The sequence below is a fragment of the Papio anubis genome, chromosome 1, assembly GCF_008728515.1.
Source record: "Papio anubis isolate 15944 chromosome 1, Panubis1.0, whole genome shotgun sequence".
Taxonomy (NCBI): domain Eukaryota; kingdom Metazoa; phylum Chordata; class Mammalia; order Primates; family Cercopithecidae; genus Papio; species Papio anubis.
In genome coordinates, this window is record NC_044976.1 from 42,666,848 (window position 1) to 42,955,205 (window position 288,358).

Here is a 288,358-nt window from a genome sequence, read left to right on the forward strand (position 1 = left end):
CAGGCAGTTTAAGACCTGAGACAAACTTGTCTGTTTACATTCTTGGGGTTCCATAAGAAAAAACAGAGGTAACTCCCCAAAAGAAAGTCTGGTCCTTCTCCATTTTCTTTAAGGAATCCCAGGCTATTATAAACTATTTTAGTTTCCTCATGCAGCAGAAGGTGGCAAGAGGAAGTAGAGACAGCAGAAGTAGATGAAGGAAACAGAAGTCAGTCAACTGAGAAGAAAAAAACTTTTTTTTTTTTTTGAGATGGAAAGCGATCTCAGCTCACTGCAATCTCTGCCTCCTGGGTTCAAACAATTCCCTTGCCTCAGCCTCCCGAGTAGCTGGGATTGCAGGCACACACCACCATGCCCGGCTAATTTTTTTTGTATTTTTAGTAGAGACGGAGTTTCACCATGTTCGCCAGGCTGGTCTCGAACTCCTGACTTCAGGTGATCTGCCTGCCTGGGACTCCCAAAGTGCTGGGATTACAGGCGTGAGCACCCAACCTGAAAAAAACACTTTTGCTCAAGAAAAAGACAAGGTCGTAGGAGATAAAGAAAATAAAAAGCCTTTTAATACAAACACACATATTGAATGTTAGCTTTTAATTAAGCTGACTTTTGAGCTCCTTTAAAAAGTCTTTTTAAATCTCGTTACCATATTTTATCTAGGACAAATTGCTGATATTTCAGAAGTAACAAGTATCAAACCAGAAAGCACATAATTAGGAACCAAACCTAGGCTGTTGTGGTGAAAAGGAAAACAAAAGAAGGCTGGACCACAGTGAGGGCACTGCACCCTGGGGCAACCGCCATGCTCTTTGTTTGGTGTGGCTGGTAAAAAGGTGGCTTTGTTATGTAAATAAAGCCCCTTAAAGCAGTCAAAATAAAAAATCTTTCCTTTTTTTTCCCCTTTTGCTGGCTGTTTTTCTCTACCCCCCACCTTCTTTTTTTTGGCAAGAATTTAGCCACTTCAGGGGACTTGTTCCCCGTAATCTGGAACTTTTCTTCAGATTTGATCAATTTGAATAAAGTTGGTCAAACCCAATGGGAAAAAGACGGAAACAATAACAAAAACAGAAATAAACAACAGCAACAACAAAGCAGTTAAGCAAAACAAACAGAGGATTACTGCAAAGGATTACCGAGTACTCTAATGATAATGGGAAATGAAGACCAGCTGGTTGTTAATCTTCATTTCAGCCTAGACAAAACCCTAATTCAGGAAAAAAACTCAAACCCACTGTCACGCGCGTCCGTGTGAAGAGACCACCAAACAGGCCTTGTGTGAGCAATAAAGCTTTTTAATCACCTCAGCCCACCTGCAAACAGGTGATTAAAAAGCTTTAATGCTCACACAAAGCCTGTTTGGTGGCCTCTTCACACGGGCGCCTGTGACACCCACCTTCCCTGTTGGAAGCGAGCTCAAACTCCAGAAAGGAGTTACCTGCCTTCCCTGTTGGAAGCAAGTAAAAATCCAGAAAAGGGAGTGTACAGCGAAATAAACTTCAGCTGTTTGGGATTCTCTGGAGGGCAGGGAGCTTCCAGGCCTCAGCAAATTGTCCTACAGGTTGGAGCCATAAAGATACAGCTCAGGCTGTTACCAAGCACCGGCAGGAGAATTCTCAAAGGTCAGGGCCACCTCCACTCGGGGCCCCTTGTGGTTGCCAAATGTGAACACAAAATATCTGAGACAGGTCCTAGTCAATTTAAGAAGGTTATTTTGCCAAAGTTAAGAAGGCACACCCATGACACAGTCTCAGGAGGTCCTGATGACATGTGCCTAAGGTGGTCAGGACGCAGCTTGGTTTTATACTTTAGGGAGACATGAGACATCAATCAATATATGTAAGTTGCATATTGGTTCAGTCTGGAAAGGTGGGACAACTCAAAGAGGGGAGGAGGGGAGGGGGTTTCCAGGCCATAAGTAGGTGAGAGACACAGTTACATTCTTTTGAGTTTCTGATTAACCTCTCCACAGTAGGCAATCAGATATGCATTTATCTCAGTGAGCAGAGGGATGACTGAATAGAATGGGAGGCAGGTTTGTCCTAAGCAGTCCCCAGCATGACTTTTCCCTTTAGCATAGTGATTTTGGGATCCAAGATTTACTTTCCTTTCACATCCCTAGTATAATGACCGGTCCGTGTTCAATTTCCCTAATTGTCCCTAAATGTCTTTTGAAAGTGGTTTATTTAAATCAGGACTTAAACAAGACTACATATTTCATTCGATTGATAAGTCTCTTATCTCTCTCTCTCTCTCTCTGTCTTTCTCTGTCTCTCTCTCTCTCAAGTTAAATACAGGCTTTTCTATTGAAATAATTAATATTTTTCCTAGTTTCTAAAACAGAAATCAGATTTCTTTTCTTTTCTTTTTTTTTTTGAGAGGCAGTCTTGGTCTATCGCCCAGGCTGGAGTGCAGTGATGTGATCTCAGCTCACTGCAACCTCCACCTCCCAGGTTCAAGAGATTCTCCTGTCTCAGCCTCCCAAGTAGCTGGGAATACAGGCATGCGCCACTGCGTCCAGCTAATTTTTGTATTTTCAGTAGAGACCGGGTTTCACCATGTTGGCCATACTGGTCTCGAACTACTGACCTCAAGTGATCTGCCTGCCTCGGCCTCCCAAAGTGCTGGGATTACAGGCATGAGCCACCGCACCCATCCCAGAAATCAGATTTCTAAACAGAAGAAAAGGCCTTAGCCAAAGAGGTGCAGATTAAACATTCAGATTGGGCTAAAAAAACTGACAAATTCAGTAAATTAACTTGAATAAATTGAACACACATTCAGAACAGAATTGTGTCTTTTGGTCAGCAACATGTAAACCAAAGGCAAAAGTCTGCCAAGATTAAAGCAGGCTTTCTTCTTTTAAAAAACATATACAGCACAATATGTTTTCTTTTTTCCAAGTTCATTTAGAGTTCACTTTGACATTATTTAATCTAAGTTGGAATGCAAACTTTCTAGTTAAAAAAAATATATATATATAGTATAGAAAGTTCCTTTTTAGTCTTCTTCATACTTTTTAAAAACATTTCCTTTTTGACCTCACATACTTAGTGTAAGAAATTACTGCAATAATCATGTGACTTGAGGTAAAGGTTTGGGTACAAAGCATGCTGATGGTGACAACTCTTGTCGCAGTTTAAATAACAAACAGAGAGGCTTTTTAAAAGAAAAAGATATTTATATGGGACTAGAGTTGTAATAGTAATACATTATAGTATAACTATAAGACACTGTATTGTGTGAAGCCATGTGTATATTTATGGAGGTAAAGGAAGACAAAAATTTTTAAAGAAAAAAATGAGGATTTGTACAATTGTTTTGAAATAATTATCTTTGGCTATAAAGATAAATAACAAGAGTGACACCATTTGCAGTTGTTGGGCAAGTGTCCATGGAGAAGTATTGTTTTTGTGTGTATAAAATTGTGAGTCTGTGTAAGGTTGTAGTTTTTGTAGTGTTTTGTGATAGTTTCTGTTATTAGGCATGCAAGTATGAGAACTCTCACTTTATCACTTAAGTCTTATGGGTTGTTTTCTTTTTTTTGAGTGTCTTGCTCTGTCACCCAGGTTGGAGTGTGGTGGTATGAACCTAGTTCACTGCAGCCTCAACTTTCTGGGCTCAAGTGATCCTCCCACCTCAGCCTCCCAACTGGTTGGGACTACAGGTGCACACCACCACACCTGGCTACTTTTTTTTTTAAATTTTTTGTAGAGACAAGGTCTTGCCATTTTGCCCAAGCTGGTCTTGAACTCCTCAGCTCAAGCAACCTGCCCACCTCAGCCTCCCAAAGTGCTGGAATTAAGGCTGGAGCCACCGCACCCAGTCAATTGGTTATCATTTTAAAAATATTCCTGATTTTATTATGATTTTGACAACTTTTATGTATTTTGATTAAAAAATTTTTTAAATAATTAATTTTTTAAAAAAGGACAAAAAGACAGAGGTCTTGACATGTCGCCCAGACTGGTCTCGAACTCCTGGGCTCAAGCGAGCCACCTGCCTTGGTCTCCCAAAGTACTGGGATTACAGGCATGAGCCACTGCGCCTGGCCCACATCTTTTTTTGAAAGTATTACTAATCAATTACTTTGTAGTTAGGCTCTGATGTCCTTCAGTGTCAGGATTAACCTGTCTTGGTTGTTGGTCTCATCTCTTGTTGCGGGGAATAATTGGCCATTGAGAGTCAGCGTCAAAACGATTTTAGTCACATTTGAGTAACAATGGAGTTTGAAGAAAATGGCCCTTAGGCTGTTTATCTAGTGTGTATTATTTAGTTTGATTTTGTTTGTTTTTCAGTCTTTTGTTCTTATTTTAAAGTTTTGGGGCAGCATTATTTTGTTAAGAGCTGTATTTTTGTGAAAATTTAACAAGCAGTAGTTACAAAGTTTTAAAAGCGAAAATTAGAATAAATTATTAGCAATATGACAATTTTAGTTTGTATAATGGTTTTGGGCCATGAACTGAGACTTAAAGACTACCAACTGAATAAATTAAATGACCATAGGGAATTCAGTTACACTTGTTGTAATTATATGACCTGTTTTGTTAATTTTCTATGAGTGGATCTTAACTTTTTTAGAATAATTTATTTAGGTATAGCATGTAATATTAGTAATAGTATAGACTTTTAAAATTTATTTATTTTAAATTAAAATTAAATTAAATTAAATTTTGAAACAGGATCTTTCTCTGTCACTCAGGCTGGGTCATGCTAACTACGGCCTTGATCTCCCAGGTTCAAGCCATCTTCCCACCTCAACCTTGCGAGTAGCTGGGACTACAGGTGCGTGCCACCACACCTACCTTTTTTGTTCGTTCGTTTGTTTGTTTGTTTGTAGAAATGGAGTCTTCCTATGTTGCCCTGGCTGGTCTTGAGCTGTTGGGCTCAAGCAACCCTCCCAGCTCATCCTTCCAAAGTGCTGGGATTACAGGTGTCAGTCACTGCACCTACCACTCTAGCCTTTTACAATTTTAACTAATGGATATTAAAGGATTCTTTAAAGTTCTTCTTCTTTTTCTTTTCCTTTTTTTTGGTCAAGAGACAGGGTCTTGCTCTGTCATCCAGGCTGGGGTCTAGTGGTGCCATCATAGCTCACTGTAGCCTTGAACTCCTGAGCTCCAGGGATCTTCCCGCCTCAGCCTCCTGAGTAGCTGGAACTACAGGCCTGCACCACGAAGCCTGGCTCATTTTTTTTCTTTTTTGTAGAGACAAGGTTTCATTATGTTGACCAGGCTGGTCTCAAACTCCTGGCCTCAAGTGATCCTCTTACTTTGACCTCCCAAAGCACTAGGATTACTGGCATGAGCCACCACGCCTGGCCTATGTTAGCTTTTATGTTGCTAGTAGAAGTTATTGATTGTGAAATTTTAATTATAACTTTTTGTTCAATGAAAAAGGTAGGCATTAAGAGGGATAAAAGTTTTATTATGATATAGACTCTTGCTTTGATATCTTGGAAAAAGTTGTCTATAACATGAAAACATTAACTTTTTTTTTTTTTTTTTTTTTTTTACCAAGACTTTCTTCCACAAGTAAAAACCATTAACTTTTTCTGGGGGTTGCAGTTTTAATGTCATGACATTGGGTGGTTTGGTGAATGTTTTGTGTGGCATGAGACTTGGTTTTTAAAAGTTATTTCGTTTTCGTTTAGAAACAGAGTATTTTTTGTTTTTCATTGGGGAGTTGTAGCCAAATTTTGGAGGAAATTGGAAAAATTTAAGATTTAGTATAGTGTACAGGTAGAGAAAAGGAATTTGAAAATAATGTAAGGGGTTATAGTCTAACAATAGGTGTTTTACAGATTTTTTAGAAACATAATTTTTTAAAAAGTTGATTACATAGAAATCTCAGATTTGTAAACTTTTTTGAGGCTGGGAAACCAAATCAAAGCAGATTTTAGATTTTTTTAATAGTCTTATGGTTTTTGAGCCTGTAAGAAAGTAACCATTTTTATTTATTTATTGTAAGATTGAGAACTCTTGAAGTTAAACATTTTATGTGCATTTAAAAATATGACAGTTTAGTCAAAATCTTAGCAATATAACTAATATTTTTAATTGTATTTTTTATAGAGTAGATTTTAATTGAATTTGTGTAAATAATTATGTTGTTATAAAAATAATACAAATAGTTTTTGAATTTTTTTTTTTTTTTTTTTGAGACGGAGTCTTGCTCTGTCGCCCAAGCTGGAGTGCAGTGGCGCGATCCTGGCTCACTGCAAGCTCTGCCTCCTGGGTTCACGCCATTCTCCTTCCCCAGCCTCCCGAGTAGCTGGGACTACAGGCGCCCACCACCGCGCCCGGCTCATTTTTTGTATTTTTAGTAGAGACGGGGTTTCACGGTGGTCTCGATCTCCTGACCTTGTGATCCGCCCGCCTCGGCCTCCCAAAGTGCTGGGATTACAGGCGTGAGCCACCGCGCCCGGCCAGTTTTTGAATTTTTTAAGAAATTAAGTAGGAAGAAAAAGCAAATGTTTTTTATCTTTGTTTATAAAAGTATATTTTATTAAATTATTAACATTATTATTTTCGAGACAGGGTCTCACTCTGTCACCAAGGCTGGAGTACAGTGGCACTATCAAGCTCACTGCAGCCTCAATCTCCCAGGCTCAAGCGATCCATCCACCTTAGCCTCCTGAGTAGCTGGGACCACAGGGCACGTGCCACCATGCCTGGCTAGTTTTTTTTTAATTTTTAGTGGAGACGAGGTCTCGCTATTTTGCTCAGGCTATTACTGTAAACTATAGATAGCATATGAGAGAAAATTTTCTTTATTTTTATTTTTTATTTTATAGAAATGGGGTCTTACTTTGCTGCCCAGGCTGGAGTGCAGTGATGCATTCATAGCTCCATTGCAGCCTCTGAACTCCTAAACTCAAGCAATCCTCCTGCCTCAGCCTCCCAAGTGGGGACTACAGGCATACGCCACCACACTTGACACATTTAAAAAAATTTGTTGTAGACATGGGGGTCTCACTTTGTCACCTAGGCTGGTGGTCTTGAACACCTGGCTTCAAGTGACACTCCTGCCTTGACCTCCCAAAATGTTGGGATTACAGGTGTGAGCCACCATGTCCAGTTGAAAATTGTTTAATGGAAAAAGAAACAGTACTTAAAGCACTACTTAAAGAAGTAACAGTATTTTATTTTATAATTGTTTAAAAAGTGATAGAGACAAGGTCTCATTATGTTGCCCAGGCAGGTCTCCAACTCCCAGGCTCAAGCAGTTCTCCCACCTTGGCTTTCCAAAGTGCTAGAATTATAGGGATGGGCCACCATGCTCAGTAAGAACTAACAGTATCTTAAATAACAGTTATAAAACATTGCTTTTATTTTTTTAATTAGTTAACCTTTTGTTTTGTTTGATCTTGTTTAGTAGTTTTTATGAACCTATTAGTTTTTTTGTTTTTTTTTTGTTTTTTTGGTTTTTTTTTTTTTTGAGATGGAGTCTCGCTCTGTCGCCCAGGCTGGAGTGCAGTGGCCGGATCTCAGCTCACTGCAAGCTCCGCCTCCCGGGTTTACGCCATTCTCCTGCCTCAGCCTCCCAAGTAGCTGGGACTACAGGCGCCCGCCACCTCGCCCGGCTAGTTTTTTGTATGTTTTAGTAGAGACGGGGTTTCACCATGTTAGCCAGGATGGTCTCGATCTCCTGACCTCGTGATCCGCCCGTCTCGGCCTCCCAAAGTGCTGGGATTACAGGCTTGAGCCACCGCGCCCGGCCATGAACCTATTAGTTTTTTATTAGAGTTTTAATAATTTTCATTTAGTTGATTGATTTTAAAGTTATCAGAAATGCGTGTCTAAGAGTATTTGCTAGAGGCCTTTTTAGTGAAAAGTAATCTTATAGCTGATGGCAAATGTTTTTAGGAAAGAATTTAAAATAATATCTGTGGATTAAAAAAAGTCTTATAATAGCCATGGTTAAAATTTGATGAGAGTTTTTTCTTGCCCGAAACCATACAATTGCAGGAAAATTAAACAACCTGCTCCTGAATGGTTTTTGGGTAAACAATGACATTATCACAGAAATCAAGAAATTCTTTGAAACTAATGAGAACAAGGATACAACAAAGCAGAATTTCTGGGACACAGCTAAAGCAATGTTAAAAGGAAAGCTTATAGTTCTAAATGCCCAGATCAAAAAGTTATAAAGATCTCAAATTACCAACCTAACATTACACACAGAGGAACTAGAAAAATAGGAGCAAACCAACCCCAAAGTCAGCAGAAGACAAGAAATAAGCAAAATCAGAGCTGGACTGAATGAAATTGAGATGCAAAAAATAAAATAAAATAAAAATAAATGAATCCAGAAGTTTGTTATTGGAAAGAATAGTAAGATTAATAGATCATGAGCTAGACTAATAAAGAGAAAAAGAGAGAAGACCCAAATAAACATAATTAGAAATGACAAAGGGGACATTGCTACTGACCTCACAAAAATACAAAAAACTATCAGACACTATTATGGACACCTCTATTCACACAAACTAGAAAACCTACAAGAAATAAAAAAATTCCTGGAAACATACAACCTCCCAGGATTGAACTAGGAAGAAACAGAAACCCTGAACATGCCAGTAATGAGTTCTGAAATTAAGTAATAAAAAGCCTACCAAGTGGAAAAAGTCCAGGACCAGATATATTCATGACTGAATTCTACTGGATGTATAAAGAAGAACTGGTACCATTCCTATCAAAAGTTTCCCAAAAAATTGAGGAGACGGGACTTCTCCCTAACTCATTCTATGAGACCAACATCATTCTTTTTTTTTTTTTTCTTTCTTTTTTGAGAAAGAGTTGCTCTTGTAGCCCAGGCTGGAGTATGGTGGCACAATTTTGGCTCATTGCAACCTCCGCCTCCTGGGTTCAAGCAATTCTCCTGCATTAGCCTCCTGAGTAACTGGGATTACAGGTGTGCACCACCACACCTGGTTAATTTTTGTATTTTTACAGAGTTGGGGGGTTTCACAACGTTGGTCAGGCTGGTCTCGAACTCCTGACCTCAGGCGATCCACCTACCTCGCTCTCCCAAAGTACTGGGATTACAGGCATGAGTCACCTCACCTGGCCACTGGTAGTAATTTTATTAAGTGTAAATTAATATTTTAAGAAAATCTTATTGTTTTAACATAGGGGACCAATTTTTTTTTGTTTTGTATTAATGTAGTTTTAGCATTGAAGTTTAATTTTTAGAGAGATAAATAATTTTTTTAATTAGTCAATTTGATTATGCACAAACTTTTAAAATAAAATTTTAAAATGAACCTTATTGTGACTTTCTTAGATCATTGATGACATGTTTGGACTTTTTGTCTTGCTTTATTTATGGTTGATCGTTGAACAACAGAGGTTTGAACTGTGCAAATCTACTTACATATTAATTTTTTTCAACCAAACATGGATCAAAACTGCAGTATTAATGGGATATGAACCCCTTGTATATGGAGAGCCAACTTATTGTATATGCAGGTTCTGCAGGGCAGACTGAGGGACTTGAATATGCATCGATTTTGGTATACATGGGGGTCCTAGAACCAATCTCCCTGTGTACACCAAGGGATGACTCTGTCTGTGTGTGTGTGTATTTTTATTATTATTATTATTTTTATTTTTTTGAGATGGAGTCTCGCTCTGTCGCCCAGCCCGGAGTGCAATGGCACTATCTCCGCTCACTGCAACCTCTGCCTCCCGGGTTCAAGCAATTCTCCTGCCTCAGCTTCCCGAGTAGCTGGGATTACAGGCGCCTGCCACCATGCCTGGCTAATTTTTGTATTTTTAGTAGAGACGGGGTTTCACCATGCTGACCAGGCTGGTCTAGAGCTCCCAACCTCAGGTGATCTGCCCACCTAGGTCTCCCAAAGTGCTGGGATTACAGGCGTGAGCCACCATGCCCGGTCTTTTTTTTTTTTTTTGAGACAGGCTGGAGTGCAGTGGTGTGATGATCTTGGCTCACCACAATCTCTGCCTCCTGGATTCAAGCGACTCTCCTGCCTTAGCCATATAATTTTTTGTATTTTTAGTAGAGATGGGGTTTCACCATGTTGGCCAGGCTGGTCTGGAACACCTGGCCTCAAGTGATTTGCCTACCTTGGCCTCCCAAAGTGCTGGGATTACACGTGTGAGCCACGGTGCCCGGCCACCTGTATATATATATATATTTTAATAACTAGTTATTTTAGGACAAAAATATAGTGTATACAATTTTTTTTTCTTTTTATTCAGAGACAGGGTTTCGCTCTATTGCTCAGGCTGGAGTGCAGTGGCATAATCATAGCTCATTGCAGTGTCAATGGCTCAAATAATCCTCCTGCCTCAGCCTCCTGTGTGTCTAGGACTGCAGGTGTGCCCCACCATGCCCGGCTAATTTATTTTTTACTTTTTATTTTTTATGAAGGCAGGGTCTTGCTATGTTGCCTGGGTTGGTCTTGATCTTTTGGCCTCAGGTGATCCTCCTGTCTCAGCCTCCCAAGGTGCTGGGATTACAAGCATGAGCCACCATGTCAGGCTGAGTTTTTTTAATATAAAATACTTTTTTCACTTTTTTTTTTTTTTTTTTTGAGATGGAGTCTTGCTCTGTCGCCCAGGCTGGAGTGCAGTGGTGCGATCTCCGCTCACTGCAAGCTCCGCCTCCTGGGTTCATGCCATTCTCATGCCTCAGCCTCCCAAGTAGCTGGGACTACAGGCACCTGCCACCACACCAGGCTAATTTTTGTATTTTTAGTAGAGACGGGGTTTCACTGTGTCAGCCAAAATGGTCTCGATCTCCTGACCTCGTGATCCACCCGCCTTGGCCTCCCAAAGTGCTGGGATTACAGGTGTGAGCCACCACACCCGGCCAATATAAAATACTTTTAATCTTTTTTAATTAAAAATATATTTTCAAAAATATGTATTTTTTCATATTTACAACTTTTAATATATATTTTCCATTTATTGTTTTTTTAATTTTGCTTCCCATTTTGAAATAACCATTAAGTTAGATTAAAAACATTTTTTAAAATAAAGAGCATATTTTAAAAGTCTTTTTATAATTTTTAAATTAAAAACATTTTATTTGGAAATAAGCTATATATTTAATGAGTACTTATTATTTAATTTAACATAAGGAATTACTTTCTTCCTCTGCTGATGTCAATTTGAATGTTGGCAGTTTCCAAGGAGGAAGTTGAGGGTTTTGGTGAAGACTGTCATCCATCTCCAACGCTAAGCCTAAAATAACTATTTAGGATAGCATCGCAAAAGGAATGCAGGTTGGAGAGAGATTCCAGATGTTCTTGTAACTGAGCTTTAGGAAAGTGCACTTTATGCAGAGGTGCAAGGAAACCAAACACATAGGTAACCACAGTAGAACGCGTATCTCCAAGGAAAAGCTGAGATGTTCACCATCTAACTGCCAGAAGATTTAGGCACGTCTTAGCATCTCTATATCCATGATTCCACTTCTCACAGGCGGTAAAGGAGAGGCTCTCCTCTGGTCAGGAGAATCCGATCAGTGCTCTTGCAGACATTTTTCCAGACAGGATCAAACCCAAGGGAAAAGGAATCAATGAAGCAAACCAACACCATGGCTTTGTCACAGCAAAGTAATTGTTGCTCTCCACCCAGAATGCGTGAAGCGCTAGAGGAGGCAGCTTCTATTCAAAGAGAGCAGTGAAAGCCAGTGTGTCTGCCTTTTGTTTGGCTGGAAATTCACAATAAACATTATATTTCTGTTTTCCTTAAAAGTTGAATATTTTTGCCAGCTAAGAAACAATGTTGTCTTCAGTTGTCAAAATTGATATATCTTCCCTTCAACCTCTCCAGTGGCTATCTATGACATTAACTTTCTTTTCTTTTCTTTTCTTTTTCTTTCTTTCTTTTTTTTTTTTTTTTTGAGGTAGAGTCTCCCTCTTTCACACAGGCTGAAGTGCAGTGTCACGATCGCTGCTCACTGCAACCTCCGCCTCCTGGGCTCAAGGGATCCTCCCACTTCAGCCTCCAGAATAGCTGGGACCATTGGCACACGCCACCACACCTGGCAATTTTTTTGTATTTTTAGTAGAGATGGGGTTTTGCCATGTTGCCCAAGCTAGTTTCAAACTCCTGAGCTCAAGTGATCCACCGTCTGGGCTTCCCAAAGTGCTGGGAGCCACCACGCCTGGCCCAACATTAACTTTCAAGCGTGCACCAGATAATTTGGCATAAGCCATCACCACCACATGCTAGCTGTGTACTGATAGGAGCACCTAGCCGCCTCCCAGCCACTGAGCTCCAAGGAGCCACCATCTTGGCAGGGCTGATGGTTGCTGCTCTTAAGTCTCTTTTAATCAACAGAATGGCTTTTTTTTTCATTCCTTGTGTCATTTAGTTTGTTTTATGCCGTTCATTCATTGAAGAAACTGGGTAATTTGTCACTTGTGATTTCCCACATCCTGGACTTGAATTTGTAACCTTGGGATGTCATTTAATATATTTCTCTATCCTCCGTGTAAACTGATACTATATTTCTCAGAGTTCTCCAAAGAAACAGAAACAATAGAATACATGGAAATATAAGAGGGAATTTATTATGGGAATTGGCTCATGTGATTATGGAGGACAAAAAGTCCCACAATATGCCATCTGCAAGCTGGAGAACCAGGAACGCTGGTGGGTGGTAATTCAGTCTCAGTCTGAATGTCAGAGAACCGGGAGTGGGGAGGTAAGGGGAATGGGGGAGGATGAGTGTCACAGATCACACACATTTCTTTTTCTTATAAATTACCCAGTCTGTGGTATTCTGTTATAGCAACACAAATGGACTAAAATATACTGAAGATCTTGGTTCTTGGTGGCATTTGCTTTATCCCATTACATAAATATAATACTTTTGAGATACCAATCCCAGTATTATTACCAGCAATAGGTCTACTGAATACTGCTTAAGATTTCTTTTTTTTTTCTTTTGAGACGGAGTCTCGCTCTGTCACCCAGGCTGGAGTGCAGTGGCGCGATCTCGACTCACTGCAAGCTCCGCCTCCCAGGTTCATGTCATTCTCCCGCCTCAGCCTCCCGAGTAACTGGGACTACAGGCGCCCGGCACCGCGCCCGGCTAATTTTTTTGTGTTTTTAGTAGAGACAGGGTTTCACCGTGTTAGCCAGGATAGTCTCGATCTCCTGACCTCGTGATCCGCCCGCCTCGGCCTCCCAAAGTGCTGGGATTACAGGCGTGAGCCACCGTGCCTGGCAAGATTTCTTTATATTTGTTTTGTTCAGATATATCTCACTATATATTGTACAGCCTATATACACTGTCCCACTGTACGCTGTACACAATTATACTGTTTCAAAATTAGGTGAAAGAATTCTCTGTGTGGTTATGACACAGCTTGATAGACCAATGGGTTTTCATTCAGTTTTTTGTAAAATTTATTTTTAATTTCGTATATATTTTTATCAAAACTATAAAACAAGGCATGTTAGAAAGTTATAGCTTACATCCCTATCCTTTTTCCAATAGGTAATTATTTCTATTAGTTTTTATTTTAATACCTTTAAATTTTGAAACTGGAAGACAATATATATGCATATGCTTTTATTTTTATTCCATTCATACACAAAAAAATGCAATACTGTTAATACTCTTCTGTATGTTACTTTTTCTCATTTTCATTCTCTAACAATTTATACAGATATTCTTTTTTTTTTTTTTTGAGATGGAGTCTCGCTCTGTTGCCCAGGCTGGAGTGCAAAGGCACTATCTCTACTCACTGCAACCTCCGCCTCCCAGGCTCAAGCAATTCTCCTGCCTCGGCCTCCCAAATAGCTGGAATTACAGGTGCCCATTGTGATGCCTGGCTAATGTTTGTATTTTTAGTAGAGACAGGGTTTCACCATGTTGGCCAGGCTGGTCTCGAACTCCTGACCTCAAATGATCCGCCCACCTCAGCCTCCCAAAGTGCTGGGATTACAGGCGTGAGCCACCGTGCCTGGCCTTATAAAGATATTCTTAATTTTTTTTTTTTTTTAGCAGCTGAATAGTAGTTCAGTGCATGTATGTACCATTCATTGTCTATTCACCCGTTCTCTGCAGACAGAGATGTGGACTGCTTATAGTCTTTCATGATTACAAAATGTGCTGTAATAAATAGCCTTGAGCAGTCATCCTTTTGTGGTTTTGGCATTGTATTCTCAGATGCAGATACTTGGAAGAAGGGTTGCTTGGGCAGAGTAAATACATATGTAATGTTGCTAGATGTTGTAAAATCCCCCGCATAGTTGCACCATTTACATCTCCATCAGCAATACAGGAAAGTACCTATTTCTCCACTGTCCCACCAACTCAGAGTGTCAAGTTTGGGATTTTTGCAAAACTGATAGATGAGCAGTGGTATCTCCGTTTAGTTTTAATGTGCATCTCTTTTGCTATTTCTCTTAATATGAGCAAAGTGAACATCTTTTCATATATTTAAGAGCCATTTTCATTTGTTTTTCTGTAATTTCCCCATTTTTCTAACAGGTTGTCAGAATAGGATTTTACATATTAGGGATGTTGGTATTTTGTGATATAAGTTACAAGTATTTGGTCTCAATTGTTTATTTAACTTTTGACTTTCCATACAGTATTTTGCACATACAATTTTAAGAATATTTAAGTAGACAAAGTTACCCATTTTTCCTTTATTAAATCTGAATATGGAATCACAGTTAGGTAGGAAAGTCCTCGTCATTTCCAGATTGTGAAAAAATTAACCTATAGTTTTCTCTAATTTTTAAATTATATATATTTTTTGACAATGAATACCTAAGAAGTTTTTCTCTAATATTTTATGACTTTACTATTTTTATGTTTAGATATTGACCGATTTAGAATTTATCCTAATATAAGGAATGAAGAATTAATCCAGTTTTACCTTTATCCACATGATTATCGGTCATTTGTGTTAGGTCATTCTTGGATTGCTATAAAGCAATATCTGAGACTGCGTAATTTATTCTTATTTTTATTATTTTTGAGATGGGGTCTTGCTCTATCACCCAGGCTGGAGTGCAGTGGCACGATCTTGGCTCACTGCAACCTCTGCCTCCTGTGCTCAAGCAAATCCTCCCACCTCAGCCTCCCAAGTAGCTGGGATTACAGGCGCCCGCCACCACACCTAGATAATTTTTGTATTTTTTGTAGATAGAGATGGGGTTTCACCATGTTACCCAGGCTGGTCCCGAACTCCTGAGCTTAAGTGATCCACCTGCCTCAGCCTCCCAAAGTGCTGGAATTGCAGGCATGAGCCACAGCGCCTGGCCTCTCATCTGCTAGTTTCTGATGGTTTTTTCACTTCATCCCACGGAGACCAGGAAATAGTCCTGCCGGTCTCCTCCATCGTAGTGCTAGTCAAACTGTGGTTACAGACTGGTGCCAGTCCATGAACTGTGGCTACCAGATGCAACAAGGTGGATGCTTGCTCCAAAATATAAATCAATGCATTATTTCTTTCACAGAGAAAATCATGCTTTAAAAAAAAAAAAAAAAAAAAAGGCAGTGGAGTCTAAATATGCGCTCAGTGACACAGGAGAATGGCTACTTTGAGTAGCACTGACCTAAGCATCACAGTCAATATGGAAACTTACAAATATATATAAAACTTGGAATTTCAATACTGGAAAATACACTTTTTGAAGTGCACATGGAATGTGCATAAAAGTAGATATTTTAGGCCAAAAGAAAAAACCTCAATCAAATACAAATAACACAAATAGCATTTTCTGACTACAATGCAATAAAGCTACAAACTGATAATAATAATAAAGTTTCTACCACTGGGAAGTTTTTTAAAATGCACATATTTTAAAATAATTCCCACAATAAATGGAAAATAAAAAGTTTAGAATTACTGAAAATGGTAAGCCGGGCGAGGTGCCTCACGCCTGTAATCCCAGCACTTTGGGAGGCTGAGGCAGGCGGATCACCTGAGGTCAGGATTTTGAGACAGGCCTGGCCAACATGGGAAAACCCCGTCTCTACTGAAAATACAAAAATTAGGGCGGGCGCGGTGGCTCACATCTGTAATCCCAGCACTTTGGAAGGCCAAGGCGGGCGGATCATGAGGTCAGGAAATCAAGACCATCCTGGCTAACACTGTGAAACCCCGTCTCTATTAAAAAATACAAAAAAAGTTAGCCGAGCGTGATGGTGGGCGCCTGTAGTCCCAGCTACGTGGGAGGCTGAGGCCGGAGAATGGCGTGAACCCGGGAGACGGAGCTTGCAGTGAGCCGAGATTGCGCCACTGCACTCCAGCCTGGGTGACAAAGCGAGACTCAGTCTCAAAAAAAAAAAAAAAAAAAAAAAAAAACCATAAATAAAAAGATGATTTAATATCAGAAAGATACCAATCTACCAATCCAATTCTAAGTTAAAATTTACAAACTAAATGTGATTTCTATTTACAGTTCCAGGTTTTAAAATTTTCTGGAACCAGAGAAATTGATTATAAAATTCTTTTGGAAAATAAATAGGGCCCAGGTGCAGGGTGGGTCATGCCTGTAATCCCTGCTTTTTGGGAGGCCAAGGAGGGTGGATTGCTTGAGCCCCAGAGTTCAAAATCAGCCTAGGCAAAAGGGCACAACCCCAATGTCACCAAAAATACAAAAAATTAGCTGGGAGTGGTGGCGGACGCCTGGTTTCCCCGGCTACCAGGAGGCTGGGGGCCAGAATTTCTTTTCTTTTTTTTTTTTTTTTTGGGACGGAGTCTCGGCTCTGTTGCCCCGGGCTGAATTGCAGTAGCCGGATCTCAAGCTCCTGCAAAGCTCTGCCTCCCCGCATGATCTCACCACCTCAGCCTCCCGTGGCTGGGACTGAGGCTCTGCCACCGCCCAGCTAGATTTTGTATTTTAGTAGAGATGGGGTTTCGTGTGCTTAGGATGGTCTCGATCCTCCTGACCTCGTGATCCCACGCCCGTCTCGGCTCCCAAGGTGCTGGGATTACAGGCTTGAGCCACCGTGCCCAGCCGAGAATTTCTGCCGAACCTGGGGGAGGTGGGAGAGGCTACAATGGGATTCAGATATAGCGCCACTGCCTCAGCCATGGAGTGATAGGTGGGGACCCTATCTCAAGAAAAAGAAAAAGAAAGAAAAAGAAAAAGAAAAAGAAAAGAAAAGAAAAGAGAAAAGGAAGAAAAAGGAGAAGAAAAAGAGGAAGAAAAAGAGGAAGAAAAAGGAAAACAAAACAAACAGATAAAGGGACCAGCGATCGCTACCCTCATTTCGATACTTATAAGACATACAAATGCCATGAAAATGACCTGGAAGTTACCTCCCCTTTCCTAGAAAGTTCTAAATAACCTGCCCCATCAATTGGCATTAGTCCACCCCTTAATTTGCATGTAATCAAAAGTGGGTATAAGTGAGTATAAATACAACTGCCAACAACCCATAAGTTGCTGACTTTGGGCACACTGCCTATGAATTAGCTTTGCTCCAAGAGGAGCAGTACCATTCAATAAAAAATTGCTGTCTAAGACTACCTTCTTGTCCTTGATTTTTTTCCTGAGGAAAGCCAAGAACCCTCCTGGGCTAAGCACCAATTTTGGGGCTCGCCTATACGGCATCAAAGAGATGTGATTTTCTAAATTCTTATTCACTTTTTTGTCCACTTGATTTGTCTTGGAATGAGTGTGTATTAAAACTTTCCCTTGCTAGTGTGCTTCTACTTTGTCTATAGCTCTTGTAGTTTTTATGAAAGTTGATTGTTGTTATTATGTATATACATTATATATATGTACTATATATATATGTAGTATCTCCATTGTTCATTTATCCATTAACATTATGAAAAGGACCTCCTGGCCGGGCGGGGTGGCTCACGCCTATAATCCCAGCACTTTGGGATGCTAAGTGGGGGCAGATTACCTGAGGTCAGGAGTTCAAGACCATGTTTACTAAAAATACCAAAAATTAGCTGGGAGTAGTGGCGGGCGCCTGTTATCCCAGGAGGCTGAGACAGGGGAATCACTTAAACCTTGCACTCCAGCCTGGGCAACAAGAGCGAAACTCTGTCTCAAAAAAAAAAAAAAGGTCCTCCTTTTTCTTTTTAATGCCCTTTGGTCACAATTCTATATTGACAGGTATCAGCATCATAACTTCTGCCTGTATTTTACATTTTGCCTAGTATGTGTTTGTCCTTCCTTTTATTTTTAAATGTTCTTAATTTCTTTGTTTAATTTCTTTGTTTTAGGTGTATCTTATACATAGCATAGAGCTAGACTTTGCTTTGTCTGACAACTTGAAAATACTTTTATATAATATGTGAGTTAGCCTCATTTACAGTATAGATACAAATCAATCCACGTGCTTGTTTTTTCAGTCATGGAGTATTTTACTACATGGTCATCTATCTTCTCTCTCTCATTCTCTAGCCCTTTAAAAAATATTGCTCTTGGGATTTAGGGAGTTTAATATTTTGTTCTGTTACATTTAAAATAATACATTTGCAGGCTGGGCACAGTGGCTCATGCCTGTAATCCCAGTACTTTGGGAGGCTGAGGTAGGTGGATCACCAGAGGTCAGGAGTTCAAGATCAGCCTGGCCAACATGGTGAAACTCTGTCTCTACAAAAATACAAAAATTAGCTGGGCATGATGGTGGGTTCCTGTAATCTCAGCTACTCCAGAGGCTGAGGCAGGAGAATCACTTGAACTTGGGAGGCAGAGTTTGCAGTGAGCCAAGATTGAGCCATTGCACTCCAGTCTGGGTGACAGAGCAATTCTCCATCTCAATAAATAAATAAATAAATAAATAAATAAATAAATAAATAAAATAATACATTTGCAAAATACTATTTTCCATCTTCTTAAAGATAATGGTCTGTTAGTTCCCTGATTTGAGAAATATTAAAATTCTTAACTAGTGACAACTTCCTCATCTTCCCTTCCCTCTCCCTGACATCTATGTCAAGTAATATATTATTACTTCCTCTTTATAACCACAAAGCAATTGACGAGTTTATCCTATTTTTCATATATTCTCCCTTCTTCCCTCCCTCCCTTTTTTTTTTTTTTTTTTTTTTTTTTTTTCCCAGAAACAGAGTCTCACTCTGTTGCCCAAGCTAGAGTATAGTGGCAGAATCAGCTCACTGCAGCCTTGAACCCCTGGGCTCAAACGATCCTCCTGCCTCAGTCTCCCAAGTAGCTGGGACTACAGGTGTGTGCCATCACATTTGGCTATTTGTTTTTATACACATTTATTTTTGTAGAGATGGAGTCTTGCTCTGTTGCCCAGGCTGTTTTTGAACTCCTAGCCTCCAGTGATCCTCCCACCTCGGCTTCCCAAAGTGCTGGGATTACAGGCGTGAGCCGCTGCGCCCAGCCCTCCCCCATTTGTCACAGATGCACTTTATCTACATTGTCAGCGCATATAACAATTATACACCATTCTGTCACCTTTCTCCTCAATATTTACTTTTAGTGTTACAATTAAATATATTCAGTGTTTACCACTAATCCTCATTTTGAAGCGTATCCAGGTTTTCCTGATGTCTGAAGCTTGTTCTCTGGTAGATTCCTCAGAAATAATCTCATGGGAATAATATTTCCTGAGTTCTTACATGTTCGTCACAGTTTATCCATGGCCTTTGTACTGTATGGTCAGCTCAGCTGGATAAAAATGCTTGGCTTACATTTTATTGAATATTTTAAGCATGTCACCTTATTGTCTCCTGACATAAAGTGTTTCCATTGAAAACTCTGATGAAAATCTGATTTTTTTTTTTTTTTTTGAGATGGTGCCTCACTCTGTCGACCAGGCTGGAGTGCAGTGGTGCGATCTCGGCTCAGTGAAACCTCGGCCTCCCAGGTTCAAGTGATTCTACTGCCTCAGCCTCCTGAGTAGCTGGGATTACAGGTGCCCACCATGATACCTAGCTAATTTTTTGTATTTTTAGTAGAGACGGGTTTTCACCATGTTGGCCAGGCTGGTCTCAAACTCCTGACCTCAAGTGATCCGCCCACTTGGCCTCCCAAAGTGCTGGGATTACAGGTGTGAGCCACCATGCCCGGCCTCTTTTCTTTTTTCTTTTTTTTTTAAGTTCCTGCCCAAAGATCAAAAAGTTCAGTAATTTTTTTCTTCCTGTGATTAAGAGCAATGGAGAAAAGTTCAATGCTTTTATTAGTATATGTCTCAGTGTTGATCATTCCAGGCTAATTTTATCAGTTATGTGGTATGCCCTTTCATTATATCTTCTTACATGGCAGGAATGTTTTCTTGAATTACAGTTCTTAGCAGTTGCTTTGTTTTATTGCTTTGACTTTCTTTTTCAAGTTCTCCTGTTATAGACATTCTGAATCATGTTTGCCTGCCCTCTATATCACTTTCTTTCAAACCTTTTCTTATTTCTTCCTTAATTTTCATTTGATTCTTTTTTCTTTTCTTTACTTTTTTTCTTTTTTTGAGACAGAGTCTTGCTGAGTCACCCAGGCTGGAGTGCAGTGGTGTGATCTTGGCTCACTGCAACCTCTGCCTCCTGGGTTCAAGTGATTCTTCTGCCTCAGACTCCCGAGTAGCTGAGATTACAGGTGTGCGCCACCATGCCCAGCTAATTTTTTTTTTTTTTTTTTTTTTTGAATTTTTAGTAGAGATAGGGTTTCACTATGTTGGTTAGGCTGGTCTCGAATTCCTGGCCTCAAGTGATCTGCCAGCCTTGGCCTCCCAAAGTGCTGGGATTACAGGCACAAGCCACTGGGACAGGCCTTGATTCCTTTCTTTTTTCTCGTTTCCATCCTCTGTTTACTGTGTGTAATTTTTAGTGCTATTTATTATTCTCTCTTTTGTTCCTTCCAGTTTAGTCTTTATTTCTGAAACATTTTTCTGTTATTTCTAATTCTTTTCTTTCTTTTCTAAGCTCTGTTTTCTCTTTATGTCTTCTTACTGCTGACCCACTCTGAGTGAGCTTTAAAATGTTAACTTTGTATCACTCTTTCATAGCTTCTATTATTTTCTTAATTTCCTTTGTTCATTTAAAAATATTACATTACAGGCCAGTGTAGAGGTTCATGTCTGTAATCTCAGCACTTTGGGAGGCTGAGGCGGGCAGATCACCTGAGATCAGGAGTTTGAAACCAGTCTGGCCAACATGGTGAAACCCTGTCTCTACTAAAAATACAAAAATTAGCTAGTGTGGTGGCACGCACCTGTAATCCCAGCTACTCAGGAGGCTGAGGCAGGAGAATTGTTTGAACCCAGGAGATGGAGGTTGCAGTGAGCCAAGATCATGCCACTGCACTCCAGTCTGGGGCATGGAGCAAGACTCTGTCTCCAAAAAAAAAAAAAAAAAAAAGAAATATATTTGCCCAATGTAGCCACCTTGCCAACAGTCTTGGATATGTATCCCTCCTGTTCGGTTGCCAACAGGTATCTACACTTTCTTTCTCCTTCATCTCCAGGCTATCTGTTCAGGTCTATTTGTACACTATTCACTTAGATTTTCCTCAGTGAGTGAGGGCTTCAGGTTTCTCTCTGGAGATTTTCTGGAGCATTGAGGACCCGGGCTGCCCTGCTTCCCTCAAGCCTTCCAGTACTCCCACTGTACTCACCTGAAAACCAGAACATGCATAGCCGCCTCCAGCTGTGACTGTTCCGTTTCACCAGCCAAGGTCTCCAGTCTGAGTGGGCTCCTTCCTTTCACAGGTGAGTACTTGCTGGTGATTTCTAAATTCAGCCTTTGGCTTCTCTGTGCCTCCTCCTTCACTGTTAATGATACTGCACAGGTCCTTCTGCAGTTTGGTTGCACCAGCTCATATTCTAAGGTTTGTGGGGGATATTTTGTCCCCTGGTTTGTTGAAAAAATCACATGCATCTTTTTTTTTTTTTTTCCTTTTCTGTCCTTGTTACTTTGCTTGGTGGGTTCTATGCCACATGGATCTGTCTCCCCAGCAGCTGAAAGCTAAAATTGTTTCACCGAATAGAGTTACCTTACTCAAGAATAGCCACCTTCTCAGGACTGCTCACAACTGATGGCTGGTTGACATGGGAAGATAAGGGCCTGGGCTCCTCACCCCATCTGGGGACAGACAATTCTGAAGGGTCATTCTACCCATGGGATCAAGGAAGGCCTCATTGGGACTTCAGTCACTGTCACACTTCCCCCTTTGCCCAGTCATGCTTTTCTTTTTCCCTCCACAGGTGCTGATACTGAGAGTACGCCCTAATAAACTTCCACTGCGCTGCTCTGTTTCAGAGTCTGCTTCCAAGGAACTCAACTGGCGGCACTCTCCTTTTTTCCTTTTTTTTATTTAGAACCTCATCCCCACAACAATTTTCTTTAAAGATCTCAATTGGTTTTATTTGTCATTCTAGAATCAGGTAACACTTCATTTATAAAATAGAAAAAGTGTTTCTGGTACTCGGTTTTCATGAGGGGATATGGAGGGATACAAACAATTCCCCTGTTCTCTCCAGCGTACTCGGGTCTTTCGCTCTGGAGTAAGGTGTGTGTGCTCTTGCCTAGAGACGGGAGGCAAACATGTAACTTCAGGTCACCCCCTGCTAGAAAGACCCCCAGATAACTTTGTTTAGAACCCATCTCAGTGTTTTTTGTTTTGTTTTGTTTTTTTTTAAAGAATAAGCTGGCCGGGTGTGGTGGCTCATGTCTAAATCCCAGCACTTTGGGAGGCTGAGGTGGGAGGATCACTTGAGGCCGGGAGTTTAAGACCGGCCTGGGCAGCATAGTGAGACTCTGTTTCTATAAAAAATAATTAAATTAGCTGAGTGTGGTGGTGCACACTTGTAGTCCTAGCTACTCAGGAGGCTGAGGCAGGAGGATTTGGGCTTGAGCCCAAATATTCAAAATTGCAATGAGCTATGATTACCCCACTCCATGCACCCTGGGCAACAGAACTAGACCCTTTCTCAAAAAGAAAAAGAAAAAAGAACAAGCCTAGCTCATAGTATACAGAACAAGGTAAGAGGGACAGGATTTCAAAACATGCCTACACTTTCTGAGCGTGAGAAATTAATCACAACCTCATCTCCATTTTTTTGGCAGCTGTTTGTGTCCACAGATTTTTTTTTTTTTTTTTTTTTTTTTTTTTTTTTTTGAGAAGGAGTTTTGCTCTTGTTGCCCAGGCTGGAGTGCAATGGCGTGATCTCGGCTCACCACAACCTATACCTCCCAGGTTCAAGCAATTCTCGTGCCTCAGCCTCCCAAGTAGCTGGGATTACAGGTGCGTGCTACCACGCCCAGCTAATTTTGTATTTTTAGTAGAGACGGGGTTTCTCCATGTTGGTCAAGCTGGTCTTGAACTCCCGACCTCAGGTGATCCACGCACCTCGGCCTCCCAAAGTGCTGGGATTACAGGCGTGAGCCACCGCACCTGGCCTATGCCCACAGGTTCTTAGCAGCATTTCAGGCACCCATCTCCGGTCTGACCCCACTGCTACAGAAGCAAAAGCAGCTCTGGGTCTTAGGACTTCTTGGACAATTAAACATTCTTTCCTTCAATCAGAGGACAAGAGCAGTGTGAGTGCTCGGCAATGAAACATTCTTTCCTTCAATCAGAGGACAAGAGCAGTGTGAGTGCTCGGCAATGGCTTTGATAGGGAAAAGGAGGAAAGACCTTTTGATCAGCCTCTGTCTCTGGGTGAAATTTCAATTTCCATCCTATGTGGAATATAAAATCAAAGTAGTCTTGTTTATAGAAGACACATGGCAAACCCTGAAAAGGGTCTATTATATGAAGCTTTTATTCCCCCTGTCAAATCCTCTGTTTCATTTTAACACAAAACAGTTTTGAGGGATGGTGATGGTCCCTGCATTGTTTTTGTCTTTAATGGCAATGCCTTTAATATTTAGCCAATTAATACGTTTGCTCTTAGTGTCTGAAAACAAAACCACACACACACACCTCTTTATCATGATTAGGAAATGTCCTTTTTCTCCTGTTTTACTTAGTGTTTTTACTAGAAATGGTTCTTGAATTTTCACCACTGCCGTAAAATATAATTGTGTGGTTTTCAATTTTTTTTTTTTTTTTTTTTTGGAGACAGGGGCTGGTTCTGTCACCCAGGCTGGAGTATAATGGCAAAATCTCAGCTCACTGCAGCCTCTGCCTCCTGGGCTCAAGTCATCCTCCCATCTCCACCTCCCAATTAGCTGGGACTACAGGTGTATACCACCATGCCTGACTAATCTTTGTGTTTTTTGTAGAGATGGATTTTCATCACGTTGCCCAGGCTGGTCTTGAACTCCTGGGCTCAGGAACTCCTCCCACCTCGGCTTCCCAAAGTGCTGGGATTAGAGGCGTGAGCCACCACACCCGGCCTGTGGTTTTCTATTTTATTTTATTGATGTGATTAATTAGATTGTTGGGTTTTCCTAATGTTGAACTATTCCCAAGGGCTTCAAATAAATTCTATTTTCAGGTTTATTCTTAGGTGCTTAATAGTTTTTGTTGCTATGGTGAATGGGATCTTACTTTCGATTACATTTTCTAATTGGTTATTGCTGTTATATAGGAAAGCTATTGATTTTGTACATTGATCTTGTATGTGGTCACCTTGCTGAATCCTCTTACTAGTTCTAATGGTTTGTCAATTGATTTTTTTAGGTTTCTGTATATAAGCGATAGTGTCATCTGCAAATAATCACAATTTGTCTCTTTTTTTCTAATGTTTATGCTTCTTAGTGCCTTCTTTCTCTTCTTGAATTAGAGAGAACATCTGGTGCCATTCTGAACAGTAGTGGTAAAGGACATTCTCATCTTACTTTCTAACTCCAGTTGGAAAGCTTCTATTGTTTCACCATGACCTAACATTTGCTGTAGGTTTTTATCATTGTTTTATTAAAAACAAAACATGTATCAATTAAGCATTTTTCCCTAGTTTGCTAGGAGAGTTTTTCTTCTTTTATATTATTAATGTGCATTTAATTTATTCAGATAATTGTGTTTTTTATGTTTACATCATTAATAAATACATATATTCTAATGCTGAACCATTTTAGAAAGCTGGGATAAATCCTCCTTACACTTGATGCATTGTTCTTTTTTTTTTTAGACAGAGTCTCGCTTTGTCACCCAGGTTGGAGTGCAGTGGTGCGATCTCAGCTCACTGCAACCTCTGCCTCCCAGGTTTGAGTGATTCTTCTGCCTTAGCCTCCTGAGTAGCTACGATTACAGGCACACACCACCATACCCGGCCAATTTTTGTATTTTTAGTAGAGATGAGTTTTCACCATGTTGGCCAGGCTGGTCTCCAACTCCTGACCTCAACTGATCCACCTGCCTCAGCCTCCCAAAGTGCTGGGATTACAGACATGAGCCATCATGCCTGGCTGAATTGTTCTTTTAATACACTGTTATATTTAATTTGTTGTTGTTGCTTTTTGGGACAGGGTCTTGCTCTGTCACCCAGGCTGAGTGCAGTGGCACAATCACAGTGCACTGCAGCCTCCAATTCCTAGGCTGAAGAGATCCTCCTGCTTCAGTCTCCCAAGCAGCTGGGACTACAGATGCGTGCCACCATACCAGGCTAAGTTTAAAAAAAAAGTTTTGTAGAGATGGGGTCCTGCTTATGCTGCCCAGGCTGGTTTCAAATGCCTGGCCTCAAGCAATCCTCCCTCCTCCCAAAGTGCTGGCCATACAGGTGTGAGCCACTGTGCCCGGCCATGCTACATGTAATTTATTAACATTTTATTCAGGACTTTTGTTTTATTGTTCATAAATGAGATTTTTTTTTTTTTTTTCCTGTTGTCTGGCTTTGGTTTCATGATATACTAGTCAGGAAATTGTGCTGGGTGGCATTCCATCTTTTCTTACATTCTTTTTTTCTTTCTCTTTTTTTTTTTTTTTTTTTTTTTGACAGGGTCTTACTTTGTTGCCCTGGAGTGCAGTGTCCATGTCCTGGGCTCAGGCAATCCTCCTGCCTCAGCCTTTTGAGTAGCTAGGACTACAGGTGCATATCACCATGCCTGGCTAATTTTTACTTTTTTTACTCTTTTTTTTGTAGAGACAGGGTCTTGCCATGTTGCCCAGGTTGGTCTTGAACCCCTGGCCTCAAATGATTCTCCTGCCTTGGCCTCCCAAAGTGCTGGCAATCCATGTGTGAGCCACTGTGCCCGGCCCTTACTTTCTTAAATAGTTTACATAAGATGAGAATTACATATTCTTCAAAGGCCCTCTTGATAGGCTCTGGTATTTATATTATGCTATTTTCATAAGCTGAGAAAAACTTTAACTAATATGCTCTAAAGCTGGGGTCCCTAACCCTCAGGCCATGGACTGGTACCGGCAGACGGGCGAGCATTATCGCCTGAGCTCCACCTCCTGTCAGATCAGCAGTGGCATCACATTCTCAAAGAAGCACGAACCCTGTTGTGAACTGCGCATGCGAGGGATCTAGGTTGCGTGTTCCTTAAGATAATCTAATGCCTGATGATGATCTGAGGTGGAACAGTTTCATTCTGAAACCATCCCCACCCCGTCCTTCCAACCATCTGTAGAAAAATTGTCTTCCACGAAACCGGTCCCTGGTGCCAAAAAGGTTGGGGACTGCTGCTCTAAAGTTAACTTTAATAGGCTGGGCACGGTGGCTCACGGCTATAATCCCAGAACTTTGGGAGGCTGAGGTGGGCAGATCACTTGAGGTCAGGAGTTCAAGACCAACCTGGCCAACATGATGAAGCTCCGTCTCTACTAAAAATACAAAAATTAGCTGAGCGTGGTGGCAGGCATCTATAATCCCAGCTACTCGGGAAGCTGAGGCAGGAGAACCTCTTGAACCCGGGAGGCAGAGGTTGCAGTGAACCAAGATCGTACCACTGGGCTCCAGCCTGGGCAATAGAGCGAGACTCCATCGAAAAGAAAAGAAAAGAGAAGAAAAGAAAAGAAAGTTGACTTGAATTAACAATAATCTGTTACTTGAAGGTCAACTAGAACTCACCCATTTATAATTTTCAGTCGGTTACCTTTCAAAATTGTAACTCATTCTTGTTTTTCTGTGGTTGTTGCTCTATCTGGTTCTCCAACTCTTTTTGGAACAATTTTGGCTGCTTGTACTTCCTGGAAAATATAACTAAGAACTATGACTTGTAGCTGACACAGGAATTGGTATCAGAAAGGCATGAATTTGGTATTTAGGTTTGGGCAGTAAAAATCTAGCTAAACTTAAAGATAGCATTTGGCTTGCAGAGAATAGATTACCACCTTCAATTGATTATTACCCTGAATGATAGATTCCTTGAAGGCAAAACTTTGGGGAACCAAGTAATTTTTCTCACAGAATTTGATGGGAGGCGGGGGCAGAGGGAATTTGTGAACTGTGCAGTGAAGAGGGGTTTCTGTTAACTATTCTGGTCAGACTGAAAAAAAAAGACTGATAGGCTCGATACCCTAAAATTTGGCTCAAGATAAGTCTCAAATCATTGATTTGCTATGTGTATGATAAAAATAATTTATCTCTTGCAGTCGTGGAGCTGATTATAGCTGGAACTGAAATTCGAAATGTGATACTGATAATTGCTGGAGCACAATATGAGTGAAATTCACACACTGCCAGGTCTCTCATGTGAATGCTGGGATTCTGATCAGAAAAGAAGGCATTTAGATAACTCAGACCATCCCACATTCTACCCTCTTGAGCCTCTCTCCTGCCAGCAGAAATGGCTCCTCTTCCCCTGATGTGGCTAATGCATGACTTCTTAAAATCACTGTCAGCAGGAGGAAATACAAGTGATAGTTCCGACACCTTCTGGCAAATCAAGAATGCACTAGGGTCAAAGCAACTTAGATTCACTGAAATAAAGTACGGTGGACCCTTGAATACACGGGTTTGAACTGCAGGTGTCTACTTACGCATGGGTTCTTTTGTTTTTTGTTTGTTTGTTTTTTTGAGATGGAGTCTCACTCTACTGCCACGCTAGAGTGCAGTGGCGTGATCTCAGCTCACTGCTACCTCTGCTTCCCAGGTTCAAGCAATTCTCCTGCCTCAGCCTCCCAAGTAGCTGGGACTACAGGTACATGTAACCAAAAAAATTAAAAAATTTTTGAATTTTTAGTAGAGATGGGGTTTCACCATGTTGGCCAGGATGGTCTCGATCGCTTGACCTCGTGATCCGCCCGCCTTGGCCCCCAAAGTGCTGGGATTACAGGCATGAGCCACCGTGCCCGGCCTGCATGGGTTCTGCAGGCCCAACTGCAGGACTTGAGTATGCATGGATTTGTGTATACACAGGGGTCCTGGAGACAATCCCCCAGGTACACTGAAGAACAAACTACAAATCCCATGAAAACACATCTCAGTGATATTTCTGGAGGTCCAGTGTTCTAGGATATGTCACAATGTTCCCTTAGAACAAGTTGCTTCACCTTATACCCTGCAAACATACAAAGAGGAATAATACTATATGTTATAGTTTCTAAGATGCATATTTTTTCACATTAAAAAATAATTTATTGACATGAAATCTACCTAACGTAAAATTAAGATGAACAATTCAGTGGCATTTAGTCCAGTTGCAAGGTTGTTGTCATACCCTGTCCCCCATTTTAACATCTCTGAAATGGTAATGCATGCTTATAATTAATGGTAATCATGGCTTAATTGATGGTGGGTTTTTTTTCTCTTTCTTTTCTTTTTTGTTTTTCTTTTTTTTTTTTTTTTGAGACAGGGTCTCACTCAGTCACCCAGGCTGGAGTGCAGTGACATGAACATGGCTCACTGCAGCCTTGACATCCTGGGCTCAAGAGATCTCCCTGCCTCAGCCTCCCATGTAGCTGGGGCCACAGGTGCACACCACTGAGCCTGGCTAATTTTTTTATTTTTATTTTTTTGTAGAGATGGGGTCTCACCGTGTTGTTGCCCAGCTGGTCTCAAACTCTTGGCCTTAAGTGATCCTCCTGCCTCAGCCTTCTAGGGTGTTGGGATTATAGGCATGAGCCACCATGCCTGACCTGATGGTGTTTTTAAAAACGTTCTTTCATAGTGGAACATAAATGAAGATGCGCCTTACAGTTCATGGCATCTTTTTTTTTTTTTTTTTTTTTAAGACAGAGTCTCGCTCTACCGCCCAGTCTAGAGTGCAGTGGCGCGATCTCCGCTCACTGCAAGCTCCACCTCCCGGGTTCACGCCATTCTCCTGCCTCAGCCTCCCAAGTAGCTGGGACTACAGGCGCCCGCCACTACGCCCGACTAATTTTTTTGTATTTTTAGTAGAGACGGGGTTTCACTGTGTTAGCCAGGATGGTCTCAATCTCCTGACCTCGTGAACCGCCTGCCTCAGCCTCCCAAAGTGCTGGGATTACAGGCGTGAGCCACCGCGCCCAGCCGATGGCATCTTAGATGAGTTGAAATATGGTACTTGGTGCCTTTCTCGGAATTTAGGGGCAACATACATCATCTTTAAGTGTCGTGCACTCATCCATTTACTCAGTAACCTGAAAGGCTGTCAGCATTCAGAGGAAATCTGAGTAAGGGAAATTCTTGAATTGGTCTAGGCTGCAAGGTAAGTCAATATGCCCCCTGGCCTGCATGACCCACCAGATCCAATCATGCTTAGATCACCATGCTGATAGAGTCTATTGCAAGCCCAGGAGGAACACTGCAGAAGCCTCTGAGATTTGTGAAGAAAGCCATGCCCTCTGGAAAATAACTGATCTTCCTTTGAGAAAGAGCTTTGACTCGCTCCTGGGCCCTGACAGACACTGAATGCTTGTCCATGGGACAACTAGGCTGCCTTGCAAACTGAACTGACCTCACAGCCTGCAAACAATTTTTTTTTTTGAGACAGAGTCTCACTCTGTTGCCCAGGCTGGAGTGCAATGGCACAATCTCGGCTCACTGCAACCTCCGCCTCCCGATTTCAAGCGATTCTCCTGCCTCAGCCTCCTGAGTAGCTGGGATTACAGGTGCTCACCACCACACCCAGATGTTTTTTGTTGTTGTTGTGTTTTTTTGTATTTTTAGTAGAGACAGGGTTTCACCATGTTGGTCAGGCTGGTCTCGAACTTCTGACCTTGTGATCTGCCCGCCTCAGCCTCCCAAAGTGCTGGGATTACAGGCGTGAGCTACCGTGCCCAGATTGCCTGAAAACTATTTTGATCCACTAGGAAATCTGTAAACAGCACTCCATCATCAAGTAGAAAGGATACAAATGAGACCCAGCCCAAGCATTTCCTCCTTTGCCATCCATTCCTCAACCAACACTGTGGGCTCAAGAGGCAGAGATTGTGCAAATTGTTTTTTTGTTTGTTTGTTTGTTTCTTTTTAAAGCAAAACTCAAATATCTGTACTTTAAATGTAACATATAAGTTGAAAGAAGATGGAAGACGACGACATACCATGCAAACAATAAGCTTACAAAGGCTAGAGTAGTTATTGATAAAGTACACTTCAAGACAAAGCCAGAGATAAAGATGAATATTTCATAAAGAGGTCAGTTCACCAGGAAGATAATAACAATTATAAATGTGCATGTGCCCAATAACAGAGTTTCAAAATATACGGAGCAACAATAGAATTAAAGAAATAGACAAGCCGGGCATGGTGGCTCCTGCCTGTAATCCCAGCACTTTGGGAGGCTGAAGTGGGCGGATCGTTTGAGCCCAGGAGTTCGAGACCAGCCTGGGCAACACAGTGAACCCAATATCTAAAGCTGTGTGTGGTGGTGCATGCCTGCAGTCCCAGCTACTTGAGAGGCTGAGGTGGGAGGATCACCTGAGCCCAGGGAGTTGGAGAATGCAATGAGCCAAGATCACGCCACTGCACTCCAACCTGGGCGACAGAGACCCTGTCTCAGAAAAAAGAGAGAGAAGGAAGGAAGAAAGGAAGGAGGGAGGGAGGGAGGGAGGGAGGAAGGAAGGAAGGAAGGAAGGAAGGAAGGAAGGAAGGAAGGAAGGAAGGAAGGAAGGAAGGAGGGAGGGACAATTCCATGATCATAGTTGGAGACTTTAACTCCCCTCAGCAAATGACAGAAAAATAGCCAAAAAAACAAAACAAAACAAAAAAAACTGCCCTCTAGTCTCCTAAACTCTGGCCTGGTCCACCTTCCACAGCGCACAGTCTGCCTGTCTTTCCTTCTTCCTTTCCTCCTTCCCTTCGTTCCTTCCTTTTATTATAGAAGAGGTACACATTCATTATAGAAAGTATAGAAAATATAAATTGCCAGATAAAAATAACTGACGGAATCATTTTGGTTTAGTCCTTTCCAGAATTTTTTCTATGCATATGCATATTTATAAAAAGAGAGAGACCACTAACTTTCCCTGACCAGACTATGGAAAGCAGTTCTCCATCCCATCGCTCTATTTCATTTCCTTCCTAGCTCTTGTTGCCATCAAAACTTATATTATCAATTTTATTGTCTATTTGCTTAGGGTTTCTCCGTCTCCACTAAATATAAGCTCCACCAGTAGCTATTTGTATCTCGTTCACCCACTGCATGCCCAAAGTCTAGAACAGTGCCTGGCACATACATTCATTTATGTACTGTGATCCCTGTCTTCACAGAAATGAGTCTATTAGAGATATATATTAAACAAATAATTACACAATTAATTAACTACAACTAGGGTCAAGTGTTTCAGGCAGCCAATTGCTCTGTCCCCTTCTGGCTCTAAGGACCATTTCCTTACCCTGTGGACAATTTCTGCTGTAAGACTGTGGCCTTCTCTGGAAACTGGAGCTCAGTGGATCCATCCAGGAATGAAGCCCAGGTACAGGTATGTACCTCCAGGCCTGGTTCTCCAAAGTTTTGGGGCCTAGTCAGGCTTGTGGCTACAGTTGTTGCATCCCCTTGTCTTCTCCAGGCCAGAACAGGCTACAACACTTAGAGCTAACTTGTGCAAACTGTCTGCTCCTCTAGTCCCTGCTGGGATCTTTGGCAGGTCTTGACTTGGGGTCTGGCCTTCTTAATGCCTTAACAAGCCCCACCCTATCCCCCAGGCTATGTGTCCTTCAAATTGAGAGGCTGGTTTGCAGACTGCTGAAGCTGGGAGCTGCTTTCCTTGTCCCTTCTGCCCTTCCTCAGGACCTCCTGTCTGTCTCTCTCTTTCCAGGAAGATCCCCAGGTTTATTCCCTTGAAGGATACTTCTAAGCTGCTTCCTGCTTGAGGCTGTGTTTTGGGCTTCTTTGTAACCCAAAGAGTGCAGCTAGCTCCTGTACTAGTGAAGTTCCAAGAAGCTGGCCTCCAGGAAAGCCCCACGAGACCACAACCCACAGATATTTCCATCAGAGGAGGTTCAAATGAGGGCCCACACCTTACTCCATTTTGGCAGCCGCCTTAGGAAGCTCTGCCTTTATTTCTTCACCCTTAAGCTTATCACAGTTTGAAGTTCACCTCCTTCATCTCTTCACCTCCAAGCTTAGCACAGTGCGGAGTACATAGTAGCACTAAATGAAGGGGGTCAATTCAAATCATTAACTCATTTAATAAAAAAATAGTAAATGTCCCAGGCACTGTGCTAATGTTTTACACGAATTCTTGGTTTTTCATTCACACAGGTGCCAATACAATTTCCATTCTGCAAATGAAGAAAAAGGCCCAGAGAAATTAAGTTACTTCCCAAAGTCACAAAGTTCTGGTATCTCTTTTCATTGCCTGAGATGCAACGGAGCATCGTAGACGGAAAATGCCAGAAAGCAGGCAGTGCACCAATGAGAACGGGCTCGCGGGAGAACCAAACGGTGGCAAGCTCAGCACGGCCAGTAGCTTTCGCCCTCGGTTGCCAGTCGGCTCCGTTTCCTACAACACCGACCGGAAGCGTTTCTGTCGACCGCGTTTCGAATGAGCACCGCCGGAAGTTTCTGCCGCGGCTTTGCGGGGACGGGGGAGTGGTAGTGGGGGCTGCAGCCGCTGGACACGGGTGCGGAGGTTCGAGGGCCCAGGTGGCTGAAGGGGCCGTTAGGAACATCCAAGCGGTGGGACACAGGCAGAACCCTGACCTGACCTGGACCACCCTCGTCCTCTTGGCCCCCCTCTTCACCTCGCCTCCGCTTGGCTCTGGATTGGCCCCGCCCCCTGACCTGAGCCTGGTCCTCCCTCAGGCAGTGACCCTTGACCTCCGGTGGCTCCCCCCTCTCTCAGGCGCGATGGCTACGGGCGCGGATGTACGGGACATTCTAGAACTCGGGGGTCCAGAAGGGGATGCAGCCTCTGGGACCATCAGCAAGAAGGACATCATCAACCCAGACAAGGTAACAGGGGCACCTGAAAGCATTGGCTAGGGGAGAGTAGGGGAGTGAAGATGGGGAGGAGTGACAACAGAAGAGAGATGGGGCAAGGGATGGGTGCTACACTTATAGTGAGTTGGGCGATAAAAGGGGTGACATAACAGGACACAGAATGTATGTCATCCTTGATGGGAGGGAGTAGGTGGGACATCGTGGGAGATGGTGGGACCAAGAGGGTATGACACCTCTGAGAGAGGAGAGGACCAGGCAAGTGTGATTTTTGCTGCAAGATATTGTTGGGGAGAAATCAAGACATTGTAACAGTCTGAGAGTTGGTGGAATGGGCAGGGGACTGCTCTGATTTCGGGGTAGGGTGGTGTCCCTGGGAGGGGGGTTTCTGTGCCTTTACAATGTGTCAGTTTGCCTGTCATTGACCCTGTAGGTGCTGGTTTTTTCAGGGATTGAGCTGGACTAAAGAATTGTCAGGAAAGGGAGTCTAGGCTGTGGTTCCTTTCTGTGGTTTCCTTCCTCAGAAAAAATCCAAGAAGTCCTCAGAGACATTGACTTTCAAGAGGCCGGAGGGCATGCACCGGGAAGTCTATGCCTTGCTCTACTCTGACAAGAAGCAAGTATTGGAATCCCAAGTCCCCCAGGTTTTGGCCCCTGATTCACCTGCCATGCCCCTAACTCCTAGTTTTCTCTTCCAATTCTCTCCTTCCCAGCCAGGGCTCCTGCTTGCTTAGCAGGATGCAGGAGGACCAGAAATCTCTTGCTCCAGGTCATGACTTTCTTGCTATAGGGCAGGGTAGATCAGCTCCCTGGGACAAAAATCTCTTTAACACACCTTCTGATTCTAACCTGCCATCTCCCTAAACCTCACTGCCAGGGATGCACCCCCACTGCTACCCAGTGACACTGGTCAGGGATACCGTACAGTGAAGGCCAAGTTGGGCTCCAAGAAGGTGCGGCCTTGGAAGTGGATGCCATTCACCAATCCAGCCCGCAAGGACGGAGCAATGTTCTTCCACTGGCGACGTGCAGCGGAGGAGGGCAAGGACTATCCCTTTGCTAGGTTCAATAAGGTGAGCTACCTTCATTCGGACACAGGCCAAGATTGCCCTCCCACTTTGAGCCATTTGTGCAAGCTCTCCAGGCTCCTAGGGTTGGCTTCGGGGGCCTGCTCATGCCCAACTGTGATTACCCACCCAGTCCTCATGGCAAATGCATGCAGAGTAGGACTCCATGGGTCTTTTCTGCCCAAGGGATCCTGTTCTTTCCCAGACCTGCTCTGGTTTTTCATGGCTTTTCTTGGTCTTTCAAATGTTGCTGTTCCTCAGAGCTATATCCTAGGTACTCTACTCTCCTTGCTCTGTACTTTCTTAGTATGAACCCTGTGGCTTCAGTTTCCCTCTCTACACGTCACCAATCCAGAGCAGTGGTTCCTTCGCATCCAGTCATTTACTATCTCTTTCTGAATGCCCCACAGGTACCTTACATCAGGTAGGTACCCTGAACAGAACTCATCATGTTCCCTCTGTCAGTCCCAAATCTGTTCCCCATCTTAGTGAATGGCACCATCTTCCACCCAGTTGCCCAAACCAGAAACTTGGGGGATCGTCCTTGACTTAGTCTTCTCCCTTAGTGCTCACAATATTTAAATCAACAGCAGGACAAAGAAGATCGGGAAAACCAACATGTAAGGAAATGGATTGAAGTCTTTCAAATAAGAGCCATCAATAACATGAACCAGGATTTGAATGGGTATGAAGTGAGATAAAGAGTGAAGTTGTAGGTGTGTGGCGGGGGTCCTACCTTAGGATGGTCAGGGAGGGCCTCTCAGAATGCGCACAGTATTTGAGCTAGATGCCAGTGACACATCTATTTATTGAGTCCTGTTGATTCTTTTTCCATAATAAATCACATCTCTGACTATATTCTTCATCCCCTATGCCAGCCCCCTAGTCCAAGCTGAGTTATCTCTGGTCTAGATTACTGTAGCTCAGCAGAGCAGGACCTTCCCAGACTCACCCAGCCAGTGAGAGGCAGAGCTAGATTGGGCTAGGTTTCCTAGTCCATTACTTAAGTCATTGTACAGTGTGGCCTCACAGCTGCTGCAGCCTGGAATAGCCTAGACTTAGAGCCTGAAAGCCTCATTTACGTCTTCTCTAACCAATCTTTGTCCCCAGGCTGGAGTGTCACTTGTTATATCCTATGTATCAAACTTCCCACATGGTACCAAAATTATTTTTTCAGCAGCAGTATGAGCTCTGAGAGGCTAAGACCCCTGCCTGTCATATGCAGCACTGTGTCTCCAGCATAGGTATTGCAGGCCCATGGTAAATATTTGTTGAATGAATGAAAAAATGTCTTCCTCACTTGACTAAGAGCTACTTGAGAGGACTGGCTGCACGGTTCCTGAGGGTTTTTTTTTTCCCCTTCTTCTTCTTTGAGACAAGGTCTCTTTTTGTCGGCCAGGCTGGAGTACAGTGGTGTGATCTCGGCTCATTGCATCCTCCACCTCCAGGGCTCAAGCGATCCTCCCACCTCAGCCTCCCGAGTAGCTGGGACCACTGGCATGTACCAAAATGCCTGGCTAATTTTTGTGGTTTTTTTAGAGACCGGGTTTCACCGTGTTTCCCAGGCTGGTCTCAAACTCTTGGGCTTAAGCGATCTGCCCACCTCAGCCTCCCAAAGTGTGGAGATTACAGGCATGAGCCACCGTAGCTGGTCCTGAGTTGTTGGTTTGTTTTTTAGTTAAATTGAATTAAAATGCATAGGAGAAATACGTAACCAAACCTGGCAAACCAGAGAGACTTCCCAGAGGAGATGATGCCTGAGAGCTCGAAAGGTTGAGAAAGTTATCTAGGTAGAAGGAATGTAGAAGTGGAAGGCATTTCAGGCAAGAGCAAAGATCAAGGGGGAAGTCTGCTATGTTCTAGAAACTGCTAGTCATTTGGCTGCAATTTAGGGTTCATGAGGGACAGTGGCTGCAGGAGGAGGCCAGGTCATTTATTTGCGTGTTCATTAATTGATTTGGTGGACACTGACACGTACAGTGTGCTGAGTCCTAAAGGTGGGAGATGAACTGGACACCCTTGCGCTTGAGGAGTTTGTGAATTATCTAGAAGATGCTTTATCTTAGATGGAGAGCCTCTGAGGATTTTAATAAGGGATAGTTGGTAATGATAAGATATATATTCTGAAACACTAGGACAGTGTGTCTCAAATCATCTGTGGTGAAGGACATTTTTCTATTTTTACTTCCAATCCATCAGAGACTGATAAAGATAATAAAATTATAAAGGCAAAATACAAGGCCATGTTTCCTCATATTAGATTCAACAGCATACAATTACTGTAAAATTGTTATGTAAGTTTTTTAGTGTCTACTTTCGGTTTCCATTCTCATCATAGACCGGGGTAAGTGTAAACAGCACTTGGTTTGCAGACTATCCTTTAAGTAGCACTGTTCAAAGAGATCACCTTAGCTGCAGATGGAGAATTGATTGGAGGAGGACTGAATGAGGGCAGAGATCAGCAGGGAGGCTATTTCTCTGATCCAGCCAAGTGACAGCGGGTAGGCTGGACTGGGAAGTGGCAACAGAGACAGAAATTTTGGAGGTAAAAGCCACAGATTTGGTCAAGGGGAGTTGGGAGTCAAGGGGAAAGATAGGAATTAAGATGCCTCCCAGGTTTCTGGCTTGAGCAGCTGGGTTGGGTGATGGTGATATTGACTGAAATCTGGACTGGAGAAGATAATGTTTGAGGGAGGGCCAAGAGTTCAGTACTGAGGTAAGTTTGAGGTACATGGGGGACCTCCAGTAGGAGATGTCCAAAAGGCGACCAGTTTTGGAGCTGGTTGTGGTCTTTAACTGAGAAGAGAGACTTTCCTGATCTAGTCTAGCATTGACTCCTTCCTTGGGTCTCTGACAGACCCAGCTGGTGGTAGTGCTGTTTGTCTCTGGGGGAGGTCTGTAGGATTGGGGGTATGGGAGAAGGGAGGAAGGGGCATTGGCAGGGCTGCCTATGTTGGGAGTAGGATTCAGGCCCAGCTTCTGTAGAGATGCCTGACCTTGGCAAACTCTGGGGGAGCAGCAAGTCCCATTGTCCCCACTGGGTGGCAGTAGTGCTTCAGACAAGAGTTATATGGACTAGGGGCTGCTGGGCCTTTCTCCAGGTAATTAGCCATCTGTCCTACTTCAGAGTTGACCTTTGGACTCCACAGAAGCACTTACATGTGGGCCCCTCACCTTAACCATGGGGGCAGGAGTGTGTGTCCCATGACTGAGGCTCTGGAGCTGGAGACAGTGCAGTTGCTCCTGGAATGAATCAGGGGGAGGCTACAGTCCCAAACCCTGCTAGGACCTCTAGTCAAGCAGACAGGTTCTTTCCTCACTCCATGCTGCAGGGGCACAGGCCCAGGGGCTGGCAACAAACAGGAGGAGCTGTGGTCACTGGGGGCTGGAACCTGCTAGACATGACATGATGTGGGCATGCCCCTACTGTGTCCCTCTGTGCCAGCAGACTGTGCAGGTGCCTGTGTACTCAGAGCAGGAGTACCAGCTTTATCTCCACGATGATGCTTGGACTAAGGCAGAAACTGACCACCTCTTTGACCTCAGCCGCCGCTTTGACCTGCGTTTTGTTGTTATCCATGACCGGTATGACCACCAGCAGTTCAAGGTGAGCCACTGTGCATTTGCATGTGTGCCCAGCTTCTCTAGCAGGCCCTTTTATGCCATCTCTTCCACATGCCCCTGAATGTTCATTCCTCTACCCTGTCTTGCTTCTCAGAAGCGTTCTGTGGAAGACCTGAAGGAGCGGTACTACCACATCTGTGCTAAGCTTGCTAACGTGCGGGCTGTGCCAGGCACAGACCTTAAGATACCAGTATTTGATGCTGGGCACGAACGACGGCGGAAGGAACAGCTTGAGCGTCTCTACAACCGGACCCCAGAGCAGGTTAGCCCAAGGCCACATACCTGTCCTCCATGCCCCAAACCCCTTGCCCATTGCCTCCATCCTCTGTACCCCTCAACTCCCACTCCAGGTCCCCCTGCCTCTCACTGATACCCTATTAACTGCCCCAGGCCCATTCCTACCTCTCATGGGCCATCCCCCCTGCTTTTCATAGCCCTTCACCTCCCTCATGATCCCTTACTTCTCAGATTCCCTCACAGACACCCCAGCACCCCATCACCTCCGTGTCTACCCTCACTCCTAGAAGTGCCCTCACACACTTTGCATCCCTCACTTTTCCAGGTGGCAGAGGAGGAGTACCTGCTACAGGAGCTGCGCAAGATCGAGGCCCGGAAGAAGGAGCGGGAGAAACGCAGCCAGGACCTGCAGAAGCTGATCACAGCGGCAGACACCACTGCAGAGCAGCGGCGCACGGAACGCAAGGCCCCCAAGAAGAAGCTACCCCAGAAAAAGGAGGCTGAGAAGCCGGTGCGGAGGCTCAGCCAGCCCAGCTCAGGGTGGAAGGGTCACCTGGCACAAGGCCCCACCCCAAGTGGAGGGTTCTGAGAGCACCCAGTGCTGATGGGGTGCTGGGACTAACCCTGGGCTCTCTCCCTGTGACACCTTGATCTCCATAATGCCTTCTCCCCTAGGCTGTTCCTGAGACTGCAGGCATCAAGTTTCCAGACTTCAAGTCTGCAGGTGTCACGCTGCGGAGCCAACGGGTACGTGAGTCACCTCCTTTAGCATGTTTGGGCCCTGGGTTCTGCTCTGGGCTCCATGTGGCCCAAACGCTGAAAGCAGGTGGGGATGGAGCGGTAGGAGAGATTGCTGCAGACAGAGGTGGCCTTGCCAGGATCTCAGTGATGTGGCCAGGCTAAGGTCACAGCTTTCACTATATTCAGCTTCCTGGCTATTTCCTTTTCTGGCCCATAGTTAACCTCCATGTGTCACCGTCTCTTCCACACCTCTTTCCCACTGCCTTTTGTCCCCTTCATCCCAAGTCTCTTGTGCCTGGGAGAGGCTCAGCTTGCCAGCTTTCATTGCAGATGAAGCTGCCCAGCTCTGTGGGACAGAAGAAGATCAAGGCCCTGGAACAGATGCTGCTGGAGCTTGGTGTGGGTGAGTGTGGGGACTGGGCCCCACAGGGTGTACCCACCCGAGGCTGTGGATAAAGGCTGGGCACGGGGAGGGGAGTTCACGTGGCTGGCCCTCTACCACACCTGAGCTCTGGCCCTGTGCTGCCCGCCACCTGCCTGCAGAGCTGAGCCCGACACCTACGGAGGAGCTGGTGCACATGTTCAATGAGCTGCGAAGCGACCTGGTGCTGCTGTACGAGCTCAAGCAGGCCTGTGCCAACTGCGAGTATGAGCTGCAGATGCTGCGGCACCGTCACGAGGCACTGGCCCGGGCAGGTGTGCTGGGGGGCCCTGCCACACCAGCATCAGGCCCAGGCCCGGCCTCTGCTGAGCCAGCAGTGACTGAACCAGGACTTGGCCCTGACCCCAAGGACACCATCATTGATGTGGTGGGCGCACCCCTCACACCCAATTCGGTAAGTCTGGACAGGCTGGGAGGCATGCCTTGGCCCTGCGAGTGAGCGCATGCACTTGGGTGTAGGGGCTCCTCTCCCTCTAGTACCTGCAGCAGGGATGATCATCACTTCTGTGTGGGTCTGAGACTGAGGGGTAGGAGTGGGTTGACCAGTGGGTGTCCTTGTCCCTGAGCACGTGAAACACATGCACTAAGCCTGACTCAGGCCTTGGGGGTTACTGACCTTAATGCCTTCTGTGTGTCCTCAGAGAAAGCGACGGGAGTCGGCCTCCAGCTCATCTTCTGTGAAGAAAGCCAAGAAGCCATGAGAGACCCCACGGGGTGCGGGCGACGCTGTTATGTAAATAGAGCTGCTGAATTGGACCAGGCTGCTTCCTTTCCCTTTCCTTCACTTCTGATGCCCCTAGTGGGAAGGGTGGGCCAGGAGGGGATTGTCACAGCCACTCCACAGGGTGGCAGGTAGGTTTGCCTGTGTTCAGGCCCTTTGCAGCTCTCTGACCACTAACCACTATGAGTTTCACCCAAACTCCTGCACCTCAGAGCACCTGTGGTTTACACTCAAGATGGCTTTGCACACAGCCTGTACTGATAGTCCCCGCACTGCCACAGTTGTGTGCATATTGAGTGAGGGTGTCACAGGTGCTGCAGTGACGGCCAGTCACACACGGATGGCCTTGTGCACAGAGGCAGTCTGGAGCATGCTCTACCTACCTTCACATCCTGACAGCTTTGGCGCAGCAGCAGCCTCACATACACAGACGGCTTTGCACACACACCCACTGCCTCGTTTCCCCGACTTTATTCAGTGGCACGTTTACAGCGGGGATGGGGGTAGACACAAGGTGGGGCCTGATCTGTCCTGGAGCCCTGGGGGCACCACACACCATGCACTATGGATGGGAGGGGGCACAGGGGGGGCTTGGTGGCCCCACAGAAGCCTGTGTACCAGGGAGGAGGCGGTGAGTGCCTGGGTTCCCCTAGCCCAGGCCCGCAATGGGAGGGGCTAATACTGGGCTGAGATTGAGGGGTGGGGATGGGGGGCACAAAGTGTCTGCTCCAGAAGGGCCAAGTGGCCAAGCCCTTGCAAGGGCACAAGCCCACGCCAAGGGCACAAGCCCACAGGGCAGCTGGGGGACACTCTGGATGCAGAGCTATGCCACTCTCCCTCTTCCCCTCTGGTGAGGGAGAGGAGGATTCTGGGCTGGGCCAAACAGCTACCCTGTCCTGCCCCATCCTGTCCTCGGCCAATCAGAACGGCTTCGATGTCTGCTTGAAGATGAAGCCTCGATAGGCGAGTGTCTTCATGATGTTGGCAATGTTCTTGCAGTCGTCTAAAAAGGAGAGAAGACATTTAGATCGGCCCCAGATCCTTCCCCTCCATGCCCACAGGTTCTCTTACAAGGGCGGGGGTGGGAAGCAGGGTCAGATTCAGGAGCCACAGGCTTTAGAGAGGGTGGTCCCATCCCCTGGTGGCAGCATCCCTGGCTTCAGGTTGGGCTGGGTGATGCTGGGCCAGCAGGAAGCCTGGTCTCGATGCTTCTCAGTTCCATAATTCATGCTGGAAATTGGCCGGCATGTCCCGCCCCAGCCCCAGCGGTGATGTATGGGCGCCGTCGCAGTAAGAAAAAGGCAGAGTAAATGTGTAATTTCTCCCTTGACGGCCCCCGGCCGCTGGGCGATCCTTCTTGTTGCCGCCGCGTGGGGACGGCCCGTCCGCCACACTCCGTCTTCCCGCCACCCGCCTTGATGTCTCCATTTCATTACTGGGCAGCCATTCATCACACCCACGGCCAGGGTGACTTTGCCGGCACTTTCGTGTGTGTGGAAGATGTGACCCAGGCCATAATCACTAGTGACAAGGCACAAGGCTCGGCACTGCTGGGCCAGGGCCCTGGGAAACACACCTGCCCTGTGTCCTGGGCTTGTGTGCTCAAACAGCAACTTGCCTGGGCACCTGTTCCTGTGCAGCTCCGATAGGATGGGGAGGGTCCAGATTTGTGGTCCTCCTCATAGCCTTGGCCATCAGCCCTCTACCAGACACTCCTGTATACGTCAGCGGAAGCCCTGCCTCTGTCCTAGTAGGCTCAAAGTGGGTGCTAGTCCCTTTTTGGGCCGTTTCTGCCCATACCTTGTGGAATGTCTGCCTGTATTAGACTATCACAAACAGTTTCTCCAGTATTGGATGCTTTCAACTGTCCTAGAACCCTGGAGGCTGCAGGATCAGGCCTCTGGGGCCTCAGTATCATGGACATGGGCCAGGATTTGTTTCACCACTGCCACCACCAGCAGGAGGTGCACCTGCCCAGAGCTTATTCAACTAGAGGAAGCCTAGGAGAGAAGCAGCCTGAGTGCCTTGAGTTTTTCTGTTCAGCTGCCCACGCAGCCACCAACTCATTATCCCCTCACCTGCCTCTTCTCCCATCTCCCTTAGATGCTCCTGGGCCATAACCAGGGCCTCAGCCACCACCAGCCTTCATAGGATCGATGCTGTGATTGTAGAAATATTGTACATCAATGTCATAATCAAGTGTGGGGGGTAGTAAGCTCAAGGTGGGGTCAGGCGTTCTCTGCCTGTCAAGGCCCACCTTTGCCAGGACCTTAGCCTAGGAAGGGGACCCTCCAGCACTAGACAAGGGCAGTAGGAGGCACAGTCTCTGGTCGGCCCACACCCTGCATCACTAGCCAGATCCTAGCTCTGCGGAGCCTGCTTTGGGCAGGCAAGTCAGACAGGGTCCTGTCTCGCAGAGCTCAGTGTGGATGTACCTGCAGTGGATGTGGGCATGGAGAGGTGACACCTTCCCCCAGGGACTCAGGAAGCCGTACGGGCTGGTCTGAGGCAGAACAGTGGGAAGACAGATGGGTGGGTAGTGGCGGCCATGGCAACTCCAGACGTGACCCATCCCCGTGGTTTATGGGCCGGACACGCACCCCGCTCAGCTGAGGCCCCATCATTTGTCTCTCTTAGTGTGTGCGCCTGTGCTGTGGGGGTAGAGGGTGGAGGAGGGAGGGGCTGTGCTAGGCAGTTGACAGGAAGGGGAATGGGACAGGAAGGGGCCTAAGAGGGGGAGGGGTTAGGATGGGGCCCATGGGCTGTGGTGGTGCCAATAGAGGGACTATGATAGGGTGATTTTCTTGCCAAACAAGTCTGGCCCTATCAGGGCACCTCCAATCCTTCCTGTCTCCTGTACCCTAGGGACCATGGCCGCTGTGCATATTAAGAATAAGTCCCCTCGTTATCTGCAATTACCCAGCGGCCACACACCTCATTTCTTCCAGCAGAAAAGAAAATTAGTTTTCTATTGACTTCATCTGGCTCCTCCCTCATTGCTGGACAAATCATTCAATTTGCTTCCCCTGGCCCAAGTGAATGTCCCAGCCCCAACCGCCGGGCCACCAGCCATCCAGTGAGCAAGCACTGATCTCCCACCTGTGCCTGGCCCTGTGCTGGGAGAGGGTCCCCATGTCCCAGTCTCTGTCCTTGACCTCTCCCCACTCTACACACTGGATGACTTCATCTAAATCGTGAGTTTTGGCTACCCCCTGAAGATCACTGTCTCCAGCCTGGACAGCTCCTGGGCTCCACACCACATATTCCTGAACATCTCTTTCTAGATAAACCCTAAACGTCCAGTCATGAGCTAATTTTCTCTCCAAGCTGCTTCTTACCCCTCAACCTGCTATGTTCTCTGTCCCAGTGAACGGCACCATAATCCACCCAAAATGCTCAAAGAAGAAATCTGAGAGTCATGTTGCCACTTTGCCCTCTCCCTCACTCTCCAAATCTAATCAAGTATGAACTTCTGCAGATTTTCTCTTCTTAGTCTCTGCCTAATCATCTTGGATTACAACAGCTGTCCTCTTTCTCCCCCGAATTCATTCTCTTACAGCCAAAGTGATTTTTCTGACATAAATCTGATCATGTTCTTTTTCCTGAAAGCCATTCAATGGCTCTCCTTGCCCTCAGTTTAAAGTCTACACTCCGTAATGTGTCTTAAAGACTCCACAAAAATTGATCCCTGCTATTTCTGGTCTCTGCCATACTCAACCCTCAATCCCTGGACTCCAATCTAAAGGACCCCCACTCACTGTTTTCTGAAAATGACAAAGTGGGTTTTGGAGCCAGAAAGACATGTTTCCAATCTAAACTTCACCCACTGGCTGCATAACACGCAGCAAGGGCTTAGCGTCTCTAATACTTAGGTTCCTCTACTAGGGTGATAATGGCCTTGCTGTTATTGTGAGGACTGAACAAGGTGTTGCACCCGTATCTTTGTACATGCTGTTCTTTATGCTTGGAATACCTCCTCTTTCTGAAGAAAAGGCAAGGAAGCTAGTTTTCTGGAGGAACTAGTGGTGAGAAAGTGTATACAACTGATAGCACAGATGACTGATAGGGGCTGGCAGACTTGGTGAAACCAAATTGGCATTCACTCCAAATTCTGACTTCGGATCCTGTTTACTGGGTATTTCTGGAGTCTAACTTGTTGCAGTTGGCCCACTACAATAAAGAGAGACCAGGGAGAGGAAGAAATTTGCTCCAGTTCACCTAGCAAGTCAGTGGAATGGCAGCCATGGACTTCCAGCTCCAGGCTCTTCTTCCAGCCCTTGAAGCCTTGATTTTTTTTTTTTTTTTTTTTTTAAGTCTATGGCCCTACTAAGTGAGGAAGCTTGGCAGAAGCACTAGAGACAGATCTGGGGCTTTTAATAGGCCAAAAATTCAGAGAGAGCGAGCAGCAGGGTGAGTCTGGTGGCAACATAGTCTCTTGGAAAGTTTTCTGCTTGAAGCTCTGGGGGCCACCTGGGTTAGCAGGCTTGCCTTCCAGGACCTCTCATTGAGCTACGGAGGCCAGCATGAAGCTGCTGCAGGGTGAGAGTGGGGTGGCAGGGAGCACAGCCTTGCACCCACAATAGAGGCCTCCAAGAGTAGGTCTACCTCACCTTCAAATTCTAGAAGGCTAACCTTTGGTTTTGTTTCCTTTTGTTTTGTTTTGAGACAGTCTCGCTCTGTCACCCAGGCTGGAGTGCAGTGGCGTGACCTCAGCTCACTGCAACCTCTGCCTCCAATTCTTGTACCTCGGCCTCCCAAAGGGCTGGGATTACAGGCGTGAGCACCTTGCCTGGCCAGGCTAACCTGTTTTTATGTTTCTGCAGGATCATCAATTTGTGACAAGATGACCCTCTCCTCTTTTTTGGGGCATTAATATTCTCAGTGTTGGAAATATTTTTATATTGCCAGGACCATAATGTGAGGAGTGCAGCTGCATAAATCCCTGAGAGAAGATTAGTGGGGCTAGCACCTAACAAGGAAGGATAAGCTTGTTGGCTGGGCCCAAGGACAGTCAAATGTCTGCCTGACAAAGAATCTGCACACAAAAGAGTTGCTCAGATCACTTAGGACACCCAGAAAGAGCTCACAAAGGGCAAACAACCTGAGGCTGATATTCTCCATTAGTGGTACTTACCTGGGAACTGAGTGGTAGTGGACAGGAAGCAGGGCCTGGACTAGGGAGACCCTCAGGAGGAAGGGGACCCAAGAAGTGAGAAGTCCATTCATTCATGTACTCATTCATTCAGCAAACATGCACTGACACCTTCTGTATGTTCAGTGATCTTGTACCATAATGCTTCTGAGGGATGTGCAAGACTCTGTAGCTCCCTGCCCTCAAGGAACTCAAAGACAGCCCTGTCAGGTGTGCAGTGCTATGAGAAAAGGATGCATGGAAAAGTAATCTAGTTCTGTTTGAGGATTAGGAAAAGACTCCAGAGTTAAGCAGAGGTCTCAGGGGATGGGAGAGGGAGCTAGCCCACCCAGTTAGGGTTGGGGTGAGGAAGGTGTTCTCAGCATAGGCACATTTACGGAGGTGAAATGTGGAGTGTCCAAAAAAAATTTATCAGATGGGTGGGGGTGATGAAGAATCAGAAGGGAGTGTCAAGAGATGAAGCTGGTGGTCAGTGACTGACTAAAGGGAATCCTAAAGAACCCAAATGCTAAACTAAGGAGCTTAAGATGTTAATATTCTGAGAATGATGGACATTAACATGTTTAAGGAGGGGAATGACAGTACCAGATCTGTGTTTCAGAATTACCATCCTAGATGTGAGGACTGGATTAGAAGGATTAACCCTGAAGGCAGGCAGATCAATTAGCAGATTGTACTGTGGTCCAGACCAGAAATAATGGCCCAGAACTAGGCCAGTGGCAGTGGAAATGGAGAAGATCTATTGATGATGTGGGGGAAGTGGATGGAGGTAAGAGAATTTTTAGGAAATAGAACGAGCAAGCCTTAATGGGGGGATTAGGATGGCAGAGGGAAAGCATCTAGGATCTCAGTGCCACTCACTGAGATAAGGCATACCAGGGATGATGCAAATTTGGGGCAGTGATGAACTTAGCTTTGGATAAGTTAAGTCATACTCCTATGGGACATCTAAATTTGTCAGGCATTTCTTTATGGTTTCTAGGCTAATGTCTTCTCTATCTCAGCATTAAACACACACACTTTCAGTTTTTTTATATTAACTTTTTAATCTGTCTGGAATTTATTTTTGTGTGTGGTAAGAAATAAAAACTCTAACTTTTTTCCCCCGATAGCCAATTGTCCTACCACCATTGATTGAACTGTCTACACTTTCCCCATCCTTTTGAAATGACACCTCTATCATATATATAATTCCCATACATGTGTCTGTTGGAGGCAGGAGAGAATGTATGTGAAATGATCAAAGAAGCCGATCAAACTGGGGGAACAGGAGGGACAGTAGGCAAGCTGCTGATCTTATGGGACTAAGAGGCAGTGTGGCCTAAAGGAACATGCAGACACATCCTGAGGTCTGCTGGAGTCTCCACAGGCCTCCTGCCTGCGGAATGCTTAGCTTGGTAACGCACTTTATTAGTGATCTTCAGGACATGGTGAGGAATGAGGCGAGAGTCCATGGAACAGGGACTAGCAGAGATAGGGTAGGGTAGTTGGGAGGTGGTATGGAAAACAGTGCAAGGAGCAGGAACCACGCATGGTAAGGGTGACACAGCAGGATCCCTGGGTGTGTCCACATTCTAGAACCTCAACTATTGCCACATCTGTCTGTCTAGACATCCTGGCAGCAGTAATGCCCTGAGAGCAAAGTGCCAGTGCCTAGGTCTGCTTGACACAGGACTGCCAGATTAAATGCAGCCCCAGCTCCATACAGGACATACTTTTTTTTTTTTAGTACTAAAAATTATTTATCTGAAATTCAAATTTAGTGTCCTGTATTATTTGTAACCCTGTATTATCTGGCAACTCTGTGATGGGGACCCAACAGCTGGGTGCAGTTTAAGGTTTAGCATCAAATGTTAGCTTAGAAGGATGATGGAGGCCAAGACAGTGAGTTTAGGACTGACACAGCAGACAGCCCCAGTATATCCTGCTTCTGGGTTTGAATCCAAACTCCACCATTCAGTAACCATGTGAACTTGAGCAAGTTCCTGAATTCTATTTAATTTCTCTTTGTTTTGGTTTCTTCTTCTCTAAAATGGGAATAATAATAATTATAGCAATAACTTCCCTCAAAATGTTGTTAAAAAGATGAAATGAGTTATTTGTGAAGTGCCTAAAACAGTAGCTCGGTTAGTTATTATTTTTGTAATTCCAATAACATCTAAAAATAATATTATTCCAACAATAATATCCTGATATCCCCACCCCCCTTGTCTCAGACATGGCCTACACAGTCCCGAGCCCTCATTCACGGCCACCTTGGCCCACCTGACACACTTCCTAGACACACACTCCCTTCTCTCCACAGCCATGGCTCCCATAGCTTCCTCCCCCTCCCCCAGACGGGGTCCTTACAGCCTCCACTCCAAAGTGACCCCTTTCAGCCCCTCCCCTCAGCCCCCTCCACCCCACCGAGGTGCCTGGAGGTGCCACAGGCTGATGGTGAAGGATGACGATGGTTCCACAATAAGGGGAAAAGGCAATTTCATCTTGATTAGCAGGCGATTTCTCTCACCGTAATAAGCGCGCTCCAAATAATTAGCGTGTTTTACGTAATAATGAAATTACAGAAATGCAGTCCACTTATTCAAACAACTCACCATTACCATATTTTTAAATATTAGACTTAATTAGAGTTTATCACTTCAGAGAAGTATGCGGACCGAAGATGTTTTTAAAAAAATCCTCATAAAGTGTTTATTAAGCGCTGGTAAAGCTGGGATAATGATGTGTTTGGAAATTAAGGCAATCAAACACTTACCGCCGCTCCTGGAGGCCAGGCATGGAAATGAGGCCATTACACGCCCATTACCCGCCAGCTCACAGCCACTTGGGGGCAGTGGGGTTGGGGGGGGATGTGCCTGGCCGGGAGGGCATGGTGCCCGGAAACCCCTTTGCTAGCATCCCAGAACTGCCTGACCAGTAAGCACAGCATCAAACCCCTTATGTCACTTACAGTACATTTGGCCACCAGGAACTCAACTCAGATTTGGCCAATGGACAGGATTGGTCCCAAATGCCAAAGATGATACCCAAGACCAACCCTTATCCAGACTCCCAGGCTTGGCAGGACATGTCAACTTCATTCAAACCCCAATACAGAATGAGGACAGAAACCACACTGGGTAGCCAGGGAGGTCCACAAGAAGAGGTGGAGGGAGGATCCCACCTGCTGGCTCCAGCCCTGCAGAGGAAGCTACAGGCCCAGACCAGGTGACCACTCCCAAGTCTCGGCCACACAGGAGGAGGTAGCTGGAGTGGTGGGAAGAAACTGAGGAATTGTGCTGTGAGCCAAAGAGACAGAAGAGTCAGGCGCCAGGCTCAAGACAGACATGGGGCCAGAACCTGGATCAGGGAAAGCAGGCAAGAACAGTGGCAGGGACAGTGGCTGGTGGCTCCGGGCCCCATTTATCCCGGTGAATAACTAATTCTAGAATTTATAGTGCTGGGTTTTTGTTCTGTGGCCATTTATATCTGCGAGGGAAGGAAATGAAGAGGCAGCACGGACGCCACATCTTTCTGTGTTATTGCTTGTCTGCCATTTGCAAATCATTATTAATTGTGGGCCCTGGTGGCAGGCTGGGTGGGGGCCGGGCTGGGTACATCCACATAGCTCTTCATCAAGGACCCCAGCCGCTGCCCCAGAGAGCCAATTACCCCGCCCTGATTGGGATCAGATAAAGAGGGAATTTTTACAAATTAGGGAATAAATAGAATTTCCACACAGGGCGCGGGCAGGACCTGAGAGGCTATAATGAAAAACCATCCGTCACCATCAGTGCGGCCTGGGCACGCAGCCCCGGCACTCCCTCCCTTGTGGGCTCGCCCTAATGCTCAGGGGCCTGGGCGTACAGGTCTAAGGACACCCCCAACCCTTAGGCCTGGAAGCGGGAGCGAAGTTCTCAGGGGGTGCATACACCCTTTGGGCTGAAGATGCTTGGGCCCTAACTCTGGCCTGGCCCTAATGCTGCCTCTTCCTTTCCCTACCTCTTCCTTCCTCAGGCTCTTGGGAAGGAGACTGAGGCAGTCCTGAGAAAGACCAGAGTTGGGGACCATAGGGCAAAGACCACATCCATGTCCCCACAGCCATGGCAACCCTAGGGCAGAGCCCCAGCCCCATGGACCACTCACTCGACTCCCATTAGCGCTCCTCCCCTTGGATCATTAAATATGTATATCTTATTACACGCCTTGTTAGAGTATCGAGCTCTATTGACTGATGATAAATCCTGAGCCTCGTCCTGGCCATAAATTTATCTGGAGATGATGAAGACTCAATAATCTAGTCAGGCAGATAATATCATCGGGCCTTAAAAAAGATCATTACATTATATGTCAGAATTAAAAGTGAAATACGCCGTAGTAACAGGGCGGCTGCTCTGGCCATTACAGAGGATGCCCGCCTCCCCCAACTCAATCCCAGCCAAGGCCCCATCCAGGTAGAGGGGCCAGGAAGCCTCACCTTCCTCCTGGTCTGGGATGCCACAACTAGAAGTGCCAGGTTATAGCCAGATCACCTATGGCCAAGTAAAGGGAACCCAGCCAGGGAGGGGTTGGCTACTGAGAACAGCTGAGCTGATCGGCCATACCTGGCAGCCTCATCAGTCTTCTGGGCCCTGTAGTGGTTCCAATAGGAACATGTCAGGGCCTTACCCTCTTCCAGAATGGCCTGAACTACCAGGACAGATTCCTTGTAAAATGAGGATACTGAGATACAGAGAGGTTATGCCACTTGCCTGTGCTGCCCCAGGTAGCTGGAAAGTACCAGGACCTGTGACCCGGCCCCAGACCCATGTACCAGCAGACTATCTGGAGACTTTCTTGTGAGCACGTGCTATCAATCCAGACCATGGCCACCTCCCTCCTGAGAGACCTGCCTGCCATAACCTCTATATCCTGACCTTTTGAGAAATCTTGTTGCCAGCCTCTTCATTCTTTGACTTTAGCACTAATAGCCTTCTCCATTGTATCTAATTTCCACCCATATATTCACAGTAACACACTCAACCTTTTAAACATCCTACTACTCTTCCTTTGAAATATTAAATCCAAATATCCCTGGTTTCTGACAATAACAAGGTGCTTGACAATCCAAGTGCTTGGAGACCAGGAGTGTTTTGAATTTTGGATTTTTTTCAGATTGTGCAATATTTGCATATACATGAGATATCTTGGGGATGGGGACCCAAGTCTAAACACAGAATTCATTTATGTTTCTTCTATACTTTATGCACATACTCCGAAGGTAATTTTATATAATTGTTTATATAATTTTGTGCATAAAACAAAGTTTTGATGGCGACCCATCACATGAGGTCAGGTGTGGAATTTTCCACTTGTGGTGTTATGCTGGCAGTCAAAAAGTTTCGAATTTTGGAGCATTCTGGATTTGGGATTTTCAGATTAGGGATGCCTAACCCATCTGTATACTTTTTTTTTTTTCACTCACTGAAACCTTAAAATTTATACCCTTACTCTCTCCATATGTATCGTCTCTCCTATATTCACATTTTTCCTTACCCACTTCTTTTTCTTTGAATTAGAATGTTACTCTGTCACCCAGGCAGAAGTGCAGTGGCTTGGTCATAGCTCACCGCAGTCTCGGCCTCCTGGGGTCAAGCAATCCTCCTGCATCAGCCTCCCGAGCAGCTGGAACTACAAGTATGCCACCATGCCTGGCTAATTTTTTTTTTTTTTTTTTTTGGGTAGATATGGAGTCTTGCTATGTTACCAAGGCTGGTTCCACCTTCCCCAGCCTCCCAAAGTGCTGGGATTATAGACATGAGCCATTGGGCCCGGCCCTTGTTCACTTTTGATGATGTTCCCAAGCGCCACCACCTTCTGCCCTGTTGGCAGAGCCCACTACTCCTTCAAGTAATCAGAATTAATCCTCTGTTGTCTGAGCCATTTTTGGTGACCCGTTCTCCCTTGCCAGTCATTGACATAGGGATAGGCATGTGTTCTGGCTACTGAGACGTGAGGGTAAGTTTGCTGAAAGGCCTTCAAGGAAAATTTCTTCTCTCTTATGAAGACAAGCATGAGAGAAAAATAGTCCTTTTTATTCTGCTGGATGTTTTCGTACCTGCACATAATGTCTGGGACTGCAGAAGCCATCTTCCAACCTTGAGGGGAGTTAGCCTATGAAGACCATGCTGAAGATGAAAGAAAACTGGAAACAAATCTGGGTCCCTGATAACATTGCTGAGATGCTGAATTAACCAACCTTAGGATCACCTTACTGCCGAATTTCTTTTGTGAGATAATAAATCCCTTTATTGTTTAAGATATTTAAAATTGGGGTTTCTTTTTCTTGCAGCTGAAAGTATACTAACTGATACAGAACGTAAAGGCAGGAAGGAGAATGACATAAGGAATGGACCTTACAACATAGAACTCACTGAATAAAGGAGGCAGGCCGAAGGACAAAGAGGACGCTGCTATTTCAGGCTGGGAAGTTGGTAACCCTTTTTTTCTTTTGCTCTCTTGAAACATTTGATCAAATTGTTTCTAGCTGTATCTCAGGACACAGGCTATGTTAGGAAAAATGCTAAAACAATCAAGTTTAGACTAAAACCCCAGTGAAAACAGAGAGGGAAGAAATATAGCTTTACTAAGAAAGGCATTCTACGAGTATGGCTTGCAATATAAGTTGACTAAACGCCCCTCAGTTCCACAAAGTCATCAGACTCTTCAGACTTCTTCTTTCTTTCTGCCCTGCCATTCTCGGCATGTGGTTTCCAATCCTCAGACTATTTCATAGTCCAAAACAGCTGCTGGAGCTCCAACCATCAAATCCACATTCCAGGAAAAAGAAAGAGGGAAGGTGGGAAAAGGCAAGAATAGCGTATTTCCCAGCTGAGTTGTTTCCCTTTAAACATCATCCCTGGAAGTCCCAGACAATACACTTCCTTTTGTTTCACCAGCCAGAGCTCAGAGACATGGCTGTACCTAGCTGTGTGGAAAACTAAAAAAGTAGTCTTTTAACTAGGTACACACTGATTATTATACAGGGGTTCTATAATTATACAGGGTTTCTATTTAGTGAAAAAGAAGGGAAAAGTCATAGTTTCTGTCCTAGCAACATAACTGACATGTCTGCCTTTGGAGCCTGGATTGCACAGTCCATTACTTTTCAGTCTTTTTCTTGCCAATCCTCAACTCTCTTATTCCCTTTTCCTTATCACCCTTGCCTGGAAAAACCCAAAATCTGCCTTCTCTGTGCCTGCCACCTGGAGCGTGTGACTAGAGAAAATCCCAACCATATAGACTAGTGCCACTAGTGCCACTTACAAAATCAGAGTCATCAGCCTCAGTTGGGTATATAAAACTGCCCAGCCAATCTCCAGTGTTCCTGATCAGTGTGCACTCTCTCTCCCTTCAGCCCCAGTGACAATTTCAAGTTTCTCTCCTTTCCACAAATCTCAAATCCCCCGCCCTCAATATCACCACAAACCCCTCACCCATGCAAACAATCTTATCTTCTACTTCACAGGAGCCACATAGAAGCCACTCTTCTGAGTCTGCCCCAGTCCTCTTATCCTGTCACAAGAGAGGGCCAAGCCTGATGTCAATTTTTTTTTTTTTTGAGATGGAGTCTCGCTCTATCACACAGGCTGGAGGGCAATGGTGTGGTCTCGGCCCACTGCAACCTCTGCCTCCCGGGTTCAAGTGATTCTCCTGCCTCAGCCTCCAGAGTAGCTGGGATTATAGGCTCTTAACACCACGCACCGCTAATTGCCTGATGTCACTTTCTAAGCCCATCCCTCCGCTCCACCTGGGTAGGGTCCAACCCAGAATCCAGGCCTTTTCAGGGTCCTTACATTATTGAGTACTCCTATTTCCACTGATACAGCTTCACTTTTTTCTTCTGCATTGGCTCCTTCACATAAGCATGTAAATATATTAATTCTCTCCCATCTTGGGAGTAAACAAGTCTCCCTTTAACTCCCTTTTCCATTTGGCTAGTACCCAATATCTCCTCCCTTTTAGAGGCAAACTTCAGAGTTGTTTATACTCAGTATCTTATTTCTTCATCTCCCGCCTTGCAATCTGATCACTGCTTTACCAACACTGCTTTCTCTAATGATCCCTATGACTCATGAGGATGAAGCTTTTCAGGTTTTGATTGATAGACAATTGGTGAACAGTTCACTCCTTAAAGCTCTCTTCCCTGGGCTTCAGTGGCCCACCCTCACTCTCCATGCAATTCTCCTTGGTTCCTTTGAACACTCCCTTTCTTTTGATCACCTCTTAGATATGGGTGTTGCTCAGAACTGTCACTGGTCCTCTTCCCTTCTCACTCTCCTTCCCTGGGCAAACTTTCCCCTCCTGGAGCTTTAATTACCATATATTTTCCAATAATTTCTAGGAGCTTTAATTACCATATATTTTCCAATAATTTCTAAGTCCATATTCCCATTACCACCATCCTGGTCCAGCCCACCATCATCTCTCAACTAGGTAATGGCAGTGCCCCTGCCAATCTTTCTTCCATGGTGTCCTATTAAACCACCAATCTGGTCATTTCATTCCCTGTCTTAAAACCCAGGCTGGGCGCGGTGGCTCAACGCCTGTAATCCCAGCACTTTGGGAGGCCAAGGTGGGCGAATCACGAGGTCAGGAGTTCGAGACCAGCCTGGCCAACATGGCAAAACCCCGTCCCTACTAAAAATACAAAAAATTAGCTGGGCATAGTGGCACCTGTAATCCCAGCTACTCAGGAGGCTGAGGCAGGAGAATCGCTTGAACCCAGGAGGTGGAGATTGCAGTGAGCCGAGATGGCACTACTGCATTCCATCCCGGGCAACAGAGTGAGACGCTGCCTCAAAAAACAGCAACAACAATAACAACAAACCCTTCAATGAACCTGGAGCAGAAAAAGGACATTAATGGAAACACTGGTGAAATTAAAATAAGGCTTTTTTTTTTTTTTTTTGAGACGGAGTCTTGCTCTGTCGCCCAGGCTGGAGTGCAGTGGCGCAATCTCGGCTCACTGCAAGCTCTGCCTCCCGGGTTCACGCCATTCTCCTGCCTCAGCCTCTCGAGTAGCTGGGACTACAGGCGCCCGCCGCTGCGCCCGGCTAATTTTTTCTATTTTTAGTAGAGACGGAGTTTCACCATGGTCTCGATCTCCTGACCTTGTGATCCGCCCGCCTCGGCCTCCCAAAGTGCTGGGATTACAGGCGTGAGCCACCGCGCCCGGCCAGGCTTTTTTTTTTGAGACAGGGTTTCTCTCTGTTGCCCAGGCTGGAGTGTAGTGGCATGATCTCGGCTCACTGCATCTCCGCCTCCCAGGTTCAGGCAAGTCCTGTGCCTCAGCCTCCCAAGTAGCTGGGATTACAGGCGTGTGCCACCACACCCGGCCTAATAAGCCCTTTAATGTAGCATAGCACCAATATTAATTTTCTGGTACTGATAACTGTATTGTGATTATGTAAGATGTTAACATGAGGGAAAGCTGGGTAAGGGATACATAGAAACTTTCCTACAAATATAAAATTAATTCAAAGTAAAAAGTTTAAGAGTCAAAAATTAAAACCACCACCACCAGCACCACCTCCAGTGGCTCCTCACCCCTCTCAGGACTGCTCAGCTAATCCCTATTAAGTTCAATATTGCCACCTTGCCTGACTCAGCTCCCAATGCATCCAAACCCCTTTATAAAAGTCTGAGTTCTGGACCTGTTTACATCTCTAGTCTCATCATTCCCACTCCCCTGTTGTACAGCCAAGTTCAGGCTCATTTGCCCCTTGAGTTTTCAAATCCTCTGCCTTCTGCCTAGAAAACTCCCCACTTCTCACCTGGCTCATTGCCCTCACCTCTCAGGACCCAGGATTGCTAGTGCTTCCTCTAGGTGCCTTCCCTCCATCCTGCCTTCACGTTAGGAACCTCTTCTGTGTGCTCCCACAGCAGCCAATTTGCGTATCGTAACTGCCTCTCCTTCACCTCCTGCTAGACTATGAACTCTCTGAGGGCACAGATGTTATCCACAGAGACACGCAAGAAATACATACTGAAAAGAAGAAAGGAAGGACCAGAGGAAAAGAAAGAGGGGCAAGATTACAGGCAAACCAACTCCAGCCCTGACATTTGCCACCCGAAGCCTTGACATGCCCAGGACCTGAAACCCTGTCATGGTCTTTGTCTCCAGCTTCCAAAGCCCTGAAGGTTTCAGACCCTTCCCCACCTCCATTCCCTTCTAGCATCTTGGTTTCCCCAGGACTTTGCTGTGCAAGGAGACTGGCTGGGACCTGAGCTCTCATCTGTCTGGCCAGCCTGTCCTGCAAACCTAGGCAGCCAGGGGTGGCAGTGGTGGTGCTGGGGTGCCCCAGTCCTAGCCAATGATGCCCTGGAGAAAGGCCTAGCTATGCCTATGGTCTCCGGGAAGGGGGGATGCCCTCCCTAAGCCCTGTCCCACCTGGTAAATATTTCATCCTCAAGCTGCTCAGCTAATCCCTATTAATTTCAATACCGCCGCCTTGCCTGGCTCAGCTCCCAATGCATTATTTATCCCCTTTGTTTGTTTGTCGCTAACAGGTGGGCCCCAGCGGAGGCGCTGACTGGGGACAAGCCCACTCTATCACAGTGTGGCTGTGAATTAATCATGAGGACTAATGGGAACCACCTCAGCTCCAGGCACTTCCCTAGCTGCCTCCCCTGCCCTGGCACCCAGGGGTGGGCGAGGGCCATCTCAACTCAATTTAACTCAATTCAATACAGCACATTTTATTTACTATCTGCCTACACGTGTCAGACACTGTGCTATGCTTTGGGGATATAAGCCGAATGAAACAGACATTTCTTGCCCTCAGGGAACTTACAGTCTAGTGAGGGAGACAGGCATTAAACAACTTTCAAACAGATAATTTCTTAATTACAACTGTGATTAAATGCTATAAATGGGGAGAGCAGGGTGCTGAGAAAAAGTACATGGGGAGACGGGGACTTGATCAAGTCTAGGAGTCAGGGAAAGCATCCCCGAGGAAGCAAACTTTAAGCTGAGCTCTGAGGGATGAGGAGGAGTTAATTAGGTTGCGGGGTGGGAATATGGGGCTCTGGGGGAAAATAAAGCCACATGGGAAGGCAATGAGGTAAAAGAAGGTATGACAGGTTCCAAGAGATGAGGGAGGGGTGTGGAGTGTGGGGAGCAGGAGGAGACTGGCTTAAGGGGGACAGGAGAGGCCAGCAGAGGACAGAGGCTGAGTCTGTGCCCAAGTAGACAGGGGACTTCCCCTAAGCCAACAAGGCTCAGAGTGGGGACTCTCTTCTGCCAAAATGATCAAGCTGTCCTGATGGATCACCATGGAGCCCTCCTGAACACAGGATTTTCACTCACCACCTCCCAAACACACACTCCCACTACTTCTGCCGACTTGAGCAACTGCTGATTTCTTGACTTTGTGCTTGTGGCCTTCTGAGGCTGTCCCTCGTGCTAGGCCCACCTCCTCCAGGGACTCCTGGAGTCCTACTTGCTCTTCTTGCCCACCCTTGAGGTGGTCAAGAGCATTAACCCTCAACTGTGCTGGTCAGGGGACTCAGGGGAGTGCCTGGCCCGAGGACTTGTGAGGAGACCTGCATGAGCCTCTCAGCACCCTGAAGGCTTAGGTGCTTCCATGGAAACACAGGGCTGGATCTGGCACCTCAACCCTGTGGTGGAACCAGGAACACAGCTGGGAACATTGACCTGCCTCAGCCAAAAGTGCTCACTTCACCTCCCACGAAGGAGCATCTCTCACCTCTGAAGCCCTGGTACTGGCCTGGGCACCCAGAAGACCTCAGCAAACATTTTCTGAATGAATGACTGAACACAGGGAAGGCTCCATCATCTCCCACAATGATCCCTTTCCCAGACACTTCCCTCAGAAACTTTTCTAGAAATTTAAATAGATGAAGGAGCAAATATGGGCCAAGGATTTTACAGTTCTTGCTTCCAGTGAGCCTGACGGTTAGGGGACAGCATCAACCCCATTTTAAAGAGGAAGAAATAGAGACCCCGGATGGGGAACGACTTACCTAGTAACACTCAACCTTGAAGGCATGAGCCTTTTTTTTTTTTTTTTTTTTTGAGGTGGAGTCTCGCTCTGTCACCCAGGCTGGAGTGCAGTGGCTCACTGCAAGCTCCGCCTCCCGGATTTACGCCATTCTCCTGCCTCAGCCTCCCGAGTAGCTGGGACTACAGGCGCCCGCCACCTCGCCCGGCTAGTTTTTTTTTTATTTTTTCTTTAGTAGAGATGGGGTTTCACTGTGTTAGCCAGGATGGTCTCGATCTCCTGACCTCGTGATCCGCCCGTCTCGGCCTCCCAAAGTGCTGGGATTACAGGCTTGAGCCACCGCGCCCAGCCTAGGCATGAGCCTTAAACAGAATGAGGTCAGCCCGGCTCCAGGCTCAGCATATCCAGAGATATGCTCCCTCTGTGGGCATTTCCCCAGGCACCCTAGCTCTCTAGAACAATCCTAAAAGGCACCTGGTTTATGAACTAGGTGTAGCTCTGCCAGGGCAGAGGCCTCACCGTGCACATGCTCAGGGTTTGTAATTCTATTCAAAGTGGCCACTTTGAAAATCCATATGTCTCCAGGCTCCCTGTACATCATGGTGTCAAGTCTTGGAGCAGAGGCATCCATCAGGGACTCCCGAAGGCCACGGTCTGCATGCCCACATGCCTGATCCCACCCACGTGCCTGGCCTTGGCTCCCGGCGGCCGGCAGCACTACCTTGTCATGTGCACAGGCTCACTGTAGCCCTAGCCCGTCTGCTTGGCCCCGTCTTACACTGGCCTTAGACTCCTCTGGTTGCCCTGCCCCACCCCCGCCCCAGAATACCTCCTTGGCCCTACCCGGCCTCTGCTCTTCTCTCTTGGAGCCAGGCAGCCAGCACGGAGGCAGCCTCGATAACTCGCTAACGTGCTGCCCATGCTGTTCTTAAAAATTTATGACTGTGCAACATGAAAAATCCGGCTGAGGAGCCATCATTAGCGGTGCTGCCTCCCTCCCCCACCAGAGCCACCCTCGTAAATTGAGATTTATGGCTGCGGCAGGCGGGGCGGGGGCGTGTGCAGGCAATGAGGATGTTGGAGGGGAGACAGGGAAAGACCAATGAGGCAGCCGCGGGGCCAGGGGCTCCCCCCTGCGGCAGCTCCGGTTTATCGCAGGCCACAGTGATAATCCCTGCAGAGAATAAGGGCCGGCCTGGGTGTCAGCGCAGCGCAGCGCTAGATCCCACCTAGCAGTGGGACTGGACAGGTCCGGAGGGGCCTAAACCAATCACCGGCTCCTTTCGGTGTATAGGGCCAGATTTTGAGGTGCCAGGTTCCAAGCAAAGGCCTCTGGGGAGGAAGCATCATCGTTGGGGAGATCACAAGGCCTGGCCACCAGAGTCAGCTTCTCCCACTGGAGTCAGCTTCTCCCACCAGAAGCATCTGGGTTGGGCTGACTGTTCTATCCCAACCCAAGAGTGATGGGGAGGCAGGAAGGATGCCTGAGAGCCTCCTCTCCCCTTCCTCTGGTAAGATGGGTCCATGGAAGGGATATTCAGAGCAAGAGTATAGGCCTGAACCCCATCACACAGCCTCCCCTGACAGAGGCCAGGCTGGGGCTGAAAGGAAAAGGAGGTGATCCCACAGCCTGCATCCACCCTGCAGGAGGAGGGGAGGAAGAGTCCCCTCCTCCTCCTCCCCTGCTCACTTAGCCCTGTCAGCCAGGCCATTATGAAATTGGGGTTTCATTTACAGACTAATTAAACATTACAGCTTGTTCACAATTACAACGCGGGGATGAGGGAGTAACTAATTACGGAAGAAATGAGCTAACATTTATCTCTGCTCCCACCCTCCCTCTCCCCACTGCTGCCCCCTCCCCCCGCAATCTAGCTTCTTCCCACTCCCTGGTCACTACCAACTCTCTAAGCTTATTTCCTAGGGTGGGAGACTGGAAGAGGCCTAGTAACCCCCAGCCCTAGACATAAGATCTAACTGCTATTCTTAGCTATTCTGGGAGAGGGGCTGAGAACTCAGGGCCCTGTGGCAGGGGACAGTAGGTGCTTTTGTGCAAGACCCTGTGGGTATGGCCTGTGATGGTATGTGTGGCTATGATATCTGGTATGGGGGTCTGCTCTGGGGTGTGTGACAGTGCTGTGGGGCTGCGAGGCTCTACATTATCTCCATCTTGTGGCAAAAGGTCATGATGCGACTGCTGCAGATCACTGTGTGATGGGATATGAGCGTGAATGAATCATGCCCTCAACCCTCAGCTCCAGGCCAGGACAGAAAAGAACTAAGCGGCTGCAGGAGGTGATGGTTAATGCAGGCCTGGGATATGGCCCTGAGAGCCCAGAGCCCAAATTCCCGCTGGGCAGCCCCATTCACTCTCCTGCCCCAGAAGCAAGAGGGGCAGGGTAACCCTGCCCAGGGGCTCAGCTGGCCTGGCCTTGGCCTCTGGCCAGATGCCCACTCTGGGGCCCAAGGAACCTCCTGGGGGCCTGGGGTGCCCCCTGTGGGCAGGAGTCCTGGGGTCTGGCTGGCCTGCCGCAGGGTTTAATAATAGTAACAGTGAGTGTAAGCGTTTCCATCCTTCCTGCCTTTGGGCAGAAGAAGAAAGGAAAGAGGAGGGAGAGGAGGGAGTGGAGGGAGCCGGCTGAAGGGAGGCTTTGAGGCCTCAGAACTCACATCAAACGGCAGGATCTGGGCCTAATTGTCTGACCCCTGCCCCTGCCTTCAATCAGCTCTGCGGCTCCCCGCCCGCCCCTTGCCTAACTAGCAGCCATGTTCTCCTCATTAGGACAAGCTCCCCTTGCACACGTGTCCCCGGACATGTCCCCAGCACTCCCAGCTCCCAGCCCTGCCTGGTGGGAGGGTACAGCAGGGACCCAGTTTTGGAGGGGCCTCTGGGACAGCTATACCCTCAGCCACCACAGCAGGCTGGCTTGGGCAACCCCAGCCCCTCTCCTCGAGATATACGGGCCTGGAGGCCGTATGCTGGGACACACTCCTGGGCTGGCTCAGCTGCTGGGTACATTCTGTCCTCTGTGTGTCCTTCTTGCTACAGCCCAACTGTCTCAGACACACAGCTTCTGAAAGCGGGGCCTGTTTGATTCCAGTCCCCTTTGGCCTGGTTCAGCCTGGCTTGGGCTGGTTTAGCCTAGTAGGAGGTCTGAGTCAGGGTCTGTGTTCACAGGCTAGTAGCTGAATGAACTTCTCTGCCTACGGTACAAGGATGGCTCTTTTAAATGGATCCAGGCGTGGTGATATGTTGCGTGTCTACAGCTGGTGGAATGGCAGGAAAGCAGTACTCATGGTGGTGAAGAACTCCAACCCTAGACTAGGAGAGATCTGTGTTCCAATTCCTGCTCTCTCACTTCCTTGCTGAGCAGCTCTCAGTCATGACAACCTTCTGGAGCCTCAGTTTCCTCATATCCAGTAGAGATGACAGCCCTTATCACGGGGTTTGAGAATTCAGTGACAGAACAGATATAAAGCCCTCTGTACTAATACCTGGCACTCAGCAAACACAGAATGACACTGGTGTGATTCAGACCAGGCCAAATTCCCCTCTCCGCAGGCCACAGGCCCCACTTTGCCCAGTGGGGCCTATGCCTGGTCAGTAATGTCCAGGATGGGAGAAACTAAGAGCAAGGGTCCAGAACCCTGCAGAAGGAGAGGGGCAGCCCCAGGGGGCACAGCTAATGCCGAGGACAGAGCACCTATGCTGGAGCCAAAGCATAGGGAGGGATGTCCCACAGTAGTTGCAGGTGGAGGGGCAGGGCCAAGCTTAAGGAATGTCAGCCGGCATGAGGTCAGATGGGGTGGGCCAGCAGGGCTGGTCCATGAGGTGTGGACTGCTCCATGAGTACTGTGGGCCTCAAAGGAGGGGCTGCTGTGAATGCCACTGGAGTGAAGGCTGGCTGTGCTGCTCTAGGGACTGATTCTCAGGGTACCAGGGACTGGGGGAGGGGCTGGCCTGGTCTGGGCCCTGACATTGTCTCTCACCTTAAACCAGTGGTAATGACTTGCAAATATTGATGAAAACACAAACTACAGAGATTGTGTTTTTCGGGGAGTGAAGGTGGGGAGAGGGGATAAGGAGGAAAATAAACTGAAATGAAGTCCGGTTATCTCCCATCTGTGGCTGCTCCTAATCCCCCAGCCCAAAGGAATCCAATGCAGTCCCTTATCTGCCCTGTCAATCACTCAATCACCGCCCAGTGCTTGGTGGGCACCGCACGCCCTCACACACACTCAAACACATGCTCACACATGCACACACATGCACACACTCCAGTGACTCTTGCTCTAACACTGCTGCCCACCCCCAGCCCATTACTCCTCTGAGTAGGAGCAGCCAGCACGCGGGTCCTGCCAGATGGATGCAATTTGCATAATATCAGCAGCGGAGGCTGCAAGATCACCAGGGGTCAGGGCGCTGACATCCCCACACAGTCTATCTGCAAGTGCTAATTTGGCCGGCATTGATCTGTCTTTCTGATTTCTTTGTCATTTAAGTCTGCGATGGTTTGACAGGAGATACAGAGAGAGACAAGGGGAGATGAGGCCGGGGCCTGGGGCTAGGAAGGTGGGGAAACAAAGATTGTACTTCCTGAAGAATCAAACACACAGAACACATACATACATACATACATACATACAGGAGAACCTTCCTCCATCCATCTGTCCATCAACTCACCCATCCATCTAGTCATTCTTCCATCTATGGTTGCTACTGAAGAGTAGTCTGGTGTCTGTTAAGAACCAATTCCTCAGATGTCTCTGGGGCTCCAAGGGGGTCAGCTCAGGGAGGAAGGAGCCAGCACCCTCTCCCAAGGCACTATCCAGGCAGGCCAGTGCAGACCCTGTCAATGACGGGGGAGTTAACCCTTCTCATGACCATCCACCTCCCTGGCTTCTCACATTCTTAGGTCCACACCAGAAAGAACTGGATGGGAGGGGGCAGTAGTGTTGGGGAAGCAAACACTCCACTGTGCTCTGCCCTTCCCCATAAGGCAGCTGGGCTGACTCCTCCCCTCCCAGCCCTGAAGGTGGCCAAAGCTAGGGGAAGCGGGCAAGGTACCTCTCTGGGACAAATGGGGAGAAGGACATCAAGGTCTGTAGAGGTCTCACATCGACGCATCACCACTCAGATCATCTGAAGCCCAGAAGACTCCACGAATCTCGCTGATTCTGAGGCTCTCTAGCTGAGCCAGAAAGTCCCACATCCTATCATATCTAAATGCTACCTCCTGAACCCTCAGCCAAGGTCCTCACATTCTTCCTTGCCTTGGGTGGGGGGTCCCCCACAGGAATGGGGACACTGCCAGGCTAGATGTCATGGAGAAAGGGGATGGGAGGAGAAGACTGCAGCTCTGGGAAGCAAGAACCCTTTGCAGAGAGGTGGACATGGTCATTCTGTCAAGGGATGCAGAGGGGCTTGAGGCTTCCCAGAGGTGCAAGGCCCCCTCCCCCAGGCCACAGTGGCTCTATCTTGGTACCACCCCCTTTCCTTGCCTATGGCAGCAGGAATAGGGTGATCAGAAGGAACTCCCTGCTGGGCAAGAGGGGGGCTGGCGTTTGGTGTGTGCTAATCCCGGGCCCGAGGTCTTCAGAGGGACCCGGGAAACTTCAAGGAGGCAAGGCAAAGCTGTACTGCAGACGAGCTCATTAGCCAGCACCCCCCCACCCCCCCAACGAGGAGGAGGGCGGGCAGCCCAGTGAGCGTGGCGGCAGAGGCGGCAGAGAAAAGGCTGTCACTGTCCTTTCTTCCTTTTGGTACAAGCGTCTCCCTGAGCCGACGATTCTCCCGCAGTGACACCTCTCACGGGCACTAATGAGATCCATGTCACGGAGCTAATGCGTTCTGACTGGACTCTTGATAGACACCCCACTCCTTCAGGGGAGACCACAGGCCAGCCCACTGCCCCCCTGGGGGCCAGGCCCCCACCCTGCCACCTTCCAGCCCAGCTCTCTTGCCAAACAGTTCTGGGTAGCAAGCTCTTGAGAGTCCACTTGGTTTCTGGCCATGCCACCTGTACCACAAGCCTCACTGGGATCCTTCTCCATCCCAGAGCAGAGGGGCCAAGCTCCTAGGCAGGACCACCCAGCCAGGCATCAGGGAAGGTTCCAGTTACTCTCCTAGCCAGCTGAAACCAGCAGTAGTCTGTGGGGCCTCCAAGTTACAACAGCAGGTGAGATTTTACTGACATTTCCTGTGCAGATTTCCAAAAAAGAAGGGAAGGAGGCCCAGGCCCTGCCCTTAGAAAACCCAAGTACGTAGGGCCAGATCATTACCTCTGACAAATTATAATAGGGCCCAAGTGTGTGTTTTGAACACTCATACTGGGAGGGCCAGGGAAGATTCCCAGAGGAGGTGGCCCCTGGAAGATTAGCAGAATTTTCCTGGGCCGTGAGGTAGAGAGAGAACTGAAATCACAAAGAACCGTCAGGGCCAGAAGGAGGTCAGATACCAACAGTTGCAGGTCCCTGGCTCAGGGTGACTGTAGCAGCAGAGAGGGAGTGGTGATGCTGCCTTTGCTTTCTTCCTCAGCTGCTGCTACTAAAGCTCTGCTCAGGCCTGCATGTTTCACTTGACACTGAGGGAAATGAGGGAAGCAAGCTTGTTTTCTTCCACATCGTCTCCATTGGCAGCGCATAGCCCAATACCAAAAGGGTGCTTCATAGTTCCGCAGTGATAACACAGGCTCTGCACTCAGATGGGCTTGGGTTTGAATCCTGGCTCCTCAATCAACTGGCTGTGTGACCTTAGGCAGTTCACTTCACTGAGCCTCAGTTTCTTCATCTATAAAATGGGAATGATGATGCCTGCCTTCATAAGACTGTTGTGAAAACTGAATTAGTTAATAGAAAGTGCTTCCAACAAATGTGAGTGCTTACTGCCCCTTTGCTGAAATGAATGAAGGACCACTCAGCAGTCCCCTGTAGAGGCTGCCCTCCCTCAGAGCCTGTGGTCCAAACCAAGGATGCTGACAGAGACCATCGGCAGCCCTGGAGTCGGCAGTTCTAGATGCATGCAGGCCCTACTCACCACAACCTGCTCTGGCACCAGGCTGTTCACCAGGCTCCCAAGGCAAAATCTGCTACTGCAGAAGGAAGTGCCCTCCCCTGACTATGACGTCACGCTGACAAGCCTCCAGCAGCCTTTCTGCCCAGTGCTGCACCACCTCCGGACCCTCCTTGGCCATCCCTAAACCCAACTTCACCTTCAGTCCCCAGGGCCAAGCCCACAACTCCACTTGTGAGCTCTGTGGGGGCAGAGCACTGTGTCTGCCATTGTTACCAATACATTTCTAGCACCTACCATGGTTCCTGATGTATGGTAGGTCCAAGATAGTGTGTACGGAATGAAAGAAAGTTTTACCTGGTAGTCCTACCTCTATTTCCAGGGCCGATGCACTCTTGCTTACCTTGCTGCCCCTCCCCTTCAGCCTCCCTATCTGCAGTCTCTCCTCACTAGTCCTTCCCCTACAAACTATGAGCATCCTCTGACTGAAGCCAACACTGACCATGTAACTCCCCTGGCCAAAACACTCCTACAGCATGCACAACCATCCTAGTAGCCCTCTCCCCTATGGCCTGAGCCCCTTCCCCACACCCATCACCCCAAGCCTGCCTCTGTGCTCTCTCAGCACCTTCACACCACCCATGCCACACTCCTGTGGCACTGCAGGAGGACTGAGCAGACCCTGGACATGGCTCAGCTGTGGGATCCACAGCACCCTTGCCTGGCAGCCACCCAATGCTGCCTCACCCCCCACCAGCCAATACACATACCACTCCCCATTCCAAGCTGGCAGCTCCTCACACAGTTAATTAGCACCATGTCACTAAGGACCAGCCTGAGTGGCCAGTGACAGGAGCTGACCTCTGACCCCCAGGGCTGGGAAGCAGTCCACATCAAACTCTTACAGCGCGACCCTTTTAGCACGCACAGTAACTCGGGGCATCGCCAGCTGAAGCTCATTAAAGCTGTCTCTTTGGTGCGAGGGCCATTAACCTCACTGCTCAAAACCCACGCCTCCCCTTCCCCGCCTCTCCCAGCCCAATTAATGCCCTATATCCTCCCTCCCTTCCAAGCACCCTCACCCACACCTCAGAGCCAGCCTGGAGGTGGCAGGGCAGCCCTCTTCATTCAAAGACTACAAAGACCAAGTGTCAAGAAGCCCAGTATCCTAGGGAGCCCCTGGTGCTGGCAACAGAGGGAGCCCCTTTAGCCCCACAGTGTGCCCAGCACTGCATGAACACTTTCCCAGGGGACTCACTGAGCCTTCCCAACAACCCAGAGAGGCAGGTGGCACTGTCCTTCATCTACGGTCACAGGGTTCTGGGTGGAAGAACCAGAACTACTTCTGGCTCCAAAGCCCTTACCTCCATTGTCACTCAGAGCCTTGGGCTGCCCCATGGGGCCCACCCAGATAAAGAAACCACCTTCTCTGAAAAAGCAGGGGATACCTCAGAGGTCCTAACCTAGGGTCAACAGGTGAACAGACAACAGGGGCATTGCTGAGTCTCAAGAAGCACAGAGCGGGAACAAGGAACCCCTTCTTCTCAAACACACACCCTGGGACAGATGATAGAAGGGGCACCCAGATAAAGTGTATGTGGGGTGCATTAACCCTGGCTGTCCCTAGCCCCCAGCCAGTTCTTCCTTCCGTGGACCAATGCAAGTCTTCTCACTGGTCCTCTTTGGTTCCTCCCTTTCCCATCACTCTTTCATTGATTCATTTACTCACCTACTCATTCATTCAACCACCCACAAGCATTTATTGAGCACCTACTAAGAACTAGTTTTGTGCAACACAAACTGCCTCATTGATTCTGAACCAGAGCTTTGATCACATCATTCTCTCACTCACAAACTTCCTATGTCTCCTCAAAACTGCAGGAAAAGTCCACACCCTTTAACCAGGCATTCAAGGCCCTGCTTATGTCTCTGATTATTTTCTAGCTGTTTCCTAACCCAAATTTGCCACTTCAGTCATGGGAAGCTTCTTGTAGGTGTCCGAACTTGTCCTCAGCACACTGGGTTTCTCATGCCCACAGGCCTTTCTACTGAGTCCTCCTATCTAAAATACCCTCCCCCCATTTTTCTGACTACCAAACTCCTATTCATCCTTCAAAGATTCCAATTCAAGTGTCCTCTTCTATAGGAAACTTCCTGCTGACCTCCCAGGCATATTACCCTGCTGGGTGTGGCATCTTCTCTAGATTGTTTGGAAAATATCTATGAGAGGGAACATCAGTTATGGTGGAGTACCCCCAGTTCCCCAGGCCTGTTGGTCACTTCCTCTTAGCCTGGACCCTGGGAAACCCTTGAGATGTCCCAACAAGAACATGGGGGCATCCCTCCTGGGGTGAGATGCCCCCAATATCACTACCTCTTAGTGAGAGGTAACTGAAGAAGTAGAAGCTACTTGGCAACTAAGGAGAGGGAAAACCACCTTTGGGGCAACCCATGTATTTTCCATCACGGCCCTTAGTACCCTGGGTGGCAAGCACCTACTTCAGGCAAGTCCCTGTCTCTTCCCAGGATGTGAGCTCACTGAGAACAGAAACTTGTACTCAGTGTGCCCAGCATCCACAAGGCACCAGTGAATGTCTGGAATGGATAAATGGTCTACTTTGAAGGAGGTGACTGGGTCCTTCGGACCTGGTATTCTCTCTCCAGTTCCCCCAACAATGATGCGACCCCAAAGGCTCACAGGTTGTGGTAATGTCAGAGCACTGCCCAGAGACACTCTGGCTCTTCCCCACTTGGAATAAGGCCTATGCCTGGTCAGGTGCCCCACCTGAGAGCACGTGCATGCACACATGTGCATATGCAAACAAAATAAGATACACAGAACTGAACAGACACACTTGACAGATACACACAGAGACTGGTAGCTGCTTCCACATAGACTCATGCCCTCAGAAAAATACAGATATACTGTTAACACGCCCCCCAACAGACATGTATAATCATGGACACATTATACTCTCAGTCTGACACAGAGACATACAGCTAAAGGTGTCACACATATGCAGACACACAGATACAGACAGATATGTATTCATACTGATAGATCAGAAACTAAGAGCCTCCAACTGCCTGGAATCGTAGCCACTCCAGTTCCCTTCCAAACAAGAATCCCCCTGAGGGTATACCCCCATTTGGTACCCCAAGTGGCCCGCCTCAACCCAGGCACCGCTCAATGGAGGCTGCTGCTCCTGCGGGGGAGTCAATACCCTGTGGACGGAGTCATCGGTCAGAAGGACCCCGACTAATTAAAAGCTGGTGAGGTTTAAATAATTCATCTCCTTAACTCCCATTGATCGTCCAGTTTAGTGGCCACAGACTTGAAACAATATTAAACAGCCTCCTCCAGCTCCACGGGGGGTGGGTAAGCTGACATGTCCCCACCCGCTGAGGACATTGCCCACTAGAGATGCAGCCAGTGAGGGGGGACCTTGGCGTGAGTCCAAGGCCACCTGTGACTCACCAAAAGCCCAGACCCAGCCTCCTCCAAAATACCACTTTGAGTGGTGCCTTCCAGTGGTCCCATTCAGTAATTTTCTCATTCCACCCGCCTTCCGCCGTTCCCCCAGCTATGTAGAGAGCCCTGTTGGGGCACTGAATGAGCCATGGAAACTCTCTGTGTGCCTGGGGACTGGGGCATGCGGGCAAGGGACGATGGATGGAGCTGCCAGGGGAATATGCGAAGGGACTGACCAATGCCGCTGTGGGGCCGGCCTATGTGTTGCAGGCTGAGGCCCTTGTTCATGTCTAGAAGTCCATTCTTGGGCCAGCAGCCCATGGCGAAGCTGTAAGCCTGGAAGACAGGAGGCAAGTGGTTAACGGAGGCCCTGACCCTCTGAACCAACCCCACTCACAAGGTCTTCCCCCCGACCCCCCAAATCTTTCCAACAAGGAATCCCTCTCACAATGCCATCTCGTGAGAATCCCTTCTCCACCCAGGTCCTCCCGCAACCCAGCAGAAAGTCCCTTCCTTCTCCAGAGTGCCCTTTCTCCTGGGCTTCTCCCCATCTGAGTCCCTGGCCCTCACCGGGTACCCCTCACCAGAACTCCTCTCTAAGGAGTTCCCATTCACTAGGCTCCTCCTTCTCAGGAGCCCTCCTCTCACAAGGGTACACCTGTACCATGCACACCTCCTTAGGATCTCCCCTTTCCAGATCCCCCAGCACTTTGCTGGGCCCCCTCCTCACAGTACTACTGTTCACAAAGACTGGCCTCAGGCAGGACCTTGGAAACCAGCACATCCAAACTGCACTCCACAGACAGAAATGTTGAAGTGACAGCTGGCTAGCAAGGTGCCATGGTCAAGGTGCTTTTGCCCACAAGCAGGTCAGGCTATGGAAGGCTCTGGGAGTTTTGTGGGGGCTCAACTGAGGAGAGGAGTAAGGTCACTTGGTCAATTCAAGCAGCTGGGAGGGGAGTACATGGGGCGTGTGTGTGTGTGTGTGTCTGTGTGTGTGTGTGAGTGTGTATGTGTGTGTGTGTGGTGGGGGGAGCAGATGCTCTGCTGAAGGTCAAGTGCTCACTTATGCATATTCAAAGCGGCCACCCATCGATCTGTACTTAATTGTTTTCCTGGGGTTGGGGAAGGAAGTGCTGGGGGCATCGATCTGCTCAGGCCCCAGCACTCCACTGCCTCCCCCTCCATCCCCTTCCCTCACCACCTGGCTGCCAGCAACCTCCACCTGGGGGGGCGGCACATGGCAGGGCAGGGGCAGCGCCTTCCCTTACAGTCCCTTTTAGCCATGACTGACCTGACGCCACAGATGAGGAAACTGAGGCCCAGAAAGAAGAGACTTAACATAGGTTAGATCACTATGAAGTAGCCGAATAGGATTTAATTCCTGCTCAGCCTGTTAACCAAATCCTGGGCTTCTCCTGGTGGGCCTGGTAGCTAGTCAGGCTTTCAAACATTACCCACACCTCACTTTAGAAGTCCGCAAACACCAGGCCGCCCTTCTACCAGTGGCAGGACAGCATACAGGGCGGTGGTCAGAATAAAGCTTGGGTGAGTTTCCAGAAGTTGGATGGGGGTCCAGTGACGGAACCAAAGTGACTGCCAGCTGTGAGCAGATGAGCACTGCAGTGGTCCAGCCCTTTGCTAGTCCCAGGAGGTCTCCATCCCACTAACACACAGGGGAGAGCACCCAGCACAGGGTCAGAAACACAAAATGGGAGGCTGCAAACAGTGCCTGTGCCAGGGCCCAGGGCCCAGATTCTGTGTCCACCCTTCCTTTCCAGCTGCAGGAACCAACACTCCAGCCCCATGGGTACTAGGAGGCTAGGAGAGAGTGTACTTAAACCTTAGCACCCTCTAAAGCCATTCTCCTTGACCACAGAGGTACCAGCCACAGCCCAACTTCCCAGCCAGCCTTCCCCCACCCTTTCCCAGGCCACAGCTGAACCCACAAATCAGGGGCTGAGTGTGAGGCTCAAGGACAGGGAAGAAGATGCTGGCCCAGAGCCAGGGCAGAGCTGGGATGGAGGCAGTGAGGGAAGCAGCCAGTGGGCGGTGCACAGTCAGAGAAGCCACTGAGCCTGGTCAGGGCTGAGGCTGGAGCGCAGTGGGCCAGAGAGCAGTGGCGGCCGCTTTTCAAGTACTTTAAAATCACTTACAAAGGCCGGATTAAACGATCAGAAATTCCATTTAATAGGACAAATAAAGAAATAACAATCTACTCTATCAGCCTGGAGAAGGCGAGCTGGATGGGTTTTTTTTCCCCCTCTAAAAAGGAAAACGGGAAGGAAGGGGGAAAAAAGAAGGATAATGTGTGTTTACTCAAGCAAAGAAAAAAATATTTAAGTGATGTCGGGGAGAAGATTGCAGTAACTAGTGAAGAATAACATCGTCTACTTTGCTGTCAAATCACACCCGAATTTCAGTAATAGATTCTCGGCTGACACTCAATTCAATTCGAAGGTGATCCTGCTTTATCCCAGCCCATCAAATATTAAACACTTGCATTAGCAGGTGCTGCCGCTTCCCGGCTTAAAGCGACGGGCGGGCGGCAGGGCTGCCGGGGCCCCTCCGCTCTGCTTACGGCTCGGGGACAGGGCAGCTCAACGTTATCTGCACGTCATCCTGAGTCTTATCGCAGTTAAGTGGGAAGACCACTTCAGATAACATTAGATGCTTGCCCCGCCGCGTCACCGTGATTAGATTATTATTGTAATTATGACTCCCCAAGATCTTCCACAGACTGGGATATGTGGAAGGGGGACGGAGAACAGCAGAGCCCAGGAGGGCCAGGCTGGACCAGGGAAAGCTGGGCCCCTGGCAGGAAAGCAGAGGTGCCAGGCAAGGCGGCAACCCGGTCTCGCCTGACGGATGCCTTTCAGGAAGGGCAGTCTGGCTTGTCAGAGCGAGGGCGAGATGAATTGGCGTCTCCACTGTGGCCACGGGTGTCATGCCGCACAGTTTCATATTCCCAGATAAGGCGTGATAACCAATTGCTGCTGTGACATGGCCTCATCCAGCACTTCCTCAGGGGGGCATGGGGCGGGGGAGGGGGCGGCGTATGCACATGGGTCTGCCAAGCTCCTAATAAGAGGGATTTAATTTTTACAAATGCTGCTTCCAGCGGGGCCTTCACATACCAGCCAAAGTCCAAAAACGATATTAAAAACGGTTAATTAAAACTGCTCTCCCTCAGCCTGGGCTCTCCCGCTGTTGGCCCTGCTGAGAACCCTGGCACGTCTTCCCCAGGTACTGACACGTGCACCTGCAGAGCCTAACCTTCTGATGTGACCGCCAGCCTCATGGGGCCGCCCTAGGCATAATACCAGGGCCCAGCACCTCATGCTCCCCCCAGCTCCTGCCATCTTGGGTACTGCTCAGGCACAGCCAACAGATGCAGATAGCTGCCCACAAAACATCGGTGGTCCCACAGCAACCTGTGCTCCTGCCAACATATGGTCTGGATCCTCACATCTGCTGCTCCTCTGCACCTAGACTCATCCGTGCCCACCACTCACTTTTAAAGCCCACGCCTCTCCCCACCAGATATGCAGGCCATGGAGTGGCCCAAGCGCATATATGCTGGCATGCCACACATGCATCGGACTTGCCCTCGGGTGACTCTGCCACCCTTCCATGACTTGCTCCCTCCATTCGCCCTCCTTAAGAGATTGTATCTGTCTACAAATCTCAGCAGAGACCTTTCTGGGAGTCCTGATCAGGGTGAGGTGTCATGGGCTATGTGTCAGAGATTCCGGCTGAGGAGCCAAGGCCAGCCAAGGCTGGCCCCACCACAGCAGGAGGATCAGCAAGACTGAGCCCTGTGGATTGCCCACAGGGGACAATGAAGACAAGCACACCCCGGTGAGATTGGAGGAGGCTAGGAAAGCTTCCTGGAGGGAGTGGTGCTGGCAGGCTGGGAGGGTTTGACAGGTGGCAGGGGACTATAACATTCCAGACAGAAGGCACAGCAAGGACAAAGGAAAATGGCATGAGCAAGCACAATAAAGGCTTGGGTGTGGCTGGGACAGCCACGTTAGAGAGGGGAGTGACATCTTAAGGCACTGCCTCTCAACTCTGTGTACCTGGCAGCAACATGGCATCAAGGGGCCTTGTGTCCATCCCTTTACTCCTGCCTGCTCCCTCTCACTGCTCCCTTCCCTCTCCTGCCAGCTTGGGGGAGTGGGGGTATGGGGCCCAGAAGCTTTCTGACCTTCATCAGTGTGGGGCAGGAATCTGATTTAAGAGCTCTCTCCAAGAACTTGTGCCCAAGCCTGTTTCCCAAAGCTGCTTCCAAATCCTCTGGGTGCCACTTCTTTGGCTGCAACTCTCTCAGCCATCAGGGTCCACCTGCCCAGCTATGCACAGTCAGCACCTAGCCCCTGGGGTTCCCAGCCAGAGGGTGGGGCAGGTAGGAGGATGACTGAGGAGCTCCTGAGTCCTGTCCAGGCCAGGTACTGATACGAGCCACAGGGACAGGTGGAACTGGCTGGGGTGAAAGATGCTAGGCCTACCAAGTCAACCCACCCCAGCCCTGTGCCAGGCAGGCACGCACGCTTCCCTTCCCCTGGGCTGCTGCAATTTCCATGCGCAGGGAAGCAGGTGCCGAGCTGTTCCCGGCTGGCTCTCCTCTCTCGTGGCTCTGCCCGCCTTGGCTGCTGCCCCATTAGCTTAGTGGCCAGCCATCTGCGACGGGCCTGCTGCATAGCCCTGCTGTAGGCGCGGCGGGTGGCCCCCTGTGTAACAGGGAGCTTTGCCATTAGCGCCTTTAATATTCTGACACCTCAGCACAGCCTGCTATTACATGCAAACGCTGATCGCCCTGTGAAATTACATTGCTAGGCCCGCGCGAAATGGAATCGTGTATAATCAGCCTCCTCCATGCACTGTCAGTCCCATCACAAACACGGCGCCCGGCGGCTTACGGGGGCTTAGCAGCTGCGACAAGTGTATTGGGTTTAATAGATGAAGTAGCCCTCATCGGCTGCAGCATCAGCTCCTTCAAAGAGGAAAGAAGAGGCCTCAGCAGCTGCTATGGTGTCTCTGCCCACCCATATACTACCTACCAGGACCCTGAGAGCAGGGTGGACACACAGTGGGAAGGGCTGTGGCTGGGCTAAAGGGCTAGAACCCAGTTCAGGCTGCAGATAGAATAGGCTGCTCTGCAACTTCCAGAAAACCCAGAGTTTCGAAGCCTGTGCTAGCACATTTAGCCTATCCAGCCCACCTAGAGATGAGGAGGAGCAGGCTTTTACCCATACCTCTGGATGACTTGTCACCCTGCAGGCGATTGCTCAAATCAAACCAACTGCCATTCCCCTAACCCCCAAGAGAGATGAAGCTGTGATGGTGATACTCCAGAGGATAGGGGAGAGAAAGTCTGGCAGACACAAATACTACCTAACTTTCTATCCTGACCAACATTTCCACAGCTGGCGAGCCAAATACCTAAGGCCACAGGTAAACAGTAGGGTGGAGTACACCACATATACTTATGGCACACCCAGCAGCCCATGCCTCATAGAAAGGCTCAGTTCTGCCAGCTATTAGCACCATAACTTTGGATGAATTATTAAACCTCTCTGAGTCTGTTTCTTGTACTGCAAAATGAGATGACAGTACTTTCCTCCAGTTATATCTGAGATCACCCAGGACTACTCACTCCCACTGCTACCTCCAGATATTTTTGGTGCCATTGCTCAAAATGCACCTTGCCTTTGAGAATACAGTTCCCTCTCCCTTTCCCAGGGAACCCTTTTCCACGTTCAGCCTAACACCAGTTGTGGCAGAGTGTATTTTCCTGTGATGGGCTGCAACACTATCTACCATATCTCACTTTCACTGTGACTTTGACATACCTACCGTCAAGACTAAGTCTATGTCACCATCCCTGCCCTTCAAGACTACTGCAAAAATGCTTAGGCAGCTTCCACCTCAATCACTGGAAAGTTTCCCTGCAGTCTGGGGCTGCTGTGTTAAGTAATGAGACTGCCCCAAGGTAGCCATGCTGTGAGGAAGCCCAAACTAACCCATGCAGAGAGAACAGAGATAGAGGCCATGAGACTCAGTGAAGAAAGAGAGAGGTCCAGCCAGCCACCAACTGCTCTGACCACATTGTGCCAGCTCCAGCCACTGCCTGACTATATAACCACACAAGAGATCCTGAGCCAGAACCACATTACCTATCCCCTCTTGAATTCTTCAGTCACAGAAGCCATGAGGGATAATACAGTATTTGTTGTTATTTTAAGTCACTAAGTGTCAGGGTGATCAGTTATGCAGCAACACTAACCGGCAAGCCAATACCTACTCAATCCTGGATATACTCTGCAGATGTCTTCAAATTCTTTCCTGCTGCTTCTAGACTATTCTTCCTCTCCCTCTGGGACTTCATTCCAAATCATCATCACTCTGGGTAACTTCAGTATCTACAGAATAACCCAGCCATGGACCTTGCCTCTCAATTTCTTGACTCCCTGTGCTCTAATGACCTTCTCCTCTACCTATTTCAGTCATCTTTCCCCACAGCCACCCCCTGAGCCTTGTTATCACCCAGAACTGCCCTCCTTCTGAAACCTCACAAGGACAGATTCCACTGTGGCCCCAGCCTCCTATCCTTCTAGCTTTTGTATGCTTTCTCCTTCTGTTCTTGCTTCCTCCCAGCCCCCGCCTGCCCCTAGTCTGTCTATACCCTTTTCGGGCTTCAGTACTTTTCTACTAAGCCTGAACCCTTGAATCTATAACTTCAACCACCCATCCCCCAGTTTTCAACGCCCTGCCCACTTGTCCTAGAGCATGCACACTGTTTCTGGAAAACCCCAACCATGACTCCATTTCTCCACACTTGCTCCTGAGCTCAGCAATGCCAGAAAAAGTCATTCTTATATACAGAAAGTGGTTACTACAGATCCAAGACCATAACCTTAGCAACCCTCAATGGTACTCACCAACCCTACTCCCTTCCTGCTTTCACAAAGATAATAAAGCCACTAGGCAGAGCTCTTTCTGCATTCCCCTTATCTACAAATGCATCTGCATCCTTCCCCACCTGTTCCTTTACCTCCCCTGTTCTAACAGGGGAGACACTAGGCTTCTTGTCTGAGGCCAACCTCATACTTGTGCTTTACATGCCATCCTTTTCCCACCTCCTCAGGCCCTTGCTCCATCTAGTATCTTTTGTCTTTCTAAATCCTTAACCTCCTCTTCTCTGCTGGCTTCTTCATCAACATTAAAGCATATACTTAGATCTCTATCACTTTCACATAACTTCTCTGTGTCTTGGTTTCCTCTTTGTAAAATAGGGGTTATAACCGTTCCTACCCCATACAGTTGATGTGAGGATTAAATGAGTTACTGTCTGTAAAGTGCTTAAAACACTGCCTGGCTCTTTGAAAGCTATGTTAAGTTTTAGATTACTTTTAAAGTTCTATATGCATTCCACATCCTATCCAGTTACTGCTGTTCTGTTAATGACTAACTTCTCAAGACTGCCACCACTCCCTTCCTCCCTCACTCCTTCACTCCCTGCAGTCAGGTCACAGCTGCCGCCATGCTGCCCCACATCTGTGGACAGTTTCAGATTCTTACCTGCCTTCACCATTTTGCAGCCTGCTCCATCTCTGAAACCCTTCTCCCTTCTTGACACTTTACTCAGTTTTCCTAGCTCTCTGCCATTTTCCTCACAGTCTCCTGTATAGTCTCCTCTGCATTGGGTCATTGTATCTGTGTATTCACCCACTCTGCACTCTCTTCCTATTTTTTTCTACATGCTACCACTCTTCTTGGGTGATTTCCTCAAGTCCATTGTCTTCAACCTTTCTAATTTCCAAATCTGTATTTCTTACCCCTACTTGCATGTCAAACATATATACTCTATTGCCTACCTCGAATCTCCCCCTGGATTTCACACAGACGCTTGATTCTCAATATGTTTAAAGCTCATTTCAACATCTCCTCTTCAAACTGCTTCTTCTCCTGGGCTCCCAAATTCCAGTGAAAGCTATTACCATCTACCTGGTCTACCAGGCCAGAAATGTGGGAATCAATCTTGATTCCTTCCTCTTCCTTACTACCCACCAAGTCCTGGATTGCTGTTTCATGCCTTCAAGCCTTTGATGAAGCAGTTCCTTCAGCCTGCCTAGAACACCCTCTGCCTTCTCCCACATTTTGTCCTAATTTGAACACACACTCCTCTTTCAACATTCAATTCAAAAAGTGCCTTCCTTTATAGTCTTTCCTGGCTCGTCCCTCCTTTAAATCCCCCATACTGTTAATGGCACCTGTAACATAGATTTTGTCTTCCATTATGCTGAGAGATTCTTGAGGGGGGTGGGGGGTTGTATTTGCTGTCTCTGAGTGGTCTCCACTGAGAAAAGGGGAAGCGAGAGAAAAAGGGGAGAGGAAGAAAAGACATCTCTTCGGGTATAAGCCTACCACGCATGGAGCTGCTACTCCTGCCAATCCTACCCAGTCTCCTTCAGGAACCACAGCTGTTCCTGCCCAGCAGAACATCAACGGCCCACCCCATAGCCATTCTTGGAACTAGGGGCTCAGTTGCCTGTTTTAAGGAAGAGGGAACTGTTGCTGTCTCCTCCTTTTCTGAACTCTCAGCCTACGGATATCCCCCAGCCCATTCCTCGGGCCCAGCAGAGGCTTGACCAGCACAGCTGAAGCAGTAAAGGGGTGGTCACTTGCATCGGGTGACACAAGCCCATCCTCCCTAACCCCAGATGGCAGTTCTGTTGTGTGTACAGTGTTCTCTGGCTACCAACATACTTCAGGGGCCCCAGAGCTGCTGCTGCCTCTCTTCATCAACGGAACTTGAGTGGGATAATTATCGTCTCTGTGTACTTAACCTTACCGCTCACTGCCTCCAACACGATGGCTGCCTCTAGTGTGCTGGGCCACCACTACAGCAAAGGCAGGGGCTATGCCACAGGTCCAGGTCCCACAGCATTTGGCACTGGGGGTCCCAGGAGTGGAAGACAGCTACCAGCTCAGTTTGATCCCAAGTATTAGGGTCCCGAGTATTTTCAGGTGGAGTTATCTCCTTCTTGCTCCCAGATTTCTTGACTTCACTGCTGAGTCAGAGGGGCCTTGGGGACAGTGAAGTTTCTGGGTTGAGAATAAGATAAGTAGCTCCTGAGCCATGCTGCCTCAGTCCCTGCAGAAGAGGGTCACCTGTCTGGGGCTCCACGTGCACTGTCACAGAGTCTAAGGCAGCAGGTCAGTCTGAGCCAGCTGCCCAGGGTGAGAGCTACATTGTGAGTTTTCTTTGTTTTCATTACAATTTCCTCTACTACCGCTTCTTTTTAGCCAGCCCTTTCCTCCCCGGGGTGCTGGGGATTGAATGAAACACCACCCCCGGCTCCAATAAGTGTATTTCAATTACATCTGTCACTGCATAACGATATAATGATATATCATGTGATATTAAATCCATGGTAATCATATCAGGGATTTTTTTTAATCGTGCACTAATCGCATTATTACATCTCTATAATTAACAACAGGAGGTATGGAAATTCAGTTAAGGCAGTTGGCTTGATGTACTCCCCCCAATCCACCCCCATCCTAGCTCCCCCAGATCAGGACCCGATTAGGAAACAGGGACTGCAGGGCACTTGCCAGCTGGGGCAAAGCCCCACTCCCAGTGCCTCAATCATGGGCAGAGCTTTCCACATCCAGGGCTGGCAGGGACAGTCCAGGGTTCTTGTCCATCTTGTGGCTCCTCAGGAAAGAAGCCTGGGGCAGAAGCCAAACAGAGAGGCCCAACTACAGGGCTTAGCTGGGGCCTTCCAGACCTCCCACCACTGCTGCACCAAATCATCTCCATGGGGAGGGATGTCACCTTTTCTTTCAGCAAGGCCCTCGAAGGCGCTTGTAAGGCACAGGGGTGAGTTTCTCCCTCATGTCCTCCTGCGCCAGAATTCCCTCTGCTCCTGCTACATACATACTCCCTTCCTCTAACCCAGCCCTCTGGCGGCTCCTAACAGCACCAGGCCCAGCAGCTGTGATGTCTCTGCCTCTTGGTCCTATCATCCCTGGTGACAGCTGACCAAACCCAACTCCCTGGGGCCATTCCTCCTCAATCCTCTCTCAGAAGTTGGCCCTTCACATCATGTAACAGGTGAGTTCTGATAACCACTGGGATGTTCCTCCATTTCCCCAAAACAGTCTAAGTTCTATGTTCTCCCACCCAGGTCTAGATGGAGAGAGGAGGGGCTAGGGACTGCAGCTTGAACTATGTCAAATGACCCTGTCTCTCCCACCCCCCTTCCTGCTACTGAGCTGTTAGGGCTAATCCCCTCAGGGGTGTCAGAACCAGTCTGCAAAGCAGAATTCTGTGTTTCAAGTCCAAAGCTTTGAACCTGGCATGTAACTAGTCCTCAGTAAGGGGCAGGCATTTTGCTAAGTTTGACTCTCAGAAGTTGGACAGGCCTGAAGATAAAAGAGAAAAATCATGTCCTTTTTCCTAATAAAAAGGAGACACTAATAGCAGTCAGCACTTAGGTAAAGCACTTTAAGTTTCTAAAGTGCTTTCCAAATTAAAACATAATCCTTTATTGAGCATGTGGCACTATCGCCACCACCACCCACCCAGCCACCCCTCACATACAAAGGTATATGCATGCTTGCACACAGCATACACACCTTCACTTTCTTTCCCCCTGGGAAAAAGGAGAAGGGTGTTCAAAACATTCATCCCAGATCCCCCTCCCTCTTCTTTCGATTGTTCATGTAACACCCATTTATTGAGGAACTACCATGTGCCAGGCCCTGTGCTGGGTGCTGGAGATACACAGATCAAGCACACCAAGCTACTGCCCTCAAGGAGCTCCCAGGTGAGAAGGAGAGATACGTAAACATACTTGCAAAACGACACTGAAGGAAATCAGCAAGAAGGACCCACATGGCCTTCAGTGGGCCATACATAGGTGGGGCACCTGGGGAAGGTAGACATGTAGGCTAGGAATCTTAAGAAGCAGATGAGTGGTACAAGAAACTAAGAATAGGTAAGATCACCCAGGAAGAAAGTAAAAACCTTTAGAATCAGATGAAGCCCTTCTCTTCTCTGATGTTTGGAGGGAAAAAAAGGATGAGAAGGTTGAAATTCCAGCCTCCAGAGCTAAGGCCCAAAGAACCTTCTCTTTGGGGTGCACCCAACATCCTGGCTCCTGTACCTTCCTTTGTCAAATCAGTCTTCACTCTACTGTAATATGATGGAAGAGTACAGGCTTTGGAATCACACTGACTCGTTCACAACATTTACTGAGAGCCTATTACATGCCAGGCTATATGCATATATATAGCAACAGAGCACAATACTGTCCTCAGAGAGCTTCCATGGCTTTCTCCAAGAGACTTAAGCTCAAAGAAGGAACTGTAATAAAGGTTCCAACAAGACACATAAGCTTTTATAATAGGACAGAAAAGGGGAGTTTGACTTAGGTGCGGAATACTTCCCTGAGGACAGGTAAGTAGAAGCTGGCTGACTGGCTGACTGACTGGCTGGCTGACTGGCTGGCTGACTGGCTGACTGGCTGACTGGAGGTGGGGTGGGGGAAGGGCAGAGGTGGGGTGACTGGGGGCATGCTAAGGCCTGGAAGGAATCAAATCAAGGCCACAGTCCCTGAGCACAGAAAATCAAGCATGAAATGTGGCTGGTGAGGAAGGCAGGAGATGCAGTCCATGCAGGACCTCAAAGGACACGGTAAGTGATTTGTACTGTTTCCTAAGGCCATTCAGGGGCCCTCCACTATCACGCTATGTGATCTTGGGGTGCTCTACCCATATGATAAGGTAGTTCCAGCCAGGCACAGTGGCTCATGCCTGTAATCCCAGCACTGTGGGAGGCTGAATGGGGAGGATTAATTGAGCCCAGGAGTTCAAGACCAGCCTAGGCAACGTAGCAAAATCCTATCTCCACAAAACACACACACACACACACACACAAATTAGCCAGGTATGGTGGCGTGCATGTGCACCTGTGATCCTAGTTACTAGGGAGGCTAAGGTGAGTGGGAGAATCCCTTAAGCCCAGGGGGTTGAGGCTGCAGTGAGTTGTGTTTGTGCCACTGTACTCCAGCCTGAGTGACAGAGCAAAACCCTCTAAATAAATAAATAAATAGATAGATAGATAGATAGTAGTTCCTTTGCACATCTACCCCTCCTTATTCCTAAGGGCAGCAAGGCCTGGGAAAAACTAATAGGGAACCAAGATAACAGATCCTTCTAGATTTTCCATCTAGAAGGAGAGGAAGAAACAACACAAGCATTCATTCACTGAATATTCACACATTCACTGAAGGCCTGCTAGAACCCAGCAACTCAAACAGAATCACATGTAGACCCTGCCCTCACAGAACTCATAGTCCTTTGACGGGAAACAGACACAGAAACCAGTAACTCCCTCTAACTGCGATACAGCGAGTGGAGAGAGCCACAGTAGGGACTGAGAGGAGGAAAGTTCTCAGGCCCAGTGGCCTCTGGAGTCCAGAATGGTGTGTGTTGCTTCTGATCCTGCCCCACTGCACAGGCAGCAATTGGTTGGCTGTGACAACATGACCCACACAGACTGCGGATTGAGCAGGGGCAGGAGTGTGAGGAGGACCCTAAGCCAAGGCTCCTGGGAAGGGGCTGGAGACCAAGCAGCGGTGAACCTAAGCCTGGATCTTCTGGTTACAAAGATGAAGGTTGAAAGGATGTGGTCAGAGCCACAGAGGAAAGGAGACAGGCCCACTGTATAGTCTCTGGATGGCTAGAAGGGGGTACCTTTAGAACTAACAACAGGGCTTGGATAAAAAATAATTTCAGAAGTGGAAATTCTAGCCCCTGGGTTTCAGCTTCTTCACTGAAAAATGAGGGACTTCACTACTGGATTTCTTAGGTCTCTTCTTGATCTGAAATTCATCAGATCTGAGGTACTTCATTCAACTCCCCCGCCTCCACCCCAAGAGTCGGGCTTATTTCTGTCCCATATGTTTGCTTATACTGTATTTCCCCACCTGGAACACTCAACTTCCTTTCTCCAAATCCTGTCTGCTAGGACACTACCTTCAGGAAGCCCTTCATGATTTCTCTTTCCCACTCCTCCATGCCCCACCCTGACCTCCACACCCAGTTCTCCCAACAGCACTTTGCTTAATCAGATATTACATAGGTCCGGTACTCTTACCTCATTGGTCTAGGGATTTTTTTTTTTTTTTTTTTTTTAATCACTCCCTGACCCCTGACATCCATTTCTTACAGGTCCTAGAAGCAGGGAGGTGCTGTTCCAGCCTGAAGTCTAGGTCCCCATTCCCTCTGCCCACAGTCCTTTGAGAACTCGACAGGCCTCAACTTGAAAAGGGTGCTAAAAGCAATGATGTCTCCAAGTGCAATGGGAGATATTTGTGTCTGCTTTACCCTTGGCTTTTTGCTCCGGTTCAGGTAGGAGCGGGGTGGGCCGGCTGGCAGATCTGAGAGCGCGGCACGCCCCAGCGGGCAGGGCGCACAGCGCGGAGGAAGGCGCGAGTCAGTCTGGAGTGCTCCCCATTTATCAAGCTCACGCAGGCCGCCAGCCGAGCGAGTCTTTCTATCATTACACCTCTCAAAATCCGATTCATACCACTAATCCTGCCTTCATTCTCCCAGATTAATAACATCTCTTTCAACCTTCACAGTGTGATAAATAGACAAAGAGAGAACAAAAGGAGAGACAGAAGAGAGAGAAAGAGCTGGAGCAAGTCCCCATAATAGAGAGAGCCGAGAAAGAGGAGAGGGAAAAAAGGAGAGCGAACGAGAGCAGGCAGCGGCCAGAGACTGCAGCTACCTTAGAGAGCCGCTCTGAGGAGAGCTGGCGGCTGCGCCCCGCTATGCGCTCTGCTCCGTCCCCAAAGAGAAAGAAAGGCTCGTTAACAGCTCCTTCCTGCCTGCACTTTTGTTCAAATTCTTTTCTTCCCTTCCAATCCTGCTTTAGGTCAAATTCCAGTGAAAATGAGTCTCCTGGCTTTCCCATCTACTCCTAGCTTCCCAAACAGGCCCAGGAACCCACCTGGCCCTTGGCAGCAGGGCTGGGTCTGGGTACAAGACAGGGCTGGGAACGGGTGTGGCAAAAGCATGCCTAAAACTTCCCCAGAGCTGTTCCCCTAACCTGAAACCTCACCCTTTCCCTGCTGTTTCAGCAGAACAGGAAAGGAACAGAGTATACGGATGATCTGTTGGGGTCGTTCCCGAAGGCTCCATCCTCACATCTTTCCAACCTGAGGCTCCAGACGGTAAAATCCAAGGCCCTCCACGCTCGGCAGCCCAGTCAGATGGTGAAAGTAGGTGCCCCTCAGGCTCCCTAAAGCAGAAGGTGATCCATGTCTCCATATTATGATGGAGAAGTGAGACAAGGACAATAAACCCCACTGGGCCCAGCCCCACCCTAACCAACTGATCTCTGACACTTGTCCTCCCTGCCCCACAGCTAGCCTATACTTGTCCCCACAGCACACTCCCATCCTCCACAGAGGCCCAGTTCAAGGCCCCCTTCTGGATGCCCATCTGAGCTCTCCCAAGAGAATTCAGTTACTCCCTCTCTGGAAATCCAGCAGTTCCATTAACCTTCCCTCTCCGGCTCTGCAACACCATTTATATTACCCTGTAGAGACGGTGTGCTTCTCTCACTCCCCTGGGAGTCTGTCTTCTGAGTTCTCTATCTCCAAGTCCAAGCTGCCCATGGCACAGCACTTCCATCTGGGCACCCACACCTTCACAATCCAGCAGAGTGGGGGAGGCGGGGCTACACCAGGCTCCCAAGACTACCCTATCCCCTAGCACATTTGTGATGGGTGCGGGGTCAGTGGAAGTGGCACAGGCAGAGGGAAGGTCTGCCCTGCCCAATCCAGCTTAGTGGGAGGAGCCTTCTAGGAGTGTCAAGGCTTCTCTGAGGACAATGCCTTGTGATGTACAGGAAAGACCTAAGCGGACCCTTAGCAGAAAGCTGGTGGCCTGGTGGTCTATTTAGAGCAGGTCCCATCTAGGGAACATCTTACAGACACTCTTCAGATTCTTTCCTCCCAAAAGCTTCCCCACTTCCCTCCCTCTATCCCCTGCCTCAAAACTCAGCCTTTTTCTGGGCCAGAATGGCTGCTATCTACTCCAACTGCTCAGTCCCAGGAACCCCATCACTTCCAGCCACAGCTCTCAAGTTTGCCCAGTCGCAATTCCACTTGGGGAAATAACTTGAAAGCAGAAAAAAAGAGGCTTCACAGGCCCAAGTAAAAGAGCAAACCACAAGGGGAAAGAGATGTTGAAATGGGCAGTCCTTGGGATCTCTTTCATAAAAAAATCCAGAAGTTCCATTAACCTTCCCTCAGCTCCTACATCAGAAAGATTCTCACACTTTTTTCTATCCCACTAGGCCTCCAGGATCAGACACTTGCAATAGGGAGGGTGAAAATGACAGTAACTGATGTTCATCCACGGGCCCAAGCAACCCAAGGAGGTGGGAGGGGGGGGGAGCTGAAAAGGAAAAGCAAGGAGAGAGACTGTACAGCCTCAGTGAAGGGGAACTGTCCTCCCTACAGTAAGCCCAGCCTGCTGGTGCCCTGGCTTTCAGGGCAGGCTGGGTCCAACTGGCCACACCAGGCCCATACTGTCTCTCGGCCCAAGGTCACAGTAGGGTTCCAGAAACATGGAATGGAGCCCCAGTCCTTCTTCCACTAAGCCTGTGTTGTTGGCAGATCAGATGGCCTCAGCCAGAGTCAACTTTGTAGTACCTTAGATACACACAGGCAGCAGGCCCAGACACCCTCAGCTTTGTTCTAAACAGGTTCCACACTCTCTAAGCAGCCAGGTGGCTTCCTGGACAACTTCCCCAGGGGCTCAGAAAGATGCTCTGGTCCTTGTAGCCCCACTCCTGAAAGGAGTATAGGCTTGGGCTCTGAGAAGAGAAGTCATGGTGTCCTCTCTATTCTCTGCTGCTATTGCCAGTCCTGACCCAACACACACTCTTGCCCCTCGCCTGGCCTTGCTTCCTCCAACTCTTCTAGCCCTCTCTTGGGAGCCCTTCCTCCCAAGATAAACCACCACCCGGGCATCCAAGGCTGACGAATAAATCTCATCTCCTCAGGAGAGGGACAACCCTAGACCCCAGTAGGGGACAGGTCTGGGGATCAGGTAGGAGGAAGTCAGTCAGATACCAAAAGTCAGCAGATCAAGAAGCCAGATCCAAGTGATGCTTTTCCCTTGCTCCCTGAGTATTCAGTTCTAGAGCTCACTCCCTCCTCCAGGCAGCCAGTAGCACAGAGCAGGAAAGGAGAAGTTGAGTCCTAATGTGTAAAAAGCTCCGGCAAAGCAAAATCATTTACTCTTCGGTGCGACTGCTCAGCAGAGCTAATAAATCTTGCATGAGCAGGGCCAATTCTAATTTCCTAATATGAAAAGGCATTTGGATTGAGAGAGAGGGGGAGATAAAAGTGATTGAATCTCCAATAGTCCAGGTTACTGACAAGAAACATCCTGCTCAGCCCTGAGAGAAGGATGGCAGCATCCGCCCGCCTGCACACACCCATCCGTTCTGCCCCCCTCTTGGCGCGATACATCTCAGTCTCTTCTATTGACAGGACGTGGCTTTAAACACAGTTACACAAGTTATCATTTCTGCCTTCTGATCAATCTGAATTTTCAGGACAATTACCCTCTTAATCAATGATTGCTATCAGCAGCCCTGCGCCTGGACGGATTTCTCAGCAAGGTAATCATGCCGCCAGGCTGGACGGCGCGTGCATAGGCAATGAAGCTCCGGGTGGGGTCTCCTCCCTCCTTCCTGAGCCCCCATATCCCAGCGCTGCTGCCAGCATCGAGGACAAGGACGGCAAAGTGTGAAGGCCACTTCAAGGAGTGGTGGGAGTACAAGAAAGGGGGGGCAGCCACCCAGTCAGCCTTCCAAACCATCTGATTACAGAACAAACCTATTAAAAGCCTAGATTTACTGCCCACCACACTGATGCATCTCCACATGCCCTCCTGCCATCATTCCTTCCTCCTAATTAGCCTAATAAAGCCCAATTCTAATTATGGGCTCAAACTATTAGGGTGAGTAAGTACAAAGAAAAGAGAACTATTGGTTTTACTAATCTCTCAGAAGCTATTGGTTCTAGAAATTCCTTTTCTTCTATGGACCTGGTTCATATGGGCTACTGACTGGAATGGCAGGGGCAGCCTCTTCTCCTCAGATGCCAGGTATCCAGAGCTATCATAAAGCCGGCCTGGCTTTGAGCCAGGAGGCCACCCAGCCCAACACTCCCTCCCGCAAGCATCCTCCCACAGATCCAGCCCTCCATGCATAAAACAATTCAGAGGCCCCCAGAAGAGGGAAGGAGAGAGAACAGTGGAGTCAGTGTTGAGTCTGCTCAAGGCCATATCTGCTACCCCGGGGACAACTCAAGAAAGTTTCTCAGATCACCTGTTGTTGGTGAAGGATTTAACTAGAGAGGCTTGGTCCAGGGCACTGATGAATGAACTTAACGCTCCTGCACAGGTGGCAGATACGCCTATACAGCTATACTCACAGCAGAGTGGGCTAGGGGGTAAAACAGGTCCCACCAATTTGCTATTACATCACAAGGGGGGAACGAGAATGAGAAAGCTTGCATGCTTTTATTCACTGACATTTACTGAGTATCAGCCACAGGCTAAGTGGTGGGGGTACAGCAGTCAACAATATAGCAGTGACCCCTATTCTCACGGAGCTCACAATGTACTAGGAAAGACAGACACGCGTTTTTTTAAAAAGGCAAAAACGACAAAGTGAACTCGCACATGAAAGTTCTTAACAGCCAAAAAGTAGAAACAACCCAAATATTGATCACCTGATGGGAGAATTAAAAAAAAGTGGTACTATCTATACAATGTAATATTATTTGGCAGTGAAAAGAAACAAAGTACTAAATTATAATACAACATGGATGAACCTTGAAAATATACTAAGTGAAAGAGGCTTGTCACCAAAAAACCACACATAAGAAGTTCCCAGAATTGCCAGAATAGGCAAATGAATAGAGATGGAAAGTAGATGTGTAGTTGCTTCAGGCTGGGGCATTTGCGGGGAAATGAGAAGTAGCTGTTAATGGAGTTTCTTTTAGTGGGGACAAAAATGTAAATTTAGATGGTGATGATGGTTGCACAATCCTGTAAATACACTAAAAAACAACAAATTATACACCTTAAATGGGTGAATTGTATGGTATATGAATTATATCTCAATAAAACTCTTCTTTAAAATAAGTTAATTCTGATCAAAGAAGTGCAAGGAACCCACAGCAGGCTCACCAACTGTGAACAAAGTCAGAGGAGGCTCTAGCACCATGCCTAGCCCTCTGAAGGCACTCGATATAGGTGTGTGAAGAGGGAGGAAGTTCCACTGGGAAACTGGACAAGTCTTCACAGAGGACATAAGAGGAGTTAGGTCTTGAAGGATAAGCAAGGCAAGATGTTGCCTAGATGTTCACTAGGCAAGAATGCAGCAAAGGACTTCCTAGCCAAATGGAATAACTGTGAATAAGGCTTGGAAGTTGACCATACAGGCTATCTTGACATAGCTCAAAGGGACTTCGAGTGTCTCAAAGGTCAGGCTAGAGAGCTTTATACTTCATTCAGTAGACACTAAGATTTTTCAAGTAAAGAAGATCAGTACATTGATAGTCTAGGGTTTGATGGTTAAGGCACAGGAAATAACTTATCACAGTTGAAAGGGCAGGGTTTTTTGGAATCACAATATCCAGAGTTTAAATCCTTAAGTCCTTTTCCCAATAAACTCTAATGACCAGTGACGGCTAGGATTTTGTCTATTTTGCTCACTATTTTATCCTCAGTGCTTGGCAGAGTGCCTGACCCAGTAGGTGCTCAAAAGCCATTTACTGAATGAAAAAGAATGAATGAATGGCTATGTTGAATTCAATCCCATTTGACACACATTTATTGAATACCTACCATAAACCCTGGCACTCTGGTTACATAGTGTGAGCTCTTCAAGGGGAGGGTCCCTGGGAGTCTGATCTCTGATCTCTGTCCTCAGTGCCTTACACAGGTTCTGTTTGGCACAGGGTAGGTCTTCAATATGTATTAATTCCCTTCCCTCTCATAGTCTACGTAGTTTCCTTAAGACCCACTGAATTCTTGGATAGGCTCGTCCTGAACATACCACTGTAGTTAGTAAGAGAAGGGAAGCTGAAGGGGTGGAAGGCTTCAATAGAGCAATAGGAGCAGGTGGCAGTGCTGACGATATTTGCCCCAAAGCAAGCAATGGTGCTCTAGGAGGTCAGTACACAATCTGAGTTATCCAAGCTGGTAAAGAACTGGGTGGGAATGAGAGACCATTCTCACAACCCTGTCCTGCATCCAAGGCAGGGGGCCTAAAGCAGGGAGAAGCTAGCATACTTAGGTAAGGTGGAAACATATGCTGCAAGACTTGTAGGTGGATGAGGAGGGGAAGATCTGGGGCTTATTTCCTAAGCAGTTTGTCCTGACCCTGGAGATCTGCCATTTCCATATCATCCTTCTAGTTAGGAGAGCCCTTCTGACCACAGTAGAAAGGGGCTTGTTCTCCCAACCCCCAATTCCTATGGGCCTCTCCTGCCCTCTCTCTTCTTCCCTCCCTTTCTTTCCTGCAGAGCTTCCCTCAAGCCATAAAAATAAAATAAAACACAAACACCCACAGTCCAGGAGGAGGGCGTCAGACAGATAATGGGCATTTTATATCTTTTTATGACACTCCCCATAGGCAGCTCAGCAATCACAGCGCAATAAAGGCAGGCATGCAGCTTGCATAGTTAAACAACTGCCGGGTAATTAGGCACAGCAAACACACCACTGGGGAGGCCTCAGGCTTGCCCTGGGATCTGCCTGCAGCCCGCCCGCCTGCTTGCAGCCAAGTAGGTGCCAAGCCCAGGCCTAGCAACATAAGACCTGGTTGTGGTGCTGGGGACAGGCCACTGACAGCTGCCATAAGCACACCTGGGTTCATGCCTGTGCACACTCAAGCCCACCTGCCCACATCCACACAAAAACACTTCCTAAGCAGCCAGCCTGGACCTTATCTCCCCAGGGGGGCCACCCTCTTTTCCAACGAGGGCAATCTAGGGTCTCCTGAGGGCCCTGCTTTAGGGCCTTTAAAGAAGTCACAGCAGGCACTAGCAGGGACCAGCTCATCAGGGTAGCTCAGAGCTTACCGAGTGGCACAGGCAGGAGGCACATGAACACACAGACGTGTTTACATGGTTCCTCTGTCTCTTGTAAATTTTGACTCAGTACAGAGCTGAATTCAAAATAATTTTTTAACACAGATGATTCATACACACCCCATACACATATTTCTATCACTGTACTTACCACTTCTACTGTGTTTTCCCCCCATCTGCCTATTGACTCATCCATCTTCCCCACCCGACCAGGAGCTCTGTACAGGTGGAGACCAGGTCTGAGTCACCTCTGAGTCCAGAGGTCCCAACCCATAGGACTTCACAGGGTGACTGGTGGCTGGAGATGAATACAGACGTCCCAGCCCAGGCAGAGCACAGGACTCTTGCTACCTGAGACCTAGGTCCAGGGGATCTAAGCCCAACCAAGAGAGAAATGTCTTCATTAGTGCGGAGGGCACTGTACTGTACATTGTCCACCTCTTCTCTAGCGCCCCAGCCGGTCAAATTCAGAAATTAGAGGGAACTGAAAACCAATTCATGGGAAAAATAAATAAAAACCTACTACAATCCCACTTGAGACAGCCAAAGGTCCCATCTATAGCTGCCACCCAGATCAGCCCTGAGGAGTCAGCCAGGGAAAGGTAAGGCACCCAAGCTCAAACCACTCTTCCCCAAGGGAGGTGGCAGCAGGCCAAGTCAACTCACAGAAAGACCATGGGTTGAGCCAGCATGGTCACATATGAATGTGAATACACATCCAGCTACTTTATCCTAGTCTCTACCTGGCCATCACTTGGTGTCTGCCAAGAGAACAAATAGAGGATAAGAGATCAGAGGAGGGGCCTAGGTTGTTCCCTGGCTTTAGGGTACTGAGAGGCTCCTCTCCTTTCCACCCACAAAGAAGCAGGGAGACAATGAGCTTCTTCTCATCCTGTATTCTCATGGTGAAGCCCAAAGCCTAAAGGCATTTGGCTTCAGTCCAAGCCAGCCCAAAATGTGACAAGTGACAGCTATCCAAACTCCTCCACAACGCCTGAGTCCCTAGCTCTCCTATCCTGATGCTGAGCAATGCCCTGCCTTCCCTGGACCCTCAACTTCTTCCAGGGGGACAATGGAGCCATCCCAAGGCCAGAGATTGAAGGTGGTAAGGGTAAAAGAGGAACTTCTGCTGTCTTCCTTGCATCTGTCTCATTTTTAGATGGGAGCAAAAAGGGAAAACCTAAGTTTCCATGAATGATCTCATAATGGCAGAGATAGAAGAGGCCAAGAGACCACAAGAAGAAACTCCCTCATCCAACTCCCTTATTTGTTAAATGAGGAAACTGAGGACTCAGAAAGGGCAAGTAACCCAACACCAGAGCCCATGTCTTTCACTTCTAGAGTCAAGTTCAGTCCAGATCTCTCTGTGTTGCACCATATTGCCCTCCAAGGACAAGGGCCTCATCTGCCCACCTCCAGTACCTAGAGTCAGACCACAAATCCCATACCGACACATTCACCCACATTCCCATTTGTGGGCCCATGCACACATAAGAATATACACAGACACACTCAAGCCTGCACAGACCTCCCCAACTGGGTGAATGCACTTCTTTAAACACACACAGACACACATACACAAACGGATGCACCCTCTTACAGACACAGTGGTGTCACTCTCAAGAGACCTGGAGTACAAGGCCAATTCCTATCCTTGCCCATTCACTGACTGTCATTGACCACACAACTGATAATGGCGGCTGTGTGTTTGCCTGGGTTCAAACCAGGCCAGACTGCCTTCAGGTGGTATCTGCTATGGGCCAAGTGACAAGAGGGAAGCTATGGAAGAAGAGAAACTGAATTTGCATCCTCCTGGTCATGTGGCAGGCAGGCTTCTGAGTTTCTATTTCAGCACCCACAAAATAGAGACAATAGCTCTCGCAGCCCCTTAGCAGCTATGAGGATTAAATACAATAATGTGTGTAAAGTATCCAACACAGATGGCATCAACTGGGGCTCAATGCATTGGTACTCTATTATTACTGATACTGATAAACATGGTGAAACCTGCCTTTGTAGACTGACCTACAGGCAGTGTGGGAGATGGAAGGCAGGATTGTGCCTCCTGCCTTGAGGGAAGTTACCCTATCTTTCTTTTCCTCTTCTTTTCTGCAACTACGCCCAGTTTCAGGGTCTAGAATAGCAACAGCAAAATCAAAAGAAGGGGAAACACACACACACACACACACACACAAACCCTGGGGACAAGGCAGACTAACTTTAACCCTCTCAGACTCAATAGATACGTTCATCTTTCCCCTGCCACCACACCCCATCTTTCTCCCAAACTTTTCTATAGTATTTATGCCTCTTAGTTTGCTGAAGTCCCCTCTGCTTGCCTAGCTCTGTGGACTAAGAGAAGCAGTATATCTAGTCCCTTTCCTCAAGTAGCTTGCGGTTCCTCACCCAGACAGACCAGCCCATACACAATAACAAAGAGGCATGGGCTCGGAGCTGCACTGGGCCCTAGTAACTGGCCCAAATGGTTGGAGTACACACTCAACAGAATACCTAGGTGTAAATCCAGGTCCCAAACACACCCAACAGAGCTCCCAACTTTCCCGTGCTCCAGAGTGAGCCCAGAATTCACTTCCTCAAGGATGCAAGAGAAAGGCAGGTGGGGCTCATTATGGGACTAGGACTAAGAGGCTGCCTCATTTGACAGAATACAGAGCAGCAGCCAGCAAGAGAAGGCAGGCCCTAGGGTGGGCCTGCCATAGAGGGCACTATAAGAACTCCAGTGGGGAGGCTGCTTTGCAGCAGCTGCAGGGAACCTCAAGAGAAAGAAAGAATCCCGGCCGGGCGCGGTGGCTCAAGCCTGTAATCCTAGCACTTTGGGAGGCCGAGACGGGCGGATCACGAGGTCAGGAGATCGAGACCATCCTGGCTGACACGGTGAAACCCCGTCTCTACTAAAAAATACAAAAAATTAGCCGGGCGAGGTGGTGGGCGCCTGTAGTCCCAGCTACTCGGGAGGCTGAGGCAGGAGAATGGCGTAAACCCAGGAGGCGGAGCTTGCAGTGAGCGGAGACTCGCGCCACTGCACTCCAGCCTGGTCGGCACAGCCAGACTCCGTCTCAAAAAAAAAAAAAAAAAAAAAGAAAGAAAGAATCCCAGCTGCCTTGAGCTGATTCCCTCACCTGCTTCTTTCCTGCTCCCCCTCCCTCCCGCCGTACCCCGTGTGGCCACACCCACCAGAGATGCAGAGCAAGGCAGGCTAGCTCTCCAGCTGAGGGTGTGCCAAGCTGCTCACCTAACACTGAGTGCCAGCATTCCTCTAAGAGCTTTACAAGCATGATCTAATTGATTCCTCACACTGTGATTTCCCACATTTACCATAATGATATAGAGGTCTTCTGCCTACGGTCTCAGACTGTCCATAGCTAATATGCTAAAAGGTAGGGTGGCCGCTTCCCTCCCTGCTATCGCTGGCCCACGGGCTCTCTCTTCCCTTCATGCACGTAAACGTGGCAGTTTTCTGGAGCTACTATACCACTCTTAGAAGGCAGTTTAGGCTGGCAGCACTCTAGACATCGGCCAATGATTCCTTACGGTACACTCTCACTCCTCTTTTCCTCCAGTAAAAGCATACACATGGCTGGTCCACACAAGTAGCTTAAAACACCTGAACACTGCTGTGTGTAGTTCCCCAATCCTGCAAAGTGCTTCACCACTTCAGGCCTTTCTTCACACGCTTCCCTTTGCCTGGATGCACTTGCACCGTCACCTGAGAACGTACTCATCTTCAAGACTCAAGTATCTCCACCAAAACCTTTCTTGATTTTCTCTCACACACCCCAAATAAAAATGACTCCTCCCTCTTTTGCACTGGCAGCAACAAAGTAAAGCAGTTAAGAGCATGGACTCTGGAGTCTACTGCCTAGATTCAAATACTTACTCTATCACTCACCAGCTGATGAACCCCTCTGCCCTTCAGTTTCCTCAGCTGTACAATGGCTAATAATGGAACTTCTCCCTTAGAATTGTTTGAGGATTAAGCGAGTTAATTTGTAAAAAGCATTTAGAACAGCACCTGGTTTTATTATTAATTATTTCTACCTTACAAATGAAAAAACCAAGGTTCAGGGAAGGTAAGTAACTTGTCCAAGATCGTAACACAGGTAGATGATAAGGCCAGGAATTGACCTAAGGTGAAAGTGCCTCTGTACTCCACTGGACAGCCAAGCATGCTGATGGCAGCCAGAATCAAGGGCGTGAGATGATCGACTCTGTTCCTCAGTGTGAGTTGAGAGTAAGCTGGTCCAATGACAGCATTAAGCTCATCCTTGCCAATGCTCACATGAACTCTGCTGTGAGAGTCTCTTTTTCCTAGCTCCTGCCCACAATGTCCTGTATGTCTACCTTGATCTCCTGTCCCCCCGACTCCTCTTCTCCCTGTAGCCTAGTCGTCTCATCTCCAGTGGCCAGTACCAGGGCAAGGGAAGGGCAGGGGCACAGGGCTATCATTTCATCCTCAGGTCAATTCTAGAAAGTAGATATGATTTTTCTTGTTTTATAGAGGGAGCTACCAAGGCTCAAAGAAGTTAAGTGACTTTTCTAAAACCCCACAGTTAGTAAATGTAGAGCCAAGATTCCATATCAGGTCTACTTGACTAAAGAGCCTAAATTCTGTGTGACAGACATTAGTCATCATTTACAGGTTGAGAAAGGGACTTGCTCCAGATCACTCAGCTAGTGAGTAGCAATATTAGAAATCCAAGCCAGACTCCTCTGGCTCCAAAGCTCTTCCTTTGCACAGCGGTTTCCAGCTGTGAGCCACATCCCACCTCCCCAGGGCTCAGTATCACCTGAAGACTAAATGAGGGGTAAATCTCACATACAGCCGTACTATTTTTCCAGGTTTCTGCAGATAATATTGTAATTAATAAAACACAGGGCAAGCACAGTGGCTCATGCCTGTAATCCCAACACTTTGGGAGGTTGAAGTGGGTGGATCATTCAAGGCCAGGAGCTCGAGACCAGCCTGGCCAACATGACGAGACCCCATCTCTACCAAAAATACAAAAATTAGCTGGGCATAGTGGCACACCCCTATAATCCCAGCTACTCTGGCAGCTGAGGCATGAGAATCGCTTGAACCTGGGAGGCGGAGATCGCAGTAAGCTGAGATCATGCCACTGCATTCTAGCCTGGGTGACAGAGCAAGAGACTGTCTCAAAAAATAAAATACAAATCCACATTAAAAAAAAAAAAACGAATTTACTACAGTTTTTTTCCCCATTATGTACTTTATCACTATATACCCAAAATACAAGTTCCACAAGTCCTGAAGGAGGAAAGGAATGTCTGTGGCATTTTCCGACATTGCTAAGAGCTCCTTGTACTCTGCCTGCTTACTTCTCTAAGAGCTCTCCAAAACCACACTTAAGTACCTTTCCGAAGGTACTGTCCTGATTCTCGGTTACAAACTCACAATCAAGAAACGTCTTCTGTATGGAATAACTGTCCAAAGGTCAACAGCAGCAACAGGAGGCACAATCCCTTCTGGGACCTGAGTCCCATAAATGCTAAGAACTAATGCAGTTTCCAGCAAAGTGGACCCAAGTCCTGGGCTATGGAAGGAAGGAGTCAGGGCAATGAATTTCTGTCTTTCGTCCCTTAACCTCTAATTCCTTCCCTGCCCACTTCCCTAAGATACCTGGTCTGGAGAAAAGAGCACACTGACCTGGGTTCAAATCCTAGCTTCACCTCTTCCTGGCTATGTGCCTTTAGGCAAGTTTCTTAATTTCTCTAAGTTTATTTGTCTGGGAATTCCAGCAGAGGAATAGGCATCTGGAAGCTGGAGCTCTTTAGTCTAGCCCAAGATTCAGTGTGGATTCAATTAATGCTTGTTGATGCCTACTGTGTGCCAGGTCCAGTGCCATGCACTGGAAATTCAGAGATGGGTGGTATATAGACTTCAGTGAGCTCACAGTATAGTGGGAAACAAAAACATGTAAGCAGATAATTACAAAAGCATGTAATACACTCAATACAAAGTTCTGAAGCCATACAAAGGAGGAAGTGACTTACTATTTCTACCAGAGGTGGGGGAACATCAGAGAAAGCATCACCCACAAGGGTTTTGAAGGATGAACAGGAGTTTCCCAACACACTAAAAGGGGAAGGCAACGTAAGAAAAGGGAACAGTATATGTAAGGGGAGGTGAAACAGTCATGTATATTTGAAAAACAGTAAGAAGTTTGATATGGCTGGAATGTTATGGAGAGACAGGAGTTGTAGAGCTAGAAATGGTGCAATCAACTAGATCATCCAGGGCCTTGGTATCTTGCTCAAGAGAAAAGATGGGGCAGAGCCTTTAATACCTACCCTTGGCTCTGGTGCTCTTCCTGTCAAAACAAGCACCCTGCAATCACACCCTTTCCTGTGCCTTTGATTTAAGAGTTCCCCTCCTGGCCCTGACAGTAAGGCATTTCTGTCCCACAGATTATAACTCACTCTGGGCTATTATTCAGCTCCCCAGCCCTGGCCCTGCTGCAGTTAGTCCAAACATAATATCCTTCATGCATATATTATCTGTCTCCCTATTATCTGGAATCATTTCGGAATTAAATTTCAGTCCTGCAATATTGGCTTCAGGAGCGGCGCGCTTTATGGGCTAGTCAAAGGTTAGAATACCAATCAAAATAACAGTGCCGATGCAGCGAGACATTTTAATATTCCAAAACCCGGTAATTGTAAAAGGACATAATATTTTTTCCCTGATTACCCCAAAGGCAACACATGTTAACAAGGCGAGGGAAGGAGTGAAAGAAATTTCAGAGTTCAGACAGCTGTAAGACATATTTAAAGGAAAAGCCCAGGCTGGGTACTACACCATGGGGGCAGGGAGATGGGAAGAAAGGAGACATTCCCTCCAGCTCTGGCAGCCCCTGACTCCAAAGACAGCACTTTCCCTCCTCTATCTCTGGACTACACTCCAAGAGCTTATTCCCAACAGCAGATGTTGCAGACAGTGGGATGAAAGGGGAAAGAGCTCAGGATCTGGAGTCTCAAGGCTCAGGTTCTTGTTTCAGCTTACAATTCAGTAGACTCCAGCCTCCAAGACTCATCCCTCCCAGGGTTCCGGCATCAAACCCAGCAGCAAGCACTCTGGGCTGCTCTCCCACTCACTCTCTTCTTATCTTATGCCTGTGCTCACAACTCCGCCTCATCTATACCTAGTGCTCTGTGCACGTGTTTTTTCCCAAAGAGAGATGAAGGCCCTGATCTACTTGGCCTGCAGAGCAGATTCCCATCAGGACACTAGCCCACAACTGCCCACTGCCCCACAGACAATGCTCTGCACTTTGGATGATGCCCAAGACCGAGACCACAGCCCCAGTCTGGTTCTGACCTCAGAGTGACCCAGAAGTAACTGCCTTCAGCGCAAACTCTCCCCCTCTCCAAAATAAAACCAAACACCTTGCGGAGCCCCCTAGCTATTCACACCTCTCTTGGTTTTCATTTTTGTTTGTTCTTTTTTCCAAGTTAGCTTCTGAAAAGCCCCAGCAGAGGAGCTCTGTGGCCAGCACCTTGCAGCCACCCTTCTACAGCATCCTAGCTTCTGTAGCAGCTTAATCCTCACAGCTCCCCAAAAGTGAACTGACTAGCAGGGTTTTCGATGCCCTCACTCCTGATGACTTCCCAGCCAGCTCAGCCCACTTGCTGAAGCCTCCAATCTGCATCATCCCGACCTGCTGACCTGCCTATGGCCCCCAGCAAAGAACTTCATTAAGGCCGAGAATTTATTCCTCCATAAGCCCTTAATTTATTACTGCACTGATTGGGACTCTGAATGCTCCAAGGTCAGGAAAAGTCGCTCTCAATCGTAGACACCAACCCTCCCTTCGGCAGTTTCTCCCGCTGCACCCTCCCAGGGGAGGGGGAGAGACAGAATGCTTCTTGGAGGGACCCAAGATTTTCTTTTAAGAGCTGGTCCCAATCCTATCCTCTTTAGAGCACCCAGAAATTGCAGCAAGGCATAGTGTACAGATGGCAGAGGAAAAGTGGAGCAGCAATCTTCATACCCTGATATATCAGGGTCTGTTAAATTCTGGGTGGCCCTTGTCCCTACAGCTGCTGGATTTGACTGGCTGAGCCCTGCCTGCCAGGACTGACTCAGAATCCTCCTAAGGCTGCCTGCCTGCTTCTCCAGAAGCCCACCTCCCTCAGTCCATTTTGTGTTGCTATAAAGGAATACCTGAGGCTGGGTAATTTATTTTTAAAAAATGGTTTATTTGGCTCATGATTCTGATGCCCGGAAAAGTTAAAGATTGGGCATCGGGTGAGGGCCTCAGACTGCTTCCACTCAAGGCAGAAAGTAAAGGGAAGCCAGCTTGTTCAGAGATCACATGGCAAAAGGAAGCAAGTTGAGACAGGGGGAAGTGCCAGGCTGTTAACAACCAGCTCTCTTGGGAGTGAATACGGTGAGAACTCACTGACATCCACCACTCCTGCCCCAGGGAGGACATTAATACATTCATTCACAATGCAGACACCTCCCATTTGGTCCCATCTCTAACATTAGGGATCAAATTTCAACATGAGATCTGGAGAGGACAAACATCCAAACCATAGCACCACCCTATCAGGCCCAGGCGTCAGAGGGAATTCCACACAATTTGCAAATATGTGTGATGTGCATATGCTTGTGTGGCTATGTGTGTAGGTATGCATTTGTATTACATTTATACATATGTGTCCATGCACATGCAAGAGGGAAACATTTTATGCGTGCATGCATACATACACATACTCACATCCTTATGGAGGTCTCATCCATTCTTTCTGTTTCTTGATTCCTTATTCATAATAACATTCTTTTCCATTCGACATCAGCTACCTATTTCCATGGCCATACCTTGAGACTCAGAACCTGCCAACACCTAGAACTGCCCCATCTCTGAAATCACTAATTCAGACACCTATTCTCTAACCATAATCTCTAATCCTTCCATCTGGCATGTTAAACTATACCCAGCATACCAGTTCCTCATTTTATTGGTACCTATTTACTTTTTCCACATCCATCAGACTCCCTGCTATCTTCTTTTCCTCCAACATCCAGCTTAGATCCCATAATCCATCTTGTCAACTGCTGTCTTACCAATATTTTCAATTCCCTATCCCTTTCATCAAACCTCCTTGAGGAAAATCTCCACCCTGGATGAATCTAAATGTCTACTTTCTCCATGCCCACAACCAGGCAGCTGAGGTTCAATAAAGAAAAGTCATACAACTGAACAGAGTGGTTCCACAATGAATTAATACAATCAACCTCAACTGGATCCTCAACACTGCCTAGAAATCCTACTATACTTCTCAAGTCAGTTCATACATCTATTCTTTACTAGAACTACAGCAATCCTGTAAACCCTCCCAGCCCTTCCCTATTAGTGATCAGCAAATGACTCATCTTGTTTCACACAGAAAAATAAAAGCCATCAGATGGTAACTACCTCAACTTGCTGCCACCAAATCTATAAGCCCACCTACCTCCATTTGTGCGCATCTTCCTCTCCTTCCCTCTTGTCCCAGTAGAAGCAGGGACCTTCCTCCTAAAGAGAGCCCATTTCAAGAGTCTAGGTTCTCCAATCCTTCTCCTCTCACCTCCTCAGATGCCTCCCTTACTGGCTGCTTCTCCCTCCTGCACCTTCAACAGGATTTCCTTTTCTAATAGATCCTACAGAAAAATGCATCTTCTACCTTAAAAACAAAACCCGCTTTAACCCCCACTTGCCCCGCCACAGCTCTTGTCCTTTCTCTCTCTTCAAAGCAACGTTTCTGAAAAGGCTGAAATTTTTCTATCTCCTCATTTCTCATTTACTCTTTAGTTCACTCCAATCTGGCTCCTGTCCCTATCATGCCACTCAGGACCAAGATCACTGAGGCCCCTGTTATTAAGTTCAGGGCTCATATTTTAGTCTTCCCCTTGTGCAGCCCTCTCTGAACTGACCACTCTTCTTCTGAAACACTTTTTCTTGGTTTCTGCAGTACCACACTCTTATGACCTTTCTTCCTCTATCACTTTTTTACTCTCTCTGTCTCTTCAGCATTTAGCAAAATTAAATTTAAGTTCAAGCTCTGCCACGTACTAATATGAAACCATTCAGCAAGTTTCATTATTGCTCCACACCCTGGTTTTCTCAACCTTAAAATGTGAAAAATAATAGCAACCACTGAACTGGGTCCTGTGAGGACTAGACAATGTAGGTACATAACCATAGTGTCTAGCACAGCACTGTCCAATAGAAATATAATGTGAGCCACATATGAAACTCAGAATTTTCTAGTAGCCACACTAAAAAGTAAAATGAAACAGATAAAATTATTTTAATAATTTATTTTATTTTAGTATAGCCAAATATTATTTCACATGTAATCAATACAAAAAATTATGAGACATTTTTCATTTTTTTAAACCAAGTCTTCGAAATCTGATGTATAACTTACACTTACTGTACATCTCAATTGGGATGCTAAAACTTCACCAGAAATACTTAATCTTCCAAGCGCAGTGGCTCATGCCTGTAATCCCAGCCCTTTGGGAGACCAAGGCAGGTTGATTGCTAAGGCAAGGAGTTGGACACCAGCCTGGCCAACATGGCAAAACTCTGTTTCTACTAAAAATACAAAAATTAGCTTGGCATGGTAGCACACACCTGTAGTCCCAGCTACTTGGTAGGCTGAGGCACAAGAATTACTTAAACCCAGGAGGCAGAGGCTGCAGTGAGCCAAGATCATGCCACTGCACTTTTGCCTGGGCAACAGAGCAAGACTCTGTCTCAGGAAAAAAAAAAAAAAAAAGGAAATACTTAATCTGTATTTAGATTTTATACAATTAACAGTTTAAAATGTAGATTCACCAACTCATGTTGTACTAAACATAAAATTTTTCAAGAAAGTTTTTAATTAATTAATTTTTTTGAGATGGAGTCTCACTCTGTTGCCCAGCCTGGAGTGCTGTGGCACGATCTTGGCTCACTGCAACCTACACTGCCTCCTGGGTTCAAATGATTCTCATGCTTCAGCTTCCCGAGTAGCTGGGATTACAGGTGCCTGCCACCACATCCGGCTAATTTTTTTGTATTTTTTTTAATAGAGAGGAAGTTTTGCCATGTTGGCCAGGCTGGTCTCAAACTCCTGACCTCAGATGATCTGCCCACCTCAGCCTCCCAAAGTGCTGAGATTACAGGCATAAGCCACTGCACCTGGCCAAGAAAGTTTTTCATTTAAATTGATTAAAATTAAATAAAATTTAAAATGTGTTCTTCAGTCATACTAGCTATGTTTCAAGTGATATACTGCCACATGTGGCTAGTGGAAACTATGTTGGAAAACACAGGTCTAGCACACAAAATGCAATCTGTAATTCAGGACTATTTATTATATTTTCTTTCTATTTCTGACTATTCCTTCTCTATCTCGCAAATGTTGATATTTCTCAGTCCTAGGCTTTCTTCTCACCCTATACCCTCTTCTTTGGCAATCTCATCCACTTTCATGCTTTAATTATCAATCACAGACCAATAACACTGCCAATTTTTTTTATTTCTTTGAGACAAGGTCTTGCACTCCAGGCTAGAGTACAGTGGCACAATCATAGCTCACTGCAGCCTCAACCTCCTGGGCTCGAGGGATCCTTCTGCCTCAGCCTCCCAAGTAGCTAGGACTGCGAGCACGCATCACCAAGTCTGGCTAATTTTTAAATTTTTTTGTTGAGATGAGGTCTCACTATGTTGCTCAGGCTGGTCTTGAGCTCCTGGCCTCAAGTTATCCTCCCACCTCAGCCTCCCCAAGCACTGGGATTATATGTATAAGCCACCATGCCTGGTCTTCAAATCTGCATCTCTTATCTAGGCTTCACCCCTGAGCCCCAGACCTATGTACTTAACTGCCTCCTCAATGTCTCAAAATCATCTTAACTCATATGCCCCACATTGACTTCACCTTCTTTTCCAATCCTGAAACTTCTCCTTCTCCCATTATCTCAGTCAACTCATTCCAGTTCAGTTGCTCAAATCATAAATCCCGGGGTCATCATGGTCTCCTCCTTCATCCTCAACCCTCACAACCAATCACCATTTCCTGTTTATTATACAATCAGTGCTACTATAATACTCGTTGAAAGAGCAAAGTTGTCCAATGCAACTGATGTATTGGGAACAATTTATAGTAACACAAATTTTACATTTGCTTATGTGCAATTTTGTTCACAAGAAACACTAGATAAACACAGGAAACTATACCTCACTGAACAGGGCTGGGTAGGAATATATAAAACACATACATGCACACGTCTTAAACATCTACCAGTCACCTAGATCACTGCATGTTATGGACCACATTCATCTGGTTACAATTTTCCATCTGATTTCAGATGATCTTCTTCCACTACTTCACAATAACTCACAAGCTGCAACCCTTCTCATGCCCATTTCTATAAGCAAACTTTGGGGTTTTACAGAGTAAAGTACCGTATTTATTGTGGTATTTATGTATTTCTTAAGCATTAATGTATAAAACTATGCTACCATTTTTATTAGATTCCTATCTTTTCTTTTATGTGTCACTAACTGAATTTTTATTGCATGACTTTCTCTAGCACAGTGATTTTCAGAAATCTATATATGTTGCATTATAGCAGAACCGACTATACCATTTAATACTCAGGAATTGGCCCATTTCTCTACATTTCCACTGCTATCAGTTCAATCCAAGTAATTACCATCTTTCACCTGGACCACAGAAACAGCCTAATTCTGTGGTTCTCAACCAAGGACAGTATTCCTCCACTCCCACCCTGGCCAGGCCACTAGAAATGTATACGGGGTGATATTTTTTATTATCACAATGACTCAGAGAGGGGCACTATTGGTATTCAATCAACAGGGGCTGGGGATGCTACAAGTTCAGCAATGTCACCCACACAATGATTTGTCCCACCTAAAAATGCCATAGCCCTATAAAGAAAAACCAGCAACTGGTCTCCTGTATCTGCTCTTAACTCCTTCTACACTACGGCCAGAGAGAACTTTCTTAGAATGCAAATCAGATGATACCCCTCTTATATTTAATACCCTTTAATAGCTTCCTCTTACCCTAAACATCAAGGTCAAAATCAAAGTGTGGTCTATAGGCTCCTGACTTCCTTCTAGCCTCATCTCATGCCACTCTCCTTTTGCCACCTTCACTACGTTTTAGGCATTCATTCACTCAACAAATAAGGATTAAACATCTGTGTGCCAGGAACTATTCAGAGTGATGGCGGTAGAGCAGTGAACAAGAGACACAAATTCTTTCTCCTCCTAGAACTTACATTCTAGTTTCATAAAGTTGCCAGGCTTCTCCTCACCTCAGTCTCTCGTCACACGCTACTTTGTGCTTAGTCAATTCCAACTCACTCTTCAGGTCTCAGCTTAGACATCCTTCCTCAGGGAACAATTCTCTGACCCCACCCTACTAAGTTAGCTCCTTCTTATATGATCCATGACTCTGAACTGTTTAGTGTTACTCAATGCAACTAAAATTATTTATTCAGCATCTACCTTCTTATATCCCCAGGCCCTCACACAGTACCTGGCACACAGAAGGCATTCAAAATATTTATTGGCCAGGCACAGTGACTAATGCCTGCAATCCTAACACTTGGGGAGGCTGAAGAGGGCGGACTGCTTGAGCCCAGGAGTTTGAGACCAGCCTGGGCAACATGGCAAAACCCCATGTCTACAAAAAATACAAAAACTAGCCAGGCATAGTGATGGGCACCTGTAGTCCCAGTTACTTGGGAGGCTGAAGTGACAGGATCATCTGAGCCCGGGAGGTCAAGGCTGCAGTGACAGGATCATCTGAGCCCGGGAGGTCAAGGCTGCAGTGAGCCGTGTTTGTACTACTGCACTCTAGCCTGCATGACAGAGTGAGACCCATCCCCCGTCTCACAAAAAAAATAAAAGAATATTCATTTACTGATGAAGATATATATATTTTATACATATGTCTGTTTACTTGTGTGCACATATCTTTATACCTTATGAATACATATGTATAAACACCTTCATGTCTGGGTATGTCTCCAAATACTTCTGCAGGTCACTGCTTGTATGAATATGTGCATATACATGAACGCATGTATGGATACAGACATGCAATCTGGAGTATACTCACTTGGGGTGTATGTATTCACATGCATATACATGTGTATATTTATGCATGTGCGTGTGTGTGTGTGTGTGTGTGTGTTTATTCTTGTGGCCCCTCAGTGACAGCTCTGATCTCCTGGAGGGAGCTGGGAGCAGGGCCCCAAGTCCTCTCTATGCTGACAGCTCAATAAGAATATAAGATCATTCAATGACGTTCCAAATGTCAGCAAACACAGGCCTGCTCCACTCTGCTACAGGGGAAGTAGGTGGCAGCAGGAGATGGGGAAACTTGGCCATTGAAAAGTGCCTATTTCCTGATGCAACCCACACCATTTCTGGAGAAGTAAGGGCAGCTGAAAGACATTTTGCCTCTTCTCAGATTAGAGGTCTTAGGAAATAGGCATGGTGAATTCATCCCCAGTTGCTCACTCACTAGGCAAGTCTCAGGTGACCAAGCAGACCAGGACCTTCCCCACCTTTCTCAAGGAGTAATGCTCTGCTAGGGGAGTGGAGGACGAGGAGAGAAGAAAGGGAAGGGAGAAACACAAAGTAAGATCAAGGACAGGAGAGGACCCTGTAGAGAACCAGAGCCTGGGTCACACAGGGGACACAAGGCATGGAGTAAGGCTTTTACATAATATTCATACAACCTTGACAATGACCTCTCTGGCTTTGCTTTTATCATTACTCTTTTTAAGCAGGAATCTTAGTGCAGCCTGCACCAAGTCACACAGCATAAAGGTCAGAAAGAGTACCATGCCCCTGGGGGGCCTCCAGGACTCAGCAGCCTCTATGTCCTGAATGGCTGTTGGTAAGGACTGAGCTAAAGTCCAGAGTTAAGCCATCTCTCCTGTCAGGCCTTTAAGCACCCTTGCAATACAAAGTGGCTAGAGTACAGAGAGGAAGGGGTTAGACCCCTTGTTCTCCCAGACTTGCTCAGCTTACCTCACACAAGGAAATCACGAGGCCAACTAGGAACAGAGTCCTCAGTTTCCCCTTGTATCTATTCCCTTCCTCTTCAGGTCAGCACAGTCTGCAGGGAAACCAAGCTGAACAGACTCTGGGCAGCCTGCCTCTACCCCCACCCTTTGGGCCAGCAGCACCAAGGTGACCCTGCGTGGCAATGTTACAACATGGGTTGGCTGCTTTCCTGCCTTTCTGCCAAGGAACCTGGAGGCAGGGAGCTATCCATACACCAAAAAGTCTAGTGAACTTCACAGGGTAATTGTTCATGGTCAGCGCCTGCCTCGCCTGGCCGGGCCTTCACATTGCATTTGCTGAGGCCAGCAAGCAGCTCAGATGTGCTCTGACAGCCGGTATGCTATATTCCGGGGTCCATGCCTCGCCACACCCACACGCCTAGCCCCACCCACATGCCTAGCTCTGCCTTGGGGGACCTCTATGGAACTAGTCCTCAAAGATGAATCCGTCAGCCAGCAATTACTCACTGAGCACATACTCTATACCCAGCCCTGGCCCAGTCACTGGAGACACAGAGAGGAACCAGACTTCATCTCTGTGATCCAGATGGCCATGTGTGGAAGGAAGTACACATGGATTCAATTTCAACTGAGATAAGTGATTTCCCAAGTGCCAAGGAACCTCAAGGCAAGAGACTGACTGCTGGGCTTCTCAGAAGTGATAACTGAGTTGAATCTTCCAGGGCAGGGAATATGTCGATGAAGATGACTGAGGGACATTTCAGACAGAAGGCAGGCCATAGGGCAAGGCCCAAAGCTAGGGCAGTGCCTAGCTTCTTCAGCATAAGAGGAGTAGTAAGCAGCAGTTGCCCAGTTTCGTGGGAGATCACCAGGAAAGGGGGGTAGGAGTCAAACTGCAAACAAGCCAAGTGCAAAGCACCTGTCCACCAGTGGAAAGCAAAGGACTTCACAAATGATGCCACAAAGTATGGAACTAAGTCCAAGGTCATTGTCAGTGTGGGACAAATACTTATAAAGCTTTCTCTTCCACTGCTACTCCACATGTTTGCTTAGCTCCAGCCCCCACACACACCAAAAGCATGCTGCCCTCCCTGCCGAGAAAGCATTCTCTTCTCCTCCTATCCATATCCCACCTTCCTTGAATGCCCAGGTCAAGACTCAAATCCTTGCCATACCTAGCCTCACCCTCCTTGACCTCTCTCTTCTCTAAGCGCCCTGGGAGCCACTACCTTGACCCCTGGTGTGTTCTCTTTTCTCTGAGCTTCCTCTGACTGGTAGCATGAAGCTCCTGAGGCTGCTCCAGGACTGCTGCCCTTAGATCAGAATGATTTATGGAGGTGAGTCTCCCTAGTGCACTGGGCCTCCCAGAGCAAGGATCCCTCTAGAGCAGGGATACTCTGCTAGGAAAGTACAGTTTTCTAAGTGATTCGTTCTCTTCCTAGCCACACAGGGTCCTTGTCAGTCCATAGCCTCAGCATCAGCTCCCCAGATGTTTGATGCTACATGAGTTCCAGTCTCTGCCCTCATGTCCAAAGGGAACTGGACTCTAGATTCCATGGCTCTTCCTCACATGAACCAGGCTCTCCTGGAGCAAGGCAGGAACAAAGCCAACTTAAATGAACTCTGCCTCCCAACCAGAGTGATATATCAGGACCAGTCAGGAGGGTCAGAGGCCACATCCATGATAACAACAAAGGAGAATACTTTCCCGGAGGCTCAGCTAGTGCCACGTCTCTCCTATAGACAAGGCACTCTGCCCACAGACTCAGCTCTGAGCAAGAGCCCCCAAAAATCTCCTCAATTGGGACTTCTCTGCATGTCTGGGGGACACCAACTAGGGCAGTGTCATAATCTGCCCAGCTGCCTGGTCCCCAAGCAGCTCTCCACTGTCAGAAATAACCACATTTCAGTGCATATTAGCTAAGGAAAAGGAAGAGGTTAAGAAAAGAGAAGAACAAAAAGAAAAGGAAGGAGAACAGATATAAGAAAAGAAAGCAAAGGACAGGAGCTCTGAGGCACAAGAGCACCAGGGGAAGCACCCAATTGGGGCTCAGACACAGTACCTTTTTCAGATTAATCCACTGCTTGAAGTAATCCGCCACCGGCAAGCCCAAGTACTGGCACTGGCCTGGGAGCCTACAAAAAAAGGGAAGAGAGAACAAGTTGGGCGCATCCATGTCCCAGGTATGAAGTCTTAAGATAGGAAGTCCAACAGAGCCTATGAGACAAACAGATCTCAAAAGATCAATCCATTAGCCATGAGTCCCACCCCACCAAAGAAAGGGACCCCACCTCCAGCACCATGGACACCGGACTCCAGCTCTAGCCCTCAGATCCAAGTGTGAGAGCCCAAAAACTCTTTTCGAAATAACAGCAGCAGGCCACTATTTCCTAATGGCTTACAGTATGCCAAGCACCTTATATTTTCACATTTCATCTTCAATGCAATGCTGAGACATAGGTACTGTTGTCTACATTTTACAGACTAGAAAATGAGATTTAGAGAGGTTACCCAAGGTCCCACAGCTAAAACATGATAGTGCCAAGAACTGAACCCAGTTCTGTCTGACTCCAAAGCCTATGTTCTTTCTATGCACTGGTTTGTTGTTTTGCTACAGCAGAGAGGCAGACAGACAAGGCAGGAGGAGAGAAAGGCAGAGCATATGATTTAGAGATAGATGAGCAGGGGTTTCAGCTCACATTTAAGCCTCTGGCTAGAGGTTTGTTTCAGATAGAGAAGAGGCCAGGCAGAAGGATAAGAAGAGGTCAGAATTTAAGGGTCTGTTCTTGTTTTTTTTCTTTAAATTAGAATTTATCAACGATCTCCCCCTCTAGTTGGTGATGCTGTTTTACTCAGACAAATCCACTCAATCAAACATGCATTGATGCTTAACGAGGGTCAGGAACTTACGAGTCAAAAAGTAAGATGTAACTCTTGCCCATAAAGGGCTCAGTTTGTTCAGAGGTACAGGCAATGAAAGAAAGACAAAAACAGCCTTAAGTTGGAGCGTGGGGGCATATGCAAGGATGGAGGAAGACAATACTGGAAATAGCAGCCAGGAAAGATCATAGTCTTATTCCTAAGAGAAGAGCTTTGTCACAGGCAATGGAGAGCCTCTGATGAGTTGTGATTTACCAAGACTGTTCTAGAGGCAGCAAAAATAATAGACTAAAAGAGCAGGGTAGGAGCCAGGACAGAGAAACAGTAGTGGTAAAGGTGGTGATCAAGGAACAGACATTAAGATGTAAAGGAGGCCCCGGTGACTAAATAAAATGTGGGACCCAGTGAGAAAACAGTAGAGCTCTGCTTGCTAGCTTCATGCTGCTCACTAAGATGGATCCAAAGAAGGACGCAGTGGCACGGAGAGCCTATGTGACATCTGGAGCAAGCCAGTATTTGATCAGTTTTATTACGGTTTTTAAATGCTCTACCTGTAGCATATCCACTTTCTGCCCAAACTCGGGGGGAACTGCTCCCCTGCCCCATCTTTAGTATGCCACTAGAAGGAAGCATGAGGTTGGGAATGCAGTTGTAGATATACGCCTGACACACAATAAGCACTCGATGTCTGCTGAGTTTGAGGTGCCTAGGAGATACTTGGCAGTGAAATGGTGTCTCAGAGGCAACTGGATATCCAGTTTTGAAGAGAGGTCTGGAATAAGAATACAGATTGCCAAATCATTAATATCATTATTAATGTAATCATTCACATAACCTAAGTAAAATTAAAGCCAGGAGAGTAAATCAGATCACCTGGGAACAGTATAGAGTGAGGTGAGCAGAGGGCCCAGGCTAATGCCTTGCAAGTTTTATTGAGCTAAAATGAAACCAGGTTACCTCCATCAGACCATCATCACACACAAGGACCTCACTTCATGAAGCGGCCAGATCTAATTTTGGACTCGATTCTTAGAACATCCTTCCTTAAATACTAAAGTCTGTCTCCCTGTAACATCTACCCGTGGGTCCAAAGTATGTCTTTAGAAAATACAGAGAAAAAGACTTCCATCTTTTCCTCACAGAACCCTTCCAAGATCTGAGAGTCTAGAAAGCTTCCATGAGAGTACCCTTCTCCAACCCACATACCCTTATCAACTTTAAGAGTTCCTCAGGAGACAATATGCCATGAGTCAGGACTTACCCAACCTATCCCCATTCCCAAAGGGCAAGGCCCCAGACCTTTCTCAGAGTATTAGACACCTAAAGTCAGACATGCTCTTCTGACCTCACTTCATATTACCTGTGGTCAATCTAAACTGTGATAAAAGCGTGCTTCCCCTTTCTGGAATATATAGAACTGATTTTTGAGTTTGAAATGTAAGTCATTAGTGTCAACTGCCATAGAGTGGTCAAGCAAGATGACAGTTGGGAAAAACCCAATGGATTTAGTAACGAGAAGGTCACAAATAATCTTCGTGAAAGGGGGATCAGTGGGCTGAGTGTGGGAGGCGGAAGGCAATCTGCAAAGTGTGGAAAGAGTGAGAGATAAGACAGTGGAGATTACAAGTGCAAAATCCTTTTCTAGAAAGTTTGGCTACAAGAATCCACTTAAGATGACTGATTCCACTCCAGAAAGTTCAAGGCCATCCAGCCTTCCCTCCATTACCCTTCAAATATTTGACAGATACTAATAGAAAATTGATCCCCTTGATTCAGGCACTGTATAGTAAGGATTTACTTTTATAAGACCCAAGATATCTCACCTGAAGCACAGGTTACTCTCAAACATCCAAGTGGCACAGTGACATTAACTACAACTGGTCAGTTTCCCGGAAGGGAAATTCTGGCTGAGGCCAAGATGATGAAGGGGTATCCAGACAGATGTGCCCATGTGGGATGAAGGACCAAGAACATGAGGAAATAAGGCAGGGTTTTTAAGGATGAAAGGTAGCCTTAGGAGCTAGAATGTGGTTGCCTAAAAAGCAGAACTGTAATCTGACAATAATTCTATTTCCTTCAATCTTTCTTTCATGTTCTTTATCCTTGGTATTTGTGAAAATCCTTGCTGAACTCAGCTATTTTAGAAAAATCACATTAAGGTCTATGAGTGAAGGGGGCCACCAGAAGCAGCAGAATCTACAAAGGGAATAGGTCAGGGGGACTGGCCAGCAAAAGGCAGGGAGCCTCAATCTTATTCTCCCCTAGCCAACTGCAGCACTCTCTTTTAGTTGACACAGGCCAGCAGTCCTTTTGGCTCTGGCTAGCCCTGGGAGAAGAAGGGGCTCTCTCCTTAGCAGAATTTTAAGGGAAGACACAGCTGTAGACATTTCCACTGTCTAGGAAGGGTCTAGGTCAGTGGGATCATACCTATCCTTCTCAGAGGAAGACCTATCCCAGAGGGGCCACACTGAGGACAGACCAGACTGTCAGGTTGGATACTCAGCCTGAGATATGGCTCAGCAGCAGTCCTGAGTGTCATTCTGAATTCCATGTCTGACTGATGCACATGGGGGTTAGGCACTATAACTCTTACTCAGGGGCTCTAGCGACTTGCAGGTACACACGCAGTTTGCAGATTCACTCACAGGGATTCAGGTTGCTGAGTAGTCCTCTGGGTGGTCCTAGCCCTATGACTCCAAGACACAAGCCATACAAATGTGGCAGGGCCCAGTCCCATCTTCATGAGAGACATAGGACCAAATGCCAGAATTTGAGCTCGCAGGTGCCTCATGGGAAGACAGCTACATATCTCTGTCACACACCCTACCCCAGCTTAGAGAGGATCAAGACAGAAAATCTGTGAGGAAGGTGGGTTACAGTGGTCATCATCCCTTACACAAAAGAGGAAACTGAGGCTCAGAGAAGAAAAGGATTTGCTCAAACAACAAGCCAAGGGTCGTACTAGAAATGGAACCCAAAGCTTCTGACTGCACAGGCATAAGCTGTATAGATACACTCAGGGTTCTCTACAGTCCCTGGGAAGGCAAAGCCTGGGGCCTTAGAGAAGCAAGTAGCATAGTGGTCACTGCTCAAGGCCACGCCTGGGTTCAAGGTTCTTAAGCGCCTAAGGTCAGTGGGTATCAGTGGGTACATGGTTCCATCAAACTGTCAAAAAAAAAAAAAAAAAGTGCCCCAGGGACAAAGGGTCTGAATGCTGTACATTCCTACCAGATCTTGATTCCAAGAAAAGAGCCACTGGCAGTGGGCCCTGGACTAGCCTGCGGGCATGAATGTGCAGGCAGGTTTATGGTGCCCAGGTCTCCATGCAGCTGGATTCACTGGGCACAAAGCAACCCAACTGCCCAAACATCATCTGGTCATGCTTATTACTGCTGCCCAATGAAATTTTATGCACCGAGTCCACAGGTGTGATTTCCCCTTCTTTATGAGGGCCGGAATGACATCACTGATGGCCAATAGAAAAGAGCCAATTATGTCCAGGCCATAAAAAGGAATGAGATTTTTTTCAACCAAACCAAAAGTTCCTTCAGTTTCATGAATGCAAGAGGCCCCTTTAAGGAAGGGTCCCCCAATCCTGCCTGTGGGCTCAAGGGACATGATTGCTTTCCAAAGACTAGGGGTCTAAGGCCAGAAAGGTGGTCCACCCTTGGCATTTATCATATGACCTGCTATCACCACATTAGCCCCTCAGGGTCACCAGAACAGATGAACAAACCCTACCCTCAGACCCTAGCCAGATCCTCTCTACTCCATCCAGGGGAAAATTAGAAGAGACAAGATACTCAAGTTCCTTTATTACTCCTTTTGAATAACAGAAAAGAAAGCAAAGAGCATTCCCCCCGCTTAGAAAGAAGAGAACAATATAGAGGAAACAGGGGTGTAAGAAACTGCCCCTCACCCCCATAAGCACACAGCACAAAGCAAAAGGAGCCAGCCTTCCCCACCCCACCCCTCATTCAGCTCTACCACCTGCAACTGAGCCACACTGGCTCGGCCCGAGACAGCCCTGATGGCAAACAGGTGTGGCTAGCCCGGCGCCAGCCAAGGCAGGGGAGTAGCTCATTAGGGGAACACCCCCGTCGCTAATGGGTATGGCCACGGTGAAGCTATTGTGAGCAGGAACTCAGCTTTGAAGATTAGATGAGGCAGACGTGGGGGGAGAGCTGCTAGGCTGAGGCAAGGAAAGCTGCACATCCATGGAGGTCTGCCAGACAGACTGGCAGACAGGCCAACAGCTAGGACCAGCAAAAGAGCAGGCACCATGCTGGAAAAGGTGATGGACACTCTGCCTTCCATGCTTTCATCTCTTCAAGACTTAGGGGCAAACCCAACTCAGGGAGATGCATGTCATTCTCACTTTTAGCAGACTCAAAAATTTGAAGAGGAAGGGGACCAGCAGACTCTGGAGGCCTCCTTGGCTCCTTTCTCCCTCTCAAGAAAGGCTGTGGTACCTGGATCTTGGAGTGATGTGGGCTGGCAGTCCTGGTGCCTGCCAGCTCCAGGACAGGCACATACTATTTGCCTGCAGGAGCAAACTACTGTATTCCATGTGATATGCAGAAATGACGGAGTGTGGAGAGGCTCTGTCTTCTTCAAAGTCATCATTGGACCATGGAAGCACAGAAGGCCCAGGTTTGGGGAGCAGTGGGCCAGTAGAAGCCAACCAACCAGCCAGCTGGAAGATCCTACCACAGGGATACCTGTGAGGGGTGGGTGGGCTTGCTTCTATGCAGAGTTGCCACACTTGCTCATTCCAATACACTCTCAAAGAATGCTGTCGTGGGCAACCCTGCAGCTCCTAACTGCCACGATTTCCTATGCTTCTCTCCAAGTCTTGCGCCTTAGGAAAGGGCCCATTCCCACTGGATCCCAGTCAGGGAGTCCTATCTAGTCAGAGCCTCCACAGGCAGCACGATGTGAGTCTGTGTCCAGCATGTTCAGGCTACTCCAGCCGAGGCAGCACTTAGCTGGGGACACAGCTCTTTGTCTCTCCTGTTTCCGTTCCCCCACCCAGAGGAGATAAACAGACCCTGGGTGATAAACGGCCCGCCTTTCACGATCACTTTTCCTCAAGTTGAGGAGAGTAGCTAGTGATGGATGGGCTGGAATTTGGTTATCAGGAAGGGCTGTCAGCCAGAGGTGCCTATCTCCTCCCCCACTACGCAGGGCATCATTACACTGTGGCATCGAGGTAAAATATGACCAAGGGGAGGGAAGGAAGAAAGAGGGGAAGGCTGAGCTTACACACGGAGCAAATTGAGCAACAATGAGAGCAGGCACGAGGCTGGGACGTTAGTTATCTGCCCGTGACACCTTTTATCTCTGCACAAATTGGTCCTTCCTCCCCCACCGCATCCTCTTATACAAACAGAGGCAGACACAATGTGTCACCACTGCAACAGCATAGCAATTTAACCCGAATTAGTGAGGGGGTCAAGCTAGGAAATAGGGGTTTCTCATTTCAACAGGTTCCTTAGTCTCAGCTCTGAACTACCACATTGAGCGAAGGAGGGTAGAGAGAAGGCAGACTCATAATTGAATTCACTCACTTGGCCACTGCTGATGTATAAAAAATTAATGCATGAGCCTCCTACTTATCAAAGCTGGTTAGTATCTATCTCACCTGCGAGATGCACCATGTCAGAAGACACAGCATGGGCCCGCCCCAGGCAGGCCTAGCACTCAGTGCCTTTAGCCAGGATAGGAATCAGCAAGAACAGGAAGAGAAAAGCACTGCCCAAGGACATCAGCCCCAAGACATAAACCCCTGCTAGCAGCCTACAGGACAAAGTGCTGGGGAGGGCTGGGGATACTATAGGAGCAGATCCCATCAAAGGTGGTCCTTGACAGTTCAAGAATACACTTCAGCCTACACAGAAAAAAGGCATCCTGGCTCCAACTCCAACAGAAGAGGTCCAGGTTGTTCTGTGAATAACCCCTCAGACAGACAGTCCCACACTGCTGCGCCTGAAACTGAGGATGCCAATGGCAGCCCTGATGGCACTGACAAGGCAAAAGAACAGGGAGGAGAGGAGCCTAGCCTTTTCCCCAGTGACCTCGCCTACTGCAGGACCTGGAGTGACAGATGGAGAAGGCACCTTGGGACTCATTCTCCCCATCAAAGTCCCCTGATGGTGCGGCATGCGGCTCAACCCCTGCCCACTACCACGGCCCCACTACACTAAGATAACTTGGTCAAATGACCACGTGTCCTGGGGTAAGTGACTTCACCTCCATGCCCTGCTCTGTGAGGGTTAAAGGAGCCAACCAAGGGAAACATGCTTTACAAATAAAGCCTCATAGAAGGGATTCCAGCTATAAGGAGATCGATTAAGATCAAACCTGCAGCCGGGCGCGGTGGCTCAAGCCTCTAATCCCAGCACTTTGGGAGGCCAAGACGGGCGGATCACAAGGTCAGGAGATCGAGACCATCCTGGCTAACACGGTGAAACCCCGTCTCTACTAAAAATACAAAAAATTAGCCGGGCGTGTTGGCGGGCGCCTGTTGTCCCAACTACTCAGGAGGCTGAGGCAGGAGAATGGCAGGAACCCGGGAGGCGAAGCTTGCAGTGAGCTGAGATCGCGCCACTGCACTCCAGCCTGGGTGACAGAGCGAGACTCCGTCTCAAAAAAAAAAAAAAGATCAAACCTGCAATGGCCTTTGGAGATGCTTCCAGGCCACCTGCATTGACAAGACAGTGCCTTGGTCAGGAAAAGGATACTGGAGAAGGCTTGCTGGGGGTGACAGGAAAAGGGAAATTTCCAGAACCACTCTACAGCTGCAAAACGAATTCCAAGAAGCTTGGGCTGAGGGGAGGAGTTATGAGTAGAGGAAGCACCTTGGGACTCATTCTCCAAATCCAAAGATTCAGCACACAAATACCAAGGAACAAAAGCCAAGACCCCAGGCCAGACACAAAACGAGAGAGCTTTCTACCTCAACCAATCACTTCATATTCAGGAGTATCACTGAGACCCAAGACCCTCAGACAGAGGCTAATGGAACTTGATTTCTCTCTTGAGAGAGCTTCCAGGCCCACCTAGAAGATAACCATAGCAGACACAGAACGGTCACTGTAGGAGTGACTACTGAGAAGTGGCCATCTCACTTCTGCTGGTGGGAGGGGAATGTCGAGGGTACTCACAGACTCAGCTGCAATTCCCCAGGCTCAAGCAAGTGCGCGTGCGTGCACACATGCGATCCCTCCATTCTCCGCTGCCGGCCCACAGCCCTGGGGGGAATGCACTGCTGACTTATCAGCCCACTTTGCCCCCACACTTGCCCCCATCCTCTGGGACGGCTGCAGGTTACAATTCCAACCACAGGCTTCAGAAAGATGATACACTTGCTGGAGCCTGCGAAGGGTCAGGAGAGAGTACTGTTTGAAATACCAGCATGACAGCTGGCTCCTTGTCTGTCTCTTCCTCCCCAACCCCCTCCCCAAACTTGTCATGGTACAAGAAGTCTATAAGCAGCCCATCAGCTTTAAATATCAGTGTGCGTGAAGCAGGAGCACGAGAGCGAGGGAGCGGGAAGCCGACAGCGAGCGCCTCTGTCGCCACTGCCTGTCAGGGAACACTAATGAATTTCACCACCAGCAGCCAGGCTTCAGATGGGGGTGAGCTAGGGGCTGGGGGGTTTTCTAGGGAGAACTCTGGCAATATTAAAACATATTTTCCCAAAGCGCTGTTAATAAATGTCATTGCGGAGCTGAGAACTACGGCCTACCACCAGGACTTCAAGGGCAGAAAGGCATGGTACAAGCCCCACTGTCCTCTCAAACACGGACGAGAGTGCAAGTATGAGGCTGGAGGCAGCCGGTTGAGCCCCACAGTGAGGCTGGGTGACCTTGGCAAGCTTCTCACTTCGTCTTGCCACTGTTACCCTCACTCATCTCATCAAGGCCTTGGGATGCCTTGTTGAGAGGACTAGGATAAGAAGGAAAGGCCTGAGGCAGGGAGAGATGACCAGCTGTGCCTTCCTGGCCAGACTTACCACCCACCCCACCTCAACCAACTTCAGCTCACTCACTTCACAGTGAGGCCCCACAGCAAGGGGTTACAGGCCATGCTTCCAGACTCAGGTGAGGTGGGGTGAGAAACTCTGGCACCAGTCCTAACAGGAAGCTACATTTCCCCCACAGATGTCAGGAGCCAGAGCTCCTTATTATTTTACAGATAAAGAAATGGAGTGAGAGTGGGAATGTGACTTTCCCAAGACCCTACAACTAGAAAGCAGTAAAGCCAGGAATGGAAACCAGGTCTCGTCATTCTAAAAGCCCTGTTCTTTCCACAATGCCACACAGCTTCTTTGAGGCAGGGCTGATCACCTCACTGTCTCCTGTGTGTCCTCTACCCCCAGGCTCAGCCCTTCCCCTCCATTACCCTCTACTGGTACACATTCACCTCTGGCCTGGCATGGGCCACAGCTGCCATGTAGCACTGGGCTGGGCTCCAGGCCAGGGTGAACCCAGCTGGGCAGAGAAAGCCCTGGGAATGAGCCAGGCCATCACCTGGGAGTCTCTACAGCTCACAGGACATGGCTGCAGGCATAAGCCCTCCCTCGGGTGCCCTCTGCACAGCTCTGAGCAGGAGTGTCTAATCTGGCAGCGACCTGCTGTGCAGGGGGCAAATGACATTTAATTTCCTCTTGGTTTCCCTATAGTACAGACGAAAGGCCGTCACCTGCGTCTGGGTCTGGCGGCACAGCTGGAAGTGTTCCCAGACATGCTGCTCTGAAGAGTTCCCAACAGAAACCAGAACACAGGCGGTGCAGAGGGATGCCCCATGGTCCAGGTTGCTGGTGTTTCCAAGGAAAGCCAGCTTCAAATCCCTAGTGCCAAAGTTGCTCAAAGTCTCCAAAAGGCACTGTATATGCACATAGCGCCTCCCTGCTCCATGGCTCTTTAGCCTATCTGCCAACTATCTCTCATTTCTTCCCTATGGAGACCACATGAAGCATACAAGTGCCACAAACACCCTGTGGAACCATATGACAAGCACCTCCCCAGTGCCACAAATAGTCCTTAAAATTCTATAACTTGTATCTCCCCAGCCCCTCTCTAGGGAAACAGTAAGACAAGTGCCTCTCCAGTGTCCTTTCCATGGCAACTCATCAGGGAAAGGCACAGTGCCCCACCTGTCATGACTGTAGAAGTGCTGGAACTGCCACCAGGGCCTGGCCTGAGCTCTCTTTCCCAGATGGAATGGCAGAAGCCCCAGTAGGGAGTGGGTATGGAGAGGAGGCTGAGCAAGTGGTGGGAGGTTTCCAGGACACTTTGGTCAGTGCCTCAGCTAATGACCTATTCTCTTTTTGGTCAGGGAAACCAGGAGCTCCTTAGCAGACTGAGCTGTCTCTAAGACACCTCGCTCATCCCACTACAGTCTTCCCCTGGCCTGTGGCCATCTTGACCCTATGCCTGAGCTGCCATTGTGTGGCCTACGATGCCCTCTGGAGGCTCCGCAGAGAGGCATCCTCCTAGTGTTCAGGATCTGGGATGCAGTCTAACCTCCACTCTCAAATAGGTACTCAAGACACAGCTGTGCCCTTAACCCTCTAGCTGGTCTCCTCTGCCCTGATTCCAGCTCCCCTGACTCCTTCAAGAGGTATAGGCACTTGTCCTATACAGAGTAAGACTTCTAGATGGGCATTAGAATAAGCTAGTGATTTTTAAAGTGTGTTCCATGGAGTCCTAGGGTTCCAAGGAGGAACATCAGGCTACTTCACGGACCTGGGGAAGAGGAGGAAGAATGGGAGAGGAAGAATGGGCTGGGCTTTTCCCCACCTTCAACCGGATCACGCTGGGCTTTAAAATTCTGTTCAAAAGAAAACAAAGTTTAGTGCTAAAAAAAATACTACCATTCCATCTCTACAGTGCTCCTCTGGGTTCTCACAGCATTTCTTTTGTGCCTTTATTGTAGTGTCTTCATACTCTACCTTACTTACCCTATTATTAGGTATATGTGTACTGGTCTTTCTGTCCTGATCACTTGGCAGTCCCCATAGTCCCCAGCACAGTACTTACAGGGTCCAGAGCAGCTCTCAACAGGTGCTGACTTTAGGCTACTACAGGAATGCCAGCACTTCCGGGATATGCTGGGGTCAGCACCTTAAATGGCAATTTCCAACAGGATTCCTTGGGAGGGAAGAGCTGCAGTGGAGGGTAACTGGTATTTACTGAAAGGTCCTTGTGAAGATATATAGCACATGCCACTCTTAAATCAATGAATGGGACACATCTGCTACCATGAGCAATCATCTAAATCAACTTCCAGGGGACCAAACAGACTTTTGCATTTGGCCAATCTTTGGGAAAAATGCAACAAATTTCAACAGGAAATACCACTCATTAGAAGCTTCCAAACCCTGTGTGTGGGACCATGGGAACACAGGATGACGTTCATCAGATGAGCATTCACGGGTGTGTCCCCTGGCTTCCTATAGCCTGTAGAGGAGTCACTAGTCCCGTGTTTCTGGTTATAGGACTGAGAATGGGCAAAGCCCCTTGGCCCCATCAACCAAGCCTACTGCCTGGGCCTCCTTCTCCAGCTAGGTTTAGGGAGGGGGCCAGGAAAGCAGGGGACTGTGCTCCTCCTAGCTAAAGCCACTTGTTAATAGGCCTTAGATTCCTTTATCCCTGGGGAAAGGAAGGTAGCAATGAGCTCTCTTCTCCACCCCCCTCCACCGTGCCTCCCAGCAGGGCCAGGGAGGACAGCCATTAGTGTGTGCCTCAGCAGACAATGGGGAGGAGAAGTCTCCAGAGCAAAGGACAACTGCAGCAATTAGAATGCAGGGAGGTTCAGAAGCTATTTAACTGGGTGACCCCTGAGGTCGCTGCATCTGACTCCCATCCCTGGATAAATATTGTATGAGAGGGGAGGGGGTGAGCGAGGGAGCCGGAATGCTGCTCCTCCTTCCACTCCTTTCCCCACCCCATGCGCTGCCTCCAGCCACATACACCAGGAACATTATTTACAGTCCTGACAGTCAGAACAATCACTCTGCTAACCAAGAGGGAATGGACAAAGTCGACTTACCAAAAATTGACTATGGCAATTGAAGAAGAAACCAGAGCTGAGCCAACACAGATGCAAGGCTCCCTCCACAATCTGGGTCCAGCCGAAGCAAATATTCTGTCACCCCAAAACCCCAAACTACTGGCAGGTGAGGCTGGTCTCAATGGCAGAGAGTAAATCAGAAAAATAGAGCATCCTTCCACCTTTCGGGGGCCCCACAGTGAAAAATTCCTGGCTCTCATCACTACCTAGGTGCTCCTTGGCAAAAATGGGAGTCCTAGCTACCTGCCCAGAGGAAGCCAAACCAGCTACATGCCACTTGTCCAGCTTGCCCCTTAGCTGACCTAGTCGAGTAAGGCCAAGAGCAAGAAAGTCAGATATCGCAGGAAGGGGTCAGGGTGGGGGAAGAAGAGAGTGTTTGAGAGCAGGCTGTGCCTCAGCCCCCACATGCACCGCTCCTCCAGTCCTGCTCTAATGCACCCTGACATGCCTCTGAAGACAGAGAGCTGTTTGCAGTCAGCACCGTGATTTGTTAGTAATTATTTCCATGGTGTCACATTGCTGTCACTCTGTTAACAAAGAGACAGGCTGCCTCAGGCTGCCTGCGAGAAAGAATCGCAGAGAAAAAGGCCTGTCAGGTTCCCGGGATTCTCTGGGCTGGCTGGCTTTCTTCCCCAAACCAACGTCCTCGCAAGCTTTGGAAGAAACAGTTTTACAGAACTATCAAGTCTGAGTTGTGTCACCCTTTAGCCAGGGACACTGAGAATTTATCCCACCCACTCACAGTTGCCCTTCCCAAAGCCCCACAAAGCTAAGCCCCCAGAGTCCACAAATCATTCAGGCATGGGCCACTATGCCAGTTGAAGCCTTGAGTTCCCTGGCCTTCAAATCCTAAGACCTCTGCTCCCTGACTCATCTTCTTCACTGGGGTGTTCACAGCCTCTCATGTGCTCTTAGAAACCTGACCAAAGAAACCTAATTCAGACCAAACAGAAGCAGCCACCCTAATGGCATGGCTGGGGAATAAGAAGAATATGATGACAGGGTATCTTTGCCTCTTGCATCTGCCAGCCCCAGTTCAGGAGCATAGTGGCTCAGGTGCCAACACCCCTGTAGCCTTCATGTGCCTCTGCATCTGTGAAGAGACACTTGCGGAGCTGTCTCCGCATGTGACCTGTCTTTCCCAGTGCCTGGATCTGCACAGCATCTGCACTAGGAGAACTGGTGGTTTGCTTTAGCACAAAGTAATGTCTCCATTACCCTGGCTGGGAATTAGAGGACAGATTGGCAAGCGCTGACAAAACAGAGGTCACTCACCTTACAGGCATGGAAAGTTGGAGATTAATTCTCTCCTCTCACAGAGGGAATCAGACTCCAGGATAGTGGAAGGGAAGCACCAATACTGAGAAACCCTTTCACTGCCAAGCAGCAGCAGCTAATGTCACCTGTACCAATATCAGCAGAAAAGGCAGATAAAAGGCCACAAGCCCTAGAGAAGTCCTGCCAAGGTGGCAAGGCCCTCGCCATCTAGCTCCTGCAGAATCCCAAAGGACAGAAGAGCCTGGACAAGACTAAGATTCTTCAAGCATTAGATCCAAAAGGCAGACAGCTGCAAGCACTGGAATGCAAACTCCATGAAGGCAGGATGTTTGGGAAGTTTTCTTTCTTTATTCACTGCTGTATCCTTAATACCTAGAGCAGTGCAGGGCACATAGCAGGTAGTCAACACATCTGCTGAAAGAATAAATAAATGAGTCAATACAGCTCAAAGGCCACTTCCACAGGGGCCCGTCTCTCCCTATCACAAGGCCTCAGAGAAGAGGGAGGCCAGTGTGGGTTCCAGAATAGACAGGGAAGACCACATGGCCAAAGGACTGGAATTAGGTTTGAAAGGGTGAGGGGGATTGGGACAAGCTAATGGACATAGGGAGATTCTCATATTAAATTGAAGATTCACATATTCATTCAGCAAACACACACTAAATAACTCAATAAAGTATAAGAGATGTTCCAACAAAAAAATAAAATGTAGTATAATACGAAGGAATACTACATAGAAATATAATAAAAAGCCTAAATTCTTGATACATACAATGCACATGAATCTCCTATACATTATGTTATGCAAAAGAAGTCAGACACAGGTCGGGTGCGGTGTGTCTCATGCCTGTAATCTCAGCACTTTGGGAGGCCAAAGCAGGCAGATTGCTTGAGCTCAGGAGTTCGAGACCAGCCTGGGCAATGTGGCAAAACCCTGTCTCCACAAAAAAAATACAAAACCTAGCTGGGTGCAGTGCACGTGCCTATAGTCCCAGCTACTCGGAAGGTTGAGGTGAGAGGATGACTTGAGCCCAGGAGGTAGAGGTTGCAGTGAGCCAAAATCACACCACTGAACTCTAGCCTGGGTGAAAGAAGTCAGACACAAAAGAGGATGCCTTGTGTGACTCCGTTTATACGAAAGCCAAGATTAGGTAAAAACTAACCAAAACTAAAAGAAGTCAAAACAGTGGTTAGTTGGCAAGGGGAAGGCATCACTGACTGGGAAGAGCCACAAGGGAACTTTCTGGGATGATGAAAAAGGTTCTTGATCTTGAGCTAGGTGGTAGTTACCCAGGTGTATACTTGTATAAAAATATATTGAGCTATACACTTCACATTTGTGTATTTATGCATCTGCACTTATTTTATACCTCAATTTTTTTTTTTAAGAGACAGGGGCTTACTCTGCTGTCCAGGCTGGAGTACAGTGGCACAATCATAGCTCAATGCAGCCTCAAACTCCTGGGATCAAGCAATCCTCCAGCCTCAGCCTCCTGAGTAGCTAGGATTATAGGCATGTGCCACCACACCAGGTTATTTATTTATATATATATATATATTCTAATAGAGACGGGGCCATGCTACCCCAGGCTGGCCTCAAACTCCTGGCCTCAAACAATCCCGCTTCAGCCTCCCAAAGCACTGGGATTCCAGGTGTAGGCCACTGTGCCAGGCCTTGATTTTCTTTAAAGACCCCAAAACAAGCTGATGCTCAAAAAGTGCTTTTAAAAAAACATAGATCTAAACAATATCTCATACAAAGGAAAATATTTTCCATGAGCACCAGTGGTTCCTTCTTGGAGCTTGAGAAAAAAGGTCCTCCAGCCTTCACTCTCTATCTGACAGAGATCAGAAAGGCCCAAGCAAATGGCCAAGGCCTACGAAGGTGAAAAACGTTCAAAATACAAAAGAGTAGAGCCCAGGTCCCCCACCTAGGAGGTTGTGACCTGGTGGGAGGCTGCATGGAACCTCTATTCCATGCCAGGTAAGCTATAGGAAAGCAGAGACAGGTCATACAGTGCAGCCAGGTGTCCAGCTGGTTCTGAGGCCCTCTGAAGCAGCCTGGATTCTGCCACAGAGCACAGAACCAGAATTCCAAAGACTGCCCTGAAGAGCCACCAACATAGGATCCAATTTGTCTTCCTGACAAACCAGGCAGAGACTGGCTGAGTTAGCCCAACTCTGGGCTAAGGTGAAAGTCTCAGAACATACAGCCCCTCCAGCCAGCAAGGAGGAGGTGACAAGACTCTCATCTATGGTCAAGGGGAGAGCCTCATATCAAATCCAGGGCCAGAACCAAGGCAGCAACACTCACTTCTGGACCAGTTAAGCAGTAAAGAACCACTCAGTTATCAACTCAGGCCAAAGCATGAGGCTCCTACTGCCTTGAACATCTTGAAGCCTGATCAGTCATTAAGCAAGTATCTTTATCTTTTATCAGCGTTTTCACTGAGCAGAATTTCCATTCCAGGGGTTCCTATAATCACTACAATGATTTAGATCCTCTGACACCTTCCTAGGGGGTGAGGAAATGAGGCTGCCACTGGGGTTCCACCCTACAGCCTAGAAGTACCCAGAAAGTAAAACGCCAGAGGCCCTGTCTGCCACAGAGGGGCTGTGCTTGTTGACCAGACAGCAGAGCTTCTCTTCCAGCCCCCACTGAGGCACAAAGTCCTTCCAGAGCAGAGCAACTATCCCAAACTCAGGCTCCGAAGGAAGGACACGGGGTGAGATGCCTGTTGACTTGCAGCTCCAGGATCACATGGGTAAGTGTGAAGGGAGCTAAGGTTGGGAACCAGAAGAGATGCTTTGGCTCCAAAGAAACCTGCTCCTACCCTCAGGCCTGCATCTAGGAAATGGTTAATCCCCAGCCAAGCCCACCATCAGGAGCCCCTTTAGTGCCAGTTCTGGGCCCGGGAACATGCGCAGGAGGGGGCTTTCACGTTTGTGAGTAGGCTAGCCCCAGGGGCTTCAGGCAGAGGCGGAGCACCTCTCGTTCCTCCAAGCCCAAGAACTCTCAGCCCAAGGAGCTGTCAGGCTAACGAGGCTACCCCACCACCACTCCATCTGAGCGTGGCAGGCTGCACCGCACGACTGGCTTCAGGTGGCTCTTCTTTAATTAATGGCATCCCGGGCTCTGCAGGGAGCTTCACCCCACAATGAATGGCCCTCTCTCATTAGAGGCAAGCCTGCCATGATGTATTCAGGGTGAGGGCCAGGATTCATTTCCCTGTCTGTGGGTTGGGGATGTGAGGGAGGGGAGAGGCAGCAGGGAGAGATTTATATCGAGTGACTTGGATTAGCTGCAGCTGAAACATGACCCCATCAACTCACGCTGCCTTCTTGGGGCTAACCTGGTGCACCTCTGCTGACGAGAGGGCTCCAGGGAAACTGAAGGGAGGGCAGAAGGTCTGGTTCCCATTCTCTCTGAGCTCAGACTATAACTCTAAGTCCCAGAATTCCTATACAATCTTCAGAACCTCCACCCCTGCCCCCACTGTGCACTGGGAGCCTGGGCTGATTCTGAGCCGACCTTACCCATCAAGAGACTTTTTATGGCCAGGAAGCTGACCCACTGCCCTCGTGCCCACAGGACTGAGACCCTGACTACGGCCTCAGTTGACTCTTCTGCTTTGGCAGAAGGCAATACCCTCATTCCTTACCTCACAGAAGGAGGCCATGACATAGTTTGCCCCCATAACTGCCACCTGGATAGGACCCAAATATGTTCCGCCACAGGGCATCTCAGACCTCAGGCCACCCTGCACTAGGGACAAGGCTCCAGTCTGACACAAAAACATGCCATCAGTCATTACCTCACTGTGATGATCCATCACGATGAACCCAACCTCCAGGGTGGGGAGGCTCTGGGCACACTAGTCTCCTTCCCTCCACTGCCCTGACCCACCCACTCCAATGGCTGAGCAGGGGAATTGGTGCCCTTCTAGGCAAAAAAAAAAAAAAAAAAACTGGGGCCTTTGGCTATCCAGGTTTCAAATGCACTTCTCACAGACTTGGAAAGAAAGTCACCCTGCACTGTGCTAGCCACATAGGTGGTTGTAGGCCTAGGAGCTAGGTTGATTAAGACTGGTAGCAAACAGCACACAGTCCTACAAATTCCTCATGCAAATATCACTAAACTTGACTTTCAACTTTGCTTGTGCTTGGAAGAAAAATACTTCAGAACCTGCCCTCTTTCCATTCTCAGCCCCCTTAGAATGTCCAATTCACTAAGAGAGCTGGAGGGTGGGCTTTCACCTGTCCCTGTCAGCCAATCAGAAGGCTGCCTGGCAGGCCTGCTGTGTCCCTAGGAAGGCCAGGCAATGCCTATCATCTGCACGCATTCACTTCATGTAATCCATGCTTCTTCCTGGCCCTTGTGGAGGAGCATTTATATCTCTTTCCTTCCCTACTCAGAAAGAGATGTAGCTCAGTTCCGCTTTGCTAAGCCCTATTTGGCAATATGTCTAAACACATGCAAACTTAATTAGCTCAGGAGGGGAGCCCAAGCGCTTGCAAGGACAGATAAAAGTAATGGGAAATGAGACAAGTCAAGGCTGGCAGGGAGTTCTTACTCAAGCCCCTTCCCCCAGCAGGCTGCTAATCAAGGGTGATGCAGTTCAGTGCTGATACCAACTGGCACACCTGTGGGCAAGGGGCAAGGCTCTTGTGAGCCTGGTGACACGGTGCGATGCCCCATGTGCTTCCAAACATAAATACAGAATAGAGGTGTCCAAAGTGATGCTGGCTGAGGTTTCCTTAAAACAGATTTGAAGATTCATTAACTTGTAACCCTTCGAGGAGACTCTCAGGCAGCCCCAAATCATACCCACCACATCTCTTGGCCAACTAGGCTCCCATATCAAATGAACTTAACAGTCCAACCCCTACCAATACCAAATGAGGAACCAACAGCCTAGGGTGTCAGAAAACATCCCGAGGCTCTGCCACTCGGTGCGAACAAAGGAGAGGAGGAGGGTATTCCCACCGTGTATCACCAAACCACAGCCATGGAGGAGGATGGTCAGACAGGACGTTCATTAAACACATGGTTCTAGAGTCAGAATGCCCAGGTTCAAAGCCCTGCCCTGCCACAAACAGGTTATGTGCCCTTGACAAATTACTTACCTCTCTAGGTGTCAGTTTCCTCATCTGTTAAAAAAGGGTTATAAAATGAACTTATTCCACAGAACTGTGGTAAGGACTAAATGACATCATATGAGTAAACAGCACAACAGGACTCCTGGTAAGTAATAAGTGCTCAATAAACAGTGTCTCTCTTTATTCTCTGATGTTCACTTTTCCAGGAGTCCCAACCCTCTGTTTCGGAGGCACAAATCTCTCAGAGAAAGCATTTTGCACTGCTCCTGGGACCAAGTTCCTCCTCCCTGGCCTAAGCCTGTGGGCTATCTCACCCAGTACCCACCATGGAGGGCCCAACACACAGTGGCAGTGAGGAAATCCAGGGCTTCCTGACATTAGCAGCATAATTCTCTAACCCTTAACATTCAGGCTGCTGTAGCAAGGCCTAAGAATTGCTCCTCTAGTCCACTTGTCCTGTACACTGGCAATGAACGCTTCCTGAATCTACCTACTAACAGTCCTCTGTCGTTCTTCCTGAGCAGAGATTCCACAGGAACATTCCATTACTTAGTTGTCACTTATTCAACAATTATTTATTGAACAACTACTACATGTCAAGTCTTGTCCTTGTCCTAGGGTTACAACAGTGCTCACAATGTAGTGCAAGAGACAGACAAGTAGAGGCAGCCACAGCACCATTTTAGGTATTAATGTGTACATGTGCTCCAGGAAAACAAAGGAAGGCACCTAGAGAAAGAAGAGGGATCACCAGGAACCGGCCAGCTTGTGCATGTGGCTGGTGGGGAGGGGTGCAGGGGTGGCACACAGAATATTGAGAAGTGAGGCTAAAGATGTAAGCAAGAACCTTGAAAGTCCCAATAAATTGTGTGGACTTTACCCTTGAGGGCAAGGGCAAACCTTGAAGGATATTAAGCCAAGGGGTGACATAATCTGCTGCAATTAGGAGAACGGAATAGAAGCAGCAAAACTGGAGTCAAAAGGGACTAGTTAGAAGACTTTTGTAGCAATCCAAGAAGAATATGATCATCTTGACTGGGCAGGGCAGTAGGGATGGGAAGAAAGGAATAAATCTGAGAGCCTCTGGGAGGCAGAATCAACAGGATTTGGCAATTAACTGGTGTGGATAGAGAAGGGATAATTTTCAGATTTCCAACAGAACAACTCAGTAGATGGTGCCAGTCATTATTTGAGGGAATGATGGAGGACAGGGTGTGAGGAGAAAGATAAACATCTGAGCTTGAAGGGCCTGTGGACAACTAGGTGGACATGTAGAGTAGGTAGCTGGATATGCAGGTGTGGCGTTTAGGTGGCAGATTAAGCCGATTTCTTTTCTCCAGTTGGTGAAAAAGATTAGAAGACATCAGCATACAGAGGATAGCTGAAGCTATGGCAAAAGATGAGATCACTGATAAGTGTGAATGTGTAGAATAAACAGAAAAGACAACCAGGATAGAAATCAAAGAAACACCACTATTTAAGAAACACCAACATGAAAAAAAGGAAGAAAAGAAGTATTAATATCTACCCAAGTGACTGAGGAGGAGAAGCCAGAGAAACAGAAAACATAACAAAAGTACAGATAAAGATGATTTCAAGAAGATTGCAGTAGTCAGCTGTTGAGCAATGCCAAGAGGACCCAGCCCAACCCGCAGCAACCATGTCACTAGGCCCCCTTCTAGCCATCTTCTACATCCCCACAGGACAGTCACGACCCCACAGTGCTCACCCAGGTGTGTGGTTCCATCATGGCACCTTTCACTCCAGGTAACAGCAGTCTCTTCAGTGGTCTTGACCGCTTGACAGCAGCCTCGAGGAAACCTCAGTAGCCCCTGCTGAGTGCATGCTCCCCATCTCCAACAGTGACAGTGTAATCTGGGCAAGTATCTTTCCATCTCCAGACCTCCTAAAACCTGAAGTGAACTCCAGGTCCACACCAGTAGAGCACAGCCAGAATGTAGTATGCACACCCCAGCAAGAAGGCAGGGGGAAAAAAGGAAGTCAAATGCCTGCATTTATGTGTTCAACCTCCCTTCTCCCTCCAGGGGGAGGAAAACTTCCTGCTCCAAAACTGAGGCTGAGCCTAAGTGAGGGTCTTCTCACCAGACTCTGAGCAGGCCCCTGGCCCCTATTCCACCAGAGAACAGCATCTGATTCTCCTACCCTCTCTAAAGGGGACTCTTCCTAGACTGCACTAAGGGCCAGGGCCTCCCTCAGGTCAGCTCTTTCCCTCCAGTCTTTCTCTCTTCTCAATCTTCCTTCTTCTCAGACTCAGGGCCCACTGGGAAAGCCTCTAGTCTAGCTTCTCAGCCATGCTGTGCTGTTTGGCTGATGAACCTGGATCTTCAAGCTACAGGCTAAAATCTAAGTTCCTCAAGTGGGTGCCTGTGCATGTGTCCCTCCTCAGTCTACACCAGCGCTAACCCCACCACAATACCAAAGATGGAGCCCTCTGAAAGAGGCACTTTCTACCTGGGTAAGCAGAGAAACACCACCAAACCCAATGGGAAGCTTCAAGAAACACCAAGCAAGGTGAAGAAAAAGTAGGGCAGGCAGGGAAGGCAAGCTGACCAAGAGCCAGACCTGCAACAAGTGGTGTTTCTTCAAAAACATTGAGAGGAAAATTAAACCCACACCACTAAATAACAACTCACCTTAGCAGGGTCTGTGACTACACACCAAAGCCCACGTACACCTGGAGAATCAACTCATCTGGCTTTGACAAAAGATGGACATAAAATGATTTGTCAGGATGCGAGCAGATATCTTTTCTCCAGTGGGATTTATGCTGCCACTTCAGTTCCCATTTCTCAGTGCCCCACTTATCAGCCCCTTTCCAACAAAAGTGATGTGAAGCTGCTGGGGAGAGAAGGGGAGGAGGAGGTAAGGACAGCAATGAGAAGGAACTATGGCTTCCGGAAACTAGAGTGTGAAATGAAAATGTTTGCTGAATTCCTAAGACTTAGTTAAATCTGAAAACGGATGTCAAAATAAGAAGTAAGCCACAGACTAACAAGTTGTGAATGTCAATTTACCACCACCCTTGTCAGGCTCATCTGCAGCCTTTACCGGGCGCATAAAAAGGTGATGGCTCTGACGAGAGCCATATGACGAGCCTCTGCCAAGAGGTTCCAGGAACACCGATTAGCTGTGCGCTGTCACGCAGCACTACTTAGGTTTCCTCTCCGGCTGTTTTTATTTTGTTACACATTTAATTAAGAGCCTTCCCAGCAGTTATGCAGAGACCTGTTTATAAGAGGCAGCCACAGAGCTCCCTCCCCCAAGCCCTGCCACCTGCTTCCTTTCTGAAAACCCTTTTCTGAAGCTTCACCAGCCTTCCCAGTCCAAACCCAAACCAGACAACCAAGTCTGCCCTACCCATCTCTTTTGGAAACTACACGGTCTTAGAATTCAATTCTGTCTAGCTACATGTCTTTAGCTCTCCGAGCCACAGGGGTTTTTGGTTTGTTTCATCTATAAAAGAAAGACAATACCACCACCCACCAGAGATGGTAGTCAGGAGGTGTGGATGCGGCAAGGTATGCGCTCATTAAAACTTGGCTTCCTTTCATATACGGTTGGGTTCCACAACCCAGTCTCTCTTCTTGATGATATCATTTTTCAGGAAGAGGCAGGGCAATCTCCTGAGTCACTAACACCTGTCCAGGGTCCACTGTGCTACAGAACAGGCCAGACCAAAAGAAGACAGCACCCTCTGAAATTCCCTCTCCATCTCATGGGGAGATCAACTCCAAGTTTATAGTCTCCAACCTCATGCACGGGAAAGTTTTCATATACACACATATGTACACATCATGCACAGTTAAAGTAGAAGATTCTGAAATGCATGTGTTTGGAAGGTGAAGATGCCAAAGAGAGAACAACACTGGATGAAGGCAGTCCTGGGGAGGCTACCTGGAGGAAGTAGAACTCTGGACTGGACCAAAGGGCCTTCCTCCTGGGCCATATGAATCCCAGAATTCTGGGTATGAGCCTGAAACTGGTCCCACCTTGAGTAGCTTCTCTTGGGCTACAGAGATCCACGTCAAGTCCCTTCCTCGCTTTTTTTTTTTTTTGAGACGGAGTCTGCCTCTGTTGCCCAGGCTGGAGTGCAGTGGCCGGATCTCAGCTCACTGCAAGCCCCGCCTCCCGGGTTCACGCCATTCTCCTGCCTCAGCCTCCCGAGTAGCTGGGAGTACAGGCGCCCGCCACCTCGCCCAGCTAATTTTTTTTGTATTTTAGTAGAGACGGGGTTTCACCGTGTTAGTCAGGATGGTCTCAATCTCCTGACCTCGTGATCCGCCCGTCTCGGCCTCCCAAAGTGCTGGGATTACAGGCTTGAGCCACCGCGCCCGGCCCCTTCCTCGCTTTAAGGACTCAAAGCTGCCCAGGACGCCATTAACAAGAACAAGAGCCTTCTTCCTCCACTCCTTCTCCATGGACTCCTTCCGAGTCATATTTGCTTCTAATTCCAGCCTGTATAATTTCCCTGACAAAGAGGTGTCACATGGGAATATGAAGACCTTCTGGAGTAAACCAAGAGGGGTGCAGTCAGTGTGTGTACACACCTAAAGGGTATGAGAGATGAGGTCTGTGTGTGTGCTCATGTGATTTGGGGCCTTTTCTTCCTCCTGTCTCACCTAGAAAGTTGGGGTCCAATAGCATGCTTGACACCCACCTGGGTACATAACTTCACCTCAATGTCCAGCAACCAAAAGGCTTACAAAGGGCCTTGGTGAGGAGATGACACCTGATGTGGTAGAAAATGTTACTGCAGAGCTACTACACCACACACCTCACAAACATCCCACTTTATGCTCAAAAGTTCAAACACACACACACACACACACACACACGGAATACCTGTTGCTACCTTCAGTCACAATGAACACAGAGGTAATAGATTCTATGACTCCTCAGCAAACAATGCCCCCACCACCTCCATCCCACTTCAGTTCCCTGGGGGCCATCTGAAGCCATGTATTCATGAGGGCAGACAAGATGCACAAGTGTCAGCCCAGCAAAGAAACTGATTCTGTCTTCCATAACCGGGACAGGATCAGGAGACAAAGGTAAAATAAGCAGTGGGGACAAAGGAGGAAAGAGGAGGCTGGTGACATGGGCAGCTCCCAGAGCAGCCCTCTCTCATCCCACCACTGGGCTCCTAGTTGGATCACCAGGGTCCTGCAGGCCAGATAAAGGGGCAGCATAGTATAATAGTTAAGAGCAAGGACCTGAGTTTGAATCCTGGCTCTGTGTGTCCTTCAGTAAATTACTTAACCTTTCTGTACCTTTACTTCCTCAGCTATAAAATAGGAAGAATAATAATGCCTACTTTATATAGTTGATAAATAAGTTACTATATTTCATTACATAATAAACATGGTATTTGGCTTAATTTTTTTTTTTTCCAAGACACTCTTTTAACTCCTCCCTTCCAGGGCAGTAACACACAGCCCCAGCAATTGGAAGGGCTGTCATGAGCAGTGAGACCTGGCAAAGGCGGGAAGGCCCCAACTGTCCAGGCAGGCCCTTGACTTCCCCACACCTTGCTCCAGAGAGGCAGAAGGCAGGGCTCCCAACCCTCTTCTATCCCTGGCAGCCTCAGAGACCTGAAGAATCGCTGACCCAGCTGCCTTGTAGACATTTAAGCCTCCAAAAGGCAAGACCTGGTCCCACAGATTCCAAGCTCTGCCAGCAAAGTAGCCCTTCTCATACTCACATGACTTTTAAGTCCCAGTCTCCACAGGTGACAAAAATTGACTTGACGTTTGGATCTAAGAGGCCTTCCTTCGCCATCCACTCATCGACCCTCTGAAAAGTACACAAGAACAAATGAGATTTTCCTTTTTTTTTCCCTGAGCCTGTGAAGAGCCACAACAGCGAAACACAGATAAGCTGCTTGTAATCAGAGCAGGAGAAAATTGTAATCTTATCCAACTATGGCCCCCGCTGTGGGCTCTCAGGCTTGGCTGAGAACCACGGAGGTATTTGGAAGACAACCCCTTAGGAAGATTCCGCAGCCCGAGTGTGTAGCCGGAGGGAGACCCTACACTCGCCTATTGCCTAGCAGCCTGCTCCAGATCCCAGCAGGTCAGTTCAAATACCTTGCTCTGACTTGGCTGTTCCTCTCATTGGTCCCCTGGCCCAGCATAGACAGGTTGTTGTCCTGGGGCATGAGAACACAGTAGAAGGAGGCCCCAAACAGGGGCTCCAACCCACAGCTTCACTCATTCATTTATTTGTTTTACTCTTCTACCAAATGTTTATCAACCAAACTTACAAATTTGGTTATTCACCAAATGAAGGTGACGAAAATTTTCACCTTAAGAGTCCCCTTTACTGGACTGGAGCCCCATCCTGACACCTGGGATAGTGCTGCCTGCTCCAGCTGCTAAAAGTTCAAAACTGGCCCCCAACTTCGTATTTCTCTTCTTCATGGTTGAGGATTCAAATTCAGCAGAATATTTTGAAGGCTGAGCTCAATTTCTACACAGGGAGAAAAACTGCTCCTAAACACTCTAAATCCTTCTTTCCCTTCAACCCTTTGATCCATTTATTTGTGCTCACACTGGAAATTCAAATACTAAAATCAGTATACAACAAGAGAAATATCATAAACAATTCAAGACTGGGTGTGGTGGCTCAGGCCTGTAATCCCAGCACTTTGGGAAGCTGAGGCAGGCAGATCACTTGAGGCCAGGAATTTGAGATCTGCCTGGCTAACATGGCAAAACCCCATCTGTACTAAAAATAAAAAAATTAGTTGGGTGTGGTGGTGCACTCCTATAATCCCAGCTACTTGGGAGGCTGAGGCAGAAGAATTGCTTGAGCCTGGGAGGTGGAGGTTGCAGTGAGCTGAGATCACACCACTGCACTCCAGCCTAGGTGACAGAGCGAGACTCTGTAAAAAATAAATAAATAATAAATAAAAAGAATTCATGAAGCATTGCCTATTTTTCAGAAGACCCCAGGCATGGAGAGGGAGTCACACCACTGCTTCTACCCATGCAAGAGATTATTTTTTAAGGCTATCTCACATAGTCGTTAAAAATGCAGGATTGGAAGTCAGACACATCTGGATTCCAACCCTTGGCTATTCTATATCCTGGCTGTGTCACTGATGGAGAGTCATTTAAAAGTCATGTAATCTCTCTGAACCTCAGTTTCCTTCATCTATAAAACCTTACACAGAGTTGTTCTGAGAATTAAATGTGATAATGTTTTAAGTACCTACCACAAAACAGGCAGTAGGCTGAGAAGGGGAGAAAGGCAGATCATCATAATACAACAGATCCAGCACTGGAGACGTGACCACAGTGCTACAGGACCAAGAAGAGGAAGTGGCTAGCCCTACCTTTCACAGGGAAAGGAGTCAGAAAAGGCTTCTCAAAGAAGATAACTGAAGTAGGAACCTGACATGGTGGAACACAGTAGAGGATACTACAGGTAGAGGCAAAGGTACATATGCAATAATTTTGTATTTGAAGCAATTATCTGTTAAATGTCTGCCTTCCCTGCGAATATAAGCACCACGAAGGCAGGAACTCTGCCTTACTCACTACCTTAATCTCTCACCCAGCACAGGATCTACTCAAGAGATATTTGCTGGTTGACTGAAAACATGAGTAGGTAGAAGTTTAGGGTGACTGAAGTCCACAGTATATAGAAAGAAAGGACAGAGGCTGGAGGACTAAGTTAGGCCTGACTGTAAAGGGCCTCGTGTGCTCAGCAGGAAATTGAGAGTCCATGGATATCTTTAAGTATCTTAAGTAGGATTACTTCTAGCAGGTATAGGCTGGCTCCCTGGATACCTCTGTGATGCCAGAGGCCCGGCCCACGCTAAAGTCATCCTTGACTAAGGCCAAGGATCCTACCTAGTTCTGCGGCTATAGCAGCCCTATCAACCAGAATGTCAGAGTTGCTCCCCGGTGCCAGACTATGCAGACCATGTGGTCTCTATAAACGCTCTTTACAGTCTGTACACCACAGAATCCTCCTCAGCCAAAGAATCTTCCCAAAAGATAAATTCTGGATCCTCTACTGCTGAATGATCTGTCTCCTCAGTTACTCTGGCCCAACTCCTTGCATGTACAGGCATGTGCGTGTGCACACACACACGCGCACACACACACGCGTGCACGAACACACGCGCGCACACACACACGTGCATGAATCCTTTCACCAGGGTCACCTAAGAAAAGAGGTAAGGTGAAACTAGGGCTCCCTAAATCAGCATAACCTCCCCCAAGCTCACTGTTTTATATCCCCAAGTTAAGTGCCCCACATATTAGAGGGGCTCCCCGACGCCCCAACTCCTGCACAGTGAAAGAGAGAGCAAGACACAACAGGAGGCCACACTCAGCAAAACTGGGCCCTTATCACAGGAAGCACTCAACACTCACTGGGGTCCCTGGAAGCTTAGGACCCAGGCCATTCGCTTGCACAGCAGCTATTTAGTGAGCACCTTTTACCACGAGTCAGGTAAACATCTAGCTGGCTGTCTGCTAAGGGCCTTGGTTCGGACAAGAAATGAACTCTTTATCTCCATAAACATCTCAGGACTAACAAGATGAAGCAGAGTCCAGTCTGGTCTCCTAGTCCAGCCAGAAACTCTCTTCAAGCTGATACCAGGAATTTTCCCCCCTTACCCACAAAGCATGTAGTAGCAGAAAGTAGCTTCCTGGGTGAGACTCACAATTCTTTGAGCACCCTGCTCCAGGGCTGGCCTAGAGTTAGCAGGGGTTGCCTCCTCAAGATCACATCTCCTCCTTGACAGGGGCCACTGAGAAAAAAAACCCATAACCTCAACAGTCCTGGTTTGGTGCTGGCCCAGAGCAAGTATCTTCCTCCAGGATCCCAGCTACAGATGTTCCAGGAAAAAGGTACCTGTCTTCTGGCATCCCTCAGGAGCCAGGCCCTGGCAGGGGATGGTGGCCGGGACAGAGGAAAGAATGAGTTCCCTCTGTCTCCTTGAGTCTGTTTTAATGGAGAGCAGTCCATGCTAAGGAGCTCCCTTGGTCATAGGAATGAATCTCTTCAAAAAAAGATGGTCAATGTGGGAAGCATCTCAGAGCTCATCTTATCTTCTCCCAATCTACTACAGGTGCCCAAACTCTGACCCCCAACCAGACTGGTCACAGCCTGGGTTCCCACACTCCCAGGGACAGGAAATACCCTCTGCCACTGAGGTGAGCCTAAACTTGCCTCTCTGACCCTGGTTCCATCCTTGGGGGGGGCCCACGAAATTCAATCTGCATCTCTCTCCTGCATGGGACAGGATCTCCTGGCTAAAAAAAAGATATCTTGCCCTGCTCCCTGCCACTACGCTACTTCCTCTAGGCTGCACACCTCCAGTGTAGATGTGCCGTGCTATTCTTGCAGATATTCTGCTTTCTCCTACGCTTTGATTAAGGTCTGAGCTTTGGCTTTATTGGTCTTAAAAAATAAATAAAGCACCTAATGAGATCCACAGGCTTTTTCTCTTCTCCCCTCACCCCGCCCATAGAGAAAGACATGGAAGGGGGACCTTCTCCCCCTGTGAAAACCTCCAGGCCAGAGGAGGGTGGGAGACAAGCTAAGACCAAGCACTGCCCTTCCTTATTCCCTCGGGCTACAGTGCAAGAAACAGCATCTTAACCTTTTCTAGCTCCCCGAGGAGAACATCCTGGAAGTGTGGTCTCTGCCAAGGGTTTTAAAGTCTTTAATTTGATTTCCCTCACATAGGCAATTGTTGTAATTATTCTGATTAGGAATCATTACCCAGTGCAGCCTCTGCACCCGACAGGCACAAAGCATCCAGCGGCAAGCTGCAGTGGGGCAGGCGGGCCCAGCCACAGCTCCTGGAGGAGCTCTCAGCAAACAAAAGCCATCGATGGGGAGTTCTGGGTGAGTTAATGAAGTGCTCACATGCCACAAGAAGCCAACACTAAAGCTAAACAAAAACACCTCCAGTCCCCGGGGCTAGTCCCACAGTACCAAGCTCAGCTCCCCTACTCCCCAGCACACCCAGCACAGGCTACCCCGGAGCCAGCCAGCATAGGGCCATAGGCCAGGAAGGGGTGGGGGCCCCTCTGCCCAACTCCTGGCAGCACTGGGACATCTTGTCAGAAACCCTGACGGGAACAGCTGGAGATGACAGATCAATGGTTCAATACTCTCAACAGCATGTCACTGATGTGACAGCAAATGTTATTCTAATCAAGCCATAATCATAGTCAAATTACACAGCTACATTCTCAGGAGGGGAGGGAGAGAAAGGCAGCAGGAAGGGGTCAGAGGTCAGGAATTAAAGGTCACTCAACCTACCTCCAGCACTTGCTGCAGGCTTGGCTGACCATCCACCATGGCTTGAATAATCCCGGTGAGCTGAAAGGAAAGAGAAATAACTGATGGGTAGAAAACCAGGGTGAAGGGACTCAAGGCTGAACAGAACCCTTTCCTTTCTGTTTTTCTCCTTCTGCTGTAAAGGGCTCTGATCTGGCACTGCTTTAGGTTCAAAGCCCAACTAGAAGACTTGAGAATAAAGACCTAGGACGCAGGACACAATGTAAGCTTCTCCCATAAAATCCTGCCCTGAGATGGGTGTACACATACACACACTGACCACAAGGCATGTTCTCACACCTGTTTCAGCTTTCAGCTTGCAAACAAATTGATGTTACATGTCTTTTGTATTCAATAGGCTCAATAACTTCCCACAATTACAGTTTCAAGTAAATTCAGCTCCTAGCTTCACAGAAGTTCCCGGAAAACTTGGGGAGTTCTCATACAGGACAGGCACACTTGGCTTCAAGTCCACCCCTTCTCTGAGCCTTGGTATCCAGCACTGCCCCCTGCCACACTCTCCCTAACACCTTCCCTAACATCTATGAAGTCCCACAGGCTCCTATCCTTCACCCTGCATACGTGGGTCATCGATATGAACTAGCCAAGCAAGAGACAGAGTCACCTTTAACTGATGGGGAAACTAAGACAAAAAGGCCTAATGTTCAGACTATGACCTAGAGAATTTCTGACTCAGGCCTATGCTCCACCTAGGTCATGCCTGGGTTCAAACAAGCTTGTTGTTTTCCTTTGTTTTGGTTTGGTTTAAAGTAAAAATATCCCTCAGGCACAGACTGGGGACAGACTACTTAACAAGGATCTGAGGGCATAAGGCCCCCATGTCCTGGACACCAACTGGAAATCACCACCCCCGGCATGTCCCTGGCTACTTTCAGAAAGAGCAGTATCTCAGACTTGCTTGGAAACTTCTTTTTTTTAAAGTGTGTTTGGGGGGGGGAGATTAAACTCCAATTAAACTATAATTATACTTAATGAATACCAAATACCCAATGCACAGAAATCTCTGGCTCTAAGTGGGAAGGTTATTGTCTCATGGTGACTTACATGGAATGGTAATATACACCTTTTAGGGAGAAATTTTCATTTTAAAAACGCTGAGCTCCTCTAGGTGGGTTTCTGTAGTTCATCAAGTCATTATTAGGTGGTATTTTAAGGAAGTGTAAGGACACAGCCACTCTATTTTATATTCCAGAAACTGTTTTTATATTAATCTGTATTTTAATTGGGTAACAGCTGCTGCCTACAGACTTCCCATGGTCTAAAAGGAAAATAAATTAGAAAGATTAACTACACTGTTGCTTCGCAAAGCTTTAACCCACAGCATGCCCACCCGGCTGGCACCTCCACACCCTTTCCTTGCTTGGAAGACCAAAGAACTGCCCAGCAGAGGGAGGGCCTGAGTCAAAGAGAAGAAAAGATGGTCCACTAAGGGCTGGGGGGCTGGGGGTGGGGGAGTGCCCTCAGTCAGCAGCTTCAATAATCTTGGAGTACAAAGGACTCCTCCTTTTATTTAGTCAATAACTATTCATAGAAAGTCTGCTGTGGGCTGGGCCATATTATAGGAACTAGGGATCCGGCAGTGAAGAAAAATGTAAAAACTCTGCCCTCATGGAATACGCATTCTCGGCAGCCCCTCCTACGCCCAGCCCCAACTAGTACCCAGAGCCTGCACACCTTCCAGAGCCACAAACTGAGTAAGCAGATACCCTGTTTTGCCTCAGTCATGAAGGGGCCAAAGAGAGTCAGGAGGAGGCTTATTACCAACCCCAGATTAGTGACAGACACCCACAGGCCCACTGCTGCCTGTTCTGGTCCAGCTTCTCTCCTGTTAAGCCTAGGGCTTAGACACACCTTCAAGCCTGGAGCTGAGGCTCAAGATCAGGACCATCCTGGAAAAGGCGGACCACAGCCACTCTCACTTCTTAGGAAGCTCCAGGGTCCAAATGTTAGTCTTGTGTCTGGTCTGAGTTTCAGGGGGCAAGATAAGGTCCACTTCTTCTCTTGGCTCCCACCAACAGTCTCTCAAATGAGCTGAATGCCAAGGGCTTCAAGAAAGTCTCACTCACACAGGAAAGCAATGCACCCTTGCCAAGAGCCCTCCCTCCCTGGAGATAAGGTTTAGGTCAGCACCTGTGTACCCCATAAGCCCCTGCCCTGGGCCCCAGGAAAATCACTGATGTGGGGCAAGAAAATCACTACATCAAAATGGAAAACCAGAGTGCTGCTCCGGGGTTCTGCTGCAGGATGCCTCACTGCAGACTAAGCCCAACTCTCCCACTAGGAGCTGGGGAAATGGAGCTCCAGCATCCTGAGGCTTTCACAAACTCCACTCCAGTGCTCAGTGATCCTAGAATCATCAGCCTGGGAAGAGCCTAGTGAGGTAAGCTCCTTCTCTCGCTATGCTTCCCAGACAACAGCCATTTTCATTTGTGGCCCAGTAAAGCACGGCTCACAGCTGAGTTCCTCAAGGATTTGCATTTAGCCCCCAGAGACACAGGGGCTTGAGCAGTTGGCTCAGCTAGACAAAGCCTTCTCAGGGAAGGCCTCAGGCCCCTGTATTAATCCCTCCAAGGATGGACCACCCCGTATCAGCTCTGCCAAGGCACTGGACAAAGAAGGGATGAAATTAAAGTTAGTTCTGGGCTGGGCGTGGTGGCTCGGCGGGCAATCCCAGCCCTTTGGGAGGCTAAGGCAGGAGGACTGCTTGAGCCCATGAATTTGAAACCAGCCTAGGCAACATAGAGAGACCCCATCTTTTTTTTTTTTTTTAGTAAAAATTAGTTCGTCTACCTGATAAGAACACCTGTAAGGCTTATACAGGATGCTATGAGGGAACGAGACAATTCTGTTAAATTAATACTGGGAAGTTCTATCTTAGGCCTAACTTAAATCCTTCATGTCACAGTTTAAGCCCAGTCCCACTTGGGTTAATACATGTTTGTAAAAAGCTTTCACTCCTCACAACGAAAGGTACTAGAGCAAAGCCAAGTATTATTAAGCTGAGAACCAGGATTCACAGGCTAAACAGAGCTCAGAGACCTTAGCCACTTAAAGCAGGAGAGGTGAGAGGAAGAATTAATGTGTGTTCTGTGGCTCCTTTCACTGAGGGATTACAGATTAACTCCCACTTCTCCAGACTCAGAAACCACAAGGCAAGGGGCTTTTGACCCTGACTGATAACATGGCTGGTTACTGAGATCCCCTACCCTCACAAGGGCTTTGTCCAGGAATGAGCTGGCTTCATCATAAATACTAGCAACTACAGGAAGCAGCCCAGGAAACTCAGTGCCAATAGCACGTCAGCATCCAGCACTTTCTCCTTTCACAGTTTATCTCCAACACAATCGTATTCTGACACCAAGACAGTTTGTTGATTACATAAGCACTTGTCTCTGGTGTGCAATCTGATAATCAGACCCACTCTTTCTCCTCAGACAAAGAGACCAATAAATCTCACCCTTTATAAGTACAGGTGCAAGACAAAGCCCTTTACTGCATTTAGCAAAATGAGTATTTCTCTAGTTTTCTTCATGATAACAACAACAAAAAGAAGACATGGTTAGGGGCTGTGCAGCAGCCCAGCTGCTAGAGACAGAGACTTGATGAGCTGGAGCAGATTCCAGAGGTCACAGGGAAAGGGCTTGGGAAGGAATGAAACACATCCCATCCTATCTCTGTCAGAACCATGTCTCCAGGCCAACTCTCAACTGAAACTAAAAAAGGACCTCAAGAAGGGTACTAACACTTTCCTAATATGAAGCAATAAAAGTAAGAGTCTCTCTGTGTGTGCTAGAGACTTGTTCAAAGTGGAATCCTTTTTCCTACTGTCCAGTACTGAGCCTGCTTCTCTCCCCACACAAGCATGTGCCCATGTATGTGCACGTCATATGCATGTGCGTGTGCGTGTGCGCGCGCGCGCGCGCACACACACACACACACACACACACACACACACACACACACACATATATATGCTGGGGTTAAGAACTTCTTGTGCACAAGAGAGAAAATCCTGCCAGAGGAACTACTTAAGTATAATCTGGAGGTTTGGGGTTGTTCCTCACACTTACTAATGAGAGATTTCCTCTGGTTGGAATGACCTCCATCCCTACCCGCAAAAGGCACCAACTGCCAGATTGGATGAGGTCTCAGAATGACAGTCCCCATCCTGTGTCTATGCCTCTTGGAGATACAATTCCATCTGGTATGGAGACAGGGCAAAATTTATATGATCTGCGGTTTTCCAAATAAGACTTCACTTACTCAAAATAACAAGTTAGCAGTATAGTTGTTTTTGGGAGAGACAGAAAATAACTTCTTGACAATATTCATTCATTTAAGGGACACCTATCAAGTGTCTACTTGGTAGCAGACCCTAATGATGGGATGGAGATGGATCAGGTCTAGTTTCTTCCCTCAAAGAACTTATAGTCTAGTGAAGAGAGAGATAAATAATTATAGTATAAATTATCTGATCAGTTCTATGTTGGAATAAGCACAACTCAATCTGAGGATCAGGGAAGGTGACCCTAAGCAGAGTCCTGGAGGTCAAGCAGGAGTTGGCAGGGAGAGTGGGAACTCTGTGCAGGCAGAAGGACCATCATGTGAAAAGACAGACTATAAGAGGGCAACCTCTGGGTGAGGGGAGCTAGGTGGGAGACGAAGCAGAGAGAGATGAGGCTGGTCAAAAAGGGATGGACAAGATCATGGCGAGTTTTGAGCTCTGGAAACCTGAGACAAAATGGCAGACCCAGTGCCTACAGAACAACCACATTTTCACTTTTAGAACAGGCTTCATAATAAGGATCCCAACCACCACTCCTACTCCCCTCCAAATTATGTACGTGCGTCCTTGGGTGAAGCTTTCTAGAAAGAAGAAACTGTTCATCATAGCCTCACAATCCCTCCTCCCATCCCCACAAAAAGTAGCAGCAGCAGCCTCACTCTAAAAGAAGTCCCTCTTCTTCCTATACTCTCAAGCATCCACTCCTGCCCAGGGTCCAGCTCCAGCAGAATTCTGTTCCATTCCTAAACAGGTAGCAAACTTACCAAAATTTGGGCCTGCTTATCTATGTAAGGACAAGAGGACATTAGTTCAGGCCAGTGGAGGGATCAGGGAACTGGCTGGCTTAAAGAAGTCTTTCCTTCCCTTCCCATAAGCAAGGGGATTTTCATCATCATTAAAATGGTGATTTTTCAAATGGGGCAGAAAAGTCAGATTAGCGCCCCCTGGTGGTATAGGTAAATCCCAGGGGAAAGGGGAAAACCCAGTAGAGGAAGGAGCGAACCAGAAGGCAACATCATTAGTTGGAGTAACAAAAGGCTTAAGAGGCTAGGCACCTTGGCAGATAGATGCCTACAGCAAAAGCCCCACCTGGGTCAGTTGGCAAACACTGGCATCGAATTCAGAGCAATTTCGAGGCCTCATATCTGGGCTAAGTCAGCCTCAGGGCCTACCAGGGTCAGACACGCTCATTCCCAGCCTTCTCACCAAGGAGATTTTTTGGGATAACTCAAGAACCCCTTTCCACCTATTTCATTCACATGTAGCAGACAGGTGTCTAAATGAAGGCACAAAGTCTCTAATGTACCTCAGCCCCAGACTCTTAAAAGATTCTCATCATCCCTGCTACCACACATTCTTAACCCGATTGCACCACAGCCTGTTGGCCACCACTGAGTGCATTACATGACATGTCACAGGGAAAAGTAGCCACAGAAGGCTTCACACAGTTCTGGGAGTTAGAACTTGCAGGGGCTCCTCCCCTCTGCCAATGGCTCTTTTGAGCCTCCAGCAAGCATCAAAATCTCAATTAGGCCCAGTTTCACAACCTGTAAAATGGGATCAATACCTCCCTGCTGACAAGGAGGCCAAGTACAGTACCCGCCTAGGATAAGGAGATTTCAGCCTTGGCCAGTCAGGCCTCATGCTTCACTCAGACCACTCTTCTCTTCCCTCGGTGACAGAATGTACCTCCAACAAACAACTTACGCTTCATGCAGGGCCACTTTACAGGAGGACAGAGTAACAATGCCAGAAAGCTAAGAAGGCCTGAACATAACCCTGCCTTGCAAGTGGCTGAAATCTTTACCTCTTGCCCAGGGACTCTAAGGGAAATTGAACTGGAAAGAACTTGAACCCCAGAAGTGCCATTCTGCTCCTGGTCTCCAAGTGCCAGTCACCAGGAAGGGATGCTGGGGAAGCAGGGGTAGACTAAGCCACTGCTCTCCCTGGGTCCCCAGTAACAACAGTGACCTGAGTGGAGCGTCAGACTTTATAAAACCTAACTGCTAGGTCCAGTGCGCACTTGCCTTAAGCACTGATAATCCCTATGCTTTCTCTAAGTGGCCTATATAGAGCACCAAGGATTCCAAAATTCCCCTCCCAGCAGCCCTTGCTGCCCACTTCTAGGGCTCTTACCTCTGTACAGAATGGGGTAAGCTGTGGATGGACTACAGGCTGGACATACATGTGAAAGGTAGACTCAATCTCCATGGTCCGGCCATTTAGCTTCAAGATGGGGAACTCGATGATTTCCTGGAGTGCCAAAGATACAGAAAAGGAAAAATAAGTTATTGTAATCGACCGTTTCCAACAGTAGCTCCAAGTCAACAAAAAATGAGTGTTTTGGGTTCATTAGCTCCTGCCAGGCCAAACCCAAGATTGAGTGAAACGGCACCAGCAGTTACAATCCTAACCCTCCCACTGCTAATATCCTCATAGGTTCCAGGGACCGGACACAGCCCTCAACCCCACTGTTTCTGGAACCGGGAAGGAAGACAGTGGTGCCATCTGCCCCAGTTTCTCCAACTGGTTCTCTAGCAGAGGCTTGCTAACTCGAGCCCCTAAGAATACCCCCTTCTTTCTCTTGCCCAGGTCCCTGTCCTGGAATGGGTCTGATCTCCTGCCATATAGACAACCAGCCATCAGACCAATGCGTAGATTTCCTTGTATGAAGTTTGAACCAAGCTGGTAAGTTTCTTCATTATTTCTTAATTTTTTAAAAAGATTAAAAAGCCAAAGGGGATCCCAAAGAGAAGGAGAAAAGTGAGTAACAGTAACAGGAGCTAGCACCTCCCACCTTTCTTTCAGGCAGTACACACTCCCCCTACACCGCCAGCCCAATTGCTTAGCCAGCCCTTCCCAGTCCACTGAAACATAATGGAAGAGAAGGAGGAGGAGTGACAATTTGTTTGGAGTCTCTAAGATTAATTTGTCTCCGCTATTTAATAGAGATGCACAGCACCAAGGTCCTGGTGTGCAAACAGGCTTGCAGAACGCTGGCTGTGCAGCACGCCTCATACATCGCTCCTGGGAAGGGAGGAACACACCAGAGGGGGGAGAGGGCAGGAGAGAGCACATGCGTACCAGAGAGAAGAGGGAAAGCAAGGAGAGAGAATAAAAAAAATTATTGCTTTTTAATATTCAAAAACAGTTTGCAAAATTTAATCAAAGCAGAGGAAAAGCTAACATTTTTACCACTTTGACATTTTTATTAGCGCTTTCATAAATTTTTAAAACATGAATGGAATTAGTTTACAACACACACACACAAAAACTGCCCTGAAAACATCTGGAAGAGACAAATAGGAAATAATAAAAAAAATAAATAAAAGCAAAATTCTCTGAGAAAAATTAGCATGTGGAAAGGGCCTCCACTGCAGAGAGAAAGAAAGGGGGCTCTGCCCATTCAGTGGCCCCAATAGCTCCGGCAGCACCCCTTCCCCGGGTCCTTCATTCTGGAGAAGACCTTTCCAGTATCATTAAAATCGAAGTAAACTGGTTCTCTCCAGAGACAGCCTGGAGAAGCAACACAAAACAGATGACACCTGACTGCACTTAGGAAATGAATGGCTGGGAAAACACAAGGAGAAATGGTCAATCTCCTTGATGTCCCAGGAAAGTTAGGCATCCTCCCCGCAAAACATACCCACTAATATTGGGCTTGTTTTTAAAGCATCTATTTCAATCCAACACATAACAGCAGGACCGAAAACCAAATCAAGTCCGTCAGATTTCATGCTAGAGAGATTCAAAGATTCTGGTTGCCTTGTCTCTGTGGGCTGATCTCCAAAGATGAGGAAGCTGACAGGATCTTACTCCCAGAGATAGAAAGGGCAAAATGGCTGCAAGGCTGAGGCAGAGGGGAGAGAAGGGAGGCCCAGGCTGCTGCTTAGACCAGGTGATACCTCTCCTCTCAAGGTGAAGAGAGGGGAACACTCATTTCCCAATTCCCTGGACCTTCTGTTCCCCATGAAGCATTACATACAGAGTAAACGGGGGTTTGGAACTGAATAACAAAATTGAACACACATCAAAAAAACACACATTGGTCCCCCTGCAAAAAATCAGGTATCCAGGATTTCCAAGAGCCAACTCTGAGGTGTGGCCCATGAGTCAGGCTCATCTGACTCCTGAGTTTTCTGATGTGTCCTTCCTCTCCCCCTAAGTAGAAGAAACACTTCCTCAACAGAAAGAGTTCTATAGCCTGGTGAGTTTGGCTGCCCTGGTGTCTAAGGAAACAAATACAGCCAGCTCCTCACTAACAATGTTAGCTGGGCCCACAATGAAATTTAACCTGTGACACAACTGTACTTTTCATTTAAACTTTCATTTGGAGAGCAGCAGTGTTTGGAGACCTACAGTTTGTCCTGCTAATAAAGACAAGTGTTGGGACCTTTAAGGATGCCATTCATCTTTGGCTTCTTATTAAATTCAATTTTCTTAAGCCCATGATACATTATGAAATTAGGAGTTGACATTCCTCTGGAAATAAAAATATCTATCAAACATAAATAGAAAAAAACCCTCTATTACCAAGAATTTATGGCTTAAAGTTGATCTCTTTCCACTTTTTTACAAGCACATGGTTTGTTTTAGATATCCGAAATGCTATTATAGATCTAGGATTTCATTAGTATTTATTATAAAATACTATGTGCTTCAGCTTCCACTCTGACCAGCACCAAGTCAGCATCCCCAGCACACTCTCTAGAAACCTGGCCTTTGGGTTTCCCCATTGCAGCAAATAACAGCAAATACTGCAGCTCAATATTCAGACTTTCCTGATGTTCGCTTCCTCACCCAGAGGGAAATGGGGCCAACTAAGTGCTGAGACTCAGAGCCATGCTCCCAGAGAGGAAGAACAAGCCAGACTCGCATCCATGCACAAAAAAAAAAGGAAGGGGGTAGGTCCCTGAAATTCTCAGGGGGCCTAGACCCAAGGCCCAGGACACGTCAAATTTGGCCTATTATAAATATATCTCTGATAATGCTAGCTTATCAGCCAAGCCTTCTTCCCAAGACCAAGAAGAGGCAGTTTCAAGGGCCAGTCTCAAAACATGACTTTTCAGGGGCCCTTTCTCCACAACATGAGGAGCTGTTGTAACAATGAGCCTGCACACTGGCATATTCACTTGAGCCACTGAGGATGCAAAAGAGAAGCTTCTGAGAAAAGACCCTCTGAGAAGTTACAGAAGCAAGGACCTCACTGAGGCACTTCTTACCTTCCCATGTTGCCCAGTCAGTACTTCCATACTTCCCAGAACCTTAAAATACTGGCCCAAACAGCCCAGTAGTGGGAGAGGTGCCCCAATCTGCATCAAGTTGGCACAACTCTGCAGCCAGGGCACCTGGAGCATGACAAACATTTTGACGATTTTTAGCTGATAATGATCAGAGATGGAACCCCATCGCTACAGGTTAGTGGCATTAATCCCAACACAAAGATTTGTGACAATGTGCCCAAGTGCCAGCCACTATGTCCAGTTGCTCAGATAATGAAACTGTTATTCCTGACCCTCACCTTTTCTCTCAGCCAATTTCATCACTCCCCTAGGAAGGTTTATTTCAGAAACAGTTTTGTGTAAAAGTAGCACCAGGAAGGAAGGAAGGACCAGTCATATTTACCAGCCCTCTTTCCCTATCCTAATAAGAGCTTCACAGTTCTTTGCCTTTGTATGCCATTTGCATTTAATTAAACTACCTGAGTGCCTACTTTGTGTAGGCTATCAGACAGGGGCTGGAGCAGGACTAGAGATAAGATGTAGTCTCCACTTTGGAGAAGTGCATGGACTATGAGTAGAAAAGACAGGCAAACAAATAAAGAACAGTACACCGTGATAAATACCTTAGTGGAGGGACGTACACTGTGTTATGTTTTTCCATTTACAAAAGCGTAGTTTCACATACATTTTCTTATTTTACCTTCCTTAATACTAGGAGATAGGTTACATCATCACCACCATCACCATCTTCAGGTCATAAATCAATACTATTAAGCATCCACTATTCACCAGGCAGGGGCTGGCTGTAGACACAGAGATGAATACAATGAAAGGTGGCTTCTTTCTCTGAGATGCTCAAGTCTGGGCAATGGGTGGAGAGGAGCTGGCCTCCAGTGCTCTCCAAGACACGTGGAAAATGCAATCATTTTATTCCATTTATTGTATACTACATGGCAGATACTGTGCTAAGAGGAATGATCTCATTTAATCCTCCTAACTCATGAGGTGGGAATCATAGTCATCCCTATTTCACAAATAAACTAAGGCCCAAAGATGTTAATTCACTTGCTCACACTTACGCTGCTTGTGAGGGACAGAGCTGGAACTCCTAAAGGGGAAAATGAGAATGAGACTTAAAAACTGAGTAGGATTAGCAGCTTTCAAAATCTGAAGGGTCAAGAAAGATCTGGTTCTCTTAGTCTAAAAGGTTATCCTGTAGAGAACTCAAGTCTACTATCTCCTAGAAACAGAGTCTGCTCTCAAATTTTAAGAGCAATGAATGTGGACTATCCAGGCAGAAAAGTTCTAGAGGTTTGCTACTGAAAAGATTCCACCATGGCTGCAGTAACACAGATGGCAAGGCAGGAACCATGTGCCTTCAGTGTGATCTCTAGCACCTAATTCCTATGCTGGCACACCAGCTTCACTCTCTCAACTTTTGTTGGGTAAACATATGAAAGAGCTGCTAAGTGGAGGATACAAGCCAAGGGCCTGGCTGTACCAGAAGACACAAAACTCTCCGCAGATCAGAGAGGGGAAATGATCTGCCTAAGATGTCAAAGATGGTCAGTGATACAGCCAGGATTCAAACCCAGACATTTAACAGTTCAAAGCACTTTCTATCAGATCTACTCTCATCTCTAAGTGGTTTCCTCCCTCAACTACTACAAACCACCAAATCCCAGTCTTACCTAGGGTAATCAACCATCTTGTTGATCAGGACCAAGGGTTTCCTGCAACATGGACTCTTCTTTTTTTTGAGATGGAGTCTCGCTCTGTCGCCCAGGCTGGAGTGCAGTTGCGCGACCTTGGCTCACTGCAAGCTCCGCCTCCTGGGTTCACGCCATTCTCCTGCCTCATCCTCCCGAGCAGCTGGGACTACAGGCGCTCGCCACCACACCCGGCTAATTTTTTGTATATTTAGTAGAGACGGGGTTTCACCATGTTAGCCAGGATAGTCTCGATTTCCTGACCTCGTGATCCACCCGCCTCGGCCTCCCAAAGTGCTGGGATTACAAGCGTGAGCCACCGCGCCTGGCCAACATGGACTTTCAATGCTAACACTGAAACACCGTTCACAAACTACCTATAGCACTGGGCTGTCTGCCAATGGTGCATGAAAACTGGCCATAACTTAACAGCTAAGAACAAAAGCCTCAGAATTGGGATTTTTCAAATATCCAAGGTTCCAAACCTATTGTACCTACTGTCTCCTCCCTCAATATTGTTGAGGGGAGAGAAGACAGAAATAAAAAAAAAGCACCAAACAAGCATTCATCTACCTTGTAAAATGGGTTGGAGCAGGTATTTCAAACCTAGTTTTTTTTTTTTTTTTTTTTTGAGTCGGAGTCTCACTCTGTCACCCAGGCTGGAGTGCAATGGCACAATCTCCGGCTCAATGCAACCTACACTTCCCAGGTTCAAGCAATTCTCCTGCCTCAGCCTCCCGAGTAGCTGGGATTACAGGCACCCGCCACCACGCCCGGCTATTTTTGTATTTTTAGTAGAGACAGAGTTTCACCATATTGGCCAGGCTGGTCTCAAACTCCTGACCTCATGATCCACCTGCCTTGGCCTCCGAAAGTCCTGGGGTTACAGGCTTCGGCCACCGCGCCCGGCCCCTAACTGCTCTCTAATTGCTCAGCTAGGAACCCCCAATGATTTCCTTCATAAACGGAGGACACAATGGCAACAGCATTTCAAATGAAATTTCACACCCACAATCAGTAGATTACAAGAAATAAATGTGTAAGTTGCTTTTGGGGTATTCAAACTCCCTTCAACTACAGTGTCTGCAGCAATACAAATACAGTTGAAGACAGAACAACAAGAAGAGGATTTAAGTAGTAGGGACTTAGGTTAGACTGTTGGAATTCATAAAAATGGGACAGAGGGTTTATAAATTCTGGTTTTTGTTTGTTTGTTTTTGAGACAGGGTTTCGCTCTGTTACTCAGGCTAGACTACAGTGGCACAATCTCAGCTCACTGCAACCTCCGCCTCCCAGGTTCAAGTGATTCTCATGCCTCAGCCTCCCAAGTAGCTGGGATTACCACACCCAGATAATTTTTGTGTTTTTACTAAAGACAGGGCTTCGCCATGTTGGCCAGGCAGGTCTCGAACTCCTGGCCTCAAGAGATCTGTCCACCTTGGCCTCCCAAAGTGCTGGGATTACAGGCCAGAGCCACTGCGCCCAGCCCAGAGGGTTTAATAGAGTAGCATTCTAGCCCTTTTTCCCTAGGCGTAGATTCTCCTCTGCCTGAGCTGATGTTTCTATGTCCTATCTGAAATAAGAGAATGATCAGATAATTTTTCATGGCTTCCCCCTCTTAACCTAGGAAGAAGGAACTGGTTTTCCTTCATAACAACTAATCTATTCCTTCAACCCTTGGAAGAAAATTCCAAAAAGTGTGTGTCCCTGCACTGAAAGGTTTGATAAAATCTAAAAGCAACACATAACACAAGGTAGAAAATGCAGTCCCTGACAAATATGTCGGTTCTACCCAAATATTTAGTTTTGGATAAAAGTCTCATGCAAAGATGGGCCCTTTCTCCAAGGATCAAGGAGCCTCCCGGCCACAGGGAAGAGGGGAAGTTGGATGGGAAAAGTGAGGGCTACACTGGGCAATGGGGTACGGTTTGCAATAACAGTTTCTCCCTTGGAAAAAAAAAAAAAGACATTTTATGCACAAGGAGCTTATTTCTTAAACAAACACTCATGGTTTTGATTTACACCACAGTCTGCTCCTAAATAATTTATGGCGGGTTAAATTTATTGCCAAGCCCTGGCTGGCTGCAAATTCGAATTGCCAAATAATTAGATTTTAGGGCAAAGCTTATAAATTACCCGTCGATTTGTCCGGACTTGTTTGTCAGTTGCTTTGTGCTTCGGGTCATCTTTGGCATTTGGCTGTTTGGGTTTTAATTGCTGATTTACACTTTGACAGATGAGAGCTGATGCTCGAAGTTTCAGGACAAGGAAGGGTAAAAAATCGGAGCTTTAAAAGCCTGATTTTTCACCTACATGTCCCCCCTCCCCATCTCCATAGACCCCAAAGCAATTAAAATATAGAAAAGAGGCTGAAAATAGACACTGCTATTCTTTATTCGAGGAAGGTATGGGCGCAGAGTGAATTATAATTTACCTTTATGGAAATCTGAATTTTTCAAACAACACAATACCAATAAATGAAGCAGACAAAGTCTTAGAAACCACATCCTCACCCGAGGTGTGCACACCTGCGTCTACCTCTGTATGCACATGACTCAGAAACAGCCACAGTTCAAACATTTTTACATACTCAATTGTAAATAACTTCAGATATTAGTGGCCTCTGGGAAGCCGACCCTTCAGGGCACCAACAACCAAATGATTTCTTTGTAGCTACCTGTATACACACATTTGTCATGAAATTAATTTAAACAAATCTCAGGTTATGTGCTAGAGAGGTCCCCTGGAGGCATCACTAAGGAAGGGGCTAGAAGTGCAAGGGTGCCAAGCCCAAAAAATCTCTCTGGATAGTACCCTGGCTCTATCACTATGTTGGTAAGAGGGCCTGATCTCTCTGTTTCCCAGAGAAGCAGGGCCTGCCTCCCAGTCACCTGCTGTATCCCAACAGCTTACAATGAGGTTGTGGATCAGAATAATACTAGTACTAATTCTACGAATAAGAGCTAATACCTATAAGCCATTACATATCGAACACTGTTTTGAGCATTTAATATGTTTAACTCAGTTTATCCTCCCATCAGTCCTGTAAGAATGGTGCTATTATTAACCCCACTTTGCCAATAAGGCAACTGAGGCATAAAAGAGTACAAGGAACTTGCCCAAGGTCATACTACCAGTAGGTAGTCACGACTCAAATCCAGACAGTCCAGTTTTGGAGTCCATGCTTTTAAACACTATGCTTTACTGATTCTCATCAGAACAGCGTCTACCTCAGCTCCCCTCACTTTGAAGGTCCCAAGTCCACATTCTGGGACTTGGGCACATGTAGCCAAAGCCTGTTCCATCAGTCACCCAACGAAATGAAGGAAAGGCATGAGTCTTGCTCAAGATCACAAGACGAATTAGAGACTTAGTTAGACAAAGACCATTTTTCAAACCAATCCAAATATTGCCTTAAGATACACTAGCTGGGGGTGAAGAAATGGCGGTGAGTAACAAGTGATCAAGACAGGACCAGGCCCACTCAGGCAGACTGAGAGTTCTGGTCAGACCACTTGACCAGGAGCCCAGGGAAGCTGGCTGGGCTACAGGAGGCCTTACTCAGTAATCCCCATCCATAGCCCCAGGGACTGCTGATCTCTTCACAGAATACTGCATGCCCGTGGGGTGGTTCATAGATTCCCTGTTCTCTGCCCACAAGTGACAGCCAGCAGCCAGGAAGGTAAACAGTTGTGCTGGCATGACAATAGATTTTTTAAAATTCACTGACTAGTAAGCAAGCAATACACAGACTGATACCCCCCCACAATGCACTGAACACATTTCTCATACATTGTCCCATATGATCCCACATCTCTGTGAGCAGTTTTACAGATGAGAAAGCTAAGAGGGTCAACTGTTGTCAAACCACAGTCCCATCACTTGAGAACCTGTTAGAAATGCAAATTTCTGGCCTCCACCCTAGCCTTTCAGAATCAGAAGCCCTGGGGATGGGGCCAGAAGCCTTGGTTTTAACTGCCCTCCAGGTGACTCTGATGCTTGCTGAAGTTTGAAGTTTGAGAACCGCTGGTCCAGACTACAGCAGTGTTTCTCAGACTTCAAATGACCTGAGGAATGTGTCAGATTGCAGATTCTATCTCAGCTCTGGAGTAGGGCCTGCCTGACATTCTGCATTTCTAACAAGCTCCCAGGTGATAAGGATGCTGCTGGTTCTCAGACCACAATTTAAAGAGCAAAGGTGTAGTCTAGAACATCTATGTGACTAACTCCTTATCGCTGAGGTACTGACCAAGTGAGAATCAGAGCCCAAGGCTCTCAGCTCCCCTCGCAGAGCGAACCCTTACTTGGCCACTTTAAGCACCCGAGTCAAGCCCTCTAAGTCTGCTAACCATCCCTAGCTCTTACTGCCGACATTTCATCCACCTTGCTGCCAAGAGCTAGGGCAGAAAAACAGGCCTGTCACATCCAAGAACTTCATAGAGTAGACTGGCACATCTCTGTCAGGAAGCGAGCAAAAAGTCTTCTTGTCATGGCAGTGCCTGCCTCCTTTCGGAATACTGTCAAGACCAGGGCATCAGCTACCCTCAGAGTGCTCAGCACACTACTGTCTCAGCCCTGCAGAAAAAAACCTTCCTCTGTCCAGATGGAAGCAGGACTGGATACCTCTCCTATGAGAAGACCACTCATTACATACACAAGCCAGGAGCTTATCTGGTCTATCTAACTGCCTCTGGTCCTGAGAAAGGCCTCTCCAACCCTGGCCACAAATTTGGAGCTGCATTACAGAATTCCTGTATATCCTAAGGCACCTGCTTGGGGACTCCTTGCTATCCTCACCAGCCACCACATTCAACACCATACACCATGAATTTCCTTTCAGGTCTGCCCCCGACATTGTTTCTCCAGTCACATTACCTTTCCAGTGAAAGTAGACCTGATCAAAATGCCATGTTTCATCTCATTCATCAGCCCTGCCCACCATCTGCAACTACCAATCCCGTTCAGTTGATCAGTTGGCCTTTAAAATGCTACTAGTGCTGTGAACAATGCAGACACGGTTCCTGCATTTCCAGACAATGCAATCTCAAATCTTGGCTCTGTTTTGTCACACTTTTAGAGAGCAAGATTCCAAGCTTTCTAGCCAGTTATTATTCTATCTACCTAACCATCACTACCTACCTCCTGTAGGCCAATGGCCAAACAATGCATCAAATAGGTCCTAGAGGAATAACTACCCACATTACCGCTAAGGAACTCAACTACAACAGCGCTGCCTGTTATGTTCTCCCTGATACGGATCTTCTACTCAGAGTACCCCATTTACAACAACTATAGATTCCATGCGCCACTCCTTAAGAAACCTCAGTACCACTGACTCCTCAGTAGCCCACTAGTATCCAAAAGAGTTATGAGCTACATAAGAACATGGTTCTCAAGCTTGTATCCTTCCCAGCACACCTAAAGGTTACAACATGTAACTTCTCCCCATTTTCACCATCGCCAACCAACTAACAACCTAGTCCAACCCACTAGCATCTCTCTCAAGTACTGCATCTGTACCAGTCTCCCAACATACATTTTTAACCTCTTGGAACAACTTCCTTTCAATTCCCATAAACTTTGGTTTACAACATCTATTTCTGTTTCTTCTTTTCCACTCAGTAACACATTCAAATTTCCTTTTCAGGCTCCCCAACTGTACCCCCATTGTAGAGTATGAACACTCCTTTACTTTCAGCAACATCGGCATCTCCAAATAAGTGCCTCTGCCAGCACCGAACCCTCAGATTAGCCCTTGGCTGGAATGGCCTTCCAGGACTAGATACTGACCACAGCACAACAGAAGTAGAGCCACTTGTGTATCAGATCTGTTTTGCCGCCCACTGACCTTCCAGATCTCCTTACTGGCCAACTACATGCAGGGACAGGACTAAAACAGCAGCCTATCCCAAGGCACCTCTACATCCAAATAAAAGCTGCCCTGATGTTTGTCTCTCCCTCCAGATTTCTCCTTTCTGATTTACCTCCTTTCTGACTCTCCCAACACCTGACAGGGTTTTGTCCATGGCAGCAGCATCAATACATATAAACGCCTTTCTGCCTGTGCCAGCCTGTTCACCCTTCTGCTGCAGACCTGCCAGCCTTTGATGGGGGGGGGAGCTGGTGTCAACGTGGGTACACTCTTGTTTCAGGCTTTCAGGTTATGGCCCGATTTTCACAGCTAGAGCTCAAAATTCATCACATAAATGTAAGGCTGTGGGGGTTTTTTAAGTATTGTGAACACCCAGGATAAGAGGATAAAAAATAATCATCCCAATGGCATCTTAATCAAAATGATGCAAGATCCTTTTTCCCAGTGAGACACAGAGATGGAGAAAGGGTCTCCTGATATCAGTTTCCTCATGTCAAACAATGGAGATCAGTCTACAAAAGAAACGTAATCAAGAGGGGAGAGGAAAAGCAGGGCAGGAAGGAGGTAGGGAGAAGTGAAGCCTATGGACTTAACCTAAACACTCTTAGATTTCACTTCCCCCACTGCCCCCACTTTCCGACCTGCTGGCTTGCTTTTTATGGCTATACCTGTTGCCAATGCTCAGAGGAAGCTCAGCCTCCACCCCCATGCCCTCCAGTCCCTTCTGCTCCCACTAATCTCCACATTACCCAGACCTTTCTGCCTCTTCATCAGTCACTCCTTCCACACTAATCTCAATGTTAGTCAGTCAGATGTTTATCTTTTTGAAGGGTCTAAACCTCCCTGGTCTATTGAAGGTGGGTCCTAGCAGATCCAGATCCAAATTCCCAGTATTTTTTTTTTTTTAAGCAGGTGGAAGGTGAAGGGGAGGCGTCATGTCATGTCATTCCCCAGCCTCTGACTCTTCCTGGAGACCTAGCAGCCCACCCAAATGCTATGCTGAGGTATCAGCCTCCTGAAAATGCCTCAGAGCCTTAGTCTCCCTGAAAATACCTCAGAGCCTTAGCTCACACCATATCCACTTTCACCCACACCCTTTTACCCACATTTTATTGGGTAAGATGCTCTTAAGCCTCTTCTAGCTTTTGTACTTTCACTTATAGCATCCCAATAAGACCTTCTAGCTCAAATGTGAGAAACAGCATAAAACTGACATATATAATCCAACTAACTGAACAGTGAAATACTTGCCAGGTTCCAAGTCTTTATTCTCCTTCTACCTCATTTGCAACATTTCCACAAACAAGCCTGCAATCAAGGTCAGTTTTTCCAGACTTAGGCCATTGCATTCTGGCTTACTATGTGAACCCCTTCTTCTTTTCCTGCTATAATAGTTCTGAACGGCCTCAGGCCCACTTGGCCCTCTCTGGTCTCCTGAATTTCTTACAACATGAAAACTCTGCAGCCCTCCCGCACACTGTGAGCAGGGCTGATCATTCCCATCCTTTGTGCCCCACTGTACCCAGCACTTACCCATGTCATGGTAGTTCTCATACGGCCTAATGGTTGTCACACAAATGTCTGCCCTCCTTGACTATGAGCTCCTTGAGGGGAGGGACCATTTCCTGTCTTTATACCCCCAGCATCTAACACAGAGCTTGAAGTTACTATCCAAAGAGTAAAAAGAAGCCTTTTCATTGCCTCTAAGGTGGTTATAATGAGGTCTTCCCCATTCCTTTGCTGACTTAGCTGGTTTTGTCATGTCCAACAAAAACTTTAAAAGGCAGCTCAGTGTCACTGTTATTTTACAGTCCCTGATTTCATTCACCATTTATCAATGGCCCTATTCTTTAGAGCTCTTCCCCACCACCAACCTTAGCCCAGTGTCTAAAAAATCTGCATTCCAACAGCTGTCTCAGCCCTGGGGAGGCCACCAGGATAATAAGAGGCTGGGGGGATGTTTCCTGATTTGCACTAAATTATGTGGTGATTTTGTTACCAGTGACTCAGTGTTCCCCAAGGAAAGTTCCTGGTCCCACCCCCAGGCAACTCCACAGCCTACTACACACCATGGCAGCTTAAAGGTATAAGCCCTGGGGAAGGTGGAGAAGCAGTCTGAATAGAGCAAATAAACCGCTTCGATCCTGCCTCTGCTATGCCAAACACACAAGGCAGCACCACCATGCATCAGTGCTCCATTCCCTGAGATGTATATTTTACTTCTACGTTGCTATGTCTGCTCCAAATACAGACAGGCCCTTCGTGAAGTCGCAATATGGCCAAGACTCGGACACAGCAAACGCTTGTTCCCATTCCGGGAGTACTAGTGAGGAGCCACAGTGGGAGCCAGGGGGAGGCCCAACCTTATGAGGGACCACCAGGAAACAGCAGCCTGTGGAGGAAGACGGCTTTGGAAGGAGGAGGGGCAAGTACCACATTTATGGAGGCAGTGACAAAAAAGACAAAGGGGCCTAGTGGGCTGTCCCATTCCCACCATCACTGGCCATCAATAGAGGAATTCATTTATAGTGACCCTGAAAGAAGAGATGTGTTAAAGTAGAGATATAACTAAAAAGAAAGGCAATAATTGCACTGATGGGCAGGGGAAAAATTATTCCAGGAGTCAGGAGCCTGTGCAAGAACACTTAAGGCTCACACAGTCGTCATAACTCAGCCCCCTCAAGCATTTTGTGCTCTGCTTATGGTGTTAACTTTAATGTCTTAACATATAACACCATCCACACTAACACAAAATACTACACACGCCAGATGAGGCTGAGTTATAGTTGCTGTGGGAAGCATAACTTTGAATTTCCTGATTTTGGTGCATTTAATCTCAACCATAATGTTACATTAATGTCGGTATTGCATTTCATTTCCCAGTTTAGAAGAATAGCGTCAGTGCCTTCGCCTGTCTGTACAGAAAAAAGTGCGTGCTGACTGGGGCCACAGACAGAGGGACCGCAATCCAAGGATTAGGCTCTCCAGGAAAAAGACCTGGGCCCCATCCCTCCTGACTGGAGGAGTTACAACAAGGACAAGCAAATGGGAAGGGAAGGGTGGGTTCTTTCTCCAGGGAATTGCTTTTCTGTTCACTTAGTCACGGCGGGAACCAAGAACAGAGAGAAGGAAAGAAGCTAAGCATGGAGCAAAGAGCAATGTGTGGGGCAGGGCGGGGAGGCAGTACGTGGGGTTAAGAGGATTTCTGCCTTTCAGCCTCGAACGAAGGAGAAAGAAATCAATATAGTTCGCTTTGTAGGGATCTTAACCAATTTCCGTAAAGTTTTCCAAAATGTCTCTTTCACAAAAGACTAGTAACGATGTGGCAACTCTAGGTCACACTGAAACCCTCCGCATCTCTTCTATATCAGCCCTCTCTGTCACCATCAACCCTCCCCACCTACCCTTCAAAAATAACAGCATCTGGACAATTTTCTGGAAACGAGAAACTCCTTTACTCATAGTTCTAACTCAAAATGCAGATGGACTCTCTTCAAGGTTTCCGTAAAAGGGAAAAAAATGCCCCTGTGGACAAAGACCAAACACTAGAAACCTCAACCCCAGAGGTCATTTTTCTCCAAAGGTATGGGCACTTGAATACAGATGAGAAGGCAAACAGTCAGTGGGGCTGCTGCAGAGCAGAGACAAAAAGACTACCCAGGAGCCTGACGGATGGCCAGAGCACTCGGGGAGGAAAGCAGGTAGCCGCCAGGATGGCAGCTTCTCGGATGGGGAGAGCTGGGCTGCACCCTCCCTCCCTGGTCATCCAGACAGCTAAGGTTACCTCCTCCTCCCAACGTGCTGTGGCCTATACCTCATTTTCCTCACTTACATTTGCTTTGGTCTCTTCTGAACACTGAGGTGGTGAGCGAACTTGCCCCAAGGTTAAAGATACACAATTAAAGATCCCACCAAAGCTTTCAGGCTGCTCTCTGGGCCTCAGGGTCACAACAACCATCATTCGGTGCACATCCACACCAAAATGAGCAACATGAACTCCTGCTAGCGAGGACAAAGGAGGCACAATTCTCCTAAACCAGATACAAATCTGCCTCTATGTCAGGAAACAATTCCTAAAACAAGAAAGGAGCCGCATTCCTGAAATGTAGACCCTCTAAAACATTTTAAGCCATCTCAATTAACATTTAAGTGAAAAAAACGTTTTCAAATGAAAACCAGTCTCCTATTCAACCAATACCTATCATGTTAATCTGAATCAAAACATGTAACACAAATAAAATGAGTGCAAAAACCAGAACACCAAAGCCTATGACTGGCAAGCCAAACACTCCAGTTTCACCTAGCTGAACAAAGTACAAAAGTAAACAGCAAAACTGATGACAAATGGAAAATACCATGTTTTACCATGTTTATAACCAATACTGTTACTCACCCAACTACAACAGGGCTTACACCTGTTAGTTTTTCACAATGGCATTCCTTTAGGATAGTCCCAATAAGCTGACTCAGCTAACTTAGGGACTTCTGGAAATCAAAGATAGATAAAAGAGTCCCACATTAAGCCTCCAAATAGGCCATGGCCTAAAACTGTTTCTGCCTCCTATATACTCAAGGGGTGTGACACACTCTCATAAAAACAGAAGTGTAAATGCAGAGTCTTGAGTACTGAAAGTTCCTACTGGCTGTGGTGGCTCACACCTGTAATCACAGCACTTTAGAAGGCCGAGGTGGAAGTATCACTTGAATTCAGGAGTTTGAAACCAGCCTGGGCAACACAGTGAGACCCCATCATTATAAAAAATAAATAAACAGAAAATTAGCCAGGCATGATGGGGTATACCCATAGTCCCAGCTACTTGGTAGGCTAAGATGGGAGGATTGCTTGAGCCCAGGAGGTTGAGGCTGAAGGTTGAGGCTGCACTGAGCTGTGATCACACCACTGCACTCCAGCCTGAGCAACGGAGCAAGACTCTGTCTCAAAAAAAAAATAAAAATAAAAAAAATAGAAAAGGGAGCTGGTCAGGAGAGGAGCCTGGATGGTTCTCATTCATGAGCCCAGCCCTACTCCCAGGAGGCATGCAGACCTTACTCATACAGAATCAGGCCGGGGGCGGTGGCTCACGCCTGTAATCCCAGCACTTTGGGAGGCCGAGGTGGGGAGTTCGAGACCAGCCTGACCAACATGGAGAAACCCCGTCTCCACTAAAAATACAAAATTAGCTGGGCATGGTGGCGTATGCCTATAATCCCGGCTACTCGGGAAGCTGAGGCAGGAGAATTGCTTGAGGCAGAGGTTGCAGTGAGCCGAGATGGCGCCATGGCACTCTAGCAGTGGACAACAAGAGCGAAACTCCATCTCAAAAAAAAAAAGAATCAAAGAATCTCTGTCAAATGGACAGCCATCAGCCATTTTGAGAGAGCACTAAGGAAGGCTGATCTAAGGTGTATACCTTATTCTGGTCCTTTTGCTGTCTCTTCTGGCAGTTCATTCTCATCCCAAATCTCAACCTTTCCTGCTTCCATTTAAACTTCTTTCTTTTGTGTCCCTATTAAAATCAAGAGCAAGTTGTTATCATACTCCTTGGAATAACTACTCCTCAAATGATGAATTTATTCAGTCTGGACAAGAAATCAGTCACCAAAACTATATTCAATTTATTTTCTAAGTTCTATTTTTGTGCCTCTAATGATTTTTGGTCTAATTCCTGAGCTTTTCCAATTTCTCCACTTCCCTTGTTGACCAGAAGACCTAAACAGCACAGAGACTCTAATAAGAACCTGACCTATGTTGACCTCAATGGAAGGATGCTATTCTATCTAGGACTGACAACTTCTCCAATCCATCTTCCTGGCTTTCGCTGAATCCCATCAGGATCCTGCTACCTGCAAACCTTAAAAAAGTTCTCCCATAAAAAGGGAGATTTTAAATTGCTATAACAGGTTTCAACCTGCCGTCCCTTTCCTGAAGGTGGTCTTTCCTGAAGGTGGTCTGATGGGTAGTCCAACACAGATGTCTGGCCCCAAACTCACCTTCCCAACTGTTGATCACAGCATTGTAGAGGTTTAATGAAGTCAAGACGCATTACATTTATCACTTGCCCTAGACCCACTCAAATCCATCACTATGTCACAGCAAGAAGTTAGATTGATCTGACAGGATTTGCTCTTCTTCACAAACCCATGTAAGTTATTACTCAGTGCCCCACGCTCTTCTAGCTGTTTGCTGATTGATTATCTGACGATCAGGTCAAGTATCTTCTCTGGAATCACAGTAAACTAACGGGTCTATAATTTCCAAGATCATTCGTATTCTCCTTTTAAAGATAAGCAAGACAGAAAATGCTTCTTCCCGAGTTCTCTAAAGCAACAGCTAATGCTTTGCTGATAATGAACCAGGGCAGCCAATTCCTTAAGTGCCCTTGGAATCACATCATCAGGGTTCATTGATTCTGGAGATAATCTTTAATCAGGCCCAGATCCTGGTAAACAATGTGAAGCCCTAACTCAGCCTGGGTCTGGAAGGTCTTGGTGCCTAAGTCTGGGAAGGAAGTTGGTGACACAAGCTGTTTAAATCTGTACTGCATGATGTCTTCAGCATTGTGATAAATAAATAAATAAGTAAAAATAAAGCCCTTGAAAGAGAGATGAAAGGAGACATTGACAGACCAAACTGAGACATGATTCAGGCTTCACCTTCAGGAATATTGGCAGGACCCTCTGCAGGACAAGAAAACAGAGCTACATAATTATCTGAGCTTATAATCTAACCGATAAGGTAAGAAAATACACATATATAAGCATATGCCAGAAAGCAGTAAATGCCATAACAGAGGTGCCAAGCGATTATGAGGGATCAGAAGAGGGATGAATCCTATGTGACAGAGATGTGTTAGATTTTAGTCTCATGTCCCACTAGGGCTTACCCAGTGACTGAAGTAGAAGAAATAATATGACATATTAAGATTTGGATCCCTGATTCCCAATGTGGGAGAATCTACAAAACCAAAATTCCCAACGTACCACCCAGCTGCCCCCCCACCACACCAGAGAAACTCCAGTAGCTTGGGGAGGCAGGGAAGAAGACTCTACAGTACAGGCAGGAGCAAGAGGCAGAGAAAGTAAGCGTGGCTTGAGTAGCTCCCAAGCTGCACTCCCTTTCACCCAAAGGACCTTCCTTTAGGATATTCTCCTTATCCAGCTCCTGTGTTCCCAGCCCTCAACAGAACTCACTCCAATGCCCCAAAGGCAGACCAATGCATTAAGGGAGTATAGAAAAGAGGAGAGGAGAAAGGGAAAACTAAAGAGGTTGTCATATCTGCTTTATGTAAAATAATCTACCATTCTATCCCTTCCTGAAAAAACCAACCATGACAAATGAACCCAGTTTATCTTTGAATGGACCACACTCCTCCCTACCTTCCAAGTGCCCAATGCTGAGGTCCCCTTCTCTCCCTCCTCCTTACGACTGAAAGTTGTTCCCAGAGCAATATGTCTATGCATCCCCAAATCACAGTCTATAACCTAACCCTGTAGAGAAGAGTTACAGTCCTAGAGCCAGGCATATTCAATGCACCAACACTACAATGAACTGCTACATCAGCCCCCAATCATTCCTCAAAGCAAACACCACATACTTCAGTATCACCTGCAGCTAATCCAAGCCTCCTAGTAGCATTAACTTAAAAGCTAAAAGGTCTTTGAACACAGCTGGTGGCTAATGAAAAAAAGCAAGGAAAGAAATTGTCCTTTCCAACAGAACAACAATGGTACTTACTCAGGTTATCTAATGCTGCATAACAAATCATCCCAAAACTTGGGGCTTAAAACGTCAATAATCATTTGTTATCCCTCACAGTTCCTGTGAGTCAGGAATTTGACAATGGCTCAGCTGGCTGGTCTGGCTCAAAGTCTCTCCTAAGGTTGAAGTCACATGTCCACTGGGGCTGCAGTCATCTGAAGGCCTGACCGGGGCTGGTAGATTCACTTCTAAGAGAGCTCATTCTCATGACTGGCAAGTTGGGCACTGGATTTTGGCTAAGAGCCTCAGTTCCTACATACATGTGCCTCTCCACAGGGCTGCTTGAGTGTCCTGGCAGCATGACAGCTGGCTTCCCCCAGAGCAAGTGGTCCAAAAGAGCAAAGTGGACTGCAATACTTTTTATAACTTACCCTCAGAAGTCATACATTATCTCTTCCACTATATTCTATTAGCTCTACAGGGATATCTTTGATTCAGTGCAGGAGGGGAACTACCAAGGGTGTGAATAGCAGGAGTTAAGGATCACTGAGGTCATCTTGGAGGCTAGCTACTATAGTATTCCTTAAAGGAACAAGTGGCAGTAGCAGGAGAATGGAGGAAAGAAGAGAACAGAGAAAGGAAGGACGGGAGAGAAGGAAGTATGTTGATTCCCAAAAGCTGAGACCAGAGAAAAACAATGTACCCAGTTCTCTCCAGAGACTTCTCAGGTCTACCTTACACTAGCATACCTGAAACAAGTCCTGCTTCCTAGACAGGAACTCTAAATGAGTAGCTAAAAGACAGGAAGGCATGAGAAAGCTCCTTTCGGTCCCAGAAAGCAAAACTATCCTCCCTCCCTCCTTGCCCACCCCACCTTTTCTAAAGCAATGATGGAACAGTTACCTGAGGATGAATCTGTGGCTTGTCGCACGTGGCCTCAAAGTCCAGCACTAAAAAGTAGTGATACCTCTGGGGAGGGAAGGACACCATTGCCGCCATGGATGCGCCAAAGCCGTGGGCCGCCAGCTTTCTGGTGGATATGGAGCAGAACTCCGGAACACCACAGGGAGAAAACAAGTGGGAGCCCAGCACTTTTCTTGCTCTTGAAAGTAAATACGAAGAAAATCGAGCTGCTCCAGTCTGTAAAGGTGCTAGCATTGAACATCCAGAAGCATCTAAAACTTAGGGGAGGAAAGTTTAAAAAAAAAAGAAAGAAAAAAAAGAAAAAAAAAAAAAGAACAGAGAGCCTGGGTTACTCCCTCCCACTGTGGCCCTGTTCCATCTAGTCTTCAGGAATATCCACGCAACATGGGCCACTCCCCAGTGTTTCTGGGCCCCTTTTCTAAATCATAGTATTCGTTACCGAAGTTCAAGACCCTAATAGCAGCACCTGCAGCATTATTACAGCTCTGAGTCTCCCAGATCATTCTCAAAACAACATGCAACACGGGCCTTCATCTTTAAATGGAGCTCTAAAGTTCAAAAGAGAGAAAAGAGAAAAATTGTGCAGTCACTTCTCAGGTGGCAACAGTTAACATTAAAGCTATGGGCCCAAAGTAACATGAGGTGACCCTGTTGTACAATCAGTCCTGGAAGCTAAGTAGACTCAGACAAGCAGCAGAAAATGTCCAAGGCTCTTTTCTCAGCTCCACTAGGAGCCATTTGCCCCTGGCTTTCCAGTCTGTATCTTGATGTCTCCACATACCCTCCTCCCCTCTCCCAAGGTGAAGGCAAACAAAGCAAATCACAGGGGAGTTTGCTCCCAGCATTCTGGTGATCCCCCAGCCCCCACACTTGTAAGTGGCACCCGGGGGGAATGAACAGTGCCTGGAGAGCACAGCTGGCAACAGCCTTAGGCCTTCTCATTTGCTGCCTTAGACTCAGTCTCTACTAGAGGCCCTGAATGACTGCGGGACTTTTTAAATAGGGAAGAAAAAGAAAACCCAGATGTGGCAGTAATAGGAGCACGGCTAAAAGTCTAGTAAAGTTTTCTGAGTTACATGTGCAAAAAAAAAAAAGAATCACTTTTCCTTTAAGTTTTCCCCTTAAATTTGCAGAATGCCTGCTCCTCAGAGGCCTAACCAAATATAAAAATCAAAGCCTAAGTTTTACTCATGAATAACTCAAACTTCCTTAAAAAGAAAGAAGGAACAAAGCAGAAATGTTGTCTTTCTCCCTTTAATACCCAACATTCAAACTTCTCTCAACTTTAATCCTCAAATAAGAAATCTCACTGTACAATACAGTAATGGCCATAGTTTGTGCTTTCTGAAGCCCCATTCCAACACAGCCAAAGGCTTGCCTCTGATGGCTGCAAGTGGGTACCTGGCTCCCTTCACACAGGGTAGAGGGGATAGCACCCTGTGAAGTCCAGCACATACTCAAAGGCAATTTGGTCACTACCTGAACAGAAGCAGATAATGCCAAGTATGGCTGTCTTCCCATCTCTCTCCTGACTCACTGAATGAGCTACAGTAACTTGCCTATATATTTACTAGGATATACGCTAGCATAGCTCCTCGATTTCCCTATCCCTATAATGAGATTTCAGGGGGATTCAGTGGAGCTAAGACCAAAAAATATTTTAAGTTCTTTGTGGATCCTGCACAAGCACAGCCCTTGTTTTCACCATTGCTTTATAGCCTCACCAAAAATACAGCCAAAACTCAGCCCCAGTAGACAAATGCCAGCTTGAGTTTCACTATGGAGTTTCCTGGAAAGGCAAGAGGGCCAATATCCTTTTGAAAGCCAGAATCTTCTCATCACCTATTCCTGAACCGTACTGGAAGCCTTGATGAGATAGGAGATACCGGTCTGCTCAAATTACCCATTCTAGTTTGGATTCAAAGTGCCTCAAGGACTTGGACTCTTCTCTAACCCGATAAAAAAGTGTAAAGACTTCCAAAAGTCTTAATATTCCACAATGTGCATAGAATATGCATTGTATGTACAGTCAGTCAGATCCTATCTACCAAATACTACAAGCAATTAAGCATGATGAGCAAGGAGGGCTTCCAAGTTTGAATCCTGGCTTTACCACTTACTACCCATGGCACCTTGGGCATGCTGTGTTCTTCAATTCCTCATCTGTAAAATGACAATAACTATAGCACCTACTCCTTAAGTGAGAATACCATGAGACAACACATGCAAAGCACTAAGAGCAGTATCTGGCATATAAGGGCTTAATATATATTAGCCTAATGTTATTACTACTATCCTATTGGGCTATGCCTAACTGGCCAAGCCTGGATCCCCCAGATTCTGGGCCTACAAATCCAATTAATTCATAAGCCAGCCTCAGAGAGTAGTATCGATGTCTTCTGCAACCCTAAAATGCTCTAGACCTCTGACAGAGCATACTATACATACCCTATTCTGATGGCCAGTGGTTCTCTTGCCTGCAGGCCTTGCTTTTTCACCTGATTTCATCTACATCAAAAAGCTTCTTTTGGTCAAGCACAGTGACTGACACCTGTAATCCCAGCACTGTGGGAGACTGAGGCAGGGTATCGCTTGAGCCCAGGAGTTTGAAATCAGCCTGGGAAACACAGTGAGACCCCATCTCTACAAAAAAGAAATTAAAAATTAGCCAGGTGGGATGGTGAATGCCTGTAGTCCCAGCTACTTGGCAGGCTGAAGTAGGAGGATCGCTTGAGCCCAGGAGGTTGAGGCTGCAGTGAGCTGTGATGACGCCACTGCACTCCAGTCTGGGTGACAGAGCAAGACCACACCTCAAAAACAAAACAAAACAAAAAAGCTTCTCTTGTAGGAAGTCTTGAGAGTAGACATTAGGAGGTCAGGCCTCCACATATCAGCAGTTACTGGATTCCACACTTCCCTTACTTCTAACAACCAAGTTCAGTTCAAGTCAAGAAACAGAGGGTAGCTCTTCCTCTTCCCTTCCTGAAAAACTCAATCCTAAAGCCATTAGGTGCAGCAGAAGAGGGCAGATATCTGTAACAGGTGGAGTAGGGTGAGCCAGAGAGGACTGGGGGACACTGTCAGAGCCCAGGCAGGGTGAGGAAGACATCCTTGCAGAGGTGGGAAGGTGTGGTACAGCATGTCAGAACCAAGGGGGTGTGGAGAGCATCCATGTGGGCTGGCAGTCTGATGTCGGGTGACATAGGCAGGGTAAAAGAGGCACTCATGAGGGGTAAAGGGCAGTGGCAGTAACAGGAGATTAGCTACCTACAGAGGAACTGATCAAGGAAGTGCATATATTAAGGATAATGGGACCCGAGTTTCTCACTGTTACAGAAAGGACTTAAAATATGGAAAGGGAGAAAATCTGTGGTGTTGGATTGGAATTGGCAGGAAGAATGTGAACTCATGGTTTTTGATTAGATGTATATCAGATAGACAGATGGATACACACACACAAATATACATACATATGCATATATATTTCTGTTTAACGAAGAGCCAGGCAGCAGTAACAATGGCAATGAGCACACCTAGCACTCCATTGCCTTCTAGTTTTTTTTTAAGATAGGGTCTTGCTCTGTTGTCCAGGCTGCAGTGCAGTTGCACAATCACAGCTCACTGCAGCCTCGAACTCCCAGGCTCAGGCAATCTTCCCACCTCAGCCTCCCAAGTAGCTTGCACCACAGGCACATGCCACCACATCCAGCTAATACTTTTATTTTTTTGTAGAGATGAGAGTCTCACTATGTTGCCCAGGCTGGTCTCAAACTCCTGGGCTCAAGTGTTCTTCCCACCTTGGCATCCCAAAGTGCTGGGATTACAGGCATGAGCCACAGCACCCAGCCCCAGTTGCCTTCTAAATACCATTCTCCACTAAAAGAAACAGAGGTCCTTGAAGAAATGGCTGATTCCAGGGATGCAGCAAGAGAAATACAAGATAAGCCCATAACATCTTATACCACAAAGCAAGGAAACACCCAAAGAATGATGGGAACATACCAAAAGGATACAGAAGCCACCTACTGGCCAAGAAACAATGATTGTAATGGATTATAATGCACTGAATAGAAAACCATGAGTCCATAAAGATATAAATCAATAAATTAAACTTTGATGTGAGATATTTACATAGTTTCAAAGTATCTCCCCAAGAAATACTTATTAATTACAACGAGGAGTAATTTTATGATGGAGAAGCCTGGCAGACATCACCTTAATCAAGTGATCAAAGCGAACATTATCAATAATGGGATAAATCAAAATCATGTAACGAAAAGAACAAAGCATCATTTCTGATACATTCCTGAAGATACACAACCTAAATCTAATCATGAGAAAATGTCATACAAACCCTAATTGAGAGACAATCTAAACAATAACCAACCTATAATCTTCAAAAGTATCAAGGTCATGAATGCCAAGGAACGTTTACTGAGGAAAGTCTAAAGGAGACTAAAGAGACTTGATAACCAAATGCAACCCACAATTCTGAACTGGATCATTTTGCTGCAAAGAACATTCCTAGGACAACTGGCAAAACATTAATGGGGTCCGAGGATTATATAGAGGTTTTGTATCAATGTTAATTTCCTGATTTTGATGGTTGTATTGTGACTAGGTAGGAAAATGTCCTTGTTTATAGGAAATGCACACCAAGTATTCAGGGTGATGGGGTATTAGGTCGGCAATTTAACCCTCAAATGGTTCAGGGAAAAAATTCCTTCTACTGTACTTACAACTTTTAAGTAAATTTGGGCTGTTTCAAATTGTTTTTCAAAATTGCTTTTTAAAATCAGCTGGGTGGGGTGGGGTGGCTCACACCTGTAATCCCAGCAGTCTGGGAGGTCAAGGCAGGCAGATTGCTTGAGGTCAGGAGTTCAAGACCAGCCTGGGCAACATGGCAAAACCCCATCTCTCCTAAAATTACAAAAATTAGCCAGGCATGGTAGCACACGCCTGTAATCCAGCTACTCAGGAGGCTGAGGCAGGAGAATCGCTTGAACTCAGGAGGCAGAGTTTGCAGTGAGCTGAGATCACATCACTACACTCCAGTCTGGGTGACAGAGACTCTGTCTCAATAAATAAATTAATTAAATTGTTTTTTTTTAATCCATGTGCAATGTAGTTAAAATTTTTAAATTAAAAATATCACACAGACAGTATTTGAAGGGAGAGATCTCCCTGTAATGCCCACAGAAGGTAGGCTGCATGTTCTCTCTGGCAGAGAGGCTCAAAGCATCTCTCAGCCCAAATAGTATCTCTATCCAGCCGACCTTCCATTAGAAGAGCACCCACTCAATGCCCACCTCACTGGCACTCCTGCTACCATAGAGCCTTCTCAGGAAACACCCCTGCTCCCTGCAGCAGCATCCCACCTGCCCTCGCACCCTCTGGTGTCTTAGGGATTTCTCCTTCCTATTGATGTCTTTATGTTTTAGTCACAAATTTGCAGGCTATAAGTCTATAGCTTATAAAATCAACTGGGACTTTTAGTATCTAACTGAGGACCAAAACTCAAAAGAAAGTTTATGATTCTGCCTATTTCTGCAAACTATCTTTCATCAGAGACTAAGATTTATACACATTTATTCTCAGACATCCTTTTCCCTCTCCTAGCAAATTAAAGGTATTAAGTAGCCCATGGCAAGGAGGAAAATGAATGATTCTCTCCTCAATATGAAGGGCCCAGGTCCCCAGTGGGGACAGGGGAGGGGTAAATGGGACTGCCACGGGGCCAGCACAATTTGGAGAAACAGGCCTGCGCCAGAGCCCCTGGAGGATGGTCTCTGTGCAGAGTATTTACACAACAGACACCAATGGCTCCTCTGCAGCCATTACGGTCTATCAGGTAAATAACACATGTGCCAAAACACACATTTAATGAGGGAAATAATATGCCTTTATAAAAAGACTCAATCTGTATTTACCTGAGAGACCAAAGAAGCACCAAATCACCAGATTAGAGGAACCACAGAGGAGTCGTTCTGGTGTCTTGGGTAAATAGACATTTTATAGCCTCCATTACTGGAGGGGTGAGTGGAGGGGGTCGACCTTTAACATCCACACACACAGGCCAAGGGAGTCCTCAGGATGGGAAAACAAGAGGAGCCCATTGTGAAACACGTGGTCTACTCCCACTCCCACCTCCCCAGCCATGTGTACTTGGGATTTCTGGGAGGGTGTATGTTTATACCATCCCTGGATTTAATTCATTCCATTAGAAGCCAGACTAAGAGGCAGGGATACATTTGAGTAACTCCAAGTTACCAGCAACAGGTTCTGAGTCCAGCTGACTGGAAGTACCTAGGAATACAACAATCACAGCTTCCTCAGTTCTCAGTCCTGGTGTAAGCCCCCGACCCAATCTGACCTGCAGTATCACAAGTGCTCAGGCACCTGAGTCACAGAAACAACAATAAAAAACACAGTAATACCTGTCTGGAACTCACTTAGTCACAGGCTTTGTCTCAAGCAGCTAAAAATAGCCTGGGAAAAATACAAATAAACTGCATGCCTTCAAAAGTCATAATCTTCCATCTAATGAATATATCCTTACTGCCAGAGCACTCTCTGTGTAAAAAACAAACCGTCAGAGGTGAAAGAAAACCTAAGAGGCAACACAGTCCAACCAGCCAGGATAAATGAGATTAGAAAGAGAAAAGGACTGCCCAAGCTTCACATTGCAAGAAATAGTAAGAATAGAACCTAGGCTCTCGACTCCAAGGCCAGGATCTCAGGCTGGGATCCAACACAAGGAAAAGGCCTCACTAGTCATTTCCCAAGCTGTGCAGTCTCATAGAAGACGCCAGGAGCCTGAGGACTCTGTCTAGTTTGCTGAAGGCTAGAGGTTGAAGACAAAACAACGCTTGACACGCTCTGGAACCTCCACGTGGTCCCAAAGCAGAAAGGAAGCAGGAACTCTAAAACTGGGTCCTCACCTCAACAAAACAGTCTCCTCTTCTCTACATCCAGTCCCTGCCTTGGCCTGTAGCTACAGCTGCTTCTGCTCCAAGGCATGGCTAGGGAGAGCTCCCCCAACTCAGAAGCAGCTGCTAATAATCCCAAACTACCAGCAGAGCTAAAATCACTAAAGGCCTTCAAGAACACCAAATTCTGATGGCAGCATCACAGGTCACAGCAGGCTTGCTCTCCCCTTCAACTGGTCTGTTTCAGAGGCTCCAAGAAACACATAAAAAGAGGCAATTGTTTGTGATTTGCCTGTTGTTTGCTAAACCATCAGCCATGCCCAGTAGCTTGGGCAAACTCCTTTCAGCCGCCAAAGCTGGAAGACATCTTTTTGCAAAGTCCTGCAAGTCTGTTGCAACCCCATCACACATGAGAAGGGGCAAAGCCTTGCTTCCTAACACACCATAAATGGACTAGAGATGGATGGAGGGCAGGTATAGTAGCATCAACCTTTTAATCACCTCTCACACTTGTAGACAGCATCTGATCCCAGAAGAGAGGTACCTAGAACTGTTAAATACTTCCTGTACTCTCGGTCCCAAGACGGGGAACTGGTGTAAAAGCAAGGAGTTATATAATCTAGTGTTAAAACACTGGTAATAGACAAACCTAGGTTCAAATCCTGACTCTACTATAAATTATTTGTGATAATAGCTATAATAATAATACCTGTGTCTTTGGGTTTCAGTTTAACCATACAATGTACAAAAAGTGCTTTGCACAGTAGCAAGTGCTCAGTAAAAGGGAGCTGTTACTACCTGAGAAAGAGAAAAGGGAAACACCCTTTTCTGAAAATCTACTCAAGCCAGGCACTGTATTGATGATTTACATATTTTATCTCATTTAATCCTCCCAGTATCAAGCAGAATGGGTAACAGTATTCTCATATTACACATGAGGAAACTAAGGGATCGGAGTGCTCAGCTCTTTGGGGTCCTGTTCTCTACCACAACCCACATTTCCCCACATGATTGATTCCCCCCATCCAACAGAAAGCCAACGATGCATATCAACTGCAGTTTTTCTTTTGAGGCAAAGTGTAACTTTAACTAAAAGTAACTCAACCTTAAGCAATAATTAAGTCTATCTAAATCATCCTAACTTGTTTTCTTTTTTTTTTTATATTTTAAAAAGAAAAATTACAGGCCTGAGCACAAAAGCAGAATTAAAACAACGGCAGCACAAGGAACTCGAAGCCTCTTCTCAAACAAAATTCCAGAGGAACAAATCTTTCCATCTTACAGAGTGGAAAACTGGCAGGAGGCAGGGTTATAATCAATTCTTACTCAAGTACCCAAATGTAACGTTTCCTTTTACAAATCTGTGCTTTGGCAAACGCTGCTCCCTATTTTGGAATGCACTTCCATTTTTTGCCAGACAAATTATGACTGCTTCTACAAAATCCAGCTCAAATCTCCCCCCTTTTGGTGGCTTTCTCTGACACTCCATCATAAAGCTAATTGCTTAAGTATGATCCAGTGGCACAGTTTATTCCTACTTCATAACTTTTATCTCACTATGTTGTAAGGTATTAGGTATGTTTCTTCTACTACCAGTAATTTTTAAGGAGTTAAGGGAGAAGGATAGAAGACAGCAGTACAGGTATATGTGTGCATGTGCATGTAAAAAAAAAAAAAAAAAAAAAAGCATATTTGACATAATTCTTTGACTTATCAGACTAATGCATTTTAAAATTTCAAATAGCATTAAAGAAGAGCGTAAGATTGTTTTGTTTTGTGTGTGTGTGTGTGTTTTAATCTAAACTGTGTTACGTCTAAACACAGTTTTTAAAGCCTGAGAAACACTGAGCTAGATCCCTAAGCGTAAGGACCACATTTTATTCATTTCTGTATTCCCAGCACCCAGCACAGGACCAGGCACAAAGTAAGCAAGAGTAAATGTTTGCTAAATGAATTAATATGCCCACAGTCAAGATGCCAACTGCTCTGGAATTAGAACATGCTAATTAGAACAGAGCAGGGCCTAAGCACCAAACAAAGCTTCTTCTCTTCCTTTCTTTATCCTTCCTCCTAGCCCACCCCATTCTGTCCTCCCTAGTTAAAAAGAGCGAAAGAAAGAGCGAGAGAGAGAAAGAGCCAGAGAGACAGAGAGAGAGAGAGAGAGTGAGAGAATTGCCTTGGTGCCGGAATACCATTAAAAGGATTAATTTAGGGACCGGTGTTTGGACTGTCACATCCAATCACTACCCACAGATCTACAGCTTCCCAAATCAGGCTCATGCAAAGAGGAATCAATTGCAAGGACACAGAGGGTCTGAACAGGCATACTAATGGCCTCCTGAGGTGCCAGCGGCCAGCTCTGACACTCCCATAAATTATCCGCCTTTTGATTTTACCTGTAGCTGTGGGGCACAAGGCACAATTTTGAACACATCAAAGCAATCCCTAGTAACCCAAAGCTCCTCAAGGAATGCCCCCAAAGAGGAAAGGCTAAAAACAATGACCCAAAGGGAATCTGCTTCCCAACAGTTCTGGTTCTAGCAATCACTAATTAAAACCCAACAGAACCAAATGGATAACGTAGGACCCAAATCAAGCCTAGTAGATCTGGACAAGGCATGCATCAGATTGCAGTTCTGGAATGACTATGCACCTCTCACTCAAGGAAAGCAAAATCATAGCAATAAACTAACACACTTTCATCTGGATGGCAAATCTGCCCTAGCTTTGACAGTACCTCACAGCAGGACCTCAGGCAACTCATTTAACCTTTCTGGGCCTCAGTTTCTTCATACGGTATCAAGGACAAGAATGCTGACCACCTGACCCACTTCCCAGAGTGCTGGTGAAAAGTAATTTTAAAAAATTTGAGAGGCACTTTACAAAGATGTAAGGCCACAGGGTGGCAACACTAATAAATGACCCCAGACAGACAGGGAGGAATGCTGGTCACACTTTGGTGAATTTCTATCGGGAAGCTGCTCACTCAATTTGCTTTACTGATGGTGCTGGAACTAAGGTCCACACTGAAAAAAGTTCTGGGATTGCTTGGTGTTTTTTTTTTGTCTTGAGTCTCACTCTGTCACCCAGACTGGAGTGCAATAGCTCGATCTCGGCTCACTGCAACCTCCACCTCCCAGGTTCAAGCAATTCTCCTGCCTCAGCCTCCTGAATAGCTGGGTCTACAGATGTGTGTCACCATGCCTGGCTAATTTTTTGTATTTTTGTAGAGATGGGGTTTCACCATGTTGGCCAGGCTGGTCTCAAACTCCTGACCTCCTGACCTCAGGTGCAGGTGATCCACCCACCTCGACCTCCCAAAGTGTTGGGATTACAGGTGTGAGCCACCGCACCTGGCTAGTTCTGGGATTCTGAATGGAACACTCATTGTCTGAAAATTTTCCATTATGAAGAGCAGTGCCTTGCTTTAGTTGTCAATTCCTCCTGTCTGCTGGCTGCCACCATGAGCGGCTATGTTTTTATCGTATGTTCACAATGACAACTGTGAGGACACAAAAAATATGAAGTCAAAAGCCAAGTCACCCAAATACTGGCTGCTTTATAAAAACTTATTAATTATATAAAATTTTATTAGTGATAAAAGTTATCAAGACACTGTGCAAAGAGTTTTACAAACATTATTAAATCCTTCAGCCAACTCAATTGTATCATTATCTCCATTTTACAGATAGCAAAGTGAAGCTCAGAGAGGTAAGTCACTTGCCCAAGGTCAAGTAAACACTGCTACCAGAAACCTACACTGGGGTTGTAGGATGAAGACCTCCTACAAAGGGAATGTAGGAAGTAAGGGAAAGCACAGACAAGGGACTCTCAGCTCTAACCTATTCATCAGACGCTCACCAAATACAATACTTTATTTGGTCCCTTTCCTTGACATATACCTGAACTAGGAGACATCTCCAAAATATCTGGAAGAGGTCATCAGTCTTCTACAAGCCAGGAAAGGAGAGACCAAGTACGACATATATAGAATGAGGGCAATTTCCTGGAAAGCTTAGGAAAATGGGTCATCCTCTCTGTGTACAGTTCAAGAAGTTCAAATTAATTGACATTAAGTTATGAACCCTAAGACCGAGACCCTTTCAATGGCTCTGCTTATTCCATACTTCATTAAAATATAGTTTCCAAAGCATTTTTCCTTTTTTTTTTTTTTTGAGACAGAGTCTCGCTCTGTTGCCCAGGCTGGAGTATGGTGGCGCAATCTCAGCTCACTGCAACCTCCACCTCCCAGGTTCAAGTGATTCTCATGCCTCAGCCTCCCAAGTAGCTGGGATTACCAGCACATGCCACTACGGCCAGCTAATTTTTGTATTTTTGGTAGAAATAGGGTTTTGCCATGTTGGCCAGGCTGGTCTCAAACTCCTGGCCTCCAGTGATCCACCTACTTTGGCCTCCCAAAGTGCTGGGATTATGGGCATGAGCCACCGTGCTCAGCTCTTTCAATTCATTTTATACCAACTTTCCCTTTCTACATCTTTTCCAGTGTGTAAAATAGGAGCCAGTATCTCCAACAAATTCTTTGGTAGACATTCTATACATTCTAGTAGATGGGTAGGAAGTTAGTAAAGAGAACCGTTATACTCATATATGCAGATTCATTTATACTCATTTTTTTTATTTATAAGAAAAGCATATTTATAGATCAGTTTTTGTTGTTGTTTTGGTTTTTTTGTAGAGTTGCGTCTCAGTATGTTGACCAGGTTGGTCCTGATTTCCTGCCTCAAGCCTAGGTCTCCCAAAGTGCTGAGATTATAGGCATGAGCCATTGTGCCCAGCCATATACTCAATTTTTAAGGACCAAAATAATGCCACAAAAGGGAAAAATAAAATGCTATCCACATAATTTTCCACAGCCTCCTGACTAGTCTCTCTGCCTCCAGTATTGTCTGTCCCCTTCAATCCATTTTCCACAATGAAATCAGAGCAAATTTTTTTTTGGAGACAGAGTCTTGCTCTGTCACCCAGGCTGGAGTGCAGTGGTGCCATCTCAGCTCACTGCAACCTCTGCCTTCTGGGTTCAAGCGATTCTCCCACCTCAGCCTCCCAAGTAGCTAGGATTATAGACATGCACCACCACACCCAGCTAATTTTTGTATTTTTAGTAGAGACAGGGTTTCAACATGTTGGCCAGGCTGGTCTCGAACTCCTGACCTCAAGCGATCTGCCCACCTCAGCTTCCCAAAGTGCTGGGATTACAGGCGTGAGCCACCACGCTGGCCTGCCAACTTTCTAAAACACAAATCTAACATCAGTCTACTGCTTAAAACCCTTTAGTGGCTTCTTACTGTTCTTAAATCTGATCCAGAGGTCAGCAAACTATGTTCCATGGGCCAAATCTAGCTGCCACCTTTATTTATTTTATAAATAAAGTTTTACAGGAATATATCCATGCTCTTCCTTTTCATACTGTCTGTGGCTACTTTATTTTATTTTATTTTTTTTTTGAGACGGAGTCTCGCTCTGTAGCCCAGGCTGGAGTGCAGTGGCCGGATCTCAGCTCACTGCAAGCTCCACCTCCCGGGTTCACGCCATTCTCCGGCCTCAGCCTCCCGAGTAGCTGGGACTACAGGCGCCCGCCACCTCACCCGGCTAGTTTTTTTTGTATTTCTTAGTAGAGACGGGGTTTCACCGTGTTAGCCAGGATGGTCTCGATCTCCTGACCTCGTGATCCGCCCATCTCGGCCTCCCAAAGTGCTGGGATTACAGGCTTGAGCCACCGCGCCCGGCTGTCTGTGGCTACTTTCATGCATAACTGCAGAGTTTAGTAGAGTTGAGAAGTTGTGACAGAGACCCAAAGCCTAAATATTTACTATCTTATCCTTTACAGAAAAAGTTTGCAGAGCCCTAATCTTTTTTCTACTCCCTGATCTAATCCTAAGAGTTTATAAGCTAAGGCTCTGGCCTCTGCTTACCTCCTGCTTCATCTCTCCCCATATTCTCCTGTCCCCTGCCAACTAAGTACTCTGTTTCAGCCACACTGAACTTTCTCATATTCAACAAAGCTCTGACAATTGGTCCCTCATGTCTTCATCTTATTTTTTTCTTTTTCTTTTTTTAAATTTTCAGCGTTCTTTGAGGGTTTGTTTAATTCTATGTGAGGAGGTTTACTTCCTCTGAGAGGCCTTCCCTGAGTCTACAACTCTGGGTCAGAGACCCCTCTGAGTATTTCCAAAGCCTCTACACTTCCCTTACTATAGCACTCTCAGATCATATCATAACTGCCTTTTTACTATCAGTCTCTCCCATGAATTTGTAAGCTCTATGGTGTCAGGGAAGGTGGCTTTCTTGTTCACCACTATAATCCCAGGAACTAGCACAGTGCCTGGCCCTTAGCTATTGAACAAACAAGCACAAGTCCGTGGATATCAATCATCCAGAGTATGCCTCTTTAGCTGGTCCCTGATCCTTGTAAAACAGACAGGTTGGAACTAACCATCCACCAAAAGGCGACATGCAACCTAAATTAAACCAAGATCCCAAAGGCCTTGGTCAAATACATTAGCAAAAGCCAAATGAGAGCCAGGCGTAGTGGCACATGCCTGTAGCTCCAGCTACTTGTGGGGAGGAGGATCACTCGAACCCAGGAGTTCGAGCCCAGCATGGGCAACCTAGCAAGAGTCTGTCTCTTAAATAAATAAATAAATGTTTAAAGTCAAATGAAGATGTTTCTTCCTATTTTCTTAAGATGTGTATTTCTGGCCGGGCGCGGTGGCTCAAGCCTGTAATCCCAGCACTTTGGGAGGCCGAGGTGGGTGGATCACGAGGTCAGGAGGTCGAGACCATCCTGGCTAACATGGTGAAACCCCATCTCTACTAAAAATACAAAAAAATTAGCCGGGCATGGTGGCAAGCACCTGTAGTCCCAGCTACTCGGGAGGCTGAGGCAGGAGAATGGCGTGGACCCGGGAGGCGGAGCTTGTAGTGAGCCCAGAGCGTGCCACTGTACTCCAGCCTGGGCGACAGAGTGAGACTCCGCCTCAAAAAAAAAAAAAAAAAAGATGTGTATTTCTCAGGATAATGGGCTATTCTGGTTCTATTCAGAATAGAACCTAAAGTAGGTGCTCATGAGATGCCCATAAAGCAATTGTGACAGAATTTGAGAGTCTGGATCTCCCACCTCCAACTCTTACCACTTTAGAAACTTTAAGTAAGTTTCTACAGACTTTGAACATATGTTACCTTATCAGAAGAAGCTACAAAAAAATACAATTTGTTTAGACTTTGGGGATACGTGGGGAAAAAAAATACAATCTGCATCAATCCCCACCCCCTACCCTCCAAGCCCAAATACTCAGAAGGAAATAAAGCCAAACTTGACCATGCAACAGGATTCTCACCTCTCCTTACTTCGAAGATGCCAAGACCGGCAGCTGGGGATGCTGAAGGTTCTGTGAGAGCTGGAAAGCCCCAATGCTGTGGATAAACACACATCTCTGCAACAAGTCTATTTCAATACCAAGGATCAAATCCCCATGAAGGATACTACACCTCAAACTCTAAACTCAAACTTTGGGATAACTGCCATCTATGTGGAAAGACAGTGCCCCCACGGAGCTTTCAGAAACTATTAGTACTATATTTGTAATGATTTTCATGTTCTCTAGTCATATACTTTTCCTCCTATGGAGGCTCACCTCCTAGAAACACTGAACGTTTACCGAGAAAGATAGCCATGAAGTGGTGCCTCTTTGGGTAATTTCAGAATCCTAGTCTAGTCAAGGAGGAAGACACTGGTAAGGCTGACAATATTCAGAACTAAGGAACTAAGGCTGGGCCAGGATTGGGGGAGGGGCTGGTTGCCACAAATCCACAAGTCATACTGCAAATGGCCACATAGACTAGGAAACACTTTCGGGATACTTCCAAGCCTGCTTCAAACTCTAAGAAAGTCAAGGTAACTAAATCCCAAGTCAAAACATCAATAGATACCTATCATCCTTTTCAACTAATTCATATCCTCCAAAGGACCAGAAGTTGCAGAGATGCCCGTTAGTGATGTCTTTTGCATAAACACCTAGGGTTGGAACTAATATATTCCTGTCTACCATTCCACACATTTAAGACTTTCTTCTACTCAGATCTGCTGGGAAAAGGCCACTCACGGATTTACCCCACCACAAAGAAAACACTTTTCAAAATGAAAGGGAATAAAAGCACTTTTATTTGGAAATTTCAAGTTGGAAGAAGAGCTCTTAGCCAAGCTCTATGACCTAGCTAGCTGATTATTTACAGGATCTTTGGGCAGGAATTGTTAATGAGCTTTTAATTTGGAGTGCTTAAGTTGCCAAAGTGCTCTGAGCTCCAGTGAAGCACCACAGAATCCATAAAGGAAACCTTATCAATCACTTCCCGGCAGCTCCCTCCCCGCAACCCCCCACTCCTGAGGAAAAGGCAGCCAAGTGGGTTTCTAACCAGGATCACAGACACACATTAGTGGAGTCACACTTCAAGTCCCTGTTTATAAATTGGCTTTTAAATAGTAGGAGATCCAGGTATAATAAACTTAAGTTCCAAGCAAGAACCCACTAAAACAGGGCAGGCTGTATATGATAAAGTCAGAATAAAGCAGAATTTGATGAAGCCAATTTCTGGAAGAAACTCTACAATCAAAACTCATTTAGCCACTCACAACCTACTATAGTTTGAATAGCGTATAGTCTTTTAGCCAATAGGATTCATGTTTTGCTGCCCTTCCCCTGGGAAACTGATGAAATGTCTGACAAGAGTAAATGCCATTGAAGTGGCCAGAGACCTCAAGCAGACGCAACGCTGGGCACTATTCGTTGCAAAATCCAGCTCTAAGGACAAAATCCAAACCCCCATTGGGGGCCCCACATCCAGCATCTTCCAAGTCAACAATGAGCAGTTAAATTTTACAAGAACTCACAGTCAAGCCTCGATCCAAATTCATGCTTTTTTTTTTTAAGAAAACACCTGTTGCCGGACCATTTGCAAGACAGGCACACAGAAAGATAGCCAGGTTAGGCCCCTTATTCACTCCTTCCACCATCACCACTACCACCGCTTCAGATTTACAAAGAGGTAAACTGCTAACCTGGTGTGTGTGCATGTGTTGGGGAGGGGCTCAAGGGAATGTTCTAACTACAATCTCCTTGCTCCACTTCTAGCCACTCTGGTCAAACCTCTTTTTCTTTTCTAGTAATCCCAGTAAGTCAACCCCCTTAATAAACTCACCCATCCTGTCTTGCAAAGCTCTGCCCCTCTCCCCCTCCGCCAGAACGTTACTCAGTAGATTAAGCATCCAGGGTTAGCACATGGGCCAGCACCCCAGGTTGCACAAATTCTGCGCACCGCGACCCTCGGCCCGCATGCATTAACCAGGGCCCAATCTTGGAGGGGGGCATTCAGCATCACCCACCCCGGGGTGTTGCCCCCAACTTGGGCCCATCCAAGTCCAGGGGAGAGTAAGGGGAGGGGCGGGGGGCCAGGAGACCAGCCCTCCTTCCCAGGGCCGCCCCCGTCCCCCGTCAGCAGCGGGAGAGGCTGTCGCCATGGCAACGCCCCCTCCTCGGGGCCAGCGCGGCAGGCTCCCTCCAGGTGCAGGCCCCGACGTCTCCCTCGGCCTCAGCAGGCGCTCAGGGCAGTTGGCGGCGGCGGGCGCAGCCCGCGCCGACTGCGGCGCCGGCCAGGCAGAGGCAAGGCCAGCTCCGCCCGCTCCCCACCGCCCGTTCCCGGCCGCCTGAACAGCGGCAGCCAGCACCACGAGTCCACAACACACCGACTCACCTCCGCGCACTCTGACCCCGACCGACGCGACGGACGGGCGGGCGCTGTGGCCAACCGCTGAGCCCGCTGCCGGTCCCTTTGACCAATGGGCTGCAGTCGGGCGGGGCTTCTTCTCCCCAAATGCTCACTCTCCCGCCGACATGCGCGCTAAGGTATGTCAAGATGGTAACTCCCGGCGGCCGGGCTTATGGGACTTGTAGTTTTGACGTTGCACGAACTCAGAAGAGAAGGCGGGGGCGGGGACATCACTTCTGATCTGTGAAAGCAATTTTTTTAAAACGAAACTTTCTAAGGCCTACAGCGACCCAGGTCCCCCATCTCCGTTTTCCCGCCCTCCAGTATACCCGCAAGGTAAATGTGGGCTCACAACGTGACAGATTATATTTACATGACTCTTCATGATTCGTTCATTCAACAAGTAATTATTGTCATCTACTCTGTGATGTGGGCCTGGGTGAGACCTGAGACAAAGAGGGGCTAAGCTAAGAGGAAAATGCTTAGATTTGTGAAGGGCCGTCCTAAGGAAGAGGGAACTGGCTTGTTCAGGTCCACTCAGAGGAAACTTCTGTTTAAAAGGTTTCTGGCCTCAGCTGTGAGGAACTTCCGGAGAGACCTGTGTTTCTTCATCCTGGTTATGCCTTTCTGGGTAGTCATGAGTCCCAGGATATGAGCTGGGAAACCTCACCCTTAGCCAAGCCAATGATGGCTTTGACAGCTTCACAATGGGTCAGGACCCCATCTTCTGGGCCCAGCTTCAGTTACCAAGCCCCTCTGTGTGTTGTCTGCATATTTACACTTAGGATGATGTCATTTCTGGGCCCTACCACCTCTGAGATCGGACTTTAACATAACGGTTTCCACCTGAGCTGGGAGTGCCTGGTAATCCCCATATCAGGGAATGCCATCATCTATCCCACCCACATAACAGGTTAGGTGACTCTACTGTGCACCCACAGCATTTATCATATTGTTTTATAATTGTCTGTTTCCTTGTTGTCGCTCCCACAGGGTTTTAAGTCCTTCAGGAAAAGCATTTTTTTCCGTATTGTTCATGTATGTTCCATTTTTTCCATTATTGTTCAGTAATACACAGCATAGTGCAGGCGTAAAGAAGGCCTGCAGTAAATGTCTGTGAACAAATGAGGGAATATACAGCATCGGGGACAGGCTTATCCCGAAGTCAGTAAGTGGAGGTACTATCCTCCAATTCTTGGAGCTGGAACAGATTCTCCTATTATTACCTAGACATTAACCCCAGTTGGTCAGTCAGTCCACCTGTATTTACAGTGCCTCTCTTAAGTGTCAGGCACTGTTTCTGTTGCTGAGGATTCATTGATTAATAACGACACACCTGTATTCTCAAGGAGCTTTTAAACTGGAGAGGGAAGCTGGGTGCCCTGGCTCATGTCTGTAATTCTAAACACTTTGGGAGACTGAGACAGGAGGATCCTTTGAGACCAGGAGTTCAAGACCAGCTTGGGCAACATAATGAGATTTTCATCTCTACAAAAAATTTAAAAATTAGCCAGGCATGGTGGCACGTGCTTGTAGTCCCAGATACTCAGGAGGCTGAGGTGGGAGGATCACTGGAGCCTGGGAGGACAAGGCTGCAGAAAGCCATAATAAATAAATTGGAGAGGGGCTGTAGGAGGAAGGATAGATAATAAAACAAGCAAATACAAAAATAAGACAAGAGGCAGTGAGATAGCTTTGTTATATACTGAGTTATGGCCTAAGAGTAGGCACAGCCAATCTTCTTGGCTGTAAGAATGAAGTAAATCTATACTATCTGGATTCAAGGCTTTATTTAATGCCCAGCCCCAACATCGTCTGTGGAGCCTTCAATGGTCCCCTTGACTTCCCCAGAATGTGTCCTTTCCTCCTTGGTGCACCAGGGCTCAACTGTACAGCTTCCAGGACTTCACCACACTGTAAGCTCTTTTTGTACAAAGACCAGGCAAATTGATTCAAATAATAGAACAGTTTGACAGCTCAGTATACACTTGGTACCTTACACTGCCGCCTAGCACAGCACTTGGATTTCTCAAGCCGTGGCTCTGTTGTGTGCTGTCTGGTTCCCTAGAAAACAGAGCCTGAGCCAGGTACAGTGGCTCATGCTTGAAATCCCAACACTTTAGCAGGACAAGGTGGAAGGATTGCTTGAGCCCAGGGGTTCATGACCAGACTGGTCAACATAGCAAGATCCCATCTCTATAAAAGGAAAAAGAAAAAAAAAGGAAACGGAGCCTGAGGCGAAACTTATGTGTTCAAATTTAATTGGGGAGTACAATCCCAAGGCATCAAGAGTGAGGGGAGCCGGGTAAGGTGACACATGTAGTAGTCCCAGCTACTCAGGAGGCAGGAGACTGAGGCAGGAGGATCGTTTGAAGTCAGGAGTTCAAGGCTAGCCTGGGCAACATGGCAAGACTCTGTGTCTTAAATAAACAAATAAATAAAAGAGTAGGGGAAAGGGGGAAGTGAAGCAGGGAAGGAGGGAAAGAAAGTACCAGATAGTGTCTTACTGAGAAGTTGGCCAGTTCCTCAAAGAAAATACAACTCGTTGCTCTGTCGTACAAGGTGTGTAGAACCATCCTGTGTGACAGGGAGAAGGAAGGGTTGTGTTACCCCACCAATGCAGTAGCCCCAGGGGGTGCCAGATTCCACACCCTGAAGTATAGTCATTCATTTGAGACTAGAAATGGTGAGAGGAATCAAAGCCTCTGGTTGGGTCAGATCAGGTCCAACTGCAGTCCCGCCACAGTGGGCACACTGGAGGCTGTGTCCAAACCTAACCCTCATCCCAAGGGAAACGAAGATAACCAGAGGTGTTAGTAAATGAGGTGGGAGTGGCAGGTGGGTTGTCCAATGAACAAGTGGCCAATGGCCAGAGTCAAGGGTGCATACAAGGCAAGGGCAAGTGAATTTGGGGAGGCAGATGAACTGAGTCCAGTACACAGACACACAGACATCCTGGCTGCTGGATTAAGCGACTGAGCTAAAGTGAACACTGAGAGCAAGAACACAAGACAGGACCAAGTTAAGTCTTCTTTTTTTTTTTTTTTGAGATGGAGTTTCACTCTTGTTGCCCAGGCTGGAGTGCAATGGCGTGATTTCAACTCACTGCAACCTCCACCTCCCGGGTTCAAGCGATTCTTCTCCATCAGCCTCCCGAGTAGCTGGGATTACAGGCATGCACCACCAGGCCTATCTAATTTTTGTATTTTTAGTAGAGACAGGACTTCTGCATGTTGGTCCAGTTGGTCTCGAACTCCCTACCTCAGGTGATTCGCCCGCCTCGGCCTCCCAAAGTGTTGGGATTACAGGCATGAGCCACCACGCCCGGTCAGTTAGGTCTTCTTATAGCCTGTCAAACCACCAGGAAAAGCAGCAAGGTGGCCATCAAAGCTAGGACCTTAATCAGCGGTCAAAGCACAGAGAATGCAGGACCCAAGGATAATGCATGGCAGCCCCCAAACCTTGGCACAGCTGAGAGAACCCAGACTGGGTCTGAAACCATTTTATGCGGCAACTGGAAGAACTACTGCTGCCATCGTAGTCCCTGTAAGCTATATAAGACAGCATAGAAGGGTGAACTCAGAGAGAACCTGTTCAGGTTTGAGTCCTGGCTCCATCTGTGACCTTTGGCAAGTCACATACCTCTCTGAAGTTCAGTTTCTTCATCTCTAGAATGTAGATAATACTCGTATCTACCTGTTATTGGAATTAAATACGCAACTGCTTAGCACTACCTAGAATAAAGAGTTCAGTAAACAGTGGCTATTACTACTATTCTCACCCTTCCCTACCCCTTTCTCCTACCCATCTTCCCATCATGACCACCACCACCCCACCTCCTCTTCTCCCCAACCCAACCCCCCAGCAGTCTTCTGCCGCTCTGGGAGGAGTCAGGGCTGGATCTGGCCATGCCGCTTTCTTCCTGCTTTTCCCCAGAGCTGTTCCCCAAGAGCCTGAGCCATTCATCTCCCTGGTGACCTGAATCTGAACTAAGAGATGGATGTGGGGTGGCTGAGGCCAGGGTGGTAATGTGCTCCCTTATCTCCGTGCCCCTCACTAGGGCCTAGTTAATTTTCCCTTTGATTTTAATATAGATTTATTGAAAGTTTCAGTTATCAAAACAAACTGCAGCAGCAAATTGGTGTTCTTTGCAGGCCTACAAGTGCCTATAAAGCTGCCATGCTCGGGAACGAATGGCGCTCTCCGGGAGGTCAGTCATGGCAACAGGAAGTCCCTGGGGACACACACACTGCAGTTTAATATTTTTCTTATTAGCCTTTTTCTTCTTGGCTATCTAAGCCTCCCCTTTAAATCGGAAATCAAATGGAGCCACCTGCCCAGGGAGGTTCTCTTCCTTAGGCTGCGCCACTCTCTGCCTACTCTCTGTCCCCTCTCTAGTCCCAGTGTCCTTACCTCAAATCCTGTGACTCCACCCTGACTTGCCCCCGGGCCCAGAGAGAGTCATGATTCACATACTCCAGAGGTGTGGCTCACAAATGTCATGAATCCCACAGCTTTGTCCCAACTGTACAAAATCTGCTTGGGCTATCCAGCCACTAGTCAGAGGCAAAGCAGCCCTAGAAAAGATTAGGGCCCCAGATTTCTTCCCTATCTGGTGCTCAGAAGAGGGGAAAAAGCAAAGTTTGAAAGCAAAGGAGTTGCTTTCAAAGAGGCAGATGATCCTGTCAGGATGTGTTGAACTCAACGGAAGTAAAAAGGAGACCGTGATCCTAGACAGCGGGCAAGCTCTCCTTCCAGCCCAAGAATTTTCCGATTTCATTCTCGTAGCCCCGGTGCTACTCCCAATATGGGTCCCCCTCCTCTCAATCACAGCTTGATTTTTGAAGCTCCTCTTTCTGGCCCCAATTTGCCTAAGGACCAGCCAGCACTCTCTGGTGCCCCAGGGGTCCCATAGCTAGAACCATTCACTGCCACTTCTAGGCTCTGAATCAGTCCTGTCCCAGCAGAGGGTCTCCATGCCTGGTAATCTTTTTTTGAGACAGGGTCTCACTCTGTCACTTAGGCTGGAGTGCAGTGGCACAATCACGGCCCACTCCCAGGCTCAAGCGATCTTTCAACCTCAGCCTCTCGAGTAGCTGGGACTATAGGTTTGTGCAACTTCGCCTGGCTACTCTTTGTTTGTTTTTTTGTGTTTTTTTGTAGAGACAGGGTTTTACCATGTTGCCCAGGCTGGTCTCGAACTCCTAGGCTCAAGTGACCTTCCTGCCTCAGCCTCCCAAAATGCTAGGATTTTAGGCATGAGCCACCCCACCCGACCCACACCTGGTAATCCTGAGGGCACCATCATCCTTTCTGGGTCTGATGTGCAGCTGCATCACGTTTGTGAGCCGCATCCCAATTCCCAATGTCCTCTCCTTGTTCTTAAACATTCCCTGCTAGGCCGAGCACGGTGGCTCATGCCTTCCTAATCCCAGCACTTTGGGAGCCTGAGGTGGGTGGGTCTCGAGGTCAGGAGTTCAAGACCAGCCTGGCCAACATGGTGAACCCCCCCTCCCGTCTCTACTAAAATACAAAAAATTAGCCGGGCATGGTGGCGTGTACCTGTAGTCCCAGCTACTCGGGAGGCTGAGGCAGGGGACTCGCTTGAACCCAGGAGGCAGAGGTTGCAGTGAGCTGAGATTGTGCCATTGTACTCCAGCCTGGCGACAGAGCAAGACTCTGTCTCAAAAAAAAAAAAAAAAAAAAAAAATCCCTGCTAGTAGCAAAGGCTACTACTGCCCTTCCTCAGAACTCAGACTATGACTTAAGGGTCTGGATGACTATAGCTGTGCAGCCAGAATGGTGGAAGATGCTGAGGTTTGGACCCAGACGGTCCAGGATTTGAATCCTGGCTCTGACACCTACTGACTCTGTGACTTGGGAAATCTCTTTGTGGTTTTATTGCACCTTCTCCTTACATCTACTCTTGTCTGGGGAGCACAGTAATAAAGTGGTTTGCCTCTGTGTCTCTCTCCTACAATATTCTGAGATCCTCAAGGAACAGGACTGTGTCTCATCTTCATATTCCATGTGCATATAGTTGATGAATAACTGAAGACAGCTTCTCTGAGCCTGTTTCCTCAATTGTAAAATGGAGATAATGCCTATATCACCAATATAGTGAAGAGAGTGCCCACCCAGCATAAGGTAGGTACTTAGTGAGTAAAGTTTCCTTCATCAATTTTCCTTCGAGTTTGGTCGTCAACCACGAACACTCCTACTTTTCGCCTGTTCCCACTTCAGCTTCAAGTTCAGCTCTCTCTTCTTGTCTACTAGGGCTTTCGCATCACTGATCAGAGGCCAGCATTCACCCGGGTCCCTTTGGAGTGGTGCTGACTTCTCTCCTCCAGGCCAGGCTCCCTTTATCTTTCCAAACCCACTCAGAAATTGCTGCCTCCTGGTGGCTCTGTTTCTAGTCAAAAGTCCGATTCCCTAGACTGCCGTGTTAGTTCATCTGTAGCAATGCAGATATTCTCAGGCCAATAGTCTATACTGGCTTGTAGTACAAATGTGTTTACATTTATATTCATATACCAGTCTTGCTAATTCTAGGCACCCACCTGTTCCTATAAAAATACCAATCCAGGACCGGGCACAGTGGCTCACGCCTGTAACCCCAGCACTTTGGGAGGCTGAGGTGGGCGGATCACCTGAGGCCAGGAGCTCAAGACCAGCCTGACCAACATGGAGAAACCCTATCTCTACTAAAAATACAAAATTAGCTGGATATGGTGGCACATGCCTGTAATCCCAGCTACTCAGGAGGCTGAGGCAGGAGAATCGCTTGAACCCAGGAGGTGGAGATTGCAGTGAGCCGAGATTGTGCCATTGCACTCCAGCCTGGGCAACAGGAGCAAAACTCCATCTCAAAAACAAAAACAAAAAACAATCCCTAGCAATGCTCCCCGCAAATTCTCAATTGTACCCATTGACTCAAGGTACTATGCTCTACTGGCTTCTACCACTAGGTGCGTTGTGGATGCTGTACTTGAAGTTTCTGCTTAATGGGCTCAATTCTTCTGGTACCATGACAGCATGAGAACATGGCACTCTCCTGCAAAGAAGACAACTCCCTCCACATTACAGGTGGAAGATGTGGAGCCCCACAGCAGGGTTGTTCGAGCTCTTCATTCTTTCAGAGATAGCTGTTTCCACATATTCTAACAGCCCTTTTTCTTCTCACGGTGCACCTCTACTAGCACCAAAGTGGCCAAGGTAGGATGCGTTTATTTAGAGCCGTAATGCTGAACCAGAGGCAGCGAAAAACGCTTTTCAACCTTTAATCCTGTGGAAACTGGCTCACTCTGCCAGTCTCTACCCTCCTCTATCATTAAGTCACTTGCTGGAGCTCTGCCGTCCTTCCAGCAATTTGGTGTCCATTGGTTTAACCATGTACCCTTACTCTAATTGTGCTGGTATATACCTGATCAGGTTATGGGCTTGGTTCAAATTTACTTGCTTTGCTCTGAGAGGCTTTTCAGCCCCCATATAAATTAGTGCATTCCAATAGATATTTGGGTCAGACAATGTTGCCTCCCTCCCCACACTAGATGTAGCCAAGTATCAGCTGCAAACCTACTAGGACTCCATTATACTACATATTTCCCCTAGGATTTAGTGAATAAGCTGCTTTTACTGCCAGTCACCTTTCCCTGGCTTCCCAGATTAGCGGGGCCTCTTCATTATACTGGACTCCTTGTGGTTTCACAGGTCCTCCTTCCTGGTCCTGATTTGACAGTCAGATCCTCTATCCTCAGGTTCCAGCCTCTGCTTCTAGCCTTATTTTCTAGTCATTCTTTTGACTCCTCTTGTCTTCCAGGCCCAAGGGACAAATTACTACTCATCAGGGTACTTTGCACTTTTCAGCCTTCAAGCCTTTGCTGGCATTGTTCTCTCAATGGGAGTGCCTACCGCAGTCCTATCTCCACCTGTTGAATTCTTGGAGAATGATGCCCTGCTCCAAGAAGCATTTCCTTAGTGGCTGTTCCTTCCTGTCTTCTGAGTGCCCCAAGCCCTTCCTGCATCTTCTGCCCTGAACAGCACTCTCTAATTCACAGGGAAGGGACTTGCTGAGCAATCTTAATGTCTAACCAGTGTCTAACCACAGCCCCAAGACCTGAAGAGTTCTAGACAGCTTTTAGGAAGGCATCTGAAGCCTTCAGAGCATCTCTTCTAGCAACCCCAGCAGAGTCCTAAGACCTTGAACCCATTGTTTGCCAAGTATATACTTTTTCAATGTTCAACAAACATTCTTTGAATACTTATGTTGTGCCATGTTCCATGAAAAAGCACAGAACAGGAACATGAACAAGAGACACGGTCCCCGCCCTCATAGAGCTTACATTCTAATGAAGGAGACATACTGGTAAAGAAATAATTGTCATTCAGAGTGACAACTGTGATTATAAAGAGCAGTTGCAATAAGGATTTAAAGATGAGGCATCCCTTACAGCCTGGAAAGCCCTCCTAGAACAAGTGACATTTAAGTCAAGTCTTAAATGTTGAGTAGGAATTTCTTAGACCAAGAAGGGGAGAAGGGATTGAAGAAGGGAGAGCATTCCAGTAGAAGAGAGTAACATGAGCAAAGGCACTAAGCAAAGAAATGGCCCACGTGAAGATGGAAAGAAACTTAGTAGGACTGGAACAGAACGTGTGCAAAGGGAGTGACGAAAGAGGAGTTTGAAGACATAGACAAGAGTTAGATCCTGCATAGTCTTCTGAGAGTTCTTAAGGTGTTTGGACTTGGTCTTGAGGGTAACGAGAACCGCTACTGGAGCTTCTGTGTTAGGGCAGTGCTTCTCAAACTTTAATGTGCATTCCAGTCACCTGGGCATCTTGTTATAATGTAAATTGTGATTATGTGGGTCTGGAAAAGGCCTTGACTCTGCATTTCTACCAAGTTTCCTGGGGAGGCTTGTGCTGCTGCTCTTCAGACCACACCTTGAGTAGCAAGGTTTTGAGGGCACCATCATCCTATTTTAGTAGCGCTATCTCTCTGGTCTACTTTCCCCACCTTCCCACCTTCCCACCTTCCCCAAACATGTCCACTCACATCAGCAGGCACAGAGCATTTTTCTTTCTGCTCAGTCTGGTTTAAGACTACTGTGACTCTTACTTTTTTTTTTAGCATCTATATTTTAGAAGCCGTTTGTTGAATATTTGTTCCATATCCAGCAAGGTATCAGGTAAAGGGTGGGGGTGGGAGGCTGGGGGAAGATAAAAAGCAAGACATTTTCCTGCCCAAAAGTGTTTGGTGTCATCTCGATCTCTGAAGGGGCAGCTTTTCCTGAGCTGCCCTCTGCCAGACCTGTCATAAACATGCTAAATGAGGCCTGTCTCAGCGGTGCTCCCTGGGGTCCCACCACTTCTGCAGCCCCATCCAGAGATGAGCCTGTTTATCCCTAACTATTGTCTCTGACCTCTAAATCAATTCCCTATCTGATACAAAACCTCAGTCCTCCTCTACCCTCCTCCCGATTCCAAGCTAGGTCAATTTGTAAAACCAGAGGCCGCGAACGATGACAGTGGTTACGCGTATGGGCTCTGAAATCAGACTGCTTGGGTTCATAGCCCAACTCCACTACTTATTAGCTGAGTGAACTTGGGCAAGTGGCTTAACTTCTCTAAGCTTCAGTCTTCTCATCTGTAAATTGGGGACAGTACTTTGGCCTGTACCATGGGGCTGTGGTGATGATCAGATACAACAGTGCAGATAAAGCACAGCCTTTGAAATGCACAGGAAATACCCAGTCACTGTTATCTGTTGTTTTCATGAAAAGCTATGTGCATGGAAGCTTATAAAGCTCTTTGAAAAGCTGTATATGTAAAAGTCACTGTTGTCCCTTATACACCTATGGCTTTTCCTACTTGTATCATCCCCTCCCTGATGCTGGGGAGGCAGAACACAGCCGGAGATGTTCAACCCAGAAAGAAGCCCTGCTGGATAAGGCAGCCTTCAGAAAGCTCTTATGGAACAAGAGGTTTCAGCTCCCAAAGCTGAGGCTCAGTGTTGGAGGGGGGATGCTTTGCAGATCCCTTCCCACCTCAACCCCATCCCCATAGTGTCCCCTCAGTCCAGGGTCACCCAGGCTACCCTCCTTCCAGCTGCAGTGAGAGGCAGCTTCAATCATTCATCTTAATGTCTCTATTAAGCAGGGTTATGACCAGGACGAGACAAGAAACAAGGTCTTTTAGTGTAAAAACACAGCTTCAGGGCTTGGTCCCAGGGGACTCCTTCTTGGCACTGCTGCTGCTCCTCGGCTACTGCTGCTGGGGGGCCACTGAGGTTCCAGATTGGGCAGGAAGATTCTGCTCTGAGTTCTCTCTCTTCTCTCTTCCCTTGAGCCTCCTAAGGACCTGCCCAAAGCTTCCATTTCCAACAAGAAGAGCAATGACTTGGCATTTGGAGGCAGCCATGAGGCCTCCAGGCTGTCTTTGTGTTAGGCCTGTACCCTAACTAGGGATCACTGTCCTCCCCATCGTCTCACCACTCACCAGCAATGTGGAGGTAGCTGCAGCCTTAGCCACCCGGCCCTGGGCGAAATAGCCCTCACCTGGAGTCTGGACTCAGTGCCTAGGGATAATAAGAGTATTTCTGATTATAGAAAGAGCCAAGGAGGAATCCTAACAAGGCTACACCACAAGTCCTTGTCACTCATATTAGCGAAGGTTTAGGAACCATCAGTGGAGTAAGCAGGTGCTCAGACCCAGACCTGGGCTCTATGGCAATAGCTGTCAGCTCAAAGAGTCCAGTGTTTACCGACTCTCACCTACACCCATGCACGGACAGCAGCAGGTGAATCCACTCACCTGGAGAAATGGGCTGAGGCTGCTGGAGAACCAGAATTAAAAGGCAACTACCGAGAACCCATTTGGAAGGACTCAGTGGGAGCTGTGTGTACAGGCTTATCCTTCAGAGGATGCAGAGGGTTTGCAAGTAACTGCTCCCGAGTGTTAGTAACATCACTGTTAAAACACGAGTCCCTTAACTGTGGAACCCACAGTGGTGAAGATACAAAAGGGAGAGACAGGTCACCCAACACAGTTTGCTGACTGCAGTCCTGCTAATCCTCAGGTCACCAACTGCTATTTCCCCCAGTGCTGCTGCTGTCTTACTGGTCCTTGTTTCTCTTTCTGTACCAAGACTTATCCTAACCATAACCTCTTCCCTGAGGTGGGCCGGCATAGAGGTAAACTTCAAACCAGGGAGCCAGGCTAATCCTAGGCTTACATCGTGATTCCTCCTCTTCTGAGCAAAGTGATTCTGGGCAAATCATTGCTGCTCCCTGAGCTTCTGTTTCCCCTTTTGTTCCTTAAGGTCTTGAGTGAATGAGACTGTACATGTTCAGCTTAGTGTAGGACCTGGAACACAGTGGAAGGAGATAAGGGGTGGAGGAGAGAACTGGGAGTCTCGTTCCACTCTGTGCAGAGGAAGGAAGCCTCTGTGCCTAGAATGCAGGGGGCGTTCTAGACTCTCCTCGTTGCAAACTGTGGGTGGTGGGACTGTGAGCGCAGTGGGGTGGTGGAGGGAATGCCAGAGCAGCTGAGGGCAGCACAAAGTCAGAGTGAGTTAGCACTGGTCCCAGGGGTTGTATGAGCAAGGCAGGCTTTTACAGAGATATCCAGGGAATAAGAAATACCAGCAAGGAAGTTGCCCCATTAATAAATAAGAAGGTGGGAAATTAATGATGGTCTGAAAATGGCTGAGCTACTGAACTCATTCTTTAAATCTGTCTTTAACAAGAAAAATAAAGAAAAGAGATTTGGCCAATTAGGAGGTAATGAAGACATTGTAGAAATAGCACCTGACAAAAGTGCATATGCAGGGAGGGGCTGAATGAGCTTCCAGTGGCCTGGGCGCCCCTGCCCCTCACTGGACAGAAGAAGGGTGCCAGTGGAGGGGCCTCCTGCTTACAAGCAGGGAGGGTGGAGGATCATCCAGGGCCCGGGAAGGGACAGGGAAGAAACAAAGGTGGGGAATCTCCAATCTGGGCTTAATTAATGTTTTTCAAGAGCCTGTTGTGAGCCCAGGCAGGATGCTCCACCTTCTCCGACATTGTCTCCTGTGAAGGCCGAGAATGAAGGTGAGGAATTGGGGGATAAAAGGAGAGCAAGAGTGGGGGCAGATGTAGAAATAAAGGGGACCCAGGAAAGGAGGGATCTCTGGGGGAAGGGAAAGAGCAGAAGGGCCCTGCTCAGAACTACAAAAAGGTTAGGCCCCTGACATCTAGGATGGTTCCTTCTAGGGAGTTTGTACCTAGAAAAAAATTAAGAGAAGGGAATAGGAGACGAGGCATGGAAAGGAAAGAGAAAGAAGTCAAAAGAAGAGACCTGGAGCCTAGAAGAGCAGAGGGTAAGGTAACACATGGAAGAAGGAAAATTGGAGTCAGGCTCTAGGCAGAATTTAGGAAAGGAGCCGGGTTGGAGGGGGGGAGGGAAAAGAGCCATTCTGCTAAGTCCCTGACAAACCACACTGCTTGCCACACTGACCTAACTTCAGTACTCCACAGAGGGAAGTCCAGGTGGCCCTCCCGGTCAGCAGAATAGCAGATTCGGTGAGGTCTTGAGTAAGGGAGTGAGAATACAGGTTCAATCTAACCCCGGCCCCACCCCTTAAACACAATTGAACCTGGTCCCATGGCTAGAAAGGGGATCCAGTGCTCCCTTAGCCCTCCCCATCCTTTCCCAGCCAGGGCCTATGACCTCCTGCTGCCCCTGGGTGCAGCTCCAGCGTCTGTCTCCAAATGTGGTTCCAGGATTCAATCCAAAGTGGCTGGGCTGTAACCCTGACATGGTCTGTGGTGGAGGGGAATGAGGGGTGCCATGAAACTGCAAGAGAAAGAGAGGGCAGCTAGTGATGAATAGGGGCAGCCAGAGACTTGTTAGAGAGGGGTGTGGAGAAGAGGGCCACTACAGGGATGAGCCCTGGGCCTGATTTATCATCTTCACAGCTGATCTGAGCAAGAGGGGTTAAGTAGCGAGTTAATGAAATCTGCAGATGCTGCTAAATGGGGGAGAGCTGGGAGCACCAAGGCTGGAGGGGATACCAGGCAGGACACAGGCGGCAAGTTGGCCACCAAAGAAAGAGATTCATCTGGGGGGAGAGACAGTCAACATATTCCAGCTGAGGGGGAGATCCTGTCTTAGTCTCTGAAATCCAGTTTTGGCAAGCCACGGAGAGAGAAGTTAGAGATCAGGGATGCAGGAAGAACCAAGGTCCCATCCCAGAGATGGCCGCAGCCAAACTTCACAGCCCCCGCTCCAATCCCAATGGGCTTCATCAAACACAGGGCAGCCCCCGAGCCCTAGAGACAAGGAAGTGAATCAGAGCAGTCTCTGCCATCTCTTCTCCCACACTGAGTGGTGAAACAAGTAACTACAGTTCTCTGTGATAAGTGCTGTTCAGCAACACAAAGGAGGGAGCAATTAATCCTGACAGGGGAGGGCAGGGAGGTCAGGATGACATTAAAGCAAGGCTTGGTAAGTATGGATTTCGCCAGGCAGACAAGGGGAAAGGGGGATTCTGGGCAGAAGGAACGGCATGAGCCAAGGCCAGGAAAAGAACAAGGGAAGCTGAGGGAAAGGAGCTGACATGGTGGAGATGCCTGTTCAGGCAAGGAAGCAGGCAAGGGAAACCAGCCCAAAGCTGCAGGCAGGCCGGAGCAGCAGGTCCTGCAATGGTCTGGCTGTGCAGGACAAGTGAGGCTGGGGGAGCCAAGGGGCAGCAGAATCCTTCCCGAAAGAGCTGCTGCTGCATGCCAACTGCATTCTCCACCTCCAGCGCTAGCGCAGGGCCTCCATTAGAGGGTTGCCCCAAGGATGAAAGAAAATTGTTTACCCTGTATAGGGTTTGACACAAGGCCTGGCATACAGTAAGTGCCGACTAAATGTAAGTAGTTTTTTTGTTTTGTTTTGTTTTGTTTTGACAAAGTCTGGCTCTATTGTCCAGGCTGGAGTGCAGTGGTGTGATCTTGGCTCACTGCAACCTTTGTCTCCCAGGTTCAAGCAATTCTCCTGCCTCAACCTCCTGAGTAGCTGGGACTACAGGAGCACGCCACCACGCCCGGTTAATTTTTTAAATTTTTTTAAATTTTTTAGTAGAGATGGGGTTTCACCATGTTGGCCAGGCTGGTCTTGAACTCCTGACCTCAGGTGATCCGCCTGCCTCAGCCTCCCAAAGTGCTGGGATTACAGGCATAAGCCACCACGCCCAGCCTAAATGTAAGTGATTATTATTGTGGTGGTCAATATTCCCAGGCTGAATTTAAAAACCTGGGCCAGAGGTCTGACTGCAGCTCCAAATGCACCCAGGGAGTGGCAGAAGATTGAGTGGACAGGTGGCTGTTTAATAAGTAGAAGCTCAGGTGCATGAGGCAGAAAGTCATCAATAGCTCTAATGATGAGGTAGAACAGGGTACTGCTGAGACATCAGGGACCGGAGACCTCTGAGAAGGGGAAGACTGACACACAGGCTTATGTCAAAAAGAACTCTGAGGACCAGACTGTCAACACCTCTGCCCAGGACCTGCAGGGGCTGCTCTTGGAAGCAGGGAAGGAGAGCAGTTTGCGTCTTAGGGCCAGATGGCTAAGCCTTCTTATCCTTCCTCCAGCCCTTAGAGCTATCCTGAGCAAGTGAATACCTCCTTTTCTACAGAGGCCTTCCTTTCTCTACTCAAAATGTGAGTAGCAACCCTCCCCTTGTAGGAAAGCCCTCCCTAAGGGAAGTCGCAAGGGTATAGTAGCAAAACATCTGTCTCAGTCCTTTTTATTCTGTATCAGAGAGGTATTCAGTGAACGTTTGCTGGATGTAGTACTGAAGGAACTAGTAAGAATCTGGAAGCTCTTCAGCATAGCACAGCACAGCCACAGCTAGAAAAGTTTTCTCTACTCCCCATTGCATACACACATACATACACACACACCTCTTTCCTCGTTTTATCTCATGGCAGCTGGTGTTAAGCGAATGGATAGTAGTATATCTATTTAAAGAAACTTTGGAGTCAGACAGTCCTGGGATTCAGACTTTGTTCTACTACTCACCAAATTATACTCCTAAGGAAGTTACTTAACCTGCCTAAATCAGTTTCCTTCTCTGTAAAATGGGTATAATGATACCTACTTCATAGGTTGTGTAGATTACATCAATAATACATGTAAAGAGCCTAGAAGAATACCTACCACACAGAAAGTAACTGTTCTACATAAAGCAGGATCAGTAAAATGAAAACAGGAGATATTTGAATTCTCCACTTGTCTCCACTGTCTTTTCAAACCTTCTCTGTGGGCCTGTGTTCTCTCTGCCCCTGCATGATTTTTTAATGCGGGTCCTTTAACTCTATTCTTTAATAAAAACTGGGTTCTGGGCTGGGCACAGTGGCTCACACCTGTGATCCCAAAACTTTGGGAGGCTGAGGCAGGAGGATTACTTAAGGTCAGGAGTTCAAGACCAGCCTGAGCAACATAGCCAGACCCTGTCTCTACAAAAATAACAATAACAAACTGGGTTCTGAGACCTACCAAGTCATAAGATTAGGCAGGCCAAGTAACAATTCATTCTAAGATGGAAGAGACACATGGTGAGATTGAGCATGAACAGGACTAGAAGACACAAGCAAGCTGCAGAGCAGGTATCCCAGCCCCCATGTCGTCTACCACATGGCATCAGTGCCTCTCCTCTGCTCACACACAGGTTGTGTGAAGAAGTGCCTTATGATCAGGGAAGAGGAGGGTAAAGCCCTACTTTGATGGATGGGTTTACCCAGTATGTGGGTACAAGCTGAAAATGGACAGTGGCTGCACTGAAAGAGGTGAGGGAAAATCCTCCCAGTGAATAAAGCACTGGTCATCTACTTTGTGTGGAAAGAGAAGTAATTCAAGGTTAGAATGTATGGACTCATGGGGAGTGGACAATGATTGGGATGACTGGCCAGGGCCTGGATGCAAGATTGGAGGACCACAGACAAGACAATCTGGGGTAGTAGCAGGTGAATGGACATATGAGGATGAGTACAAAGTGTGAAGATCTTTATACCACCTGTTAATACCCACCAGAGAGCATCCACCGTGGAAGAGGCACTAAACCATCAAGTAAACAAAATGACTCAGCCAGTTGATATCAGCCAGCCTCTGTCATTGGCTGCCCTGATGTTGGTGAAATGAATGCATAGATGAAGTAGCCATGATGGCAGGGATGGAAGGAAGTTATGCATGGGCCCACTAACACAGGTTCCCAGTTACCAAAGTTGATCTAGCTACTGCCACTGCAGAATGTCCAACCTACCAATGCTAAGGCCCCAAGATGGCAATGTCCATTGAGGAGGTCAATTGGCCACTTGTTGGCAAGTTGATTATTTTGGACCCTTTACATCCTGGAAGGAGCAGAAATTCATTTTGACAGGAATAGACCATATTCTGAGTTTGCCTTTTCTGCCTTGCAGGGCTTTAGCCAACACCACTTACTGAAGGCTTATACAGAGTGTTTAATCCACCAGCATAGGATCTCATATAGTATCCACCACATCAGAAAAAAGGACCTACTTTACAGCAAAGAAGGTGCAAAAGTGAGCCCATAATGGGATCCATTGATTGTATGTATCACATACTACAGAACCCAGAAACTGCCAGCCCAACAGAGAAATGAAATGTTCTGTTGACACAGCTGAAACACCAGCTAAGATGTGATATTTTATGAAAATGGGGCACCATTTCTTGGATACTGTCTCTCAAATGGAGGCAATTGTGCCTTCCATTTTTCCAATTCCAATTGTATAGACTTGGCAATGTCTGGCGATGTCTGGAGACAATTTTTTTTTCTCTCTGAGCTTTGTCACTGAGAAAACGGAGACACAGCCAGGTGTGGTGGCTCATGTCTGTAATCCCAGCACTTTGGGAGGCCAAGACAGGCAGATCACAAGGTCAGGAGTTCGAGACCAGCCTGGCCAATATGGTGAAATCCTGTCTCTACTAAAAATATAAAAACAGTGGCCAGGTGTGGTGATGCACGCCTGTAATCCCAGCTACTCAGGAGGCTGAGGCAGGAGAATGGCGTGAACCTGGGAGGTGGAGGTTGCAGTGAGCCAAGATTGTGCCACTGCAATCCAGCCTAGGTGACAGTGAGACTCCATCTCAAAAAAAAAAAAAAAAAAAAAAAAAAGGGCCAGATGTGGTGGCTCATCCGTATAATCCCAGCACTTTGGAAGGCTGAGGCGGGTGGATCACCTGAGGTCAGGAGTTCAAGACCAGCCTGGCTGACATGGTGAAACTCCGTCTCTACTGAAAATACAAAAAATTAGCCAGATGTGGTGGTGCACACCTGTAATCCCAGCTACTCAGGAGGCTGAGGAAGGAGAATCTCCTGAACCCAGGAGGCAGAGGTTGTAGTGAACTGAGATTGCACCATTGCACTCCATCCTGGGTGACAAAAGCGAAACTCTATCTCAAAAAAACAAAGAAAGAAAATGGAGACACCTGTTTTATTGTCACAACTGGGGGGTGGGGACAGAGAGAGAAGGTAATACTACTAGCATCTAGTAGGTAGAGCCCATGGATATGCATCCTACACGTAAAACAGCACCTCCCAACAAGGAATTATCCAGTCCAAAATGTCAATAGTGCAAAAGTTGAGAAACTCTGTTCTAGGACACAGTATATACTTTAAATCAAAGACCTTTATATGGCGATGTGTCTGCAATTGGGTCTGGAAATCAAGGGATAGAAGCAGGAATATCCCCATTTACCATTACTCCTAACGATCCACTTGTGGAAATTATGGTCTTTGCAAATTTAGAGGAGCTGGTTGCCCAAGGGGAAACACTTCTGTTGGGAGACACAGTCAAATTCACATTGATCTATATAATATGGTTGCTGCCTGGATTCTTCAATCACATTCTTCATGCTAGGGGACCAAGAGGCAAGAAGAAAAGTCACCCTATCTTGGCGGAGGTAATTGATTCTAATCATTGGAAGGCAGTAAGGTTGTCATTACACAATGGAGGGAACCAAGAGTGATCCACTTGGTACTTGAGCATTTATTGACACTGCCTTCCTATTTTGATGATATATGGACAAGTGCAACAACCGCAGTTTGAGAAGGGCATGGTGACCAGCCTGAGATCCCTCAGTGATGAGAGTCTGGGTCATGCCACAACTTAAGCTACCAAGATCGACAAATGCATTACCTGAGGGTAAGGGGAGCCTAGAATTGTTAGTAGAAAGGGAATAGAATAAGTTGCAGCCCTAAGACTAGCTGTAACAGTGGGATCTATAGTCTATTCTGAAAACCTTTCTCTTCTAAATTTTTCTTAGGAAGAGAGGCCTACCAAAATCCTTGAGGAGATGTTCTAGGAACTTATGTAAAGAAGTGAATCTGGCCAGCCGTGGTGGCTCACGCCTGTAATCCCAGCACTTTGGGAGGCCGAGGCAGGTGGATCACTTGAGGTCAGGAGTTCGAGCTCAGCCTGGCCAACATGGTGAAACCCCATCTCTACTAAAAATACAAAATTAGCTAGGTGTGGTGGCACACTCCTGAAATCCCAGCTACTCAGGAGGCTGAGGCAGGAGAATTACTTGAATCCGGGGAGGTGGAGGTTGCAGTGAGCCGAGATCATGCCACTGCACTCCAGCCTGGGCGACTCCATCTCAGAAAAAAAAAAAAAGAAGTAAATCCAAGTGGCACCGGGGTAAATTGCAGTAGTCGCTGTGGTCTATTGACTAGATCCACCTTCAGGAAAAAAGGAATTATTTCACCAGTCGCTGGGAGCGCTGCTTACAGCTAGGCCTCAGCTGTGTTAGCCTTGTGGAGGGACTGCTGTAGTTGCAGAAAAACTTCTTTGGCTAACATCCTTTCTCCTTCTAGGGGCCAAGAACACTAGGATAGAAAGATCCCAGCTCCCTCACCCCAATTCAAATAATTTTGAAAGACCACCCCAGCTCCAGAGCTTCCTGTAGGATTGGTTGAGGCCTTTGTTGGGACTGCATCACAGCTCAACTTCTCCCTCTGCACCAGTACTGCCTCCCTCACTTCCGTTGGTGTTGATCCCAAGAACACTCTTTAAAAACCACTTGCACACTAAACTTTGTCTCAGAATCTGCTTCCTGGGTAACACAACCTATGACAGTCAATAAACAAAATAAAATCATTGCTATGGTCTGAATGTCTGTGGCCCACCCCCCAAAATGTATACGTGGAAATCTAGTCTCCAGTGTGAGAATGCTTGGAGGTGGGGCCTTTGGGGAGTGATTAGATCATGAAGGCTCAAGGAATGTGATTAGTGCCCTATAAAAGAAACCCCATCCACACCATAAGACAGGGTGGGAAAAAAAAGATAAAAATAAAAAACAAAGGCCGGGCGCGGTGGCTCAAGCCTGTAATCCCAGCACTTTGGGAGGCCGAGACGGGCGGATCACGAGGTCAGGAGATCGAGACCATCCTGGCTAACACGGTGAAACCCCGTCTCTACTAAAAAATACAAAAAACTAGCCGGGCGAAGTGGCGGGCGCCTGTGGTCCCAGCTACTCGGGAGGCTGAGGCAGGAGAATGGCGTGAACCCGGGAGGCGGAGCTTGCAGTGAGCTGAGATCCGGCCACCGCACTCCAGCCTGGGCAACAGAGCCAGACTCAGTCTAACAAAAAAAAAAAAATAAAAAAAATAAAAAAAAATAAAAAAAAAATAAAAAACAAAAAGCCGGAGAGATCCCTTGCCTCTTCTACCATCTGAGGACACGGTGAAAGATAGCTGTCCCTCTATAAACCAGGAAATGGGTCCTCACCAGAACCTGAACCCTCCAGCACCTTGATCTTGGCCTTCTCAGTCTCCACGATTATGAGAAATACATTTCTATTGTTTATAAGCCGTCTGGTCTATGGTATTTTGTTATAGCAGCCCAAATAGACTAAGACAGTTTCTGTCCATGTTTAGCTTACTTTCTAAACATGGAGAGCCAGACAAAAACCACAAGTATAATAAATAAGTAAATCATTAGATATGTTAGAAGATAAGTTCTAAGAAAAAGAGAAAAAAGTAGAGTAGGGTAAGGAGATCAAGAGTGTCTGGGCATAGGAGTAGGCAGTGGTAGACAGGATGCAGTATTAAATCAGAGGTCAAGCTATACCTCACTGAGAAAATAATATTTGAGCAAAATTTAAAAGAGGTGAGAGAATTGAACAAGTGGGTATCTGGAGACATTACAGGTAAAGAGAATAGCGAGAGCACAGACCCTAAGGCAGGAGTCAGTGTGTTTCAGGGGCACCCAGCAGGCCAATGAGGCTGGAGTAGAGTGAGCAAGAAGGGGAATACAGTGATAGGAATAGAAATTAGAGAGGGAATGTGGGAATTGGGAGTGTCAGATTGTGTAGGCAATTTTATTTTTTTTGAGACGGAGTTCCACTCTTGTTGCCCAGGCTGGAGTGCAATGGCACAATCCCTGCTCACGGCAACCTCTGCCTCTCGGGTTCAAGCGATTCTCCTGCCTCAGCCTCTTGAGTAGCTGGAACTACAGGCATGTGCCACCACGCCTGGCTAATTTTGTATTTTTAGTAGAGATGGGGTTTCTCCATGTTGGTCAGGCTGGTCTCGAACTCCCAACCTCAGGTGATCTGCCCGCCTTGGCCTCCCAAAGCGCTGGGATTACAGGCCTCAGCCACCGCACCCAGCCTTTGTAGGCTATTTTAAAGACTATGAGCCATTTTAAAGATGATGGATTTTGCTTTGAATAAAATGAGAACTGTATACTATTCATCCTCCTCCAGGAAGCCCTCCCTGACTGTCTCTGGTTAGATTGTGCCTCCTCTGTACTCTCAGAGCCTCTTGGGCTTCCCCTGTAGTAGCACTTATCTATGGTAAATAATTGCTTCATTATCATCTGTGTTGCCTGCTCAATTGTGAGCTCCATGAGGACACACTGAAATTATGTTGATTATAGGGGATCTTTGTGAGGATATAGACAGAAATAAGAAAGTCAAGTCAAGATAGATAGCCACACAGTTAGACTTCACAGAGATTTAAAAAAAAAAAAAAAACTTAGAGAACTAGAACTGGTTCAGGATACAGCATAGTTCTAGAAATTAGGTGGTTTCATTGCTGCCTCCGAATTGGGCATTGGTTGATCTCTACTCTTATGTTTCACTGTTATGGTCACGTAGTAGTCTGTCCTTGCTTCTATGCCAACACTTCCAGTCAATATGAGTTTATCTTTCCAAGGAAAAAGATCTTATTGGTTTGACCACACCCTAGTCACTAACTCTATAGGTCAGAGATTTCTTGTTGAGCCACACCGGGGATTCTTGGTCAGCCAATAGATTGGCTGTCATTGGGTCTGATCTTCATCTTTTTTGTTTTTGTTTTTGTTTTTGTTTGAGACAAAGTTTTGCTCTTGTCACCCAGGCTGGAGTGCAATGGCGCGATCTTGGCTCACTAAAGTCTTCGCCTCCCAGGTTCAAGTGATTCTCCTGCTTCAGCCTCCCAAGCATCTGGGACTACAGGTGTGCACCAGCACGCCCAGCTAATTTTTTGTATTTTTAGTAGAGACACACCAATTCTGGTTTCAACATGTTGGCCAGGCTGGTCTTGACCTCCTGACCTGAGGTGATGCGCCCACCTTGGCCTCCCAAAGTGCTGGGATTACAGATGCAACCTACCGCACCCAGCCAGGTCTTCATCCTTCATCCAGTTTGCTGTGGCCAGGGCGGTAAAGTTGCTTAACACCACATATGGTCACCTATACATGTGGAAGCACCCAGGGCCCCTCCTCTTGGCCAAGAGCTGTAGATGTAACAGCTACTCATCGGATAATAGATTCCTCTCCAGTACAGCTTAGCACAGTGATTGGCAAATAGGAAATATCAGTAAATCCATCAATCTTGTATAGAGTCCTCATCTCTCAAGGGCCCAGCACAGTCCCTGGCACACAGTAGACTAAAATAATTATTTTGGAATAGTAGGCCAGTGTGTCCAGACAGCATAGCACAGAAAGAAGCAACATAGAGTAGTGGCTATGCATGTGGATTCTTGTCATAGACTGCTTAAGTTCAAATTCCAGCTCTGCCACCTAGCAACCATATGACCTTAAGCTACTTAACTTACCTAACACTTAGTTCTTATGCCTGTAAATGAGGCCACGAATGGCCCCAACATCATAGGAGTGTTGGGTGCATTACATGAGACAATACACAAAGTACTTTTCTGCATTCCTGGCACATGGTGGCATCTCAATGGATAGTAGTGCCAGTGCTATTATTTTTGTGAGACTCGTGCTGATGAACATGGACCTCTAGGCCAAATACTAGTCTGGATGACACTAGTCATCATACTATGCAGAGAGCTTCCTAAGGACACAACAATTCTGAGATGTGCAGGGCCATTGTCACTAGCAGACCCACTGTCTTCCCTGTGCCCTCATCCACCAGGTTATAAGTAACCTGGAGTTTATGGGTCATCCAGACAACCGTTGCTGAGTTTAACCAAGAAAGATATTAGGACCCAAACCTTTCTGGGTCCATAATAAATATCTTAGTTACTGGTCAACCCGCTGCTATACCCTTAATCTGAAGTGAGGTGGTATCCAGGCAGAGTATGGAGAGAGAGGGAGGCAGGGGCAATGACCATAGTCAAGGATTCTGTAAGTCATAACTCGGTTTCTATACAAGTCAACCTTAATATATCCAGCATGGAGAAGCCGACTGGTCACCACTTCTAGGCACAAAAGGATCAATGAGAAGGTTGAGACAGAGACAGATGTTTGTGCATTTACATGAAGATAGACACGTGTGAGGCTAGGGGCTCACTCAGTGCCGGGGCAAGCCCTAGCCCTACACCTTCTTGAGCCCCTCTTCAGGCTGGCATACAAACTGGGACTGAGACCAGATGGAAGGTGAGGCTCTTCTTTGGGACCTACTTAGTCAGGAAGGGCTCACAATGGAGGAGATGACAGGAAGGTTTGGGGAAAGGAATAGGAGTACCTGCCTTGGTTTGGGGTGTATTGAGGGGTTGGAGGGGTGATAGGCACTGGGAAGGAATAGAGAGAACCAAGGGAAGATGGAGTCCCTGCTGCAAACTGAGCCCTCAGTAGACTGGGCAAGGAACAAGGAGACATCCATTTTCCACCAGAGCACTGTAGTGGCCTGCGCTGTGGGCAGGAGCCTGAACAGCTTCCCTTCAGGGCTTTCTGGGGCAATATGGCCAGGCCTCCTAGTTCCCTCCAGGTGCGCCAACTGTGACAAAGCCTTCTATTCAGCCTGCCCACACAAGGAGCACCACACAGCTGTGCCAACTCCACCTTTACTGTGCACAGCACCTGTGACTTTGAGGCACATTTGTCAAGGGAGAAGTTTTTATCCAGGCAACCAATTGTCTCTTCCCCGACTAACTCAGTTTTGAATTTCCTTTGAGGAAATGGTGCCTCAGGCACCACCAGGGGGCACTAGGGCCTCTAGGCACCAGGGGCCAAGGAAAATGAAATCCCCTTTCGTGGAGGCCCCAAGTCCAGGTTCTGAGCCCCCTGCCGCAGTTCTCTCCAGCAGCACCTTGGCGCCGCAGACCAGGGAGGCCGTGTTGTTGGCTTATCTAATGAGAAATGAGAGGACTGGGCCAAAGAGCCCTATTTCTGTCCAGCCCTACACTACCTGCCATAAAATTAAATGATCACAATGAGTACATTAATTACCTGACACGAATGCTTTAACATAACAAAATTATTAGCCATTCTAGATTTAGTGTTTGTACAGCACTTTATATTTGCAAGGGCGTTGCAATAACTTACGCTGCTGAGGGTGCGTTTCAGGCCCTGAACGACATCCTAAAGGGTTTCTTCTGGCCACCCAGCTGTCTGGCCTCTCCACAGCTGGTCCCCTGCCCTTCTTGTCTTCACTGACTGCTTTTCTTCTCCAGCTGCTGCTTGGCGTCTCCTCCTTGCAGCTCCTTCATCTGTTCACTGAATCCCTTTTACCTCAGAGAGCCATGAGACAGTGCCTTCACTTGTGCCATGTTACCTACCTGATCCTGCGTCAGAATGAAAGGGCTCAAGGGCAGCAGCCGTGGGTGGGGTGGGTCTTGGTGCCCAGCAAGCCTCTCTCCTGTTCTGCTAGTTGTGGCTGCAAGTGTGGACGTGTGATGGACTCTACACACAGTAGGGGCTCTACTATGTAGGGGCTCCGAGTTTTGGACCTGCTGTTGCTCGAACTCCACGGGAACTGACTGCACATCCTGCCTCAGTTCATTTGTTGAGTACTCACTTTACCCACATGAGAGCGAGCCCTGGGTCCTTGGGGAGCATGGCATTGAGGAGACTCACTACTGTGCAGATTCGGTTCCAGACTGGATGGGATTTCATAGGAGACCACACTAGTAAAACTTGCTGCAGTTGGCTTGAGTGTGAAATCTGCTTCCCAGGCAGAGAGATCAAAGCCCAGTTGATGGATGTGTGTGTACCCAGCTCTCCTTGCTTGCTTTCATCTTCCTTCCAGAAAGAGGAGTAAACAGTCAGCTAGTGAGCACTGCAGGTGTTCCCTTGAGTGGAAAGGAATATCACTGACAGCACATAAGACCACCAATGAAGGTATCCATGAGGATACCAAGGGCCTCAAGGAGGATTAAAACGAAGGGCATTTGCAGCAGTAGTTCTAGAAGTTTAATGTAGGGGCATCTTTGGGGCAGCAGCCATTTGGCTGGAAGGCAGCTGGAGAGATGTACCCTGAAGCTGCATTTGTATAGCTCGTATGATACAGATCAAATGTTTCCTAACATGTTTTTAGTCATACTTTATGGAAGCTGAGAAAACATCCATTTTTAACATGAAGTATATCATAGTGCATAGTATAGTGGTTAAGAGCAGAATCAAGAGGTGGATTGCTTGGTTTCAAATGCCACCTTCATCATTAACCAGCTAGGTGACTTCAGGCAAGGGCTTTAGCTTCTTTGTGCCTCAATCTCCTCATCTATAAAATGTGGATAACTGTAGTGTCTGCATCAGACTTGCCGTTAGGATTAAGTGAGTTAATCCACATAAGCCATTTAGCGTGTCATAAGTGCTCATTAAGAGTTAGCTGTTATTATTTATTGGGAGAGACTTGGAAGGGCCTGGTATTTGGGAGTAAATTTCCAAGTCATTCAAAGTGAAGGAGATAGGGAGATGGATTCAAGATTTAGGCTAACAGGGGGGTGTGCTGTGGGGTATTGAGGAGCCTCCTAGTAAGGTCCAGAGAATTCCACCTCTAAAGGGGTCTTGGAGGGGAAAGGGCTGTGTTCCAGGTGATCAAAGACCCTCAGTCTTTCTGTGTGCCTCAAGTTTGGGGATTGGGGGCTCCCCAACAACCCCTTTGGCTGGACTAGATGTTGCACCGAACGGTAGTGAGGAAAATGAAGCATCCTCTTGCTTTTCCAGGCACAGTCTGGGGGACTCTCTCTAGTCCAGGACACAGCCCCGCTCAGGTCAGCTGGACTGGAAGGCCCTACTCCTCCTGCCCACCCTCACTGCCCTCCAGGCTCTCTGTCTCCTAGAGACTTTGAAACAGTGGCTTCACCAAGGGACGGGACATCTAGGTTCCTGGCCCTGACCCAGTGGGGAAATGGAGTAGAAATGAGCCAGCCATGCAAGGAAACCTGGTCCCTGGTGAGGTCCTGGTAAGTCCCAGGCCCACAGGCTGAGCGTCCTGGGGCATGTAGTGCCACATCTCCCTCTTCAGTGAAACAAGAGGCTCTCACAGAGTTCCTCTGAAAGCCTCTTTCATCAACAAGTTCTTTTGTGATTCTGTGTCTTCTTGTGGTGACCACCAGGAAAATGAGAGAGCAGAGCTGCATTCTAGGGTTTTGCTATGACTCTTCTAGGCCCAATCTTAAAACTGAGATGATCACTCCAAGCCCCAGCGCCCCCTCCTACACTCCAGACTCAGAGTAAGCTCATTCACCAGGCAAGTGCAAAAAGACCCAGAGGATCTGCCCAGCCAAGAAGGTATGTATTTCCTCCTTGGAACAGCATTTTCAGGAAGACTCTAGATTAAGAATCAGAAAGCCAATGGGAAAACTTCTCACCTTATTATTTGAGGCAATCCTTTTGCCTAGAGGTCTTCAAAGGTGATTCCTTAGGTCAGGAAGAAAATAGTAGAACTACAATTTATGTGTAGTTTTAATGTTAAAATAATGAGCTTTGCTGATATTTTACATGAACATTGAGATGGGCATCTTCACTTGTTAAGTCATTTGGTCACCTGTCATGTAGGGGACATGACGCACACTGAAGGCAGTTGGAGACCTCAACAATATAAGGGTTGACAGTGGTGACTATGATATGTTGCAGTTAACATGTGCCTAGTTAAGCGATTTGCTGATTGTGTTAACCAGTTTTAGCTAAACATGTTCATAGAATGAACCGATGGTTTAAAAAGATTCCTGCAGATCGGGCATGGTGGCCCACACCTATAATCCTACCACTTTGGGAGGCTGAGGCGGGTGGATCACCTGAGGTCAGGAGTTCAAGACCAGCCTGGCCAACATGGTGAAACCTCGTCTCTAATAAAAATACAAAAATTAACCTGGCGTGGTGGAAGGCGCCTGTAATCTCAGCTACTCGGGAGGCTGAGGCAAGAGAATTGCTTGAACCTGGGAGGCAGAGGTTGCAGTGAGCCGAGATTGCACCATTGCACCCCAGCCTGAGCAACAAGAGGGAAACTCCGACTTAAAAAAAAAAAAAGAAAAGAAAAGATTTCTGCAAAGAAAACATGACTTGAAAATAATACAAAATTCAAACACAAGCCATCACTTCTACTCTTAGTAGAAGCTGTTAGCCAGATGATCAGATATAGTCAATTATAAGCTAATCAGATCTGACAAGAAGTCAGCAAAAACTTTTTGAAATGATTAAGAAGAGTATTTGAAACATCGATATACATACATTATAATGAATTCCGCCCTAAGCATATATTGTACCATAAGACATTAGCTGATATTGGGTCTGTGCTGTCATTTTTTAACTATGAAAACTTACACAAGTTTCTTAAAATTATCTGAACTCTGCTGCGCTATAACTATAGATCATTATAGGGTTGTTATAAGAATTACACTAAAAATTTTAAATGTCTGCCACATTGTGGGCCCTTAATAAGTGGCTATATTATTACACATAAAGATATTGCTGAGCAGAAATAATAGGATTAAAAAATTAATAAGATAAACAACATTTTGGCACAAAATTTAAGTGCCTTGAAAGTACCAACTCACTTGAAAATTGCTATGCTGATTAAAATTGACCACTTGGCCATTCGTTGAAAATCACCGCCCTGGGCTTTAGGCTAAGTGCTGAGGATAGAGAGATGAATTTGTCATAGACTCTGGAGACTAGAATTTGGAGCTGGCTTAGTTTAGATGACTATAACAGCTTCCTGCCTAGTCTCCCTGCCTGCATTGTCCCTCACTATTCCCTGGCTCCAGCTTCCACCATCATGTGACTGACAAACCAGTCTTCTTCATCATTTTCATCATTCATTTCCATGCCTGAAAACCTTCAATACCTCTCTTGTGCTATCACCTCTTCATTTGCTATATACCATCTTATATTATTCAGTAATTTTTATTCCAGTTAGTCTTCTTGTCTCAGCTGAAACTGTTATAGTTAGTACTTAGAACTTATAGATAAGGTTGCCTTTGAGAGACTTTAACTTAATCAACAGGTGATGAAAGGAGTCCAACCTCTCTGAGGCTCTTGGGAACAGCTTCTTGACTACTAATGAGTAGTATTAACATATCTAAGGAAAGAAAGATGTGGTCTACAATGCAACTTGGAATAGAGGAAAGCCAGAGAGGTAAACTTTAGCTGGATGCACCCAACATTATCTTGGGACAAAGACATTGGAAATAGGGGAACCTATTCCTTCAGGGCTATTTGTTTCTTCTGGCTGGTGAGAGGTCCTGCTTTATATCTGTTCTATTTATCTGGTTAAGATACTTAGCATTCTTCTCATCTTTGATCCCCTGGATGAAATACTCTCTTTTTATTATGAGTTGTGAGAATGCCATGAGAGTACTTACTAGTTTACTAATTCTACCTTCCAGGTACTCACAGACTGAGGTGGGGTGCCTCTGCTAAGATGTTATACATTCTGGTCAATGGAAAATTATATCGCCATTGTGACTTAATCAGCTGGTACTCTGGTTTACACTTTTGAATTTATTCTTTGTGAGTCTGATTATCTAAGTCTCATAACCTCAGTTTATGTGAATCTGATAGTTAAGTAAAGGTTTTAGTGAAAAAGATGTAATTATGGACCAAGAGAAAATATAGAACATTTTTTAAATCTTGTGGTTGAAATGCTTCTTTTAAGTAGGACATAAAATCTAGAAGCTGTAGAGGAAAAAAATTAAAATTTAAAACTATGTAATAAAAAATACTATAAACAAATTTGAAAGACATGATAGACTGGGATCACATATTTGCAACATACATAATAAATAAAGGATTAGTAACTATAATATATGAAAAGAACCTAATAATGAATAAGGAAAGGCCAACCTGAAAGAAAAACAGGCAAAGGGTGTGAATTAGAAAAGTCACAGAAAATATGTTTGATATTAATATGTCTAAGAAACATTTGAAAAATAGTTCCAGTTCACTTTTAACTAAAGAAATGAAATTAAATTAGCAGTGATATGCCCCTTCCACAAGATTGATGTAATTTTAAAAAGATATATGACAGGGTATCTTAGTTTGGGCTGCTGTAACAAAGTACCATAGACTGGGTGGCTTATAAACAACAGGAATTTATTTCTCAAAGATCTGGAGGCTGGAAGCCTGAGATCGCGGTTCTGGTGAGGGCTTGCAGACAACACAGTTGCACACAGCCAGCTCTTCTGGGTTGCAGACAGTGGACTTCTTGTATCCTCACTTGGTTGAAAGAGGACAAGAGAGCTCTCTAGGGTCTCTTTTGCAAATGACCTAGTTAACTCCTGAAGGCCCTACCTCCTGATACCCTCACGTTGGCGGTTTGAATTTCGACATATGAATCTGGAGGGGACATAAACATTCACTCCATAATGGAGAGGTGTGTCACTGCTATTCAACTGAAAAATTGATCATGCTTTTAATATAATTGATGAGGGTGTGGGGAAACAGATATTTTCAAATACTGCTAATGGGATATACCTTGGTACAGCTTCTTTTGGAGCATTTATCAGACTGTGCCTCTTGCTATTGTATTTGAAGGGCAATTTGGCTAAGAACAAAATTCATAGACTTTATTTTCTTCCTCTCAGAACTTTCAAGTCATTGTCCTGTTGTTTTTCGGACGTTGCTTTCGTCCTTTTACCCCAGTAGCTTCATTCATCTCAGTTGGTTCAACTTAAGTATTTTTTCCCCCAGAAAAGGATCTTATGCCCTTTATTCCCTATATTCTCACTTGTTTGAGAATGTTTGTCTTTGGCTTGTACACATAAATGACAACTTGACCAGATATAGTATTCTTGGGCTCACTCCATGTCTCCTGAAACTGCAGTCATTGAATGTTGCTGTGAAGTCTGAGGGCCAACCTGATTCTTCCTTCTTTTAGGTGACTTGCTTTTTCTGCTTGGATGACTGAGGAGTTCCTTTTTCATTCTTAAAGCTGAATAACTTAATCAGGATAGATCTTGGTTTCAATTATGCATTATCTGTTTTTCTTGGAGCACAGTATATTCTTTTAATGTAGAGATTCAGTTCTCCATGGTTCTTCACATCAGAAAAGTTTCTTCTGTTATATATTAAAACATTCTCCTACCTCAGCCTCCCAAGAAGCTGGGACTACAGGCACCCACCACCACACCCGGCTAATTTTTTGTATTTTTTAGTAGAGACAGGGTTTCGCTGTGTTAGCCAGGATGGCCTCGATCTCCTGACCTCGTGATCTGCCCACCTCGGCCTCCCAAAGTGCTGGGATTACAGGCGTGAGCCACCATGCCCGGCCTTAAATGATCTCTTTAGAGTACATTGCTGGAAGTAGGATTACTATGTCAAGAGGTACACACATTTTATATTATGTTACCCATAGCCAAACTATTTCTAGAAAGGTGGTTCACACTTATACTCTCAACAAAAGGGCAGGTGAGTCCTCATTTTCCTCACCTACAGTGGATTTGGTCAATCTTCCTAGTCTTCTCCAACCTATAAGTAAAATATGATAGTTCATTGTTTTATTTATATTTTTTCTTTAGGCTATTAGCCATTTGTAGTTCTTAATTTGGGAATTGTCCGTCATGCAATTTCACCATTTTCTATTGGGTTGTTAGTTTTTTCTTGTTCATTTATGATCAAATTGGATATATGTTATTAGCTCTTTTAAATTAAATATTATAAACATTTTCTCTATTTGTTATTTGTCTTTCAGTCTTATTTATGGTGTTTCTTGCTAGGCAGAATATGCATATTTGTATGTAGTTAATATTTTCCCTTTATGGCTTCTGGGTTTTGGAATATGTTTTGAGAGACCTTCTTCACCTCCAAGACTATGCAAATATTTGCCCATGTTTTCTTCAAGTATTTTTATGGTTTTATGTTTTTCTCTAGGTCTAAAGAGTGAGGTAGGGATGCAGCTTTATTTTTTTCCAAATGACTGGCCAGTTATTCCAAAATCATCTGCTGAATTATTCAATGTATCTCCACTGATAACATTTAGTGATTATTTATCATGCGCCAGACACTTACTAAATCCTCTGCATACCTAATCTAGTTTAATCTTTACATCAAGTAGTGACAAAACAAGATTTTCATTTATAGCACACATGTGCAGATTTTGTCTTTAATGGAGAAAATAGATTGGCAGGGTATAGATAGATAGATAACAGGGGATTTATTATGGGAATCAGCTGACGCAATTATGGAAGCCAGGAAGTCCCACAACATGCCCCCCACAAGCTGTAGATCCTAGGAAGCTGGTGGTGTAATATATCTGAGTTCAAGGCCCGAGAACTGAGAGAGCCAATGGTGTAAGTCCTGGAGTCAGAAGGCCCAAGAACCTAGAACTCTGATGTCTGAGGGCAGGAGAAGGTAGGTGTTCCAGTCAAGAAGAAAGAAAGTGAATCCACCCTTCCTCCACCTTTTCGTTCCATCTGAGCCCTCAATGATTGGATGATGCCAGCCTACATTGGTGAGGGTAGATAATCTTTACTCAGTCTACTGATTCAAATGCTAATCTCTTCCAGAAACAGTCTCATACCCAGAAATAATGTTTTACCAGCTATCTGAGCATCCCTTAGCCCAGTCAAGTTGACATATAAAATTAACCGTTGCAATTGGGGAAAGAATGATTGCAGAAGACCCATTATTTATGTCATCCAGGCAAGAGGCTCCTTTGAAGCTCTGTATTCTAACACCTTACTGTGTATGGCACATAGTAGGTAACAAGTGGAATGAAACTTGTCCATGAAAAATGATGGTGACTTGAACGGAGGTTGGGAGCGGTGGCAGTAGAGATGGAAAAAAGTGAAAAAATTTGAGAAATAACTTGAAGACAGAATTAACAGGTCTTCATGATTATTTAAATACGGCGAGATATGAGAGCAGGAAATGTCAAAGATGGCTCAGATTTCTGGCAGAGATAGATTTAATGGAATATTGATGAGTTTACTTTTGAACAGGCTGAGTTGAAGGTACCTTGGAGATAATCCATTTGAAGAAGTCAGGTAAGCACTTAGATGTATCAGTCCAGAACTCCAACAACAAGGTATAAGTTTGAGGAGCATATGCATGTTGATAGTAACTGAAGCCATAGGAAAAGTTAAAATTACTTCAGGAAGGGATATTGAATGAAAAGAGAAGCACTCCTAGGACAGATCCCTGAAAAACTCTCCTACTTAAAGGTTTAATAGAACATGAAGGAGGAGTCAGTAAAAATGTTTGCAAAAGGGCAGCCAGAGAAATAAGAGGAATTGGGAGAGTGTGGTGTTTTAGAAGACCGGAAAAAGAATAATTAAGGAGAGAGTTCAGGGTAATTCTAACAGAGCAAATGAAATGATGGGCCATGAACTGTAAGCTTGACAAATGGGGAAGTGAAGACAAACAGGGAGTAATAGAAAGAAAGGGCCAATAAACTGCTATTCAAATGAAAGTGAAGAATAGTTGCAGTTGGACTAGCTTAATAATGAGCTGGGACCAGGCGCAGTGGCTCACACCTGTAATCCCAACACTTTGGGAGGCTGAGGTGGGTGGATCACGAGGTCAGGAGATCAAGACCATTCTGGCTAACATGGTGAAACCCCATCTCTACTAAAAAAATACAAAAAATTAGCCAGGCGCGGTGGTGGGCACCTGTAGTCCCAGCTACTTGGGAGGCTGAGGCAGGAGAATGGCGTGAACCAGGGAGGCGGAGCTTGCAGTTAGCCGAGATCGTGCCACTGCACTCCAGCCTGGGTGACAGAGTGAGACTCCATCTCAAAAAAATAAAATAAAAAATAAAAACATAATTAACTGGAAGCATAGGTGTTTGTCGTCAGAAAGTAGACTATCTGAATTAGTGATTTTAGAAGTAGAGAGAGTTTTAGGTCATGATGACAAGATCGAGGGAGTGACTGTGAGGGTGGGTGGTTGAATAGCATTGTAGGAGGACATGGGAGATACTGTGGATCTCTCTCGAGGACTCTGAAGTCACTTAGGATGATGGCAGTACTCATGGCACAAGAGAAGACAGTAAGCCAAGTGCCACTGTCTTCCGTGAGGTAGGAAGATTACAGTTACCAATCACAGAGAGAGTAGCAGGGGTTTTCACAAAAGGGTGGAAAAGCCATGGACTCTGAGTAGCCCTGGGAAGCATCCTCATCTCCTGACAGTACATAGGTGTGAGAATATGAGCGGATCTCTCTTGAGGGAGCTGCAGGGTAAGTGGTGTAGAGAGAGCCAGGTTTAGATAAAGCATCAGGTGGAAGGAACATTCAGAGGAAAGTGTTTGAGGGCGTAGGAGAGTTGAAATTCCAAAGGGCAAATGGAAGGTTTTGGCAGGGAGAGAAGAGAGGGATTGGATACTTCCACACTTAGGGAAGTATGTAGCATTTTAGGAATGATAGTTCATATAGGACAAATATGGGAAGAGACAAGGTATCTATATTTGGAGTTTTCACCTATGAAAATAGGAATGAAACTTGATAGGTTTAGTCTCACTTAGCCCTCAGAGAAGAGTGGACACAAGGGCTTAACAAAAGTCAGCTGTGGTCTGGAAAGTCCTGCAAACATTTATTTTCACACAGAGATATGATTAGTCATAGGAGATGCAGCAGAGGTTAATAGTAGAGAACAAAAAACTTGAAGTTCAAGGTTCTTTGAGGAGAGGGATGAACAGTGGCTCTAAGAAGATTGGATTAGACCCAGGATTCACTGGTACCCTGTTTAATCAAGGCTTGGAGGTCTTGATGTTTGTAGCTTGGGACAGGGTAGGTGTGAAAGGGACTGAAGAGTGGCCCAGGAGTGCTTCAGCAGCACATACACTAAAATTGGAATGATACAGAGATTAGCATGGCCCCCTGCACAAGAATGACACAAACATTTGTGAAACCTTTCATATTAAAAAAAAAAAAAAAAAAAAAGGCCTTTTCTTTCTTTTTTTTTTTTTTTTTTTGAGACGAAGTCTTGCTCTGTAGCCCAGGCTGGAATGCAGTGGCACAATCTTGACTCACTGCAACCTCTGCCTCCCAGGTCAAGCAATTCTCCTGCCTCAGCCTCACGAGTAGCTGGGATTACAGGCATGCTCCACAATGCCCAGCTAATTTTTTTTTGTATTTTTTAGTAGAGATAGGGTTTCACCATATTGGCCAGGCTGGTCTTGAACTCCTGCCTCAGCCTCCCAAAGTGCTGGGATTACAGGCGTGAGCCACCACGCCTGGCCAAAGAATGGCCTTTTCTTGCTCCTAGATCTATAGGTGCAGATATAGTTTAGAACTTCATGTATCTGTTATATTACAAGTTTTATTTTTACTCCTCAAGTATAGAAATAACATCTAAACTATTATTTTTAAATATTTGCACTTGTTCTTACAGGTTAAATATTTAATTATTTGGGCCGTTTCCCCCAAATTTCACTCTTATTTTAGCATATTCTATATTTGCTTAATTTTTAATTTAAGTAATTATTTTTATTAAGTTAATGTCAACACTAAAAATTGGTTTTGAGTTGGTATAGTGATAGAATTCAGAAGTCTTAACAAAACTGAAAGTTGTCACATTTCAGGAGGTAAAGTATAAAGCTTAGTTTTTAATTTGTCCTTTCCTTGCCAACACCTTATAGAATCAATAGAAAATACATTAGCAGAACGAGGCCAGTATCATACACAGTGCACTTTCCTCACCACCCTTAGCTCCTTGTAACTTCTTGCTTCACTGAATTTCTGAGAACCTTTTTGTCTCTAATACTCACTTGGTAATTTTTGTGGATATATTCCATTCTTTTCTCTCTGTGGAAGCTCTTTGTTTTTTACCTACATATAATCAGTTTAAGATGCCTATTTTTCCCCATTTTAACAGCTCTGAAATGGGGATGCATCTTATAATCTAAACTATCTTTGATTTGATAACATATAGTACTTTGTATCACTCCCCCAAACAGCCTAGTATAATTCCCAACACACAGCAAGCACTGAACAAATGTTTGTTTATTGGTTGATTATATGTACATTAAGAAGAGGTCATATAATTCGAATTATTACTTAAATACAAATGTTAACCTGACTTCTAGCACATCCTCGAACTCTTAAGGTTCATAAGTTTTTAATTCGATAAAATGTGAGATTATTTCAAAAAAGAGGAAACAGGCCAGGCGTGGTGGCTCATGCCTGTAATCCTAGCACTTTGGTAGGCTGAGGTGGGTGGATCACCTGAAGTCAGGAGTTCAAGACCAGCCTGGCCAACATGGCAAAACCTCTACTAAAAATACAAAATTAGCCGGACGTGGTGGCAAATTCCTGTAATCCCAGCTACTTGGGAGGCTGAGGCAGGAGAATTGCTTGAACCTGGGAGGCAGAGGTTGCCGTGAGCCAAGATCATGCCACTGTACTCCAGCCTGGGCAACAGAGCGAGACTCCATTAAAAAAAAAAAAAAAAAAGGAAACAAATAAGGAAAATGTAATTATTTACCTTCTTTTATAATATTTAAAAATGGATTTAATATTTAAAAGGCATTCCGTAATGATACCTACCTTACTTTTATGTAAAATTTGTCACACACAAAAAAATTCCTATAACATAGGAAGAAAAATCTGTTAGAAGAGAGAAAGTGTATGATTTACCTGAGTTCTACAACTAGTCAATGTCTTGGCTTCTTGCTTGTAGTACTTGTTCTTTTTACTAGACTCTGTTGTTCCATGGAAAGGCAGATATACAAAATGCCTTCTTAAATGCAACCCATTTTTGCAGAGTGTTTTTAAAAAGTGATTGCCATCAAGTGAAATTCTAACTGCATATGTGCTGCTGCATTCATTTCTTTCTAGTCTTCAAAAGAAAGGCATGGAAAAGATACGACAGAGCTGAAGTATAATGCTTATTAGGTGTCGTTCAATGAGGAGGGCAGTAAAAAGTGAAACTAGTATTATTGCATAATAAAGAGCACCTTATTTAGCTCTTGGGAAAGATTGAAGGATATTTACTGCAAAAATGCAATTTTCACGAACTTTGAAGGAATCATCACAAGAGTCAACCCATTTTCCAACTTAGAACCTTTAAGTCATTCCCATCATGTGTTTCTATTCCTTTATTTCACGTGGTTCCTCTGCAATTTCTCTTTCGTGCCACTCCGTTGCTTAGCTTCTATTCGACTTTTGGAGGAATTTTCACTTCTACATTTCTACATATTGATTTCTGGGCTCTCCTTAGGTTAGGTTACCCCTTTCCTGCTTTTATTTTTGTTGCAATGATACCTTTTTTTTTTTTTTTTTGAGACGGAGTCTTGCTCCATCGCCAGGCTGGAGTGCAGTGGCCCAATCTCAGTTCACTGCAACTTCCGCCTCCCGAGTTCAAGCGATTCTCCTCCCTCAGCCTCCCGAGTAGCTGGGATTACAGGCATGTGCCACTATGCCCAGCTAATTTTTTTAGTTTTTTTTTTTTTTTTTTTTTTAATTAGAGACAAGGTTTCACTATGTTGGCCAGGATGGTCTCGATCTCTTGTCCTCAGGTGATCCGCCCATCTCGGCCTCCCAAAGTACTGGGATTACAGGCGTGAGCCACTGTGCCCGGCCAGATCTTCCTTTTTCAATTATTTCTTTACATTTAGTTAGTTAGTTTTGCTTTTTTAGCCATGTTAACTTTTTGAGAAGGTTCCTTGATCTGAGTTTCAACTATTTTATCTGTGAAATATGGATGAAAATGCCTACCTATCAGGGTTTTTTTTTGTGAAAATTAAGTGACACCACTTACTTAAAAGTGGCTAGTGGAATACCTGCTTCATTTTATAGTTGGCTCTGCATAAAATATTATTCAGTTCAGGCCGGGCACTGTGCTCACGCCTGTAATCTCAACACTCTGGGAGGCCGAGGCGGGTGGATCACCTGAGGTTGGGAGTTCAAGACCAGCCTGACCAACATGGAAAAACCCCATCTCTACTAAAAATACAAAATTAGCCAGGCAAGGTGGCGTATGCCTGTAATCCCAGGTACTCAGGAGGCTGAGGCAGGAGAATTGCTTGAACCTGGGAGGTGGAGGTTGCCATGAGACGAGATCGCACCATTGCGCTCCAGCCTGGGCAACAAGAGCGAGACTCTATCTCAAAAAAAAAGAAAAAAAATTCAGTTCAGTACATCCCTTCAACGTGAACTCACTTTAATTCCTTGCCATGCTCTTGTATTAAATGTTATTGCCCATAATTTACTTAAATTTTCCAAATTCATGTAATCTTCTTGTAGGCCAGCCATGTAACTTATCTGGACACTTTGAGAGTGTAAAGGGGCAGGCACCATCAATTATTATGTTAAGACAACAGGTGTAAATTGGGACTGTCTTAGGCAAATTAGAATGTAGCCTATCAGCCCTCTCCTGACTACAGTAGACTCTGCTTTCTACCTTGGAATTACTTTCACGGCGCCCTATTCAGGACCCCATTTCTTTTCTAACCTCCTTGTTGAGTATACATTTTCCCCTTTGTCATTACCACCACCAGTACCTATGCTTGGAACTGCATATGTTTACTTTCTAAACCACCCAGTCTCCTTCACCAACTTCTCCATTTCCATCAAAGACTAGACCACACTTCAGAGTTTATCTGATTTTCCATATTCCTTCAAGTCTCATATCCAGTCAATTGGCAGTTTGTTTATTTAATTCTATAAGTCTTTATTGAACATTTACTTTGTGCCAGATACCAAGTGAAGTGCTAGGGATAAAACTACAAATAAGATATAATCCAACTTTGGGAGGCTGAGGTGGGAGGATCACTTGAACCCTGTAGGTGGAGGTTGCAGTGAACCAAGATCGAGCCACTGCATTCCAGCCTGGGCAACAAAGTGAGACCTTATTTCAAAGAAAAGAAAAGAAAGAAAGAAATAGAGATAGAGAGAAAGAGAGAGAGAGAGATGAGAGAGAGAAAGAGAGAAAGAAGGAAGGAAGGAAGGAAAAGGAAAGGAAAGGAGGAAGGAGAAAGGAAGGAAGGAAGGAAAGAAGGAAGAGAAAAAAGAGAAAGAGAGTTAAACGTGTAAAGAAATAATTACAATACAGGGTAAGTGCAAAAAGAGAGTCTTTGGTATATTGGTGATGCTAACATGGAAGTTATCAACTCTGCTTGGAGTGGTTCCAGGAAGGTTTTGCAGAAATAAAGACAAACTCTACCTGTAGCTGATTGTATGAATTAATAAACATGTTATTACCTACTATATGCTAGATACTATGTTATGTACCAGGAATGCACTGATAAGCAAGATAGGCATGGGTCCTGTCTCTCTGGAGTTTATAGACTATTAGGGAAGACAGTATAAAAGCAAAGGGTGTTAAAAAGGAGAAGAAAGGATGAGGCATCCTGTGAACATACAAAGAGGGAACTAGCCAGCTCCGCTTCCAGTTCCAGAACAGTTAAGCTGAAACCTAAAGAGATGACTAGGATTAGCTAGGTAGCTATTAAAATAGGTGGAGGTAGGGATTGATAGAAGAGGGAGAGAGCAAAGTCTTAAGGTGAGAGCATGCAAAGCGCTGAAGCATTGAGAGAAGACCAATATGGCTGGAGAGCAGAGAGAAGTGGAAATGCAGGTAGATGTCGGAAAATACAAGACCTTGTGGATCACATTAAAGATTTTAGGAATTTATCCAAAGGTCAATGGGAAGCCTTTTTATTTATTTATTTATTTTTTTAGGACGGAGTCTAGCTCAGTCGCCCAGGCTGGAGTGCAGTGTCGCCATCTCCGCTCACTGCAAGCTCCGCATCCCGGGTTCCGCCATTCTCCTGCCTCAGCCTCCCAAGTAGCTGGGACTACAGGCGCCCGCCCCCGCGCCCAGCTAATTTTTTGTATTTTTAGTAGAGATGGGGTTTCACTGTGTTAGCTAGGATGGTCTCCATCTCCTGACCTCATGATCCACCTGCCTCGGCCTCCCAAAGTGCTGGGATTACAGGCATGAGGGAAGCCATAATTTAAGCATTAAAAGTGATATACAGATTTGCTCTTTTAAAAAGGAGGCTGTTGCAATAGCTTGGACAACAGGTGATATTGGTTAAAAAAAAAGGGAGGAATTGATGGTTTTTAGAAATATCTAGGAGATCTAATGGCAAATTAGTGGCCAGGTGTGGTGGCTCACGCCTGTAATCCCAGCACTTTGGGAGGCTGAGGCAGGCAGATAACCTGAGGTCGGGAGTTCGAGACCAGCCTGACCAACATGGAGAAACCCCATCTCTACTAAAAATACAAAATTAGCCGGGCGTGGTGGTGCATCCCTATAATCCCAGCTACTCGGCAGGCTGAGGCAGAATTGCTTGAACCTGGGAAGTGGAGGTTGCAGTGAGCTGAGATTGCACCACTGCACTCCAGCCTGGACAACAAGATCAAAACTCTGTCTCAAAAAAAGAAAAAAAAAAAAAAAGGCAAAATTAGTAATTGATTTGGTATGGATGGTGGAGAAGGAGTAGTCAAGGATGACTCTCAGATTTCTGCCTTGAACCACTGGTTATCTGGTACTGTTATTTACTGAGTTGAGGAACACCAAAGGAGGAGAGACGGTTTGGGAATGAAGATGATGAGTCCAGATTTGGATATGCAGAGTTTGAGGTGCCAGTGAAATATTCAGGTTAGGTAGGCTATTGGGTATGAGGGTCTGAAGCTACAGATTGAAGAGCTTTAGGTATATCCATGGTAAGAAAGCCATAGGAGTAAATGCATTTACCTCAGGAAAAACTCAAAGTGGGAAAAGAAGCATACATTCAACAGAACCCTAAAAACATTGAATGGTCCCATAAAGAGGTGACAAAAATGGGCAAGAATGAGCTACTAGTGAGGTAAAAAGAAAATCAGAAAGGTGTGATGTCCCCAAAGTCAAGGGAAGAAAGCATTTCAAGGAAGGAATGTCAGGTAAAATGGGAAATAAAAATTGATGACCTTACTGAGAGTCATATTTTTGAGGAATGGCAGACACAAAATCCAGATTGATGAGCTTGAAGAGTAGGTGGGAGGTGAAAAAGTAAAGATGGGGTCTGGAAGCAACACGTTCACAAGCTTGACTGGGAAGAGGGAGGAGATAGCATTAGAGCTGGAGAAGGATGTGGATGAAGGACTAAGGAGGATTTTTATTTCTTTTTTAAAAAATCTCTCTCTCTCTCTCTCTTTTGAATGAGAAATGCTTGAGTGTGTTTAAGTGCTGAATGGAAAGAATTATTAAAGAGGACGAGATTGGAAACATGAAAAAGGTGCTACAGGTGCAAAGGCCCCCAAAGAAGACCAGGGCTCCAAAGCACAGGTGGAGTTGTCCAGCCTTTCATTGGAGGAGGGCTTCTTCCCTCTCTATAACAGGAGAGAACAAGGAAAGAGGGGACAGGAGCAAGTAAGGGGTGTGAAGTTGAAGTCTTCCACTTGACAGCTTTTAATCTTTCAAGAATAGTTGCTCAATAAATATTTATTGAATCGATGAATGAATACGAGCAAATAACATGAATCTGAAATCTGCACACTTCCCTCTTTTCCTTCAGAAGCATTCTATTGTCTAGAAAAGCTTGGGGATGACAGTGAAGGTGAGCAAGATTCAGAGTACTTTTAGGAAGAGGAAGAAGGATGTTTCCAAATCAAACAATAAGGATGCTAAAATCTTGCTCCAAATGGAAATCAGCAGGGAATAGCTGCTCTATTGGATAAGGTGAAAGTAAAATGGCTGGCTATCCGTTCTATACAGGTTTGTTCTGATCTATGCTTAAAAACAAAATCCTTTTCAATTTCTACAAGTTTCAAGTCACAAACTTTCACTTTGAGGGGAGAGCATGGAGCTCTCACCTATTGAACCCTTACTATTTGCCAATAACTGTGGTGAGTACCTTTTATTTAATCTTCATATCAAGTTCATAAAGTTAACATGTCTCCATTTTAAGCTTGTGGAAACAGAGCTTCAGAGAAGGTAAATGTGACAAGGTCGTTCAACCAATAAGCGGTAGAAATAGGATTCAAACCCAGATCTGCCTTCAGTTGCTCTTAACTATGATGCTATATTTCCATGAAATTTTAATAACTCTTATCACTGCAAATACTCTTTATGACACAACTCTTGAGTAAATTGTTCCCTGACATACCATGGGCATTATTCTTGTAATATTTTCCATTCTTCAATATTCAACTTTATATCTTTTAATGTCCTACTTAAATCTTATCTTTGTCCAAAACACTTAAGGACATCTCAAACCATGATGGTTTCTCTGGCTTTTGAAAACCTATAGCAGTTTGCCTGTATTATCCATTTGATATATTTTATCTACATTATAAAATTGAGTTTGGGTTTATTTAACCTTTCTTTTGATTATGAGTTAATGCTACAATTCTACAAGCTTCTTAGGGGATAGGAGGTGCATTTTCTGCCTTTTGGGGGGATGGGGCAGGCATCTTTTACAGTTTCTTCCTACTGCCTTGATTCATACATAGTAAGTGGTCAGTAAATATTTGTTGCTAGATTGCCAGATGGTCAATCTTGGCATTGATATTGGTCTAATGTCTTTGGGAGCTGCCTGCAACTACTTCAGAAAGTTTCTGGTTGGAGTCAATATGAAAAATGGAGGATTTATTATTTCTGCTGTGAATTTATTTTTTCTTTTTGGGTGATAAAACTGGAAATCTCAAAAAGACTCCTGGTTTGTGTGTTGGGCATTGGTGGGGGAGATTCCTTTTGAAAGTGAGTGTGGAAAAGCAGACTTTTTATTTTGTAGAGGTTTTTTGAAGCTTACAAGTCCTTATATATATATTTTAAAAGTCCAAATTGCTCGAACTTGAAGTTCCCCTCCTCCTTTCTCCTCCTTCAGGGCCTTTTTCTAAACCTACTTCCCTTAAAATGACTTTTATTGATTTTCACTCAATGAGAGTTATTCTTCAGAATGAGGATGGAGGGGTCAGAGAGAGAAATTTACCCTGTGTTACCTGTGGAATAGGTGTGCATTTGTATCCAGTCTTGCTTTATTTGTTCTGTTTCCTGTATCCAGAAACCCACACACTGGGGATCATTAGGTCCTCTGTGTCTTGGTCGGAGCTTGAGTACAGTATACTAATAGATCAATTTATGTGTTCATTCATTCAGCAAACATTTATTGAGCAGGCATGTCCTAGGCATTGGAGATACTAAGATGAATAAGACATAGTCACTGCCCTCAATGACCTCCAGATGTACAAGAAGACACCAGCCTGAAGGGGCTGGGGTCAGGGAACAAGGCAACTGAATATCCTCCGTCAGGAAATCCTAAGAGAATAAAAAGACCAGTCTTGTAAGATAAATATAAACATCTAATCAACTTAGCCAATTAGAAAACCATTTTTAAGAAAAGGCAATCTTTTACCAATATGTCCGGTGTTTCTTTTGCATTTTTTCCTCACTAATTTCTTTGTCTCCAGTCTTACTCCTCTCCAGGCTACATTTAAAATTGCCTCCAATTTTATTTTTCTAAACCCCGATCTGATCATGCCATTCCTGTTTTGAGAATTCTCATTCATTCATTGTACACATTTTATCAATCACCTACTGGGATGTTTCCCGTGAGTGTGAAGTGTTTGGGATGCAGTGGTACGCAAGCAGGCCCTACATTCAAGAAGCTTTAGAATCTAGACCAGGTAGTACTTGCTGAATCTTGTCCTTTTATCTAAATCAGTTCAGTCCAATAGACACCAGTATCTGTTGTGGTAAGTACCATGCAAAACAACTAAGACAGAATTCTGCTTTAAGCAGATCAGAGTCTAGTAAGGAACCTGAAAACAATAGATAATTCCAGTACAATGTGATGAGTGAATAGCTGCATGCATAGACTGCTATGATAATCAGGTTTGAGGAGAAGAGAGGCTGGTGGGCAGGGTGGCTTCCTGGAAGAGACCATCCCAAGCAAAGTCTTGAAGTATAAATAGGAGTTGGTTAGACACTGGGAGTGTCCAGTTAGTTCCTTAATGTGACAAACAAGATCTTTCATAGTCCATTAATCTATTTTTCCAGTCTCTCCTTGTATCTTCTACACCTTTTTTTTTCCCCTCCCAGCCCAATTTCTGAATGTTTTTCAAGTTAGGAACGAATGCCCCTGGATTATTTAGTGTTGTGCTTTGGATTTGAGAAAGTACCAAATAAATATGGTGCATCTTTCTGGAGCATCAGTTCTATCAAATGATAAGTAATTTAAAACATGGTTTTATATTAAAGCTTAATATATTTGTGGAGTTGAAGGCAAAATTTCCATTCATTTTTCAAGATAAAACAGGATACATACATTTCAAGCTAGTGGCAAGCCATTTTAGGCTTGCCCTTAGACACCACCATCTGTACCACCTCTTTCTTGTGGAAAAATTTGAGATGTACTATTGGAATATGGCAGGAAATTTTATGTGCCTTTGCATATGCTATTTTGCTATTTGCTCATCCTGGAGTGCTCTTCCCATTTTTCTCCCTTGATAAACTCTACTTATCCTTCAAAGCCCAACTTAAGTGTCATTCCATATAACAGTCATTTTTAACGAAGCTTAAATGTCATCCCATATGACGGTTATTTTTTAAAAACCCACTTGTGTCCCTGCCTCCTTTCCTAATAGCTCCATAACTCAGTACCTCCTTCTTTTGTATTTCTACCACCCTATACTCAGAATTTCCATTATAGCACTGCTCACATTGTACCATATATATTTGCTTTCCTATCCATCTCTGCTACTGGACTATAAACCTCTGTAGGGCAGGCACTATTATTTATCTTTCTATTCTTAGTGACTGGCACTTGGTAGACACTCAATAAATGTCTATTGAATTTGTGGACCATTCCTTACTCTGCATCACCTCTGCTCTTATATAAAGTGATATCTCCTTTACTTCTCATCTTCAGGGAATGATGTGTTCCACAAAAGTATATTTTCCAGACAACTGAAATTTACTTCTTAAAGTATCAAAATCTGCTGTTTAAATCATGTTGGTAGGAATTTATTTTTCTGTATTTTCACACGTGTGCTAGCTCTCGTAAGTAAAATATACTAAGCATAATGTGTTCCTTGATGACCTATCCCCAAAAGTATCAGGGTATGTTTGGTTGGAATTCATGACATCCACTGGGACCACTGATGGGATAGGGCTTTTTGCCTTCACACCAAATAACCCCATTTTCTTGTAGTTTTTGAGTTATGGTGCTTGCTTCTTATAGTTCGGTCACCATTTCTCATTGTCAGTGTTCTTGCTCTAACAACACTACCCTTTGCTCTTTTTATATACGTTTCAATGGATATTAAAATTACAAAACTAATATATGTTCACTGAAAACAAACAGAAGTCTATGGAGTAAAAAGTCAAAGTCCTCCCTTCATTTCTGTCTAACCCCCAACCGTGTCACATCCACACTCACACTCCCTAGCCATAACCATTGTTAACAGTTTAATGTATCCCTACAGGCCTTTTTCTGTCAATGTATGTGTACATGTATATGGACAAATATCAAATCATATTATACATACTGTTATATGACTTGCTTTTCTCACTCGACAATATATAATAGGTATCCTTCTATGTCAGTACATCTTAGTCTATATCATTCTTTTTAATGGCTGCCCCCTTTTAATTTGACAATCTTAATCAGCTGTGAATGGGAAAGCCAAATAATCAAGCTTATTAGAATTGTACCTAAGAAAGAATAAATCGGCTCTGAATGAAGGCTTGTGTAATTCTCCTAGGAGGGAAATGTGTTAACTTTAGTGCATGGACTTTGTAATGTTTATTTTGGCTATTCTGGGACCCTTTTTGCTTATTTCCTGCTTCATTGTGTTTTGGATAGCTGAGGTTGCTGGACGTATGACCTGTGAATTAGTGAGGTATTACATATTCAATTTTGCATTATATAATTTTGCTCTGGTTTTATGAGGGATTTGCATTTAATTTTTTCATTTAGATTGCTGTTATAGACAGTGATTAGTTCTTCGAGTTTCTAAGTACTTGCATCGTAGTGAGGACCACTGCGTGTGGTAGCAGCTAAAAATATTTGGCTTGATGATTGAACAGGCCTTCTTATCTGTATCATCTATCTGTGAGAATGTGCACTGGACCTATGGGAGCTCTCTAAGTTGATTTGAGGGAGCCTTTTACTACTGATGAACATTAAAGTACTGACATCATCTTGTGCTATAAATAATAAAATCTTATTTAGGATTTATATAGACTCTTCCTTCTGCTTTCATCTACCATACTAAAATGGCTAAATCTTGTTGATGCTACCTTTTAGATCTCACTGTAATGTGTCCCCTCCTCTCCACTCACTCTGCCCCAGTACCTTGGTTCAGGCTCTACTGTATCTCAACTGAATTACCTGAGATAGACTTTTTAATTGGCCTCACTGCCTCTTGTCTAACCTCCACCTTGCCCACTCAGCAACTAGTGCTTGTTTTAAAACAGAAATCCTACCATGCCACACCCCTAAAACCCTTTAGGGGTTTCTCATCATCTATAGGATAACGTCCACTTTCCTTAGCTTAGTATACAAAGCCTTTTGTGATTTGACCCACTTCTCCTGCCTATCTCTTGCTGCCCAATGTTTCATACTTCAATTTCTAGGGAAATCAGTGGCTTATAATTCCTTTAACACACCACACAAGAGAATTCTCAATAAATGCTTGTTAAATGAATGAATGAAATACCTTATGTAGCTAGGGTGACCATTCAACCTGCTTGGCCCAGGATGGCCCTTATTCACATTTGTCATCCCAGTGTAATTATTAAAAGTGTCCCTTTTTTAATCATCAAACTTATCTCAGATCAATAAATTCTAAGGTCATCCTTATTATAGTAATTATCAGATTGATTTCTAACTCTTTCTTTTTTTCCTCTACTAGATGGTGAGCTCTTTGAGGACAGGAGTTCATTTTTACATCCTCGTTTATTCATTCAACTAAGAGACTGATGCTGTTAGGTGCTTAGGGTATGATGTAGAATGCAACAAACAAACATGGTTCTTGACATCATGAAGTTTACAATCCAGCAGGAAATAATAATTTAGTGGAAAGAATAGAGCCTAACATAATAAATGTTGGTGTATGAGTGAACAATTAAACATGGATTAGAAGTTCCGCAACAGGCCAGGCGTGGTGGCTCACCCCTGTAATCCCAGCACTTTGGGAGGCCGAGGCAAGTGGATCACTTGAAGTCAGGAGTTTGAGACCAGCCTGGCCAACATGGTGAAACCCTATTTCTACTAAAAATTATTTGGGCGTGGAGGGGCATGCCTGTAATCCTAGCTATTCAGGAGGCTGAGGTAAGAGAATCGCTTGAACTCGGGAGGCAGAGGTTGCAGTAAGCCGAGATCACACCACTGCACTCCAGCCTGGGTGAGAGAGTGAGACTCCATCTCAAAAATAAATAAATAAATAAATAAATAAATAAAAATAAAGTTCCTCAACAATCCTGATACCATGAATTACAGAAATAGTCATAAGTGTAGAACTCTAAGTGATCAAATTAACAATTTATTTAGAGTTGCCAATTAAAATTTTAAAATACAAACAGCACACATATATGTAAACATGCTTAATATTTAGATGCTACCTTAATGTTAAACGTGAGTAAAAAGGACAACGAAATAATAGCAAGAATGAGATTCTGAGTCTCATTCTTTTTAGACAATTTATAATCCTATGTGGTTCTCTGCAAAGTGGATTATCAGTGTGTACTCCATTCCTCCGCACCCTCCCTTTTTTTTCCAGACAAGAAATCTGAGGTTTTAGACACTGAACCACGAAACAAAGGAATGACCTTTTTTTATTTTTTTGGCTCCCAGACATGATCTCGGCTCACTGCAACCTCCACCTCCCAGGTTCAAGCGATTCTCCTGCCTTGGCCTCCTGAGTAGCTAGGATTACAGGCATGTGCCACTATGCCCGGCTACTTTTTGTATTTTTAGTAGAGATGGGGTTTCACCATGTTGGTCAGGCTGGTCTCGAACTCCTGACCTCTTGTTCCACCCGCCTCGGCCTCCCGAAGTGTTGGCATTACAGTCGTGAGCCACCGCGCCCGGCCAGGAATGACTTCTTAAACCAGGATTTGATTTTGGTTGAACTTTGCTTTCAGAACTAGAACTACCTGCTATCCAAGACTTGTTAACCACGTTCTCATGGGCAAATTACAAAACCCTTTCAACCTCAGTTTCCTCTCATAAACTAGTGGTAATATTATCTCCAGAATTAATCTTAGGAGTAAATGAGATTATGTAAAGGCATTTAGTCCCATAACCGGGCTCCTAGAAAGCACTCAGGAATGTTAGTTCTCTATCCGTTTCCCCTATTTATCTTTCTGTGTTTGATGAATTATAGGATGATATGAAGTGATTTGAAAAGAACTGTAATATAAACATCAATAAAACACCAATAAAAAGTTTATTCTCACATCTGGATGCTAAACTAGGCCTTCACCTCCTCCAAAAGGTACAGTTTTATTAATATTCATTTATTATTTTATTATTATAGTCAAAGACCCAGAGAAGCATTCCAGGAACAAAGCAGCAGGTAAGATTTTTCTGGAAAAAGGTAGAGATTTTGAGGGAGCCAGGATTTGGGGGTCATTTAAGCAGCAGTGGATGTCAGTCTTCAAGCTTTGCCCATTTGCTCTTGGTCCCTTTTGGTTCAGGAAAGGAAGAAGAACAAGCACCAAACCATTCACTGAGACCTTTGCGGGTTGGGGAGGAGGGATGTAAACAAAAGTCAACGCTCTCTTTGGTTTACAATGGCTGGCGACCCCAAGACTTCCAAGCTCTTTGGTGAGGGCCAGTAGGTCTGTTCTCCAGGAGTGCCCTGGGTCTGGACTTCATTTCCCAGAGTCCCTTAGTGCCCTAATGTATTCAGTGCTCAGAGTGCCTGTATGTGTGTGAGTGTGAGAGAATGTGTGCGTGCGTGTGTGTGTGCGCGCGTGTGTGTCTCTCCGAGTCCCTGGGAGAGTGGAGGCTCATTCACTGATTAGAGCCAGCGCTGAGAGGCAGCACTGCTCCTTCTCTCACGCCAACCGAGTCTTTTGATCTGTACATGCAATCCCAGGCAGCTCGCGAACACAAACCCGGGGCCAGCCGCCTACTGCTGCTGCTGCCGCTGCCGCTGCCGCCGCCGCCGCCGCCGCTGCCTCCGCCGGCTCTGCGCACCCGGGACTTTTCATGCACCACACTCTCCGCCTGCTTCCCTCCGTGTCCTGAAAAGTCCGACCGTTCTCCCAAGGAATTTCCGCGGCAAGTATGGAGAGCAGAAAGGGGTGTGGACGTGTGTGCGTACCCAAGAGGGGTGGGTGCGAGGGCAGCCGGCTTGTTCAGGAACCTGGCTAACTTTCCGGGTCCGTTTCCTAGGGATTCGGGCGGTTCCCCCCGGACGGAGGCAGGGGCTGGGACTGGGACTGGCGCGTCTTGGATCATCGCAACGGAGCCTCTCGGCATCGGCGCCCTGCGCGCTCCGTGCGCTGCCTCGCTCAAACTTTCCGTCTTGAGTTTTCCTTAATGTGTTTTATTTGGGGAGGGGGGGAGGTGCAAGGGGGAGGGACCAGACGCGGGAATTGGACAAGTAGGGAGGGTTAGGGCACTGCAAGGGAAGGGAGCAGGAGTTCTTTTCTCCATCTTTCAATAAGCCCCATTCCCACTTTGTTCGGGTCGATCGCGAGAGTGCCTTCTCGCCGGGCTCCCTGGTGCACCCCCCGGTGATTTCCGGGCTCCCCTGTGTACCCCGCGTTGATTTCCGGCGAGGCCAGGGCTGGGTGGTACTCAGTGGGGAGCACGAGGCGGCGGGCGGATGGAGAAGGGGCGATCCGAATGAGAAACGACCCCTACAGCCTCCACCCCACACACAGCCGGCTCCGCGGGGTACCCGGGGAGTGACTGTTTAGCCCGGAACCCCGGGTGCTCGGCTGACTTTTTCCTAGCCCGGGCGGGTGTGAAGGGTGTGGAGGGAGGGAGGTGGGGTGGGATAGGGGGATCCTCTGCCGGCAGGAAGGAGGCAGGTGCTAGCATAGAGGCGGATCATTCTAAATGCCACCGGTAAACTCCCCACTCCGGTGGGTTGGACCGGCCTGGCAGTAGAGCAGCCCGACACGTGGGATCTCCCGGGATTTTCGGGGTCGGGACCCCCTCTCCCATCGGTTCTACTGAGCAAGGCGGGAGGACGATCGTGGAGACAAGGGCGCCTTACTCTGTTTGTAGTTTTATTTTTATCTTAGACCTGCCTTAAACTGAGTAACAATTTCTCTTCTGACTTGAGAACAAAACTTTTTAGTGAGCACGCCGGTCGCTGCTGTCCTGCGGCCACTGCCGCCGCGCTTATCAGCCCGGGCCGAGCGACCTTCTCTGCCCGGAGCCCAGCCCCGCCACCGCGCTCCGGAGACTCTGGCCTCCCCCACCCCACCCCCGCCCCCCAACCCGGGGCTTTTCAGGGCTCGGCCTGGGCGTTTCGCCTTTGTGCTTTGTAAGAGAAAGCCTTTTCTTCCAGGGCACAACAAACTTGGGCGGAGAGCTTCCGTGTGGCCCCCCCGGGCGAGGCCGCCCACGGTGGTGAGGCCATCCGAGGGGATGCCCGGTTCGTCCCCCGCTCCAGGAGCCTCTCCGAGAGCTCGCGGCCCAGGTCGACCCAAGCTGGCGAGGGCGCGCAGGAGTCCCGAAGTAGCGGGAACTAGGGCAGCCAGGAGGCAGGGGAAGAGCTCTCGCTTCCCGTTAACACTCTGCATTCTCGGGTCTTGGATGCAGCTCCAGCGGAGAGCCCATGTTCCGGCCCTGAGCCGGGTGCGCGTCGCACTGGGTGGGTGCATGGGGCCCGGGCCATAGGTGTGGGGGCACAGCCCTGCCTGGCTGGCCCGGGTCGTCTGGGGTCTCCTGCCTGCGCCGGCCCCCTGCCCCGGGAGCCGCTGAGGGGGAGAGCACGGCGCTCGCTGCCCACGACGCCCAGCAGCCACGTCTTGCCTCTCGCCTCCGCTCCGGACTCGGCTTGAGGGGCAAAGGGGAGAGAAAGGAAAAATAAAGAGAAAAAAGGGCGTCAGTGAGGAAGCAGCGAGGAGACTAGGGGGAGCAGAGTGGGCAGGGGGCCTTTGCCTTGCCTGGCCTCCTCCTCTGTCCGTCTCGCGGGCTCTTCCTGCAAAGGGGAATGAGCAGAGGGGGGAAAGGCAGAAAGAGCGTCGAGGAAAAGTGGTGCTGGCGTCTTCTGTGCCGATCCCTCCTGGCCCTCAGAGACCCGGCAAAAGTGGCGTGAGTTCGCTCTCTGCGCTTCGGGGCGAGGTTGGGGAAGGCCGAAGAAGGGGCGGCGACGCGTCGCGCCGCTGGTGGCCGACGGGGCCGGGGCCGGGGCCGGGCGCGGAGCGAGCGGGGACACACACCTGTTCTGCGAGCCGCGCCGTGTGCCGCGGCCGGACGGCCGCCGTGCGGGCCGCAGAATCCTCCCTTCCGCACCGCGCATCCGCAGTCCAGGAGCTGGAAGGGCCCGGCAGCCCCGCGCCGGTCCGCATTTGCAGGAGAGCTGGAGTGGAGGAGCCCGCGGCTGCCCGCTGAAGCGGTGGCGCGCGGCGGCGGGACCCGGGTGACCCCCAGGGCGGGGCTGCTCGGGGGCTGGAGGTCCTTGGACTTTGGTCGAAGGCTGGCAGCTCTGAGCCCCTGCCCCGCGGGCCCCGCGCGGCTGCGGACCAGGGGCCCTTGCACGTGTCGGTTCTTCCCGGACTGGCGCCTTGGTTGCCCAAAGTTAGGCGCAGATCGTTTCGTGCAGAGGTTGTTGGGACCTAGAGTATTCTATATACAAAGGCAACCGAGAGCCGGAGGGAGAGGTCAGGCCAAAGAGTAGTGGGCTTGGCTCCGCGTTGGCCCCAAGTTTATGTAGGTTTCGCCTTCACCTCTCTTCCCCCGTTTCTCCTGAAAGAGTTGATTTTTTCCCAGTCGAGACTCTTCCGACCTGAATAATGCACCCTCTCGCTAAGCCCGTATCCCAGCGATCCCGCACTCTCGGACTGGCCCGGGCTGTCTCGGATTCGCACCCGTTGGCCAAGCTGGGCCTGAATCCGGGTCCAAATCTAGGACCGATACCCGGCCGTGCCTGAAGCACAGGCGTCGGCCCTAGCCCGGGAACTGTGTTGGCCTTATGTTCCCTGAGCTGTCGCATATGGTGGTAAAATTTCTGTTAGAGCGGTGTTTCCAAATACCCTCTGGGCATTTGGTGTGCGGGAATTCTCTTCAAGCGAAGTCTGTGAACTTAAAAAAAAAAAAAATTCTTTCCTGCGTTCTTAACAACCCCCCACTACTCTGCCTCATTTCCCATTGTTCTTTGCTTTTTAAGTTCCCTGTTAATTTTTTAAAAGTTTATTTATGCAAAGGAAAAATATCGTTTAATTTGTTCTATTATTTTAATTCCTGGCTTTTGGAAACGGTTCAGAGACCACAAAAATGTCACCTGTTGTAATAAGCAGAGGAGTGTTGTGTGTGCATTTTAATTGCCAGCAGAGCCATAGTTTGGTGGGCGCCCTGAGCTCGGCTCCGGGAAAGAGCCCTTTGCAGCTTTCTTTGTGGCAGTCATTTGCAAATGGGTTTGGCTCTCAGCTACGGCAGAGGCAGCGGCAGCAGCCACCGCTTCCTTCTACGCCGATCCCGGGCGCAGGTCAGGAAGCCCAGACCCTGGACCGGGATGGGCAGAGGATGGGATGGGAGATTACCTACTCTCTGAGACTTTGTCTTGGGCTTTCGGTTTTTCTGTGCGAAAGTGGCTAGTTCGCTCCGCAGAGCGCGGAGCGCTGCGCATCAGCCCAGCCTCAGACATTTTCACGTTCCAAACGCGGGCGTCTTCGTTTCATTTGTCTTGGTTCTGGCATGTTTAACCACGCAATTAGTAATCTCACTAATTATTCAGATAGCTGGCGTTTTGTAATCACTTTAAAGCAGGATCGGGAGTGTGATTTAAGAAACAAACAAACTCCCACAGATACGGAACTGAACCAAACCCATCACGTCAAGGATTTGAAATTTTTTTTAACTCAATATTTGTTGGTCCCTCCGTCCAGCCTTACTGCCTGCCAGACAATTTATTTAGCTTCGTGGATTGATCCCTCCTCCTTGTTTAGTTAATTCAACAAAGACTTTTTGCAATCTGTTTGGAGTTTGTCTGATGCCGTGGAAAAGTAGCTGATGATTTATTTGGTTGCTTTTCGATTTCTGTCTTCAGCCCTTCTTTCTCCTCCTTTCAGCGGGGATGTCAGCTGTTATTACTTCCTATTGATCCCTTTGCAAAGTGAGAAGTGAACTAAAATTAATGTCAATTCCAGTGCTCGGATCAATAGCTGGAGTTATTTTAATCTGGATTTGCACGAAGTGCTAAATTAAAAAAAATCAGCATAGAGTCAGAAAAGTAACAGTTACTTACTTTCCCTTTGCCCAGTTCTTCACAGTCACCCAAATGCTCCATCAAGCTGATTATCTTACAATCCATATTTTTTTAATTAAGAGGGTCAGTTAGTTTTCTTATTTTGGGTTCTGTGTTTAAACCCATGACATTTTGACATTGGGAGTGTATTAACTATAGATTTTCATAATGACTGTGGTCGGCTGAAGCCTCATCTATACAAGTTGTTAATGTGAGGAGAGGGTAAGAAAGAAAAGGGAAAAGAAAAAAGCACTCCCCCTCCCCCATGGAGAGCAACACGCCCACGCAGTGGAGTAAGAGAGATGTGGCCTGGAAAAATATTGTTGATTTATTTTCAGTGTAATGAAGTTTTCAAATGAATAACCAGGGTTGAGTGATTCACCGGGTTCTGTTGGAGTGTCCGGTGCTGTCACCAGATTCCTAATTTATGAAACTCATTTAAGATAATGAGGTGATCTAGGAAGTAAAAATAGCAAGTGAATCCTGGGGCGGGGGGAGGTCGTATTGTGAGGGGGAAACATTCCTCCCTTCACACTCAGTGTGTTATGTTTGTCCTTTTCTCCAGTTTGCCTCATATAATATTGCTTGTTGATAGACAAGTAGCTATTTCTGTTGTGAAGAGCTGCTTGGAACCCTTGGAACAGCCCTAGACCCACTTTCAGAGCGTCCATGTTGTGTGACCATTAATCTGACTAGAAAACAGCCAAGAACAGGATTCCCAGACTTGTCAGGCTAACTGGCTGTCCTTGGCAGATCATTCCCTGCACTGCTATAACTTGACAGGAAAGTTATTTAAAATTTGGAAGAGAGAAAAATCCGTTAATGTGAGATACATAATCTGGTAATTTAGCAATGATGTCTATAAGGAAAGATGCCAAATGAGGAAGCAGTCTGATGGTGTCCACTCATCTTCCCAATTAATAACAGTCATTGACACGTCTGCTACAGGATGGGAGAAGGAAATACTCTCTTTGCACTGCATTAAGCCAGGAGGATTCATCTACCGTTTAACTGAGGTTTCTCTATTTGAGGGAATACCAAAGATACTCCAGGTGGGCTTTTTAAAAGGAAGGAGGTAGATTTTATTTCTGATATGACTCTCCATTTAAAGGCTGTAATTTGTAGCAGACGGTGATTTTTGGTTATGCTTTGAGTTTCATTAAGTTTCTATTTCATGTATATTTTTGATGCTAATAAGTCCTGGTATTCGTCTTTATGTTGTCCTGGCTTTTGATATATAGCCCTTCTCCCAGCCCCCACTCAAAATACACTTTGGAATGGAACCAGCGACTATGAAAATGTACAACCTAAATTTACAAGGGAAACTGAAAGAAGTCTCTCCGAACTCCGATTTGTTCCGAGGGCCTTTATTGGACATCAGCTCTGACTGGGCCAATAAGCAGAGCAAAATAAGTCAGAAATTTTGTTAACATTTTGTTCTAAATGTTAATGGCAAATCCAAGGCAGTTTACAAATCTACTTAAGAGTGAGTGCATTAGTAACTAAAATTACCGATCCGTTCTTTGCTGCCCTTAGAAGACAGACGCTTCTAGAGAGCGTATGCCAAAGGCACCCATTATGGTTTTAAATATTGTCAGAGACGCCAGGCATTTTATTGATGAAGGTTTTGTTCCTTCTCAGAAAAGAGAAATAGAAAGCCCATGTGATTAGAGAGGGGTGTGCATCAAAATAAATGTTAATGCTGTTTGTTCACATAGCACTTTTTTCTGGAAACGGTCTTAGATGATACATGAAGATGTGTGTGTGTGTGTATGTATGTGCCAATGTGTATCATTTATCCATGTGTATACTTTGTACTAACTAATATGTACAAGTGCTCCTGGTCTGGATGAACTTGAATTAGGGATATTTCAGTATCAGGGAGTTGTTAGGGGAGATGAAGAGAGGATGCATATGTGGGGAATCGTATATGTAGAATGTGGTCTCTGAACATCAGGCCTGCCATGAGTGGCCTGTGGATGCAGGTGGAAGCACTTTAAAACATAGACCCCCACTTAATCTACTGGATGGCTTGGCCTTCCAAAGCTCATTTGTTCAGGGAATATCGTATTTGGAGGTTTTATGATATTTTTTTCTTTGCTGGGCTCAGGCGCATTTCACCCGGAACGTGTAGGGACCAAAGTCAGCTACGCGTACATCACAGTAAGTTGTCTATTGATTTTCCTGAATGAAAATGGTCTGATGCTGCTGCCCACTGGCTCCTAAAGCCTGTGGTGTCTCTTGCCCGAGCATCTGTAAGCCAGAAGGATGGTGTTTCGATCACTTGGGGGTTTCCCTTTTTTTCCTCCCCCTGACTTTCCTCCCCCTTCTTTTTTTCTCTTTGCTGTTTCTACAGGTCTTAGAAGGGAATGATTCCCCAGTAATATTCCCTGCCCTGACCCAAGGTGCCGCTTGGCCTCCCTCCCAGGGAAGACTGCTTCTTGTGTAACGCCGGCCACAGAAAGAGACTCCGATGGACTTACACCGGGCAGCCTTCAAGATGGAGAACTCATCCTACCTTCCCAACCCTCTGGCATCCCCAGCACTGATGGTCCTGGCATCCACGGCTGAGGCCAGCCGTGATGCTTCCATCCCTTGTCAGCAGCCACGACCCTTTGGTGTACCTGTCTCAGTTGACAAGGACGTGCATATTCCTTTCACCAACGGTTCCTATACCTTTGCCTCTATGTACCATCGGCAAGGTGGGGTGCCAGGCACTTTTGCCAATCGTGATTTCCCCCCTTCTCTACTACACCTCCATCCTCAATTTGCTCCCCCAAATCTAGATTGCACCCCAATCAGTATGCTGAATCATAGTGGTGTGGGGGCTTTCCGGCCCTTTGCCTCCACCGAGGACCGGGAGAGCTATCAGTCAGCCTTTACGCCGGCCAAGCGACTTAAGAACTGCCATGACACAGAATCTCCCCACTTACGCTTCTCAGATGCAGATGGCAAGGAATATGACTTTGGGACACAGCTGCCATCTAGCTCCCCCGGTTCACTAAAGGTTGATGACACTGGGAAGAAGATTTTTGCTGTCTCTGGCCTCATTTCTGATCGGGAAGCATCATCTAGCCCAGAGGATCGGAATGACAGATGTAAGTACTTTGGTTCGAGCCCTCCCGTACCCCCAGTAAGCCCTGCCTCACTGTGATGTTCAACAGGTCGGTGGCGTTTTGCATGCTCCTAGTAGCAGGAAGGGCCAACTACTTCCCTTTCGCTAGCTGTGGAGTGCTAACCTTTGCTTGTCTCTTATCAGTGAGCACTGATAGTTCTTGAAATGTTTTTCTGAAAGTAGCCAGAGGCAAGTTGGCCCCAGCACAGCCTTTCTCTCCGGGTCATGGTGGGCTTATTCTCTGAGGACTGGAGTGAAGAGGGGTACCACTGATGTAGTGAAGTGAATGTCATTTCATTAAGAAGTGTCGGCTCCTAGGGAATTTGGGGGGCCTAAAGAAACATGTCCACCCCTCCTCTCTTTGCTGTCCTCATTATGTTTGTCTGATCTTAGTGTTATTTTTTAGCTTTTCCATTGTATCACATCCAGCAGACTCCACGTGATTCTATTTTCACAACTCTCAGCCCTTGTCCACATCAGGCTATTTTTCAGAGAAGGACAAAGGTGTCGTCAATCACCATAAAGCATTTCAAACAGCTGTGTTTTCCTTGCGATCGCAAGGCTAGAAAGCCGACCTCTCTTGGGATTTCACAGGTTTGCTGGATGCTTATCCTGGGGCTCACTTTTAGGACTAGACACGGTTGACCTGTGGGACTGCTCCATATTTGATGTTCACAACTGTTATTAATTTCTGCTTATGAAACAGTTTTTTCTCATGTTCTCCAAGTGCCTTGTTGGGCTCTGGCTACACTTACTCATAGTTGGAACTAAACCTTTATTTGGAACTTGTAGACTAGGAGTGCTGAACCCTGCAATCTTTTGCTCTAATATAATCAGAAAATAATTGTGTTTTGAAGCTTTTGGGCTGTGGGTAGACAGAGCAGTTTTCTTCAAGCCTGGTGAAAATTTATGAACTGAGGGTGTTTTTTCCACCCAACCCTTTGTTCTCAGATTTGCTTCATTTTATTTTCTTAAGAAAACTACATCTGAGGTTTGCCTTCCCCTTTTCTCTATTTTTTCATGCTCCCGTCCTCTCTATAACCACCAACACGAATACCATTTTTTCCCTCCTCTTTATGATGCCGAGGAGAGTAATAGAGACATTGCAGCTCTCTCCCCTGTCGCCACTGCTTCCTCAGGCTGTCTCCTTGAATTAGGCACTGTGTTAACTTTCCTGCGCTAAAAGGCATCTGCCTAAACCCAGCGTACCTTTTCAATAAAAGTCATCATAAAATCAACCTGCCTTGTAAATCCATCGCTCTTTGGTTTTGAAATATGTTGCAAGTGTGTCTTTTATGTCAGCGTCTGTAAGCCGGAGACCTCCCCACTTAAGGGAGAAGGCTGCTGGCTGACAGCACCACTGCTAGTGTTGTCCTCTCCCTTTGGCTTTGGCTCTCTTTCACCTTTTCACTTTCTGTTGACTTGTGTGTCTTGTGATCCTGCTTCTTGGATATACCTGCTGAACAGGTATCGGCATTGTGTTGGTCAATTTTATTTTATTTTATTTTAGTTTTTGCTTGTCCGGTGATGTGCAAGTGATCAAGGCTAGTTGTAATGTGACCTCCAGCTAAAACTGCCTTGTGTTAGGGTATGACAGGTTCTACCCCTTTTTTTCCCTCCAAATACAAGTTGAAAATTAAATCCTCTCATAACTAATATGCCACAAAGTAACATCTGGAGATTGAGATCCCTCTCTTCTTACCTAACAGATCCAGCTTGTGTCCATTTTTCTGTCTTTTTAGCCCAAACCTGTATCAGACTCCAGAGCAGGAGGAAGCTTGTTAGTCAAGTCAGAACTCATAGACGTGGATATCCATTCCTCTCTGAGTGTCAAAGCCATAACTCTTCTGTTTGCCTGGTTTGCATTGTGTGGTGGTGGCATCCCCCATGGAGATGGATCCCTCACACAGGAATACGCCTGGGTGGAGAAAAATTAAATGAGTCTGTCTCCCAAAGTGAAATGGAATTCTGACCTTGAAATTAATGAGATTCTGATCAGAAGGGTGGGGAAACTTCTTTATTTCCAATGTAGTGTTATAGAAATTGGAGTCCTTTTCTTCTTTTATTCATTTAAAATATTCTTCCCTTATAGAGTACCTTGTGTTCTCCTTTTTTTCTTGTACACAAGCATAAAACCTATAGGAGTGTCTGTGAGGGGAGGGTGTTTGTATACCCACGTTATTATCCAGAGTTGCATTTGTGACTAATCTTTAATAAGAAACAGAGGTGCAAAGTGAAAAGGAGGCTGTGCTACCCTGTGGTCGCCCTGGATTTGTGCTCTTTCCTCCCTTCCTTACCTTAGGTGGTTAGCACATCCCTCACTGGGTCACACTGGATAGCATTTGTGCTTTTGATTGCGAATTTTTGGAAGGCAGGAGAAGTATTTTTCTGTAAGGAAGGGTTGAAGAGGCACTAAGACAAAGTCTGCAGCAGCTTTCTTGGCTCCTGTCATATGCCGACGTGTGTCGGAATATTTATGGTCTGCTTTATGTAAATACATATTTAAGGGCCGTTAGAAGGCCTGATTATTCCCACTAGATGCCTTTCAGGTCCTCCCTACAGAACCGTTTTGAAATAAGTAATATTTCTCAGATAATCGAGTGACAGTATACAAGACTGCTTCCAAAGGGAGAGAGAGCTTCAGGGGCAGATGGGGGCAGTGACGGGGGATGGGGATATGAAAAGACAGAGGATAAAAAGTGTTCAGATGAGCAGAGTGATAGGACACAGTGCTTTTGCCAGATTGCCCAAATTAACCATATATGGTTAATATATACACACACACATATATGTGTATGTATGTATATATATTTATTCTTAAAATTTAGAGTTAATTGCTGCTTTGGTTGACTCATTTTTCAGTTCTCTTCATGTAAATACCTTTTCATAAAATATTTTTTAAACATTTTAATTAAATGCAGCAGTCAAACTCCAAAGTAAGCATTTAGCTTTAGAGTTTTGTTGGTGGGTGGGGGCGGGGGGTGAGAATGGGGATGTGTGTCCTTTACTTAGAGCAGAAGTTTTTATGACTGAGTTTTAGGTCATTAAGAAATCAGTTGTATAATGGAAACACTGATAGTTTTTACTGTTGCAGCCACCCCCTGCTCACACACTGCATCAATATGCAGATATGTCCACTTGCGAGCCCACTGGAAAGAGAGGCCTGCAGACATGGTGTAATGCACACATGTTCTTTCTTAAATCTGGGTAGTGGTAGGCAGGATTTCTTTTGTGATTAAACAGGCATTTTTGTAGACAGAAATATAGCTTTTTGGGTCAAACATCATCTTTCCTGGTCGGTGATTCTGGTTTGCTCGCCTGTCCATCCACCTGGCTTCACAGGTGATTCCTGAGGGAGGTGTTGGGCTCTATGGGAAACAAGCAGTCTTTACTCTACAGGACTGACTGACTTGCCCTGGAAAATGGGAGAAGCGTTTTGTGAGAAGCCATTCATGGAGGATGCGTAATTCCCCAGGAAGGGGACTGAGGTAACTCCTGTTTATTGTCACTCCCCGAACCAGTCCCCAAGGCTCGTTGTCCAGGTAAATAATGCTAAAATTTATGGACCAATTACAAATAGTTCACGTGTGCCTTACATATGAAGTGTCTACAGCGATGTTTCCCAGGGCCTTTAAAATAAACATTTCCTCATTAAGGAAACTTTACAACAAAAGGGAAGATAAGTATTGTCTGCTGTCTTGTGTTAGAATCTGTACATTTATTACCCCCTTAGTATTCTGACTCCTGTCGTGTGCATTTCCTGATGGTTCTCTTCAGGCTGCCCCTGTGCCCAGATTCCTGCCTGTGTGACACAGCCTTTGGCCAGCCTGCCAGCCTGTCCACTCAGCCCAGATTGGAGTTGGCGAAGTATACATGCTCACCAAAGGGCCGAGAGGGCCCAGAACTGCCCACGTGGAGTGGTGACTGGCCCTGCCTTCTGGCTTTACCCCAGGGATAGATGGGCACTGACCATAAGTGGCTTGACTTTGCCCTCTTTCCTTGCCCTTCACTGTGGCCAGGCAGAGTCACAGGGAGGCAGGAAACCTGATGGCTCACGGCAGCTCCTGGATGTTCCGCTTTGCTCTCATCTTTGATGTACTTGGGCAGCCATTCTTGGGTCCCAAAAGCCCTGAGTAGGAGATGGTATTTTGTACTCTGTGTCTTTATAAAGGCGTGTATCATTGAAGACCCTGTGTTCTAACAGTCAAATCAGCTGAGCCCATCTAGGCCAAAGGCAGCCTGGAATGGGGAGGGCTGGGGTGAGGGGGATACTTTCCAAGGGCTCTGGGAGTGGAGTGGGCAGGGACTCCACTCTGGGCTTTTAGGAGAGTTGCTCTTGCTAGGGAGAATGTTTGGGGCATGCCAGGTGGCCAGGCTGCACCTCTGGGTTGCAGCTGGGACAGATGACCACTGGGAAAGGGCCAGCAAATCGCCAGAAGAGCTGGGTCAGATGCTTCCCTCTGTCCTGACTGCCCAGACCTAGCCTGACTCTCCCTCAGCTGCTCCCGGGTTCTCCCCCACTCCCCGGGGGCAAGAACTCCTGTGATGTGTGTGGTTGTTTCTGGTTGTTCACTCCCCACACAGTCATGGAGACTCTTTTTCATGCTGCTGGGTTTAATTGTCTTGTTGGGATAAAGAAATGTTTGCACAGCTAACGTGGAGCCGGGCTGGACGGGAGCGGTCCCTGATGGCTGCAGAGCCATCTGGCCTGGCTTGGCTTGGCTCGGCGCGCCGCTCGCCCGGCGGCTGGGCTCGCTCTAGCTGTGCTCCCGCTCTTCCCCTGCCCTCGCTCCACGCCGCGCCGCTCTGTGCGGCGGCTGCCTCCTCTTACGGCCGGAATGCCTAATCACCATGGTGAGAAAACGGACACCGCAGCCGTCCTCCCTCCTCGCCCCGCGCCCTCCCTCCCATCAATTGTCATGCAGAAGTGATCCGGGCTGCCGTTTCCTCGCGGCCGCCCGCCAGCCCCTCGCCGCTCCCGGCAGAAGGGTGGCTGGTAATTGATCGTCTGGGGGAGGGGGCGCGGAGAGGCTCGAGAACGGGCCCCGGGGAGACCAGGCCACGAAGTGGGCCCCGTTCGCTCACTTGCAAGGGACCCCCCAGCCTCCGCCACCGAGGCAGCTTGCAAGTGGTTTCAGAAATGTTGGTGATCTCGCCGTCGCTCTGCCGCACTTGGAGGCCGCGGGAGGACTCCGCGCGCCGCCTGGAGAGCCGGGAGCGCCCAGCCCGCGGCCGCACACACGAGAGCCCGTCGCGCCCCCCGCCCTGCCCCGCCTCGCCCTCCACGTCCCCGCGCCCCCAAGTCGCACTAAGAACCCAGTCCCCGATCGGCTTCCTCTACGCCGTCTGAGCAGAAGAGAGTGGGGACCGGGGTGAGGGATAAGGGGGGGCGCCCACGCGACGTCGGGGTGCATGGGAGCGCGCAGGAGGCGCTAGTGGGTGCACGGGGCGTGAAGGGGACACAGCGCGGGCGTGGGGATGGCCACTGCGTGGGGAGCGTTCTGCCTGGGGGAGGAGGGATGGGAAGAGGGTGGGGGAGCAGGGCGCGTGGAGGAGGGAGGTTGGACGTGTGTACAGCGCCTGGGGACCTCGCTGGCCCCTCGGTGCCCCCAGGACTCTGAGATTTCTCCTTTCGGCTCGAAATGTTTTTCCCTTCCTGCTTTTCAAATCTGTAAAAATGTACCGGGGAATGTTTCCTAAGTCCAGGGCTCCGTGCTTCGGCGGGATTGCTGGCATTCGGGCAAGGCGAGTCGCGGTGGCCTCTGACGGTCTGAGGCTCGCAGCCAGCACAGCGGGACTTGTTAAAGTCCGGGCAATTTCTGGAACTCTTCCCACGGGAAGTTTTCCGGGGCTGCCTTCCGGTCAGCGGCCCCAGGTTGATTATTTTGTGGCCCTTTTTTGTTTGAAAACAAAAAAAAAAAACACACATTGTATCCAAATAACAAAAGTTGCTGTCCCTCCCCATCCCCTTTCCTCATTAGGCAGGGAAGAGGAAACTGGAAAATAGAATTATACTTTTATATTGGTTTTCTTATTTTTAACCCTTATTAACTATATCCATCTGGTTAATAAATGTTAGCACACATTGAAATGTATTCTTTGTAAGTAATTGAGATTTGGAGTGACAACATATTTAATAGAGTTATATTTTTATAATAGTTTTTCTTATTTTTAACTCTTATTAACCACTTATTAACCACATCCATGTGGTTAATAAATATCAAAGCACACGTTGGGACGTGCTCTTTATAAATACTTGAGATTTGGAGTGATGGTACATTTCATTGTAAAATCCACAGTAATTTTAAACACCAAAATAGCAATATTGTTTGGACTTGCATATTTGCTCCTAAGAGTTTAACAGCATTTCCCAGCACCGTTTTATCCCGTCTTAAAGAGAGATGAACTGCAGACTGAAGGATAATTTATTGCTATATATCAGCTAAAATGCCTTTAAAAAATTTTTTTAAGTATCATTTAAATTGTGGCGTCTATGGTTGAACAGAATGTGTTGCTATCCACATGTAACTTCACATGTGTGCTACACGGTAGGAATTTGTAAGTATCTCTTTCTTTGCAGCAAGAAGGAGAATCTTCTGCGAAAGAACTTTCTTACTCCTTTTCCAGGAAAAGATCCTGGATTGGGACTACATGTTGGGCCTGGAGAAATCATAGGCTGTGGTATGAATCAGAACACCTGGTAGATGCTAAGTAAGCAGAAGGAATTTATCATCTTCCAGCCTTACCCAATGGATTGGACCTTTCTGTTATCTTAATCACACTACTTTAGTTTTAGTGTTTAAAAAAATTACTATTTTTTGCCAGGTACCAATCATATAAAGGGGTTTAGTGTTCATTACATATTGAATACCTTAATGGTGGTGATTATAATCTAGTTTTTACTTTTAAGTTTTCATTATCTTACCACTCTTCAGCATTGCACAGAACAGTATGTGTAGGACTGTGCTATCCCAAAGGCATAGAGGTTTGAGGAAATAAAGGAAGGACTTATTTATGCCTTGAGGTGTCATGATTACAAAGGTAGGGAGGGTGTTTTCCAAGAGTTTGCGAAATAACCTCTCTCAAATATAGACTTATTTTATTACTTGGGGTACTGTTAATACAAAATTGTTTATAACTTAACAAAAATTTAAATCTGCTTATTTCTCTCAACCCTTAGAAATGTAAGATTGGAGTCTATCCCCTCTCCAAATGTTTTCCCACAACATTACATCCCCTATCGTGGAGTTCACACATACGGATCTGCTTTTGGTGTGTATTTTAGAAAAAAGTTTCTACCTAGATCCTCGCCGAAGTTGGAAACAGTCAATGATGTGGAGGTTTTGTAGACACATGTAACCATCTGGCAATTCGGATATGTGGCTGTCAGTTTTCTCTGTGGAATGCGTTCTGGTTGAAGATGACCTAGAAGAAATCAAAGTTGTGCTTTTGGTGGGGAGACATGGTGCTGTGTCCAGTACATTCTGTTAACAGATCTGAAGCTTTAGGAAAATCTGGAGCTATGTGAGTGAAGAAGGAACCTTTTGTACAGTCTTAAGAGAAATCAAGCCCAGTAAGTTTGAGTGTGACTTACCAGGCAAGAGTCGTCTTTTTCCACCGAAATTCATTTGCAGACTAGACTTATGGCTTTACATCCATCTTAGTGCTGCAGAGACAGAAAGCTGTAGGGAAGCGGCAAGGGCCAGCCCTGGAGACGCCTTTGCTTTATTTTCAGGTATATGATTCCCATTGAGGTGCCAGCTAATCCTATATTGCTCTCATTTGACCTTGCTTCTGGGGGTTTGATTTAAAGCAAGTCAGAGTGGCCTAGCATAATAAATACCTGTTAGAGGAATAAAAGCTATATTTGCCCCTTTGAGCCTCAACTTGAAGGTGTTTCAGATCAAAGTTGGGGAGGCAATATAACATAGTCATTATGAGTTTGGCCTCTGGAGTTAAGTCCTGACCTGTTAGCTTACTTGCTTTCTGATACCAGGCAGGTTACCTAATCTCTCTGGGCCTCAGTATTCTCACCTGCAAAATGGGAATTACACAAACCTAAAGGGTTGTTGGGAAGGACTAATGAGATTAAATACACAGATAATGCTTAGAACAGTTTCTCACACATACTAAGTGTTCGATACTTAGTTACTATTATTATTTCAAGGACAATCTGGTGGTATAACCTTGCTTGTTACAAGCACTGATATAGCCAAACACAGGGTCATTAACAACTAGCAATGTATGTAGGGTCCTTTCACATACTCATGCCTCATGGCAATGTGGAAAGAGGGAGGGAGAAAGGCTCGAAAGCCCATTTCTGTGATGGCCAGCTACTTCTCCTCCCTTCATTATTATCCATCCACCAGGATTAGCCCTGGTGTCCTCCTGACCTCTTTCTCCCTTGTTTTATTTAGAAGCAAGGTAGTAGTCGAGTTAGAGAAACTGAGTCTGGGAGTCGGGAGAGGACTTGACTAGGGTTGGATGTCTAGGCAGTGGCCTGGGTTAAAAAAGCCAAATATCACGGTATTTTCTTATTCTGAGATTTTATATTACTGGATATTGTTTGAAATCAATGGGTTATTAGAATTTGTGTGTGATAGAGATTCGGACTACATGTAATGAGATTTGCTGTAATAGTATTTGACTAGTATTTGAATTCACAATCCCTGGGTTTCTCGTGTGTCCTTAGATTTTAAGTTATACAGACACTTTTACCCTCTTGCCTATGTGAGACAGATCTGTGAACCTTCCCCCATCTGTGTGTGTCACAGTCCCACAGCATGATGGATTGTTTCTGCTTGGGGGAGGCTTAGGACAGGGCTTGAAGGGGCCTTGTAGGTCAGAAGAGAAATACAGCAGCAGGACTGAGATGGGGGTGCTGCCTGGGGAGGGATTAGCAGGGGGAAGGGGAGGGCAGAGTTGGGCGGGGCATAGTGTCTGTGTGCATTCTCCTAGGAGTAAAAGAGGGCTGTCCATTACCCTGAAGGCACAGATAAACTCAGTGTTTTTCTCTTTGTAGAAAAAAAGCCCCATGGGACTTGGGAATACCAGAGAATGACTCTGCATGTCAGTGGGAGAGGTGGGGAGTAGAAGGATGGGAGTGGGGAAGACTGACCCTGTGCCTGAGGACTTCGGATTTGAGTCTGTTATTTAAATAGAGTAGCTCATGTTTGAAGAGCCTCATGCCCACACATGTTTGTAGCAGAAATAGCTGTTGGAAGCCAGTCATCTGATACCTCAGTCTCTATCAACTCCTTCATGGCTCCATTTAAAGGAAGGGTTCAACTCGCCTTTCGAAGTAAAGTGTCTCTGAAGGTCATGGAGCACCCAATTCTGCTCCCTGTCTGTCCTCAGCCTTTCCCACATATGGTCACAAAGGTGTGTGCTAGGTAGGAAGGGAAATGCTGAATGTTCTTAATTTTTGGTTCTTAAAAAAGGGGAAAGTCTGGGATTTAGGTCCAAATGCCAAAATCATGGTTCAGAAGGAATTCTAGAAAAGGAGCGGAGCCTGAGAGGTAGCTGGAGCGGTAAGGGCAGTGGTGCATGCTCGGCTGAGGAATCAGCAGGACTGCAGTTAGGGCCTAGGCTTCAGCTTCCTTCCTGAGCAGTAAAATTAAAAAAAAAAATCCTTAGAACAACAAAAGTCTGGACGCATGGGCTTCCTTCCTGACAGGCCAACCTGGTGGGGCTTCATTCAGACAGAGCAGCAGTCAAGGCTGATTTACGGGGAAAAGAACCCAGACATGGGTTTAACCCTTTCCTAACCACAGCGAGGCTTCACTGCAAATGCTGCCTCCTTCTTCCAACTTACCATCATGGTGTGGGGAGATCTTTATTGTCATTTCTTCTTTATTTAAAGAGAGTACCCGCTGCTAAAGTGCCTACTGTCCTCTTCATGAGAAAGCTGACCCTGTGAGAAGTTGAGTGACTTGTGAGAAACCAAGTCTGTGGCTCATGGCCAGAATAGCTCTCAGGCTCTTGATGACACTATATTGACTGTGTAGTATTGAATCCATCTTTGATCCCATAAGAAGTGCCTACTGGAGTTTGTATTGGGGTGTCGCTGTGAGCCCCAGTTTTACCTCCATAAGATACTGGTCCCACAGAAGGAATAGTACTGCTTCATCTTAGCTATTTGTTGGTGGCAGTGGATAAAACTGTGGCAGAGTATGTGAGACATGACTCAGTTGCCATCTCATTGGTCAAATATGATGCAGTCATTAGTTCGTTGAATCATTCAGCTGTATTTACTGCATGCCTACATTGTTCCAGGCACCATGCTGGGTACTGGGAATAGACTGATGTGCAAGACAGATTATAGTCCCTGCCTTACTGGACTTCAAAGTTTAGTTAGCAATTGCAGGATGCTGCGAAAACTGCATCATAGGGTAAATATAACATGCCATGAGACTTAGACGTTGGAGCATCTAATCTTGTGTAAGAGTCAGGGATAGCTTTCTGGAGCAAGTGACCTTTAAGCTGATATCTGAAAATCAAGAAGGAGTTGTTTATTCAAAGGAGCTAAGAGTAGCAGTTTGCTTTTTTTGGACAAGCTATAGTATCTGAGAGTGGAAGAAAGAACTCCAGAACTGCCAAGGATTGGTCACAGTGAAGTGAGAATAGAATTGTTCCCTGCCAGGACCTGAGACCTGACCTTGGATGTCTATAGCGCTTCATCCTATAACCAGGAATTCTTGAGAATGTCCATTCGGTGCTTATGTGGCTCTGAGGCTCATCATCATCTAGGGTCCCGCTTTTAAAGTAGCTTTCTAAAGATATGTCACTAGAAAAATGCTTTCTGATGACATATGCTATCTTAACCACCAGAGGACCCGTGAGCACCCAGAGCCATGCTTGGCACAGAGTAGATACTCAGGAAATACTTGCTGAGTGAAGGAGGGCCATTGCCCTGCTGATGTTTAGTGAGGTAGATTAAGGGCCCTCATCCTTTTACTAAAGTTCAGGCTTAGCTGTATCCTTTGCCCTACCCGGAAACGTGACAGGTCTCAGGGCCTAGAGTACTCGCTTGGCCGTTAAACTGAGCCACATAGCACCCGGGATTCTTGGCAGAGTTTCTTGGCAAAGTTTCCTCTGGGAGGTGCATTGCTCAGGCTTGACTTTCACAAGGGAGGTTAGGCGTGTAGTGCCAAGAGTATTGAGGAAGGGAAAAAAGGAGGCGAAGCAAACCGTTGTTCCAGCCTGGCACACGTCGGCATGCTAAAAACAGTTCCTTCTAGCCGGGGCCTCTGGACTCCACCATCCCCACTGTGGTTTTCCTTCCCTGGCCTCTTATCTTCATCATCGCTGTACATCCACGAACATTTCCTGAGCTCCTGTGTGTAGAGCGTTGTGCTCGGTGCTGTTTGCAGGGGAATCAAAGAAGTAGGAGATAATACTTCCTCTTCTTGACGGCCTTATGGTTAAGGTGAGTAGCTAAACTGTATATATGAAAAAGAAATGATAGTGTAAAATGACAGGAAGGGCACTAGGATTTCAAGAGAGAGTCATCCCTGAGGCTGGCTTTCCTAAAATGTGATCTAAGGACTGTCTGCTTCAGATCACTTGTGGTGGTGGTAGTAGAGGATGGGGACAGGGATGGGGGTGGGGTGAAGAATGTTATTTATAATGCACATTCCCAGGGCCCACACTACACTTCGTATTCACAATCATAAGGAATGCAGCTTACAAACTGTATATTTAGCAAGCAGCCATCCCAGGTGAATCTTGTGCTCCTTAAGGTTTAGGAATCACTCTTCTAGGGTGAAAGTCTCAGGGGAAGGTTTCGCCGAGGTGTTTGGCCTTGCAGAAAGGGGAGTGAGGACTTGGGGGTGAAGAAAGGAAGAGGATGGAAGCCCACTGAAGAGTCTGGGCAGGCAGGGGAAGGGTGAAGACCCAGGGATCTGCTCACAAACAGTACCTTTCTCATCCAGTCTCCTGTCTCGGGGAGGATCTGTCCACCTGTCCCAGCTCCCCCTCTGCCACTGCTCCTCCTCGGATTGCCTCCCTCGCCTCTCTTATTGCTGATCAACTGACTGTATGTACCCAGGCCTCCCCTTCTTGGTGCAATATTATAATGATGAGGTAGCCCAGTGGAGGGGCTGGAGGTGCTTAGCCAGATGCGAAGGAGGCCACTGTGCGCTGCGGTGCTCCTTGGGCTCCAGCCAGCTTATCTTCTCACTGCTGTTGTTCTGCCGAGAAGGGGCTGGAGAGGGTTTGGTGTGTGTGTTTTGCCAGCCTCCTCTCTCCTCTTCCGCAGCCCTTGAGCTTTCAAATGCTCATTTGTAAAGAAATAAAAGTTGGAGCGTTAGAGGAATCTCTCAGTGGCAGAATTAGTCACCAACACCTGCAGATTGGCTTTCTGCTTTAAGCTTTAACCCTTCCAGGGGCAGCTGCCACCAGGTAGAAGGTTCAGTGAGCCGTGACTAGGGGCTTGCTCTGAGAGGTTCAGGGGGCTTTGGGTACCTGCGCAGGAGGGGATGCTCTCGTCAACCTTGCTTCTGGAGTTGGGGATGGCATTTTTCCCCCCAACATAATTCCCCCTTTAAAAACACTCATCACGTTAAATTGTAACTATTTGCTTACTTATGCCTCTCCCATGGGTGCATGTCTGTCTCCTTATGTGACTCCATCTAGCGTGTCCCCTCATGTAGTGCCCGACTTGATAAATATTTGTTGTTAAAGTGAATGAACCCAGGATCACTGTTCTTCTGTTGAGTTTGCAGAGTTGCCAGCTGGCTGTACGCACTTGGACATAGTCTGAAGGGCCACACAGGATCCACCATAACACTGGGCACCTCCTGGCACGTTTACAAGTGGGAGGTGATGACTAGAAATAGAGGAACGGTTCAGTGATAGGGCAAGAGCACAGTCAGAAGCTCCGGGCCTGTCATTTACTAGCCGTGTGACACTGGGTAAGTCTCTGTTTCTCTGAGCTCCAGCTCCTCATATGTAAAATGGGAGATGGCAGATAATCCCTCCCCTACCCTACAGGGTTGCTGAGTAAGTAAATAATCCAGATGTGTTTTGTAATCTAAAAGTAACCGTATAGATGCCATACTCTCACATACACATAGGTACTTGCAATATGTCTGTCTACGTCTGTCTGAAGAGCAAAATGGTCTTCCGGGGGCTAAAATAGTTTATGAAATGCCTGAGTGTTCAACCTAGAGGGAACATGACATGCCATTCCCTCCTTGAAGTTGAGCTACAGAGGACAGTCTGCATTCCCTGAGACCGGCTGCAGCACTATTTTTCTAGGTGTTTGGGGGCAGAAGTTACCCAATTCTTGTAGACTTTTTATGAATGTAAGTTGGCAGGCCATTTTCTATACAGATCTGTGACATCTCAGCTGAAATTTTGTCTGCTAAATTCCCACTGAAAGAAGTTTACCCTTTGCCTTCTTCTCAGCAAAGCTCAGAGCATCTTTATTTTTCCGTTTCCAGGGCCAGTGACTCTATTCCTATTTTGTGGAGGGAGATGTTTTGGCTCAGAGGCACAGTGCTTTGGCCTGAGGAATGATAGGCAGAATCAAGACGAAGAGGGCTTTCTGCCCTAGAGACCTTTCCTAGGCTGCAAGAATAGCCATGCTCTGTCGGCCAGTATGACAAGATGAAGAGGTCCCTGTCAGATTTGGAAGGGCTTGCCCCTTGGGCGAGATCTTTAGAAGTTAAAGCTGGGCCAGGAGGATTGGAAAGAGCAAGAATTTGAAAAAGGCTTTACTAGGCCCGGTGTAGTGGCTCACTCCTGTAATCCCAACACTTTGAGAGGCCAACGCAGGCGGATCACCTGAGGTCAGAAGTTCAAGACCAGCCTGGGCAACGTGGCAAAACCCCATCACTACTAAAAAATACAAAAATTAGTTGGGCATGGTGGCACATGCCTGTAATCCCAGCTACCTGGGAGGCTAAGGCTGGAGAATTGCTTGAACTGGAGAGACAGAGGTTGCAGTGAGCCAAGATTGTGCCACTGCACTCGAGCCTGGGTAACACAGCAAGACTCTGTCTCAAAAAAAAAAAAAAAAAGGAAAAGAAAGAAAGAAAGAAAAAGACTTTACTTGTGCGGTAAACTTCATTGTGTGATTATTTAATAGACCATTAACAAGCAGATTCATTAACAAGATCTTAATTAACAAGTTCCAGGGTTATTCCTCCAAGTTCCCAGGGGTCCTGTTCGCCTCTCATTTAGTCCCAGAGACTTCCTATCCTCCTTAAACTAACCAAGCCAGATGCATTTAAATTCAGTCTTTTTATTGCACGTGAAATGACTGCAGGCAAAGAGAAGAACATAGTATCACTCTTAATAATAATAGCTGACACTTCGAGCACTTTCTATGTGTCAGGCACTATTCTGAATGCTTTACAGGTAATAATTTATTTAATCCTCATAAAATCCCTATGAGATAGGTGTTGTTTGTCTCCATTTTACAGATGAGGAAACTGATGCACAGTGTTTAAGCAATATGCCCATTGTCACACAAGCAAGTGTGAGAGAAGAGGTTCAGATCCCAGGCAGTCTAACTCCAGAGTCAATGAGAAGGAAGGACACTCCAGGAGAGGGAGACCTATGGGTCAGATTCACGAGGTAACAAGAATAATACTTGTATTTGTTCACTGTGTGCCAGACACTGTTCTGAGCACTTCATATATGTATGTCAGGCTGTATCCATACTTGAAAAATTGATAGGAGCCTTTTGCAGTGTGGCAGCCCTTAGGCACAATTTATTTTGGCCCATTCACAAGCCCTTTTCACCCTCCCTGCACTGTGAGTTCCTTGAGGTAGGAGCTGTGTCCTATTCTAAGATCTCTGTTCCCAGTCCCCAGTTCATTGCCTGGAACTTACTAGTTATGATCTAAGAAAAAAAATTTGTCAAACGTACCCTTTGGTGGGATGGAGGAAGATGATTTAGTATCTGCTAACACCCAATGCGCTTTACAGACATAGTAGTTTAAGAAGAGCTAAATCTGTGAGACGAGACAGATGCACCTACTCTTTCTGTGCCTCCATTTCCTCAGGGTAAAGTGGGATGAACACTAGTATCAATCTCTTAGGGGTGTTATAAGGATTAAATGAGTTAATAGAAAATACAAATAAAGTCCTAGGAACAGTGCCTGGCACAAAGTACGCCTTCAATAAATGTTAGGTATAATTAATATAAGGGTTTGGGCACAGATTTGAGGTCTCTTAAACTGGGTTCCTCCACCTCTTACCTCTACTCCTAACTGCATTATGGGGACAGTGACTTCAGCAAGCCCTGAACTCTCACAAGTTTGTGCAGTTTATGACAAGTCTTCCTACGGCTGAAAAATCTTCCAGTTGATATTCAGGAGTTGATATCTATAATGTTGTCTTTCCTTCTTGGTTTCAGTTATATGGGGGCTGGAGCAAGGATGAGTTTAGCACTCACCCAATGACCCCCTTTTAAAAATACCCGAAAAGGCACAGAGTGGAAATAACTAGAATTCTACACTAAACTCCCATCCGAGGAAGGACAGTAAGCCAGAAGGACTTTTTCTGGGTTTAGTAAAGGGCTTGATGAATCCTGTTCTATGCCTCTGCCTGGTCAGCCAACTCAGATAGCAAGTCTGTGGACCATTTACTCTTTACCAGCTATTTTGAGGAGAGGATGAGGAAGTGATAGAATGCCTCGAATCACTGGGAAATTTGAGCTGGGAAGGAACCATTGCAGGCTGCTTTATTTTTCCAGTTTTCTAATTACTTACATAATGCTTAAGACTGTGTTTTCCCCTTTAAGGGGAAAAAATGGCTTTGGCTCTATTTAGAGCTCATCACATTTGTACATTCTACAAATACTCTTCTCCTAAATCTCAACTTGAAGACTTCCAAGCACTGTTCTCACAGCTGGCTGCTTTCGCTCCCACTCCACTATCCCGCCCCGCCCCATCATCTTTAGTTAACGATGGATGCTCATAAACCCCCAAACTGGCCTCCCTCTTTTCCGACTTCGCATCCTTGTGTTCTTTCTAAGGAGCTCGGCCATAATATCACTTTTCTTTAGCTGCATTCTAACTTCTAAGAGGCTTAATAGGCAAGGAGATTGTGGGGTCTTTGACTTCCTCTGAGCCTTAGCCCTAAGTGGTTTATTCTATTAAGCTGATTCCTGGTGGTGGATAGAGCTTTGCTGGATAAGAAGTTGGGGTGGGGGAAAGTTGCAGTTGGAGGAACTGGATACTTTCACTCCCCCTTCCACTGTGCCCCACCCTCCAACCCACTCCTGCCCCGATTGTGTTTTTAGAGCTTTAGAATGAAGGAAGTGGTGATGAAATTAAGTAAAGAACTCTTAGAGGACTTAAGAGGTTGACATTTTCCCCAAAACTGTCTTTTGCCTCCTCACCTCTTCCCTCTCTGCACTTTCATTCCTACTCTTCAGTCTGCCACTTGTGGATTTTTTTTTCTTTCCTTCCACCTCTACTTTTGCCTCCACTCCAACACTAGCTTAAATAAAAAAGCTGGGGGGAATAAGGAATACCAATTTTGAGCTATCGTTTTAAAGAAAGGAATCCTATCCAGGTGTGGAATGTAGAAAAAAAATAACAGATAAGATTTTAACAAAGGAAACAATGCAAATTCTTCCAGATGTTTTCTCCTAGCATTACACCAAGTTGAATATATTGACCCAGATTAAGGATTTTCAGGTGTCCCTATTAACATTGTCTCTTGGTTCAGGAGGGCCAGCAGGCTGGGAGAGCAGAGGAAGTGTCTGTTCTTTATTCAGTCATGCTGAGCAGCAGAGAAACTGTAAGGGACATTTGTGAGCAGGAAGAATGATGTTAGAGAAGTGAGGAGGGGAGTCAAGAGTTTAAGTGTAGAAAAAAGTACAGGACAACCTTCACAGGGAAGGTGGGAAGAAAACCAAAAGTAGCCAGAGAGCTAAAAAGAAGGAGGGAAAATGTGAGATGGAGGTCGGAGGATGGAAAATGTGAAGCATTTCAAGGAATTGTGAGTAATTTGTTTGATGGCATACAATTGTTGATGAAGGAGTGGGGAAACAGGGCCTGGATGTGTGGTTGGTAGGCTTATAAGGCAGCAGAGGCTCTTTGGAGGGCCTTTCAGCAATGTCTGTCTACAAAAAATTTAAATACAAATATCCTTTGATGGGATTCGACTTAAGAATTTATCCTGCCAGGCGCAGTGGCTCAAGCCTGTAATCTCAGCACTTTGGGAGGCCGAGACGGGCGGATCACGAGGTCAGGAGATTGAGACCATCCTGGCTAACCCGGTGAAACCCCGTCTCTACTAAAAAAAATACAGAAAAAAACTAGCCGGGCGAGGTGGCGGGCGCCTGTAGTCCCAGTTACTCGGGAGGCTGAGGCAGGAGAATGGCGTGAACCCGGGAGGCGGAGCTTGCAGTGAGCTGAGATCCGGCCACTGCACTCCAGCCTGGGCTACAGAGCGAGACTCCGTCTCAAAAAAAAAAAAAAAAAGATGTATGTTCTTTATAATATTGTTTGTAATGTGGAAAAAAAACAAACAATCTAAATGTACACTGATAGGGAATTGGTAAAATAATGATATATCTATATTATAGAATACTACATAGTGGTTAAAAAAATGAGTTAGAGCCGTAAGTGCTTATTTGTAAAACAAGGTACAGAGAAAAAACAACCTCTTTGTATCGAAAAAAACATACATTCATGTCTATCTTTGTATATGTATATAAAACATCGGAGGGATACATACGGAACTGTTCATGCTAGTTTCCCCTGGGAAGTATGACTAGGTAGGAAGAAGCGAGTAATACTTTTTCTTGTATGCTCTTCTGCAGTATTTGAATAGTTAACATGTGATGTATTATTTATATAATTAAAAAATTTAGTTTATGATTTTAAAAAGTTAATTTGGAGACACTGAAACAAAAAAGGATATTAGGAAAAAAACTAAGGAAATCTAAATATAGTTAATAATGTATCAATATTGGTTCATTAGTTGTGATAAATCTACCATATTACTAATATGTTAGTAATAGGGACAACTGGATGAAGAGTATATGGAAACCCTCTTCTACTATCTTTGCAATTTTTCCATAAATCTAGAAACTATTCCAAAATAAAAGTTTATTTTTATTTATGTTTTTATTTTTTGAGACTGAGTCTCGCTTTGTCACCCAGGCTGGAGTGCAATGGCACCATCTCGGCTCTCTGCAACCTCTGCCTCCAGGTTCAAGCAATTATCTGCCTCAGCCTCCCGAGTAGCTGGGATTATAGGCACCTGCCACCACGCCCAGCTAATTTTTTTGTATTTTTAGTAGAGATGGGGTTTCACCATCTTGGCCAGGCTGGTCTTGAACTCCTGACCTCGTGATCCGCCCACCTCGGCCTCCCAAAGTGCTAGAATTACAGGCGTGAGCCACCGTGCCCGGCTGCCAAACGTTTATTTTTAAAAGATGATTCGGAAGACTATATTATGGGACAGACTCATAACCTAGCATTTATGACTGAATCTTGGCGAGGTGAATTGATAAAATTGAATAATTCCTCTCGTTCTATAATTACTACTTGGTTCTGTTTCTTCTAAGTGGTCAAGTGGATAGGATTATAGTCACAATTGCTGGAAAAGTGTCTGATTTGTGTATGTGTTTACAAAATCAGTTTTCTTTTCTGAATTTGTTTTTTCTTCTGAGTTAGTTTGTAAAAAGGTTAACTGATGATTATTTTAGTTTTACCGTCCAAAAAGCACAGACTGGTCTAGGAGCTATATAGTGAAGGTAGTTTAAAAATGAAATAAGACAGCTGTGTTTCCCCATGTTAAATAATACCCTGTGTTTTCCCATGTTAAAGCACTTTGAATTTTTTTTATTGTGATAAAGTATGTGTTGGGGTGGGGAACAGGATCCTACTACTCTGTAGAGGCATTTTAAAACAACAATCAACTAAAAGTTCATCTGCTTTTGTTTGTTTGTTTTATTTATTTTTTGAGATGGATTCTCGCTCTGTTGCCCAGGCTGGAGTGCAATGGCGTGATCTCGGCTCACTGCAAGCTCCATCCCCCAGGTTCAAGTGATTCTTGTGTCCCAGCCTCCTGAGTATCAGGGATTACAGGTGCCCACCACCATGCCCGGCTAATTTTTGTATTTTTAGTAGAGACAGGGTTTCACCATGTTGGTCAGGCTCTTTCGAATTCCTGACCTCAAATGATCCACCTGCTTGGCCTCCCAAAGTGCTGGGATTACAGACGTGAACCACCATGCCCAGCCTGTTTGTTCAGAAGCAGGGTCTTGCTATGTTGCCCAGGCTGGAGTGCAGTGGCTCTTACAGGTGTGATTATAGTGCACTACAACCTCAAACCCCTGGGCTCAAGTGATCTTCCTGCATTAGCCTCAGCAGTAGCTGGGACTACAGGTGTGCACCACCACAAAAGGCTCTGGGTCTGCTTTTTAATATCATCATGTGCTGGCAATTTTAAACAATGTCAGCTGGAAAATATTTCTCCCCACAAAAATACTTTGTTGGTATAAGTTTGAAAAAAATGCTGTGGTTACTCTTGAGTTTTGATATGTATGTAAGTTTCAAATTCGCTTTTTTTTTGAGTCTTGCTCTGTTGCTCAGTCTTAATTTTGAGTCTCGCTCTGTTGCCCAGGCATTGTACTGAGGAGTGCAATGATGCGATCTCAGCTCACTACAACCTCCGCCTCCGGGGTTCAAGTGATTCTCCTGCCTCAGCCTCCCAAGTAGCTGGGACTACAGGTGTGCATCACTACACCTGGCTAATTTTTGTATTTTTTGTAGAGATGGGGTTTCACCATGCTGGTCTCGAACTCTTGACCTCAAGTAATCCACCTGCCTCAGCCTCCCGAAGTGCTGGGATTACAGGTGTGAGCCACCATGCCCGGCCAAATTAGCACTTTTTAATTATTTGTCCTTTAATGAACATTGTCATCTATAACGGAGAATTTGTATAACTTCCAGTTGTACTGTGGGCCCCTGACATCTGCAAATTCAGCTTGATTTGGGAATAAGTATGTAACAGTTCAGAATCAGTTGAACTTCCATAGGACACAGTTTGTGTCTCCAACTCCCATGACACAGCATATTCCTTCCTGCATTTATGCAGTATATTCAAAATAGACAATGACAGCACATGAACTGTAAAAGATAAAGACACGACAATTGGACGTTTTTCAATCTGCAGTTCTTTGTGACCACTTGGAGTTCTTACATGTTTTTAAGTTTTAAAACAGTGAAATAAACCATGAACTGCAGGGTGTAATATTTTTGTTTGGTGTGTGCAAATTTTAGTTTGCCTAGTAAATAGTTTACTAAATTTGAACATCTTTAAAAATAAAACATAATGGCCAGGTGTGGTGGCTCATGCCTGTAATCCCAGCACTTTGGGAGGCTGAGGCCGCCGGAGGCCAGGAGTTCAAGACCAGCCTGGCCAGCATGGTGAAACCTCATCTCTACTAAAAATACAAAAATTAGCTGGTGCAGTGGTGCCTGTCTGTAGTCCCAGCTACTCTGGAAGCTGAGGCACAAGAATTGTTTGAGCCCGGGAGGCAGAGATTGCAGTGAGCCGAGATTGTGCCACTATACTCCAGCCTGGGTGACAGAGCAAGACTCTGTCTCAAAAAATAAAATAAAATAAAATGTATTTTTTTAAATCATTAACTGCTTATGTTAAAATGAAATAATCAAGAAAATTATTATGGCTGATTATTACATGATTAGTTATTTGTCATTTAAAAAATGACCTGCTGTGTCAAATATGTTCCGTATGCCCTTGGAATAATGTTTGAATTGAAATATGAAATGATGAGCCGGGCACAACTATGTAAGGGTTTGGGAATAGGGGGTCTTGGAATGTTTGAGGAGCAGAGAGAAGGCCTGAGGGCTGGACAGAATGAATTTGGGAGAATATGGTAGGAGATGAGATGGAGAGGAGCCAGACCTCTGTAAATCTTTTAGGCCATGGAGAGTTGGATTTTATTTTGGGTTCATCAGGAAGCCACAGAGAGTTTTAAATATAAATCACCATATTGTGATTTATCACTTTAAAAGATTACTTTGGGCAATCCCAGCACTTTGGGAGGCTGAGGTGGGCGGATCATGAAGTCAGGAGATCAAGACCATCCTGGCTAACTCGGTGAAACTCCGTCTCTACTAAAAAAAAAAAAAAAAAAAAATTAGCCAGGCGTGGTGGCGGGCGCCTGTAGTCCCAGCTACTGGGGAGGCTGAGGCAGAATGGCATGGACCCAGGAAGTGGAGCTTGCAGTGAGCAGAGATCATGCCACTGCACTCCAGTCTGGGTGACAGAGCGAGACTCCATCTTAAAAAAAAAAAAAAAAAAAGGTTACTTTGGCTACTGCATGACTAACAGATTGATGTAGGAAAAGTGTAACAGAAGACTTGTGAAAAGGCCATCACACAGGAGTTTGAAACCACCTGGGCAACACAGCAAGACTCCATTTCTAAAAAAAAAAAAAATTAAAAATTAGCTGGATGTGGTAGCACACACCTATAGTCCCAGCTACTCAGGAGGCTGAGTGGGAGGATCACTTGAGCCTAGTAGTTCAAGGCTGCAGTGAGCTATGATTGCACCATTGCACTCTAGCTTGGGCAACACAGCAAGATCCTGTCTCTTAAAAAAAAAAAAAAAAAAAAAAAGACAAGGAAGGAATAATGTCTTATAGTTTTTGAAATATCTACAGTACTTTTCCCATAGTAGGTACTCAATAAATGCCAAATAAATAAATTTATAAAACGTGAAGTGACTAAAAAAACACCAAAAAATCTGCGACGGAGTGTGACATGCTGAGCAATATGGTGCTAGTCCAAGAACGTTGACTTTGGAGTGCAACAAATTGGGCTTTAATTGCATTTCTGGTACTTCTTAGCTATGTTGCTTTGGGGCAAGTAATTTAAACTCTCAGAGCCTTGGGGCTTCCATGGCTGCACAATGGGAATAAGATGACTCACTGTTTTGTTTTAATGAACAAATTAAATGAGATAATGTATTTATAACATGGTGCCTGATTTATGGTAGCCAGTCAGTAAATAGTGACTATTACAGTTAGCAGGACATGAGGATACCTTGAGATTGTGGTCAGTGCAACTTCAGTGTGATTACAGTCATGGGGAACATGGCACCAGAGTTCCTTAGAATAAAGAGGAACACTTGGGACCTTTGCATGATGGAGACTCTGTCTTCTGAATCTGAACTTGTGCTGGCCTCTGAATAACTGGATTTTCAAGTCTAAAGAGAAAAAAAGGCTGGGCACTGTGGCTCACACCTGTAATCCCAACACTTTGGGAGGCTGAGGTGGACGGATCACTTGAGGTCAGGAGTTTGAGACCAGCCTGGCCAACATGGTGAAACCCCATCTCTACTAAAAATACAAAAATTAGCCGGGCGTGGTGGCAGGCGCCTGAAATCCCAGCTACTCAGGAGGCTGAGGCAGGAGAACCAGAGGTTGCAGTGAGCCAAGATCGTGCCATTGCACTCTATCCTGGGTGACAGAGTGAGACTCCATCTCAAAAAAAAAAAAAGAAAGAAAAAAGAAAAGAAAAGAGAGGAAAAAAAAAGAAGAAACCTTTGGATAGGTTAGGGTTAGAATCTTCTCTGTCTGCTCAGTTCTTCCCTCTGATTTTAGGAGGAGTCAAATCTCTCCTTCCATTTCCAAGTTTAACAGAACCATCCTAAGGTATATGCCTCCTTGACACACAAAGTCCCTGAAGCAAGTTTCCACTTTTTTCTGCAAAAGCTCCCTGGAGCACAGGGAGCTCTTGTCTTGTACCTAGTTAAATGCCTCGATTAAGGATGTAATCATAGTTGTTTGGCTCTGTAAATCATTTGACCCTCACCTAAAGCAGCCCGGGCCTCTGGGGGGCCCAACAATGACCATTCTGAATCTGTGAGGACAGAGTGGAGCTGGAGACTGCTTTTACCCTTAGTGGAAAGACAGCCACTTTTTGGGGGGTAATATATTTTTCTTTTTCCCTAGGTTTTCTTGTCGAGATCGTGTGTGTGCGCGCATACACACATGTGTGAGCAAAAGAGACAGAAGAAAAAGAAAGAGGAAAAGGCCCAACAGTGTACAGAAACTGCTAGCACAGAGGCCGGGGAGGGACTTGCAGGGAAAGGCAAGGAAGTGATTTTGCCCGGTTTAAATCCCACTTGAACCGTGTGGTTTCTGAGTCCTGAACCTTTTGAGGTTCAAGTTGAGTGCACTCTTGACAAAACGTGATTTTCTGGTTCACATCAAAAAGGCTTTAAAAGACTTCGAAGTCTTTTCCTTAGGACATCAAACAGTCCTCAACAAAGCAGGGTGCTGATGAGATGCGTGCAAATGAACAGATTAAATTCTCCCCTGAGGATTAGATTCTCCTTAAGAAGCATGTGAAGTTGGAAACTTGGGAGATGGGGCTATGCCAAAACACTCACACTCTTGGGACCCCAGAGCGACTCTCGCCTGTTTACCCCCGACACCTCCCTGGGCCTGGAGGCTGACCTTATTTGCTATGAGGTTCACATAGAAGTGCCCAGGGAATTAGAAACTGAAAACAAACTCTTCAGGATTCTCTATCTTGCATAAGGCAACACTTACGTCCCCCAGTAAAAGGTGTAAATTAACTTAGAAAAGATAGGTCATTCCTTTGAAAAACTGACAGTTATTTGGGTGGCTTAGAGCACAATTTTGCTTATTGAACCAGCCTCAATCTTCAGAGAAGTCAGGATTTAGAAGACTACTACTGCCTTATGGCAAATGGAATAGCACACTTTGGGAGTGGTACAGCAAACCAACCAATGCGGTAGACTTTCTGTTTCCAAGTGAGCGGCTAAAGCTAAAGTTGACTGCATAGACACAGCTGTGGGTGGGCCAACTGCATATAAGCACAGTTTCTGAGCCAAGCCGCTAAAATATTAATGATTAGCTTTAAGGAGGAGCAACTCTGATTGAGGCCACTCTCCTGTTAGAAACCATAATTAGCAATTAAAATATATTCTAAAAACTGTTCCAACCAGCAGCTTTTAAATAAATAATTGTCACTGCTGATTGAACCTGTTTTATTTCCCTGTGTTTTTTCTTATCTTCCCCCACCCCCCGACCCCCGCATAACTTACAACCCTGTAAATGCTCAGTAGCTGTTAATATGATTCTGTCAATACGTTTACCATGGTGACTTGGGCTGTATTTGGCGAGCATTTGAAGAAATCAGTCACTGGTTGGAGGGAGGAAAGACAAGCTGTCGATATCCAGGGAGAAATGCTAATAACCCTGGTGACAAATCGTCCTCTGGATTCTCCAAGGGTTAAGGAAAAGCACCTCTTAGACCTGGGAGCTCAGGGGTAAGGGATGGTGACTTGTTAGGAAGTGCAGACAGTAGCTGTCATGATCTGCAATGTCCTTTTCATTGTCTTACTTTCAACCTCTCAAAACCACAGATGAGTTCTGGAGGCAGACAGGCCTAGATTTGAATCCTGATTCAATCTGCTGTGTAACTGTGTGACCTTGCAACCACTGAACCTTCATTTTCTCATCTGTAGATTAAAGATTGTAATACCTGGCCTCATGAGGGGTTGGGAAAGGCCTTACAAAGACACTAGTTAGTGTTTCTCAGACTCTTCTGGGAAAATACACATATGGAAGAAAACTTACTTCTGCCCTCCTGCATCGCAATAGTGTATAGAAAGGATCAACTATTTGGAAGTCTTGTTTTTAGCTTCAATTTTGGTAAATTTTGTACTTTAGTTTGTTTTTTTGTTTTTGAGACAGCATTTTGCTCAGTCACCCAGGCTGGAGGGCAATGTTGTGATTGTGGCTCACTGCGGCCTCAGTCTCTTGGGCTCAAGTGATCCTCACACCTCAGCCTCCCAAGTAGCTGGGACTACAGGCACATACCCCTACACCCGGCTAGTTAAAAAAATTTTTTTTTGTAGAGATGGAGTCTCACAATGTTGCCCATGCTAGTCTCAAAACTCCTGGGCTCAAGCGATCCTCCCACCTTGACCTCCCAAAGTGCTGGGATTACAGGAATAAGCCTCTGCATCCAGTCTGTATTTCAGTTTTACTTTGTCAAAGTAATGTTTTAATATGCCTGTCATTATGTAAAATTGGTATGCTGATATCATTCATTAATTCAAGTACTTATTGAATACCTACTATGTGCCAGGCAATTTTAGGCCCTCCGGATACAGTAATGAATAATACAGGTAAAGTCTAGGCTCCCATTGAGCTTACAGCTACGTCAACCAGGGAACCTAGTACTGGATGTTTCTTAGGTGGCCTGTGACCCATTTAAGGAGACAAAAACCTTATACCAGAGAATCCTATGGAGAACCTCCCGCTGGCTATCTGCCATGATTTTTAGTGGAGAAAGAGAATAAAACACACAGACAAAAATCATTAGTATTTTGGTATATATCATTCCAGCTTCCTTTTAATGAGTAGATAGACACGTAGATCAGTGTGTTTTGGTATAAGTAGGGGCATACCAAATGCTGGTTTGTTACTTTCTTTTTCACTTACTCATTTACTACAGTTACTACTCTAGGTCAACATAAATCTCCATCACCATCACTACTCTTAAAAGCTTAGTATTCCATTGCACGGATGCATTACATTTTATTTAACCAATCTCTGGTTATCTAATTAGGATGTTTCCAGCTTTTCAATATTAGAAACAACACTGCAGAGAACATCTTTGTGAATTTACCTTTGTCAAGTGTCTGATCATTTTATTAGGATATATTCCCGAAAGTAGAAATGTTGGATAAAAAGATAGGCATATTTAAATCTTTATGCCAACTGCAGATTACCTTTTTCTTTATGCTGTTATCAACACATTATGGTAAATATTTTTAATCTTTGCCAATTTAATAGATAAAATGGTTTCTTATTTATTTAATCTGTATTTCTTTATTACTAGTGAAGCTAAACATTTTTAAAAACGTTTATTGGGATTAGTTTATCTTCTTTTTTGAATTGCTTATCCATGTCCTTTACGGGGTTTCCATCTTTTTCTAATTGATTTTAAGAGCTCTTTTTTATAGGAAGGATATTAATCTTTTTTAATCTATAATATTTGTTGCATTTTTTTTCAGTTTATCATTTGTCTGGGTACTTTAGGGTGGTGGAACTTTTTGTTGTTGTTGTTTTTTGTTTTTATTTATTTTTATTTTATTTTATTTAGTTTTATGCCTTGTGGAGCAGGGCTACCCCATAGGCAGTGTGCCCAGAATAGCCTTAAGTTTTTGGTTTTTAACAAGGCATTTTATCATTTTTTTCCCCTTTTGGCTTATCCTTAGACAGCTGTAAGACCACTTCTAATTAATCCCTAAAGCTATTCAAATGAGCAGTAGTTATCTCAAAGATAGTCCCCAGTTTGGGGAAAAAAAATCTAGATCCTAAGTTCCTGTGGATGTCCACTCAAAGGGAGGATGAGAGGTACCCAGACCTGAGAGAGGAGAGCCATAGGGTTTACAACTAGTGGAAAATACAGACAGACCAATCATTGAAATAAAATGTGATACGTGAGATAGGAGAAGTGTAGATGCTATAGACGGGAGCAAAAGGGAAACCTAACTGATCCAGGGACACAGGATATGCATCCTGGAGGAACATATGCTCAGGTTAAGGTTTTATGACTGAGTAGAAGTTAGCTAGGTGAAGAGTGGGGAAATACATTTCATGCAGGGAAGTAGCAAATGCAAAGACTTAAAGTCTAGAACTATAAGTCGTGGTAGCCACTGGCCGTGTGGGTATGTTTACATCTAAATTAATTAAAATTAAATAAAATTAAATTTTTATTTCATCAGTGCCATCAACTGCAGCTCAAAGGCTGACTACCCACGTATGACTAGTGGCTGTTATATTGGACAGAGCAGGTACTGAACTTTTTCATCATTGCGGAGAGTTCTGTTGGACAGCTCTGTCCAGAAAGAGCTTGATGCATTCAGGGAACTGAAAAGGGTTCACTGTAGCAGGTATGCAGTATGCAAGGGTGGAGAGTGGCAAAAGATGAAGAGGACATAGCAAAGAATGGAGGGACTTAGTCAAAGCTGACCCTGGCACTGGGGCTAATGTTCCTAGCCAGTTGCTGTTACAGAGAAAGTAGAGAGGAAATAAATTTAAAATTTACTGTCTAACAACCCTGCAGGTAGACATTGTCTCCATTTTATATAATGCAGCTGAGACTCAGAGAATTTAAGACATTTGACCAATATACAGCTAGTTAGTGGCAGAGCTGGGATTCAAAGACAGAGCTGTCTGATGCCAAAAATCTGTGCTCTTCCCCTTTTGTCACTCCAGCAGACTTCAGAAAGCTCTACCCAGTGATCTCTTAGATCAGGATGGAAAGAATTCTGACTAAGAACAGACACCTTCTCAACTTGATGCTTTTTCTGTTGAGGCAGTATTAATCATGGGTGAGCTTGGGACCCAGCATGGAAGTAAAAGAGCTTAGAGCAGAGCTTTCTTTGGAGCTGTGCCTCCTGTTCCCTGAGTCTCAAAGAAAAACTCCTCCAGGTGCTCCAGAGGCCTTGACATTAGCCAGATTCAAGGATGAGCTCTTCCCAGGTGCTAACCCTCAGATCAGGACTGCATTGCCAAGGAGACCCGCTGCCCTGCGGAGTCCCATGTGAAGCCTGTCAAGGGAGACCCCTGGATGTCAGAATATATGACTTGGCTCATCCCCTCACCTAGAACCTGTTGTGATGGCCACTTCCAAGATACTATCATTGGAAAGAAAGAATGCTGATCCCCAGTTAAAGGGGAAAATCCTTGCCCTAGTGCAATCCCATCTTGTCCAGCAGTTGAGAGAAGAGTGTGTCAGGCCTTGCCTCCCCACCCCTAAGCAGCCATAGGGACTGAGGCTTTTAATTTGCTGTCACAGCTCCAGGCATTTTTCTGAGCTAGGAAAGTCATGCCTGGCAGGATGTTAAAGAGAACATTACCATCTGAATGTGAACTCTGCATTAGTCAGTCTCCCTAAATTCAAGATCTAGTATTTTCTAGGGTAAATATGGTATCTTCACATTCTCTAAGCTGGCGTGAACGAATGGCTACGTGGGAAGATAAAATGCATGATCATACAGAACAGGAATAATAAAGGGCGTAAATCTAAGAAAGAAGTAAAAGACGCAGTCAACGTGATAGGGAGGAGGATTAGCCTTGGAGCTGAGCAATATTCTGAAAGAAGAGAACATTTTAAATGGATGAGGAGGGAGATGCTAGTGGCCTCTGCCTTGAAAGTAGGAAACATTTGTGGAGAACTGGGGAGGAAAGAATTGAGGAGCAGTTGGAAACTTAGTGGATGAAGAAGGTTTGTGATCTCTGTTAAATGTAGTGCAGAGAATACCCAAGACATGATAAGGGGAGTCAGCAGCATTTCATCATTCATTCATTCATTCCACAGATTTATTGACTACCTACTATGTGCTAGGAGCCATTAGATCACAAGAATCCAATGTAAAGAAGACCCGACTTCTATCTTCAAGCAGCTTACAGTTCTTACGGGGAACACAGATACGGAAACAGCCAAATACGTGACATTGAGGTTCACATTTTAAGAGGAATAAGTATATGGTGTAGTTCACAGGAGTAGCACCCAGCCTAGAATTATTAGGTCAGGAAACCCTTAAATACTATCTTTATACTAATGAAACCCAAAATTATAACTCTTAACCTTTACCTTGTCCTCTAAGCTCCACACTAGTGCACACAGTTGCCTACCTGATGTCCCCAGTTGGATGTCGAAAAGACATTTCTTTTTTTGTTTCTTTTTTTTTTGACACAGCATCTTGCTTTGTCACCTAGGCTGGAGTTCATGGCATGCTCATGGCTCACTGCAGCCTCGGCCTCCCTTCCGCAAACTCCCTAGGCTTGGGTGATCCTCCCACCTCAGCTTCATGAGTAGCTGGGACTTCAGGCGTGCACCACCATGCCTGGTTAATTTTTGTATTTTTAGTAGAGATGGGATTTTGCCATGTTTCCCAGGCTGGTCTCCAACTCTTGGGCTCAAGCAATCGACTCTCCTCAGCCTCCTAAAGTGCTAGGATTACAGATGTGAGCCACCATGCCCAGCCTGAAAAGATGTTTCAAGCATACTATCTAAAAAAGAGTCCAAAGGAGAGCTCTTGATTCCTTGCCCCACTGCCGCACCACCCACACTCTTTTTTCTTTTTTTTTTTTTTTTGTTTTGAGACGGGGTCTCCCTCCTGTTGCCGAGGCTGGAGTACAATGATGCGGTCTTGGCTCACTGCAGCTTTGACTTCCCAGGTTCAAGCAATTCTCCCACCTCAGCCTCCTGAGTAGCTGGAGCTACAGGCATGCACCACTGTGCTCAGCTAATTTTTTTGTGTTTTTAGTAGAGACAGGATTTTACCATGTTGCCCAAGTTGGTCTTGAACTCCTGGGCTCGAGTGATCTGTCCATCTAGGCCTCCCCAAGTGCTGGGATTACAAGCATGAGCCGCCGTACCTGGCCTGCCTCTCTTTAAAAATAAACAAAGCCAGAAATAATCTTGCTTCTTTATGAGGCCTCCCCATCTCAGATGACAGCACTGTTGTTTACCCAATTGCTTTGGCTGAAAAGTTAGGAACCCTCCCTGTTTGCTCTCCACTCTCATACCCAAGGGCCCTCTTACTCCACCCTCATGCTCAGTGGAAATAAGACTTCTCAAACAACTGGTCGTGGCCCAAACCACATTGAACCATTTCACAATTTCGAGACCTAGATATTGAATCATCAGAATCCAGAACAAATACCTCTGCTGCTGAGCTTCACTCATGTGTATCTGACTGCCTTCTAGACTTTTATTCTTGGATGCCATGTGGGCACTGAATACTCAGCAGGACCACAACCAGATTTACCGTCTTCTCCCACTAAACCTGTATCTCCCCTTGTATTGCCTATTTTGATTTATCATGCTAATATTATTCAAATTAGAAACAGGATCCCTCCATTACCTCACCCCTTATAACTAATCAATTTTCATGGCCTAACAATTCTGCTTAATAAATACCTCCATCTGTCCCCACTTCTTTTCCCATAGTTCATGCTCTCCTGCTGTGTTAGCACACTGTTGCAGTAGGCTCCTAACATGCTCTGGCGTTAGTGTCTGCTCTCTTCCAGTTCATTCCGTATACCCTACTGATAAAGGTCTTGCTAACATGCAGACTTATTCGTGTCACCTGCCTACCTAACACTCCTCATTCCTATCGCAAAAAAGTCCACAATTCTTCAGCCTCCTGTTCCAGGCTCTTTTCTTACCATTCTCCTCTTAGCTTTTCATTTACAAGCATATCTTGCAGTATGTAGCTGTTAATGAGTGTTTTGGTTTTTTCCCCAAGTACATTAATTTTTTTCTTTCATATTTTGAAATGTTACATACATACAGAAAGGTGCACAAGACATATGTGTACAGTTAAAAAATTATATGATGGACACTCATGAAACCACATCCAGCTCAAGAAATAGAACATTAGCCGGGCGTGGTGGCTCACGCCTGTAATCCCAGCACTTTGGGAGGCCGAGGTGGGCGAATCGCCTGAAGTCAGAAGTTCGAGACCAGCCTGGCCAACATGGTGAAACCCCGTCCCTACTAAAAATACAAAAATTAGCTGGACATGTTGGCGCATGCCTGTAATCGCAGCTACTGAGGAAGCTGAGGCAGGAGAATTGCTTGAACCCGGGAGGCAGAGGTTGCAGTGAGCCGAGATGGTGCCACTGCACTCCAACCTGGGCAACAGAGCAAGACTCCGTCTCAAAAAAAAAAAAAAAAGAAAAGAAGAAAAGAAAGAAATAGAACATTTCCAGCATGTGAGAAGCCTCTCGTATGTTTCTCCTTGATTATAACCCATCCTCTCTTACTTAGGTAATCACTAGCTTGACTTTTATGATGATTACTTTTTTGCTTTTTAAAATAATTTTATCACACATGTAAACATCCCCAAACAATATAGTTTTGTATTTTGGGATATTCAAATGAGAGAAATCATACTTTTTTTGTACTGTTTGTGTTTTGTTCTTTCTGTTCATCACTAGGTTTGTGAGATTCATCCATATAGAGTTATTTCATTTTTATTGCTGTGTAATACCCTAATTTCTTTTCTTTTCTTTCTTTCTTTTATGTTTTTTTGAAATGGGGGTCTCACTCTGTTGCTCAACTGGAGTGCGGTGGTGCAGTCTCAGCTCACTGCAACCTCCACCTCCCAGGCTTAAGCGATCCTCTGTCCTCAGCCTCCTGAGTAGCTGGGACTACAGGCACGCACTACCACACCAAGCTAATTTTTATATTTTTTGTAGAGACAGGATTTCACCATGTTGGTCAGGCTGGTCTCAAACTCCTGGACTCAAGCAATTTGCCTGCCTCAGCCTCCCAAAGTGCTGGGATTACAGGAGTGAGCCACCATGCTATGCCTACCCTGATTTCTATATCCATTCTGATAGTGATATACATTTGGGTTATTTCTAATTCTTTGGTTCTTATGAAAAATGCTGCTATAAACATTTGTATATGTATCCTGGTGTACGGGGCCTGAGTTTTCGGAGGGTAGAGACCCAAGAGTAGAATTGCTGCCGCCTGGGGAAAGTGCTTCTTCAACTTTACTAGCTAATGTCAAACTGTATTCTGAAGACGTTCTACCAATTTGTTGTATTTGTAGCAGAGTATATAAGAATTTCTGTTGTTTCATGTTCCCACTAGTACTTGATGTTGTCAGACCTTTTAATTTTTAATCATCTTTCTGGATATAGAATGATTTCTCAATTTAGTTTTTGTCTACATTTCCGTGGTTACTGATAAGGTGGAACACGTTTTCATATGTTTATTGGCCATTTGAATGTTCTCTTTGGTGAAGTGCCTGTTCAATGTTTTGTTCATTTTTCTGTTGGGCTGTGTCTTTCCTAATTTCTTCATGTAGGCTTTGTATTTCTCCTATTCAACTATTACAACTTATTAATATCTCCTATAAATATATATTCTAACTGATCTCTGTATCTCTAGTCTCAAACACTTTTATTCCATCGTCTTCATAGCTCTCAGAGTTCTAAGAGAAACCCTGTTGTTGTAATTCCCATCCCTAAAACTCTTCAATGACTCTCCATTGCCCTTGAAGTTAAGCGAAGGACAACATGGGCTGTGAGATCCTTCATCATATGCTCTCTCATTTCTTACTCCGTCTCTCGCTGGATCCTCTCAACTCCCTCCTGTTTCTTTACTGTAACACCCATCTCTACCAAACTGCTTGCTGTTCCTTAAACACATAAAATTGTTTTACACTTGCATTTGCCATGGTTACCCTTTTTCTTCCCTTTGCTCTTAATTGGGAGAATACCTACTCACCTTTTGAAACTCAACTCAAAGCTCAGCTCCTCTATAAAACCTTTACCAGCTCTCCTTCTTATCCCTCCATCTTGTATTCTACCAAACACACTGTCTTTATTTCTAGCAAGGCACCTGTTTATTGCATTTATTGGTTAATATGCCTGCCTCTTCCATCATATTATATATAAGTCCTTTCAAGCCATGGGAAGCTCCTTGAAGGTAGAGGAATTGCTTCATCGTCTTTTTGTTCTCGTGGCCTAGCACAGTGTCTGGCACAGAGCAGGATATGATAAATAGGAGTAATTGTTATTAATGTTATTACTGGTATTGGGTACGATTGGGTGCCAATCCGTTTTCCTTATTAGACTGTAAATTCCTTGAGGAGCCTGGTACTTGGTTGGCATGTGGTAACATTTGTCTAGTGAATTAATAACTTATGAAAAACTTCTGTAAAGAACAATTGCTTTAAGCAATATTTGGAGTAGGAACATGGAAACATGAGTATTAACTTTGCAGAGAAAAAAAAGCTGGTTTACATCCATCTCATGAGGATGAAATCTTAGGCTCAAACTAATTCAGAGTAAAATTTTATAAGAACAAACAATGTTTTATGCTTCGGTTAAAAAGTAAGGGGTAAAAGTGGGAAAAGCCTAACTTGTCAGTTCGTGTAGAAAAGAAGCTCAACTCTGTTATATGGTATTGTCTTTCATCTAAAAAATTAAGTTTTTGTGGTGAACTGTAATTTGTGTGTGAGGGAAAATGAAAATCTAAAGAACACAGTGCTAGAAAGATTATGATTTGCTTAGCACCTATGTCTGCAGTCTGAAGAGCTTGTCACTGTTACAGTCAAATCTTGTAGATGTTTCAGCTAAGACTATCTTTGCTCAAAAAGAGGGCCCAGGCCATTCCATGGAGTAACCATTCTGGTTTTTTTTTTTTTCTTTTTGAGACAGAGTCTCGCTCTGTCGCCCAGGCTGGAGTGCAGTGGCCGAATCTCAGCTCACTGCAAGCTCCGCCTCCCAGGTTTACACCATTCTCCTGCCTCAGCCTCCCGAGTAGCTGGGACTACAGACACCTACCACCTCGCCTGGCTAGTTTTTTTGTATTTTTTAGTAGAGACGGGGTTTCACCATGTTAGCGAGAATGGGCTCGATCTCCTGACCTCGTGATCCACCCGCCTCGGCCTCCCAAAGTGCTGGGATTACAGGCTTGAGCCACCGCGCCCGGCCTCTTAAACTGTTTTCAATAAGGCATAATGGGCAAAGTTACGCAGGTAACACTGTCTCATAGACAAACCTGCAGTGATGCATAATTTCTGGTCCCTGAGCTCTACCTCCACTTATTTTTGTCTCTCCCTTAAGAAAATGTATTGTAATAGAAGTAAGCAATAGTGAAATTAATTATTGTAGTGATAACCTTGATCTGCTCCACATTTTATTTCCTAAAAAGCAAATCATTTTTCTAAAGTTTCAATACTTTAATTATTAGTGTTAAGAAATTACTGTATTCCTGACAATTGACATCTTGGTTGAGAACAGTATGTACAGCGGTGTATTTTGTTTGTAGAAAGAAGAAAGGCTTTGGAGTCACTCCAGCTGTGATTCATATAGCAGTTCAGTCATTGCCCTGTGATCCTGAGCTAGTTGCTTAATATCTCTGACTTTCATCTAAAAAATAGGCTACCTACTTTACAAATTGCTGTCAGGACAATAAATAATGATGTAAAATAGCCAAGATAATACCTACCCCCTAAATATCTTTCAAATCTATATACATATCTCTGTTCCCCCCGCTACAGCCCTATTTTAAGTCACTAGCATCTATGTTCTGGATTATTTAGCAGCCTTCTAAATGGTCTTCTGCTTCCAGTCTTGCCTGCCCTAGTTTTGTTCAGAGCAAAGGATATTGTGAAAGCTGACTTGAACCACTAACAGGTGTCTCCCTGGTATGGAGATGAATACGTAGCCGCTGTGGATGAATGTGTGGTAAGGAGATGAATATGTATCACATGACAGGGACTGGTTTAGCATTTTATGCATTATCTCATTTAATCTTCACCATAAGCCAGTGAAGTATCATTCACCCTTTAAAAACTGGAGTTTAGAGATGGTGAGTGACTTGCCTACTGCCACTCTGCTGGGACGTGAATAATTCTATGTGTGACCAGCCCTCTTTGGTTCCAAAGCGGATGCTCTGCCCCTGCTTCATGCTGCCTGTGCTGTTCAGCATTCTAATCCTATTACTAAGTCCCTGCCTTCTGGGCTTACTGTGTGGTCTCCTGGTAACAGCTTTGCACATCACTTAGCTACAGGGAGATGATGGTGGATGCAAATATCTGATTTTCCTGACAGTCACATTCCTTTTAGTATATTAATAAACTGACATTGGCCAGGCAGTGTCACGCCTGTAATCCCAGCACTTTGGGAGGCCAAGGGGGGCGGATCACTTGAGGTCAGGAGTTCAAGACCAGCCTGGCCAACATGGCAAAACTCTGTCCTACTAAAAATACAAAAATTAGCTGGGTATGGTGGTGCGCACTTGTGATCCCAGCTACTTGGGAGGCTGAGGCACGAGAATCGCTTGAACCTGCGAGGCAGAGGTTGCAGTGTGCCTGCACTGCAGCCTGAGTGACAGAGCAAGACTCCGTCTCAATAAATAAATAAATAAATAAATAAATAAAATAAACTGACATTCTAGTTTTATACTTAGGTTTTTTTAGAACCTAGCATGCATGTGCCTGCCTGGGTTCTCTGGACTCTGACAGGATTGAGTCTCTGGACTAGCAAGGCTGAGGGCCAGACTCTGGTCTTTGATAAATTTGACAAGGGCAATATCATGTGGCACAAGCCTTCTTGCAGCCAACCTGCTGCTCCAAGCTGCAACTTTCTGATGCCTACAATTAACCTTGATGACACTGATGAAAAATCTTACTTGATTTGAAACCTGGATGCTTTTATAGACTTTTAGATAGTAACAGAAACGAAAACTGTCTACACTTGGTTTCCTTGAGATTTAGGAAACTTCTCAAGCATTTAATCGACAAACATGTTTTGAGACCTATAACAAGGGGAATACAAAGACATTTAGTGTCTTGCCCTTGCCCTCGAGATGCTTCAAATGTCATTGAGAACATTAGAGGTTTTTTAAGACCCACAATTGAAAATACCGGATTACAGTACTTTCACATAGTAAACATTCTGTGTATCCAAATGGGTTTCAAGTGAATGCTTGATATACCTGAGCCTGACTTTTATGTGGAAGCTTGACAGATATTTGTTGAATGGTTATTGAGTATTGGCCTCCCAGACACTGCTCTCTCATTGGCTTGACTCTAGCTCTGTCCTCTCTAAGAAGCTGCAGACTTAGGATATTTAGCTACTCACTGAACAGTCACACCTCAAGGAATCTTCCACCAGCACTTCAAACTCAGCATGTCAAAACTGAGTGTATTAACTTTCCATGTTTGAAGAGGCAGCATAACCTCAAAGTTAGGAGCGTGGAGTCTGGAATATTGGTTTCAGTCACAGCTCTAGCTAGCTGAATGACCTGGGGAAAGGCTCTGAACTGTTCTTTCTTTGTGTGAGGAAATACAGGTTTACTCTTGGGATTTGATGAGATAGCAGACACAGCACATTCAACACAATACCTGCACACAGGCAGTAATCATTAAATGTTAGCTATTATCATCCAAAATTGCCCCCAAACTTCCAATTTTTCCTATCTGGTAATGATACCATTATCCACTCGAACCCTCTTCTTCACTCCATCTCAGCTAAAGAGTTAGCAAAAACTGTATATTCTACCTTTTTTATTCACCCTGTCACCCAGGCTGGAGTGTGATGGTGCTATTATGGCTTACCACAGCTTCAAACTCCTGGGGTCCAGTGATCCTCCTACCTCAGCCTTCTAAGTAGCTGGGACTACAGGCATGTGCCACCACGCCCAGCTAATTGTTTTATTTTTTGTAGAGACAGGGTTTTGTCATGTTGTCCAGGCTGGCCTCTGACTCCTAGACTCATATGATCCACCCCCCCAGGCCTCCCAAAGTGCTGGGATTAGGACATGGGCCATGGTGCCCCTCCTATTCTACCTTTTTATTTTGTCTCAGATTATGAGTCATTCAACATACACTTATGTGCAATCTACCAAATGCCTAACACATTGCTAGGCACTGAAGACACAGAGATGAATGCTTACTAGTCTCTGTGTCTGTAGAAGCAAATACATATGTACCTGCAGACTTCAGATGATCCACATAATGGAGATACACAAAGTGTGTTAAAAAATAAATAAATAAATAAATAAAGTCTGAACCAGGCGCAGTGTCTCATGCCTGTAATCCCAGCACTTTGGGAGGCTGAGGCGTCACCTGAGGTTGGGAGTTCGAGACCAGCCTGACCAACATAGAGAGACCCTGTTTCTACTAAAAATACAAAATTAGCCAGGCATGGTGACGCATGCCTGTAATCCCAGCTACTCGGGAGACTGAGGCAGGAGAATCATTTGAACCTGGGAGGTAGAGGATGCAGTAAGCCGAGATTGCACCATTGCACTCCAGCCTGGGCAACAAGAGAGAAACTCCGTGTCAAAAAAAAAAAAAAAAAGTCTGAAAGAGATTTCCCGTCCTCTTTTCGAAACCAGTGCCGTTGCTGAAGCCTGCATTGCCTCTTACTGTAGATATAGCAGGAAGTTGGGTTTTTTTATTGGTGTTGAAATGTATAGGTAAAACATAAATTCATGCCCATTGCAAAAAAAAAAATAAATTACAGAAATAATTAAAAAGTAAAAGCCTCTTACTCCACCTCTTTAATCCTACTCCTTTCCATAAACATAAATAACTGGACTGTTTACTGTTTAATAGGTACCCTTGAAGACCTTTTCTATTTATACATGTATACATTTATGTATATTTATGTAGATAGAAATAGTTTTTATACAAATGGGATTATACCATAAACGTACTTCTTGCTTTTCTCACTTAATCATGTGTGTTTTCAATTTTTCCATGTCAATACATAATAGAATTACCTTATTCTTTTTAACTCCTAAATGGTATTCCATGTTTTGGAACTACCATAATTTATTTAGTTATTTTCCTGTTGAACGTGTTATAATTTACTTCCAGTTTTTTGTAATTGCAATCAATGCTGCAGTGAACTTTTGGCACATAGGTTTTAGTTATTTCTGCAAGTAAGTTTCTAGAAGTGGAAGTACTGAGTTAAGAGGTGTTTTTGTGAGACTATGCTAACTTACCCTTAAAAAAGACTGTACTTGGCTGGGTGCAGTGGCTCACGCCTGTAATCCCAGCACTTTGGGAGGCCGAGGCGGGAAGATCACAAGATCAGGAGATCGAGACCATCCTGGCTAACATGGTGAAACCCCGTCTCTACTAAAAATACAAAAAAAAACAACTAGCCGGGCGTGGTGGCGGGCGCCTGTAGTCCCAGCTACTCAGGAGGCTGAGGCAGGAGAATGGTGTGAACCTGGGAGGCAGAGGTTGCAGTGAGCCAAGATTGCGCCACTGCACTCCAGCCTGGGCGACAAAGTGAGACTCCGTCTCAACAACAACAACAACAAAAAAGATTGTACTTGTTTACATTCCCATCTAATAGAGAATGAGAATATTCATTTACATAATGAGAATATTCATTACACATCTCACCAACACTGGATATTATCAGTTCCTTTAATTTTTGCAAATCAATAAAAAATGTATATTGTTCTTTTATAGATTTTCTGTGACTACTAGTGAAATTGAGCATGCTTTCATATATTTATAGATTATTTGTTCTGTGAATTGCCTGTTTATATTATTTGTCTGTTTCTCTGTTAGGTTGTCTTATTCTTTTTAGTTTGAAGATTCCCTCCATTACATTATGATATACATTTTTTCTTTTTTTTTTTTTTTTTTTGAGACGGAGTCTTGCTCTGTCGCCCAGGCTGGAGTGCAGTGGCGCGATCTCGGCTCACTGCAAGCTCCACCTCCCAGGTTCACGCCATTCTCCCGCCTCAGCCTCCGAGTAGCTGGGACTACAGGCGCCCGCCACCACGCCCGGCTAGTTGTTTTTTTTTGTATTTTTAGTAGAGACGGGGTTTCACCATGTTAGCCAGGATGGTCTCGATCTCCTGACCTCGTGATCCACCCGCCTCGGCCTCCCAAAGTGCTGGGATTACAGGCTTGAGCCACCGCGCCCGGCCGATATAAATTTTTTCTCTGTGATATGTGTTGCAAATATTTTTTCCTGGTCTATTGCTGGTCTTTACATTGTCTTACATCATACATAAAGTTTTAATTTTTGTTTCTTTTTTATTTATTTATTTGTTTATTTTTAGACCGAGTCTGGCTCTTGTCGCTGAGGCTGGATTGCAATGGCGTGATCGGCTCGCTGCAACCTCCGCCTCCTTGGCTCAAGTGATTCTCCTGTCTCAGCCTCCCGAGTAGCTGGGATTACAGGCATGGGCCACCATGCCCAGCTAATTTTTGTATTTTTAGTACAGGTGGGGTTTCACTATGTTGGCCAGGGTGGTCTCAAACTCCTGATCTCGTTATCCGCCCACCTGCGCCTCCCAAAGTGCTGGGATTACAGGCGTGAGCCACTGCGCACACCCTTAATTCTTCTGTCAGTCTTTTCTGTTATGGCTTCCGGAGTTTGTGTTTTGCTTAGGAAGGGTATTCCTACCCCCTAGAAGATGTTATATGTTTTAAATTTTCCTTTCAATAATTTGATAGTACATAGTGTGAATTAGGTTTATAACTTTAAGAGAATTTCCAGTAGTCCCAACACAATTAAATAGTCCATCATCCTTTTCCTACTGATTTAAAATGCCAGGTTGTACATGGGTTTGTTTCTAAACTCTATTCTACTCCTTTGAGTTTTTTTTTGTTTGTTTGTTTGTTTGTTTTTTGAGACAGAGTCTCGCTCTGTTGCCCAGGCTAGAGTGCAGTGGCGCATCTTGGCTCACTGCAAGCTCCCCCTCCCAGGTTCACTCCATTCTCCTGCCTCAGCCTCCCAAGTAGCTGGGACTACAGGTGCCCGCCACCATGCCTGGCTAATTTTTTTGTATTTTTTTAGTAGAGATGGGGTTTCACTTTGTTAGCCAGGATGGTCTCGATCTCCTGACCTCGTGATCCGCCTGCCTTGGCCTTCCAAAGTGCTGCGATTCCAGGCATGAGCTACTGCGTCCAGCCTCTACCTTCTTATTACCTTTCCTTTTTCTTTGTCTCAGTAGTTTTTGTCCTCATAATTTTCTTGACTGCTTTTATACATTTCTTCTCCCAGGTTAACTTTAGAATAAATTTGTCAGTTCCATAAAATATAAGTATTTTGATCAGAAACTCATTAAATTTATAGTTTAATTTGAGTTTCATCCAGGAACGTGATGTGTTCCTAATTTATATTTGTCTTCTTTTAATGTCTTTCAATAAAGTTTACAATTTCTTCCTATAAATCTTGAACATATTGGTGAGTTTAGTCACATGTATTTTACAGTTTGCTTGCTATTGTACATCTTCCACCACATCTTTCTATTTGGTTATAGTTAGTGTATAGGAAAAGGATTAATTTTTGTGGCTGATCTTTTATCAAGCCTTTACAAAAATATAGTATTAGTTTTAAATTTGACAGTTCTTAGATTTTCTAAGTTGAAAATTAAATCACTTGTAAATACTGATGGTTTTATGTATTTCTTTGTGATGGTCTTCTTTCTTTTTCTTGTCTTATTGCTCTAGTTAGGACTTCCAGTGCCATATTTAGTAGTTGCAACTATATCAATGCAAGCAGCCATCTTTATCTTGTTCCTGACTTCGATAGGTATGGTGAATATTCTTAACAAATTAAATAAATTTTCTTCTATTACTGGTTTTGTGAGAGTTTTACATTTTTTTATTTTGTTTTTCATTTGTTTGCCTGCTTGCCTCTTAAAATCAGGAATGAATATTAAAATATGTAACTTTTTGAAGGATCTTTTCATGGTGATCATGAAGTTTTACCTCCTGTAAACTGTTAGTGTAATGTATTATATTAATAGATATCTAAATACAGAACCATCCCCTGCATTACCAGATAAATTTTATCTAGTCATGAAAATTGTTTTTTAAGAACAGTTAAGTCTAAGATACTTGCATTTATGTTCTTAAGTAAGCTAATAGTCTTCTTTATTTATGCTATCTTTGTCTGTTTTTTATATTGGAGCAACATTAGTTTAGTGCTGTGGTTCTCAAACTTTTGGTCTCAGGACCCATTTGTCATCTTAAAAATTATTGAGGATCCACAGAGAACTTTGTTTATGTCGGTTACCTATCAATGTTAGAAATTAAAACGGAGAAAATTTTAAAACAAGAATATACAAGCATGCATTTTGTTATTAATAGTTGCCAGAGCAATGCATCATCACATGGTATTCCATTAGCCTCTGGAAAACACTGTACACTTGTATGAGAGAATGAGGGAAAGAGTCAAAACATCTTAGTATCATTATCAAAATAGTTTTGGGTGTGTAGACTCCCAGATAAGTCTCAGAGATCTTCACATATCCCTAGCCTACAATCTGAGATCTGCTGATATGGCAAAATGAGTTTAGCATTCTTCCTATGTACTAAGATAAGTAGCATAGAAATTATGTATGTGTTGAAGGTAGACCTCATCTGTAAATTATTTGAAACTGATGGTTTTTGGAATGGTATATCCATTTCTGCTACAGTTAATGGTCTACTCAGGTTTTGTATCTCTTCTTGGGTCAATTTGTAAATTTATGTATACCTGGAAAATCACGGAATTTCATGTAGATTTTCATTTTTTTAAGAATAAAGTCATGCTTACATTACAGTTTTTAGATTTTCTATTGAAAATTAAATCTCCCTTTTTTTTTCCTTCTAATACTGTTTACCTGTGTATTTTCTCTTTTATTCTCATTTGGATTTGCCTTAGGTTTAACTATTTTATTGCTATGTTAACGTGTTAATGTGTTTTAAAGAACAGTTTTTGGTATGATTACTCAAGTTTATTGTTTTTTGTTTGTTTTTCAGTCTATACTAATTCATTTATTTTGGTGGGTTTTTTTTTTTTAAGTCAGATTTATTGAGGTATAATTTTTATATAGTAAAACTTACCCTTTACAGTGTATACTTCTGTGAGTTTTGACAAACGCATATAATCATTTAACTACCACCACAGTCAGGGCATAGAAGAGTTCTACCACCCTCAAAAATTCCTTCATTCCCCTTTGTAGTCAGCCTCTTCTCTGATCCTCAGCTCCTCCTGGCATCTTGTTTCCTGTTTTGGTAGTCTCTTCCTTTTTATTTCTGAGTAGAATTCCATTATGTGGATATACCACCGTTTGTTTATGCATTCACCAGTCAAAGACATTTAGATTGTTTCCAGTTTGAGGCAGTTATGAATAAGGCTACTATAAATCTTTGCCAACAAGTTTTTGTGCAAACATAAGTTTTCTTTATCCTTGAGTAAAGAACAATGAGCAGAATTCCTGGGTTAAATGGTAAGTATAAGTTTAAATTTATAAGAAATTGCCAAGCCATTTTCCTGTCATTCTCTGTTAACTGGATTTGCTTACTATTTGTTTTGCTCTTTCCTTTGCTTCTGTCAAATCTCTGTTTTTGGGATGTGAGTTTAGACTCCTTACTATGATTCCCTTTAGCGAAGGCGTAGTATACACCAAAATGCCTCAAGCACAAAATGCCAGGAAGGACACCTCAGTGACAGGATGGGAAAATGGAGTCATAGGAGGGAGAGGAGAAAAATAAGAAAGAGGAAAATGGAGAACAAAAGAGGGGGAAGAAAAGAAATGAAAGTAAAATTATGCGTAGGAAGGGAGTGGTGAGTGCATAGAGCTAGCCGTGAGACTTTCTAATAGTCTTGTTGCCAGTCTCCTGGGGGCTCATGGGGCTCTCAAAGAAAAACTTATGGGATGGAAAAAATGTGGTAGGGATTTAATAACTATTCGATTAACTGATTGATTAATTCATTAAGGAGCTTGGTATTTTAAGTAGGTTATAAGAAACAAGTTTGTTAGAACTGCAAAGGCATGAACTGGAGACAGTAAAAACATTGAAAACCACATGGAAAGATGAATAAGTTGAGCAAGAAGAACCCTAAAAACTAATTTAATGGTCTGGAATAAGAAGAGGGGTTGGCACTGGAGATAATCAGCTAGTCATAAAACTATATAAATATAACACAGATTGTTTTGGAATAAACATGGGAACTTCGTGAAGATCAAGGGTGACCGTCTGAGTTCTCTAGCTCTAGCACATGCCATCTGTCCCTCATTGACACCTGAGCCATCTCAGAACACCCTGGGGCCAGACAGCCAAGTGATGAGGAAGGAGTGGTACTGAGGGAGTGGAAGCTTTGGGGTGGGAGTAAGGGTTAGATTAAATGCCCCCAAAGAGCCCTCTAGCTTTCAGATCTTGTAATTCTTGTGAAAATATTGCTAGAGTGTCATATTCCTAGAATAAGGATTCTCTTAATTTGGAGAAAGGCCCTAAGACCTGCAAGGCAAAAGAATACACAAAAGCTATCAGGTAATCCAAGCCAAGACAATTACCATTAGTCTCTGGAGGTGTTTAATTTAGGAAAGAAAGAAGTTCCTTTCCACTGAAGAATTCATGGAATTACTTGGTTACCAAGGGTCCAATGTTCCTATTATGAAGTAAGGTAACTGCATGTTGTCAGAGAAGGAAAAAGTGGTGGCAGGACAGATGTCTTTTCCCTTCAGATTATATGAATTTTGTGCACAGCTTTAACATTACATTAACTATGACTTTAGTCCTTCCATTACAAGAAAGGTCATTCACTTCTCAGAGTGCTGGAAAGCCCATGGAGTTGAGATACTATATAAGTGTCATGTGAGAAATGACACTAAAAAGTTGCACTATTTAAGAAACGTTTATTAAGGACCTACTAAGCACTGGGAACTGTTTTAGGCACTGGAAATACAGCAGTGAACAAAACATACCAAGTCCCTGTCCTTAAGGAGCTTCCTAAGTTTTGGTGGGAGCACATGGGGTCAAGGAAGGCTTAAGAAAGGAGTGACATTTGCTGCACTTCCGATCTGTGGTCTACGTGGCAGCCAGAAGATTTCTAAAATCACAAACCTGAAAACGTTGTTCCCTTGCTTAGGTCTCACCAATGGCTCCCTTTTGCTTTTCTGATGAAGATCGAAGTTGTATTGCCATGGCCTGCAGAGTCCTGCAGGGTCTGACCCTCTCCTTCTCTGGCCTCATACCCCTCTGTCTCTTCCATCTGGGGTGGTACGCTCTGCAATCCCACTACACTGGACTTCTTTCAGTTTCTCCATCATGTCGCCCCTCCTTCTGCCCCAGTGTCTTAGCATCTGCTGTTCCCTGGATCTGGAACACATGTGCCCCCAACCCCTCCTGCTCCTACCTATCCCCAACTGCCACCAGTCTTGCCCAGTTACACCCACTTATCCTTCAGCTGTAGCTCCAATGTTAATTCCTCAGACTTTTCCCAACTGTTTCCCCTTCCCTGCAAACTGTATATACTCTCGCAACACCCTCCCAACACCCTACCTTCCTCTCTCCTCTTCCTCCTCTTCTAAACAAATGAACACAAAAATAAATATAAAATAGTAAATTGAGATAAATGCTTCAAAGGAAAAGAATAGCTTATCATAACATTTCAACAGGGAAACATCACTTTATATATATTATAGATATATATTAGTTCATTCTTCACTCAATAGGTGCCCAGAACTATTTGTTGAATGAATGAAAAAATGAATGAAAAAAATTATGAGTAAGATTTCTCCAATTAGAGAGGGAGTGAAGATAATTCCAGGCAAAGAAAATGACAGTCAAAGATACTGAAGTATGAATGAAGTAACTGGCGGATGATTAGAAATACAGGCAAGAGGGACTGGCTCCTTTACAATCAGATGGTAAAGGTAGGCGGGATACTACTTATAACCCTGGATTTTTTTTTTTCTGGTTGTGAGTAGGGGTCGATGGTGGAAATTGAAAGTATTTAAGCGAGGAAGTGTTATATTTAGATCTGCGTTTTAGAAAGATAGCTGATTCTTCACCTAGGGCTGTTCCATGTCTGAAATTTTAAATTCTGAAACAGAGAAGTCCTTCTCATTCAGCATTGCTACTAGGTTGATTAATCAAAGTTAGTTAAAGTGGTACATCATAAAAAGTACCACATATGCCACATATATACTTTCAACATTGCATTCTAACTTAGATGACAGAAATGCACAACCACTTGCTAGTCTTTGGGTAGAGTGTCAGGGCCTTTTATCAAGTGTGGAGTTCTTGATTCTTGAACAACCATATCTATATCGACTTGTCTATGGATTTTGGCTTCAGCTTCTTTACAGTAGAACAAGAAAACCAGGTGTGATGGCTCACACCTATAATCCCAGTGCTTTGGGAGGCTGAAGTGGGAGGATCGCTTGAGCTTAGGAGTTTGAGACCAGCCTGGGCAACATAGCAAGACCCTCCCTCTACACAAAATAAAAAATAAAAAATGAAAAAGTTAACTGGGCATGGTGTACGCACCTGTAGTTACAGCTACTCAGGAGGCTGAGGTGGTAGGATCACTTGAACCCAGGCGTTACAGTGAGCTATAATCACACCACTGTACTCCCAGCCTGAGCAGCAGAGTGAGATACCGTCTCTTAAAAAAAAAAATAGAACGAGAAACTTAAATATTCTTATGAAAGAGCCTCTGCACAGACTCCACTGTTAGGATTTTTTCCAGTTTTTGTTTACGTGATACCATAATGGTTAGGACAGTCTCTTAAGCCAGACCGCCTGGGTTCAAATCCTGGATGTACCATTTCCTAACTTGTAAGTTGCTTGGCCTTTTTGTGCCTCCGTTTCCTCAGTAACCACTTCAGAGAGTTATTGTGAGGATGAAATAACTATTGTATACAAAGCCTTAATGTACTGTCTGACATATAGTAAACATTCAATAAATGTTAACTGTTTTCTAGTTGTCTCACCCACACCCAATTCAATAGCATTTAAAAAACAGATTTACCTTTATGAAACTTCCCAAAGTATCTGATTTAGTGTTCTTAGAAACAACAATTGTCTTTCTTTTTGCACCATTGGTTTACATAATGTTTAATTAAATTATGTAAACACAATAACTACTACCACAGGAATAAAGAAATTTTGAAACAATCACAATGACTTACACTCAGCTGGTAAAAATGGAAGTAATGAAGTAGTATATGTGTGTGGAAGAGAGTGGCCTGCCAGCCAGGAACATTCAGAGCACCGTGTCCATTAACTAGAATGTATTACAGCAGGAATGGAAAGTTTTAGTTAACCCAGTAGGTCGGTAGGGAAGAGGCTGGGTAAGAGAGCATCCACTCTTGGACAATAGCCTCTACCTTCCGGCTTCCTCTCTCCCTTGCTCCCATTATAACTGTGCTTTCATCTCATTGACTGCCTAGACCCAAGTCAGACCTTTAATGTCCCCGAGCACCAAAAAAGAGAATGTTCCCTTATGTAATTTAAAATGAAAACAATACTAACTTGTAAAATAAGTGTAAGGAAGTTCAATAAATTTCTGACTTTTACCGTGGTGATTCTTTTGGTGATTTTTTTTTTTTTTTTTTTTGATTTTAAGGTTTTTCTAAAAAGATGTTGTGGGGGAGGGTTCACTTTGCTTTTTGGATGCCCGAAGAATGTGTTTATCTATTGAGTAATCCAGCACCGCCTTTGACACTTCTATTTCTTCCTAATCTCTCAGCCTTCTCCCAGAATTACTTCCTTTCCTACTGAGCCTACATCTCAGGATCCATCACTTTTAAATGCTCTCTTGCCAATGTCTTCCACCCAATTTCCTTACACACTTGTCTTTACACAGAACCCAGCTAATAAACCCCCCAAAACTGGGTATGCTGCATTTGCGATAACTTTGTAGCTTCTGGGTTAAAATGTCTAAAAGGTAGTTGGACACAAAATCTGAAACCCAGGAAACAACGTAAGGGTAGATAAAGGCATCTGTGAATCTTCAACAAAAAAATGGGATTTGATCCTGTGCAGGTGGGCCGCATGGCCAAAGGAGGGCATGTAGAGTAGGAAGAACAAGAGCTGGGCTGTGAACTCTGGGAACACCACTGTGTAAGGGGTAGGTGGAGCGGAACTGCCGATGAAAGAGGGACTATCGGGCCGGGCGCGGTGGCTCACGCCTGTAATCCCAGCACTTTGGGAGGCCAAGGCGGGCGAATCACAAGGTCAGGAGATCGAGACCACGGTGAAACCCTGTCTCTACTAAAAATACAAAAAATGAGCCGGGCGAGGTGGCGGGCGCCTGTAGTCCCAGCTACTCGGGAGGCTGGGGCAGGAGAATGGCGTGAACCCAGGAGGCGGAGCTTGCAGTGAGCCAGGATTGCGCCACTGCACTCCAGCTTGGGCGACAGAGCAAGACTCCGTCTCAAAAAAAAAAAAAAAAAAAGAGGGAATATCCACATGCAAGGAAGCCTGAATCCAAGGAAGGAGAGCTTCAAGAAGGAGTGGTTATGGATGTCAAGTGTATTAAAGAGGTGAGGTCAGATTGGACAATGCCTAGCACCTAGTAGGTTCTCAGTGCATACTTGCTAACTGATGGATTCACCAAGACCACAACAGTCAGGACGTCATTGATGATCTTGGTGCTTAGTTTGAGTTTTCCTAAAAGTGGGCCCTGAGAGAATTAGTCTGTTTGAAAGATGAAGAACACTGGTGTGTGTGGGAGAGGGGGATGAACAGGGAGGGGACGGCCAGTAAAGGGTGAATCAAGCCAGCAGCCACCGTGGGCAGTTACAGCCTAATCCATGGGGAAAGCCCTGGAAGTCATGCAGAACACCCACCTCATCGTTTCTCTCTCATGGGGTGAGGGAGCTCTTTCAGGTCATTGGTTGAGGGCTGTTCTTAGAGGGCACTAATTCACTGACATTTCCAGCCTGCTGCTTGGGCAGGAGAACAGACCCCGGCTGTGAGAGAAATCCCTCAGGCGAATGAATGCAGGTAGTAGCAGCTGGAAGCCTGGGCTTCACTGAAGTAGTAAGGGCAGGGGATGCTGGTAGAGCAGTGACATCCCCTAACACCTGGTACCTGCAGTTTCACTGGCAGAAGCTAGACTGCTGTGGAGCAGTAGGAAATTGGAAGTGAGAAGTGGAGGAAATGGGTGTAGGTAACTATGTCAAGATGTTTGGCTGAAAAAATAAGATAAAAGATATGTCAGTAGGCTGACTCTGCGAAGGGTAGGAAAGAACAGGGTAAAACAGGAGATCGGAGCCTCCCGGTGCTGTTCATTGAGGGTTCTCACAACACTTCCCTGTTTTTAGTTAGGGGAGAGGAGGTCAGCTGCACTAACCACTTCTAACTTCAGGATCCTCTTTTAGCTTCCCCAGACTAGTGCCCAGTGTTTCCTCTGCTAGACTTTGGGTCCTGGGTTCCCCAGCTAAAGAGGCCCTGCTGGTACAGCCTCACATGCTAGCAATTCTAAGCCTGAAGTGCCAGAGGAATAGCTTGAATGTAGCTGCAGAGTAGATGGGAACACATGTGGAAGACAGTGGCTAGATTCTGAACCCTAGGAGAACCACAAGGTCAGAGGAGACCTTCTGAGGGGTCTGACGCTGCTGAGGGACTCCTTGCATTCCTGGCCTTCCCCCTCCCCTGTCAGCACATCGGAATAATAGGTTTGGTTTGGGTTTAACAGACCTGCCCCCTAAAAGGAACCTTCCTGGGACATTCATCTAAATATAACTCTTTGATGTCTCTCTCTCAGCTAAAGCTTAAGCTCACCGGGGCAGGGATGGTGTTCATTTCAGCACAATTGTATCCCTAGTGTCTGGTGCCTAGTCAGTACTCAATAAATATTGCATATTTAATGCAAAAATACCCAGCAACAGGTAATGCTGTCTATTGATGGTGCCTACACCAAGAAAAAGATAAAACCAGGATTTTTATCCTTCTAGAAGTGGATTTTTTATGCAGTTAATGAATTTAAACTTCCAGGTCCCTTACTTGCATGAACTCCTTTCAAGACCCTGGAGGAGGCCTTAGCAATATTTTTACATGGTTATATTTTTTCACTTTGCAAAAATAAAATACTTTGATCAAAATTGAGACTACTGTTTTCCCTTGAAGTTCATACTTCCCCTCCTGGAGTGGCGTTGGAGTGGCCATGGATGTTTTGGTGATCTGTTTCAGGAGAAGCTGAGTTGGGAGTATATTTTATATTTAGTTGGAGTATATTTTATATTTAGTTTATGCATCTGTTTATGTGGTTTGCAGTCTCTTCTGTGCAGTTAACTTACTGTTGGCTGTCCTGGTGTATAAATGACTTCAGGAGTACTGCTGCTGCCCACTCTGCTAATTAACTGGGTCAGGTCATGAAGGTGCATGATCAGAGCTTGTCAGGGGACATGAATGTGTCCTATGATGCTCTGCAATGGAAGAGAAACAAGGCTTAAAATGTATGGATCCAGAAACTAGTCCTCACATATGTAAAATTGTAAGTGGAAATTTTGGTTCTTATTAATGGCTGTTCAAAACAAAACGTCGCACCTGTCAGGAGTACATCTTAATGCAGTGTATACAATTGTAAATATATCATTTTTTTTTCTTTTTCCTTTTTCTTTCCTTTTTTTTTTTTTTTTTGAGCCAGAGTCTTGCTCTGTTGCCCAGGGTGGAGTGCAGTGGTGCAATCTTGGCTCACTGTGACCTTCGTCTCCCAGGTTCAAGCTATTCTCCTGCCTCAGCCTCCCAAGTAGCTGGGATTACAGGTGTGCACCACCATGCCCAGCTAATTTTTTTTTTCTTGTATTTTTAGTAGAGAGAGGGTATCACCATGTTGGCCAGGCTCATCTCAAACTCCTGCTCAAGTGATCTGCTTGCCTTGGCCTCCCAAAGTGCTGGGATTACAGGTGTGAGCCACCATACCTGGTGTGTGTGTGTGTGTATATATATATATATAAATGGGAATCACGTGAAATGGAATTTATTAAAATTCCTGTGTTTATGGTGCATAAGCCTGTAGCAATACTACTAACAATGAGTGCATCCTTATGTGAAGTTATATACACATCTCCAAGATATTGACATCACCAAAGGTAACAGAAAACTCATAATTATGTCACTGTAACCAGGACACCACTAATAAACTGTGAAAGAGTATCAATAAAGTCTGAGAATATTAAGGAAGATTCCAAAGGCCATGAAATCTTACAACTCCTGTATGAAAGAAACTTGATAGAGGTTTCCCCAAATTTCACATTAATCCTTGACATTTATATAACAGTACTAGTAAGGAGTTTTGAGGTGGAAAGAAATTCTCTAAGCTATCAGTTATAAACAAATTTTGGTCAACAATAGTAGAAGAAAGACAGGATTTTCTATTTTCTTTATAGAAAAATGAAGTATAGATACTTCAGAATTGTTCATATGAAGAGTCAGAGTCCATAGCTTAGAAAATACAAGAAAGGCCGGATGCAGTGGCTCACGCCTGCAATCCCAGCGCTTTGGGAGGCCAAGGCCGGCGGATCACAAGGTCAGGAGATCGAGACCATCCTGGCTAACACAGTGAAACCCCGTCTCTACTGCAAATACAAAAAATTAGCCGGGCGTGGTGGTGGGCACCTGTAGTCCCAGCTACTCGGGAGGCTGAGGCAGGAGAATGGCGTGAACCCAGGAGGCGGAAGTTGCAGTGAGCCAAGATTGCACCACTACACTCCAGCCTAGACGACAGAGCAAGACTCCGTCTCAAAAAACAAAAAAAGAAAATACAAGAAAGCTGTGGCGGGCAGATCACCTGAGGTCGGGAGTTTGAGACTAGCCTGACCAACGTGGAGACACCACATCTCTACTAAAAATAAAAAATTAGCCAGGCATGGTGGCACATGCCTGCAATCCCAGCTCTTGGGAGGCTGAGGCAGGAGAATCGTTTGATCCCGGGAGGCAGAAGTTGCGGTGAGCTGAGATTGTGCCATTGTACTCCAGCCTGGGCAACAAGAGCAAAACTCTGTCTCAAAAAAAAAAAAAAAAAAAAAAGGAAAAAGGAAAGAAAGAAAAAAAAAGAAAATATAGGAAATAAGCACTTAGAAGTATATCAATTAATTTAAAATTATGTTATTGGAATATTTTTGTGATGGTTCTCATTTTCCTCAACCTTTAAAACTTTGTAATTGTTGTGAAATGATTTGTCATTCTAATAAATACTCACTTTTGAACCTAATTTTATAGTTGTAATTTTGTTTCTTTTTTTTTAAAAGGGTCCTCAAAGTGGTATATGCTAAGCTTCGGATGCCACAGAATGGGAATCTGCCCTATATCCCCCTTATCTGCCTGGCTTTAGGTGGTTTGGGATGTGAAGCAGTATCATCTTTTGAGTCCAAACTGTAGACAATTGGTGTGTAATTGGCTTCCATGTAGACATTTTAGATGTCTCTTGACCTCTGTCTTTGTTTGTAGAATAACTTGAGTTTCCAGAATTAACCAGGAGCTGAGAACCACTCCCTTCTAATTCACTCGTGGAGTTTGATCTTTAATCTTCCCAAGACTCATTCTAGACTCACCCTGAGCCCAGGCTCCAGGGACAGATTCCTTCTTTTTCCATAGGGTGACCTCTAGAATGGAGACAGTTGAAGAGGAGAGGAAGAGGGTCACATGTGTGCAGAATTCTAATTTGGTGATTCTTTGGAGGGGTGCCTCCTAATTGGTTCAGTTGGTATATCTTGCAGAGAAATCTGACAGAAATAAGAAAGGAGGGGGCATACTATGAACAGTTGCAGAAAATAGGGATATTTAACCTAGAGAAAAGATACCACTTTTAGAGGCCTATATCAGCAGCTCTTGCCACAACAACATTGTATAACAAACTTACTCAGAATTCAGTGTCATAGATGATGGATATATATTTCTTGAGTGTACAGTTGTATAGATCACCTGAGATTCAGCTAGTCTAGGCTGAGCTCAGATGGGCCTGACTCTAAGCTGTGGGTTAGGTCCAGGTCTGTTCCATGTGTCCTTTAATGTTCTTGAACCAGCAGCTACCAGAGGCATGTTCTTCTCATGGTGGGAGGCAGGAGCCCAAGAGACCAAGGCCGACTTTGCATGCGCATCTTTTTCTTTTTCTTTTTTTTGTGCATATCTAAAATCTCTACTTGCATTATATCTGCTAACATTCCACTGGTTAAAGGAAATCGATGGCCAAGCGCAAAGTCAGAGGGTAGGAATGTCACTTCATCCTGCTTTGAAGACTAAGCAAGTCATATGAGCAAAGCACATCTGTGTGGCAGAGAAGATGGGAGGTGGAGGAATGAAGAGAATGGATATTTGATGAACTAATATGCCACAATAGCTATCATATCAAAGAAACAGCAACTTCCCTCATTTCCCTGTCAGTCCTCAACCGACGGAAACCTATCCTCACTCCCCACTCTTACCAAAATCATTCTCTTACTGACTGCCTCATTCCATCTAGAATCTGATTTCTCTTCTTCATTCTTACTACATTGCTTGCCTAGATTGCCGCTACAGCCTGCTAACTGCTCTCCTTGTCTCTGGTGTCGTCCTTTCCTGATTCATCATCCACAGAGCTGCCAGCTATTATCGGTATCTCATCAGCATCCACATCATCATTATTGTTACCTATTTTGCATTATACTTACTGGTTTATGTGCCTGGCTCCTTCATTATACTGAGAGTTTCTGGATGGCAAGAACTGTGTTTTATTTACCTTTGAATCTCCAGCACCTTACACAGGGTCTGACACGTAGTACAACTTCAATAAATTAATATGAAAAGAAAGAATCAAAGAAAGGAGATGGGGTTTCAGTTCAAGTCTGCTTGACCTGAAAACCCATACTGTTTCTACACTATCATACTATATCTTTAGTCACAGATGTGTTGCTGATAAAAATAAGGATACAGCTCAAACCCTCCCACTGCGACACCAGTGGAAAAGCAGGTTACTAAATCTAGATTAACTAAAGATTCCTTCTCCTATAATCACAATAATCCTTCCCAATCCTAATTCCTCTAAAATGGAAAGGCCTAGAAGCCATAAACAATTTTAATGGCCATAAATGTATTAAATATATAAAAAGATGCTCAACTTTACTCTTAGATAAATCCATGTGCCATTTTTTTTTAAATGGACCCTCACTATATTTCAGAAGCTGGCCTCAGACTCCTGGGTTGAGGGTGATCCTTCTGCCTCAGCTTCCTGCATAGCTGAGATTATAGGCATGCACCACCACACCTGGCTGCGATATGCCATTTTTTACCTATCAGATTGGCAGAGATCAAAAAGATTTTAATAGTGCACAAGTGTACCTTAGAGATGTTGAAGATCCAGTTCCAGACCACCACAATAAGGCAAATATCACATCAAAGCGAGTCACATGAACTTTTGGTTTTCCAGTGCATATAAAAGTTACATTTATGCTATGTTGTAGTCTATTAAATGTGCAATAGCATTATGTCTAAAAAACAATGTACACACCTTAATTTTAAAATATTTCATTGCTAACAAATGCTAATGATCATCTGAGCCTTCAGCAAATCATATTTTTGCTAGTGGAGAGTTTTGCCTTAGTGTTGATGACTGCTGACTGATCACGGTGTTTGCTTAAGGTTCGCATAGCTGTAGCAATTTCTTAAAATGAGACAACAATGTTTGCCACATTGACTCTGTTTTTATGAAAGATTTCTCTGTCGCATGTGATGCTATTTGATAGCATTTTACTCACAGTAGAACTTCTTTCAAAATTGTAGTCAATCCTCTCAAACCCTGCAGCTACTTTATCAACTAAGTTTATGTAAGATTCTAAGTTCTTTGTTGTCATTTCAGCAATGTTCACAACATCTTCACCAGGAAGTGGATTCTATTTTAAGAAACTACTTCGTTTGCTCATTCATAAGAAGCAACTCCTCATCCAGTCAGGTTTTCTTATGAGATTGTAGCAATTCAATTACATCTTCAGGCTCCACTTATTGTAATTCTCACTATTTTGACCACATTCACAGTTACTTTCTCCACTAAGGTCTTGAAACCCTCAAAGTCACCCATGAGGGCTGGAATTAACTTCTTCCAAATTCTTGTTAATATTGATATTTTGGCCCCCTCCCATGAATCATGACTCTTCTTAATGGAATCTAAAATGATGAATCCTTTCCAGAAGATTTTCAATTTACTTTGCCCAGATCCATCAGAGGAATTACTATCTATAGCAGATATAGCTTTACAAAATGTATTTGTTAAGTAATAAGACTTGAAAGTTGAAATTACTCCATGATCCATGGGCTGTAGAATGGATGTTGTGTTAGCAGGCATGAAAACAACATTCATATTCTTGTACATCTCCATCAGAGCGCATGGGTGACCAGGTGCATTGTCAATGAGCAGAAATATTTTGATAGGAATATTTTTATTTTAGCAGTAGATCTCAACAATGGGCCTAAAATATTATGTAAACCATGCTATAAACAGATGTGCTGTCATCATGGCTTTGTTGTTCCATTTATAGAGCACAGGCAGAATAGATTTAATTCTTAAGGGCCCTAGGATTTTTGGAATGGCAAATGAGCACTGGCTTCAACTTTAAGTCACCAAGTGCATTATGCACCTAACACAGTCAACCTGTCCTTTGAAGCTTTGAGGCATTGACTTCTTCTCTCAAGCTTTGAAAGCTCTGGATGGCACCTTCCAATATAAGGCAGTTTCATCTACATTGAAAATCCATTGTTTAGTGCAGCCACCTTCTTCAATTATCTTAGTTAGATCTTCTGGATAACTTGCAGCTTCTCCATCAGCACTTGCTACTCCACCTTGTAATTTTCTGTTATAGAGATACTTTCTTTCCTTAAACGTCATGAGGCAACCTCTGCTAGCTTCAAACTTTTTCTTTTTCTTTTCTCTTTTCTTTTGAGATGGAATTTCGCTCTTGTTACCCAGGCTGGAGTGCAGTGGCACAATCTCAGCTTACTGCACCCTCCGCCTCCCAGGTTCAAGCGATTCTCCTGCCTCAGCCTTCCGAGTAGCTGGGATTACAGGCATGCGCCACCATGCCTAGCTAATTTTGTATTTTTAGTAGAGACAGGGTTTCTCCACGTTGGTCAGGCTGGTCTCAAACTCCCGACCTCAGGTGATCCGCCCACCTTGGCCTCCCAAAGTGCTGGGATTACAGGCGTGAGCCACCGCGCCCGGCTGCTTCAAACCTTTCTTCTGCAGCTTCCTCACATCTCTCAGCCTTCGTAGAATTGAAGAGAGTTAGGGCCTTGGTCTGGATTAGGCTTTGGCTTCAGGGAATGTTGTGGCTGATCTTCTATCCAGACCACTAAAACTTTCTGTCAGCAATAAGACTGTTTCATTTCTTATCATTCATGTGTTCACTAGCATAGCATTTTTTATTTCTTTTAAGAACTTTTCCTTTGCATTCACAACTTGGCTAACTGTTCAGCACAAGAGGCCTGGCTCTCAGCCTGTCTCAGCTTTTGACATGCCGTCTGTACTAAGCGTAGTCATTTCCAGCTTTTGATTAAAGTGAGAGATGTGTGGCTCCTCCTTTCACTTGAACATTGAGAGCTCTTTGTAGGGTTATTAATTGGCCTAATTTCAATATGGTTGTGTCTCAGAGAGTAGGGAGGCCCAAGGAAAGAGATAGGGAAATAGCCGGTTGGTGGAGCAGTCAGAACACACACAACATTTATTAAGTGTGCCATCTGATACGAGTGTGGTTCATGGCACCCCAGATCAATTACAATAGTAACATCAAAGATCAAGAATTACCAAAATGTGACACAGACACAAAGTGAGCACAGGCTGTTGAAAAAAATGGCACTGATAGGTTTGCTGAACACAGGGTTGCCACAAACCTTCAATTTGTAAAAAACATAATGTCTACAAAGTGCAATAAAACAAGGTATGCCTGTACCAGTGAAAGATGTGGAAAGAGACATTCGCATATATTGCTAATGAGAGTGCAAATTGGTTCAACCTCTATGGAAGGCAATTTGGCAGTATCAAGCAGCTCTTCCTGTACTGATATGGAAAGGTCTCTGATATATCTTGTGTTGTAAGTGAAAATGCAAGATGTGGAAGCGGAGTGCGTTATTACCTTTTGTGTGTGTTGTAGGAAGATAAACAGCTATACATATAAGTTGTTATTGCTTAGGCAAGCCCTGGGAAGATATACAAGAAACTTTAATAGTACTTACGTTTGGGGAGGGGAATTGAGCTGGAAAACAAGAGTGAAGGAAGATTTATTTGTCCTTATATAATCTTTTGTATCTTTTAAATTTTGTTCCATATAGAATAGAATTGTTTAGGCCAGGTGCAGTGGCTCATGCCTATAATTTCAGCACTGTGGGAGGCTGAGGCAGGTGGATTGCTTGAAGTCAGGAGTTTGAGACCAGCCTGGCCATCATAGTGAAACTTGGTCTCTACAAAAAAATACAAAAAATTAGCCGGGCATGGTGGCACACACCTGTGATCCCAGCTACTTGGGAGGCTGAGGCACAAGACTTGCTTGAGCCTGGGAGGCAGAGGTTGCAGTGAGCCAAGATCATACCACTGCACTCCAGCCTGGGCAACAGAGTGAGACTCCGTCTCAAAAAAAAAAAAAAAAGAATAGAATTGTTTAGATGCCAAAAACAATATCAGAAGATCAACAACAAACTGGAAAACACATTTACAACATAATATGACAAAGGGCTAATTTCTTTAATCTACAGAGAGTTTATAAATCAGTCTAAAAAATTAACAGAAGAGGGTAAAGGATATGAGAACTCGTTTTAGAAAGAAATACAAATGGCCAATAATCATATGAAAAAGATGCCTAACTTATGTATTATTAAAGGAAAGAAAACCCACAGGGAATCCTTTGGAGAAGAATTGAACTCTATTATTAGATGTGTTTAAGTAGAGAATAAATGACCCATTATTAAGGTTGTTGTTAAGGAGTTTCTTTCAATCATCTGATAAAGGAAAGGTTTCCAACATCTGAGGGAACTAATTCCTTCCAATCCTTAGGTCTTTAATTCTTTATGGTACCCAATGGCGGTGTATAGATAAGGCCAGGCAAGCCAGCCTAAGAAAAGGAAGGGAAGGAAAATAATAGAAGTTCACCTAGAAAGCACAAATCTCAGAAATGGAAGGGATCTTGGAGTTCATTTTTCAAACCTCCCTGCTAATACATTTCCTCTTGGGACACAGTCCCTGATCTGCCACTTAACACCACTGAGCAAGTTTATTGGTATATTATTCACTCAATCACTAAATATTTACTGAGTCCCTTCTATGTGTGAGGCACAGTCCCTGTCCTCATGGAAACAGGCATTAATCAAATGCAAAATTGCAACTGTAGCAGGCACTATGAAGAAGAATTATGCAGTGCTATGACAGCCCGAGTATGATATGACCCAGACAAAAATTTTAGGAAAGTTGTACTGATTAGGATGAATAGGCATTTAGGCAACAGAGAGGAAGAACACTAGGCAGAGGCAATCGCAGGTGCAAAGGCCCTACCAGGAGGGATCACGACAAGCACTAGGTTGGAAAAGACGGAAAATAGTATGAAAGTGTGGTACGAGGTGAGGTTGCAGAGTCTGACATTAAGGGGTTCTTACTCTAAGAACAATGGGAATCCCTTAAAGGGTTTAAACGAGATGAAGGGGTAAAGGACACATCCTGATCAGATTCAGATTCTGAAACTATGACTCTGGCTGCAGAGTAGAGAATGGATTGCAGGGAGACAAGAGCAGATGTGCAGAGGTGAGTAAGGAGGCAGATAAAGTAGACAGGAGATGATGGGTGCTTAGACGAGCATGTAGAGCAATGAGGACATATGTGAGAGATGTTTAGAAAGTAAAATTGGTAGGACTTGATGATGGGTTCCATCTCGAGAGTGGCAAAGAGGAAGGAAATATGTCAATAATACTTCCTAAGATTTTGGCATGTGCAATGGAATAGATGAGACAGATAACAATGGAAGAGAACTAAGTTTGGAAGGGAATCACAGTTCAGTTGAGAACATGCCAGCTATGAGATGCTTTTGAGAGCACACATCA

The 288,358-nt window shown here is 45.7% G+C and overlaps 3 protein-coding genes, 2 long non-coding RNA genes and 2 pseudogenes across 40 annotated transcripts in view; 4 read left to right on the forward strand and 3 right to left on the reverse strand.

Moving 5' to 3' along the window:
• Window positions 1-11,074: 11,074 nt before the first annotated feature.
• Window positions 11,075-14,894, reverse strand: LOC101017769 (annotated as a pseudogene).
• Window positions 14,895-32,741: 17,847 nt separating this feature from the next.
• On the forward strand, window positions 32,742-39,987 carry DMAP1 (DNA methyltransferase 1 associated protein 1). 2 transcript variants are annotated; one of them, XM_009207040.1, is made up of 11 exons: window positions 32,742-32,821; window positions 32,981-33,130; window positions 33,640-33,731; window positions 33,993-34,188; window positions 37,631-37,789; window positions 37,901-38,068; window positions 38,369-38,554; window positions 38,719-38,790; window positions 39,115-39,187; window positions 39,328-39,620; window positions 39,868-39,987. In XM_009207040.1, exons 2-11 carry the CDS (start codon window positions 33,026-33,028, stop codon window positions 39,925-39,927), a joined length of 1,404 nt encoding a protein of 467 aa, XP_009205304.1. In that variant the 5' UTR covers window positions 32,742-32,821; window positions 32,981-33,025; the 3' UTR covers window positions 39,928-39,987. The 2 variants fall into 2 exon arrangements, with proteins under 2 accessions (XP_009205304.1, XP_009205298.1); XM_009207034.4 differs by having other exon boundaries at window positions 32,750-32,854.
• Window positions 39,988-40,399: 412 nt separating this feature from the next.
• On the reverse strand, window positions 40,400-176,301 carry ERI3 (ERI1 exoribonuclease family member 3). 19 transcript variants are annotated; one of them, XM_021940751.2, is made up of 12 exons: window positions 175,950-175,976; window positions 173,540-173,615; window positions 169,535-169,683; window positions 159,692-159,800; window positions 159,232-159,509; window positions 139,963-140,079; window positions 133,503-133,562; window positions 128,917-129,008; window positions 104,920-104,992; window positions 67,807-67,906; window positions 61,771-61,936; window positions 40,400-40,950 (listed from the first exon to the last, which is right to left on the reverse strand). In XM_021940751.2, the coding sequence occupies exons 4-11, from the start codon at window positions 159,753-159,755 to the stop codon at window positions 61,779-61,781; spliced, it is 942 nt and encodes a 313-aa protein (XP_021796443.1). In that variant the 5' UTR covers window positions 159,756-159,800; window positions 169,535-169,683; window positions 173,540-173,615; window positions 175,950-175,976; the 3' UTR covers window positions 40,400-40,950; window positions 61,771-61,778. The 19 variants fall into 19 exon arrangements, with proteins under 19 accessions (XP_021796443.1, XP_021796445.1, XP_021796437.1 ...); XM_021940753.1 differs by lacking the exon at window positions 175,950-175,976 and adding an exon at window positions 175,398-175,568 and having other exon boundaries at window positions 159,719-159,800; XM_021940745.1 differs by lacking the exon at window positions 175,950-175,976 and adding an exon at window positions 175,398-175,568.
• LOC110743712 lies at window positions 128,185-167,695 on the forward strand. 13 transcript variants are annotated; one of them, XR_004184834.1, is made up of 10 exons: window positions 128,189-128,266; window positions 129,161-129,287; window positions 130,425-130,655; window positions 131,974-132,079; window positions 132,301-132,385; window positions 132,982-133,082; window positions 133,665-133,743; window positions 135,823-135,921; window positions 140,419-140,514; window positions 167,356-167,695. It is a non-coding gene; the product is annotated as an uncharacterized LOC110743712 (long non-coding RNA). The 13 variants fall into 13 exon arrangements; XR_004184837.1 differs by lacking the exon at window positions 135,823-135,921; XR_004184833.1 differs by lacking the exons at window positions 133,665-133,743; window positions 135,823-135,921 and having other exon boundaries at window positions 132,947-133,082.
• A 33,070-nt stretch (window positions 176,302-209,371) lies between the features above and the next one.
• LOC116272009 lies at window positions 209,372-209,472 on the forward strand (annotated as a pseudogene).
• A 13,932-nt stretch (window positions 209,473-223,404) lies between these two features.
• The window catches only part of RNF220 (ring finger protein 220), a 252,268-nt gene continuing 187,314 nt past the window's right edge, over window positions 223,405-288,358 (forward strand). For 2 of the 5 annotated variants that reach the window (XM_003891765.5, XM_009207219.4), the window contains exons 1-2: window positions 223,405-223,766; window positions 230,267-231,008. In XM_003891765.5, coding sequence (XP_003891814.2) covers window positions 230,384-231,008 — 625 coding nt within the window. In that variant the 5' untranslated portion in view covers window positions 223,405-223,766; window positions 230,267-230,383. Of the gene's footprint in view, window positions 223,771-225,002; window positions 225,316-230,266; window positions 231,009-288,358 lie in introns of those variants that run through there. The other 3 variants (XM_017960854.2, XM_017960866.3, XM_017960861.2) reach the window with 2 other exon arrangements.
• Window positions 236,832-288,358, reverse strand: part of LOC103884480 — a 55,097-nt gene continuing 3,570 nt past the window's right edge. Inside the window, exons 3-6 of the long non-coding RNA XR_004184848.1 lie at window positions 281,863-282,033; window positions 279,607-279,735; window positions 238,325-238,450; window positions 236,832-236,918 (exon numbers count right to left, since the gene is read on the reverse strand). This is a non-coding gene — a long non-coding RNA (uncharacterized LOC103884480). The remainder of the gene's footprint in view (window positions 236,919-238,324; window positions 238,451-279,606; window positions 279,736-281,862; window positions 282,034-288,358) is intronic.

Bases quoted from the DNA above. Each gene is read 5' to 3' on its own strand.
- DMAP1 (XM_009207040.1), top strand. From the start codon at position 33,026: ATGGCTACGGGCGCGGATGTACGGGACATTCTAGAACTCGGGGGTCCA. The intron at 38,791-39,114 runs GTACGTGAGTCA...CTTTCATTGCAG, and splicing joins TCACGCTGCGGAGCCAACGG to ATGAAGCTGCCCAGCTCTGT. The intron at 39,188-39,327 runs GTGAGTGTGGGG...ACCTGCCTGCAG, and splicing joins GCTGCTGGAGCTTGGTGTGG to AGCTGAGCCCGACACCTACG.
- ERI3 (XM_021940737.1), bottom strand. From the start codon at position 175,716: ATGGCGACAGCCTCTCCCGCTGCTGACGGGGGACGGGGGCGGCCCTGG. The intron at 133,563-139,962 runs GTAAGAGCCCTA...CTTTCCTTTCAG, and splicing joins TTACCCCATTCTGTACAGAG to CTCACCGGGATTATTCAAGC. The intron at 104,993-128,916 runs GTGAGTATGAGA...CTTTTTTTGTAG, and splicing joins GACTGGGACTTAAAAGTCAT to GCTCCCAGGCCAGTGCCAGT.